This window comes from Lepidochelys olivacea, assembly GCF_965140295.1.
Source record: "Lepidochelys olivacea isolate rLepOli2 genome assembly, chromosome: 14".
NCBI classification, from domain to species: domain Eukaryota; kingdom Metazoa; phylum Chordata; order Testudines; family Cheloniidae; genus Lepidochelys; species Lepidochelys olivacea.
In genome coordinates this window covers 27,428,411-27,664,505 of record NC_140424.1, presented here as the reverse complement: position 1 = coordinate 27,664,505, position 236,095 = coordinate 27,428,411, and the positions used below count along the sequence as shown (strand labels likewise).

Here is a 236,095-nt window from a genome sequence, read left to right as displayed (position 1 = left end):
AACAAAATTATGGTTCAGGTTCAGCTCCAGTTCCAGTACGAAATCCCGGTTTGAACTAGTTCTCCGGTTCCAGTGTGAGACCAGATGGGCAAATGAGATCAGCATCGGAGCCAAAGGGAGTTGGCGGCAGCTTCCCTGGGCCCAGGGCAGGGAATCGCAGCCAGCTCCGCTGGGAGCAGCCTGGGGCCAAACCCTCCCCCTGCAGCCAGGATGGCACCAGGGGGCACCTCTCCCTGTGGGGATGGGCAGGTCTCTCTTACCTTCCCTCCAAGCGGTGCCCTCCCCGGGATCAGGGGCTGGAGCCCGGGATGGGGGGTCCTGGCCAGGCTGGGGTCTCTGCACCGGGAGAGGCTCCTGGGAGCAGCGGGAATGTTACTGCTGGAAATTCCCCTCTCCCGGCTGCAGCCAGGGCCCCGGGGTCCCCAGCAGCAGCCGCGGGGGCTCGGGGATCTTGCAAGGAGCATGGCCCCCCCACAGCGCCCCAGAGTCACTGCAGCGAGAGCGATTCACTTCCTGCTGCTGGACTGGGTGACCCCAGCGATCACTGCAGCCCCCAGGGATAGTCAGACCAATGCTGATCTCATTTGCTGGGAGCCAAAGGGCTCCCTTTGGCTTCTTTGTTATGTAACTGCTTGTTTGGGGGCTTTGGGTGGGGTGGGGAGGCTTCTATTAGGAAGCCTATAATGGCTTCTTTGTACTTGCCCATTCATTTCTCTCAGTAGCCGGTTGCTTTTCTTTAAGAAGCCTGTTGCTTGTTTTGCCATTGAAGTGTGTGGCTTGTTTGGGGCTTGGTGAGTGGGACTGGGCGGTGCCTCCGAAATGGGATTGGCTTGCTTTGGGCTTGCTGGGAAAAGGCAGTGCAGATTTTTTATCTTGTGAGACTTGGCAGCCTTTTCCAGACTGCGCTGTGGGGACAGCTGGGTCAACGACACCTGGGGAGTGGGAGCCGGAAGGGGGCTGAAAAGGGGCAGGGGGAGTGTGGGCCAGAGGGGATTGAGGCATGAAATGGGATGTGTGAGGGGGCAGGAGGGAGGGAACAGGGATGTGGGGCATGGGTTGGGACTGGGGGGCTGTGGGTGCGCTGGAGGGAGGATGAGGCAATTCCTGGGAATCAAGATGCAGGGGGAGAATCATGGGGTGGGTGGGAACAGGGCTGGGAGAGAAAGAAAATGTGAATGAGGGACAGTGAGAAGGGAAGAGGGGGAGAAAGTGGGGGGTGACACTAGGGGGCTGGAGAGAGAGTGACAGAAGAGACTGGCTGGGGGAGGGGGAGAGAGGCTTGTGATAAAGTAGAGGGATGGTGAGAGACACAATGGCAGCTCTCCCAGTCCATGGTACAGGCCAGGGCAGTAAGAGGGGGAGGGGTCTTCCCCACCCAGCAGCCACGGGAGATTTTGTTTTTACTGGAAACGGTCAAAGTGTTGGGGGTGAGGGGTGGCAAAGGACTAACCCCTAAGGGCTCCAAAGCTACAAGGTGAATATCCCCACAGAACTCACCCCCCAACAGACACACTATTGCATTATTTTCTTAGGCCAAAATCATGATTTCTGGGCTCTGGCTTCTGACTGGGACTGTTTGCGGTGACAGGATGGACCAGGGTCCCTCTTGGATTTCTGTGCAGGATTCAGGGCTCAGAGTCACCCCCAGAATAGCAGGGGGTGGGTCCAGATGGGCAAATGGGATCAGTATCTGCCTGGCTGTCCCTGCGGCTGCCCAGGGAGCCCAGTGGGGCACAGTCATTAGCTGCTGCCACCAGCAGGATCTCAGTATTACTTAGGGAGAAGAGGCTGGTGTCTGCCTCTCTCTGGCCTGAAGAAGATCTCCGTGTAGCTCATACACGTATCTCTTTCACCAGCAGAAGTTGGTCCAATAAAAGCTCTTACCTCACCCACCTTGTCTCTCTCTGCTCATGGTATTAGAGCTCTGGAGTTGGTTTCCCTGGGGCAGATGCAGCTCCCTGCACTGTGATCTGGGAACCTGAGCAGCTGCTGCTCCCCCAGTGCGGTCTGTGCTGGGGAAAGACCTTCATTATAGCTTCCTCCGTGCCCAGCCCAGCTGGGGACTTTCTCTGGTGGCTAGAATGAGACCCCTGAGGCAGCCCTGGGCTCTGCTGACTCCAACTCCTGAGCTGAGACTCCAGATGATGGGACAGACCTGGGGGAAAGTGCTGGGGACTAGCAGGAAAGTGACTGCACAAAAGCCCCCTTTAAGGGACCCGCTGGTGAGTTTGTACAAGAGGGGAGAAAGCAGTGCTTAATGTGTGCCAGGGCTTGCCAGAGCTGAGCCCCAGCACCTCTGGGCTTGCCATGTCAGTTATGAAAGTAAAAAAATTGCTTGAGCCCCAGCACCTCTTTCATTACAGATAAAGCACTGGGAGAAAAGGGAAGGAGACTGAAAGGGGCAGCAGGAACAATAAGTGGAAAAAGAGATTCCCAGGTCCCAACCCTACCTAGATCCATTTGCTGCCCCACCCTGGGAAGATTGACTGTCCTGGGAACAAAGTGAGGACCAGAGAGCAGAAGCCAGTTCGTGTCTCTGCTGAGTCACTGCGGGAGGGATGCGCTGCCCTCAAGGACAGTGTCAGGGGAATTCCCCAAAGTGGATCTTTTGATCCTACTCTTTTCTAGCATTTGCTTCAGAGACTCTTTTCCTGGGAGGGTTTAAAATTCCCACTCTAGCAGTTCAAGTGCAGAAGGTGGAGGCCGACAAGGATTATAAAAATTAATACTGGCCGCTCCAGGCTTGTATTACGCTCCCAAGTTCACTGCTTTTCTCTGACCTTGGATGGGTCGATGCTGCCACCACCCAAGTGCAAAAAACCCCTTTGAGAACCCAGGAAGGCGCACTTGGGAATTCCTTCCTGTAGGGTACCCTCAACCCCTTTCACCCCCGCCCCCTGGGGAAGAGCTGAGAAAGAAAACAAAGGAAATTAGCTGTTGCCACCAGCTAATTAAACAACACATGCACAAACCTTTTAGGACACAAAAATCCAATCCTGTTCTTAAAAAAAGGTAAATTTTATTAAAAACAAAAAGAAAGAAAGAAAATACATTTGGAACTTAGGCTTTTTGCTAGATTTAAAAAAAAAAAAAACAATCAATTACAAGGATTAAGCACCAAGATAGCTCTCTTGAGGTCCAGCTTAAAGGTTACAAGCAAAACAAAAGCACCTGGGGTTAGCACAGAGGAGTCCACAAGCCATAAAGTAATAAAAGAGATAAACCTAATTGCATCTTCCTAGACATTTCCTGATCTACTTACATATCTGGGGTTTCAGATGAGTAGTTTCTAGGTATGAGCTGACAATTTTTTCATACCTGGCCCAAAGCTTTTACAGCATAGTTCCAGCCCTGTTTCTGCTTCTCCGGAGAAGAACAACAGACAGACAAAGGGGAAGTTTTTTCCAATTTTAAAAAGTTCTGGCCTTCCCATTGGCTCTTTTGGTCAGGTGCCCACTCCCTTCCTTTTCCCTGTGCAGGGAGACTTTGTTAACCCTTTACAGGAAAAGCAAGTAGAGAACAACTACTAAGAAAAATGTTATCTGGCTGGCTGGGTGTCCATAAAAGGGAGCTTCCCCCCACCCCTTTCATTTATCACCCCCTACCACCACCACCACCAAATCACAGATGGTGCTGGCCAGCCTGGTTTAGGTCGGGTCCACACAGTCTGGGATTTTTTCCTGGAGGTTTAGGAAACAGAATTAATAAGATACATGCACCTCTAATTTTACTACTAATCACATAAAGACCTAAACTGTATTTTTCACATTTCAAGGACTACACTGACTTAGAATACAGGGACATTTTTACCTGGCTGATTCTGGGAAACCTTCCCAGGAGAGTGCATCAGCCTCTTTGTTAGAGGTGCCTGAAATGTGTTGTATTTTCAAATCAAAGTCTTGGAGATCTAAACTCCACTGGATAAGTTTTTTGTTCCTCTCTTTGACTGTGTGAAGCCACTTCAGTGCAGCATGGTCAGTCTGCGGGTGGAACCGCCATCCCCAAATGTCTGGGCGTAGCTTCTCCAGAGCGTACCCGATGGCGTAACATTCTTTGTCTGAGGCTGACCAGTGGCTTTCCCGCTCAGAAAGTGTTTTGCTGAGAAACACGACAGGATGGAATTGTTGATCTGGTCCTTCCTGCATTAAAACTGCTCCTACACCACACTTGGACGCATCTGTGGTTATGACGAATGGTTGGTTGAAGTCCGGGGCCCTTAGTACAGGGTCAGACGTAAGGGCCGCCTTAAGCTGGTTAAAGGCTTTCTGACACTTCTCAGTCCACTGAACTGCATTTGGCTGTTTTTTCCTGGTTAGGTATGTCAGTGGGGTGGCAATTTGGCTGTAGTGTGGTACAAATCATCGGTAATATCTGGCCAAGCCCAAGAAGCATTGGACCTGCTTCTTTGACTTAGGGACAGGCGAATTTTGGATAGCATTTACTTTAGCCTGTAGGGGGTTGATAGTTCTTTGACCCACCTGGTGTCCAAGGTACGTTACCCTGTTTAGGCCTATTTGACCTTTTTTGGCCTTAACGGTTAATCCTGCCTCCCTTATGCGCTGGAAGACAGCTTGGAGATGTACCAGGTGTTCTGCCCATGAATCTGAGAAGATAGCTACATCATCAAGGCAGGCGACTGCAAATTCCCCAAATCCAGCCAGAAGGTTATCTACCAGTGTCTGGAAGGTGGTGGATGCATTTCGCGGTCCGAAAGGGAGCACATTAAATTCATACAGCCCTATATGTGTGATGAAGACTGACCTTGGCTGGGTCTAATCAGGGAGTGAAATGGACGAAAGCCCCTTCTGAAACATCCCCAATTTCCTTTCTCTCTCTGACAGGCTGAATATTAACAATTGTTTCCCTCCAGATTGTCCAGTCTTCCAGAGGATGGGGCAGGGAAATGGCTGTGGTGGAGCCAGCTCAGGTAGGGGATATTGCTGACACCTGGTGTGTGTCAGCAAGGCCATCAGTGTGCACAGGTCCTGAAAACTCCTAGTGAGGGCATGACAATTCCCCTCACCTCTCCAGACATCTGTCTCTCCCCAGGGGGCTCAGCAACCGTGTTCCCGTCCTCTTGGATTCCATGTTCCCCCAGCACAGTATGGGGATAGGTTCAATTCATGGAATGTCCTTTGTGACAAATACTCTACCAATCCTCCATGCACCCTGATCTTTTCTCATTTCAGTCCCTGAGCAGGATTTCCCATTCCCAAACCTGACCCAATCACCCGGCTGGAATGAGGGGAAGAGCCATGGGTACCTGATCTCCTGGCCTTCCAGGAAAGGGTGATTCTGAGAGGTACCCACATAGGTAAGGATGTAGGCATATTCCAATATTTGTGATTCTATTCATAAGAAATTGTAAACCTGCAATATTGATTTATAATACATAATTGTAAACCTGCAATATTGATTTTCATAAGAAATTGTAAACCTGCAATATTGATTTATAATATTTATTAAATCTGTATTTATAATTCTTCTATTTGACATAATTGTAAATCTGCAATATTGATTTACAATCCTGTATTAAAGCTTGCAAACCGTACCTTGCAAACTGCTCAATTGGCTTTGCTTTCTCTAAATTGATACTTTCTCTCACTTGTTATGGCGCTTGTAAAACTAAACTGCTCAATTGCGCTCTGAATTGATACTTTCTCACTTGTTATTAAGATTGACGCTTGTAAGACTAAACTGCTCAATTTGACCCTGAATTGATACTTTCTCACTTGTTATTAAGATTGACGCTTGTAAGACTAAACGGCTTAATTGACTCTGCTTTCTCTTTCCATTGATTGTAATGGAGATTGACATGCTTCTTAACTAACTTCACTTTATGTTCAATTGGCTCTACTTTGCAAACAGACACTTTGTAATGGAGATTGACATGCTTGTTTGTAACACCCATGAAGAACCGCGAATTGGAGCTGGCGCTCATAGAAATGTCACAAAGAGACTCCCACCTTCTATAGTTTGGATCAGGAATGTTAAAAAACGGGGAGTCTCAAATAAATAACACCTTTGTATAACAAAAGAAAGGCAATACCGAAGGAATGTCAAGAGACAGGGAGTCTCAAATAAAATAACAACACTCGGTGAAATAAGAAATGTGTTTTTTATTAAAGTAAGGAATGTATGTGAATGAATGGTGGGTTTTGAATAAACAGGGAAGTGCCAGCCTAGGAATTTAACATCGATTGGCCGAAGAAGACGCCAGGTGGAGACAACCAGAGAACCCCACCGGAGGGCAAACTGGGATCCACCCGACCAATTCAAAGGATGAAGAAAGCTGATGAGCACCTGACAGCCGTCCTGGAGCAGTCATGACTAACGATATGACAAAGCAAATTCCACGGACTGGCATAGGAAGAAAGTCCTATAAAAATGGACACTAAGGGCTGAGAACTTGGAGTCTCCAGTTCTGCCACTACCCTTCAGGAGCATCGGATGCGCATCTGACACGGACTCCGCTCCACTCTCATGTACAGGTTACCTGGCCAGTACCCTGTCACGAGCAACCTCTAGGCTGGTAACTATAAACCCCTGTGCAGAACTGGTATGAATGAATGAATGAATATATATATATATATATAATTAAGTAAGGAATAAGTAACGATAGGACAGTGTGAGTTTTATATTTCTTTATTATATTTACAATAAATGTGGCATTTTGCCTTTTCCCTTTAATAAGATCCTGCTGGTTTTCATTTTATTGGTACAACAAGGAGTCAGTGAAATGGACAGAGAAACCACCTGGCAAATGAGGGAAAATGTTGAGAATCCCAAAAACGTGGTGTGAGCAAATGCCTCAGTCCTGCCTCATCTCACCCAATGCAGGGCTGTAGTCAATATATATCATTCATGGCTTTCCAATCGTCCTGTAAGCTGCAGGAGTTTCCTTCCCTGTGAGTGTTCAGATGGGATGTGGAGGCACAATACAGTTGTTCAGTCTTTGAAACTTTATTGTGTTGGGTTTTCCCTTTGTGCTATTCCTTTTCCTCCCCAGCACAGACATTTACTCCTGCCTGAATTGTCTCTCTGTCTCCCAGCAGGTGATGAGAGAGTGAGTGAGAACGAGGAGCAGAATCAACATCAGGAAGTTCCTGGGAAAGTGGAACCACAGGGGACCTTTGTGAGAAGAGCTGAAGGGAATTTCTCACAGTGCTTGGAAGAAGGAAAAACCTGTGGAAATTGGCATGCGTCAGAGAGGCTGCTCGGAAACCACCCCAGGAAGAAGGTGGCTGAATCTCTCAAATATGCGGGAGGATTCAAGGATCCTGAGGAAACCACAGTCCAGCAGACAAATCACAATAAAGAGAAACCCAATCAATGCCTCGAATGGGGGAAACGATTCATTCTGAGATCACACCTTAATACACATCAGACAATCCATAAAGGAGATAAACCCCATAATGCAGGTGTGACACAGCACCCCATATTCATCATAATGATATCATAATGATATGATTATGACATAATTATGATACATCTTGTACAAAGTGTGTCATGTGAGGGATCTATGGAAAAGTTATGATTTGCTGAGTACGATTATTCTATTTGTATGCATGTACCATTTTGTATCTGAAGTTATGAATATTAATTATGTATCTGTATTTCAACTGTGCTTACTCTGGGTAACACACACAACTAGCCTCTCAGGTATAACAGTGAAGAAGCTAGAAAGTGCTAATAGCCCATCAGCAAAGACAATGGACCATGGAAAAGGTTTGTCTTCATTGGGGAATGTTTCAGCCAGTCTATGAGTAATGGTTCCTGTGACCCAGCAAGGCATGCAAGGCCATGTGACCAGACCACATGACACTAAATTCCATTTTGGTACCTGTGTTTTTCCGTGAACTGGGCTGGGAACTTAGCTTGAAACAAAAGGTTTCTGCCATATGGAGAGACTATATAAGGTGGGGAGTGACATCATGATTTGTCTTCGCTCCCCCACAATTCAACACCTGAAAGAAGCTCTGGAAGACAAAGGATTGGGAACAGGGGAAGGGAAGCCAAGCTGCAAGGCACATGTTCCTTGTGCCTTAAGAATGTGCAAGACTGCTTGTATCATCAGACAAGGGGAGATATTGCTAATTCAAATCCTATCTTTCGAGTAATTTAGGCTTAGTTTCCAATTTTGTTTATTTGCTAGGTAATCTGTTTTGATCTGTTTGCTATCACGTATAATCACTTAAAATCTATCTTTCTGTAGTTAATAAACTTGTTTTATAAGAACATAAGAATAGCCATACTAGGTCAGACCAAAGGTCCATCTAGCCAAGTATCCTGTATTCTGACAGTGACCAATGCCAGGTGCCCCAGAGGGAATGAATGGAACAGGTAATCATCAAGCCCTGTCGCCCATTCCCAGCTTCTGGCAAATAGGCTAGGGACACCATCCCTGCCCATGCTGGCTAATAGCCATTGATGGACCTATCCTCCATTAATTTATCTAGTGCTTTTCTGAACCCTGTTATAGTCTTGGCCTTCACAACAGCCTCTGGCAAAGAGTTCCACAGATTGACTGTGCGTTGTATGACGAAATACTTTTTTTTGTTTGTTTTAAACCTGCTGCTTATTAATTTCTTTTGGTGACCCCTAGTTCTTGTGTTATGAGAATAAGTAAACACTTAGAATCATAGAATCATAGAATATCAGGGTTGGAAGGGACCTCAGGAGGTCATCTAGTGTAAATCAATAGAAGATGTTTGGATGTGCCCCTCTCCTATGTCTATAGAGGAGCAGGATCAATGGCCTATGCAAGGGGTGGACAACTGGGTGTACTGTGTATAAGGTGTTTTGCTGGGAATGTACATATTACTGGGGGCACAATTACACCAGCTCATAACCAAACTACACACATCTACATTCTGCTATATGGACTTTGGTGCACGAATGGATCTGTGAATCTTATTGCTGTAAATAAGCCAGTGCCTACTGCCTGATTCCATACCAAGTGGTCAAGCTGGTTTGGACAATATCCCATTTCTCTGTGAACATTCAATGGACTTATGATATGGACAAAAGCAAGCAAAACCTGCAGGGGCAGCTTGTTGCAACTGCCAGCAACTGGACACATAAGATCGTGACCCCGTTGAAGGAGGAGAGGCAGTGTTTTGGGGGTGTCTCGGATGTTGGACCATACTGCAGTGGTCAGGACTCAGTGTTGCTGTGGATTTTGAATTGTTAACTGTACTTGTGTTACGTTGCATAGGGAGATAACGTATAAGTAATGTAATAAGCCCCCCAAACCCTGCAGTGTACTAGACAACCCGGACCCAACCTTCTCAGGCCCACTCTAATGGGAAGTCTGGAACACTAATTGGAATAGGTGTGGTATGCCCGTATGAGAGAAGGTGCAGGGCACTATACTACACAAGGGGCAGTGGGACAAATGGAATATCGACACTGTTAAGGAAAAGTTAGCACATGTGACTCCATTTTGGTTTGGGGCCCACCATTGTTTAAATGCCAGCACATCATACACCAGGAGGAGTAATCCTTAGATATTGAATCCCTGTGAAAATCCTCCTCCTTGTCTCCAGCCTGCCTTGACTCCCAGTATCTGGTTTTTGTCAGTCTCTAACTCCCTGTCTCTTGGCCTTGATGTGAGGCCTCCCATCCTGATAATAAAAGTTACTGATGCATGGCTTTAGGACCATGCTGTGTAATTAACATACTGGTATAGCACAAGGAATGCACCAAGCAGGGATAGGTGGTAGATAAGACAAGGGTTTGTTTATTGGCTAAGGTTTCCGATGCACGAGGGCAACATGCTTTGCTAAAAAGTATATAACCTTTGTATAATCTGCATTCAGGGTCCCCTCCTGGCTAGCAGGGGGGCACCACGCTCGAGCGTAATAAACTTAGTGTCTTTTGGGAACTCTGCAGTTGTGGACTTTGTTTCTGTGCCTCAGCCTAGATTCGAACTGTGCATGACCTATCAGGTATAATTCGCAGCACTGGTGTGCGTGTCCTATCAGGTATAATTCGCAGCATTTGTGTGCGTGTCCTATCAGGTGTAATTCGTAGCACTTATGTGCGTGTCCTACCAGGTGTAATTCGTAGCACTTGTGTGCGTGTCCTACCAGGTGTAATTCGTAGCACTTGTGTGCGTGTCCTACCAGGTGTAATTCGTAGCACTTGTGTGTGTGTCCTACCAGGTGTAATTTGTAGCACTTGTGTGTGTGTCCTACCAGGTGTAATTCGTAACAACACCTTCCATCTTGATGCCATGCCCTATCAGGAAATGTGTCGCCATATGTCCTATGCTTTTCCAGGGATACCTGGGCAGGAGGATCCCAAAAGAAAAAGAAAAAAAAGGGGTGGAGTGTTAGGATATAGATATTCAGGCCTGTCTGCAAAGGCCTGTACTTTAAGAATTTAGGTGTATTCTTATCGCTTGGCTAGTTCTAGAGGTATAAAAGAAAGAAATCACTGTCTGCCGGTGTAAGGGCCTTCTCTTACTGTGACAGTTTGTGGCCCTGTGCTTAGGCTCAGGCCTTTGGCTAAGCAGCAGAGGCAGCCATAAGCTGAGAAGCGAACAGTCACATCCTCACATTCCAAACTAGTCACATTGAAATAAGGTGCTATTGGGCTGTTAGGCACTATCAGGACAGGATTGTATTCCTATCACCTCCAGAGAAAGGGAAGTGCCTAGAAAATGTAAAAGGAAACTTAGTTTGATAGCATCCTGTCTGGCAAGAACTCACTTATCAATAGCTGGGATGTGAAACCCTCACTTCTGTATTGTCTTGTCATTATAGTTTCAACTTTGCTATTGTTTGTCTGTATAATCTCTGTCTGGTTCTGTGATTGTTCCTGTCTTCTGTATAATTAATTTTGCTGGGTGTAAACTAATTAAGGTGGTGGGATATAATTGGTTATATAATTATGTTACAATATGTTAGGATTGGTTAGTTAAATTTCAGGAAAATGATTGGTTAAGGTATAGCTAAGCAGAACTCAAGTTTTACTATATAATCTGTAGTCAATGAGGAAGTGAGTGGGTGGGGGTGGACGTGGGCATGGGCATGTGGCTAAGGGGGATGGGAATAGGGAATGGGGGTAAGAAAATTGGAATCATGTTTTGCTAAAGGGGGAAATGGGAACAGGGAATGGGAGTAAGGAAGTTGGAATCATGTTTGGCTAAGGGTAGGAATGGGAACAGGGACACAGGTGTAAGGCTCTGTGGTGTCAGAGTTGGGAAGGAGGATACTAAGGAAGGAAACTGGAATCATGCTTGCTGGAAGTTCACCTCAATAAACTTTGAATTGTTTGCACCTTTGGACTTCGGGTATTGTTGCTCTCTGTTCATGCGAGAAGGACCAGAGAAGTAAGTGGGTGAAGGAGTAAGCCCCCTAACACCCCTGCTCAAAAGCAGGACCCATCCCCAATTAAATCATCCCAGCCAGGGCTTTGTCAAGCCTGACCTTAAAAACTTCTAAGGAAGGAGATTCCACCACCTCCCTAGCCAACGCATTCCAGTGTTTCACCACCCTCTTAGTGAAAAAGTTTTTCCTAATATCCAACCTAAACCTTCCCCACTGCAATTTGAGACCATTACTCCTTGTCCTGTCCTCTTCCACCACTAAGAATAGTCTAGAACCCTCCTCTCTGGAACCACCTCTCAAGTAGTTGAAAGCAGCAAAAATCCCCCCTCATTCTTCTCTTCCGCAGATTAAACAATCCCAGTTCCCTCAGCCTCTCCTCATAACTCATGTGTTCCAGACCCCTAATAATTTTTGTTGCCCTTCGCTGGACTCTTTCCAATTTATCCACATCCTTCTTGTAGTGTGGGGCTCAAAACTGGACACAGTACTCCAGATGAGCCCTCACCAATGTCGAATAGAGGGGGACAATCACGTCCCTCGATCTGCTCGCTATGCCCCTACTTATACATCCCAAAATGCCATTGGCCTTCTTGGCAACAAGGGCACACTGCTGACTCATATCCAGCTTCTCGTCCACTGTCACCCCTAGGTCCTTTTCCGCAGAACTGCTGCCTAGCCATTCGGTCCCTAGTCTGTAGCGGTGCATTGGGTTCTTCCGTCCTAAGTGCAGGACCCTGCACTTATCCTTATTGAACCTCATCAGATTTCTTTTGGCCCAATCCTCCAATTTGTCTAGGTCCCTCTGTATCCTATCCCTGCCCTCCAGCGTATCTACCACTCCTCCTAGTTTAGTATCATCCGCAAATTTGCTGAGAGTGCAATCCACACCATCCTCCTGATCATTTATGAAGATATTGAACAAAACCGGCCCCCGGACCGACCCCTGGGGCACTCCACTTGACACCGGCTGCCAACTAGACATGGAGCCATTGATCACTACCCGTTGAGCCCGACAATCTAGCCAACTTTCTACCCACCTTATAGTGCATTCATCCAGCCCGTACTTCTTTAACTTGCTGACAAGAATACCGTGGGAGACTGTGTCAAAAGCTTTGCTAAAGTCAAGCAACAATACATCCACTGCTTTCCCTTCATCCACAGAACCAGTAATCTCATCATAGAAGGCAATTAGATTAGTCAGGCATGACCTTCCCTTGGTGAATCCATGGAATAAAGTCCTTATTTACTTTCTCCACACCAGTCCTGATTTTATAGACCTCTATCGTATCCCCCTTAATTGTCTCTTTCCCAAGCTGAAAAGTCCCAGTCTTATTAATTTCTCCTCATATGGAAGCTGTTCCATACCCCTAGTCATGTTTATTGCCATTTTCTGAAGCTTTTCCAATTCCAATATATCTTTTTTGAGATGGGGCGACCACATCTGCGCACAGTATTCAAGATGTGGGCATACCATGGATTTATATAGAGGCAATATGATATTTTGTGTCTTTTTATCTATCCCTTTCTTAATGATTCCCTACATTCTGTTTGATTTTTTGACTGCCACTGCACATTGAGTGGATGTTTTCAGAGAACTATCCACAATGACTCCAAGAATTCTTTCTTGAGTGGTAACAGCTAATTTAGACCCCTAAAAAGTATGGCTCTGGTTTGGGAATCCCCCTCACATTCTCAGCCATGAAGACTGATGCAAAGAATTCATTTAGTTTCTCCGCAATGGCCTCATCATCCTTGAGTGCTCCTTTAGCATCTTGATTGTCCAATGGCCCCACTGGTTGTTTAGCAGGGTTCCTGCTTCGGATGTCCTTAAAAATTTTTTTGCTCTTAGTTTTTGACTCTTTGGCTGGCTGTTCTTCAAATTCTTTTTTGGCCTTTCTAATTATGTTTTTATGCTTCGTTTGTCAGAGTTTATGCTCTTTTCTATTCTCCTCATTAGGATTTAACTTCCACTTTTTAAAGGATGCCTTTTTGCCTTTCACTGCTTCTTTTACTTTGTTGTTTAGCCACAAGTGACACTTTTCTGGTTCTCTTACTATGTTTTTTAATTTGGGGTATACATTTAAGTTGAGCCTCCATTATGGTGTCTTTAAAATGTTTCCATGCAGGTTGCAGGGATTTCACTTTTGGCGCTGTACCTTTTAATTTCTGTTTCACTAACCTCCTCATTTTTGTGTCGTTCCCCTTTCTGAAATTAAATGCTATGGTGTTGGGCTGCTGTGGTGTTTTCCCCACCACAGGGATGTTAAACCTTTACTAGTGTGTCTTTAAGTGAGGTGTTTGGGAAAATCTCTGCTTGGTAAACAAAGACTGTTGCACATCTTCCCCACATCGAGGGGGGAGAGAATTAATTAATGAGCTTGCATTGTACACATCCTGTGCAGTGCAAGATGGTATAATTCTGGGCTCATACTCCAATAGGGGAGCAAGGCTGGGGAGCTGGGAAAATGGAGGTTATCTCCTGTTTGTCCTTGAGTGGCTTAGGTAAAGCACTGAGGTAACTCAGTTAGGTGTGTGGCGTCACCTGCTGTCATGTTGGGTGATAACAGGGCCTGGAGCGGCTGGCTGTGTATCACCAGTAGAGCAGTGTGAGAAAGGACAACTCAGCTGAATTGTTAGGAGGCACAGCAGTTCCAACCACTCCCAGACTACACCCCGGGGAGTGACAACCTCTCACAGCGGGCAATGACCCTAACTCAGGCTGAGCAGAGGGAACCTTTCCCCAGTGCCTTCCCCAGCAACCCTCCCACCCTTAGCCCAGTGCTGCCATGCTCTCCCTGCCAAAGTTACTGACTGGGTGTGGGAGACCTTTCCTTCTCCTGCTGCACCTCCCCCTGGCATTTTTCTGGCTCACTCAGCCTCTCTCCCTGGCAGCCAGGCCCAAATGTGGAGCAGAGGGGGCAGGACAGAGATGCTTCTCACGTTTGAGGGTGGCTACTCTGGTTTGCTGCCTTTGTGTACAGAGCCTGGCTGAGGAAGTGGTGGCTCACCTCCTGTCTCACTGCCTGGACCTGGCTGCCAGGAAGAGGGGGCTGGTTGCAGGACCACAGCCTAGACTAGTGGTATTGTTTTCAAAAGAGCCTCCAGGGTTGTAATGTTACCAGGGGGCTCGTTCCAGCTCAGCAAATAGCAGGAGTCAGTTCCAGGAAGGGAAACACCCAGGTGCTGCTACAGGTGGGGCTTGTTTCTGAGCTCGGGAAAGTGAACCTTACCCTGTTACACTGTCCAGAGGGAGCCATGGCTGCAGGGAGCTTTGTGGAAAGTCTCCAGGATGAAGCTACTTGTCCCATCTGTCTGGAGTATTTCACAGAACCTGTCACTCTGGAGTGTGGGCATAATTTCTGCCGAGCCTGCATCAGCCAGTGCTGGGGAGAATCAGACACAGGCATCACCTGCCCTAAGTGCAGACAAGCTGTGCAACAGAGAAACCTCAGGCCAAACAGGCAGCTGGCGAATGTCCTAGAAATAGCCAAATGGCTGAGTTTCCAGGCAGCGAAGGGATCAGGAGTGTGTGTGGAACGCCAGAAGGCTCTGACACTGTTCTGTGAAGAGGATCATAGAATCATAGAATATCAGGGTTGGAAGGGACCCCAGAAGGTCATCTAGTCCAACCCCCTGCTCGAAGCAGGACCAATTCCCAGTTAAATCATCCCAGCCAGGGCTTTGTCAAGCCTGACCTTAAAAACCTCTAAGGAAGGAGATTCTACCACCTCCCTAGGTAACGCATTCCAGTGTTTCACCACCCTCTTAGTGAAAAAGTTTTTCCTAATATCCAATCTAAACCTCCCCCACTGCAACTGGAGACCATTACTCCTCGTTCTGTCATCTGCTACCATTGAGAACAGTCTAGAGCCATCCTCTTTGGAACCCCCTTTCAGGTAGTTGAAAGCAGCTATCAAATCCCCCCTCATTCTTCTCTTCTGCAGGCTAAACAATCCCAGCTCCCTCAGCCTCTCCTCATAACTCATGTGTTCTAGACCCCTAATCAAACCCCCATCTGGGTGGTTTGCCATCTGTCCCGGACTCACCGAGCTCACACTGTGGTTCCCATAAAGGAGGATAACCAGGAGTACAAGGTAGGGAATTGCTGTCAAGTTCAATGAGTAACAGCTTTGGATTTTTATGACAGGTGGAAGTTGCCTGTCAGAGGTGTGACTGCATTGTTCAACTCTGTGAGGCCTTCATTGTATGGGAGATGCTATCAACAATAAATGAGACAGCTGGGTGGCAGGAAGGGCAAACAATTAAGACTTGAAAAATTTCTAATGGGGGAAAGTTTTACCTGAGAAGCAGAATCCTTTTCAAACCCAGCTCCCACTGGTGAACTAAGGGAACTCTCTATGGAACAGAAGCTGTTAAATGATTAGTGAGGTTTAAATCACCTGCAGGCCTGTCTATGTGAGACTGTTGCCTTCAGACTGGAGAATATCAAGTTAAAAAGCTGATGTTGTCATTGCTGATTTGTATCTTAGCATTTATCATCATTGTTGTTACTGGCATCCCAGTAGCCACTACAGACCCCAGATGAGATTTGACCTTGATTTTGCTGGAACCTGCACAAAACAGTGTGAGGGACAATCCCGGCTCTGAGCAGGGATATTCTAATGTATAGGCTAATCTGAGAAGAAAAATGCAGAGTGGGATGGGAAATGGAGGCTCAGAGTGGGGAAATTAATTGCCTAAGGTCACCCAGCAGGAGAGTGACTGGGTGGGCAATAGGACCAAAGTCTTTCAAGGCCCACACCAGTGCCTGAACCATGAGACCATGCTGTTGTGGCCCTAGCAGCGATGAAGTCTGTTAGAAGGGGAAGACTCTTTGAGAAAAGTCTGAATCATAGAATATTAGGGTTGGAAGGGACCTCAGGAGCTCATCTAGTCCAACCCCCTGCTCAAAGCAGGACCAATCCCCAATTTTTGCCCCATATCCCTAAATGGCCCCCTCAAGGATTGAAGTCACAACCCTGGGTTTAGGGGGCCAAAGCTCAAACCACTGAGCTATCCCTCCCTCCAAGCCAGTAAGGAGATGAAGTTTCTCCTTGGGAGTCTGAATTTCCATGAGGGGTTAAACTGAGATGCACTCTCACCCCTAAAAATAAAAATCAAACCACCCAAATCATTTCTGTTGATTCAGGATAAAATCCAGCTCTATTTGAAGATTCTGAAGGAAGAGAGAAAATTTCCAGGGATTTAAATTGAATAGAGAGAAGAAAAGCCAGGAGTATCTGGTAGGTTCCTGTTATTAACCTGCATTGACATGGGATGTGAGGTTGGTTTGTAGGCAGATTCCCTTGTGGCCTTAGGAAACGTTGGCTTTTATCTACTACTCCGTTACCACGGATGCTCTGTGTGTATGTGTGCACTCACCTCCATACAGATGGCCTGAAAAATCCTCTTCTCCATCTTCAGATTCTAAGCTTTCATTTCTGGTAATGAATTCTTGTCCACCTTTTGTGGCTTTGACGAAAATCTTGCCAAAATGATCTGAATGTATCCAATGCACAGTTCTGTACCTGTCTGCACCTTTTGTTCAATTGATTCATTTTTTCTTTCCATACATCTGTGTCAACGTAGTTCTGTGTAGAGCTGAGTAAACAACAGGACTTTTCATTGACTGGAAATTGGGGAAAAAATGGTCAAACCAAAAATAATTTTAAAAAATTTAGCAAATCAGTGTTCCATTTTTTCTTGGGCAGAGTGTTTTGCTTCAATTTTGACCATGAAGAAGGACTTTTTGAAGCAAAAACTAATTTCAAATGGAATAATCAAAACATTTTCTTGATTTTTTAAATGATTTCTTTATTTATCTGCTTATTTATTTCTTTATTTATCCATCCAAAAAAGGTGGGTGACATTGAGAAGAATTCATTAAATATTTCAGAGTCAATGAATCTGCCTTTTCCCTCCAAAAAAGTTTAGTGCAAAAAATGTCACTCAGATCTAGTGCTAAATCTTGCCTCTGGCGGCCTTGGATCTGCATTTTTAAAGGCCCCTGGTAACACGATATCCTAACCATGTCAGACTTGAGAATATCCCTTTAAGAGATATAGGGGCCAAATGGGAAGGTGTGAGAAAATCCTCTTTCTACTAATCACAGGTCACAGGCAAGTGTTAGATGTCTTAGAATGTGCAAAGAAATTCTCCCTCCTGCACACTCAGCACTCCATGAAAGGACCCCAGGCTCCATTCACATCCCAAACAAGCCCTTTCCCTATTTTCTTACAGAAACAGACAGAAACAGAGAGGCAGAAGATTTTATCTGAATTTCAGAAACTGCGGCAGTTCCTGGAGGAAAGAGAGCGACTCCTGCTGGCTGAGCTGGAAAAACAGGACAAGGAGATTGTGAAGATACAGAATGAAAATGTTACTAAACTCTCTGAGGAGATTTCCCATCTCAGTGAGCTGATCAGTGAGATGGAGGGGAAGTATCTGAAGCCAGTAAGCAAATTCCTGCAGGTGAGACAGAGTAAGAAATACCCCAGATCCCACCACAGGGACAGGACCATTCCCAAATTGTGGGCACTGGAGTCCAGCTGTCAGTGAATTCCTGAAATGTGCATTACAATTTTTCTATGACGAATTAGAGATATATAGATATGAGAGATGGAAAAGCCCCATTAGCTGAGATAATCCATGGTTCTGGGGCCAGACCAGAGCTTCTTTTTTCAAGATTTGCAAAATCCCTTCCCTGCAATCCTCAGTGTGTTTCAAGTGGGTCTCAGATTATTTTTCTCTCTTTTTCCCCTCTAGGATGTCAGAAGTACCTTGAGCAGGTACATGGCTCTTTCTCACTCCCACACACACTTCACATGCTGGGAAAGGACTTGGAAGCCATGTTAACCCCGCTTCTCTCCAGGGCTACATGGCAAAATGTGTGGGGCAGGTTCACATTTTGGATACAAATCTCTTTAATGAATTTAATCCTGATGTTCTCACTGTCTTTCTGTCTGAAATAGCTCACAACTGTGAATGCCAAATTCAGGTCAGATGCCAGAAAACAGGGCAGACACCCTAAACTGGAGGTATATTCTATAATTAGATTTCACCAAACCAGTAACGAACATGCACTCCTGGATCTCTGTATCAGTCTTACCATGGAGTCAAAGACAGTCCCCTTAGGATCTCCAGCCCTTCTTGGCACCCAGACAAACTGGGCTTTGTGATATTGGTCACTATACCAAATATCACATCACATTAGGTTACTCCCAACCACAAACGGTCAATTACTTACCCTGGTCAAATTTGTACTCTGGATCTCACCAAAGACAAAGCTGAAGTAAATTCACTAGTAAACTAAAGATTTATTAGCTAAGAAAAAGAACTGAGACTTATTGAGAGGTTTAAGCAGGTAAAATACATTAACAGGTGAGTCAAAGTTTATAATTCCAAGATGATAGCAGAGATGTAGTAGTCTGCTAGTTTTCCAAAAGTCTCTCAGGGATACCCAAAATCACTTTGGGGACCTCCTTCCACTCACTCAGTATTCTACCCTCTTCGAATCTAAAACAGTTCAGAGATACAGGATCATTCCCTGGAATCAGTATTTACGGCTTCTTTCCACAAAAAGCAATCATCCAAGTGTTTTCATCACAGCATGCATTTTTCCTTTGTTGACTAAATGCAGACTGAGCCTGAAGATTTCCATTGTCGAATGCAATGACCCATGCTTTGAAGTCAGCATGCTTCTTCATTTCCTGTTCCAAGGCTCCAATCCTGTCTGATGGGCAATTAAATCACAGAGATATTACATTATGTATGTCCCTGTACTTAATTGACCTAGATCAAACGTGTGTGTTAGCATCAAGATGAGAATTTACTTGATGTGTAAAGTTCATGAGAACTAATGGATTGTTACATGCTATTACCTAACAATATGCATTATGTATGAGATAGCAGAGAACAGGTTACAGATGAGAAGACAATATCATTCACATTTCCTTTGAACTAGATTAATACTCAAATGAATTAGTACACTTAACATTTCTTTGATATTCACACAGAAGTGAATTGGCCTATGGCTTTGACCTGAGCTGGCCTGGTGGTGTCACACTGACCTTTTTTAGAGAAGACTCTGGAATTATCCATTCAGGGGGAAAGATTAACTTAAAGTATTTCTTAGAGATGTCACACAAACAACAGCCCCCCAAACAGTTAAAAACACAGAACATAGGGAATACTTATAGGATGGGGGACTCTAATGTGGGAAGCAGTTACTCTGAAAAAGATTTGCGGATCATGGTGGATAATCAGCTGAACATGAGCGCCCAGTGTAATGCTGTGGCTAATTGGGCTAATCTTATCCTTAGCTGTCTAAACAAAGGAACATCAAGCAAGAGTAAGTAGGTTATATTACCTTTGTATTTAGCATTGGTGCAACCACTACTGGAATACTGTGTCCAGTTCTGCTGTACTCAATTCACGAAGGGTGTTGATAAACTGGAAAGGGTTCAGAGAAGAGCCATGAGAATGATTAAAAGATTGGAAAACATACCTTATAGTGAGAGACTTGAGCAGCTCAATCTATTTAACTCAAAGAGAAAGTGAAGGGGTCACACCTTATCACGCAAGAGAATGTAATCTACCTACCTGATCACACAAAAGAATGTGCTTAAGGAGCTGATAAGCCTACCTATAGTATATAGGAAAAGCATCTGCAATATCTTGGGAAACTAATCTGAGAGACATACAGTCACATTCCAGGGTGCAGTCCAGACCAGAGAAGGGTTGTGTCACTGCCTGCCCTGCAGCCTTGGGTCCCTCACAATGCTTTGCTGTTGTAGCTCCCCCACTGGGCTGCTCTCAACTAGCCTACCAGCATGCAGGACACACCCTGAGTGTTTCTTTGTTGCTTCAGCCCTGGTCTAGTATCTCTGACCCCAACAGCCTCTCAGTAACATGCCAGCCACACTCCGGCTTCCACCAGCCTTGGTTACTACTTGCAGGGTGACCCTACCATATTCCCAGTCCTGAATTTTCCCCAAAACATGTGCTCTGCAATGTCCAACCCTCTCCTGAACAGTTCAGATATTAAGGTTCATTGCTCTTGTACAAAGTAATTATTCAACAATTTGCTACTTTAACTGGAGTTGCCAAACAGTTCAGTTTAAACACAGCACTGGATTGGTCTAGATTAAAAAACAAACAAACAAACAAACAAACACAACAAAAGATGATAGGATTTAAATTAACTCACAGGATTTAAAGTAACTCACAGATAAGAGAGAAAATTAGAAGTGGTTTTAAGCAAATAGAAGTAAAAACATGCATCTAGAAGTCTAAAACAATCTAGCAAGTTTTGGTTCAAGGTTTTGTTCAAGAGGGACTTTCTCAGTCACAGTCTTCCAGGCAAGATTATGACTGTCCCTTTCCTTGGTCAGGATCTCTCCCAGAGGCCCAAAGATGTGTTGTTTTAGGTGAAAGAGAGACTGTGTGGGGTTTTCTGCCTCCCTCTTTTATGTGCAGTGTTGTTGTAGCCCAGGATATTAGAGAGACAAGGTGGATGCATGGACTTCTATTGGTGAGAGAGACAAGCTTTCAACCTTACATAGAGCTGTTCTTCAGCTTAAAAGCTTGACTCTCTCATGAACAGAAGTTGGTCCAATAAAAGATACTACCTCATCCACCTTGTCTCTCTCTCTCTTTTATAGTCCACGTGAACCTTTGAAATGAATAGGTACCTTGATGAAGAAAAGAAATTTGACAGTAAAGGGCTCTTTAGTTTAGCAGACAAAGGAATGTGAAGATGCAATGACTGGAAGTTGAAGCTGGGTAAATTCAAAAAACGTAAGGCTCGTATTTTTAACAGTGAGGATAATTTACCCATGGAACACCTTTCAAAGGTTTGTTGTGGATTCTTCATCACCAGAAATTTTAAAATCAAAATTGGATTTTTTTTTTTTTTTGGAAATGTATGCCCTAGTTCAACCGCAGCTATTGGGCATGGGACAGGAATTAATTCAGGTGAGTCCCAGAGCTGCTTGTACAGGAGGTCAGATTAGACAATCACAGTGTTTCCTTTGGGCTTAAAAAAATCTATGAATTTATGAATTAATTTTAATTAAGTTGAAAAATTAAGTCCACATTATTCCATTGTTGAGATCATTTTATACAAAGACTGCAACACAGGGTCAATTTCTTAAAGGGCCCAGTTTGTAATTAAGTTTGATTTATAGGCTAATTAACAAATTTGTGAATTCTCAGAAAATTAATTCTTCCCTCGAAGACTAAGTGCTGTAAATGTGGGGAGGGTAATGTATGGTTTCTCAGACATAACAAAGAGGTGGAATTCTCTGATTGAGGTGCCAAACAGAACTCTGCCTGAACAATGATGTGACTACTAGTGTCTGTATAGTGGAGATAGCATTCCTGAAGAAAGATTATTACCCTGGTCCCTGTACATTGGGTAAAGGGTCCAGAGTAGAGTAAATGGGGTTCTAAGAACCTCTGATCCAGCTGTGGGAGGACTGCCCTGGTGCAGCCTCAGGTTGTCCTGAGAACGCCTTTGCAGACCCTGGTGTAGGGGGCAAGCCAGGGGCATGGCTATTGGTACTCCTAATAGCGCAGCACAAAATCTCACCCCAGTCAACATATAGCAGTGGAAATACTGCTTTTCTTGCAGAATGGACTATTTTCAATAGCCATTCTTTAGTCTTCTGGGTATTTTTGACGTCAGGTGATGTCTCTACTTATTGGCATTTGTTAACATCAAGCCATTTCTGTTTCTCCTGCTATGACAATTTGTCTTGCTATTCTCAGGGGTTGCTGGGTTGTGGCTATTATACCTGATTCAGCTGTGTCCCCGTCTTTACCAAGAAAGACTCAAAACCTCGTCTTCACACCCAGACTCCACACAGCGCTTAAAAAAAAAGAAAAAAAAGAGGGAGACTGGTGTCAAAGTTTGACTCAGACTCACAATTTATCAGACCACTCTGTTTTATTAGCAAAGCTGCTCTGCTAATACATTTAGAAGTGAGCCCCCCGAGTGGGGCTTGTGTCTTTAAATTTATACAGTTTTTTGGAGAACAAGTTACAGAGAAGTTACAGACAAAAGAAGAAAAAGATTTTAGTCACCACCCTTCGAGATCCTTGAGACCAGTCAGGTATCTTCAATTACCTGCCACCCTTAACAATCTCCTTTAACAGCTTCCAGTTAACTTAACTAATTGCCCTTCACACCTTCCATTCTGATGCCTGCTTCTTAGACGTGCTGGCTCTATCTTAATTGCTTCTCCATTCAAAAGCTAACTGTCCCTACGTGTGCTCCCTCAGATACTTTGTAACATGTTTTGGCATGCCCTCTCATATACAATGTATCCAGCATGTCCCCTTATACAATGTTATACTTCCACACTGGTTTAAAAAAACAGCACACCAAGAAGCTCTTATTTTCAGTCTTTCACTTCTGACAAAGTGCAGTTTCTATAGCTGCTTCAGTACAATTACAGAAATCATTCCCACTCTTGAACCCTAATTTGCTGCCAGAAAATCAAGGTTGTTCTATGTACTCTGTATACTTCAGTTTAATGAACCCCACCCCACAAGATTACTGAGTGGTAGTGAGGAATGGGTTGTGGTGGATTTGCAAGAAAAGTCAGAGGCCTTAATGGGGTGTACCACCACAGTTTACCATTGTGGAAATATCCAAAAGAATTGAATAGCAAATGATAAGCTTTCTATAGTTTCTTGAACCATTCTGGAGAACATCATGGAGAATGATGTCCCTGTTACAAAATTGTACTGTTTGGTTTCGAAAACACATAGGAAGGATGTGAATTCTATAGTTTTTTAGAGCAGTGGTTTTCAACTTGTGATCTGTGGACCCCCGGGGGTCCACAGACTATGTCTAAGATTTCCAAAGGGGTTTGCACCTCCATGTGAATAGTTTTAGGGGTTCCGCAAATGAAAAAAGTTGAAAACTACCATTTTGGAGTAATTCTTACAGAATGCTTACATTTCTATAGACCCCTATTGGTTTAATATCTGTTAACTTTATGGGACTAACATAGGGTGGTTACCTCCAGGGACAACCCCTCATGGCCTCACGGTGGCCCTGCAAGAGGCCTCTTTTTCAATTTCCTTCTTCCAGACTCCCCCACTCACTCCAAGCATAAATAGCCCTTTGTGGGGCTAGTACCAAAGTCCCACAACCATAATCCCGAATTCCCCAGCACAGTCCAAACAGTACATTCAATCTCCAGCAGCCCATCAACAGCTCTGGCATCTCTGATCATGTTCTGGATCTCCAGTATAGCTCCATCACTGACAGGTGTTTGTCCAACCTGTTCTTAAAAAACTTCCCATGATGGGGAGTCTACAAACTCCTTTGGAAGCCTATTCCAGAGCTTAAATGTCCTTATATTTAGAAAGTTTTTCATGCTATCTAACCTAAATCGCCCTTGCTGCAGATTAAGCCCATTACTTCTTGTCCTACCTTCAGTGGACATGGAGAACAGTTGATCACTGTCCTCTTTGTTTCAGAGTAACAGCCGTGTTAGTCTGTATTCGCAAAAAGAAAAGGAGTACTTGTGGCACCTTAGAGACTAACCAATTTATTTGAGCATGAGCTTTCGTGAGCTACAGCTCACTTCATTTCCACGGTATGCATCCGATGAAGTGAGCTGTAGCTCACGAAAGCTCATGCTCAAATAAATTGGTTAGTCTCTAAGGTGCCACAAGTACTCCTTTTCTTTTTGTCCTCTTTGTAATGTCCCACCTCAGTCTTCCTTTCTCAAGACGAAATAGGCCCAGTTTTTTTAACATTTCCTCATAGGTTTTCTAAACCTTTTATCATTTTTGTTGCTCTCCTCTGAACTCTCTTCAATTTGTTCACATCCTTCCTATATTGCAGAGTCCAGAATTGGACACAGTACTCCAGCTGAGGCCTCATCAGTGCTGAGTAGAGCGGGACAATTACCGCCCATATCTTACCTACAACACTCTTGATAATACATTGCAGAATGATATTAGCCTTTTTTGCAACTGCATCCCATTGTTGACTCATTCAACCTGTTATCCACTATAGCTCCCAGTTCCTTTTCAGCAGTACTACCATACAGTTTGTTATTCCCCATTTTGTATTTGTGGATTTAGTTTTTCCCTCCTAAGTAAAATACTTTGCATTTGTCTTTCTTGAATTTCAGATCCATTCTTTAATCTGTTAAGGTCATTTTGAATTCTAGTCCTGTCCTGCACAGTGCTTGTAATCCCTCCCAGGTGACATCCTCCACAGATTTTTATAAGTACACTCTCCACTTCATTATCCAAGTCATTAATGAAAATATTGACTAGCATGGGACGTAGGACTGACCCCTCTGGGACTCCACTTGATACATCTCCCATTGTGACAGCCAGAGAGATAACTACTCTTTGAACTACTTTTTCAACCAGATGTATCCCTACCTTATAGTAATTTCATCTAGACCACATTTCCCTAGTTTGCTTATGAAAATGTCATGTGGAATGATGTCAGAGACTTACTAAAATCAAGATAAATCAAAGAAGGAAATTAAGTTGGATTGGAATGATTTGTTCTTAACAAATCCATGCTGGCTACTCTTCATAAACACTGATTTGCTAGGGGCTTACAAATTGATTGTATAATAATTTGTTTCAGTATCTTTCCAGGTATCGAAGTTAGGCTGACTGGTCTATAATTCCCTGCGTCTTCTTTGTTGTCATTTTTTTTTAAAATAGATAATACACCTGCCCTTATCCAGTCCTCTGAGATCTCATCTGTCCTCTGAGAGTTCTTGAAGGTAATTGCTCATGGTTTCAAGATTGCTTCAGCTATTTCCCTAAGTACCCTAGGATGAATTTCATCAGGCCCTGCCAGCTTGAATACACTTATCTTAATATTCTTTAACCTGTTCTTTCCCTATTTGGGCTTGCATAACATGTACCCTGCAGAGGAAGATTGGGGCCTGCATAGTATAATCTATTTGCACTGCAATTTAGTGGCAGAGGCCCCAATCCTGCAAACACTCATGCACATAACTTTATGCTTACGAGTGGGCTCATTGACTTCAATGGCATTTTTCATGTGCATAAAATTAAGCAAATGTGTGCCTGTTTGCAGGATCGGGACCAGAGTTTGTAGTAATTTATACACTGGCTCTAATGTGGCTTAGAATCCCCATTGTGAAGAAGGTTCCTGGAACAGTTGTAAAAGAGCTTCTTGTGGCACAGTTCCTGTGGGAGATCCAGTATTTAGTAGCGATATCTTTGGCAAGGGGGTTAAATCCCACTCTTCCTCCTGCATAAGGCTGGGAAAATTCAAAACTCCTCTTTGTAATTATTCTTGCATCAGGGAGAATGCTTCCCATACTTGTGTCCAAACCTAGGCCTTGAATCTAGAAGGTACTTGCACATATGATTGACTTAAAGCGTGTGAGTAGTCCCCTTGCATTTAGTGGGACTACTCTCATGATTAAAGTTAGGCATGAGTTTAAGAACTCCTATGAATCACAGCCCTAATGAATACTTGAGAACAGGCACCACTCTCTGCACCAAATGAAAACAAACTACATTGACAAAGGGTGTTCCATGACTAACTTAAAAAAACAAAGCACTTTATTTGGAATTTATTAATTTGTTTTGTCTTTCAATAATTAAAGGGGACTGATTACCATTAAAAAAAAAATAACTGATTGGCTATTCACCTTTGAAAGATGGTATTTGTAGTGCTATAATAGCAGACAAGAACTTGGAAAATAATGAAGAAGCATAAACATGCAAATTACTGCAGCTAATTGGCTGTGTCTTCTTACGCCTTCTGAATTATTAAATTATGATAGAGTAAATCTGCCACATTTAAATATATAGTGACGAACATAGTTGTGTTCTGCGCTGTAGAGCAAGACTTATAATATGCTACTATTTGTTCCCTAATTTGATGGTAAACTGTTCTTTTTCTTTGCATTTGCAAGATACTTGCAATGTTCTAAAAATGTACACGGTATATGGAGCTCTGATCATGCAAAATGGCACCATTACATTTCCTATTTCTAGTCCTGATTAAAAAGAAATGATGCAATTATTACAATAATGCTAACAACAGCTTGTGCTGTTGGCCCTAACATTTAATCTGAATGTATTGAGTCTAATCCTGTAGACTCTGACGTATGTGACTATTTTACTCACATGAGTAATTCTGTTGACTTCAGTGGGGTTATTCAGATGCATAAATGATTGCAAGCTTGAGGCTGAGAAGGATAAAATTAAATAAATAGGCTTGGCTTGAATTATTTTTTTCTTTTAACTTCAACAGAATTTGCACAATAACCTTCCTAATAGCAATTCTCTAATTGTGATTTATATCCCATCCAAAATCTTCATATGAGGTACTCATAAAATGCTAAAAATATGAATTTGGGGCTGAAATTTCTCATGCTTAGTTTCAGCCCGGAAATGATTTTTTTTTTTTTTAAGTTTGAACAGAATAGGTTTTCAGCTATTTTTGAGTTTTGTGATTGTGAAATAAGTTTTGTTATACTGATTGTGTGTTACATATATAACAGAAGTGCATGATGCTTTATGAAACAAATTAGGATGAAACCCCTATCCTGAGAAGCTTATAAGTCCCAAGCCTGCAAACATTTGTTTGCACATTGACCTGCGTGGAACTACTTAAAGTTATGTTCTTGTCTAAGTGTTTGCAGGATCGGGGCTTGTGTTATGGTGACAGTAGGAGATGGCAAACACAAATGATGACTGGCATGTGAGGTAGGGGGAACAAAGGTGAAAAAATAAGTTCATGTGGTAACTTGTTTTAATTTTTCTCGACATTTTGTACTCAGAATACTCACAAATCTAACACTGATTGACATGGCCCTCATCACTAGTATCTGAGCGCCTCAAAATTAATATATTTTATAGTCACAACAATGCAATGAGGTAGAGTGGTATTATCTCCATTTTACCAATGGAGAATTAAGGCCCAGGGTAGGTTAAGTGTCTTCCCCAAGATCACACAGAAAGTCAGTGGTTGAGCTAGGAACTGAACCAATGTCTCCTGAGGTCACTGCACTACCTTGCTATCCAAGCAGACTTGTTTGCACCATGGATGTGCATGGGATTCTCATGATATTTTCTAAGTTTAAAAAAAACCTGATTTTTTAAAAAAACATCAGCAACTCTAGCTGTCAGAGTCAAAGCCTAAGGGGCCACTAACTCATTCAGTCTGAATTGATCATAAACCTCCAACACCACTCAGAAACTGCACACTAAACCCAATAACTGGAATTAGAAAATATTAAAGTTCACAGGAGACAAAACTATTGTCTGCCACAGGCAGAGAACAGAGGGAGCATGGTGCACCAGTGCCCCAGGTCCCTGTAAATGTTAGGGAAATGATTAAATGAGATATTCCCAGATAATCCTGGCAAGCAACCCATGCCCCATATTGCAAAAAGAGAGGCAAAAATCAGCTAGTGTAACTGCCAATTTGATATGGGGGAAAATTCCTTCTCAGTCCACAAAAGGCAATCAGTTAGACCTTGTGCCTGTGAACAAGAACCAACCAGACAGCCAAGCATGTGAGAAATAATTATCCACCCCACCTCAGAGCCCTGGCCCACCCTGTGCAGTGTCCCATCTCCAGCTGTGGACATCCCTCATGCTTCAGAGAAAGGAAACAACCATCCCCTCCCTCCCTCCTTCAGTATACATTTGGGGGAAAATCCCTTCCTGACCCTTGCAGGTGACCTACTGAAGGCCTGAAGCATGAGATTTAAGGAACATAAAACATGATCCAGAAGAGACCTTCAGGGCTGTTGAGCCCCGGTCACCCCCACCACAAGTAACCCAGTCATAAAGTCCCACTCAGACAAAAAATTGGAACTTATGGTAAACTCAAGAGTTTAGTGTGGAAGATGAGGATTGGCAGAAATATATTGAAAGACCGGGCTATTATTTTCTTGCAAATGAGATTATAGGATAGGACAAAAAGAAAGCAGATTTCCTCAATTTTGTGGCAGTAAAACCTACTCTCTCATAAAGAGTTTGTTAAAGCCTCAGAAACCAGGAGATAAAAGTTTAGGAGACCTGAAAAAGATCTTAACAGAGCACTACACAAAGCCAAACATTACTGTGGAACGTTTCAAGTTTCATAGTAGGATGAGAAGACAAGATGAAAGCATACCTGTGTATGTTGCAGAGCTGAAATGATTAATGGAATATTGTTCCTTCAGAAATGTCCTAGAGGATATGCTCTGGGACAGATTTGTTTGTGGTATAAGTATTCAAAGACAATTGGTGGTGGAGATGAATTTAATCTGTCCCAAAGCAGTAGAACTGGTAACAGCAATGGAAGCAAACAGTGAAAAATTTGCAAGATTTGCACTTACAATGCAGGGGAACTCAAACTGACTCAGTTAAATGGGGAGTCTCTGTAAATTGAAGGCTTTAAATCAAGATTTGAGGACTTTGGTTATTCAGCCAGAGGTTGTATGTCACTGAGGTTCTGTGGCCTATGATATCCAGGAGGTAAGGCTAGATGGTCAGGATGGTCCCTTCTGGCCTTAAAGTCTATGAGTATAAAAAAGGCAAAGCAAGCTGAAAGGGACTCAGGCTCCAAAGGGTGTTTCTGCTGTGGAGAAGCTCATTTTTAATCTGTTTGTAAATTTAAAAAGGCCTAGTAACTCAAGATTGCACACTTCGTCAGAAAATGCAAAGGTGACTATCAAACAGTATCTCAAACTCAGGAGGGTAGACTCCAAATGTCCAGAGGAAAAGAACAAAAACAGAGGACTCTTTTCCTCAAGGGGGAGGAGGTACATACTATGTATTCTCTGAAAGGAAAGAAAGTCAGTCCTTATGAAGTAATGGTAGAGGTAAACAGTCAATCAGTATCCCTTGGGGAGGGAGAGCTCAGTGGTTTGAGCAGTGGCCTGCTAAACCCAGGGTTCTGAGTTCAATCCTTGAGAGGGCCATTTAGGGATCTGGGGCAAAAATTGGGGATTGGTCCTGCTTTGAGCAGGGGGTTGGATTAGATGACCTCCTGTGGTCCCTTCCAACCCTGAGATTCTATGATTCTATGAGTACAAATGGAAATAAACAAAGGGACTTCAGCTAGTGTGATCAATGAATATACATATCAGCAGTGTAAAGCAGGACTGAGACCTCTAGTTAATGCAGGAGTGATCCTGCATACCTAAACCAGGAACCTGTCCTGGTGGTAGGTTCTGTGCTTGTCCCTGTAAAATATAAGAGCCAAAAGAAAAAGGTTACCAGCCCTAATAAACTAGGGAGAAAGTCAGAATCAGTTAGGCAAAAATTGCTTGCAAGAACTGAATCTGAACTGGGAGGAAATTTTAAATTCTAGGAAGTCTTGAATGTTCACCCAGCTATTTTAAAAGAAGGGTCAGAGGCTCTGGATAGAGTAAGAGTCAGGATTTATGTCCAGGATGGGGTCAAACCAAAATTACTTAAAGCAAAACCAGTTTCTTATGCCCTCAGAGAAAAGACAGACTGAGTTAGACAGGCTGGGGGAAAGGGAATCATGTCACCATCATTTCTGAATGTGCCACACCTATCACACCCAGGGTTAAACCAAGATAAGACCATCCACAACTGTGTGGATTATAAAGCCATGGTGAATCAGGTCTCCAGGTTAGACAATTACTCCATTCCAAGGACAGAGGACTTACTGGCAGTGTTAGGTGGGGGTTGAAAAATTTAGTAAGTTAGAAATGTTGCAGGTTTACCAGAAGATGAGGCTGAAGGAGGACTGTAAAAAAAAAAAGAAAGAAAAAGAAAAGAAAAAAAGTACCACTATAAAACACTCAAGGGATTATATCAGTACCATCAATTACCATATGGAATATTAGCAGCACCTGGAATTTTCCAGAGGGCTGTAAAAATTTGTTGAACCCACATGTTGTAGTGAGGATCGATGACATCCTCATCATAGTTGGAAGTGATGCTGAGCATCTGTCAACACCGGAGAAGGTGTTTCACAGATTGTAGGCAACAGGACTTCACTTAAAACAAAGTAAGTGCTTTTTTGTAAGCCGGAAGTGATGCACCTGGGTCATAGGATGGATTAGAAGGGATTCATGGAGCTCCAGTCGGTATGGAAGAGCACATTCATTGCTCTCCACAGCCTGCCATCCACTAATATGCATTTCCATCTGGCATCTAGGGCCCCCGACTGACCACCCCCAGTAAAGGAACAAGTACATGAAAATATCTGGAATGTAAGTAAATAAATATTTGACTGCTGTGAGCTTTGCAAGTGGCCAAAAGACAAGGAGAACGGGAGACCCGACTCTATCTCCCTCTCCCCTTCGAGCAAGATGGCTGATGTGGGCACGGCAGACACATCAGATATCAAAGCCATAGCACAGCTGACTTACTTCAATTGACTCCTCTCTGGAAGCGCTGACAGGATGCATGAATGAAACAGAAGGGTGAATATCAACGGTGGAAATTCAGGTACAAGGGCTCTCTGCCCAGGTGCAGAGAAGCCTCACAGACTAATCTTCTCTTAAATCAAAAGTGGCAGACATTGAGCAGAGGTCTTGCTGCAATGATTTGGGCATTATAGGAGTATCTGAAAGAGAGAGAAAGAATTTGTTTCCCATCTCCTTGCAGAAGTGCTCAGTCTGCCGGAGGATTTTAAATTTGATGTAGAGAGAGCACATAGGTCCCTCGCTCCTAAGCCCACCTCAAATGCCAAATCTCACACATAGATTGTCAATTTTCTCAGATTTACTGTAGAATAAAAATACAACAGCTAGTTTGTGGGGAAAAAAAACTGTTTGGGGGAGACCATAAGAATGATTTTTCAAGATTGTGCAAAAGATGTGGTTGAACAGAGATCAGCCTTCAGAAGAGCAAGGGTACTTGTCAAGCACTGAGGGCTCAAATATTTTCTGAAATTTACAGCTCAGTTCCCTGTCAAGGTGAGGAAGTGAATCTGTTCCAAGAGCCCCAAGAAGCAGAATGTTTTTAAATAGCCTGCAGTGAACTGAGTAGTTGTTCTGTTTTACAACAAGTTTACTTCTTATTTGTTATGTCTGCCCTACTCGGATACATAAGCTTGTCTAGTGACTGGGACGCACTTACTCGGGTTATCTTTTGCTGCAAGCTTTTACTCTCAACTTTTGGGACATGTAGATCAATTCTCAAATGGCTGAATGTGAAACACCCTAGCAGGGGAGTTGAGGGAATACCTCATCCCAAACTGATACCATCAGAATGATGTATGAGCAAGATTAAGTGCCTTTGTTTCTGTATTTGTGTTGGGGGAACTGATGAAACATTTGACAACATCATTATCAAGGCAGAACACCTTCTATGTGTTTTCGATTATATAAAGGTCTGTATATTAGCTAGGTACGGACATACACTAAAGGAATCACCAGAGTGTGGTGCAGCTCCTGTTGCTCTGTAGAAATTTGAAAGCTCTGGTTCCACTTTTTAAAATTGGTGCCAGTGGCAGATCCTGCTGTGTCACCCGTCTCACTGGGGGTTCTCAAATCCTGGCAGCTTTACATTCCACGTACTGGAATTGCAAGAGACAGCTCTCCTCCCTGCAAGATGTACGATATCTGGCAGCTCATATACCTAACAGATGGGGACTATTCATACTTTTCCCCTCTCTGTGAGTTCATTTCAATTTACTTTTGATCTCTAGGGATGTGGTAAATTCTGTAACTGACTCCTCCATTGATGCAATTGCTGTCTCTGATGATGATCCTCTACTTCTTTGAAGAACAACAGTTTTGGGCCAGAAAGAACCATGTAGATGAAGTTTGAATTCCTCACTTTTAGTACATCCCCATTTCAAAATTTTTATTGAAAAATAAATTAGCCTGTTCATGAAGACAAATGACCCCCAAACATCTTCTAACAGGCTCAAGCAGGGTGGCAGTACTTAAAATTAAAACACTTACTAACAGATCACTTTAGATTGGATGCACCAAGACTGCCAGAGGCTCCAGATCTATGGAGAAATGCTTCATAAACTCCCCAGGTCCACGTCCGCCATGCTTTTCAGAACCCAAAACCATGACTATGATCCAGAGACAGAGACTTGGGCCCAAAGGACCTGGTCTATACTAAAGGTTTCAATAGTGATCAGCCAACATGGATTCCAGGTACTGTCCTAGAGCAAACTGCCCCCTTGTCTTTTAAAGTCGGTTTAAGTGATGTTTGAGTCGTAAGATGGCATTGAATGATATCCGTTTACAGGGTGACATGTGGGTGCCAGAGCCTTTGCTCTTGGGTGATGAGTCTGGAGGAGCTGAAGCCAAGAGGATGCAGTTTTGCCAGGAATGCCAGAGAGCTCAAGAGGAGGGTATTTGCAAAACTGCTGGAGCAGAAGAGTGGAGGCAGTGGGCCTCTGCCCCTAGAGAAGGCCATGGCTGCCCTGGAGAGGCACTACCCTGTGTAAAAGAGAACATTCCCAAGGTTTTTAGAAGACTAACTCAGGGCTGCAGATTGAAAGGTGAGCAATGTAGCTAAGTGGTCATCAAGGACTTAACTGGGTTACTCAGAGTATTATGGGTTGGAGCCACGCTCTATCCCCTCCCTTACCTCCTATTGAGTTAGTGGGTGTTTTACCCCACTCTTTTTGTGTATAGTTGAATAAAGCAGCATGTTCCCAGCCTGCAGTATTGGAAGTAAAGTGTGATTCTTGTGCTCAGAGTGGTTCTTTTTAGGGCTGTCAAGCAATTAAAAACATTGCAATTAATCACTCAATTAAAATTTTTCTATCACGATTAACTGTGGCATTAAACAATAATAGAATACCACCTATTTAATTTTTGGAGGCTTTTTACATTTTCAAATATATTGATTTCAATTATAACACAGAATACAAAGTGTACAGTGCTCACTTTATATTATTTTTTATTAAACATATATTTGCACTGTAAAAAAAGACCCAGCTGTAACACATGATACTGTAGACCCAATTGTTTAATAGACCCAATACTGTTTACAGTATTATGTAAAGTTTACCCAAGTTTACATTTAAATTGTAATATAAAGTGAGCACTGTACACTTTATTTTCTGTATTGTAATTGAAATCAACATATTTGAAAATGTAGAAAAACATCCAAAAATATTTAATACATTTCAATTGGTATTATATTGTTTGACAGTGTGATTAAATCTGCGATTAATCACAAATAATTTTTTAAATCACCATTAATTTGTGTGTTAACTGTGTGATTTATTTGAACACATTAAACTAAGTTTTTCTCTCCTCTCAGATGTGAGCATTACCATTTCTGTGCCCATTTCCATCAGCTATCCTGCCTTCATGTTCATGTTCTATATTATCATCCTTATTGCAAACTGAGTCAAAGTAGTCATTTAGTTTTCGGACAATGCCTAGATTTTCTCTTTCCCATCCACCTGGGCAGCCCAACCTCATAATTCCATTTTGAAACTGTGGCCAATGGGAGCTGCGGGGGTGGTGCTTGCAGGCAGAAGCAGCGTGCGGAGCTACATACCCTTCCCCAGGGGACACAGGAGCATGCTGGCTGGTTCTGGGAGTGGTGTGGGGCCAGGGAAGGCAGGAAACCTGCCTTAGCCCCCCTGTGCCACCACCTGGGAGCTGTCTGAGGTAAGTGCTGCCTGGTGGGAGCCCACACCCTAATCCTGAGCCCCCTCCCAGAACCTTCACCCCGCACCCCCTCCTGCACCCAAACTCTCTCCCAGAACTTGCATCTCTACCCCAGGCTCAGCCAGGAGCCCCCTCCCAAACTCTGAGCCGCTTGGCCGCAGGCCAATGAAAGTGAGTGAGGATGGGGGCGGGGGAAAACAAAGGGGAGTGAGCGGGGCAGGGGTGGGGTAAATCCTGGGTTGCACTTAAATTCAAAAAGTGATCTTGTGAGTAAAAAGGTTGGAGACCACTGATTTATATAATTAGAAATCCTCTTACTAGGTGTTTTGTCTTCAGTGGGAATTACAGGTATTCAGTACTTCTCATGTAGCCACATCATGCCACTGAATGTTACACAGAACTTCCCATTGATTTTATTGAGGTATTCTACTTCAAATATCCATGGCATATTATGGTCCAGGATCAGGTTCCAAGTTTGGAAATGGCATACTGAGCACGTGGCATAAATCATTTCGGCTACTTTTAAAATATTAATTATGCATTTAATCATTGTTAGATTAACACCAACAAAAGAAATGGAAAATACACCCTGAATATGAATCATGTGAATGAGAAAAAACAAAAAGGGAAGCAGAGCATACACCTGGGATCATTCTGCCAATAGGAGTCCATAGCTGATAATTAAAGCAAACCACAGAAATTTTAATTAAAGAGTGCCTTGCTATACTGGTAGAAGTGAGTCAGACTCAATCAGTAAAGAGAAAAAGAGCAGAAAAATATCAGGCGTCCATTTTTGAGGTAAATAACAAGGTTTTTTTTCTTAATTAAAAGGCCCATGGGAAATGCATCCATTTGTAATATGAAATTCCAACAAAATCCAGTAGCCTTACATAAGCAGGGCCTGAATGAGCTCTCCCCTGACATCTAGTGATGAACTGGGGAAAGACTTCAGGAGCAGATACTCCTACTCTGCCTAGGTGTTCACCAGACAGACCTGCTTTGCCAGAGTGATGAGTTTTGGGTTAAAATTCACTTCAGTACTGAGTGCAGGGGTAATAAAATTGTGATGCTTTGGGGTTTCACCCAGACCAGTAAGAGTTTGTGTCACCACCTGCCCAGTAACCCTGACTATTTCTGTGCTGTGCAGCTTCAGCTCAGCGCCCAAGTAGCCTGCTCACAGCACAATGACCTCACCCAGCAGCTTCCAGCAACACACCAACTGCCCCTCCAGTCCCGAGTCACCCCAAAACCATCTCCCTGGTAGTATCCAGTCCCTCTCACTGGACCCTCCCAGAAGTTATCCAGTTAGCTGCCTCCAAAGGGAAAGAATACACACCAGCCTGCTAGATTAGCTGAGGATTTTACCCTTTAGTTTAACATACAACACTGAGATAGTTTTGTAAAAGGTAAAACAAGTTTATTACCAATAGAACCTGGATTTAAGAGATACCAAGTAGAAAGAATAGGGATAGAAGTGGTTACAAACAAGTAAAAATAAGGCTTCTAAGGCTAAAATCTAACTTACACTTTAGATTTTGATTCAAAGTAGTTTGCTCACAACAGTCATTCTTCCAGCATGACTGGCCAGTCTTTAGCCAGGATCCAACATGGAGCCTAAAACACTTCATTTCTTGGTCTTCTCAGGGGAACGATGACAAATGGCTTTCCCCCTCTACTTATATCTTCCAAAGTCCATTGACCCTGTTTCAAGAAGCAGGAAAGCATCCTTGGGGAGGTGGGTGCAGGGGTGCAGTCTCCATCCCCCACCAACATTGTTAAGTGGTTGTCTTCCCCCACTTACTGCCTGATGGCTTTGTCTAACCTTGCTCATAAATGTGCTTTTCGTGGTCTTTGGTCACACCTTACGGAATTTACATTGGAGCCACACTCAAGCCTGTGAAGCATTCCTTTGCCTAGGACAGGCTGTGCTTAGGTACTGCATGCCAAACACATTTGAGGAACATATTTCCAGCACACATCTATAATTCTTTATACACTTCCGGTACATACATCATGCGCTAATATTAATGGCCAGTACATTACCAGTTTGCATGTGACACCTTCAATGGCACGTTATAGATACAGATGACAACAGAGAGTTGGGGCAATGTGCTAAGCCTGATGAGCATTATAGGGTATCCTCTGCAAGTGAGCATTGAGGGGCTCCCTAGGACACAGAAATGTTATCCTGATTGTATAAGTAAAGGTACTTAACATGCTCTGGTTGAACCTAAATTTAACCTCACTCACTAAGCAGGGGGTAAGGGTGCTGTGTTCTGAGGTTCCACTATTTAGCCCAGTTCTTAATGATTGGAGTGCTTAATGATTGCACCAGGTAGCAAAGCAGTGGGGTTGGGGACAGGTGTTCCTACCTGGGGGTGTAGGCTCTTTAAATAGAGTCATAGACACCATTTGAACCTCCCCCTCTATGTTTAAAGACAAAGCTGATCATACTCATTTAAGAGTCTTTGTTTCTGCTCAGTGATGACTAGAGCTGAAGTCACTGGTGACCGGGTCTGGAGGCTAAGTCTTTGACTTGGTATGAGGACAGTGTTGGAGTGAAAGACAATGCAGAGGTTTCAGTTGCAGAGAGGTTCCCCACTCCGTGGTGAAGTCACTAAGAACAGGGCTAGGTGATGGAACCCCAGAAAACGTTATCACAGAGGCAGCAAGCAGTGCCAGCAGTGGCAAAGGTGGCAGCAGGGACAGTGGACAGTGGCAACTACAGAGGGATTGCTAGACCTTCCCTTTGAGATGTGGGAGGTGAACCCACATGAACACACCCCTGAATGCTGGGACTTCACTGACTACGGACAACCAACTCTGAGCAGAGCGCAGTGGAGGGGAAAGGAATAGTATGATAAAGGGTCATTTGTCCCTCAGACTTTTGTACTACAAGGGGGGGAAACTGAGGCAAAGGAAACTGAGGGAAGGGGGGGAAACTGAGACAAAGGGGGAAACTGAGGCAACACACGGTGAGGTGTTGACTTGTGGTTTGCATACTTTTGCATCATTCTTGTGCTGTTTTTCCAAATTAATGCTGAGTTCCCCCTTCCTTTTAATACAAGTTTTCTTGTGTTGTACACAGATTCAGTGCTTATAAGTGGAGAACTTTCACTTCTTAGAGGTGCCTAGGGTGGTGGTAAGTTTTCCCAGATTGAGTGAGGCTCGAGCCAGTTCTGTTTTGTAATGTTAACAGGAACTTCTGAATATTGAACCTGGCCTTTGTTGTTCCTGATACCACCTGGCAGAAGAGTTGCCTCTAGAAGACCCAATTTTATAAGCATGCAGAATGCAGCTAGCTAAACTCTAACCTGAGCCAAGGTTCCAGTCGCCATCTAGGCTGATTTCCTAGATGCTGGAGACTAGCTGTATACTTACTCGACTCCTTCGTTTTGCTTCAGCCAGCAAGCCCCCTTCACATTTTCCTGCTGCATTCCTAGCATTTGATGGTGCTATATTAGGGTATAAATAGAAGCAATCAGATGCTCCATCACATGACCTAAAATGACAGGTTTCAGAGTAACAGCCGTGTTAGTATATCTTCGCAAAAAGAAAAGGAGTACTTGTGGCACCTTAGAGACTAACCAATTTATTTCAGCATGAGCTTTCATGAGCTACAGCTCACTTCATCGGATGCATACCGTGGAAACTGCAGAAGACATTATATACACACAGAGGCCATGAAACAATACCTCCTCCCACCCCACTGTCCTGCTGGTAATAGCTTATCTAAAGTGATCATCAAGGTGGGCTATTTCCAGCACAAATCCAGGTTCTCTCACCCCCTCACCCCCCTCCAAAAACCACACACACAAACTCACTCTCCTGCTGGTAATAGCTTATCCAAAGTGACCACTCTCCCTACAATGTATTGTTTCATGGTCTCTGTGTGTATATAATGTTTTCTGCAGTTTCCACGGTATGCATCTGATGAAGTGAGCTGTAGCTCATGAAAGCTCATGCTCAAATAAATTGGTTAGTCTCTAAGGTGCCACAAGTACTCCTTTTCTTTTTGCGATGACCTAAAATGGAGTTCAACAGCTATCAGAAAGTACAGTTGGTGCCACTTAGTTTTGAAACAAAAACAAGCCTCTCCCCTACTTTAAAAGTTCTCAGGTCTCTGCTGTTGGAAAGGGAAAAAAGTGCTGTACCCTGTATGCTGCAGTTGGCTTCTTCTTTATCTTTGCTCTTGAGGCTTTATATACAGTTGCAGCAATTTTTAAAAATAGAGTCAGAATACCTCTTGATATTAACCTATTAATAGATCTACCCCTTGCGTTCTCATTCTCCAGATATTTTATTTGGGTTGCAGTTCATTGATATTTATTTTCAAGAATTAGTCCTTGAGAGCCTCTTCATATCCCTCGTGCCCATAACCTGCTCCACACAGCACAGTGAGAAAAGGCCGCCCAGCCCAGCTGTGCCCTAGGGGCTAAGCACAGAACAAATGTAGGAGCTTGTGTCATCCATAGCTTCTGAACAACATGTGGGGGTCATCAGCTTACAAAGACACTCTAGACCGGTAGCATAGACAGGCCCCAAATGTATCGAAGTGTCCCGCCTTGAAAAACAGAAGACAAAAAAACATAACCTTGAGTAGCTTTATTTTATAGTTGTGGAAACTGAGGCACACAGAAGCAAAGAGATTTGCTCATGGTCAAAAAGTCAGGAATAGAAAATGGCCAATCTGCTGATAGTCAGTCCTGGGCCCTAGCCGTGTTTGTCCTGGCCTCTCTGCTTCAGCTCCAGTAACAACCCGAGTGGAGGTTTTCTTCCTCTCCGTGACCTTTAACTTCACGTCACTGGAGAAGAAAGATTGTTTCTGACCAGCTGGCTCTAATGCTTAAAAACCTTCATTTTTTTCTTTCGCTAGGAGGATAACGCTGGACGTTTTCTCTCATCCACTTTCCTTTGGAATAATTTCAATCCAGTCCAAAGGATTTCCTTTTCCAGTGTGTCTTCAGCACCTTTCCTAGCAAACAGTTCCTGTTGGAGCACAGGTTTCCAGTTTCAGGCTGTCCCAGGGGGAGATGGCCATGAAAGGGGTAGTAGCTCAACTGAACCTATCCCCAGGTGAAGGGAATAAGTGCAGGGGTCACATGGGAAGGAGCAGCGTGTAACTAGGATCTAGGCCTGTTGGGCGATATAAGAACAGCCTGTGCTCAGCCAGGAGAGAGACCCTCAATGGGAGCAGGCCTGGGAGGGGCTTGGATAGTCCTTTCAAGTCAGTTTTGGTACACAGCAGGGGATGGAAGAGCCAAGCTGCTAGGGTTGGGAGCTGGGCCTCCTGGCAGTGCCCAGGAACGAAAGCACAGCACCTGCCAGGAAGGGAGTCCCCACAGAGGGACACCGTAATCTCCCAGGGAGGGAAAAGGCTCTCACTGCCATTTCTTAACCTCATGGGGTGTTCTCCTGCTCTGCCAACCCCACCCCTATTTCAGCATCTCCAGGTGCCTGAGGAAGCAGGCACCACAGGCCATCCTGCAGCTGGGACAGAAATGTAGGTTGATGACCTACCTGCCCGTGGTGACCATGGTGCAGGACAGCCCTCAGGACATGCGAGTGCAGCTCCAGATCTGCAGAATGCACCTTCCCTTTGCTGGCACGAGACCTTGCAGGTTGCGGGAGGTGAGACAGGCACTAACTTTTGGTAACCCTCAGTGGGATCAGAGGGTAATGGTTTGTAGAAAGTGGTGTTGGAGAGCTTTACAAAAACTAGGCAAGCCATTTACAACACACACTTTGTTTCTCTACAAAAGAAAAAGGACACTAAACTATCTAAACTACTACATACCACAAGGGGCCACAGCAGTGGTTCCCTTAACCGACCCAGCAATATTGTTAATGTATCCAACTATACTCTTAGCCCAGCAGAAGAATCTGTCCTATCTCGGGGCCTCTCCTTCTGCCCCTCCACCCCCACGAATATGATACCGTTCTGTGGTGACCTAGAATCCTATTTTCGACGTCTCCGACTCAAGGAATATTTCTCCCACCTCTGAACAACATACTAACCCACAGAGAGCTTCCTACCAAGACGACAAAAAGAAGGATTCTGGGTGGACTCCTCCTGAAGGTCGAAACAACAGACTGGACTTCTACAGAGAGTGCTTCCGCCGACGTGCACAGGCCGAAATTGTGGAAAAGCAACATCACTTGCCCCATAACCTCAGCCGTGCAGAACACAGCGCCATCCACAGCCTCAGAAACAGCTCAGACATCATAATCAAAAAGGCTGACAAAGGAGGTGCTGTCGTCATCATGAATAGGTCAGAATATAAACAAGAGGCTGCTAGGCAGGTCTCCAACACCACTGTCTACAAGCCATTACCCTCTGATCCCACTGCGGGTTACCAAAAGAAACAACACCATCTGCTCAAGAAACTCCCTGAAAAAGCACAAGAACAAATACGCACAGACACACCCCTAGAACCCCGACCTGGGATATTCTATCTGCTACGCAAGATCCATAAACCTGGAAATCCTGGACACCCCATCATCTCAGGCATTGGCACCCTGACAGCAGGATTGTCTGGCTATGTAGACTCTCTCCTCAGGCCCTATGCTACCAGCACTCCCAGCTATCTTCCAGACACCACTGACTTCCTGAGGAAACTACAATCCATCGGTGATCTTCCTGAAAACACCATCCTGGCCACTATGGATGTAGAAGCCCTCTACACCAACATTCCACACAAAGATGGACTACAAGCCATCGAGAACAGTATCCCCGATAATGTCACGGCAAACCTGGTGGCTGAACTTTGTGACTTTGTCCTCACCCATAACTCTTTCACATTTGGAGACAATGTGTACCTTCAAGTCGGCCGGATTGCTATGGGTACCCGCATGGCCCCACAGTATGCCCGCATTTTTATGGCTGACTTAGAATAACGCTTCCTCAGCTCTCGTCCCCTAATGCCCCTACTCTACTTGGGCTACATTGATGACACCTTCATCATCTGGACCCATGGAAAAGAAGCCCTTGAGGAATTCCACCATGATTTCAACAATTTGCGTCCCACCATCATCCTCAGCCTGGACCAGTCCACACAAGAGATCCACTTCCTGGACACTACGGTGCTAATAAGCGATGGTCACATAAACACCACCCTATACTGGAAACCTATTGACCGCTTGTTAGCCGACGGCCAAGGATGTTTGGTGAAGTGCCAGCTATGCCCGTTTATACCATCCGTGACTTTAACCGCTAGGACGCACAGTCCCTTCGCAGCGGGCAGCCCGGGCTAGGCTGACGGATGCCCCAAGGTCCTAACCACCCGTGACTTTAACTGCTAGAGCTCAGAGCTCCTTCGCAGCGGGCAGTCAATACTGACTGACAGGTGCCCCAATGGCAGCACTAAGAGCCTCTCCACACCCGTGACTTTAACTGCTAGAGCTCAGAGCTCCTTCGCAGCGGGCAGCCAGGATTGACTGACAGGTGCCCCAAGAGTTTGCCCCGTGGAGGCGGCACAACTCAACGCTAGGCTCTTAGTACTCTCACCTAATGGCCAGGCTTTAGAGCCAAAACGGCTGAGGTTCTTTAATTGTGTTGGCTGCTTTACAGTAAACCAGAGAAAACAAGTCAGGCTTATGCACAAATGGTTACCAAAATTTATTAAGCTAGATTCTAATCATGTGGTTACAAAATTGCTAGTGCCTACTTATTTAAATGTAGAGATGTTACACACACAAACAAGTTACAAAACTGAAGCCACAATCCCAAAGAAAGAAAACAAAGTATAGAGCTCTATTTCAAAATATGTGTACACTAAAGATAGGAGATCAGGTGTGGGTGCTTCTTACCCTCCTTGCATCTCTCGATTCCAGCGGTGCCAAGCCAGGATCGGTCACTCAATTCCACGGAAAGACGAATAAGGGACAAGGCGTAGGGACCCTCTTAGCTGCAGAAGCCTTGGGAGGCTGTCACTTATCTGACCAGCAGATAGATAGTGAAAAGCACTCAAAAATCATGGTGCTGTAGGTCCCCTACTTATACCTCTGTACTCCTTTATTCTCTTTCTCCTTTCTTATGCCAAATTGAGGCTGGTCTGTCGGGGTGACGCCAGCTTTCGCAAGAGTAGTTTACACTTGCAAAGGAGAGAAACAATAAGTGTCGACTACTGGACATTTCTTTTATCAGGGTAAATATTTTCCCAACTAGGATGTTGGTGTGTGTGCATCACGCTATTTAGTTGGGGCTAAGAGCCATGTCTGTCACAGGGCCTCTGCCTGCTGTGAGCTTAATCCTTGTATCTGTTCCCAGAGGCACATTGTAGCAGCACACCTGTGCTTTCACAGCTTCAAAGGCTGTGCTGGAATATATGTTAAGTGCCCTGTTCCTGCTTCCTCCTGTGTTTCCAGCAATGCTGGTCTGAGGGGGGGGGGGCTGACTGTCTGGCTACATTCCACCCCCTGATGCACCACACTACATCCCAGATTGCAAGGTGGCGGTGATGCCAGCAACTCTTGCCCTCCTTGGGGAAATCTAGAAATACCCAACAACCAAATTAGAGGATGAGGGTTCGCGGAATTGGTTAGGATCCCTTTTTAGCTCTAGGTATCTGATTTGCGTGGAGGAAAGAGCAGTTTGAATCAAACGCTTCATAATACATAAAGTTACACAAAAAACAATTACAATAATTAAAATGGTTAAAACAGTATTCACAACCGAATGTAAAAACGGGGAGAGGGAGAATCCCAAGTGTTGAGCTAACCATTGCATCCATGAGGTTTGTCCATTCTCAGCCACTGCATGTAGTGGTACAAATTCAACTCCCAGTCCATTGGTTGAATCCAGCAAGGTGCACATCCAGCAATTTGTAGCACCAGCAGCTGAGGCGATGGTTTGGATTGCTCCCCGAAGAGGATGTTCTGGTATTGCCAAGGTGACTGGAGCCAACAGAAGGATCATGAGGGCTTGCAGGAACATATCTCTGGTGGGTCGTGTTGTAGCTAAAAAAACTTATTTTAAAACCAAAAGCAAAAATTACACCTGATATTATAAGTAATGGCAAATATATCAACAGTCCATAGTAGTCTCTAGTGATCAAACAGGTCTGCTGCATGGTCCATTTTGCTGACAGGTTAGCTGGCAGGTTGCTCGGAACCATGGGACCATTCCTGCAATAAATCACATGGTCATCCGGTCTTGGATGCGATCCAAGCCTCTGTAATGGTCTTTTATCAGCATTTAAGGCACTCCATACACCTTTCTCTTTATAGACATGCAAAACGCAGGTAAAGGTTCCCAGGGCTGGGTGTTTAATCACAACAGTATCTCCGGGAGCATACTTGGAACTGTGCAGTGGTGTTCTGGCAGGGGAGATAGCTTTCCCTGTAGGGAAGAATCCCCTGCTGATTGGACTTCCTGTAGGAGTCTGTCTGTTGTTTAATCTCTGCACCACTTCGTCCAGTCTGTCTCCCCATGTGCCATCAGTAGGCTTCAAGTGATTCTTTAGCAACCCATTCCAGCACTCGACCATGCCATTAGATTGAGGTCGATATGGAAGGTGGAAGGTCCATTGGACTCCATGGTTAAGGGTCCATTCCCTTACAAGTTTATTCTTAAAATGCGAACCATTATCTGATTGGATTTCTTAAGGCATTGGGACAATTGCTGTTAAGCGGTTTAGTCCCATAACTGTGGACAACCCTGTTGCCAATCGGGTTGGATATGCAAAACCAATCCCTGAAACAATTTCTACTCCAGTCAAGATGTATTTCCACCTCTGCCTTGTAGTGGGCAGTGGTCCGACATAGTCGACCTGCCAGGTTGCCCATAGTGTTTTTCCATCTCTTAGCCTGGCAAACCTTTGTCCTTCTACTATATGTTTTCTAGTCTCAGCACAAATAGTGCAGGCTTGTACCAGGTCTCTAGCCTGTCTGTGGGTGATAGGCCACCCCCTGATATGTGCTTGCCGCACTAACTCATCACTTCCTGTGTGTCCTAAATTATCATGTAACCATGAATATAAGCGTTCCCATTCTACTTGTGTGGTAAAGAGCTGGGCAGCTGCATCGGCTAAATTGTTTAACTGTGCAGCTGGGGTATTATTCCTCTGATGAGCTGAGACATGTCCTATAGACAGGGGTTGTTGCAGGCCATGCTGATATAACCACTGCCAGTATTCCAGTCCCCAGACTGGTTTACCTCCTATTTCCCAATGGTTATTTTTCCAGTTAGTGATCCACTGAGTGGCACCTGCCCATACCGCATAGGAGTCCGTATATACTGCGGTGGCTCCTGCTTCACAGGCCAGTTTAATTGCAGCCAATTCTGCAAGTTGTGCTGACCCATCAATTTCAGCAGTTAGGGGTGCTGCAGAGGTGTCTGCAGGCACTGCTGCAGCTTTTCCCTTCCATTTTCCTTTTACCAGCCTGGCACTGCCATCAGTGAACCATACTCCCTCAGGCTTAGAAGGATCAAATGGGGCAGCATCCTTAATGGGAGACTGCTGTGGAGGCAGGCGGTATTCATCAGGCATTCCTACTTTCCATAGGGATTCCTGAATCATAGTGGGGTTTTGTGCAGTGTCTGCACTCCCTACCCTGTGGTGTATGTAAAGTGCCCATCTTTGGATAGTCATCTTTTGTGCTACACCAGGTGGTAACTCTTTCCCTTCCAATATAGGTTTAATGATTGGAAGAGGAGTGTGAATTGTGATGTCCTTATCCTGAGTTAATTCCTCAGTTTCTCTCAAGGCTGTGTAAGCTGCCAGAAGCACCTTCTCATAAGGCGTGTAGTTAGCCTGTGACCCTTGCCATGACTTGGAACCAAACTGAATTGGTCGTCTGGGAGCAGTGTCACTGTCTTGCCAGAGAGCATAAGACATTCCAGTGGCTCCCACAGTTAGGTACAAATGGAATGGGGCTTCAGGATGTATGGGACCCAGAGCCTGATAGGTGTGTATCTCCCCTATCAGTTGTCTGAGGGCTTCCTCATGGGCAGGAGCCCATTCCCAGGCAGCACGTTTCTTTAACAAATTGTACAATGGTCTGGCTATAATGGCAAAGCCAGGTACATGTTTTCTCCAAAACCCCAGGGTTCCCAAAATCTGTCTCAATTGATCTTTACTTTCAGGGGAGGGTGCCTGATTTAGCTCTTGCACAGTGTCATTAGGCACAGACCTCCTACCTCCCATCCATACAGTACCTAAGAATTTTATCTCTTGGGAGGGACCTTGGCATTTCTCAGGTGGTAACTCTAAATTAAGGGCTTCTAGTGCTCCTTTGATTTGATTCATAGCCTCCTGTACCTCTTCTGGGGTTTTCCCACCTATTAAGATGTCATCAATGTATTGCACAGTTTGTACATTGGGTGACAGTATAAGGTCATCTAGGACCTTTGCCAGTGCCCCATGGCAAATAGTGGGTGAGTGTTTAAACCCTTGTGGCATTCGGGTAAAAGTGTATTGTACACCTTTCCAAGTAAAAGCAAATCTTTCCTGGTCAGCTGGTTGCAAAGGGACCATGAAGAACATGTCCTTTACATCTAATACTGCTAGCCAGGGTTTATCCCAGGTTTGTATGGTGTTTACAATATCTGTTATGCTAGGGACTGCTGCAGTTAATGGTCCAGTGTTACTGTTTAGCTTCCTATAGTCCATAGTGAGTCTCCATTTGCCATTTGGTTTCTTGATGGGCCACACAGGAGAATTAAAGCGAGAGTGGGTACGAATTAAAATTCCTCGCTGTTCCAAATCTTTGATCAGGTCAGTAACAGGGCTTATGGCCTCAGCTGGGACATTATACTGCTTTGTGTTTGTTACTGTTGAGGGCGGGAGAGCAGGCACGCTGCTAAGTAAGTTTACAGAATAGTGGGGAGGGCTTTCCTCTTCCAGGTGGGTGGCATGAGGAACAGAACTGACTCCAAAAGCCCATCTTTCCCCATTAATCCTTCCCTTCTTTCCTCTTAAAACGTCCATGCCCAGTATGTTGGCATTGCCCAAAATCACCTCATATTTTCGGGGCTGATGGTGGGGTTGCAAGGGGATATCCAGTTTTATCTTAACTAATGGGTAAGTTATGGTACTGCCATTTACCCCTGTAACAAGTACCTGCTTTCCGCCAGTAGGTGGCGAGCCCTGAAAACTTTCTCCTTAATCATGGACATTTGAGCCCCTGTGTCCATTAAGAAAGGAATAATGTGTTTGTCATTTACAGTTACGTGTATCCGGGGGTCTTTTGCTGTTGTTTTCTCCTCTTTGGATTTAAGCTGGTTTATTAGGAGAGGAGATTGACCCCCACAAGCTAGTTTCCCTGCTCTGGTAACTCTTGCAGTTGCTGCAGCAATGGAGTATACCGGGTGTCTGCAGGTGGGGAAAGAGGAGAGAGCTGCAGAGGTGCACTGGGAGTAGCATTAGTTGTCTCCCAGTCAGCTCTTTTAAAGGTGGTGAATAATTTTAGCCGCTCTGTGGGCAGTCCATTTATCACATCTCTGGGATAACCTAAAGCCAGACATTGTCTCCACAACTTGGCTCTAAGCTCCTTTTCCTCCTGGGTTGGCTCTCGCTTGTTTTTATGTCCTTTAGATGGTGCCCCCTTGTTTCCCTGAAGGGAACACATCTTAGCTTTGCCTGTCAGTGCTCTGATGTCTCCGAATTCTCTAAAGTATGACACCAGAAGGTTTAGCAGTGCCCGAAAGGTACTGTTACGTGCTGCAGCTTCTGATCTAAGGGACAGTGCCATAGCCCTGTGGTTACTCGGAACTCCCTTAAGCAGGGGTCTGAGATCATCTACATCTACCTGACCCTCCCATGGGCTTTCATAGGCTAACTCTTGAGGGTTTTGGCCAAGCATGCTAATAACAGCCACAGTTAATAGAGCTGTTTTTACCTCATCTATGTTGGTCCAGTGCATTACTGTGGGTTCATCTCGGTCTGCTGGGTAAATTCCTCTTGCCCATCGACAAGCCAGAGACCAAAGTGTTTTAGGGGTGTTCCCCTCTGAGTGTTCCAGGAATATTCCTGCACCTAAGTTAAGGCACTCAGTTTCTTGGGCTGTCAGGCGTATATATCCACCCCCAGTGTCCCAGAGGCGGACCAGCCACTCTATTATACCTTCCTCAGGCTTTTTAGCAAAATCTCCCTGGATTGTTTTTAACTCCAAGGGAGTATATTGGCGGGTGGTAATTTTGGTAAAGTGTGTTGGAGCTTTACTCCCTTTTCCCTTTTTACCTCCCTTCTTTGTTTTTGAAGAGGTGGATGGATAATTGTCATCCCCTTCTTCATCCAGCTCTGCCCCACTCAAATTTTCCTCATGTTCTTCTGATTTGTGATGTGTGATAGCTGGTCTTAATTTTACAGAGGGACCTTCCTCCTCAGAGGAGGGGGACTCATTTGCTGAATCCCAAATGTCTCCATCCCATTCCTCAGGGTCTAGCCAGAGAGCAGTCTCAACTTTAGCCCGGTTGATACTGCGTGTTTTAGTCTCCAGTTTTTCCCTTCGTTCTATCCCTTCTTTCTCAATTAAGGGAAGTAATCTTGTCTGAAGATGTTTCATATCCCTATTCAGTGTTCTTACTCTGGTATCTAAATTCTGGCATTCCTGGCGCAGTGTGTCCCTTTCCTGTTGCAGCCTATTAAATTCTATTGCCAGACCATGATAATCCTTACAGGCAGCTTGCCAAACATTAGTAAGCAGCCATATACAAGCACCTTTTCCTTTCCCTTTCTTCATCTTGCAGGCAGTTCTCCAGTTACAGAAATGCTGCCAGATCTCTGCTGGTTTTCCCCAATATTTCTCCAGCAGTTCTTTGCTCCACAGAGGATTTCCCCATCCCTCTTGGGTCAAACTTTTCTCTAGCTCAGGGAATTCTGTGGTGTTTATCATGACTGGTTTCATTGTGTTACTGTAGTGCAGCCTATATCACAATCCTGTTCGTGACGCCAATTTCTGTTAGCCGACGGCCAAGGATGTTTGGTGAGGTGCCAGCTATGCCCGTTTATACCATCCGTGACTTTAACCGCTAGGACGCACTGTCCCTTCGCAGCGGGCAGCCCGGGCTAGGCTGACGGATGCCCCAAGGTCCTAACCACCCGTGACTTTAACTGCTAGAGCTCAGAGCTCCTTCGCAGCGGGCAGTCAATACTGACTGACAGGTGCCCCAATGGCAGCACTAAGAGCCTCTCCACACCCGTGACTTTAACTGCTAGAGCTCAGAACTCCTTCGCAGCGGGCAGCCAGGATTGACTGACAGGTGCCCCAAGAGTTTGCCCCGTGGAGGCGGCACAACTCAACGCTAGGCTCTTAGTACTCTCACCTAATGGCCAGGCTTTAGAGCCAAAACGGCTGAGGTTCTTTAATTGTGTTGGCTGCTTTACAGTAAACCAGAGAAAACAAGTCAGGCTTATGCACAAATGGTTACCAAAATTTATTAAGCTAGATTCTAATCATGTGGTTACAAAATTGCTAGTGCCTACTTATTTAAATGTAGAGATGTTACACACACAAACAAGTTACAAAACTGAAGCCACAATCCCAAAGAAAGAAAACAAAGTATAGAGCTCTATTTCAAAATATGTGTACACTAAAGATAGGAGATCAGGTGTGGGTGCTTCTTACCCTCCTTGCATCTCTCGATTCCAGCGGTGCCAAGCCAGGATCGGTCACTCAATTCCACGGAAAGACGAATAAGGGACAAGGCGTAGGGACCCTCTTAGCTGCAGAAGCCTTGGGAGGCTGTCACTTATCTGACCAGCAGATAGATAGTGAAAAGCACTCAAAAATCATGGTGCTGTAGGTCCCCTACTTATACCTCTGTACTCCTTTATTCTCTTTCTCCTTTCTTATGCCAAATTGAGGCTGGTCTGTCGGGGTGACGCCAGCTTTCGCAAGAGTAGTTTACACTTGCAAAGGAGAGAAACAATAAGTGTCGACTACTGGACATTTCTTTTATCAGGGTAAATATTTTCCCAACTAGGATGTTGGTGTGTGTGCATCACGCTATTTAGTTGGGGCTAAGAGCCATGTCTGTCACAGGGCCTCTGGCTGCTGTGAGCTTAATCCTTGTATCTGTTCCCAGAGGCACATTGTAGCAGCACACCTGTGCTTTCACAGCTTCAAAGGCTGTGCTGGAATATATGTTAAGTGCCCTGTTCCTGCTTCCTCCTGTGTTTCCAGCAATGCTGGTCTGAGGGGTGGGGCTGACTGTCTGGCTACACCGCTATACTTACCTACATGCCTCCAGCTTCCAACCAGGACACACCACAGGATCCATTGTCTACAGCCAAACTCTACCATACAACCACATTTGCTCCAACCCCTCAGGCAGAGACAAATATCTACAAGATCTCTATCAAGCATTGTTACAACTACAATACACACCTGCTGAAGTGAAGAAACAGATTGACAGAGCCAGAAGAGTATCCAGAAGTTACCTACTACAGGACAGGCCCAACAAAGAAAATAACAGAATGCCACTAGCCATCACCTTCAGCCCCCAACTAAAACCTCTCCAATGCATCATCAAGGATCTACAACCTATCCTGAAGGACGCCCCATCACTCTCACAAGTCTTTGGAGACAGGCCAGTCCTTGCGTACAGACAGCCCCCCAACCTGAAGCAAATACTCACCAGCAACCACACACCACACAACAGAACCACTAACCCAGGATCCTATCCTTGCAACAAAGCCCATTGCCAACTGTGTCCACATATCCATTCAGGGGACACCATCATAGGGCCTAATCACATCAGCCACACTATCAGAGGCTCGTTCACCTGCACATCTACCAATGTGATATATGCCATCATGTGCCAGCAAGGCCCCTCTGCCATGTACATTGGCCAAACTGGACAGTCTCTACATAAAAGAATAAATGGACACAAATCAGACGTCAAGTATTACAACATTCAAAAACCAGTCGGAGAACACTTCAATCTCTCTGGTCACTCGAACTCAGACCTAAAAGGGGCAATTCTTCAACAACAAAAAACTTCAGAAACAGACTCCAAGGAGAGACTGCTGAATTGGAATTAATTTGCAAACTGGATACAATTAATTTAGGCTTGAATAAAGACTGGGAGTGGATGTGTCATTACACAAAGTAAAACTATTTCCCCTTGTTTATTTCCCCCCCTACTGTTCTTGTCAACTGCTGGAAATGGCCCACCTTGATTATCACTACAAAAGGTTTTCTTCACCCTCCGCCCCCTCCCCCGCCCACCCCTGCTCTCCTGCTGGTAATAGCTCACCTTTCCTGATCACTCTTGTTACAGTCTCTATGGTAACACCAATTCTTTCATGTTCTTTATGTATATAAAATCTCCACACTGTATTTTCCATTGCATGCATCCGATGAAGTGAGCTGTAGCTCATGGAAGCTTACGCTCAAATGTCTTTGTTAGTCTCTAAGGTGCCACAAGTCCTCCTTTTCTTTTTGTGGATACAGACTAACATGGCTGCTACTCTGAAACAGTGTTAGTCTTGCAGATGCAGACTAACACGGCTGCTACTCTGCCATGCCTCCACCCACTTTAACCCAAAACAAACTCAGGTTTTGGGTCAAAGGGGGTAGAGGCATGGAAGAGAGTATATAGTGAACAAAAGATTGATTTTAAAAGTGTCAGAACAATATTGTGAAAACAGGAAATTCCTAGTCTTGACAATTTTTCACGAAAAACCCTTGCATTCCAAAAATAGTCACTTTTCTACAGACAATCCTTCCTTTGGAAAAGATTTTCAACCGTGTCTAGAAATCGCTCCCAGGTCAGTGTCTCTCTGAGCGTGGGGTGCACTCATTTGCCCTCCCCTTCCCCTGGGGATGTGTATGAAGCACTAGTTAGAGGGGTACAGAGGAGGTATAAATAAAGATGATTAGGTCTTGACGAATACACATGTGGAGGATGTGGGGGGAGAGAGACATGACTGATTGTATTGTCCTGAAGCAGTGCACAGCTTCCAAAGATTTGGTGAATGCTTCTCTGGGGGTCCGATTCTGCAAACCAACTTCCAGGAGCATCAGATGTGCATGTGACAAGGCCCTGCTCCCTCCTCATGTCCAGGCCACTTGGCCAGTAGCTTGGCATGAGTAACTCTGATGCTGGACTGCCATTTTCGTACCCCTGCCTCTATGTGCATTGTGAGCAGCTGCACTGCTGCACATCCAAGTGGCTAAAGAACCATCAACAGGCTTCACTCTTCTTCACTCTCTGGTCATGCAATTACAGACATGAAAGTTGCGATATTACAACAGAAAAACTTCAGAAACAGACTCCAACCAGAGACTGCTGAATTGGAATTCATTTGCAAATTGGATACAATTAACTTAGGCCTGGGAGTGGTTGAGTCATTATGCAAGGTAACCTATTTCCCCTTGTTTATTCCTTCCCCCTCCCCCCCACTGTTCCTCAGACATTCTTGTTAAACCCTGGATTTGTGCTGGAAATGGCCCACCTTGATTATCATACACATTGTAAGGAGAGTGATCACTTTAGGTAAGCTATTACCAGCAGGAGAGTGGGGTGGGGGGAGAGAAAATCTTTTGAAGTGATAAACACCCATCTTTTCATGGTCTATGTGTATAAAAACATCCTCACTGTATTTTCCACTTTATGCATCTGATGAAGAGAGCTGTAGCTCACGAAAGCTTATGCTCAAACAAATTGGTTAGTCTCTAAGGTGCCACAAGTCCTCCTTTTCTTTTTTCGAATACAGACGAACACGGCTGCTACTCTGAAACCTGACTACACAGAGTGCTATCGTTTGCACAAAGATAAAATGGAGAAATGTTGTGTGTGTTTAACCTCTTTCAAACAGCGGGCTCTTAAATGTTGCAAATAATTTCTAGCTCAACCAGAAGTTAGGGGCTTGAGGTAGGAGTCTCCCAGGCATTGTCTTCACTGCAAAAGTGTGTTTACATGGAGATAGCTAACTTGATGTAAAATCTGAGTGGAGACTAAGCCCTGGTCTACACTAGGACTTTAGGTCGAATTTAGCAGCGTTAAATCGATTTAAACCTGCACCCGTCCACACAGTGAAGCCCTTTATTTCGACTTAAAGGGCTCTTAAAATCGATTTCCTTACTCCACCCCTGACAAGTGGATTAGCGCTTAAATCGACGTTCCCAGCTCGAATTTGGGGTACTGTGGACACAATTCGATGTTATTGGCCTCCGGGAGCTATCCCAGAGTGCTCCATTCTGACCGCTCTGGACAGCACTCTCAACTCAGATGCACTGGCCAGGTAGACAGGAAAAGAACCGCGAACTTTTGAATCTCATTTCCTGTTTGGCCAGCGTGGCAAGCTGCAGGTGACCATGCAGAGCTCATCAGCACAGGTGACCATGATGGAGTCCCAGAATCGCAAAAGAGCTCCAGCATGGACCGAACGGGAGGTACGGGATCTGATCGCTGTTTGGGGAGAGGAATCCGTGCTATCAGAACTCCGTTCCAGTTTTCGAAATGCCAAAACCTTTGTGAAAATCTCCCAGGGCATGAAGGACAGAGGCCATAACAGGGACCCGAAGCAGTGCCGCGTGAAACTGAAGGAGCTGAGGCAAGCCTACCAGAAAACCAGAGAGGCGAACAGCCGCTCTGGGTCAGAGCCCCAAACATGCCGCTTCTATGATGAGCTGCATGCCATTTTAGGGGGTTCAGCCACCACTACCCCAGCCTTGTTGTTTGACTCCTTCAATGGAGATGGAGGCAATACGGAAGCAGGTTTTGGGGACGAAGAAGATGAGGAGGAGGAGGAGGTTGTAGATAGCTCACAGCAAGCAAGCGGAGAAACCGGTTTTCCCGACAGCCAGGAACTGTTTCTCACCCTAGACCTGGAGCCAGTACCCCCCGAACCCACCCAAGGCTGCCTTCTGGACCCAGCAGGCGGAGAAGGGACCTCTGGTGAGTGTACCTTTTAAAATGCTATACATGGTTTAAAAGCAAGCATGTGAAAGGATTACTTTGCCCTGGCATTTGCGGTTCTCCTAGATGTAGTCCTAAAGCCTTTGCAAAAGGTTTCTGGGGAGGGCAGCCTTACTTCGTCCTTCATGGTAGGACACTTTTATCACTCCAGGCCAGTAACACATACTCGGGAATCACTGTAGAACAAAGCATTGCAGTGTATGTTTGCTGGCATTCAACCAAAATCCGTTCTTTCTCTCTCTGTGTTATCCTCAGGAGAGTGAGATATAATTCATGGTCACCTGGTTGAAATAGGGTGCTTTTCTTCAGGGACACTCAGTATCGCCCATTCCTGCTGTGCTGTTTGCCTGTGGCTGAACAGAAATGTTCCCCACTGTTAGCCACGGGGAGGGGGGAGGGTTGAGGGGGTAGTCACGCGGTGGGAGGAGGCAAAATGTGACCTTGTAACGAAAGCACATGTGCTATGTATGTAATGTTAACAGCAAGGTTTACCCTGAAAGAGTGTAGCGACTGTTTTATAAAATGTGTTTTTTTAAATACCGCTGTCCCTTTTTTTTTCTCCACCAGCTGGATGTGTTTCAATGATCACAGGATCTTCTCCTTCCCAGAGGCTAGTGAAGCTTAGAAAGAAAAAAAAACGCACTCGAGATGAAATGTTCTCCGAGCTAATGCTGTCCTCCCACACTGACAGAGCACAGACGAATGCGTGGAGGCAAATAATGTCAGAGTGCAGGAAAGCACAAAATGACCGGGAGGAGAGGTGGAGGGCTGAAGAGAGTAAGTGGTGGGCTGAAGACAGGGCTGAAGCTCAAATGTGGCGGCAGCGTGATGAGAGGAGGCAGGATTCAATGCTGAGGCTGCTGCAGGACCAAACCAGAATGCTCCAGTGTATGGTTGAGCTGCAGCAAAGGCAGCTGGAGCACAGACTGCCACTGCTGCCCCTCTGTAACCAACCGCCCTCCTCCCCAAGTTCCATAGCCTCCACACCCAGACGCCCAAGAACGCGGTGGGGGGGCCTCCGGCCAACCAGCGACTCCACAACAGAGGATTGCCCAAAAAAAAGAAGGCTGTCATTCAATAAATTTTAAAGTTGTAAACTTTTAAAGTGCTGTGCTTAAAGTGCTGTGTGGCATTTTCCTTCCCTCCTCCACCACCCCTCCTGGGATACCTTGGTAGTCATCCCCCTATTTGTGTGATGAATGAATAACGATTGCATGACTGTGAAGCAGCAATGACTTTATTGCCTCTGCAAGCGGTGATTAAAGGGAGGAGGGGAGGGTGGTTAGCTTACAGGGAAGTAGAGTGAACCAAGGGGCGGGGGGTTTCATCAAGGAGAAACAAACAGAACTTTCACACTGTAGCCTGGCCAGTCATGAAACTGGTTTTCAAAGCTTCTCTGATGCGTACCGCGCCCTCCTGAGCTCTTCTAACCGCCCTGGTGTCTGGCTGCGAGTAACCAGCAGCCAGGCGATTTGCCTCAATCTCCCACCCTGCCATAAATGTCTCCCCCTTACTCTCACAGATATTGTGGAGCACACAGCAAGCAGTAATAACAGTGGGAATATTGGTTTCACTGAGGTCTAAGCGAGTCAGTAAACTGCGCCAGCGCGCCTTTAAACGTCCAAATGCACATTCTACCACCATTCTGCACTTGCTCAGCCTGTAGTTGAACAGCTCCTGACCACTGTCCAGGCTGCCTGTGTACGGCTTCATGAGCCATGGCATTAAGGGGTAGGCTGGGTCCCCAAGGATACATATAGGCATTTCAACATCCCCAACAGTTATTTTCTGGTCTGGGAAGAAAGTCCCTTCCTGCAGCTTTTGAAACAGACCAGAGTTCCTGAAGATGCGAGCGTCATGCACCTTTCCCGGCCATCCCACGTTGATGTTGGTGAAACGTCCCTTGTGATCCACCAGAGCTTGCAGCACTATCGAAAAGTACCCCTTGCGGTTTATGTACTCGCCGGCTTGGTGCTCTGGTGCCAAGATAGGGATATGGGTTCCGTCTATAGCCCCACCACAGTTAGGGAATCCCATTGCAGCAAAGCCATCCACTATGACCTGCACATTTCCCAGGGTCACTACCCTTGATATCAGCAGATCTTTGATCGCGTGAGCTACTTGCATCACAGCAGCCCCCACAGTAGATTTGCCCACTCCAAATTGATTCCCAACTGACCGGTAGCTGTCTGGCGTTGCAAGCTTCCACAGGGCTATCGCCACTCGCTTCTCAACTGTGAGGGCTGCTCTCATCCTGGTATTCATGCGCTTCAGGGCAGGGGAAAGCAAGTCACAAAGTTCCATGAAAGTGCCCTTACGCATGCGAAAGTTTCGCAGCCACTGGGAATCGTCCCAGACCTGCAACACTATGCGGTCCCACCAGTCTGTGCTTGTTTCCCGAGCCCAGAATCGGCGTTCCACAGCATGAACCTGCCCCATTAGCACCATGATGCATGCATTGGCAGGGCCCATGCTTTCAGAGAAATCTGTGTCCATGTCCTGATCACTCACGGGACCGCGCTGACGTCGCCTCCTCGCCCGGTATCGCGTTGCCATGTTCTGGTGCTGCATATACTGCTGGATAATGCGTGTGGTGGTTGATGTGCTCCTAATTGCCAAAATGAGCTCAGCGGCCTCCATGCTTGCCTTGGTATGGCGTCCGCACAGAAAGAAGGCGCGGAACGATTGTCTGCCGTTGCTCTGACGGAGGGAGGGGCGACTGACGACACGGCTTACAGGGTTGGCTTCAGGGAGCTAAAATCAACAAAGTGTGTGCCTGTACATCAAGGAGTATTTCAGGCAGGACTGCACGGAGGGTTCCAATAAGAAATGGTGCACCAAAGTTATCGTTGTTATTGGAACAAGGAGGTTAGCCTGGCCTCTGATTGATACATGGCTAGATTAACCTCGCTGCGCCTTCTCTGTGACTGACTGCAGTGTGATCTAGACAGGGGAGGAGGAAAATGAGTCCAAAACAAATCTGGTCTATTTCTTGTTCTGACCCACTCCATCGATCCTTTACATCTTTGGCTGGCAGCAGACAAAAAAGGCGCGAAATGATTGTCTGCCCTTGCTTTCACGGGGGGAGGGAGGGTGGGAACGGGGTCCTGACGATATGTACCCAGAACCACCCGCGACAATGTTTTAGCCCCATCAGGCATTGGGATATCAAACCAGAATTCCAATGGGCAGCGGAGACTGCGGGAACTGTGGGATAGCTACCCACAGTGCAACGCTCCAGAAGTCGACGCTTGCCTCGGTACTGTGGAAGCGCTCCGCCGAGTTAATGCACTTAATGCACTTAGAGCATTTTCTGTGGGGACACACACACTCGAATATATAAAACCGATTTAAAAAAACCCGACTTCTATAAATTCGACCTAATTTCATAGTGTAGACATACCCATAGAATAGAAACATAGAATATCAGGATTGGAAGGGACCTCAGGTGGTCATCTAGTCCAACCCCCCTGCTCAAAGCAGGACCAATCCCCAATTAAATCATCCCAGCCAGGGCTTTGTCAAGCCTGACCTTAAAAACTTCTAAGGAAGGTGATTTTACCACCTCCCTAGGTAACGCATTCCAGTGTTTCACCACTCTCCTAGTGAAAAAGTTTTTCCTAATATCCAACCTAAACCTCCCCCACTGCAACTTGAGACCATTACTCCTTGTCCTGTCCTCTTCTACCACTGAGAATAGTCTAGAGCCATCCTCTCTGGAACCACCTCTCAGGTAGTTGAAAGCAGGTAATATCAAATCCCCCGTCATTCTTCTCTTCTGCAGACTAAAGAATCCCAGTTCCCTCAGCCTCTCCTCATAAGTCATGTGTTCCAGACCCCTAATCATTTTTGTTGCCCTTCACTGGACTCTCTCCAATTTATCCACATCCTTCTTGTAGTGTGGGGCCCAAAACTGGACACAGTAGTCCAGATGAGGCCTCACCAATGTCGAATAGAGGGGAACGAACACGTCCCTCGATCTGCTCGCTATGCCCCTACTTATACATCCCAAAATGCCATTGGCCTTCTTGGCAACAAGGGCACACTGCTGACTCATATCCAGCTTCTCGTCCACTGTCACCCCTAGGTCCTTTTCCGCAGAACTGCTGCCTAGCCATTCGGTCCCTAGTCTGTAGCTGTGCATTGGGTTCTTCCGTCCTAAGTGCAGGACCCTGCACTTATCCTTATTGAACCTCATCAGATTTCTTTTGGCCCAATCCTCCAATTTGTCTAGGTCCTTCTGTATCCTATCCCTGCCCTCCAGCGTATCTGCCACTCCTCCTAGTTTAGTATCATCCGCAAATTTGCTGAGGGTGCAAGCCACACCATCCTCCAGATCATTTATGAAGATATTGAACAAAACCGGCCCAAGGACCGACCCCTGGGGCACTCCACTTGACACCGGCTGCCAACTAGATATGGAGCCATTGATCACTACCCGTTGAGCCCGACAATCTAACCAACTTTCTACCCACCTTAGAGTGCATTCATCCAGCCCATACTTCTTTAACTTGCTGACAAGAATACTGTGGGAGACCGTGTCAAAAGGTTTGCTAAAGTCAAGCAACAATACATCCACTGCTTTCCCTTCATCCACAGAACCAGTAATCTCATCATAGAAGGCGATTAGATTAGTCAGGCATGACCTTCCCTTGGTGAATCCATGTTGGCTGTTCCTGATCACTTTCCTCTCATGTAAGTGCTTCAGGATAAGTGCTTCAGACAAGGCACAGGTGGCTTTAACCTCTGTGTCACTTGTCCAGGTAAATACCAGGCTGAGCGTATAGCATTCCTGGACTAGCTACATCAAGGTAAAAGACACCTCTCCCTCACCTCTACTAGTACTTTACATTGAGTTCGCCAGCTGAGTGTAAACACATACGTTTTGAGCTGGGAGGTTGATTTTTTTTGTTTGTTTTGCTGCTTTTTGGTGGTGGTGGTGCGGGGCGGAGGGCACTGAAGCCATAATAGTGACATTCTCTAGCCTGTGTTATTTGTATTACTGTAGCACATAGGAGCCCCAGTCATGGGTCAGGACCCGATTGTGCTAGGTGCTGTACAAAATAGTACAAAAGACAGTCCCTGCCCCAAAGAGTTGACAATCTAAGTATAAGACAAGAGACAGATGGAGACAGACAGACAGGGGAGTACAAGGAAATAATGAGAGTGTATCGGTCGGTATGATAGGCAGTGGTCCCTTTGATTTGGGAATTGGAGATGGATAATGAGATAGGTTTGAAAATGTTTAAGGGGCTCTCCTTCCGAGCATGAAGGGCATGTGGCAGAAAGCATGAAGGTGGTTGTCTGAAAATTTAACAAGTGGGTGTTGCTGGCAGCATGGACCGATTGGAGGTGGGAGTCAACAGTACAGTGAATGAGAGATGGTACAGTTAGGAGAAGACATTGGTACAGTGAATGAGAGATGTCCGGTTAGGAGAAGACAGTACGTGAAGGGCCTTGAAAGAGAAGACAAGCTGCTTCTGTTTGATGCAATAGAGAAGGGGGAGCCAGTGGAGGGATGCAAAGAGGGGTGACATGGTGAAAGCAGTGGGCTAGGAGAATGATCTTTGCAGCTTGCAGCAATATTCTGAATGGATATGAGCTGGGGAAGAGGGAAAAGAGAAGCATGTGGCGGTAACTGAGATGTGATGTGATCAGAGCCTCAATGGGAATTTTAGCTGTGTGGATGGAGAGGAAAGGCTGTATCTTAGAGATGTTATGCAGGAAAACACCACAAGACTTAAGCACAGCCCTGGATGTGAGGACTTAGAGCAGAGGTGGGCAAAGTACGGCCCACGGGCCACATCCAGCCTGCGGGTCTGTCCTGCCCGGCCCCTGAGCTCCCAGCAGGGGAGGCTAGCTCCAGGTGCCTCCCCGCTGTCCCCTCGCCCCTGCGGCCTCACCTCACTGTGCCCCTGGTGCTCTGGCCTGCTGCTCCTACCGGGCAGCGTGGCTGCGAGCTCCTGCTGCTCTGAGCAGCGTGGTAAGCGGGTGGGGGGGTTGGATAAGGGGCAGTCAGGGGACAGGGGGCAGTTGGATGGGGTGGAGGTTCTGGGGGAGGCGGTCAGGGGATGGGGAACAGGGGGGGTTGCATAGGTGTGGGAATCCCGGGGGGGGCGGCTGTCAGGGAGCGGGGTGTGGACAGGGGTTGGGGCACTCAGGGACAGAGGTTGGTTAGGGGATGGGGTCCCAGAGGGGGCGGTTAGGGATGGGGGTCAGTCAGGGGGCGGAAAGTTGGAGGAGGTGGATAGGGGGTGGGGGCCAGGCTACTTGGGGAGTCACAGCCTTCCCTACCCGGCCCTCCATGCCGTTTTGCAACCCCGATGTGGCCCTTGGGCCCAAAAGTTTGCCCACCCCTGACCTGGAGAGAGGTGTGAGTGGAAGATGACAGGTTATGGGCCTGAGTGACAGGCAGGATGCTGGCCTTGTCCACAGTGATGGAGAAAGGAGGTAATAGAGAGGGCTTGGACAGGAGGGGAGAGACAGAGAGCTCTGCTTTAGCCATGTTGGGCTTGAGCTGACAGCTTGGTCGGCACAAGGAGATGTCCCAGAGACAGGCTGAGGTGTTCATTTGGCCAGCAGGAGATGGGGCTGGTGCAGAGAGGCAAATGGGTGAGTTGTCAGCATGGAGAGGGGAGTTGAATTTGTGTTTACAGAGGAGACAACCCAGAGACGAGGGGCAGAGGGAGAAGAGAACAGAAGAGGGAGGCTGGCCATAAACCATGTCACATTTACTGGTTTGTTTGTTTATTTTTCTCAAGACCTGCCCCCTCCTTGTCACACACTGTTACACCAAAACAAACCAGTAAGGACCCTCCCCGCCCCATGTGTTTATATACTATTTGGTCAGCCCCAGGGGACCAAGGACAGAGCCTATGTAAGGGTCCCGGGGAGCTGGCAGGAGGGGGAAGCAGCGATCAGAGGGGTCGGGGGTGGGGGGAGCAGGGGAGGGCAGAGGGAGGACAAGGTTTCAGGAGGAGGATGGGCAGGGCGGGCAGGCCAGGGAGGGCGAGGACTGAGCCATGATCGGAGCTTTGCCCAGGGCCGGGCGGGACGCCGCTCGGGCACCCGGCCAGCCCAGGAGAGAGGGGGAAGGTTTGTGGGGAGCAGAGCGGCCGGGAGTCGAGGGGTTAAATGGAGGCGGGGCTAGGGCGGGGATCGGCCGCTGTTACGGTGACCCCCGGGCAGGGACGTTTCCGCTGTTCAGACCCACGTGGGAACGAAGCTGGCGCGGGGGTCACAGGGAAGCCGGTCGCTCTGCGGCTGCGAACTCACCGGGCGGGATCCGCTGCGAGCCCGCCTGGCTGCTGGGACCTCAGCTCGTCCCCGGGCTGCGGCGCCGGGCGCTCTTCCCGCGCGTGAGACTCCGGGTCCCAGGGGTCCCTGCCCAGGCCACGGGTGGGTGGGTGGGTGGGTGCTGCTGGCTGCTCGGCGGCGGCTCGCTTGCTGTGCGGCGGGGTTTGCGGGCCGGTTCCAGCCACCGCCGGAATGGGGCGAGGGGGGACCGCGGGCCCGAATGGGGAGGGGGAGGGGCCCGGGCCCTGGCCTGAATGGGTGGCGGGGCTCGGGGTCAGGGACCAAATGGGGAGGGGGAGGGACTGGAGAGGGGGTTGGCTAGGGGCTGGGGACCAAATGGGGAGGGGGAGGGACCGGAGCCCGAATGGGTGGCGGGGCTCGGGCTCGGGGCTGGGGACCGCATCGGGGGCAGGGCTCCGAAGGGGGGGCGGGGCTTGGGCGGTGCCTGGGGACCGTGTGGGGAGGGCAGCGCAGTGGCAGGGGCCGGTCCTTGGCCGAAGGGCTGGGACTCTGGGCTAAAGGGGGGTGATTCGGGGGGCAGGCCCCGAGCCGAAGAGCGGGGGGGGGTTCGGAAGAGCCCCGCCCCGGAAGGGAAAGGAGGGGCTGGGCAGAGGAGCGCTGGACACTGGTTCAAGTCCCGCCCTTCAAGGAGGGGGCTGGGCCAGGGACAAGGCTGTTTCGAGCTCCAGCCCCTCCCCTTCTGATATCCGACTCACACTTACTTCTAGGAGGATTGTGTGTGTGAGGAGGGTCTTCTCCCCCACCCCCCAGCTGGGTGCCTGTCACGGGTGGGAGGGGCCCATAGGACATCAGGTCTCTGAGGCCCTGGGGGCGGAGGGGCCGATAGGAGTTAAGGGGTTTTAATCATCATGGCACCACCTCTGGCAGGGGGTTGGGCTGCTGGGCAGGGAATAAGAAACCACAAATGGCCTCCCCCACCCCTGACCTGCCCTGCTTGGTCTGTCTCGGGTTCAGATCAGCTGGAGAGTCTGGAGCAGGGACGGGGAGCCAGGGCCAGGACCTCTGCCTCGGCTTTGCTGCTGCCAAATCGGACCCACTCAGACCGAGAGGAGCTGACCCCAGCCCAGCACCTGCAGCAGCGTTTGTGGCCTGAGTGTCGCTGAGAGGGACAATGGGGCCAGCAGCTGGGTTGCTGAGAGCGAAGAGCCGCTGTAGGAGTTGTGTGTTAATGGCAATGGACACCTGGAGACTGGAGGGAACCCAGGTAATGGGGCATCTCTGCCTGGGGGCAGGCTGGAGAGAGACACTGAGACTGCCTGGGGTGCTGGAAGTGGGCGTGGCCCTCCCACTTTTTGTCACTGGCCCCTCCCCTCCTCCTCCTCTTCCCCCTGAGGTCCCCACACCCCACCTCTGGTTGGGAGCTGGAGTCCAGGCAGTTGCAGGGAGCCGTGGATGACCCTCCACTTGCCAGGGGTGGGGGGCTGAGAGCAGCCCCAGGTCCGTATCCCTCCCCCCAGGCTCCCTGCCCAGAGCAGGGGGAGGGTCTGTAGTTCCCCACAGCTGCGTCTTACCATGGCCCGGCTGCTGCTCTGAGGCCCTGCTACCCAGCCAGAGCCGGACCTTGGTAACAGCCCCAGGGTAGCTCTAGGGAGCCATGGACCCTCCATCTGCCCTTGGCTCCATCCCTGAGCCCTTTGCCTTCCCTGTGTTGCTCTGAGGTTACCAGCCTGGCCTTCCTGGATCTTCAGGTCACGCCTGTGGCTGGGCAGCAGGTGCGGCAGTGTTATTGAAATGAGCCGTAGAAGTCAGTCGAGACCCCTCCACCAGCGCAGTGTGGAAACCCCCCAATCGCTGAGCTTGGCCATGAAGGGTCCCTTAGCACCATTCACACCCCCGGGCTGCCCAGACAGCGTGTGCTCGTGCAGAGGGAGTCTGTTTGCCGTGAACATGAACCCTGCTGTATCCCCCCGTCGTCTGGGGCAGGGCGTGCTGGAGGCTGTCGGGGATGGGATTTCTCTCCTGCCCTGGGATCTGATCACTGGGCCCCAGGAGGGTTTAGCAGCTGGCAGAGGGGATTGAATCCAGGTCTGTCTGCATTAGGAATCCTCTGTGCCGATGTCATGACATCCGTGCAGTTGAATTGGTGCAAACCGCTAAAGGAGACGCACTGCACTGGTGCACAAAGGAGCTTGCCTTGGTGCAGTTCGCTGCAGGAAGTTACCAGAGCGGGCCGCACTGCTCCAGCGCATCTCCAGGAGGTGTTTGCCCTGATGTCACTGTGTCACTGTGATTATACTGTGCAGATTGCTCGGATACAGATGGGCCCTGAATCCCAGCTCCCTGCTGTAATGGCAGGCTGTTGCAATGGGCAGCATTGGCTGTCAGTGTGTAAGGTGGGAATCTGTGAGCTTAGGGTTGGTTACACACCTGCAGGTGTAGAACATGTAGCATCTGACCTGGAGATGGATGGTGGAGACAGCCTATGCCATCAACTGTTAGTCACTGACTTCTCTGCTCAGTTCAGTAGGGCAGGGGTGTGGGCTACCGTGCACTGGACAGTTAAATCTACAGGGTCAGACATGCCTTGTGCTTGAGGTGAACACATGCTCGTTTTCTGATCACTGCTGCCACGTTTCCTAACTCTTCCAGACTTAGAGTGTCTGTTGCTCGCTGAGCGCCAGCCACATGAGAAGGCTTGAAAACCAGCTACCGAGTTACTGTGGTGCAAACAAAAGTGACGTTCTCAAAAACATCTGGAGGGGTTTGAGTCCGACTCCTCTCAACTAGACAGGTCTTTCAAATCCTCTTTGGTGTCAATTATGGGTGACCCCACTGTTGCTCTTTCATGGCTCTGAAAGGGATACACTGCCGTGAGGGCTTCCAGAAAGTGCCTTTCTTACTGCTGTGTTTGGGGAGAGAAAAGTCTGCAGGTAGGAGGCGAATTAAGTTCCATCATTCCTGGCCCACAGTGCAACAGGTCACTTCCGGTTGCTGTGGTTTTTGGCGCCCCCTTGTGGCTTTCATGTCCCTGTGTGAAAGTTCCCAAGTTCTTCTCAGTTTTTCACCTGCTGTTTGTTGCGAGGTTGAACGTCCAGCTGTTGATCTTGTGCCTGGGGTGAAATGCTCTGAGCTGTGTCAGTCCCTCGCAGGCTGGGAGTGTCCCTGGAATCCTTCTTGCCAGGCAAACTTACAGTGACAAACGTCTCCGTCCCCCTGCGTCTGATTGCCTTGGTCCAGCCCCAGTTGGGGGTCCCAATGGGCTTGGCAAGCAGGTCAACTGACTGCCTGTTTGGCCACAGTCAAATACTCCAGCAAGAGCCCTGGGGGTAGGAGGCAGCCTGCCTTTCGGATTGCGTCTTGGAGCCTCACTTGTGTTTTCCGGAACCTGGTTTCATTGTTTTGCCTTTTTTTTCTGAGCTAAAATAACTCAGTGAAGTACATTTTTTAAAAAAAATTAGGTAGATCCGTATCTATCGAAAGCTAAACCTACTGGAGAGAATGACATCTTGCTCTTTTTTCTTCCTGGCGGGAGGTAACCAATTCTTATAAATTGGTATTTTAAAATATCTGACCACTCTTTGACAGTTTTCACTGATCAGTTGACCAATTTTTGTACCAGTCAAATGCCCAATTCTAGGTGTAACTCTTACTCTCCATGTGACTGTCTCATTCTCAGTGCTGACATCTCAGCTTTCATCAGCTGATCTGTGCCCCCCTGCTGGCCCCTCGTGCCCAGATGGCTGGATGGGATACCGAGGGAAATGCTACTATTTCTCAGAAACGGAAGGGAGCTGGACCGACAGCCAGAGCCGCTGCTGTGCAGCGGGTGCCTCCCTGGCTGGGATCGACAGTGAGCAGGAAATGGTGAGAGACTCTCGAATTGCCATACACTGATCTTGGCACAGTGGTGGCTGCTGCAGTCGGACTTGGGCTCTGCCCCGTGGGGTGAGGAGCAGCTGTGAGCCCTCCTGTGCTGGGAGGCCAGAGTGAATGAACTTCCAGCTGCTGAACGCCAGCCCTGGCTGGACCCAGGGCCCTACTGTCTGTTTGTGATCACAGGGATTGCCCATTCTCAGCTGCCCCCCTCCCCAAATAGGGAGACAGCTTCTGTCTAGGGCAGGGCTGGCTCAGGCATCTCCTGGCCTGCTGGCTGCTGGAGTGGGACTGAGAACCCAGCCAGTGCTCCTGTTGTGGGGATGGGAAAGGAGCAGCCAGCTGAGGAGGAGGGGAAGAGGGGATCCTCTCATATTGACCGCTCCCACTTCAGCTTGACTTGCTCCCTCCTCCTGCCTTGCTGCGGTGAGCGGGGGCTGATCTGTGAGAAGAGAGGTCTCTGCAGAGAGCTCAGACCCAGGGCCTGCCCCCAGCCCAGGGGGACTTGGGGTGCGGGTGACTGGGAGCACAGGGGTGGGGCTGCTCTGTGCAGGGGGAGGGTTAATACTGCCTGGGTGATCTTGTACTTTGCAAAAGGCAGGGGAACACCGCCTCCCCCCCCCAAAAAAATAAACTGAGCACTCTTCAATATGGGGGGAGGGATAGCTCAGTGGTTTGAGCAATGGCCTGCTAAATCCAGGGTTGTGAGTTCAATTCTTGAGGGGGCCATTTAGGGATATGGGGCAAAAAATCTGTTGGATGATTTAATTGGGGATGGGGGTGGGACTAGAAGATCTCCTGAGGTCCCTTCCAACCCTGATACTCTATGAATATGAGACTGGGATTCTCTGCGGCACAGAGCCCTGGATGGGGGGGTGCGGAAGCACCGGAGCTGGGGCTGATACCTGCTGTCCCTCGGCTTTCTTGAAGGTGTTCCTGCTGTGCCATAAGGGTGTCCAGGACCACTGGATCGGCCTCCGGAGGGAACAGGGTCAGCCCTGGAAATGGACCAACGGCACCAAATTCAACCACCTGTGAGTCTCTCTCGCCCCTCTGGACTAATTCCCTGGGCTTGGGGATTCTGGTCTCTGAGCTGTTTGAGCTCAGGTAGATCCAGCATTCAGTGCTAGTGAAACCACCAGACACGACCCTGGTCCGTTCGCATCCTGCGTGTATCGGAGACCGATGGGAGCCGGCGTGTCCCTGAACTCTCGGCTCCTCCCCGCAGCACGGTGCTGGGCCGGAGACAGAGCCCGCCATAGCCAGAGATGCCCTCGCAGCGCGCTGGGATTTCAGCTGGGACACTCGCTGTTCTCCCCCAGCCCTCTTCAGCAAGGTCCCTGGGGTGTCTGACCCCCCCTGGGGAAAGGAGGCAGCAGGGAGCTCAGGTTAACAGTGGCCGCTAGAGAGGGCAGCATGCCGAGCACTGCATGGCAGGTGCAGGTCCCGCTGGGGATTGCAGCCGGCAGGTTTGAGTGACTTGGCTGGTGAGGCCTCTGAATCCGCAACAAGGCACCGATGTTAAAGGAGCCTGCGGTTCACAGGTGCTGGACGCCTGGGGCTCCCACGGGAACGGGGTACAGTAGTGATGGCTGCCCAACACTCCGCGATGGGTTTCAGTGAGCTCCAAGTGTGATCACAAAACCAGCGCTGCTTGAACCCTGGGACTTCAGCAGTAGAAGCATGAGCCTCTGCCATAGGAGCGAAAAAATCCACTTCTTTAACTGAAACCCCCCGCCATTGATAAAGCTCTTTTGCAGGCCAGCCATTAGAGGGGGATGGAGACCCCCCCACTTCTCTGGTCTGGGTTACTTCAGTACTTTGAAAAATCAGGCTCTTTTGGCTCTGGGTCAGGGCTCCCCAATGGACAGTCCCCATTCTGCTGTATTGGACCCAACCTTTGGATCCCACCTGCTTCCAGCCTCACTGGGTCTGAAGAGCTACCAGACACTGTCCTGAGTTCGGGCCTCTGTGGCACTCTCCTGGGGTACAGACTCCCTGTCTGGTATGCTCCTTAGGATGTGGGACCCTGCAGATCAGCTGCTGTAGGACCAAAAACCAGTGCTGAACCCTCCCAAATCTCCCGAGAGGTCTCAAATCTCAAACAGAGGCTAGGGACACCATTCCTTACCCATCCTAGCTAATAGCCATTCATGGACTTAACTTCCATGAATTTATCCAGTTCTCTTTTAAACCCTGTTATAGTCGTTGCCTTCACAACCTCCTCAGGCAAGGAGTTCCACAGGTTGACTGTGCGCTGTGTGAGGAAGAACTTCCTTTTATTTGTTTTAAACCTGGTGCCCATTAATTTCATTTGGTGGCCCCTAATTCTTGTGTTATGGGAACAAGTAAATAGCTTTTCCTTAGTCACTTTCTCCGCACCACTCATGATTTTATAGACCTCTAACCACTGTGTTTACATCTCATGTTATTGTAGGTCTGTAAGTGGCTATGGGCCATCTCACTGTGTGGTGTTTGGGTAGGTTGCGATTGTTCATGGGGGTGGGGAGGGAGGTGAAAAAGTTAAAATGTGACTGGGTATCAGAAAGTATTTCAGATAATCTAGTGCCAGAAAATGACCTTGAATGTGACAGCAGGTGGCTCCTCTGGGACCTTCTGCTAAGAAAAGCAAAACATAGAAAGAAAAAGAAAGACTTCAGCACCAGGGGGAAAGGCAGTTTCCTGTGTTTCCGAAGCCATCTGATTCCATTTCTGAACAAGTTGCAGTGTGAGAGAGAAATTCATCAAATTGAAATGTATGTCGTGCAACGTCCCTACAGCACTTGTGCAAGGGAAGTTGAACCAAATTACTACGGTGAGCTTCAGAGGCGCAAGCTGTTAAATGATGCAAAAACCAAGCTGAAAAGACAACAGCAACAGCTCAGATTTTGTTGTTACTGTTATCATTATTATTACTGGGCTACGTTGATTGGGTTTTTTTGTCTGTGAAAGAAACTTTGGACATATTGGCAGATACATTCTTTCATTATTAGTCATTATCCTTTCTATTATGTAAAGCATTTTTAAATTTAGTTCAGAATTGTTGTACAGCCGTCCACCTTTGACCAAAAAAGCAAAAGAACAACAAAAAAGACAAGACTGTGCAAAGCACTGGTTTCTTCTGTGTTTAGGTCATAGAATCATAGTATATCAGGGTTGGAAGGGACCCCAGAAAGTCATCTAGTCCAACCCCCTGCTCGAAGCAGGACCAATTCCCAGTTAACTCATCCCAGCCAGGGCTTTGTCAAGCCTGACCTTAAAAACCTCGAAGGAAGGAGATTCTACCACCTCCCTAGGTAACGCATTCCAGTGTTTCACCACCCTCTTAGTGAAAAAGTTTTTCCTAATATCCAATCTAAACCTCCCCCACTGCAACTGGAGACCATTACTCCTCGTTCTGTCATCTGCTACCATTGAGAACAGTCTAGAGCCATCCTCTTTGGAACCCTCTTTCAGGTAGTTGAAAGCAGCTATCAAATCCCCCCTCATTTTTCTCTTCTGCAGGCTAAACAATCCCAGCTCCCTCAGCCTCTCCTCATAACTCATGTGTTCCAGTCCCCGAATCATTTTTGTTGCCCTTCGCTGGACTCTCTCCAATTTATCCACATCCTTCTTGAAGTGTGGGGCCCAAAACTGGACACAGTACTCCAGATGAGGCCTCACCAATGTCGAATAGAGGGGAACGATCACGTCCCTCGATCTGCTCGCTATGCCCCTACTTATACATCCCAAAATGCCATTGGCCTTCTTGGCAACAAGGGCACACTGCCGACTCATATCCAGCTTCTCGTCCACTGTCACCCCTAGGTCCTTTTCCGCAGAACTGCTGCCTAGCCATTCGGTCCCTAGTCTGTAGCTGTGCATTGGGTTCTTCTGTCCTAAGTGCAGGACCCTGCACTTATCCTTATTGAACCTCATCAGATTTCTTTTGGCCCAATCCTCCAATTTGTCTAGGTCCTTCTGTATCCTATCCCTCCCCTCCAGCGTATCGACCACTCCTCCAAGTTTAGTATCATCCGCAAATTTGCTGAGAGTGCAATCCACACCATCCTCCAGATCATTTATGAAGATATTGAACAAAACCGGCCCCAGGACTGACCCTTGGGGTTCTCCACTTGATACCGGCTGCCAACTAGACATGGAGCCATTGATCACTACCCGTCCAGTAAAGATAAGACACAACTGTACCTTGTATTTATTATTGAGTCTGCAAAAAATCCCTATGTAAATATGCACATGTAATTTATTTATTTGTTTTTCCTACAGTTAGTTCAGTATTGTCAGAGCCTCATTCTGAGGCTGCCAAAAATTTGTGAGAACCCCAGCTCTAGAAAGTGTTAGTATTTTGTTTTCTATGTAACCATTACTTTCCAGTATTTGCAAAAAGAAAAGGAGGACTTGTGGCACCTTAGAGGCTAACCAATTTATTTGAGCATAAGCTTTCGTGAGCTACAGCTCACTTCATCAGATGCATTCAGTGGAAAATACAATGGGGAGATTTATATACACACAGAACATGAAACAATGGGTGTTACCAGTATTTATTCACTCTCGCTTGCATCTCTGTTCTTTGATAATAAACTCATTCCTGTTTTCTGTATATCTAATTGCTGTGTTCTCAATAGAGTGGTTGGCCTGAATTGAATCTTACAAGCTGCTGTGGACCGCGCCTGTGGGATTAGAGTCACAGTTCTGCATGTGCTCCGTGGAACGGGCTGAGCACTGCAGAGGGACGCTCAGAGGCTTTGGGAGTGTCTATCGCTAACCTGTACACAGAGAGCGAGGCCTGCAGGGGGCTGGAAGGTCAGGCTTGCGCTGCCAGGGGTGGTGGTTTGAGAGAGCAGACCCATGGCAGGCCTGGACAAGGCTCCCCCAAAAGTGCCTCATATGCCTGCTATGAATCGCTCAAATGGGCAGACGTCCCCGGCTCATTCCACCCCTGCACCCCCCAGGTACAACCCGCACAAGGCATTCGACCAGGGTGAGGAGAACAGCTGCAATGCCCTGTCACCTGACGTGCTGAATTTGCCTCTGAGCCCATTTTCCCTTCCAGCTTGGGACTCCAGAACCCTGCCTTGTTGAGCCAGACATGCTTGCCAGCTGCAAACCTAGACCCAGGTCTGGGCCACACCCCCAACGCTGCAGACTTGAACCCAAAACTGCTCAGCAGGTTACCTGTCTCCAGCACCCAGCTCCCAATGGGATCCAAACCCCAAATAAATCCGTTTTACTCTGTATAAAGTTTATACAGGGTAAACTCAAATTGTCCACCCTCTATAACACTGATAGGGAGAGATGCCCAGCTGTTTGCTCCCCCAGGTATTAATCACTTACTCCGGGTTAATTAATAAACAAAAGTGATTTCATTAAATATAAAAAGTAGGATTTAAATGGTTTCAAGTAATAACAGACAGAACAAATAAGTTACCAGGAAAAATAAAACAAAACACGCAAGTCTAAGCCTAATACATTAAGAAACAGAATACAGATAAATCTCACCCTGAGAGATGTTCCAAAAAGCTTCTTTCCCAGACTGGACTCCCTCCAGTCTGGGCCCAATCCTTTCCCCTGGTACAGCCTTGTTCCAGCTCAGGTGGTAACTCGGGGATTTCTTATGACTGGCAGCCCCCTTTGTTCTGTTCCACCCCCTTTGATACCTTTGGCACAAGGCGGGAATCCTCTCACGGTCTTTTTGGGTTTCCACTCCTCCTTCTAAATGGAAAAGAGCAAGGTTAAAGATGGATTCAAGTATCATGTGACATGTTCACATGTCCTGTGAGCCCCCCTCCATTCTTTCAGGACTGGCCCGCACGTATGCGGTGAAGGCTTGCAGGTGAACAGAGCCATCTACAGTCAGTTGTCCTAGCTAATGGGAGCCATCAAGATTCTAAGCCACCATTAATGGCCCACACTTTGCATAACTACAGTAGGATCTCAGAGTGATATCTCATATTCCTAATTTCAGATACAAGAATGACACATTCATCCAAATAGGATGAACACACTCAGTAGATTTGTAAGGTCTCATTACAAAACTTATAGAGACCTTTTGCATAAAGCATATTCCAGTTATATCATATTCACACTTAAACATTTTTATAAAGCTTATGAAGTGCAATGTCACAGGGTCAATACCCTCAGAGGATACCTGCAGATAGAGGCTTCCCTGGCTGGTGGAAAGGCCTCAACTGCCCTGCTTCCCATGGCCAGAAGGCATTGTAGTACAGCTATTCTCAGCTTACCCGGGCCTATGTGGAGCGAAATGTACATTAGAGAAGCCCCAAGGCTGCTCTGACTTAGACCTCGTCAGCACAAAGCCTGACGATCCCCCCCTGCTGTTGTTCGCCTCTGGCACTGGGTGCCGGCAACAGCTTTTGGAGTCCCAACGTGGGGTGACGAGGATGCAATTTAGCCTTGCCCAGATCCCTTCTGGAGGTCGAGGATTGCAGCGACAACCGACGTCCAGCACACACCGGTGAGTTCTTTGGGGGCCTCAGAGGAGAAGGAGTTTGATGAACCCCGGAGGGAACGATGGTGCAACGCACTCACATAGTGGAGAAGCAGCTGTGGGAGACAGTGAGGAACCTGTTCCTTGGATATAGGGGAGGAGCAGCTGCGCGCGATGTTGGGGAACCGGTCCCTTGGATAAGGTAGGAATCTTTTGAAATCCGGATTATATGCTCTGTTGGAACCTGGGGACGCCCACAGTTACCCTGTAGGTATGGGACAGGAACAGAGCACGGGAGGTACGGTACGATGCACGCCCCTAGAGTGTATTTTAGTAAATTGGAAGATATTTGGATCAGATCCAATGACTAAGGGTAAATTGAAGCGATTTTGTACAGTTGACTGGCCTCAGTACCAATTAGAGGACCAAGAACAGTGGCCTCCCGAAGGATCACTAAATCATAATACAATCCTCCAGTTACTCCTGTTCTGTCAGCAAACGGCGAAGTAGAATAAGCATTCGTATGCTTACTTGTTTATAACCTTATAGTCTCGTACTGATATTTTACAATGCTGTAATTTAACCCCGATTGGCCCTGTAGCAATTAATGTCAGTCCCCGGATCCCCACCCCAAATGTAATGGCAGATCCGGTGTCTCCTTCGGCCCCTACACCCACACAGAGCGAGGCTCAAAGTAAGATTCCTAGTGAAGCTCATAGTGAGGTTCAGGCTCCATCTGCTGGATTATACCCGTTACTTACCAAGACTAAAATCGCCCCTAATGCAATAGAAAGGACAAGCTCTTACCATGCAGGTCTATACTCATGCATCTTTTAATCCTATGGACCTGGCCGCTTTCAAAGCACAGGCTGGAGAATTTTCTATCAACCCAAGCAAGTTGGTATCGGTCTTTGAGGGATGTCTTAGCAGCTACAAGCCAGGCTGGGATGATTGTAATGTCCTTCTGCAAACATTATTGACTGAGGTTAAACAAGAACAGGTCATAGCTAAAGCAAGGAAAAAAGCGAAAAGGCGATATGACCAAGACTGTAACAATGTCCCAATCCCAGATAATCAAGTTCCTATAAAAAATCCTAGGTGGGACCCAAATGACAATCAGGCTATGACCCACCTCACCTTCTATAAGGAGCTGCTACTGTATAGACTCCGTCATGCAGCTGTCAGACAGAATAATTAAACTAAACCATAGAAGGTAGTGCAGGATCCAAAGGAAAGCCCTGGAGCTTTTTTGCAGCACATTCGAAACACGATCCAACAGTATACCAATGCAGATCCTAATAATCCACAAACTGAGGCAATTATTAAAGGAGTATTTACAAGCAGGGCAGCCCCCGACATTAAGAGAAAGCTACAGAAAAAGGAGGATTTGATAAGTATGACCATGGCACAGATTTTAGAAGCAGCAAATCAAGTGCATAGTTTAAAAGAAGTAAAAAAAAAAAAAGCAAGTAAAATTAATGGTAGCAGCAATGCAGGCAGGCACGAAGGAAAGTAAACAAAAAAAGGGGGCCGTGGACACGGACGTCCAGGCCCGCGAAAAAGACGACTGGGGCGCAATCAGTGTGCCCTGTGTCGGCAAGAGGGACACTAAAAAAATAAGTGCCCAAACAAAAAGAAAAGGGGAAGTACCTCTATTATGGCGATAAAAAAACAAAAATAAGGGTGTCAGGGGAAACAGATCATCCTACCCCCGGAACCCCGAGTAAAAATGCGGGTGGGAAATGAAGAAATAGATTTTTTAGTCTCCTGAATTTTGTGGGACTCCAAGGATATCGGGTAGCACGAAGTAAGGCTCAGATTGCTCTCCCGCAGGTACAGTACCTCGGGTTCTACATACAGCAGGGGGAACGCCAGCTTTCAAATAAAAAAATAAAAGCCATATGCCAAGTTCCTATCCCGAGTAATCGCAAGCGGCTCAGAGCATTTCTGGGGATGGCAGGCTTCTGTAGAATATAAATCCCAGAGTTTGAACTATAGGCTAGACCCCTGTACGACTGTGTAAAAGGAGCAGACCATGACCCCTTTCATTGGACCCCAGAGGCTGACAGGGCATTTAAAATCCTAAAAAAAAAGCTAATGGAAGCCCCGGCTCTAGGTCTGCCAGATCTCTCCAAGCCATTTCAGTTGTATGTACATGAACGAAAGGAGGTGGCCCTGGAAGTACTCACACAGCTGCTAGGAGCATGAAAACGTCCGGTGGCATATTTTTCGAAATAACTGGACCAAGTAGCCAAGGGCTGGCCAGCGTGCCTGCGGGCAGTGGCAGCCACCGCCCTGACCCTGGCAGAAGCAGAGAAACTGACACTAGGGGGAACAATACAGGTTTTTACACCACACATGGTACGCGCTTTACTGGATGTTAAGGGCGGCCTCTGGCTCACACAAGCGCGTATGGCAAGATACCAAGCAAAGCTCTTAGAGAACCCTGAGGTCACGCTGCAGCCTTGTCCATCCCTTAACCCTGCCACCCTCTTACCAAAAACTGAGAAACAGAAACATGACTGTTTAAAAATCATAGATGCCCAATATTCTAGCCGCCCGGACTTGAAGGATGTGCCCCTCCCAAATGCAGATTACGAGTGGTACACTGATAGTAGCAGCATGGTAATAAATGAGCAAAAACCGGCGGGTTATGCTATTGTAACCCTCAGTGACAGCGTGGAAGCTGAAAGTTTGCCCGCTGGGACCTCTGCCCAGTTGTCTGAGCTAGTGGCCCTGACCCGTGCACTCGAACTGTCCAAAAAAAAAACAGGTCAATATTTTCACTGATTCCAAATATGCTTTTGGGGTGCTGCATGCTCCTGCTGGCCTGTGGAAGCAGAGGGGAATGCTGACAGCCCAAGGCTCCCCAGTCAAGTACGGGCCCCAAATCCTCCGGCTTCTAGAGGCAGTGCAACTCCCTTTGGAAGTGGCAGTGGGACACTATAAGGCCCATCAGAGGGAGGATCAAGATGTGACCAGGGGTAATGCCAGGGCAGATAAAGAGGCAAAGCATGCTGCCACCCTGATGTTCCCTCAGACTAAAAACACCTATATGCATGCCCTTATCCCATCAGTGGGGAAGCTCCCAACCCCTCAGTATTCTGGGGAGGAGAAACAGCTAGCTGACAAACTTGGTCTCCAGGAAAGGGAGGGATGGCTTCATTCCCCAGAAGGGAAAGTCCTCTTACCAAAGGGCCTAATTCTGCCAGTATTACAAAAATTACATCAAACCACTCATGCTGGCAGGGAGGCACTTATCCAAGTAATAAAAAAGTACTTCATAACCTCCAGACTCAGAGCCCTAGCTACCCAAGTACAAACAAAATGCCTAGTCTGTCAAAAGAATTACCCCCAATCAGGACACCCAGTACCACCAGCAACCCTGGAACCCACTCCAGGCCCCGGACGGGTGTGGCAAATAGACTTTGCTAAGTTTCCCCAGACCCAAAAGTTCAAGTATCTCCTTGTCATAGTAAATGGATTCAGCAGATGGTCAGAAGCCTTTCCATGTCGCAGTTGCACTGCCAAGACAGTGGCTCTCAAGTTTGTTAAAAAGATTATTCCTCCCTTTGGACTTCCCCAGTGAATAAAATCTGACAATAAAACACACTTCACGTCAAAAATCGTCCAAAGCATCTCAGACACCGTACAGATTCCCTGAAAACTCCATACACCCTGGAGACCTCAAGCCAGTGGGGTAGTGAAGTGGATCAATCAGACCCTTAAGCAACATCTCTCGAAAGTATGCCAGGAGGCCTCCCTACGGTGGCCTGATGCCCTGCCCCTAGTTCTGCTCCGCAGCCGTGCTCTCCCGAAGGGTAAATTAAAGCTCAGTCCCTTTAAAATTATGTTTAAAAAAACATGGCCTATAAATAGTACACCGCTTATGTTAAAAAAAAAAGTAAAAATTAAAAAAACAAGTTTCTCTCTCAGTATATGTGTTCCCTGTCTGCTATTCTTTTGTCTCTTCACAGGTATACTAAGGATTCCCAGCCTCTACCCTTGGACTCACCCATCCACTCCCTGAAGCCTGGTGATTCAGTGCTTGTACGTACCTGGAAAGACGAGCCCCTCCAGAAAAAGTGGAAGGGACCCTATACCGTCCTGCTGGTCTCCCACACGGCCACAAAGGCCGAGGGACATAAGAATTAGATTCATTATACCCAGCTGAAAGACGTGTCAAACCCCCCACCACCCCCGGCTAAAAGGTAGACCGTGCATTCAGCCCCTCCCAGTGAAGATCTTAGACTAAAATTACTATTTAAACAGCAGCCCACCAAAAAAGCAAAAAAATAAATAAAAAAGTATATTTTATTCCCCCTCTTAGCCATGTGCCTAACCGGTACTGCTGTTTCAAGCATTGTACCCGTAGATACCTTGCTGGCACTGGCCCAGAGTGCAGTGAACGCAACGTCGTTCTCAGAGAACCTTATTCTCAGAGACTAAGGCAGCAGCTCTGGCCTTTTCTTTCGTTAGTATCCCTGGGCTTGTGGTGCATAATTACCACGCAGTAGAGCACCTTGCCTGCACAGTGGCAAAGGCCATTAATTTAACCTCAGCCGTCCTGGCCCAACTCTCACATGAGTTAGGGGAAGTACGTCAGGGTATGCTACAGAACAGGCTGGCTGTAGACTATTTACTTCTACGCCATGGTCACCTATGCCAGGAGTTTGCAAGCATGTGTTGCTTTAATATAACAGATGCAGAGCCGTCCGTAAAAGCTGATTTCCAACGCCTAAAGCAGCTAGCAAAGAGCATTCATCAGCAAACTAGAGAAAATTAGCTAAGCTAAGCTAAGCTAATTTTCTAGTTGAAGCCTTTCCCTGTAGCTAAATAAGGTATTTAGCCTATTATTTAAGTTTTTTTTCCTGTATGAATCGTGTTATATTTACTATGTTATATATAGTCCTGGTAAAAATGCTTATTTTGCATAGTTTTAAAAATTTTAATTTTATGCATAGCCCGCTAGTAAGTAAATAAAAATAAAAAACCTCAAGCAATAAAAATAAATACTCTCAAAAAAAATTGTTAAAAACCCCAGGGCATGGCCACTAGTTAAATTAAAAAAATAAAAGGCCATAAAGGTCAAAAAAGTCTCCCTGCTAAAGCCCTAAGAGCTTCTTCTCAATCCCCCTTAATAAAATTCAGGCCTGGCTGGTTTGAGTAAGCTCTTTTGCTCTTAAAACAATGTTGCAGCCGCATATAATGCCTCATAGTGTAAAGTTTGCTAACGCCAAGTTAAAAATAATAAAAAAAACAGCTACAGGGCCAAACAAGATGTGCTGGTTGGTTAAGTTGCTTAAAATGCTTGTTAAAAGTTGCAAAAAATAAACATTGTTGTAACCCATATAAAAAAAGCAAAATATTTGTGCAAAGTTTTAATTACCTAATGTGTAGTGCAGTCGCATTAAGGAATATAAAAGTGTGTGTAATGACCTGCTCTAATGTGCAAAATTTAAAATTCTATTCCCCCTGTACCTTGTTTGCAGCTGCAAATAAACTTTTCTGCTTCTCCACCCCGTTGTGATTATTAAGTGACGCACACCGGGTAACAAACCCCCCCCTGCTGTTGTTCGCCTCTGGCACTGGGTGCCGGCAACACCTCCATGAATTTAATTCTCCTCCCCTCACAGTGTCTTCTACAGCGCCTTGCCTACTGCTGAGCTCACTGACAGAAAAGCAAGAGGGAGCGAAAAGCTGGGATGTGGCCACTAGATGGGGACAAAGAGCTGCATCCGCTGGCCAAGAGCAGCTGGGGGAAGCCTGGGAGCAACAGGTATCAGAAAGCAAGTCAATCTCAGACCGTGGCCTAGTTTCCAGACATCTCTGGGCCGATTCTTGGAGGACGCAGCTCCTGGCAAAGCCACCCCCCAGAGTCAGGCCCTCAATGGTTCTCCCAGCGCAGTGGGCCCTGGGTGCAGCAATGGTGCAGAGATCGGTGTGAAATAGGAAACCCTGCGAGATGCTGGCTCTCCCTGCGGTCCCTGACCCCTCCTGGGGCTCCAGCGCAGCTCCCCCATATGCAGGCAGAGCTCAGAGCAGAGTCCGCAGCAGCCCCACCCCAGCGAGAGCTCCCAGTGAAGGCAGAGGCCTGGCAGAGAGAGGAGAGGGGCACAGGCAGGTCAGCGAAGAGCTGGAAGGTGGCTTCCACCCCAGGAGGATTAACAGAGAAAGAAGAGCGGAGCTGTGAGAGCACAAAACAGAGACACCCCCCAGCAAATCCCCCCCGCCCTCAGACACCGAGATCCCGGCCTGGGGGAGCCCTAGCAGAGGGGTTCACTCCCCGATACTTACTCATGACAGTTGCAGCAAGGGGTCCTTGTGGGGTGGGAGGAGGTGCCACCCCGCTCTGGCTGGCTGGCTTTGGAGAGATACAAGGGTGAAGAGCGCGGTGAGGAGTTGGTGCCCTGGGAAAGAGGTGGAACAAGAGTTGGGGCTAAGGGCCGAACAGGGGTGGAGCATCTACGGGGAAAAATAAGTCAGTGCCCGTGGAGGGGAAGGCCGGGGGCTCTGTTCCACGAGGGCTGAGCGTGTCAGAGCAAAACTCCTGAGCAGCGTCATTGTGGCCTCCTCGTGAGCGTCCCTGATTCCTCAGGGTACACTGCATTTCCCCGGCTCCTTCCCTTGCTAGGTGTAATTTCAGAAAATCACTCTCCTGTCCCTAACTCCCACAGCCGCTGTGTATGAGCCACTGCCAGGCCTCTCTAGATGGGCTAACATCTGGATCCTGCCCAAGCTGGTTCTATCCCACGTGGCCAATTGCAAGTGACCAAAAAAAAAAAAATCACAAGTCAGAGCCCCCCTGAAAAACGATTGTTTTTAAAGTCTCGTTGGTTTTAAGCCAACAAGTTGGGGTTCTGTTCTCCAGCTCCTGGTGTTGGAGCCTTTTGGGGGGGGGGTCACCTTTTCAAGCTTTTCTCCCCATCCAGGAGAGCAAGATCATGAAAAACTTCTGCCAAGAATGGCCAACCCCGCCAAAACCTTCTACCAGCACCGGAAAACAGTTAGTCCCAAATTGGGGAAAAAGCAAAACAAAAACCCCCACATCATCCAAACCATTTTTGGTTTTTGAATTTTCCAACAAAAAATTGATTTTTTCCTGTTAAAGTGACACTTTCCACAAAAAATTGTCTTTAATCAAACACCCAATTTTCCCTAGCACAAAATGTTGATGGAAACATTTCAGTGTATTAGTTAAAGTTGCTGTGAAATCCCCACCTCCCCATACCTCCCTACCAGCACCAGCCCCAGCACCTATGGGGCGTGCAGCTGTGCAGCCTGCCTGGCTGTAGGGCCCCTTCCCTGCCTCCCAAACAGCAGCTGGAGCCAGGGAGCCATCGGGGATCCCCACAGGGACTGGCTGCACCTGCTGCTGCTCAGCTCAGCCCCACAGGGTCAGCATCAGCCTCTCCCCATCCCTTTCCTGGGCAGAGAAGCGGCAGTACCTGGAGCTCCGCTGCCCTGAAGGTGCCCCACGGGCTGCGGTGCCTTGGCGCAGGGAGAAGCTGCTGGATGCGGCTGGGCTGGGGGTGAGCGCTGGGCTCGGGAACCTCTGGGACAGCCGGGCGGTCGGTTTGCGGGGCTGGTCCTGCTCCTGTGAACACAGCGCGCTTCTCTCCAAGGGGAGCTTGAACAGGGCCTCCAGCCCCAGCAGGAGGAAGGGTCTGCAACAGCCCCGGGGACCCAGCACAGAGACACCCCCAACCCCAGTGAGCTCCCCTGGGGCAGCAGCAGCCTGGCCTGAGGGGAGAGAGACACAGCAGGGGAGAGTAATGGGATAGTTCTGGTTTTGCTCCGTGCAGCGATGGAGAGCTCAGCTGAGCACCCAGGGCAGGCAGGGTGTTAGGGCAAGGGGCTGACAAAGGAGGAACTAGAGAGTGCCTGAATCCTGTACAATCCTCTAGTAAAGCTCAAATCTTGACCGCCTCAGGAAGCAAAGCATGGCTCGGAAAACTCTCCTCCCATTGCAAAGCCATTCCGGAGTTGTTAAATGAATCTCTAACCGGCTCTGTTGATCGTCTGGTGGAACTGCCCATGCCCCGTTTACACCACCAGCTTACTGCGCTTTCGTAGAGTCAGGTGACGGGGGGCTGGCCTTAGCTTTTGGTGAAGTTGCCGCCGATCTCGCCCGTTCCTTTTGCGCCTCTGCCATGCCGTGGGTCGGGGTGTTTCTGGGGCTCTTCCTTCCAGCCCGCCCCTCTGGGTTTTTGGATGGCACTTCAGGGAAGAGATTCCATCTCCCGTCTGGACCGTTCAGTGGGGCTGGAGTCCTAAGCAGAAAAGGGGAGGGGGAGGTGTGTTGTCTGGGGGTTAGAGAAGGTAGAGCTGGGGCGGGCGGGGGGGGGCATGGCGGGGGGGCAGCTGCAGGGCCCATGTGTTCCCAACACCTCCGCATGGCCCTTTCTTCAGGCCCTGTCCCGCCCAGGGGCGCTGGAACCATTTGTACAGTGAGGGGGCAGAGAGCCACTGAGCCAAACTGTAAACCCTGGATAAGATGGAAACCGCTTCAAGCCGGGGGCGGGGGGGCGGCCCCGCTAGGTCCAGCACTGGTGGTCCTGCCCATGTCGATTTTACAGAAAATATTTGGGGCTTTTTTGTCCAGTTTTTTTATTTTTATTTATTGATTTGCAAATCCCCAGCTGCTGGCTGAGCAGGCGAGACTGAGAGGCACAGAGAATAGGGACGGAGGGAAGAGCGCGTGGAAAGAACACACAGAGGAGCGGGGAGGGATTATTTTGTAAACTTTCTTTGAATGCAGTTTAGCAGCTGGAGACAGAGAGGATTGGCCAGCGCCTTGCATCCAGCCAGCCCCACTTGATCACAAGCAGAGAATCCCCTGGCAAGCCCCAGGTTAGGGAACTGGGGGTGCGGAGTGGGGCAGGGTTGAAGCGTGTGTCTTCTCGAGCAGGGGGAGTCGACCTTGGGTTTTAAGGTCTTGGGGCTGGGGGGAGCATGTCCTCACTGCAGAGTTAACTGGAGTTATGGACCCTGGGGGTTATAATCTGCTTGCAGAGATGTGCTGTTTAAATGCATGAGATGAAATCAGATCTGGTGCCGGCGTGAGAGGTGTGCATGGCGTGATGGGGGGTGTGTGTGACACCCCTTCATTCCCTGTCTCAGGATCTTCCCAGCCTGCTTGCACACCAAATTCACTCAGTGCTGGGTGCATGACTGCAAGGCGCTGGGCTGGGGAAAATCAGCCCCGAGTGGTTATTTTGAGTAGAAAACCAGAGCCACTTCTGGGGTCTTTCAGCTTCTAATGCCCTTTCTCTTCTGCAGCTGGATGTAAGCCTATGATAAAATCCTTCTCAATGCCAAGTCAGTGCCATAAATCACTGGACTGGGTGCAGGAATCAGTAGGGGACGTTCTCTGGCCTGGGTTATGCCAGGGCTCAGACTAAATTATTCTTCCCAAAACTTTTAAAAGCTGAGACCCTCAAGGCAAAGAAACCAATCGTGCCCCTCACCCATCAGCAATGTGTTAGTGACCCCACCCCCCATTTTCCTCTATACATCTTCAAACCCCACCCTTCCCACCATGGCTAGCCCTTCCCCACGCTTCAGGAGACGCTGGAGGAGATGATCCTAACCGTCCCCTCTAACCTTAAGAACCTGAGGGACCCCATCTTGGAGCATCTTAAAAATCCCAGTTCCCAGAGTCTGGAACAGGGGCTGCTTTGCCGGGCTCACCTTTCTCCCTCCGTCAGGTTGGCCGATGGGGATAATGAGCCTGGAGATCTCATTCCCGCTGCTCTGAGTGCTGCCCATGTGCACTCAACCCAACTCAGCTCTTACTGTACCCCAGGAACGTCTTCATCTTCTGGGATCCTCATGGCAGCAGTGGGATGATTTAACGGAGTCCCTTAGTCATGGGGCCTTTCTCTCTCTTTTGTTTCAGAGCCAGCGTCCTGGAATCGTCTCATGGTGCGTGGAGTGGTGCGGGTGGTGGGGGTGCTGGTCTCACTATACCTATGTGGGTTTTGGAAAGATAGAGGGAAAGTGTTTGCCTATTCGCAACTCGTCTTCAGGAAGCTGCTGACTCATCCCTCCCAGTAGCCTGGAAGTCCGCAGGATTCCCAGGAATCTGAGCTCCCCGCAGTGTGTGACAGGGACGGGGACCAGGCCCAGGGAACCAGAAACAGGAATCGAGACCCAGCCCTGGAGAATGGTGAAGGAGACCTGTTTCGTATCCAGTCTGCTGAATTGTTCACGTCCAGACCCTCCCCCCAGTCCTTAAAAAGTCGAAGCATTTCATTTAGACACTTTCCAAACAAACCATTTTGATTTTTCAGTTTGAAACTATTTTTTATTTAAAAATGTCCTTCACTTTTATTTTAAAAATTCAAAAAGTTATAACCCTTGAAATGTTCCTGGGTCTTTTTTTTTTTTTTAAAGCTTTTTGGTTCATCAAAAATTTGGAAAAATGTTAGTTTTGTTCAACCTGAAACCGTTTTTTTTTTCCATCTCTTTTTTGGAATTGCCAGTGACCAAAAAATTCTGTTTGCCCAGCTCGAGGGGCGGGTGAGGATTTTGGCAGTTATATGGTGGGTCTCTAAGTCCCCTTGTTGCTCAAAGTTTTCTTACTGCAACAAATTAATTTGGGATGAGGGCAGGATGGGCAAAAGCCTCCTAAAAGTGTGTGGGGGGGCTGCTGGCACAAAAACTGTGGCCCACCCCCTGTGCCACCCCTTCTCCTCAAGGTCCTGCCCCCTCAAACTGCCCTTTTCCTTGAGGCCCTCCCTCACACCGCCTTTCTCCCTGAGCTCCCACTTCATGCCTCCTCTTGCCCCCAAAACACTGCCCTCCCCACTCCCTTCTCTCCCCCATCATCCAGTCGCTCACACTTATGGCCAGTAAAAAGTGGTGGGCCCTGGTCTCCCCTGTTCCGGCACCCCTGGATGAGAGTGGGAGAGGATGAAGAACTCCTTTCAAATATAACTCCCCCCCACCCTCAGAAAAGCACAATTTGCCAGCAACAGCAAAACATGCACCTAACCAACCCGGGCCAGTCATGCTGTGTTGTGTGTGACATTCCCGTCCTGGGGCGGTTTATGTCTTGGAGAATGTGAACCCTGCAGGCCTGGGTGTTTCTCTGCGTAATGTGACCTCAGTGCTCCTGATGAGAGCCATTGTTTGTAAATGTTTCAGTAGCAGACATATGTATCATTCATGTACAGACAGACATTTATTCACAATTAGAACTGGTCAAAAATAGGGAGGGTGGAGAGGGTCATGAAAATTGAAGAAGAAACCACTCCCCCCCCATATTCTTCCAAACTTATTTGGAAATGTTTTTAATGATCAAATTTTTGTTTCGTTTTGGTGGGAAAAACTCCATGTTCTCTCTCAAGTGGGCAGAGAAATCCAAAATGTTTTTTTTAAAGAGGTAACTTTTTTCAAATGATCAATGTAATCCAAAGTGGCATTTTTAGTTCAAAGGTTGCATTGTCAGTGTAAAACCCTTTTGAACCAGCTCTGTTACTGTATAACAAGATGAGTTTATTTTTCATGATGCATTGTTTGGGCCAGGTTCCAAGTGGCATTTCAGTTTTTGCACAGCTCTTCTCTTCTTGCATCTGCACCTCTCATAAGCTGTGGCCTTAATCTTGGGCCTGGAAACACTTACGTGCATGTTTAACTTTAATTACTGCTGTGAATAATTCCATTTCAATGGGACAACTCTGAGATCGGCTTTACACTACGGCCCTGTATCGGTGTACCTATGTCATTTATTTAATTTTCTTTCTTTTATATGTGAAAGTTCTTTAGAGGTTAAAGCAGGTAAAATACATGAACAGGTTCGGACAGTCCGAGTTTGTCCGTGCAAAGTGACAGCAGAGATGTGGGATCTGCTAGTTTTCCATAAGTCTCTCAGGGTTACCCAGGATAACTTTGGGGATCTCTGTCTTGCATCGGGAATGTTCCCTGAAAGTGTCCAAACAGCTCAGAGCTACAGAACCATTCCCTGGATCCATTCTTCTAGCTGTCTTCCCCAGAAAGCAGTCTGGCAAGTGTTCCTGTCAGCTCATTGCTAAGTTATCTGTCAAAACACTAGAGTTTTCAGGTGCCTAAGTAGCCCCTGGAATCATGGTGAAATTATCCTCCCCGCCACCACCAAAATTGGAAATGGTGCCCCGGAGTGCACGGTACCCTACCGTGCTTCCCCCATAGGAACTGCATGAACAGGCAACTCTGCAAGTTCTCTGCATGCCTCTGCAAGTGACCCCATGCCTCTCCATTTCCTTGGCCACATGTATCCTGTCCCCATGCCCGCGGTGAATCCAGAAAAAGAGGGAAAAGCTCACCACTGCGACCACCTGAGGGCGGTGTTGGGTTGAGATCAGCTGGTCAAAGCAGGCAATAGGGACAGAATCTGAGACTTGAAGCTCCTCGAGCGACCTCTGAACTTTCTAGACCTGCCCTTCAATCAGACACAGCGATTGTAAAGTTGAATGTGATAGTAACTAGACCCATTTTAAACCCTTCACCACACAAGACAAAGCCCGTAGGATTCATCATGAACTATTTATTTCTCCTCCCCTGGCTCCATGCAGCCACCAGCCACCTTGAAGCTTTCTCTCGTCTCTCCCAGGCTGGGCTCACTTGATTGCAGGAGATCAGCGGAGGGTCCAGCTTTGCTCTTTCGCTTCCATTCTTCACGTCTTTGGGTGGCTGCATTGGCAACTGAGCAGCCTAATGGAAACACTGAGTCCTCTGTCTCGGCAGGCAGGCCCAGCCGCCAAAGCCAAAGCCTCCCTGAGAACAGGGGGAGGTTCGCCTGACCTCTCAGGAGTGGAGTCTGGGCCCATAGGGTAGGGATACCATATTTGAACTTTCAAAAAAGAGCACTCCGGGGGGGGGGGGGGGGGAGAATGGTAGCCCTGCCACCTATCTACTCCCTCCCACTTCCTGCCCCCTGACTGCCCCCCACACAACCGCCAACCCATCCAACCCCCCTGCTCCTTGTCCCCTGATCGCCCCCTCCCAGGACCCTGCCCTCTATCTAAGCCTTCCTTCTCCCTGTCTCCAACTGCCCCCTCCTTAGACCCCTCCACCCTAACTGCCCCCCTAGAACTCCAGCCCCTACCTGTCCCGTGACTGCCCTGCCCCCTATCCGCACCCCCACCCCCTGACAGACCCCCGGCTCTCCCACACCCATCCAACCACTCCCTGTCCCCTGACTGCCCCCGCAGAACCCCCAACCCATGTAATCCCCCCTGCTCCCTGCCCCTGACTCCCCCGCGAACCTCTGCCCCGTCCAACCCCTCCCGCTCCCTGTCCCTTGACTCCCCCGACACCCTTTTCATATGCCCACCCCCTGATAGGCTCCCCCCAGAACCCCTCATCCATCCAACCCCTCCTGCTCCCTGTCTCCTGACTGTCCCTTGGGACCCCATGCCCCTTCTCCAGCCCCCCCGGCCCCCGTACCCTGCTGCTCAGAGCAGTGTATCTGGGGTGCGGAGCCAGACACAGTGCTGTGCTCCCCCACAGAGCGTGCAGCTCCCCCTCCGCCCCCAGAGTGCTGCATTGGGAGGGAAATCCCGGCCCTTTGGAGAGTTTTACCAATTCCTCCCTGAGGGCAATTTAAAACACAAAAAGCCGGACATGTCCGGGAAACTCCGGACGCATGGTAACCCGACCACAGGGACTTCAGGATCTGCAGCTGCTGCCACCTGTATGGTGAATCCTCGGACTCGTCACCAAACAGCTCTTCCCCATTCTGCAACCTGGCCCCATGGTCTGACCGTGCAGGAGAACAGAAACCCTTTGGGACAGCAGGAGAGTCTCCTCAATGCCGCACTCTTCGCATGGCTTCCCGCGGTCATCGTGAAACACGACTACCCTGCCCCCAGGAGTCTCTCAAGGAGCTGCCGGCACAGTCACTGGGCACCCACTCGTAATGGTCTCGGGCAGTGGCATTGCAGAGAGAGCTGAGCAGACCATCCCTCTGTGACTTCCTGAATTGCTGCCAGGACGGATTCTCCTCTGCGCTAGGGAGAGTCCCCGAGGACAAGCAGCTGTGGTGGGGGAGGGGGCAAGACAAACACTCCCCATGAGCCCTTGACTAGCAGGTAAGCAGGACTCTGGGAGCCAAGGCATCGGTGTGTCTTGCTGGGAGAGCAGAGCTGGAGAGCAGAAAAGGGCATTGGAGGAATTGTAGAAAAGTCATTGTCATGGCCGGGTCATGGGCAGCCAGACCTAGTGGTCAGAGGCAGAGTCCACACTCACAAGACAGGAGTCGAGAGTCAGCTGGGTCAGGACACTGGAAGAGCAGAAGCAAAAGAACAAATTGTGTTCAGAACCTCAAGTCAGGTGAGTCACCCTGAGTCCAGATACCAGGAAATCAAGCCTGGGGAGTGGGAGCAGGAACAGCCAACACACGGTCCAGAGCCGGGGAGGTTCTCGGCTGTTCAGACAGCTTCTTGTTCCTGCTGCTGGTTTAAGGAGGTCCCGGGGGCCGATTAGCTGCTCTGGGACTCTGCCAATAGGAGCTTCAAACTGGGTCTGGACTTCGTCAGTCCTAGGTAAGCAGTTTTTCGTAGGCTTCCAGGTGGCGTGCTGGAGGGTGGCTGCTCCCAGGAACCCTCCAGACCCGGGTTAATGACCCATGGGTCAGGACAGTGAGTGATCTCTCCCTGCTCAAACCTCCTGCACGAAACAGTCTCCAGGGTCCCGGGCGCATCCTCTGAGAAGAAAAAAACACAGTCATGAGGACAAATAGGCTATGGAACAGGAGCCCCCTCTTTGTTGCAACAGCCCCAAGTGCCCAGAAGAGTGGACGGTTCTTACCTCCAGGAGATGCCTGGGATCTACCATCTAAGCCTCAATGGGACCCCTGTTGCTTGGTCTGACAGGAGGAGATCATCTGTCCCCACTGCTCCCTGCGCTGGGCTGGCTGCAGCACACATCTGTGTAAGAGGCTGGGCCAGAGAGATGTTACAATCAGGGTCCAGGCACCCCAGAAGGATAACAGAGGGTCTGAAACCAGAAGACGAAGCAATCAAATCAGCGGATTCGACAGAGAAGTTTTCTACCCTACAGGGACATCAAAGAAGGTCTGTTAGGAAAGCTGAGATGTTAGTCTGGAAACTGCTAAGGCAAAGAGTGTGACTTGTTAAGATTCAGTTTTAGTCACTACAAAGTGTGTTGTGTTTTGTTTCTCTCTTTGAAATTTGTCTCTTTCTCTTGCTTAGTATCACTTAAATCTCTTCTTTGTTACTATACTTCCCAAACCACCTCAGTGTTGTGTGTTCGAGTGAAGTGTGATTCTCCAGCCTACCCAACAGGCTGAGCTGTGCCCTGTCTCTCTGAAGGTAGCGAATAATTTCTGAGCGGTGCTGGGCCCAGAGTCCAAGGGCAGTTCACCAGACATCTTGTGGGAAGCACAAAGAAACCAAAGGAGCAGGAGAGATTCCGGCCCCACTGACCCATGGGAAATTCCCACAGAAGAGCCTACCCAGGGCTCTAAACACGGCCACTTTGGGTGTGTACCAGAGTTCACTCACTGCTAGATGCTGGCCAGGCCTTGTGTCATTGCTTTCTCGCTGGGCTAGCAACCCCGCTCATACTCACTCTTGCAGTTTGTTGGCTGGGAACTCAGCCCTCCAACCAGGTGACTGTCCTTTACTCCACTCCTTCCTGGGTCGTGCTCTTTGCAAACAAAGTCCCAAAATGTCTTGAACAGAAACAAGGCCTTCCACCCTCGTGGGGAGTTCTTCCTCAGCCTGATTTCAGTTCGGCCTGCCCTTCTTGGGTTTCTATGGTCTTCTATGTCCCCTTCCTTAGGGACAGTGAGAGAAGCCAGTCCTACCCTGGACTCCAGGGTTTGGCCCAAGGCCATCTCCTGAACAGCTCGCTCTGCTTCTGGACTTTTGCTGCTGTTTTCCCTTGTTTCCCCTCAGGTGGGGCTCACTTGGTCATCAATTTGGCCTAGCCCCAGGCTAGGCAGCCATAGGCCAAGCCACCCTGTTAGATACCCTCCTCCTTCAAATCCGGTCCAGCCCGGCTGACAGGTTTGCTGAGGGGATGGTGAAACCCCATTGCTGATCAGAAGGAGGTCAGAGTCTGTTCCCTACGAGCTGAAGGTCCGTTTGTCCTGCTGCGGCAAGTGGAGCTGGAGAGCGGAGATGTTAGGTGAAAGAGACTGCATGATGGAGTTGGAGACTGAGGGACGGGAGCCTCCTCCCAGAAACGCTCCCAGGAGAACAGGTTTGAGGAGGAGTTCTCTGGGGAGCCTCCTGCTTGGAAAAAAAAAGGGTGGCACACTGATGAAGATGTCTCTGTCCCAGGGATGGGGGAAGCTCCCACCCAGGCTATGCAGCAGGGATCCCATTTCTCCCCCAAGAAACCCATTTTGCCCAAAGAAGTCAATGGCTCTTACCTCCAAGAGGGAGTGGGCTCTTCCCTCTAGGCCTCTTTGAGAACTACTACTGCTTGCACCCATCTGGGAGGCTGTCACACACCGCAGGACCTAGAAGACACGGGGGGAGGAGGCTCCTCTTCATGTCAGACTCTGAGAGCCCAGAGAAGGGCCAAAGGAAGAATAAAGGGCAGGAGATGAAGCTAGCCAGGAGCCTCTGTCCCATCCTCACCTCCTCAAAGGTGGAGCTTCCTGAGCTTCAGTTGGGCAGACAGTCTGTAGCCCTGACGCAAAGGTCCTTCTGCGCCATATGGGGCAGGAAGATCTCTGCCTGGGAGCATGGGAAATGGGATGGGGGTGAGATCAAGGAAAGAGGGGAGGGATATGGGTGTGAGGGAAAGAGCTCCTGCCCCAGATGAAGGTATCTGGGGGGCCGTGGGAAGGACACAGCTCCACAGAGATGGGAGAGAGTTCCTGTGAGTGCCAGGGGCCTCCATTTCTGCTTCCACTAGTCCCCCATTTATAGTGAGACACAGCAGTACCTGCAGCAGGGAGCGGGACTTGCTGAACAGGGAGGGGAACCTTGAAGAGCATCAGATGAGCCACAGCCCTTGCAGCGCCTCGGGCATCTGGTGCAAGTGCCGAATCATGTGAAGCTGGCCCATGACCTTGGCTGTGACATCCTCATGCTGCAGGGGAACGAGAACATGTCAGAGACTGAGACACTCCCCAGGAATCAGGGAGGATTAAGGGCACCTGGAACCAGCACCATCATTTCCAACCAGCAGCTGCTCATGTCTGAGTGGTAGATTCACCCTCCTGACCCCCAGGATGGAGGCTTGCTGTCCTCTCTAGTGACCTTCAGTGCCAACTCCCCTCCTTGTAGGGTGAGCTCCTGCCACTTCCCCATCAGTGCCCGTGACAGCTGTTCCACCTCCAACCCACCTGGGGACACCGCTCAAGTTCGGAGGACCCTCTCTTCCACCCCTACCTCCATCCCCACCCAGGTAGGGCAGGGAGGGGGCTCTAGAAGGGTGGCGGGGGGTGGGAGGGATTCTGGCAGCAGTGAAGTGGAATGGGGAGAGCTTGAGACCTTTCCCCAAGACACCCCAGTGACAAAACCTGAAACCACAGGATGGCAGCCCTGGTGAATGGGGCAGGTCAGCAGCCCCTGACGACTGAATCCTCCCAATCTCTCGAGAGCGGGTCAGGCCCTACCAGCAGCAAGACCAGCTTTCCACACCCATGTGCCTCAGTCAGTCACCATCACCAGTCAGTCCTTGGCCTCCCAGGATGCCAGGGATGGGAGCAACTCTCGATGGTGGCTGGGGTGACATGGACACTAGGCCATGGGAAAATGGGTGCAGCTCTGTGGGGCAGGAAAGGTTCCCAGAGGGCACTTAGGGGACTCTCCTGTCCTTCCCAGGAGTGATAGCAGAGCACCACATCCTAAGAACAGAAGTCCATGAAGGCCAGAAGTCCCCACTAGGCTCCTTGCTACCAGGCCAGCAAATGGCGAGAGGATGGGAATGAGGCCCTGGGTCCCACCCCAAGCTTCTGAGTCAATTGCAGCTGCTTACCGTGTCCCCCATCAGTTGCTGGGCTTCCCCCAGGAGGGAGTAGACCAGCACCAGCCCAGCCTGGCTGACATGCAGCAGGGGGTCGTGGATGGCCAGCAATGCTGTCTGTACGAAGGATCTTCTCTGCCCGACGGAGAAGAATTTTTCAAAGACCTAAAACCAAGAGGACATGAGGCTCGAGTAGATTGCCCAGAGCCAGCCTCCAAGTCCTGGCGGTACAATGGCGTCTAGTGCCCCAAAGGGCGGGGAAGAGAGCTGCTGTGGCCAAGGCAGTTCATTCCCCAGGAGGCTTTCAGGGTCCCAGGGCTCATGGAAGCCCCTTTATTAAAAGGTCGCAGATGCTGAGGGACCAAAGCCTCCAGTGGCTCTTTCGGGAAGGCAATTTATGGCAGGGGCCAGGATGGGCTGGAAATGGATCTCTAATGTGTGTGAGCAGGCCCACTCTGCGGTGCAGGGCACAGAGACGACAGGGGACTCTGTCTTGCTTCCAGCAGAGAGATCTCCTGCACCTCAGCGGCTAGAGGATTGTGCGTGTGTTGTTGAGGGGAGGAGGGGGTTGGAGCTGACAGACCAAAGGTCTCTTCCCCGCAGCTTAGTGATTTCTCTCCTCGCTGGGAATGGCCTCTGCAGCTCCTTGGTTTCTTCAAGGGGAATCCAACCTGCAGCCTGACAAGAACAAGGAGACTCCTGGCCCAGTCCCAGTGTGGGACCTTTGGCACCAGCGTGTCCCACTGGTTGCTGGATGAGGAACTGTGAGCTGGAAATAAGGAGCAGGCTCTTTTCCTGTCTTCAGGAGGCCTCCACTGCAGGGAACCCAGCCAGCTACACTCCCTGAGCTGTGTCATGCCCTGGCACAGTGCCCTTACCTCCCCCACTCTGGCTGTATTCTTGTAGCCTAAGAGCCTTCTGTCCTGGTGCCAGTCATAGCACCAGAGATCCTCCACGTCATGTATGGTCAGACCTGGAAGAGAGAGAGAGAGAGAGAGCGACTTTTCTCCTCATTCTGGTTGCAGTTTCTGTGTCCTTCCAATCCCATTGGTGGCTGCACAGTGGAATGGAGAAGAACAGAGGCAGAGAGAGACTTGTCCTCCGGCTGGGGTCAGTCTGAGAGAAATGGTCTAGGGTCCCATTATCAACATATGGTCACTCTCAGTCCCCTATTGGGTTCCGTGTCCCAGCTGGGTTCCTTACCCTTCTGTTGGAGCAGCAGTTGGTAGAGCCGGTAAGTCCCCTCCCTGGCCTGCCGGCTGATGTCCTTGTCTGGATCGCTGACAAATAGAGCCAGCTGGGCCACATGGCGACCCATCTGAGGGAACTCGGCTGAGATCTAATGGAAGGGAGAGCAGAGGGGACTCCATCAGCATTTTCCTCTCAGCTCCCTGTCTGCCGTGGGCCAGAGGGCTCCTTCCCCTTAGCCCCTCTACAGGAGATGCTGGGGGAGAGGAGCTTGAGATCGAACCTTCATTTGCTCTGCTGCCAAGGGAGCCCGGGATGCCAAGCAGGGGCTGGAGCATGGTCCCCTTAAAGGCCCAGGGTCAACACTGAACCAGGACAAGAAGAACTTGACTCAAGCTAGCTCAGTCCTGCTCTGACTCTGCCTCCCCATGAAGAACCCTCCTAAGCCACAGCCCCGACAGCAGCAGCAGATCCTGCAGCCCGCTGGAGCCAGCCCGCCTCCGCCTGGAGCCAGCAAGCTGGGCTCGGAGCTCACTTACGTCAAACTCAGGGAGAGTGACTGTGTATCTCAGCAGGGCTGTGCTGCTCCTGATGGCCCTGGCTCGCTCCTGCGACACCCTGGACACGACCCAGAGGTTGACATGCTGTGGGGAAAGGAGGCAGGTCAGACTCAGTGGCCAGCTGCTCCTGCTTTACAAATGAGCCCCCCACGCCTCCAGCCCCAGGGGCCTGAGACATTCTGCGCAGGGGGAAATAGCTGAGTCCTTGATGGCAGAGCTTTAGAAGGGGATTCTTTCCCCCAGGATGCAGCTTGTACCCTTCAGGTCACAACTTCTCCGCATCTCTCTAGATTGGGACAATCTAGGGGCTGGTCCCATCCTCCCAGAATTCCTGATTCCTGAACAGTTCACCAGAAAGAAGACTGAACCCTCGGCCCTTCCCTGCTATGCAAATCCTTGGGGGGAAGTAGGGAGTGACTGAGAGCACAATCCCCCCAGGAATTTCAGAGCAGATCAGAGGGAAGGGCTGATTCCCTGGGGCCCTCCTGTTTCTCTAGGAAGGAGCATGTGCCTCTTCTCTGAGAAGTAGCTCCCTAATCTCATGGGCTCTGTGTGTTGGAGGGGAGGGGGAAGGGTGGATTTTCAGACTCTCTCTCCCCAAGACAGCCAGGAGCCCTGTGCTTAGTGCTCAGCAGAACCAGGCAGAGCTCTGGCTTGGAGTCCCAGCTCCTTCCTCTGTTCCTCAAGAAGGAAGGACCTGACACTACATTGCACTCACCCACCAACCAAGGACGGCCCACTGGGGACCCAGCTAGGAGGACAGAGTAGAAAATGGATCTTCCAGTCTCTCCTTACCAGTCCCCCAAAGAGTTACGGTGAAATGGGGCTCACCTCCAAGATGAAGTGGAGCCTGTCTGTGTCTGGGGACTCTGCCAGCAGGTTCCCCAGCATGGCATCCAGGACCTCTGCGATGACTTTCTGCAGAGTCTGCAAAGCATGGGTCAGAGTTAGGGAACCTGGGCCTACACCTGCCACAGGATGGGAAGAGGGGTCTCTGGGAAGCACTGGGGAGACTCCCAAACACATCTCCTGGCCTCTCTCCTTCACATCCCACTGCAGGCAATTTGCAAGAATTGATGACCCCTGGACCTTTAATCCATGAGCTTAGCAGGTCTCTGCAGAGGGCCTTGTAGGCAGAAGAGTAGGAAACAGCCAAGTTGCTATGGATGGAACCTGGGCTTCTGGGCCAAACACGGCTTAGGAAAGAAAGAAAGAAAGAAAGAAAGAAAGAAAGAAAGAAAGAAAGAAAGAAAGAAAGAAAGAAAGAAAGAAAGAAAAATCCCCCAGGGAGGGGTAATCTCTTCCCTGCTGGAGGGAAGGATCCAAGCCTGCAGCTTGTTCCATCTCCACTACCCCACCCCTAAATCTGGAGCTCCAGCGAATCAAGGGAGTAGGGACCAAGGACTACTCTGGAAGAGGAGGAGGATGGAGGAGAAAGTACCTGGATGCCGGTGGTGTCCTTCTCCGTGCCTAGGGTGAAGACGGAGTGAAGGGCAGCTCGCAAGAGGTGGGTCTCTAGGGCTGGCTCCAGGGCAGGTTTCATGGTGCTGGCAAGAGAGAGGAGCTGGTATTAGACTGTGCAGTACTGGGTGGGACTGTCGCCAACACAGACACCAAGCCACAGGGATAGAGGCACAGTCTGGCGAGAATGGAAACTGAGGCACTTCGCTAGGGAATGACAAGGCCAAGGTGTCCCAGACAGACAGTGGCAGGACAGGAATAGCTGCTGTTCCCTGGAGCCTGCTGCCCCTCCTGTATCGGAGCCCGGGAGTGAGCCCCTCCCCAAGGCCCCTGTCATGTTATGGGAGTGAAAAGAAGAGCCCTGCCAGGAGAGAGTGACCCTCCCCACCCCACCATCTCTGCCAGAGGCACCACTCTTGGGAGGTGACTTGGGAGGGACAGTGATGGTGACTCCCAGCCTTGGGCCTGAGCAGCACTGGGGTGAGGGGAGCCGGCAGGGTGGGGGGGTGGGGCTGTCTCAGTACCAGAGGTAGCCCACTGCAGCCAGGGAGTGGGCGAGGACGGCGCTGGGTGACGAGTCATCGGGAAGCTCCTCGATGAGCTCCTGTGAGACGTGAAAGAGACAAAGGAGCGTGTGAGATTCAGGCCCGACTGACGCCTCCCAGTGAGGAGATGACACAGCCAGTGCCCCACATGGCCAGCAGGATCCCCCACCACCTCCCGCTCCTCCAATTCCTTCCTGCCCATCCGACTTGTCCCCCTTCTCGGATTCCTGCCCAGCTCACTCCCAATCCCCTTCTCTCCTCCTCCCTGTCAAAACTGCCCCCATTCAGCCCCATCCCGACGACTGAGCTGGGACCATGAGATTCCTTGTCCCCCACTCTCAGCTGCCCCCCAGCCCCACAATTCTCCCCCTCCCTCCAGCTGCCGTATGGCGTGTCTCACTCACCACGATCCTCTTCACCACAGCCGCCTTGCAGCAGCGCGGCTCCAGCGTGTCCTCCCCTCTCTCCCGTGCAGCCAGACATGCGGGGTAGATGGCCTGAAGGAACAGGAGCTGCTGCCCCTCATCCTGTACCCACCGGGAGTGGGGTATAGCGAGAGACAACCTGTTAATGAGGGACCTTCCTGCCCCACCCACACCAGCTCCAGGGCTCAGGCCTCAATGGGGGATTGTGGGGACCCGCCTATTGTCCAAATCCCCCACCACTCCTACACAAGCAGGATCAGGAACTGGGACAGTGCCTGTGGGGGGAGATGACTTTGGCTGTTGTGGGACACCCCCATCTTGGGGGTCCCACATCATGGATGTAAAAGGGTCCCATTGGGGGTGGTGGATCAGGAGGCACAAGACCCTCGGCAGGGGGTGGGGATGCTGGGAAGGGGCAGGGCAATCTTGGTTCCAGCCCAGTGGGGAACATTTGTACCTTATCTCTGCACTGGAGCTGCTCTCGGATGACCTTGAGAGCAGCTTCATCTTTGGCCACGTCCACCCCTTCCTCCTGCTCCGAATCCAGGGGGGTCCCTGCACCAGGGAGGGAAGGACAGGGGCGTGGTGGGCAGAGCAGGATTCAAGACCCCCCTTCCCACCTCAGGCACCCAGGGCAGATCGGGCCCCAAACCTCCCTCTCAGGGATGCCTTCAGCCCCCAACAGCTGCAGAAGCCCAGAGAAGAACCCCCCCTCCACTGGCCAGGACTCCAGGGGAGGTGCCGATTCCCCCGGCCCTGGAGCAGCAAGGACCAAAGTGGCAGCAGCTCTTCATGCCCCCACCCCCAGGTCCCCGTGCGGAAGGGGCAGCTGTGTGATGGCTGCTGCTGTCCGTGGGGTTCGCGGGGCTCAGGCCAGACACCTGGGCTGGGACCCCCCCCCCCCCGTATCCCTGGGAGAGCATCTGGGCCCAGGGTGTTCACATCCCGTCCTCAGCCCTCCCGGAGCCCAGCCCGGCTCCTCACCTGGAACAAAGCAGTGGCCTCCATTGGCCTGGCTGCTGCCAGATGCCCAGGTGCTGCCGCTGTCCCAGGCTGAGCTGCCGGTGCTGGGACAGGGACCTTCCCCCTCCTGGCCTGCAGGGGCTGGAAGGTCCTCAGAGACCGGGCAGGGCGATGCCTCCTGATGGGAACGAGGTCTGGGCTCCTGGGGCCGCTGCTGCCCACACAACAAGCCCCAGAGCCACCCTGCCCGGCGCCCCTCCTGGGATGGGTCCTGTCTGCGAAACCGCAGCCTGGGCCAGCTCCGTTGGGGCCTGGTCGGAGCCTCTCCCAGCTCGGCGCCTGCGCCGGGAGCCGGGGTCCTTTTCCAGAAGGCCGGGCACTTCCGCCGTCTGGCCTGGATGGGACCTGCTTCCCCGCCAGCAGGGACGCAGGGGTTGCTCTGCCCCTTGGGAAGACGGCAGCTGCTTCCCTCAGGCTCTGGGGCCACCTGCAGAGCCTTCCTCCGCAACATCCGCAGGAGCCTGGCCATCCTGGAACCGAGCGGGGAGCAGCGGTGAGACTGGGCTCAAGGCAGCCTTTCACTCCTGGGCCTTTTCCGTCCCTCCTCCTCCCTCCTCCAACCACAGCCGCCCCCTCTGCCCGCACAGGAGTGCAGGGAATGCCATCTACACACACGGGCAGGAGTTCATTGCATGATCCGCTCCCAACGTTCCCCCTCGTAATCCCTGCTGCTGCAATAGCCAGGAAGTCTCATCCTTTTCCAGCAATGAGGTCAGTCCCAAAGACCATCGGTTACTCTGGAGAAGCAGTCCCCTCCTGTCGTCCCAGGCCACTCTCCCACCCAGGCTAGAGAAGGAACAGAAGCCAGGAGTCCGGACTTCTCCTGGGAAATCATTCCTCACATCAAAGTCACAAAGGCCCTCGGCACAGGAAGCACAGAGCCCTCCTCATTCCCCATTGATTTCCAGGCTCAGCAGCTCACAGGGTCTGGCTCACCTCAGAGACTCTCAGCCTGGGGAAGGGTTGGGAGGGAAGGGCTGGGAGGGGAAGGGCTGGGAAGCCCCATTGCTGGAACCTTTCCAAACACACTGGAGACAGCTCTGGAGAAGCCCCTGCCTGGCCTAAGAGTGAGGGGCTCTTGGGGGCTGTTTGCAAATGAAATCCCCCTTTGGAGATAGTCTCTCCCCCAGACAGAGAGGGGAACACACCGAGGAACCCGAATGCCACTCACGTGCTCTCAGTGATGGTACAATGGATGGCGGATGTTCAGGGTCAGCAGACGTCCCTCACCCTCCTCCTCACTCTCCAAGCCCAAGGCAGGCTGGAGAGGGTGGTGACCTCAGGAGTTACCCTGCCCAGCCAGCAGGCAGGGTGATGACACGAGGGCGATCGACTGGCTGTGAAAACAAGAGTCTGTCTGATTGCCAAGGGACGGAGAAACTCAGCCAGCAGCAGGGGGTGCAGAACACGGCCCTAGGGCGGAGGTGACAGCGCCTCCGGGATCCTGACATCCCAGCACTTTACTCACCTTCCTGGAGCCTCCCAAACCCACTGGGCTGTAGCCATGGGACCCCAACCCTACTGACGGCAAACGGGCCTCAGCTACGACCACAGGGTCACACCGAGTGTCAGAGCCATGGATGGACCCCTTCACTCACCACTGCCGCACACTCCCTCCCACAGCTGGCAATTGCAACCAGGCCCTAATGTCTGGTCCCCCTGCCTTTGAGAGAGAGTGTCACTCCTGTTTCCATTGCTGCCTCTTGATCTGTGGGACTTTGGGCAAGTTGCTCCCCCTCTCTATGGCTCTCTGGGACTCACATTCCTGAATGGGCTTTATAGAAGACAATGGTTAAAGTTTGGCCCCAACTAGTTCTTGTTTCTCGAGACTATCCATTTTAGCAAAGTTTAGAGTTCTTGACATTCAACACCTGGAAACATCCCTTTCTCCTTCGCAGATGGCCTTAACATCCCTTATCTCACCCAGGCTTCCTGCTGCCTGGAGTTAGAGAATTGACCCTGTTCCCATTGGACCTACCCAAGGTGTCACACAGCGAAGCGGTGACGGAGCCAGAAAGAGAAGACAACTGTCCTGATTCCTGTTCTAACTAACAGACAACAACCCCCCAGAGGCAGGGATAAGGCCCAGGAAATAAGGGGTGAACATTTTCATGGAAACCTTTTTCTGTCAGAAAATCCATTCAAACGAAACCACTTTGTTTCTTGAAATCATAACAAGTAGGATGAAAATTCTTTGCAAAAATATCTGTTTGCAAAACAAGAGCATCTCCTGTCCGTCACAGTGCATTCAACTGTCTCGTCATACACAAAGGGGAGACACTATGCTCTAGAAAATTGGATGAGATGCTTCACTCTGAGCTAAGTAGTTGCTGCTTTTCACAATTTCAAAACAATAAAATACAAATCAAATTGAATATTAGGTTATAATCTGATATGGCTCAGTGTGATAGGACACCCCCTAGTCTGCACTGCTCCGAGTGACACTGTTCAGTGGATCCCCAGCATCCACCCATGGTGACGTAAGTGGGAGAGGATTGTTATTCATTCTTGACAGAAGGAGAAACGAAGGCTGAGAAAGGAGCAGGGACTTGTCTTAGCTGATGCAGCCAGTCAGTAGCAGAATTGCTCTCAAATGAGCTACAGACCAACAATTGTTCATAGTAATTATTCAGCAATTATTTCAGAAGAACTGGAATGTTCGAGAGGATCATGAACTGCTCCGAGACAATGAATGGAGAGCAGCATCCACATTGGTCAAACGTATAACTGATTGCGACTTATTTGCTTGGTCATAAAAGAGAACAACAAAGACCAGAGTTTCCTCCCTGTCAATAGCCCCCTCCTCAGCCAATCAAGGTTGAGACTTTGAGGGGTGGGAGGCTAAGGGTTCTCATTAAATAGCCCAAAGAATTGCCCCGGTCACCACCGAGGGGATCACTCTCGGAGCACTAGTCCAGTCTCACCTCTCTGTGAGGGCCTCCCACAACCCCCCCGGACCCCGCTCCACACACAGAGCTCCTGGTGGTGGGAGGAGAGCAGAGGAAAAGGACAAAGGAAGCAAGAAGAGAAAGGTAGGAGGGACAGAGGAAAAGGGAAAACAAAAAGGAGAAACCCCAATGTCCCCAGTAATTCTAAGGGACAAAATCCTAGGTCGGAAATCAAATACTGCCCCCACAATCTAATGTTTTCCTTTCCTAAAAATCAGCCAGCACCTGATGGATCAGACTGAACAGGTTCCAAACCTCTCCGAGGCTCTTACCTTCTATACAGGGACGTCTGTTTTCGAGCAAATCCACTAAAAGAAAAGGAGAAAACTCCAAAGAGGGTCCTCCTTGCGCTCACGTACGTGCAAGTGAATGCTCTCTCAGTCCTCCAGGAGAGACCTCGAGAAGGAGACGTGCTGAAGCAAAGCCACAGGGATCTCCGAGCTTGCCCCTGTCCTGCACCCCTGTCCTGCCTGGCTGATGTCAAGTTCTCTCTGTGAGGTCATCGCCTCCCCACCACCTTTGTCCAATAGGCTGAGGTCCTGCCAAAGGCTCTTGTGATGTCACTGCCACACCCACCACTCCCCTGCAGTGCTGATGTCCTGCCCCTGTCCAGCTACATTGGATGTTTCAGCCGCTTCCCCTGGATCACCCCACTCAATGTCACTTCCTTGTGGGGTGACACCGACTACATAGTAGAACACAGAAGTTCTTCCCCAGGCCGCAATTAGGTTTTCACAAGTTAGTTGACTTTATGGCCAGAAGGAACCATTCGAGCATTTAATCTGATCCCCTGCGTATCCTAAGGCCTCCTGTATGTCAGAAGAGCTGGGCTTTTCTTTTACTCAAACATTTTCCAGAAAGGCATCTAGTCTTTATTCGAAGAGATCAAGAGATGGAGAAGCCATCATTTCTCTTGGTACTTTGTGCCAATGACAAACCACCTGTTAGGATATAGATATTCAGGCCTGTCTGTAAAGGCCTATACTCTAAGAATTTAGGTGTATTCTTATCACTTGGCTAGTGATAGAGGTATAAAAGAAAGAATCAAAATCACTGTCTGCTGGTGTAAGGGCCTTCTCTTACTGTGACAGTCTGAGGCCCTGTTCTTAGGCTAAGGCCTTTGGCTAAGCAGCAGAGGCAGCCATAAGCTGGGAAGCGAACGGTCACATCCTCACATTCCAAACTAGTCACATTGAAATAAGGTGCTATTGGGCTGTTAGGCAGTATCAGGACAGGATTGTATTCCTATCACCTCCAGAGAAAGGGAAGTGCCTAGAAAATGTGAAAGGAAACTTAGTTTGATAGCATCCTGTCTGGCAAGAACTCACTTATCAATAGCTGGGATGTGAAATCCTCACTTCTGTATTGTTTTGTCATTATAGTTCCCACTTTGCTGTTGTTTGTCTGTATAATCTCTGTCTGGTTCTGTGATTGTTCCTGTCTGCTGTATAATTAATTTTGCTAGGTGTAAACTAATTGAGGTGGTGGGATATAATTGGTTACATAATCATGTTACAATATGTTAGGATTGGTTAGTTAAATTTCAGGAAAATGATTGGTTAAGGTATAGCTAAGCAGAACTCAAGTTTTACTATATAATCTGTAGTCAATGGGGGGTGGGGGGGTGGGGGGGTGGGCATGTGGGTGTGTGAGATGGGAACAGGGAATGGGGGTAAGAAAATTGGAATCATGTTTTGCTAAAGGGGGAGATGGGAACAGGGAATGGGGGTAAGAAAATTGGAATCATGTTTTGCTAAAGGGGGAAATGGGAACAGGGAATGGGAGTAAGGAAGTTGGAATCATGCTTGGCTAAGGGCAGGAATCGGAACAGGGACATAGGTGTAAGGCTCTGTGGTGTCAGAGCTGGGAAGGAGGATACGAAGGAAGGAAACTGGAATCATGCTTGCTGGAAGTTCACCCCAATAAACATCGAATTGTTTGCACCTTTGGACTTCGGGTATTGTTGCTCTCTGTTCATGTGAGAAGGACCAGGGAAGTAAGTGGGTGAAGGAATAAGCCCCCTAACACCACCCTCTTACAAATCTGGGTCTTATTGTCATTATCCTTTTTCTGATTTCTGCTTCCATCCATGGGGTTTTGTCATGCCTTTCTCTGAGACATAAAAGAGCCCTTTTATACTCAACATTTTCTCTCCATGAAGTCAAGCAACTCACTTCCCATTCTTCTCTTGTATATACTAAGCAGATTGAGCTTTTTCAATGTCTCATAATAGGGCATCATCCCCATCACTCAGTTATGAATCTTTTCTGCACCCTCTCCAATTGTTTTAACATAATATTCAAAATGTGGACACAAGAACTGGATTCAACATTCCAACATCAGTCTCACCAATGCTCTTTCACTTCCCTTTCCATCCTCACTACTCTATCCAGCCAAGAATGGCTTTAACCTTTTTTAACACAGTTTCACATTGACAGCTCATGTTGAACAGCTTGTCCACTATGACCCCAAAATCCTTTTCAGGGTCACTGCTTTCCAGCAGATTGTCCCCAATTCTGTAGGGTGCCGCCTGACTCCTTTGTTACTGGAGGTATGGGGTTGCATTTGGCTTTATTAAAACCTAATTCTTTAGTAAGTATTTTAGAAGAACTAGCCCATTAGAGAGAGAATCGTGAATTACTCCAAGACAATGAATGGAGAAAAGCGGCAAGAGCAATCAAATACATGTTTGGTTACGCCCTATTTCCTTGGTCTTAAAAGAGGGTCACAAGGACCTGAGCCTCCTCCCTCACAATAGCCCCAAACTCCCCCAATCAGCATTGAGACTCTGAGAAGCAGAAAGCTGAGAGTTCTCACCAGATGTCCCGGGTCACCACCGGAGGGAGTCACTCTTAGAGCATTATTCCAGCCACATGTCTTTGGGAGGGCCTCCCGCAATGAGAGTTGGAGTGCAACCCCCCCTCCCCCCCTCCGTCCCCAACTCCACACGCACAGACAGGTCCTGGTGGTGAAAGGAAAGCAGGGGAAAAGGACAAAGATGCAAGAGAAGACGAGAAAGGAGGGAGAGACAGGAAAAGGGAAAACAAAAAGGAGAAACCCCAATGTCCCCAGTAATTCTAAGGGACAAAGTCTTAGGTCGGAAATAAAATGCTGCCCCCGCAATCTAGTGTTTTCCATTCCTAAAAATCAGCCGACACCTGATGGATCAGACTGAACAGGTTCCAAACCTCTCCGAGGCTCTTACCTTCTATACAGGGACGTCTGTTTTCGAGCAAAACCACTAAAAGAAAAGGAGAAAACTCCGAAGAGGGTCCTCCTTGCGCTCACGAATGTGAAAGTGAATGCTCTCTCAGTCCTCTAGGAGAGACCTCGAGAAGGAGACGTGCTGAAGCAAAGCCACAGGGATCTCCGAGGTGGCCCCTGTCCTGCACCCCTGTCCTGCCTGGCTGATGTCAAGATCTCTCTGTGAGGTCATCGCCTCCCTACCACCTTTGTCCAATAGGCTGAGGTCCTGCCAAAGGCCCTTGTGATGTCACTGCCACACCCACCCCTCCCCTGCAGTGCTGATGTCCTGCCCCTGTCCAGCCACATTGGATGTTTGAGCTGCTTCCCCTAGATCACCCCTCTCAATGAGCGTTCATTGTGGGCTCAAGCCGAACACAGTAAAACATCAGAGGCTTCTCCCCATGCTAGGCTCATTTTTCATCAATTAGCAGACTTTATGGACAGAAGAGACCATTAGAGCGTGTCATCTGACCCCCTGCATATCACATGCTTTCTGTAGAGCATAGGAGCTAATTTTTGACTACACACGTTCCAGAAAGGCATCTAGTCTTCATTAGAAGACATCAAGAGGTGGGGAATTCCCACCACTTCCCTTTCTAGTTTCTTCCTTTGGTGATTCGTCCTCACTGTTGAATATGTGTGCCCTCTTTCTAATACGAATTGGTCTCTTTTGAGTTTCCAGCCACTGGGTCTTGTTATGCTTTTCTCTGATAGATTAATGAGCCCTTTAATACCCAATATTTTCTCTCCATGAAGTCACTTCAACACTTCTATGATGTCACCACCCAATCTTTTTTATAATCTAAACAGGCTGAGCTCTTTCAATAGCTCACTAGCATCTGCCAGGAAGGGAGTCCCCACAGAGGGACACCATAATCTCCCAGGGAGGGAAAAGGCTCTCACTGCCATTTCTTAACCTCATGGGGTGTTCTCCTGCTCTGACAACCCCACCCCTTTTTCAGTATCTCCAGGTGCCTGAGGGAGCAGGAACCAGAGGCCATCCTGCAGCTGGGACAGAGATGGAGGTTGATGACCTACCTGCCCGTGGTGACCATGGTGCAGGACAGCCCTCAGGACATGCGAATGCAGCTCCAGATCTGGGAGCAGCTTCCCTTTGCTGGCATGAGACCTTGCAGGTTGCGGTGGGTGAGACAGGCACTAACTTTTGGAAACCCTCAGTGGGATCAGAGGGTAATGGTTTGTAGAAAGTGGTGTTGGAGAGCTTTACAAAAACTAGACAAGAACGGTGCATGTTCCAGGGCAGCTCCAGCCCCGGTGCTGTCAGTGAGACGTGTCCTCCCAGCCCTGCCTGACGGGTCTTTCTGTTTCAGACCCTCCTTGGAACTGCAAGAAAAGTCCAACCTGTAGAGTTGTGGTTGCAGTGATAGTTGTATGGTCTGCGTTGATTGCTGCCATCATTGCTCTGGCAGGTGAGTTCCCAGCTTCCGCCCCGCTCCCTTCCCCTCCATCTACGATCTCCGCGCATCCCATTCTCCCGTGACCTGCCACACTCACTCTCTCCTCCCGGCCTGTCCGGCTTCTGCCCCTGGGGCAGAGGATTCCTGGGGGATCTTCCTCCCAGACCCCTGCACCTGGGCACTCTCTGTGTCAGGACGATCTGACTGACATTAGCCCCCCCAGCCCATCTCTGAGCACTTTGGACCCAAGTCACCTTTGCCACGCGCCATGAAGCAGTCCCTGACCAGGGTGCCCAGTGGGACAGGATGCAGTGCAACCCTGAGCCCTTTGCCTTCCCTGTGTTACTCTGAGGTTACCAGCTTGGCCTTCCTGGATCTTCAGGTCATGCCTGTGGCCGGGCGGCAGGTGCTGCCGTGTTATTGAAATGAGCCATAGAATTAAGTCAAGACCCCTCCACCAGCGCAGTGTGGAAACCCCCCAATCGCTAAGCTTGGCCAGGAAGGGTCCCTTAGCACCATTCACTCCCCCGGGCTGCCCAGACAGCGTGTGCTCATGCAGAGGGCGTCTGTTTGCGGTGAACATGAACCCTGTTGTATCCCCCCGTTGTCTGGGGCAGGGCGTGCTGGGGAATGTCGGGGGTGGGATTTCTCTATTGCCCTGGGATCTGATCACTGGGCCCCAGGAGGGTTTAGCAGCTGGCAGAGGGGATTGAATCCAGGTCTGTCTGCATTAGGAATCCTCTGTGCCGATGTCATGACTTCCATGTAGTTGAATTGGTTCAAACCGCTAAAGCAGACGCACTGCACTGGTGCACAAAGGAGCTTGCCTTGGTGCAGTTTGCTGCAGGAAGTTACCAGAGCGAGCCGCACTGCTCCAGCGCATCTCCAGGAGGTGCTTGCCCGGATGTCACTGCAACACTGTGATTATACTGGTGCAGATTGCTCGGATACAGATGCGCCCTGAATCCCAGCTCCCTGCTGTAATGGCAGGCTGTTGCAATGGGCAGCATTGGTTCTCGCTGTGTAAGGTGGGAATCTGTGAGCTTAGGGTTGGTTACACACCTGCAGGTGCAGGGAGCTCTGCAGAACATGTGGCATCTGAGCTGGAGATGGATGGTGGAGACAGCCTGTGCCATCAACTGTTAGTCACTGACTTCTCTGCTCAGTTCAGTAGGGCAGAGGTGTGGGCTACCGTGCACTGGACAGTGAAATCTACAGGGTCAGACATGCCTTGTGAGTGAGGTGAACACATGCTCGCTTTCTGATCACCGCTGCCACGTTTCCTAACTCTTCCCAACTTAGAGTGTCTGTTCCTCGCTGAGCGCCAGCCACATGGGAAGGCTTGAAAACCAGCTACCGAGTTACTGTGGTGCAAACAAAAGTGACGTGCTCGAAAACATCTGGAGGGGTTTGAGTCCAACTCCTCTCAACTAGACAGGCCTTTCAAATCCTCTTTGGTGTCACTTATGGGTGACCCCACTGCTGCTCTTTCATGGCTCTGAAAGGGTTACACTGCCATGAGGGCTTCCAGAAAGTGCCTTTCTTGCTGCTGTGTTTGGGGAGAGAAAAGTCTGCAGGTAGGAGGTGAATTAAGTTCCATCATTCCTGGCCCACAGTGCAACAGGTCACTTCCCGTGGCTGTGGTTTCTGGCGCCCCCTTGTGGCTTTCATGTCCCTGAGTGAAAGTTCCCACGTTCTTCTCAGTTGTTCACCTGCTGTTTGTTGCTAGGTTGAACGTCCAGCTGTTGATCTTGTGCCTGGGGTGAAATGCTCTGAGCTGTGTCAGTCCCTCCCAGGCTGGGAGTGTCCCTGGAATCCTTCTTGCCAGGCAAATTTACAGTGACAAACGTCTCCGTCCCCCTGCATCTGATTGCAGTGGACCAGCCCCAGCTGGGGGTCCCAATGGGCTTGGCAAGCCGGTCAATTGACTGCCTGTTTGGCCGCAGTCAAATGCTCCAGCGAGAGCCCTGGGGGGGTAGGAGGCAGCCTGCCTTTCGGATTGCGTCTTGGAGCCTCACTGGTGTTTTCCAGAACTTGGTTTCATTGTTTTGCCTTTTTTTTCTGAGCTAAAATAACTCAGTGAAGTACATTTTTTAAAAAATTAGGTAGATCCATATCTATCGAAAGCTAAACCTACTGGAGACAATGACGTCTTGCTCTTTTTTCTTCCTGGCGGGAGGTAACCAATTCTGATAAATTGGTATTTTAAAATATCTGACCACTCTTTGACAGATTTGACTGGTCAGTTGACCAATTTTTGTACCAGTCAAATGCCCAATTCTCGTTGCAATTCTTACCCTCCATGTGACTGTCTCATTCTCAGCGCTGACCTCTCAGCTTTCATCAGCTGATCTGTGCCCCCCTGCGAGCCCCTCGTGCCCGGACGGCTGGATGGGATACCGAGGGAAATGCTACTATTTTTCAGAGACGGAAGGGAGCTGGACCGACAGCCGAATCCGCTGCTCTGCCCCGGGTGCCTCCCTGGCTGGGATCGACAGTGAGCAGGAAACGGTGAGAGACTCTCGAGTTGCCAGACACTAATCTGGGCACAGGGATGGCTGCTGCAGCAGGACCTGGGCTCTGCCCCGTGGGGTGAGGAGCAGCTGTGAGCCCTCCCGTGCTGGGAGGCCGGAGTGAATGAACTTCCAGCCGCTGAACGCCAGCCCTGGCTGGGCCCAGGGCCCTACTGTCTGTGTGTGATCACAGGGATTGCCCATTCTCCGCTGCCCCCCTCCCCAAATAGGGAGACAGCTTCTGTCTAGGGCAGGGCTGGCTCAAGCATCTCCTGGCCTGCTGGCTGCTGGAGTGGGACTGAGAACCCAGTCAGTGCTCCTGTTGTGGGGATGGGAAAGGAGCAGCCAGCTGAGGAGGCGGGGGAGGAGGGGATCCTTTCACATTGACCCCTCCCACTTCAGCTTGCCTCCCTCCCTCCTCCTGCCTTGCTGGGGTGAGCGGTGGCTGCTCTGTGAGAAGAGACATCTCTGCAGAGAGCTCAGACCCAACAGCTGCCCCCAGCTCAGGGGGACTTGGGGTGTGGGTGACTGGGAGCACTGGGGTAGGGCTGCTGTATGCGGTGGGAGGGTTAAGACTGCCCGGGAGATCTTGTGCTTTGCAAGAGGGAGGGGAAAATCCCCCCTGAAAATAAACTGAGCACCCTTCAATATGTGACTGGGATTCTCTGCAGCACAGAGCCCTGGAGGGGCGGTGGGGGGGAGCATGGGAGGTGGGGATGATACCTGCTGTCCCTCAGCTTTCTTTAAGGCGTTCCTGCTGCGCCATAAGGGTGTCTATGACCACTGGATCGGCCTCTGGAGGGAGCAGGGTCAGCCCTGGAAATGGGCCAATGGCACCAAATTCAACCACCTGTGAGTCTCTCTCACCCCTCTGGACTAATTCCCTGGGCTTGGGGATTCTGGTGTCTGAGCGGTTTGAGCTCAGGTAGATCCACCATTCAGTGCTAGTGAAAGCACCAGACACGACCCTGGTCCGTTCGCGTCCTGCGTGTATCGGAGACCGATGGGAGCCGGCGTGTCCCTGAACTCTCGGCTCCTCCCCGCAGCACGGTGCTGGGCCGGAGACAGAGCCCGCCATAGCCAGAGATGCCCTCGCAGCGCGCTGGGATTTCAGCTGGGACACTCGCTGTTCTCCCCCAGCCCTCTTCAGCAAGGTCCCTGGGGTGTCTGACCCCCCCTGGGGAAAGGAGGCAGCAGGGAGCTCAGGTTAACAGTGGCTGCTAGAGAGGGCAGCATGCCGAGCACTGCATGGCAGGTGCAGGTCCCGCTGGGGATTGCAGCCGGCAGGTTTGAGTGACTTGGCTGGTGAGGCCTCTGAATCCGCAACAAGGCACCGATGTTAAAGGAGCCTGCGGTTCACAGGTGCTGGACGCCTGGGGCTCCCACGGGAACGGGGTACAGTAGTGATGGCTGCCCAACACCCCGCGATGGGTTTCAGTGGGCTCCAAGTGTGATCACAAAACCAGCGCTGCTTGAACCCTGGGACTTCAGCAGTAGAAGCATGAGCCTCTGCCATAGGAGCGAAAGAATCCACTTCTTTAACTGAAACTCCCCCCCGGTTGATAAAGCTCTTTTGCAGGTCAGCCATTAGAGGGGGATGGAGACCCCCCCCCCACTTCTCTGGTCTGGGTTACTTCAGTACTTTGAAAAATCAGGCTCTTTTGGCGCTGGGTCAGGGCTCCCCAATGGACAGTCCCCATTCTGCTGTATTGGACCCAACCTTTGGATCCCACCTGCTTCCAGCCTCACTGGGTCTGAAGAGCTACCAGACACTGTCCTGAGTTCGAGCCTCTGTGGCATTCTCCTGGGGTACAGACTCCCTGTCTGGTATGCTCCTTAGGATGTGGGACCCTGCAGTTCAGCTGCTGTAGGATCCAAAACCAGTGCTGAACCCTCCCAAATCTCCCGAGAGGCATGTTGTCCCTAGACAACACCCTCCACACCAGATGAACTCTGGGAGACTTATGTGAGGGTTACAAACAAGGAACACATGCTTTCACAAAGGAACTTCTTCAACACTCTCTTTTTCCCCCATGCCCAATGGAAAGCTCAAGAGTTATAGATCAACGGAGAAGGAAACCCCTGAATGCAATTTCTTCTTTCAGTGTCATCTTGGTTCTGCTCCATGTGTTTCAAGGAGGCGAGATCCTTCCTGTCCCCCGCTTTTCCTGCTCAGTCGTCTGGTTCTGGTGATGGTCTGCCCCTCTTGTTAGAGGGCCGGTCCCTTTTGACAATCAGTCTAACAAATTCTCTCTGTCCTGCTGGGGACTGTCCATTCTTCAGCACCCCTGTGGCCTGCTCAGCATAGAGGGTCAGGAACAGTCAGCGGTTCTGCAAAGCCCCCGCTGTCCTGAGCTCTGCTCCTGAGGGGCTGGGAGAGTAGCTGCTCCGCACTCAGGCCTGCACTGTGGAGAATGGCTCCCCTGGCTGGGACTGGTGTGAAATGCCCGGCCTCTGCCTGACTGCAGCTCCCTGGCTTCTGTGTGGCAGGTTTCACTTAAGAGGAGGAGGTGACTGCGCGTATCTGAACGACGAGAAAGGGGTCAGCAGCTCACGGTGCTACATGGGAAGACGGTGGATCTGTAGCAAACCTGAGGTGTATGTGATGGTGTCATAAATATAAAGGGAAGGGTACACACCTTTAAAATCCCTCCTGGCCAGAGGAAAAATCCTTTCACGTGTAAAGGGTTAAGAAGCTAGGATAACCTCGCTGGCACCTGACCAAAATGACCAATGAGGAGACAAGATACTTTCAAAAGCTGGAAAGAGGGAGAACATCAAAGGGGTCTGTGTCTGTCTGGGTGAGGCTTTTGCCAGGGACAGAACAGGAATGGAATCTTAGAACTTAGTAAGTAATCTAGCTAGATATGCGTTAGCTTATGATTTCTTTAAATGGCTGATAAAATATGTTGAGCTGAATAGAATGAATATTCCTGTCCGTGTGTCTTTTTGTAACCTAAGGTTTTGCCTAGAGGGATTCTCTATGTTTTGAATCTAATTACCCTGTAAGGTATTTACCGTCCTGATCTTACAGAGGTGATCCTTTTCTTTTTACTGTTTCTTCTATTAAAATGTTTCTTTTCAAGAACTGAATCCTTTTGTCATTGTTCTAAGATCCAAGGGCTTGGGTCTGTGGTCACCTATGCAAATTGGTGAGGATTTTTACCAAACGTTCCCCAGGAAGTGGGGTGCAAGGTTTTGGGGAGGATTTTGGGGGGAAAGACGTTTCCAAACAACACTTTCCCAGAAAGCCGGTTAAACGTTTGGTGGTGGCAGTGGAAGTCCAAGGGTCAAATAGTTTGTACCTTGGGGAAGTTTTAACCTAAGCTGGTAAAGTAAGCTTAGGAGGTTTTCATGCAGGTCCCCACATTTGTACCTTAGAGTTCAAAGTGGGGAAGAAACCTTGACAGATGGGAAAAGAGACCGCACTCGAAAGGGGCTCAAAATGAGACTCCTAGAAGTGACACTTATACAACTCACACCTACTTGAACAAGCCAAGATCTCAAAATCAGGCAGTGGGGCCCTCAAGCAATAAGTGTGTCTCGTTTAAACTCCGTATGTGCCATCTGCTTTTGAACCTTTTAAACTCAGGGTTACGTTGTCAAGCTTTTCTCTGCAGCTGAGAGGGAGTGATCTCATGAGAAGGAGTCTTACCTCATTTCCCCAGCATGTGGCTAAGGGAAGGCCTTGTTCATTTAGACTCCAGAACAGCATTTCTCAAATGCAGCCAGCAGCTGATTGTTTTGCAGCCACAAGAGCCTCCAAAGTGCCCCAACAATCGCTCAGATGTTAAGTATTAAAGGTGTCTTCTAAATGCCATAAATCCTCATGCGTGCTCCCTTTTAAATAGTACCATGCCGGCAGAGCTGAGCTACATAGGTGTGGTTTTCTTTCAAGTCACAAAGTGTATTCTTTGGCTAAGAACATAAGAACGGCCATACTGGGTCAGAGCAAAGGTCCATCCAGCCCAGTATCCTGTCTGCCAACAGCGGCCAACGCCAGGTGCCCCAGAGGGAGTGAACCTAACAGGCAATGATCAAGTGATCTGTCTCCCGCCATCCATCTCCACCCTCTGACAAACAGAGGCTAGGGACACCATTCCTTACCCATCCTAGCTAATAGCCATTCATGGACTTAACTTCCATGAATTTATCCAGTTCTCTTTTAAACCCTGTTATAGTCCTAGCCTTCACAACCTCCTCAGGCAAGGAGTTCCACAGGTTGACTGTGCGCTGTGTGAGGAAGAACTTCCTTTTATTTGTTTTAAACCTGGTGCCCATTAATTTCATTTGGTGGCCCCTAATTCTTGTGTTATGGGAACAAGTAAATAGCTTTTCCTTAGTCACTTTCTCTGCACTACTCATGATTTTATAGACCTCTAACCACTGTGTTTACATCTCATGTTATTGTAGCTCTGTAAGTGGCAATGGGCCATCTCACTGCGTGGTGTTTGGGTAGGTTGCGATTGTTCATGGGGGTGGGGAGGGAGGTGAAACAGTTAAAATGTGACTGGGTATCAGAAAGTATTTCAGGTAATCTAGTGCCAGAAAATGACCTTGAATGTGACAGCAGGTGGCTCCTCTGGGACCTTCTGCTAAGAAAAGCAAAACATAGAAAGAAAAAGAAACACTTCAGCACCAGGGGGAAAGGCAGTTTCCTGTGTTTCCGAAGCCATCTGATTCCATTTCTGAACAAGTTGCAGTGTGAGAGAGAAATTCATCAAATTGAAATGTATGTCGTGCAACGTCCCTTCAGCACTTGTGCAAGGGAAGTTGAACCAAATTACTACGGTGAGCTTCAGAGGCGCAAGCTGTTAAATGATGCAAAAACCAAGCTGAAAAGACAACAGCAACGGCTCAGATTTTGTTGTTACTGTTATCATTATTATTACTGGGCTATGTTGACTATGGTTTTTTTTGTGTGAAAGAAACTTTGGACATATTGGCAGATACATTCTTTCATTATTAGTCATTATCCTTTCTATTATGTAAAGCATTTTTAAATTTAGTTCAGAATTGTTGTACAGCCCTCCACCTTTGACCAAAAAAGCAAAAGAACAACAAAAAAGACAAGACTGTGCAAAGCACTGGTTTGTTCTGTGTTTAGGTCCAGTAAAGATAAGACACAACTGTACCTTATATTTATTATTGAGTCTGCAAAAAATCCCTATGTAAATATGCACATGTAATGTATTTGTTTGTTTTTCCTACAGTTAGTTAAGTATTGTCAGAGCCTCATTCTGAGGCTGCCAAAAATTTGTGAGAACCCCGGCTCTAGAAAGTGTTAGAAAACAAAATCCTATGTTACCATTACTTTCCAGTATTTGCAAAAAGAAAAGGAGGACTTGTGGCACCTTAGAGACTAACCAATTTATTTGAGCATAAGCTTTCGTGAGCTCCAGCTCACTTCATCGGATGTATTCAGTGGAAAATACAATGGGGAGATTTATATACACACAGAACATGAAACAATGGGTGTTACCAGTATTTATTCACTCTCGCTTGCATCTCTGTTCTTTGATAATAAACTCATTCCTGTTTTCTGTATATCTAATTGCTGTGTTCTCAATAGAGTGGTTGGCCTGAATTGAATCTTACAAGCTGCTGTGGACCGCGCCTGTGGGATTAGAGTCACAGTTCTGCATGTGCTCCGGGGAACGGGCTGAGCACTCCCGAGGGACGCTCAGAGGTTTTGGGAGTGTCGATCGCTAACCTGTACACAGAGAGCGAGGCCTGCAGGGGGCTGGAAGGTCAGGCTTGCGCTGCCAGGGGTGGTGGTTTGAGAGAGCTGACCCATGGCAGGCCTGGACAAGGCTCCCCCAAAAGTGCCTCGTATGCCTGCTATGGATCACTCAAACGGGCAGACGTCCCCGGCTCATTCCACCCCTGCACCCCCCAGGTACAACCCACACAAGGCATTCGACCAGGGTGAGGAGAACACCTGCAATGCCCTGTCACCTGACGTGCTGAATTTGCCTCTGAGCCCATTTTCCCTTCCAGCTTGGGACTCCAGAACCCTGCCTTGTTGAGCCAGACATGCTTGCCAGCTGCAAACACAGACCCAGGTCTGGGCCACACCCCCAACGCTGCAGACTTTAACCCAAAACTGCTCAACAGGTCACCTGTCTCCAGCAACTAGCTCCCAATGGGATCCAAACCCCAAATAAATCCGTTTTACTCTGTATAAAGTTTATACAGGGTAAACTCAAATTGTCCACCCTCTATAACACTGATAGGGAGAGATGCCCAGCTGTTTGCTCCCCCAGGTATTAATCACTTACTCTGGGTTAATTAATAAACAAAAGTGATTTCATTAAATATAAAACGTAGGATTTAAATGGTTTCAAGTAATAACAGACAGAACAAATAAGTTACCAGGAAAAATAAAACAAAACACGTAAGTCTAAGCCTAATACATTAAGAAACGGAATACTGATAAATCTCACCCTGAGAGATGTTCCAATAAGCTTCTTTCCCAGACTGGACTCCCTCCAGTCTGGGCCCAATCCTTTCCCCTGGTACAGCCTTGTTCCAGCTCAGGTGGTAACTCGGGGATTTCTTATGACTGGCAGCCCCCTTTGTTCTGTTCCACTCCCTTTGATATCTTTGGCACAAGGCGGGAATCCTCTCACGGTCTCTCTGGGTTTCCACTCCTCCTTCTAAATGGAAAAGCACCAGGTTAAAGACGGATTCAAGTATCATGTGACATGTTCACATGTCCTGTGAGCCCCCCTCCATTCTTTCAGGACTGGCCCGCACGTATGCGGTGAAGGCTTGCAGGTGAACAGAGCCATCTACAGTCAGTTGTCCTAGCTAATGGGAGCCATCAAGATTCTAAGCCACCATTAATGGCCCACACTTTGCATAACTACAGTAGGACCTCAGAGTGATATCTCATATTCCTAATTTCAGATACAAGAATGACACATTCATCCAAATAGGATGAACACACTCAGTAGATTTGTAAGGTCTCATTACAAAACTTATAGAGACCTTTTGCATAAAGCATATTCCAGTTACATCGTATTCACACTTAAACATTTTTATAAAGCTTATGAAGTGCAATGTCACAGGGTCAATACCCTCAGAGGATACCTGCAGATAGAGGCTTCCCTGGCTGGTGGAAAGGCCTCAATTGCCCTGCTTCCCATGGCCAGAAGGCATTGTAGTACAGCTATTCTCAGCTTACCCGGGCCTATGTGGAGCAGAATGTACATTAGAGCAGCCCCAAGGCTGCTCTGACTTAGACCTGGTCAGCACAAAGCCTGACGATCATTTGTCTACTCTGCGATCAGCACTGGCTGCCAGTGAGTTGGCCACCCAGGAAGCGTAGCCCTTGGCCCTTCCCCTTGTGCCTGAGGTCCCGCCACTCCCCTTCTGCCCCCCTCCCTCCCCTTCTACCTACCTCTCCCCCGCAGGAGCCCAAAGCACCCTCACCACAGCCCACAGCCCCAGCACTGGATGGCAGAGGTCGGGGGGCGAGACCCCAGCCCCGGGGCACTGCAACCTCAGTGCCCACAGCCCCATGACACCTGCTGCCCATACTGATCACGCTGTCTGGATTGAAGAGATTTGATGCACGTTACCCTACTGTTCCCGTATCGTGTCCGAATCCCAGAGCTGTTGGCACCACTGGAAACGGAACATTTATTCATTCCTAAATCTGCTCAAAGTGTGTAAGTGCAAAGAAGAAAGGAATAATAAAATATATATAAGAGAACCCCTGAGATGCCTAGCTCTGTAAACAGTGAGAGGTGAGGAAGCCCCTCTCGTGTGGGTGCATTGTATGGTGCCATATGCACACCCAGCACTTCTCAAATCCGAGATGTTCTAATCCACATCCATCTCCTCGCCCTCCCATTCTCCCATCTCCTCCACCTCCATCTCCTCCATGTCGCTGCTGTCAGGGTCGTGTTGGGGCTCCGTCGGAGCCCTGGCTTTTGGGCTATCTGCTGCTCCATAGAAATCCCTGGCAGCATCTCCCATTGGCAGCTGCAATGTGATATTCACAGCAAAGTACGAAGCATGGTTGAAATCTACAAGCACAGAGCCCTGCGGCTGGGTTAGAGGCCAAGTGCACAGAGGTTTGTGCTGCTCATGCAGGTGGAGGGATGAAGGCAAAAACATCAAACTAGGAACCGAATTGGACAACCATTTCACTGTAGACAAAGATCTCATGCCCCTCATCCCGACCAGCAGCTCCCTGCTAGCCCAGTTTTGTCAATATTCCTTTGCCACCCCAGAGCCCTCTGCGGTTCTGGCCTTAGGTCACCCCAGACAGCTCTCTTGATTCTCTTCACTCCTTCTGTGGCAGATACAGGATACACAGCGGGGCGGTGTGCGGGTTTCCTTGGCACTCACTTCGAGTGAGCTCCATAACTCAAGGCTTCACCGTTCATTAGTAACACGCCAATTGCAACCCCACACCAGCCAAACCCATTCGCAGCTCCAGCAAGGCTTCCTTTCTGTTTCTTACCCGCCTTACACACACTCCGCCGAACCCAGAATACACTGGCGAGGAACATCTCTTCCTGACCCCTGCATGTGACCAGCTGAAGCAAGAGACTTGGGACCATAAGACATATACCAGACAAGACCCTCAGGGTTGCCCAGTCCACCCCCATCCCACAAGCAACCCTCTCATACAGTCACACTCAAATGTGTCCAATGCTCTCTTACAACTAATAAAGTTTGCCCCTATTGGGAGGCTGTTCCAGAACCTCCCTCCTCAAATGGTTAGAAACTTTCTAATCTCCCAGCCTGAACTTGTTCTTGGCCAGTTGATTCGCCTTTGTTCTTGGGCCTACATTGTCCTTTAGCTAGAACAGCTCTCCACCCTCCCTGGTCTTTACCCCGATGTATTTATGGAGAGCCATCAGATCCCCTCTCAGCCTTTGTTTTGCTAGACTAAACCAGCCCAGCTCTCCCAGCCTTCTCTCGTGAGACAGGCCCTCCATTCCCTGATCATCCTGAGAACTCTTCTCTGTACCTGTTTCACTCTGAATTCATCTTTCTCGAATGATCAGAATCATACACAGGATTCTAGAGGAGGGCTCTCCAGGGCCATGTACTTTCGTACTTCTCTGTCTCGACTGGAAGTGCCTCAGCTGATGTATCCTAGCATCACATTTGCCTTTTTCATGGCCACATCACATGGGTGGCTCAGTCACCGTATAATCGACCAACACATCAAGGTCTCGCCCCTCCTCTGTCGCCTCCAACTGATGAGCCCCAGCATCAAGAAGAAATTCTTCTTATTAGACCCTAAGGGCAGGATTTTGCACCTGGTACCTTTAAATGTCATCCTTCTTCTGGTACTCCAGTCTTCAAGGTCATCCAGATCTTCCTGTGTAATATTCTACCCCCTCTGGACAGACCATGTTTCCCAGCTTTTTAATCATCAGTAAGTTTTGTTATCACTCTCCTACTTTTTGGGTTAACACCATTAATAAAGAGATTAATGAAGATGGATCCCAAAACAGATCCTTGAAGAACTCCATTAGGAACCTCCCTCCGATCCCATAGTTGAGTTTCCAGACTTCTCCCCTTTAATTGGTTCCTTACCCGCCTTACAATTCTTGTACTGATCCCCGTCTTCTCTAATTTAGCTAAGAATTTCCCACGTGATACCGTATCAAATGCTTTACTGAAGTCCAAGTATATTAGATCTGCTGCATTTCCCTTCTCTAAACAACCAGTTCTCAGCTCAAAGAAAGAGCTCAGGTTAGTCTGGCCCCATCTACCTTTGGTTACATCCCCTTTTCCATTTACCTCTGTTGGAGACCCCAGGGCATGGCCACTAGTTAAGTTGAGGAGATGGAAGGCCATAAGGGTCGAAGAGGTCTCCCTGCTAAAGGCCTAAGGGCTTCTTCTCAACCCCCCTTAATAGAATTCAGGCCTGGCTGGTTTGAGTAAGCTCTTTTGCTCTTAAAACAATGTTGCAGATGCAGACAATGCCCCATAGTGTAAGGTTTGCTGACGCCAAGTTAAAGATAATAGGAGAGAGAGCTACAAGGCCAGACAGGATGTGCTGGTTGTTGCGGTTCAGTGATGAGACAGAACACAGCTTTTTGCAAGCAAGCAGGCTGGTCAGCGGAGATGGGCTGTTCTGCCCCCCCTGCCTTCCACCTTCTCCTTTTATTATATTTCTCCCCCTAAGCATTACACACTGCTACACAAAGGAATGTATGACGTTGATTCATATGCTTAGTTACCATCCTCTATCTACTACAATCCTGGTTCTCAGGCCTTGAGCCCAGGCTAAAAAAAACCTCCCACAGTTGCTGTCCAAACAATCAAGTTCTCAGGGTTCATATCTAGCCCTTGTCCTTGGATAGAGCAATGTGTGCATTGCTCCTAGGAAACAGTCAGGGTGTGCCCCGCCTGCTTCCAGGTGGAATAGCTAGACATTAACCCTTCATCTCCCCTTTTTTGTTTATTGAAGTTGGCCATCTCATGGTAGCCGCCAATTTGTTTGTCATGCTATTTAACTCCCAGACAGACAAGGACATAACCTGGGGAGCTTTCCAGGGCAAAATTTTACAAAGTCTTAACAAGGAAGGAATACATTGTACACAGCAACAACAAAAATAAGCCCACAAAATAACCAAAAGCTTAACATCTGCAATATAATCATCTAAAAGGGGTACACTTCTTTTACTACAATTATAACCAGCAAAAGGCAATATAAGTATCATTCTACTAAGACAGCAAAGGGTGCCATCACTTAAATTTGCAGGAATATAATTAAAGGTGCATGAACCACAAGTAAAAACCCATCCTGATGGTAGGATGATATGGCCATAATTATATGAAACATTAACAGCATGGGAACAATTTAAAAGGGATTGAGAAGTTTTTGACAGCCCAATGGCACCTTTGTACTAGTGCAGTTAACTACACGCGCACAGGTGACATTGTGAGCCCCGGCTGGGTGCGGTGTGTGAAGGGATATAGCCGTGCGAGGCAAAGTATAGTTGGCCGGGCCCCAATTAGCCATGCTAACATACTGGGAGAAAAGATTAGCATAAGCAAAGAGCAGTATCTTATTCTCCTTCGGGCTTATAACGGGGGAGGCGCTTCCGAGCCAACCCCTACAGAAAATAGCAGGCACAAAAGGCACACAATCATCACAGAATTAGCAGTGATTTGGGCGAGAATCGCCACAAACAAAGTCTTAGGAGTTTCTGGCTGCTGATCTGCTGCCAGTTTTCGTTGAGCCGTGGCGACCAATGCTTTTACTGCTCCCCCTGTCACGGGCTGGCTTGGGACGTTACGCCTCCTCCGTTTCCGTCCCACCGTTGTCGACTCGGGGGGCAACGCGGTCTCCTCCAAGGTCAGCTGAAACTCTGGTATGGGATTCGACAGCCCCTGGTGCCATGCCATGTTGTTTAAGTGCTGGTCGCACGCACCGGGCTGGAACCCACAACGGTCCTGCAGGGAGAGACACAGCAGCATATCCCCGACCCCAAGTGATTAGAGGTGCTGGGCCCAGCCACTGTGGATCGGGCAGCTGACGGTAAAAGACACGCGGTCTTTCCAGTACCTCAGATTTGTGAAAATACCGATCCGCAGGGGTCTGCTGATCTGCATTCAGTGTTAAATTATTTAAAGTAAACAAGAGAATATACATCTGTTGTTGAATGTCTCCTAAGGTTCGGAGATGCAGCTCCCCTTGTTTTAATTGTTTATCTAGCAAGGTTTTGAGTGTGCGATTGGCACGTTCAACAATGGCTTGGCCCGTGGAATTATAAGGGATTCCGTGTTTAAGACGGACGTCCCAGCGGGCACAAGAGGTGGAGAGGGCTGCAGAGCAGTAGGCTGGGGCATTATCTGTTTTAATTTGGCAAGGGCGACCCATAACAGAAAAGGAGGCCAGCAAATGGTGAATAACTTTGTTAGTGGCTTCCCCACGTTGTGGGGTTGCCCAAAGGAAGCCTGAATAAGTATCAACGGAAACATGTAAAAATGAATAGGGGCGGAATTGTGGTACATGAGTAACATCCATTTGCCACAGCTGATTTGCTGCGGTACCTCGGGGGTTAACGGCATAAGAAAAAGTAGGAGCAGCAGCAGCACAGTGGGGGCAGGAACGAACAATGGAACGTGCATGATCAGCAGGAATGTGGAACTGCCGGGCCAAAACAGAGGCAGACTGATGAAAAAAGGCATGGCTTTCAATGGGGTCAGAAAAAAGGGAATTTACCTGACCACGCAACGCGCGATCGGCGCGTGCATTGCCCTCAGTGAGTGGCCCAGGCAGAGGGGTATGACTGCGAATATGAGCAACAAAGTAAGGGAAATGACGAGTGGCAAGAAGACGCTGTAAAGACAAAAACAGGCGAAGGAGATCTGCATCAACCTGAGGGGTAATGAGGGCAAGGGGTAAATGATCAATTACCTGATAAACATAATGGGTATCCACAATTAAATTAAAGGGACAATCAGTAAAAAGTTGAAAGGCCAAAATAACAGCAGCCAATTCTGAACGCTGTGCAGAACGCTGAGGCAGTGTAAAACGAGAATGCCAACGAGGGGGGTCACCCAACTGATAAGTGACTACACCTCGGTGGGGAGAGCCATCAGTAAAAAGAGTGACAGCGGAAATAATGGGTTGAGAGCGGCTAAGACGATGAACAACTAGGGGCACCTTTTGGGTAATGACCAATCGAGGATCTTTTGGAGGATTGTAAGAAATCTCTCCCACATAATCACAAAGAGCAACCTGCCAGGGCAAGGAGGTGTGGCACAAAGAGTCAAATTCAGTACGGGACAAGGGGAGCACAATGGCAACTAAATCAGTGCCAGTGAGTTGCACTGCACGGTGGCGGGCTTTACGAACAAGATCAGATAGGGCATCTAAATACGGATAAATATTTCGAGGAGGGGTGGATGAAAGGTACAGCCACTCTATAATAGAGACGGCTGTATCTGTACGGGGTACAAACAGAGCCACAGTTGGCGTATGAGGGGTGGCAAGAAGAACCAATTGTAAGGGACGGACCTCCGGGAGTCTGTCCACAAACTGCTGACTCAATGCTGCATTGATTTGTCGAATGCAGGCAGTATGCTTTTCAGTGATGGCAATAACCGCACCCGGTGCCTGGGCTCCACGCAGGAGCTCAAACAACGGCTGCAGCATTGAAGTGGGGAGACGAAAATAGGGCCGAATCCAATTTAAATGACCCAAAATCTGTTGTAATTTAACAAGGGTTAGGGGTTGAGGTAAAATTAATTCCGGATGAACCGGAGCAGCATAGGTTTGTAAAACCTTATACCCAAGGTAGTGGTAGGGATAAGAGCGTTGGATTTTTTCTGGTGCCACTAACAGGCCATTTTGGCCGAGAATCTGAGATAAAAATTCAAGCTGTTGTGCCGTGACCCGGGGACCGCTTAGCAAAATGTCATCCATGTAATGGTAGACCTTCAGCGAAGGGTACCGGGCACGAAAAGGGGCAAGGGCCCGATCCACAAAAAGCTGACACAAGGTTGGACTATTTTGCATTCCCTGGGGCAAGACCTTCCACTGATACCTTTGAGAGGGTTGCTGATTATTATATTGTGGCACCGTAAATGCAAATTTTTCGCGATCTTGAGGGCAAAGGGGGATGGTAAAAAAACAATCTTTTAAATCTAACACACAAAGTTGATCGGTTTGAGGAATTAAATTTGGATTTGGCAAGCCAAATTGCAAGGGGCCCATAGGTTGGATGCGTTTATTTATTTCTCTTAAATCATGTAACAGCCGCCAAGCACCTGATTTTTTCTTAATAACAAACACCGGGGTGTTCCAGGGACTGGTGGAGCTCTCCAATCGCTGTGCTTGCAAATGCTGCTGCACAAGTGAATGAAGTGCTTTTAACTTTTCTAGAGGGAGGGGCCACTGGTCAATCCATACGGGCTCTAAGGATTGCCATACCAAGGGCAAGGCGGAGGGCACGGTGGGTGAGGGAGGGTTTTGGGCCATCAGATGTTAATATCGAGGGTGGTGTCTAACTTTGTAAGTAAATCACGGCCCCAAATATTGAGGTGGACAGGGAGCACAAAAGGGCGGATTGTAGCAAGGGCACGGCCTCCTGGTTTAGAGACCGTGACCCAAGACAAACTTTGGCGCCCGGGTTTGCTACCCCCAATCCCCCACAACTCTTTAGAAGGAACCGTAGGCCAACTAACCGGCCACTCCAGGTCACGAATCACTGTAACGTCAGCTCCAGTGTCCACCAGCCCTGTAAAAGGAACATCATTTAAGAGAAGTGTTAACTGAGGTTTCGAGGGGTGGACTGACATTGTCAGAGCAACAAGTGGAGAAGACGCGCTGTGAGACGGCGAGTGAGACAACGTCGATCCAAAGCCTCCTCCACCCCGAGTTCGATCCTCGGCAGCTGGCACCTGATAGGGGACTAAAATCAATTGTGCAATTGACCGTCCACGCGGGAGCGACTGTGGAAGATGAGTCCACACCTGAACCTTAATAATGCCAGTGTAATCAGCATCAATGACCCCTGGAATGACAAAAAAGCCCTGTTTCCCAGCATGTGAGCGAGGGAGAACAAGACCCACAAAGCCGGCAGGGAGAGGTCCCGTCACCTGTGTAGGTATGGCACAGACCTCCCCTGGCAGCCGAAAGTCAGTGTCCTCCTGCATGATCAAATCAAGCCCTGCACTTCCAGCAGTCGCTGCCCTCATAGAGTCTACGGATTCCAAGGCAGAGGAGCGATTGCCTGAGTAGGAAACACCCCCGTTTGGCCCTGGGTTCGGGGGGGACCCGTCGCGCGGTTTCCCGACCCGCTACGACACTGATTAGCCCAGTGATAACCTTTCCCACACTTGAGGCACTTCTTTGAGGGTCGGGCTGGTGCCTTAGATGAGCGGCACTCCCGCTGAAAATGACCCTCCTTTCCACAGCGGTAACAGCGCTTCCCCTCCTTCCCAGTTTTTCTGAGGGCGGCAGCCAGAACTCCAGCCTTGTGGGCTTGTGTGCCAATGTTCTGGCACGCCCGCAGCATGTCTGAGAGCTCTAAAACACCAGAGACTTGTGCTGCCTGGAGAGCACGGCGGCAATCCTCATTTGCATTTTCAACTGCCAATTTTAACAGGAGCTCGTGAGCTGCCTCAGTGTTATCCACCTGTCGGAGGATAGCCTCCTGCAATCTGTTGGTAAAATCCAAAAAGTACTCTAAGGCACCCTGACGGATACTGACAAAGCTTTTGGTAGGCTTGCCTGAATCCGGGACCTTCTTGAAAGCATGCTGGGCACAGGTGGAGATAATGGGGAAGACGGCCGGAGGGAGTTGAGACTGCATCCCAATAGTAGCAAACTGGCCCTCCCCTGCCAAATGCTCATAAATGATACCTTGCTCTCTATATACCTGGGCTTGGCGTTCTGCCATCTGCCGATACTCACTAAGCCAAATAACATACTGACTGGGTGACAACATCATGCGCAGCAGCGTTTTCCAATCCTCAGGGATTAGGGAGTACCCAGCACCCATCCCTTCAATGAGACCACGCACAAAGGTGCTAGTCAGGCCAAATTCACGAATTGCTTTCTTTACCTCTCTAACCACCGAGTATGGCAGAGTGGTCCAGGTGCCCACGGGGTTGCCCTGGTCATCATTCTGCCAGGTCACCGGGCAAACGGAGACCAGATCAGCCAGCTCCTCTGCTGTAAGATCTGATCGAGCTTTCGCTGCGTGAACCATTTGTTGCACCAGCGAAAGCTTCTGAGCAGATGCAGATGACTCTCCGGGGGGCCCCATGGGGGGAGGGTGATCACACACCGGCTCCGGTGGGGAAGGCCAGGGAGGCGGTGGTAATAGAGGCACTGGGGGCGAAGCAGGGGGAGGGATGGCTGCAGGAGCGGACGGGGGTGGCAGGATCGGCAGCTCCTCTGTTCGTGCTGAAGAGGGCCTTTCCAAGGCGACACGCTGTGTCGCATCGCCAGGAGGGGGGATGACTGCAGGGGCGGACGGGGGTGGCGAGAGCACCAGCCTCGCGAGGGAGGGTCTGTCCGAGGCGACACGCTGTACCATGTCGCGGCAGAGGTGCCAGGCATGTAAAGCCTGCACGGGTGCCCGAGGCTCTTTGTGCAATGTCTGGCCCAATCACTCCCAGTCCGCTAACTTAAGGCTTCCAGCTTCAGGATACCACGGGCACTTGGCACGCACCTCCTGTAGCAGGAGAGTGAGTTCTCGAGCCGGGCAGTCATGCTGAGCCTTACGCAGCAAATACTGCAGCTCATTACGGTGTTGCACTTGCAAAGCAGAGAGGGAGCTTCCCATACTTACCACAATGAAAAATACTCACCGGGATCCACGAAGTGGATGAGTGACGCGTCTGAAACCCTTGCAGGGCGAGGTGAGTGCTGAGGGCCCCACGTTGGGCGCCAGTTGTTGCGGTTCAGTGATGAGACAGAACACAGCTTTTTGCAAGCAAGCAGGCTGGTCAGCGGAGATGGGCTGTTCTGCCCCCCCTGCCTTCCACCTTCTCCTTTTATTATATTTCTCCCCCTAAGCATTACACACTGCTACACAAAGGAATGTATGACGTTGATTCATATGCTTAGTTACCATCCTCTATCTACTACAATCCTGGTTCTCAGGCCTTGAGCCCAGGCTAAAAAAACCTCCCACAGTTGCTGTCCAAACAATCAAGTTCTCAGGGTTCATATCTAGCCCTTGTCCTTGGATAGAGCAATGTGTGCATTGCTCCTAGGAAACAGTCAGGGTGTGCCCCGCCTGCTTCCAGGTGGAATAGCTAGACATTAACCCTTCACTGGTTCTTTAAGTTGCTAGGAATGCTTGTTAGAGGTTGCAGGAAATAAACATTGTCCTAACCCATATAAGAAAGGCAGAGTATTTGTGCAAAGTTTTGATTGGCTGATGTGTAGTGCAGTAGCATTGAGGAATATAAATGTGTGTAATGACCTGCTCTGATGTGCAGGATTTGAGATTCTATTCTCCCTGTACCTTGTTTGCAGCTGCAAATAAACTTTTCTGCTTCCCCACCCCGTTGTGATTATTGAGTGACGCACACCGGGTAACGAACCCCCCCCGCTGTTGTTCGCCTCTGGAACTGGGTGCCGGCAACAGCTTTTGGAGTCCCAACGTGGGGTGACGAGGATGCAATTTAGTCTTGCCCAGATCCCTTCTGGAAGTCGAGGATTGCAGCGACAACCGACGCCCAGCACACACCGGTGAGTTCATTGGGGGCCTCAGAGGAGAAGGAGTTTGATCAACCCCGGAGGGAACGACGGTGCAAGACACTCACATAGTGGAGAAGCAGCTGTGGGAGACGGTGAGGAACCTGTTCCTTGGATATAGGGGAGGAGCAGCTGCGGGCGATGTTGGGGAACCGGTCCCTTGGATAAGGTAGGAACCTTTTGAAATCCGGATTATATGCTCTGTTGGAACCTGGGGACGCCCACAGTTACCCTGTAGGTATCGGACAGGAACAGAGCACGGGAGGTACGGTACGATGCACGCCCCTAGAGTGTATTTTAGTAAATTGGAAGATATTTGGATCAGATCCAATGACTAAGGGTAAATTAAAGCGATTTTGTACAGTTGACTGGCCTCAGTACCAATTAGAGGACCAAGAACAGTGGCCTCCCGGAGGATCACTAAATCATAATACAATCCTCCAGTTACTCCTGTTCTGTCAGCGAAGGGGGAAGTAGAATAAGCATTCGTGTGCTTACTTGTTTATAACCTTATAGTCTCGTACTGATATTTTACAATGCTGTAATTTAACCCCGATTGGCCCTGTAGCAATTAATGTCAGTCCCCGGATCCCCACCCCAAATGTAATGGCAGATCCGGTGTCTCCTTCGGCCCCTACACCCACACAGAGCGAGGCTCAAAGTAAGATTCTTAGTGAAGCTCATAGTGGGGTTCAGGCTCCATCTGCTGGATTATACCCGTTACTTACCAAGACTAAAATCGCCCCTAATGCAATACAAAGGACAAGCTCTTACCATGCAGGTCTATACTCATGCATCTTTTAATCCTATGGACCTGGCCGCTTTCAAACACAGGCTGGAGAATTTTCTATCAACCCAAGCAAGTTGGTATCGGTCTTTGAGGGATGTCTTAGCAGATACAAGCCAGGCTGGGATGATAGTAATGTCCTTCTGCAAACAATATTGACTGAGGTTAAACAAGAACAGGTCATAGCTAAAGCAAGGAAAAAAGCGAAAAGGCAATATGACCAAGACCGTAACAATGTCCCGATCCCAGATAATCAAGTTCCTATAAAAAATCCTAGGTGGGACCCAAATGACAATCAGGCTATGACCCACCACACCTTCTATAAGGAGCTGCTACTGTATAGACTCCGTCATGCAGCTGTCAGACAGAATAATTAAACTAAACCATAGAAGGTAGTGCAGGATCCAAAGGAAAGCCCTGGAGCGTTTTTGCAGCACATTCGAAACACGATCCAACAGTATACCAATGCAGATCCTAATAATCCACAAACTGAGGCAATTATTAAAAAACTATTTACAAGCAGGGCAGCCCCCGACATTAAGAGAAAGCTACAGAAAAAGGAGGATTTGATAAGTATGACCATGGCACAGATTTTAGAAGCAGCAAATCAAGTGCATAGTTTAAAAGAAGTAAAAAAAAAAAAAAGCAAGTAAAATTAATGGTAGCGGCAGTGCAGGCAGGCACGAAGGAAAGTAAACAAAAAAAGGGGGCCGTGGACACGGACGTCCAGGCCCGCGAAAAAGACGACTGGGGCGCAATCAGTGTGCCCTGTGTCGGCAAGAGGGACACTAAAAAAATAAGTGCCCAAACAAAAAGAAAAGGGGAAGTACCTCTATGATGGCGATAAAAAAAAAAAAAATAAGGGTGTCAGGGGAAACAGATCATCCTACCCCCGGAACCCCGAGTAAAAATGCGGGTGGGAAATGAAGAAATAGATTTTTTAGTCTCCTGAATTTTGTGGGACTCCAAAGATATCGGGTAGCACGAAGTAAGGCTCAGATTGCTCTCCCGCAGGTACAGTACCTCGGGTTCTACATACAGCAGGGGGAACGCCAGCTTTCAAATAAAAAAATAAAAGCCGTATGCCAAGTTCCTATCCCGAGTAATCGCAAGCGGCTCAGAGCATTTCTGGGGATGGCAGGCTTCTGTAGAATATAAATCCCAGAGTCTGAACTATAGGCTAGACCCCTGTACGACTGTGTAAAAGGAGCAGACCATGACCCCTTTCATTGTACCCCAGAGGCTGACAGGGCATTTAAAATCCTAAAAAAAAAGCTAATGGAAGCCCCGGCTCTAGGTCTGCCAGATCTCTCCAAGCCATTTCAGTTGTATGTACATGAACGAAAGGAGGTGGCCCTGGAAGTACTCACACAGCTGCTAGGAGCATGAAAACGTCCGGTGGCATATTTTCCGAAATAACTGGACCAAGTAGCCAAGGGCTGGCCAGCGTGCCTGCGGGCAGTGGCAGCCACCGCCCTGACCCTGGCAGAAGCAGAGAAACTGACACTAGGGGGAAAAATACAGATTTTTACACCACACATGGTACGCGCTTTACTGGATGTTAAGGGCGGCCTCTGGCTCACACAAGCGCGTATGGCAAGATACCAAGCAAAGCTCTTAGAGAACCCTGAGGTCACGCTGCAGCCTTGTCCATCCCTTAACCCTGCCACCCTCTTACCAAAAACTGAGAAACAGAAACATGACTGTTTAAAAATCATAGATGCCCAATATTCTAGCCGCCCGGACTTGAAGGATGTGCCCCTCCCAAATGCAGATTATGAGTGGTACACTGATAGTAGCAGCGTGGTAATAAATGAGCAAAAACCGGCGGGTTATGCTATTGTAACCCTCAGTGACACCGTGGAAGCTGAAAGTTTGCCCGCTGGGACCTCTGCCCAGTTGGCTGAGCTAGTGGCCCTGACCCGTGCACTCGAACTGTCCAAAAAAAAACCAGGTCAATATTTTCACTGATTCCAAATATGCTTTTGGGGTGCTGCATGCTCCTGCTGGCCTGTGGAAGCAGAGGGGAATGCTGACAGCCCAAGGCTCCCCAGTCAAGTACGGGCCCCAAATCCTCCGGCTTCTAGAGGCAGTGCAACTCCCTTTGGAAGTGGCAGTGGGACACTATAAGGCCCATCAGAGGGAGGATCAAGATGTGACCAGGGGTAATGCCAGGGCAGACAAAGAGGCAAAGCATGCTGCCACCCTGCTGTTCCCTCAGACTAAAAACACCTATATGCATGCCCTTATCCCATCAGTGGGGAAGCTCCCGACCCCTCAGTATTCTGGGGAGGAGAAACAGCTAGCTGACAAACTTGGTCTCCAGGAAAAGGAGGGATGGCTTCATTCCCCAGAAGAGAAAGTCCTCTTACCAAAGGGCCTAATTCTGCCAGTATTACAAAAATTACATCAAACCACTCATGCTGGCAGGGAGGCACTTATCCAAGTAATAAAAAAGTACTTCATAACCTCCAGACTCAGAGCCCTAGCTGCCCAAGTACAAACAAAATGCCTAGTCTGTCAAAAGAATAACCCCCAATCAGGACACCCAGTACCACCAGCGGCCCTGGAACCCACTCCAGGCCCCGGACGGGGGGCCAAATAGACTTTGCTAAGTTTCCCCGGACCCAAAAGTTCAAGTATCTCCTTGTCATAGTAAATGGATTCAGCAGATGGTCAGAAACCTTTCCATGTCGCAATTGCACTGCCAGGACAGTGGCTCTCAAGTTTGTTAAAAAGATTATTCCTCCCTTTGGACTTCCCCAGTGAATAAAATCTGACAATAAAACACACTTCACGTCAAAAATCGTCCAAAGCATCTCAGACACCGTACAGATTCCCTGAAAACTCCATACACCCTGGAGACCTCAAGCCAGTGGGGTAGTGAAGTGGATCAATCAGACCCTTAAGCAACATCTCTCGAAAGTATGCCAGGAGGCCTCCCTACGGTGGCCTGATGCCCTGCCCCTAGTTCTGCTCCGCAGCCGTGCTCTCCCGAAGGGTAAATTAAAGCTCAGTCCCTTTAAAATTATGTTTAAAAAAACACGGCCTATAAATAGTTCACCGCTTATGTAAAAAAAAAAAGTAAAAATTAAAAAACAAGTTTCTCTCTCAGTATATGTGTTCCCCGTCTGCTGTTCTTTGTCTCTTCACAGGTATGCTAAGGATTCCCAGCCTCTACCCTTGGACTCACCCATCCACTCCCTGCAGCCTGGTGATTCAGTGCTTGTACGTACCTGGAAAGACGAGCCCCTCCAGAAAAAGTGGAAGGGTCCTGCTGGTCTCCCACACGGCAGCAAATGCCGAGGGACACAAGAATTAGATTCATTATACCCAGCTGAAAGACGTGTCAACCCCCCCCCCCTCCCGCCCCCCGGCTGAAAGGTAGACCGTGCATTCAGCCCCTCCCAGTGAAGATCTTAGACTAAAATTACTATTTAAACAGCAGCCCACCAAAAAAGCAAAAAAATAAAATAAAAAAGTATATTTTATTCCCCCTCTTAGCCATGTGCCTAACCGGAACTGCTGTTTCAAGCATTGTACCCGTAGATACCTGGCTGGCACTGGCCCAGAGTGCAGTGAACGCAACGTCGTTCTCAGAGAACCTTATTCTCAGAGACTAAGGCAGCAGCTCTGGCCTTTTCTTTCGTTAGTATCCCTGGGCTTGTGGTGCATAATTACCACGCAGTAGAGCACCTTGCCTGCACAGTGGCAAAGGCCATTAATTTAACCTCAGCCGTCCTGGCCCAACTCTCACATGAGTTAGGGGAAGTACGTCAGGGCATGCTACAGAACAGGCTGGCTGTAGACTATTTACTTCTACGCCATGGTCACCTATGCCAGGAGTTTGCAAGCATGTGTTGCTTTAATATAACAGATGCAGAGCCGTCCGTAAAAGCTGATTTCCAACGCCTAAAGCAGCTAGCAAAGAGCATTCATCAGCAAACCAGAGAAAATTAGCTAAGCTCTCTATTTTCTAGTTGAAGCCTTTCCCTGTAGCTAAATAAGTTATTTAGCCTATTATTTAAGTTTTTTTTCCTGTATGAATCATGTTATATTTACTATGTTATATATAGTCCTGGTAAAAATGCTTATTTTGCATAGTTTTAAAAATCTTAATTTTATGCATAGTCCGCTAGTAAGTAAATAAAAATAAAAAAACTCAAGCAATAAAAATAAATAGTCTCAAAAAAAAATGTTAAAAACCCCAGGGCATGGCCACTAGTTAAATTAAAAAAATAAAAGGACATAAAGGTCAAAAAAGTCTCCCTGCTAAAGCCCTAAGACCTTCTTCTCAATCCCCCTTAATAAAATTCAGGCCTGGCTGGTTTGAGTAAGCTCTTTTGCTCTTAAAACAATGTAGCAGCCGCATATAATGCCTCATAGTGTAAAGTTTGCTAACGCCAAGTTAAAAATAATAAAAAAAACAGCTACAAGGCCAAACAAGATGTGCTGGTCGTTTAAGTTGCTAAAAATGCTTGTTAAAAGTTGCAAAAAATAAACATTGTTGTAACCCATATAAAAAAAGCAAAATATTTGTGCAAAGTTTTAATTACCTAATGTGTAGTGCAGTCGCATTAAGGAATATAAAAGTGTGTGTAATGACCTGCTCTAATGTGCAAAATTTAAAATTCTATTCCCCCTGTACCTTGTTTGCAGCTGCAAATAAACTTTTCTGCTTCTCCACCCCGTTGTGATTATTAAGTGACGCACACCGGGTAACAACCCCCCCCCTGCTGTTGTTCGCCTCTGGCACTGGGTGCCGGCAACACCTCCATGAATTTAATTCTCCTCCCCTCACAGTGTCTTCTACAGCGCCTTGCCTACTGCTGAGCTCACTGACAGAAAAGCAAGAGGGAGCGAAAAGCTGGGATGTGGCCACTAGATGGGGACAAAGAGCTGCATCCGCTCGCCAAGAGCAGCTGGGGGAAGCCTGGGAGCAACAGGTATCAGAAAGCAAGTCAATCTCAGACCGTGGCCTAGTTTCCAGACATCTCTGGGCCGATTCTTGGAGGACGCAGCTCCTGACAAAGCCACCCCCCAGAGTCAGGCCCTCAATGGTTCTCCCAGCGCAGTGGGCCCTGGGTGCAGCAATGGTGCAGAGATCGGTGTGAAATAGGAAACCCTGCAAGATGCTGGCTCTCCCTGCGGTCCCTGACCCCTCCAGGGGCTCCAGTGCAGCTCCCCCATACGCAGGCAGAGCTCAGAGCAGAGTCCGCAGCAGCCCCACCCCAGCGAGAGCTCCCAGTGAAGGCAGAGGCCTGGCAGAGAGAGGAGAGGGGCACAGGCAGGATAGCGAAGAGCTGGAAGGTCGCTTCCACCCCAGGAGGATTAACAGAGAAAGAAGAGCGGAGCTGGGAGAGCGCAAAACAGAGACACCCCCCAGCAAATCCCCCCCGCCCTCAGACACCGAGATCCCGGCCTGGGGGAGCCCTAGCAGAGGGGTTCACTCCCCGATACTTACTCATGACAGTTGCAGCAAGGGGTCCTTGTGGGGTGGGAGGAGGTGCCACCCCGCTCTGGCTGGCTGGCTTTGGAGAGATAAAAGGGTGAAGAGCGCGGTGAGGAGTTGGTGCCCTGGGAAAGAGGTGGAACAAGAGTTGGGGCTAAGGGCCGAACAGGGGTGGAGCATCTACGGGGAAAAATAAGTCAGTGCCCGTGGAGGGGAAGGCCGGGGGCTCTGTTCCACGAGGGCTGAGCGTGTCAGAGCAAAACTCCTGAGCAGCGTCATTGTGGCCTCCCCGTGAGCGTCCCTGATTCCTCAGGGTACACTGCATTTCCCCGGCTCCTTCCCTTGCTAGGTGTAATTTCAGAAAATCACTCTCCTGTCCCTAACTCCCACAGCTGCTGTGTATGAGCCACTGCCAGGCCTCTCTAGATGGGCTAACATCTGGATCCTGCCCAAGCTGGTTCTATCCCACGTGGCCAATTGCAAGTGACCAAAAAAAAAAATCACAAGTCAGAGCCCCCCTGAAAAACGATTGTTTTTAAAGTCTCGTTGGTTTTAAGCCAACAAGTTGGGGTTCTGTTCTCCAGCTCCTGGTGTTGGAGCCTTTTTTTTGGGGGGGGGTCACCTTTTCAAGCTTTTCTCCCCATCCAGGAGAGCAAGATCATGAAAATCTTCTGCCAAGAATGGCCAACCCCGCCAAAACCTTCTACCAGCACCGGAAAACAGTTAGTCCCAAATTGGGGAAAAAGCAAAACAAAAACCCCCACATCATCCAAACCATTTTTGGTTTTTGAATTTTCCAACAAAAAATTGATTTTTTCCTGTTAAAGTGACACTTTCCACAAAAAATTGTCTTTAATCAAACACCCAATTTTCCCTAGCACAAAATGTTGATGGAAACATTTCAGTGTATTAGTTAAAGTTGCTGTGAAATCCCCACCTCCCCATACCTCCCTACCAGCACCAGCACCAGCACCTATGGGGCGTGCAGCTGTGCAGCCTGCCTGGCTGTAGGGCCCCTTCCCTGCCTCCCAAACAGCAGCTGGAGCCAGGGAGCCATCGGGGATCCCCACAGGGACTGGCTGCACCTGCTGCTGCTCAGCTCAGCCCCACAGGGTCAGCATCAGCCTCTCCCCATCCCTTTCCTGGGCAGAGAAGCGGCAGTACCTGGAGCTCCGCTGCCCTGAAGATGCCCCACGGGCTGCGGTGCCTTGGCGCAGGGAGAAGCTGCTGGATGCGGCTGGGCTGGGGGTGAGCGCTGGGCTCGGGAACCTCTGGGACAGCCGGGCGGTCGGTTTGCGGGGCTGGTCCTGCTCCTGTGAACACAGCGCGCTTCTCTCCAAGGGGAGCTTGAACAGGGCCTCCAGCCCCAGCAGGAGGAAGCGTCTTCAACAGCCCCGGGGACCCAGCACAGAGACACCCCCGACCCCAGTGAGCTCCCCTGGGGCAGCAGCAGCCTGGCCTGAGGGGAGAGAGGGAGAGAGACACAGCAGGGGAGAGTAATGGGATAGTTCTGGTTTTGCACCGTGCAGCGAGGGAGAGCTCAGCTGAGCACCCAGGGCAGGCAGGGTGTTAGGGCAAGGGGCTGACAAAGGAGGAACTAGAGAATGCCTGAATCCTGTACAATCCTCTAGTAAAGCTCAAATCTTGACCGCCTCAGGAAGCAAAGCATGGCTCGGAAAACTCTCCTCCCATTGCAAAGCCATTCCGGAGTTGTTAAATGAATCTCTAACCGGCTCTGTTGATCGTCTGGTGGAACTGCCCATGCCCCGTTTACACCACCAGCTTACTGCGCTTTCGTAGAGTCAGGTGACGGGGGGCTGGCCTTAGCTTTTGGTGAAGTTGCCGCCGATCTCGCCCGTTCCTTTTGCGCCTCTGCCATGCCGTGGGTCGGGGTGTTTCTGGGGCTCTTCCTTCCAGCCCGCCCCTCTGGGTTTTTGGATGGCACTTCAGGGAAGAGATTCCATCTCCCGTCTGGACTGTTCAGTGGGGCTGGAGTCCTAAGCAGAAAAGGGGAGGGGGAGGTGTGTTGTCTGGGGGTTAGAGAAGGTAGAGCTGGGGCGGGCGGGCGGGGGGCATGGCGGGGGGGCAGCTGCAGGGCCCATGTGTTCCCAACACCTCCGCATGCCCCTTTCTTCAGGCCCTGTCCCACCCAGGGGCGCTGGAACCATTTGTACAGTGAGGGGGCAGAGAGCCACTGAGCCAAACTGTAAACCCTGGATAAGATGGAAACCGCTTCAAGCCGGGGGGGGGGGGGGGGGCGCCAGGTCCAGCACTGGTGGTCCTGCCCATGTCGATTTTACAGAAAATATTTGGGGCTTTTTTGTCCAGTTTTTTTATTTTTATTTATTGATTTCCAAATCCCCAGCTGCTGGCTGAGCAGGCGAGACTGAGAGGCGCAGAGAATAGGGACGGAGGGAAGAGCGCGTGGAAAGAACACACAGAGGAGGGGGGAGGGATTATTTTGTAAACTTTCTTTGAATGCAGTTTATCAGCTGGAGGCAGAGAGGATTGGCCAGCGCCTTGCATCCAGCCAGCCCCACTTGATCACAAGCAGAGAATCCCCTGGCAAGCCCCAGGTTAGGGAACTGGGGCTGCGGGGTGGGGCAGGGTTGAAGCGTGTGTCTTCTCGAGCAGGGGGAGTCGACCTTGGGTTTTAAGGTCTTGGGGCTGGGGGGAGCATGTCCTCACTGCAGAGTTAACTGGAGTTATGGACCCTGGGGGTTATAATCTGCTTGCAGAGATGTGCTGTGTAAATGCATGAGATGAAATCAGATCTGGTGCCGGCGTGAGAGGTGTGCATGGCGTGATGGGGGGTGTGTGTGTGAGTATGAGAAGCAGCCCTTGTTAATTACACGCTGCCCACTCATGGCAGGGAAACCCCAGCACTCACCTCTAGATCTTTCTGTGATCTACCTACAGGAAGGAGCAGGTGGATGTGACACCCCTTCATTCCCTGTCTCAGGATCTTCCCAGGCCTTCCTCACCTCTGACTCCGCTCTCCCGGTTGATTGTTAGGGCTGAGCTCTGACTCTTTGTCCGGACAAGCCCCAGCAGAAAATGCACAAGCCCCATGCCTGTAGAACGAATTGTAAGAAGCTTGGGGTCACATTCTTTTAGATCAAAACCCCCTTTGTTCTGCCACAGCAAATATCTCAAACTTTTTGGTAGCAAGTTGTTCGTTTAAAATCATTTTGTTTAAGAAGAGTCCTACCTCTCTTCGAGCCAGCATTGTTGATGTTCCTAGAGATGTTTTGCTCAGTCATGGAATGTCGGGGGTTTAAAAAACGCCATGGTTTGCTACGAAAAAGCTCTAAAAGTCTTGAGCAGGTTTTGCAAAATAATGCCCAGAGTTCGGCTCCTAAATCCAGGTATAAATGGGCAGCGCCCTGCAAATCTGCAGAGATCCGCTTCGTAGCCGTGGATCGTGTGCAGAAACAAATGTTGTACTCGCACAGGGCTCTATAAACGTGGCCTGATGCACAAGAGTGTGAGACCCTCTCGCTCTAACTGCAGCTGCTGAAGGCCTGGCACTTCAGTGTCCTTACAGGACCAAGAATGTACGGAAAGACATGAGAATGATTGCATTGCACGCTTCCTGTTGTGCTGCCCTGCAGCAGAATGGCATGAAGTGCAATGGGTGGGGAGTGGAGGGTTGTCAAGGGGAGAGGTACCTTCAGGCACGAGACCACTGATGTTCCCGGTGTACCCATGGCCTCTACCTCCACAGGGGGAAGAGCTAAAGAGCCTAACGATGCATTAATTAGAGGCTTCCCGACAATTAGTTCCCTGTGACTTAGGCAAATATTCCTCATTCCCACCGTTGGCAACTCCCCTGATCTTTGTCATGCATCTCACGGTATTTGGTGTTTGATTTTCTAAAAGCCCCAGAGCCTGGAGTCCTGTGATAAGCACATCCATTGGTTTAAACCAAAATATGGGGTTTATGTAGGACGACTTGAAAAAAGTGACTTCCCCTGGTCCCTTCTCTTCCCCGACCCCCATCCCTCCCCGGCTCAAAACTCAAAAGATGAAAAAGCAGACCCCACCACAAATTTATTATTTTTAAATATTTCATGATTTTTAAGGCAACCTGCTGAGATTTGAAGGCTGTGGGTTGGCAAAACTCTGCAAGATATAATAAAGTGGCATTCCAAAAGGACAGAGTTAAGGTTATATGGGGGAACCGGCACCTATAACTGAGCTCCTCCTGGTTAGCAGAGCTCTGTGGTTCGTTTTCCGCTCTAGTGCTAAGATTCTTTCCTAGTGTTACATGGGGAAGATCTCAGCTGAGCATTTCCTGGTTTTCTAACAGCTGAGTTTGGGGCAGTGACACCCTGGAAGGGCCTGGGGAGCAGAACTGCCTGTTGGTCAGCAAAAACAGGGTGGATTTGATTTTAAATCAAATTGATTTAAATCACTAGTCAGGACAACTCGATTTAATCATGGATTTCTACATAAAAGTGTATTCTTGTTGGTTGTTATAACCTTAATACATGTTCTTCACAACTCAGAGATAGATGTAGGTTTCATTTTTAGAAGGTACACACTATACATTTTTAAAGGGTGATTTATTCTGAAAACTTTTCAGATGAGTTTTACAGCTATCTCAGAAAATGAATGATTGTTTGGTTATTTCATTTACCCAAGGTTATTGAAGCAGATAGTTCCCCTCCCAATGACTTCATAAATATCTCCAATTCAACAGGTTAATCGTTAATATTTGGAGGATTTTCTTGCCAGGCTGTATATCACCTCTCCATATTTATTTACTTATTTATTTGAAAACATTTTTTCTGTTAACATGCATGTTACCTCTGGAGACACAAATTCACAGTTTGAGAACTGCAAAACTAAGCATCTCTGATGGTATCTTCTAGACTGAGCACTGAATCCCATTGGGTAGATAGAAAGATTAACCTACACAATCTATACAGAAGCCTGTGGAACCCCATAAGATTGGGTCCTTCATCCACGAAGTATTGGAACTCATTTACAAAACTTTTCTTAAACATTACATGAATATATTGTCTCATACTATAGAATTAGAATTTATCATCCCTATTCCATGATGAGAGATCTTTGAGCTAGAATGTATCTTAATTAAAACTATCTTTAGATAGCTTTTTGAGGGGCAAAAACCATTTTATCAAAAAAATCCAATTTTTTTGATTTTTTTTTTAAATCATTTATTTTTATCCACCCTGTTTGCAAGTGAATAGCAACGGTGGTCCCAGCAGGGAGCCAGAGTGTCCAAATTCTTAGTTGGTGGGAGAGCCTGTCTGTGAGCATCTGTAAAGCATCTCACTTCAACAGTGACTGGTTGAACGATTTATTGTAAGGGACGCCCTTTCTCAGACCCTTTCCCTTTATTGTCTCCCAACCCCTCACGTCAGTCCCTGACCCAGGATTGCCAAGCCAAACTCAAATACAACTTGTTTGAAACCTCACAGCTCGCCAAGATTACCTAATTGTCCAGGTGGCTGAGCCCGTTTTCCACAGGGTCAGTCTGAGTTCAAGTCAATGCCGCAGGGCATTTCAGGCTGCTGTCCTGTCTGGTCCAGCCTAGGGGACAATATCTGATGCTTCCAAGAAAAGCAAGAACCCGCTGTAACATACATGGCTAGTTTTACCATGCTGTAAATGCAGATGGGGAATTAATTACTGACCTTGGTGGCCTTCAGACTATGTCCTGAAGCATGGGATTGGGCCAGAGGGACAGCTAGCGCTGGACACAGTGTGTAGGGTCTCGGAGTGGGAAGTTCCTTGGAGAATTCCACTGGGTGGGAGACTCAGCTGTGAAGGGAGGGGGCGGGCAGGAGCATCTCATAAACCCAAGATTGGAATAACTGAAGTATAGTTCCTTGTACATGGAGCCTCAGCTCTCTGGAACCTCTGCAAACGCTTTAACCACATGTTTAACTCCATCTGTAGGAGTAGCCTTGGATCGCAGTGGGAGGGCTCAGGTGCGTAAGTGTTTGCAGGGTGGGCGCTCAGGGCAGTCCCTGACACCAGGGCAAAGCGGATGTGACGTGCCACTGTCTGGATTTGGGAGTCTGCCTGCACACCGAACTCAGTAGGCGCTGGGTGCATGACTGCAAGGCGCTGGGCTGGGGAAAATCAGCCCTGGGTGCTTATTTTGAGTAGAAAACCAGAGCCACTTCTGGGGTCTTTCAGCTTCTAATGCCCTTTCTCTTCTGCAGCTGGATGTAAGCCTATGATAAAATCCTTCTCAATGCCAAGTCAGTGCCATAAATCACTGGGCTGGGTGCAGGAATCAGTAGGCGACGTTCTCTGGCCTGGGTTATGCCAGGGCTCAGACTAAATTATTCTTCCCAAAACTTTTAAAAGCTGAGCCCCCTCCTCAAGGCAAAGAAACCATTCGTGCCCCTCACCCATCAGCAATGTGTTAGTGACCCCAGCCCCCATTTTCCTGTATACATCTTCAAACCCCACCCTTCCCACCATGGCTAGCCCTTCCCCATGCTTCAGGAGACGCTGGAGGAGATGATCCTAACCGTCCCCTCTAACCTTAAGAACCTGAGGGACCCCATCTTGGAGCATCTTAAAAATCCCAGTTCCCAGACTCTGGAACAGGGGCTGCTTTGCCGGGCTCACCTTTCTCCCTCCGTCAGGTTGGCCGATGGGGATAATGAGCCTGGAGATCTCATTCCCGCTGCTCTGAGTGCTGCCCATGTGCACTCAACCCAACTCAGCTCTTACTGTACCCCAGGAAAGTCTTCATCTTCTGGGATCCTCATGGCAGCAGTGGGATGATTTAACAGAGTCCCTTAGTCATGGGGCCTTTCTCTCTCTTTTGTTTCAGAGCCAGTGTCCTGGAATCGTCTCATGGTGCGTGGAGTGGTGGCAGTGGTGGGGGTGCTAGTCTTACTATACCTATGTGGGTTTTGGAAAGGTAGAGGGAAAGTGTTTGCCTATTCGCAACTCGTCTTCAGGAAGCTGCTGACTCATCCCTCCCAGTAGCCTGGAAGTCCGCAGGATTCCCAGGAATCTGAGCTCCCCGCAGTGTGTGACAGGGACGGGGACCAGGCCCAGGGAACCAGAAACAGGAATCGAGACCCAGCCCTGGAGAATGGGGAAGGAGACCTGTTTGCGAATTCGTATCCAGTCTGCTGAATTGTTCACGTCCAGACCCTCCCCCCAGTTCTTAAAAAGTCGAAGCATTTCATTTAGACACTTTCCAAACAAACCATTTTGATTTTTCAGTTTGAAACTATTTTTTATTTAAAAATGTCCTTCACTTTTATTTTAAAAATTCAAAAAGTTATAACCCTTGAAATGTTCCTGGGTCTTTTTTTTTTTTTTAAAGCTTTTTGGTTCATCAAAAATTTGGAAAAATGTTAGTTTTGTTCAACCGGAAACTGGTTTTTTTCCATCTCTTTTTTGGAATTGCCAGTGACCAAAAAATTCTGTTTGCCCAGCTCGAGGGGCGGGTGAGGATTTTGGCGGTTATATTGTGGGTCTCTAAGTCCCCTTGTTGCTCAAAGTTTTCTTACTGCAACAAATTAATTTGGGATGAGGGCAGGATGGGCAAAAGCTTCCTAAAAGTGGGGGGGCTGCTGGCACAAAAACTGTGGCCCACCCCCTGTGCCACCCCTTCTCCTCGAGGTCCTGCCCCCTCAAACTGCCCTTTTCCCTGAGCCCCCCCCCTCCCACCGCCTTTCTCCCTGAGCTCCCACTTCATGCCGCCCCTTGCCCCCAAAACACTGCCCTCCCCACTCCCTTCTCTCCCCCATCATCCAGTCGCTCACACTTATGGCCAGTAAAAAGTGGTGGGCCCTGGTCTCCCCTGTTCTGGCACCCCTGGATGAGAGTGGGAGAGGATGAAGAACTCCTTTCAAATATAACTCCCCCCCACCCTCAGAAAAGCACAATTTGCCAGCAACAGCAAAACATGCACCTAACCAACACGGGCCAGTCACGCTGTGTTGTGTGTGACATTCCCGTCCTGGGGCGGTTTATGTCCTGGAGAATGTGAACCCTGCAGGCCTGGGTGTTTCTCTGTGTAATGTGACCTCAGTGCTCCTGATGAGAGCCATTGTTTGTAAATATTTCAGTAGCAGACATATTTATCATTCATGTACAGACAGACATTTATTCACAATTAGAACTGGTCAAAAATAGGGAGGGTGGAGAGGGTCATGAAAATTGAAGAAGAAACCACTCCCCCCGCATATTCTTCCAAACTTATTTGGAAATGTTTTTAATGATCAAATTTTTGTTTCGTTTTGGTGGGAAAAACTCCATGTTCTCTCTCAAGTGGGCAGAGAAATCCAAAATGTTTTTTTTAAAGAGGTAACTTTTTTCAAATGATCAATGTAATCCAAAGTGGCATTTTTAGTTCAAAGGTTGCATTGTCAGTGTAAAACCCTTTTGAACCAGCTCTGTTACTGTATAACAAGATGAGTTTATTTTTCATGATGCATTGTTTGGGCCAGGTTCCAAGTGGCATTTCAGTTTTTGCACAGCTCTTCTCTTCTTGCATCTGCACCTCTCATAAGCTGTGGCCTTAATCTTGGGCCTGGAAACACTTACGTGCACGTTTAACTTTAATTACTGCTGTGAATAATTCCATTTCAATGGGACAACTCTGAGATCGGCTTTACACTACGGCCCTATATGGGTGTACCTATGTCATTTATTTAATTTTCTTTCTTTTATATGTGAAAGTTCTTGAGAGGTTAAAGCAGGTAAAATACATGAACAGGTTTCGACAGTCCGAGTTTGTCCGTGCAAAGTGACAGCAGAGATGTGGGATCTGCTAGTTTTCCATAAGTCTCTCAGGGTTACCCAGGATAACTTTGGGGATCTCTGTCTTGCATCGGGAATGTTCCCTGAAAGTGTCCAAACAGCTCAGAGCTACAGAACCATTCCCTGGATCCATTCTTCTAGCTGTCTTCCCCAAAAAGCAGTCTGGCAAGTGTTCCTGTCAGCTCATTGCTAAGTTATCTGTCAAAACACTAGAGTTTTCAGGTGCCTAAGTAGCCCCTGGAATCATGGTGAAATTATCCTCCCCGCCACCACCAAAATTGGAAATGGTGCCCCGGAGTGCACGGTACCCTACTGTGCTTCCCCCATAGGAACTGCATGAACAGGCAACTCTGCAAGTTCTCTGCATGCCTCTGCAAGTGACCCCCATGCCTCTCCATTTCCTTGGCCACATGTATCCTGTCCCCATGCCGGCGGTGAATCCAGAAAAAGAGGGAAAAGCTCACCACTGCGACCACGTGAGGGCGGTGTTGGGTTGAGATCAGCTGGTCAAAGCAGGCAATAGGGACAGAATCTGAGACTTGAAGCTCCTCGAGCGACCTCTGAACTTTCTAGACCTGCCCTTCAATCAGACACAGCGATTGTAAAGTTGAATGTGATAGTAACTAGACCCATTTTAAACCCTTCACCACACAAGACAAAGCCCGTAGGATTCATCATGAACTATTTATTTCTCCTCCCCTGGCTCCATGCAGCCACCAGCCACCTTGAAGCTTTCTCTCGTCTCTCCCAGGCTGTGCTCACTTGATTGCAGGAGCTCAGTGGAGGGTCCAGCTTTGCTCTTTCGCTTCCATTCTTCACGTCTTTGGGTGGCTGCATTGGCAACTGAGCAGCCTAATGGAAACACTGAGTCCTCTGTCTCGGCAGGCAGGCCCAGCCGCCAAAGCCAAAGCCTCCCTGAGAACAGGGGGAGGTTCGCCTGAACTCTCAGGAGTGGAGGCTGGGCCCATAGGGTAGGGATACCATATTTGAACTTTCAAAAAAGAGGACACTCCGAGGGTGGGGGGGGGGGGGAATGGTAGCCCTGCCACCTATCTACTCCCTCCCACTTCCTGCCCCCTGACTGCCCCCCACACAACCGCCAACCCATCCAACCCCCCTGCTCCTTGTCCCCTGATCGCCCCCTCCCAGGACCCTGCCCTCTATCTAAGCCTTCCTTCTCCCTGTCTCCAACTGCCCCCTCCTTAGACCCCTCCACCCTAACTGCCCCCCTAGAACTCCAGCCCCTACCTGACCCCTGACTGCCCTGCCCCCTATCCGCACCCCCACCCCCTGACAGACCCCCGGCTCTCCCACACCCATCCAACCACTCCCTGTCCCCTGACTGCCCCCGCAGAACCCCCAACCTATCTAATCCCCCCTGCTCCCTGACCCTGACTCCCCCCCGAACCTCTGCCCCGTCCAACCCCTCCCGCTCCCTGTCCCTTGACTCCCCCGACACCCTTTTCATATGCCCACCCCCTGACAGGCTCCCCCCAGAACCCCTCATCCATCCAACCCCTCCTGCTCCCTGTCTCCTGACTGTCCCTTGGGACCCCATGCCCCTTCTCCAGCCCCCCCGGCCCCCGTACCCTGCTGCTCAGAGCAGTGTGTCTGGGGTGCGGAGCCAGACATAGTGCCGTGCTCCCCCACAGAGCGCGCAGTTCCCCCTCCGCCCCCAGAGTGCTGCATTGGGAGGGAAATCCCGGCCCTTTGGAGAGTTTTACCAATTCCTCCCTGAGGGCAATTTAAAACCCAAAAAGCCGGACATGTCCGGGAAACTCCGGAAGCATGGTAACCCGACCACAGGGACTTCAGGATCTGCAGCTGCTGCCACCTGTATGGTGAATCCTTGGACTCGTCACCAAACAGCTCTTCCCCATTCTGCAACCTGGCCCCATGGTCTGACCGTGCAGGAGAACAGAAACCCTTTGGGACAGCAGGAGAGTCTCCTCAAAGCCGCACTCTTCGCATGGCTTCCCGCGGTCATCGTGAAACACGACTACCCTGCCCCCAGGAGTCTCTCAAGGAGCTGCCGGCACAGTCACTGGGCACCCACTCGTAATGGTCTCGGGCAGTGGCATTGCAGAGAGAGCTGAGCAGACCATCCCTCTGTGACTTCCTGAATTGCTGCCAGGACGGATTCTCCTCTGCGCTAGGGAGAGTCCCCGAGGACAAGCAGCTGTGGTGGGGGAGGGGGCAAGACAAACACTCCCCATGAGCCCTTGACTAGCAGGTAAGCAGGACTCTGGGAGCCAAGGCATCGGTGTGTCTTGCTGGGAGAGCAGAGCTGGAGAGCAGAAAAGGGCATTGGAGGAATTGTAGAAAAGTCATTGTCATGGCTGGGTCATGGGCAGCCAGACCTAGTGGTCAGAGGCAGAGTCCACACTCACAAGACAGGAGTCGAGAGTCAGCTGGGTCAGGACACTGGAAGAGCAGAAGCAAAAGAACAAATTGTGTTCAGAACCTCAAGTCAGGTGAGTCACCCTGAGTCCAGATGCCAGGAAATCAAGCCTGGGGAGTGGGAGCAGGAACAGCCAACACACGGTCCAAAGCCGGGGAGGAGCTCGGCTGTTCAGACAGCTTCTTGTTCCTGCTGCTGGTTTAAGGAGGTCTCGGGGGCCGATTAGCTGCTCTGGGACTCTGCCAATAGGAGCCTCAAACTGGGTCTGGACTTCGTCAGTCCTAGGTAAGCAGTTTTTCGTAGGCTTCCAGGTGGCGTGCTGGAGGGTGGCTGCTCCCAGGAACCCTGCAGACCCGGGTTAATGACCCATGGGTCAGGACAGTGAGTGATCTCTCCCTGCTCAAACCTCCTGCACGAAACAGTCTCCAGGGTCCCGGGCGCATCCTCTGAGAAGAAAAAAACACAGTCATGAGGACAAATAGGCTATGGAACAGGAGCCCCCTCTTTGTTGCAACAGCCCCAAGTGCCCAGAAGAGTGGACGGTTCTTACCTCCAGGAGATGCCTGGGATCTTCCATCTAAGCCTCAATGGGACCCCTGTTGCTTGGTCTGACAGGAGGAGATCATCTGTCCCCACTGCTCCCTGCGCTGGGCTGGCTGCAGCACACATCTGTGTAAGAGGCTGGGCCAGAGAGATGTTACAATCAGGGTCCAGGCACCCCAGAAGGATAACAGAGGGTCTGAAACCAGAAGACGAAGCAATCAAATCAGCGGATTCGACAGAGAAGTTTTCTACCCTACAGGGACATCAAAGAAGGTCTGTTAGGAAAGCTGAGATGTTAGTCTGGAAACTGCTAAGGCAAAGAGTGTGACTTGTTAAGATTCAGTTTTAGTCACTACAAAGTGTGTTGTGTTTTGTTTCTCTCTTTGAAATCTGTCTCTTTCTCTTGCTTAGTATCACTTAAATCTCTTCTTTGTTACTATACTTCCCAAACCACCTCAGTGTTGTGTGTTCGAGTGAAGTGTGATTCTCCAGCCTACCCAACAGGCTGAGCTGTGCCCTGTCTCTCTGAAGGTAGCGAATAATTTCTGAGCGGTGCTGGGCCCAGAGTCCAAGGGCAGTTCACCAGACATGTTGTGGGAAGCACAAAGAAACCAAAGGAGCAGGAGAGATTCCGGCCCCACTGACCCATGGGAAATTCCCACAGAAGAGCCTACCCAGGGCTCTAAACACGGCCACTTTGGGTGTGTACCAGAGTTCACTCACTGCTAGATGCTGGCCAGGCCTTGTGTCATTGCTTTCTCGCTGGGCTAGCAACCCCGCTCATACTCACTCTTGCAGTTTGTTGGCTGGGAACTCAGCCCTCCAACCAGGTGACTATCCTTTACTCCACTCCTTCCTGGGTCGTGCTCTTTGCAAACAAAGTCCCAAAATGTCTTGAACAGAAACAAGGCCTTCCACCCTCGTGGGGAGTTCTTCCTCAGCCTGATTTCGGTTCGGCCTGCCCTTCTTGGGTTTCTATGGTCTTCTATGTCCCCTTCCTTAGGGACAGTGAGAGAAGCCAGTCCTACCCTGGACTCCAGGGTTTGGCCCAAGGCCATCTCCTGAACAGCTCGCTCTGCTTCTGGACTTTTGCTGCTGTTTTCCCTTGTTTCCCCTCAGGTGGGGCTCACTTGGTCATCAATTTGGCCTAGCCCCAGGCTAGGCAGCCATAGGCCAAGCCACCCTGTTAGATACCCTCCTCCTTCAAATCCGGTCCAGCCCGGCTGACAGGTTTGCTGAGGGGATGGTGAAACCCCATTGCTGATCAGAAGGAGGTCAGAGTCTGTTCCCTACGAGCTGAAGGTCCGTTTGTCCTGCTGCGGCAAGTGGAGCTGGAGAGCGGAGATGTTAGGTGAAAGAGACTGCATGATGGAGTTGGAGACTGAGGGACGGGAGCCTCCTCCCAGAAACGCTCCCAGGAGAACAGGTTTGAGGAGGAGTTCTCTGGGGAGCCTCCTGCTTGGAAAAAAAAAAGGGTGGCACACTGATGAAGATGTCTCTGTCCCAGGGATGGGGGAAGCTCCCACCCAGGCTATGCAGCAGGGATCCCATTTCTCCCCCAAGAAACCCATTTTGCCCAAAGTAGTCAATGGCTCTTACCTCCAAGAGGGAGTGGGCTCTTCCCTCTAGGCCTCTTTGAGAACTACTACTGCTTGCACCCATCTGGGAGGCTGTCACACACCCCAGGAACTAGAAGACACGGGGGGAGGAGGCTCCTCTTCATGTCAGACTCTGAGAGCCCAGAGAAGGGCCAAAGGAAGAATAAAGGGCAGGAGATGAAGCTAGCCAGGAGCCTCTGTCCCATCCTCACCTCCTCAAAGGTGGAGCTTCCTGAGCTTCAGTTGGGCAGACAGTCTGTAGCCCTGACGCAAAGGTCCTTCTGTGCCATATGGGGCAGGAAGATCTCTGCCTGGGAGCACGGGAAATGGGATGGGGGTGAGATCAAGGAAAGAGGGGAGGGATATGGGTGTGAGGGAAAGAGCTCCTGCCCCAGATGAAGGTATCTGGGGGGCCGTGGGAAGGACACAGCTCCACAGAGAGGGGAGAGAGTTCCTGTGAGTGCCAGGGGCCTCCATTTCTGCTTCCACTAGTCCCCCATTTATAGTGAGACACAGCAGTACCTGCAGAAGGGAGCGGGACTTGCTGAACAGGGAGGGGAACCTTGAAGAGCATCAGATGAGCCACAGCCCTTGCAGCGCCTCGGGCATCTGGTGCAAGTGCCGAATCATGTGAAGCTGGCCCATGACCTTGGCTGTGACATCCTCATGCTGCAGGGGAACGAGAACATGTCAGAGACTGAGACACTCCCCAGGAATCAGGGAGGATTAAGGGCACCTGGAACCAGCACCATCATTTCCACCCAGCAGCTGCTCATGTCTGAGTGGTAGATTCACCCTCCTGACCCCCAGGATGGAGGCTTGCTGTCCTCTCTAGTGACCTTCAGTGCCAACCCCCCTCCTTGTAGGGTGAGCTCCTGCCACTTCCCCATCAGTGCCCCTGACAGCTGTTCCACCTCCAACCCACCTGGGGACACCGCTCAAGTTCGGAGGACCCTCTCTTCCACCCCTACCTCCATCCCCACCCAGGTAGGGCAGGGAGGGGGCTCTAGAAGGGTGGCGGGGGGCAGGAGGGATTCTGGCAGCAGTGAAGTGGAATGTGGAGAGCTTGAGACCTTTAACCAAGACACCCCAGTGACAAAACCTGAAACCACAGGATGGCAGCCCTGATGAATGGGGCAGGTCAGCAGCCCCTGACGACTGAATCCTCCCAATCTCTCGAGAGCGGGTCCAGCCCTACCAGCAGCAAGACCAGCTTTCCACGCCCATGTGCCTCAGTCAGTCACCATCACCACTCAGTCCTTGGCCTCCCAGGCTGCCAGGGATGGGAGCAACTCTCGATGGTGGCTGGGGTGACATGGACACTAGGCCATGGGGAAATGGGTGCAGCTCTGTGGGGCAGGAAAGGTTCCCAGAGGGCACTTAGGGGACTCTCCTGTCCTTCCCAGGAGTGATAGCAGAGCACCACATCCTAAGAACAGAAGTCCATGAAGGCCAGAAGTCCCCACTAGGCTCCTTGCTAGCAGGCCAGCAAATGGCGAGAGGATGGGAATGAGGCCCTGGGTCCCACCCCAAGCTTCTGAGTCGATTGCAGCTGCTTACCGTGTCCCCCATCAGTTGCTGGGCTTCCCCCAGGAGGGAGTAGACCAGCACCAGCCCAGCCAGGCTGACACGCAGCAGGGGGTCGTGGATGGCCAGCAATGCTGTCTGTACGAAGGATCTTCTCTGCACGACGGAGAAGAATTTTTCAAAGACCTAAAACCAAGAGGACATGAGGCTCGAGCAGATTGACCAGAGCCAGCCTCCAAGTCCTGGCGGTACAATGGCGTCTAGTGCCCCAAAGGGCGGGGAAGAGAGCTGCTGTGGCCAAGGCAGTTCATTCCCCAGGAGGCTTTCAGGGTCCCAGGCCTCACGGAAGCCCCTTTATTAAGAGGTGGCAGTTGCTGAGGGACCAAAGCCTCCAGTGGCTCTTTCGGGAAGGCAATTTATGGCAGGGGCCAGGATGGGCTGGAAATGGATCTCTAATGTGTGTGAGCAGGCCCACTCTGCTGTGCAGGGCACAGAGACGACAGGGGACTCTGTCTTGCTTCCAGCAGAGAGATCTCCTGCACCTCAGCGGCTAGAGGAGTGTGCGTGTGTTGTTGAGGGGAGGAGGGGGTTGGAGCTGACAGACCAAAGGTCTCTTCCCTGCAGCTTAGTGATTTCTCTCCTCGCTGGGAATGGCCTCTGCAGCTCCTTGGTTTCTTCAAGGGGAATCCAACCTGCAGCCTGACAAGAACAAGGAGACTCCTGGCCCAGTCCCAGTGTGGGACCTTTAGCACCAGCGTGTCCCACTGGTTGCTGGATGAGGAACTCTCAGCTGGAAATAAGGAGCGGGCTCTTTTCCTGTCTTCAGGAGGCCTCCACTGCAGGGAACCCAGCCAGCGACACTCCCTGAGCTGTGTCATGCCCTGGCACAGTGCCCTTACCTCCCCCACTCTGGCTGTATTCTTGTAGCCTAAGAGCCTTCTGTCCTGGTGCCAGTCATAGCACCAGAGATCTTCCGCGTCATGTATGGTCAGACCTGGAAGAGAGAGAGAGAGAGACTTTTCTCCTCATTCTGGTTGCAGTTTCTGTGTCCTTCCAATCCCATTGGTGGCTGCACAGTGGAGTGGAGAAGAACAGAGGCAGAGAGAGACTTGTCCTCCAGCTGGGGTCAGTCTGAGAGAAATGGTCTGGGGTCCCATTATGAACATATGGTCACTCTCAGTCCCCTATTGGGTTCCGTGTCCCAGCTGGGTTCCTTACCCTTCTGTTGGAGCAGCAGTTGGTAGAGCCGGTAAGTCCCCTCCCTGGCCTGCCGGCTGATGTCCTTGTCTGGATCGCTGACAAATAGAGCCAGCTGGGCCACATGGTGACCCATCTGAGGGAACTCGGCTGAGATCTAATGGAAGGGAGAGCAGAGGGGACTCCATCAGCATTTTCCTCTCAGCTCCCTGTCCGCCCTGGGCCAAAGGGCTCCTTCCTCTTAGCCCTTCTGCAGGAGAGGCTGGGGGAGAGGAGCTTGAGATCAACCCTTCATTTGCTCTGCTGCCAAGGGAGCCTGCAGCTGCTTTGGGATGCCAAGCAGGGGCTAGAGCATGGTCCCCTTAAAGGCCCAGGGACAACACTGAACCAGGACAAGAAGAACTTGACTCAAGCCGAGCTCAGTTCTGCTCTGACTCTGCCTCCCCATGAAGAACCCTCCTAACCCACAGCCCCGGCGGCAGCAGCAGATCCTGCAGCCCGCTGGAGCCAGCCCGCCTCCCCCTGGAGCCAGCAAGCTGGGCTCAGAGCTCACTTACATCAAACTCAGGGAGGGTGACTGTGTATCTCAGCAGGGCTGTGCTGCTCCTGATAGCCCTGGCTCGCTCCTGCGACACCCGGGACACGACCCAGAGGTTGACATGCTGTGGGGAAAGGAAGCAGGTCAGACTCAGTGGCCAGCTGCTCCTGCTTTGCAAATGAGCCCCATGCCCCCAGCCCCAGGGGCCTGAGACATTCTGCGCAGGGGGAAATAGCTGAGTCATTGATGGCAGAGCTTTAGAAGGAGATTCTTTCCCCCAGGACTCAGGTTGTACCCTTCAGGTCACAACTTGTCAGCGTCTCTTTAGATTGGGACAATGTTCGGGGTCGGGGCTGGTCCCATCCTCCCAAAACTCCTGATTCCTGAACAGTTCACCGGAAAGACGACTGAACCCTCGGCCCTTCCCTGCTACGCAACTCCTTGGGGGGATGTAGGGAGTGACTGAGAGCACAATCCCCCCAGGAATTTCAGAGCAGATCAGAGGGAAGGGCTGATTCCCTGGGCTCCTCCTCTTTCTCTAGGAAGGAGCATGTGCCTCTTCTCTGAGAACCATCTCCCGAATCTCATGGGCTCTGTGTGTTGGAGGGGTGCGGGAAGGGTGGATTTTCCGACTCTCACTCCCCAAGACAGCCAGGAGCCCTGTGCTTAGTGCTCAGCAGAACCAGGCAGAGCTCTGGCTTGGAGTCCCAGCTCCTTCCTCTGTCCCTCAAGAAGGAAGTACCTGACACTACCTTGCACTGACCTCCCCAACCAAGGACGGCCCACTGGGGACCCAGCTAGGAGGACAGAGTAGAAAATGCATCTTCCAGTCTCTCCTTACCAGTCCCCCAAAGAGTTACGGTGAAATGGGGCTCACCTCCAAGATGAAGTGGAGCCTGTCTATGTCTGGGGACTCTGCCAGCAGGTTCCCCTGCATAGCATCCGGGACCTCTGAGATGACTTTGTGCAGAGTCTGCAAAGCATGGGTCAGAGTTAGGGAACCTGGGCCTACACCTGCCACAGGATGGGAAGAGGGGTCTCTGGGAAGCACTGGGGAGACTCCCAAACACATCTCCTGGCCTCTCTCCTTCACATCCCAGTGCAGGCAATTTGCAAGAATTGATGACCCCTGGACCTTTAATCCATGAGCTTAGCAGGTCTCTGCAGAGGGCCTTGTAGGCAGAAGAGTATGAAACAGCCAAGTTGCTATGGATGGAACCTGGGCTTCTGGGCCAAACACGGCTTAGGAAAGAAAGAAAGAAAGAAAGAAAGAAAGAAAGAAAGAAAGAAAGAAAGAAAGAAAGAAAGAAAGAAATCCCCTAGGGAGGGGTAATCTCTTCCCTGCTGGAGGGAAGGATCCAACCCTGCAGCTTGTTCCATCTCCGCTACCCCACCCCTAAATCTGGAGCTCCAGCGAATCAAGGGAGTAGGGACCAAGGACTACTCTGGAAGAGGAGGAGGATGGAGGAGGAGGTACCTGGATGCCGGTGGTGTCCTTCTCCGTGCCTAGGGTGAAGACGGAGTGAAGGGCAGCTCGCAAGAGGTGGGTCTCTAGGGCTGGCTCCAGGGCAGGTTTCATGGTGCTGGCAAGAGAGAGGAGCTGGTATTAGACTGTGCAGTACTGGGTGGGACTGTCGCCAAGACAGACACCAAGCCACAGGGATAGAGGCACAGTCTGGCGAGAATGGAAACTGAGGCACTTCGCTAGGGAATGACAAGGCCAAGGTGTCCCAGACAGACAGTGGCAGGACAGGAATAGCTGCTGTTCCCTGGAGCCTGCTGCCCCTCCTGTATCGAAGCCCGGGAGTGAGCCCCTCCCCAAGGCCCCTGTCATGTTATGGGAGTGAAAAGAAGAGCCCCGCCAGGAGAGAGTGACCCTCCCCACCCCACCATCTCTGCCAGAGGCGCCACTCTTGGGAGGTGACTTGGGAGGGACAGTGACGGTGACTCCCAGCCTTGGGCCTGAGCAGCACTGGGGTGAGGGGAGCCGGCAGGGTGGGGGGGTGGGGCTGTCTCAGTACCAGAGGTAGCCCACTGCAGCCAGGGAGTGGGCGAGGACGGCGCTGGGTGACGAGTCATCGGGAAGCTCCTCGATGAGCTCCTGTGAGACGTGAAAGAGACAAAGGAGCGTGTGAGATTCACGCCCGACTGACGCCTCCCAGTGAGGAGATGACACAGCCAGTGCCCCACATGGCCAGCAGGATCCCCCACCACCTCCCACTCCCCCGATTCCTTCCTGCCCATCCGACTTGTCCCCCTTCTCGGATTCCTGCCCAGCTCACTCCCAATTCCCTTCTCTCCTCCTCCCTGTCAAAACTGCCCCCATTCAGCCCCATCCCGACGATTGAGCTGGGACCATGAGATTCCTTGTCCCCCACTCTCAGCTGCCCCCCAGCCCCACAATTCTCCCCCTCCCTCCAGCTGCCGTATGGCGTGTCTCACTCACCACGATCCTCTTCACCACAGCCGCCTTGCAGCAGCGCGGCTCCATCGTGTCCTCCCCTCTCTCCCGTGCAGCCAGACATGCGGGGTAGATGGCCTGAAGGAACAGGAGCTGCTGCCCCTCATCCTGTACCCACCGGGAGTGGGGTATAGCGAGAGAGAACCTGTTAATGAGGGACCTTCCTGCCCCACCCACACAAGCTCCAGGGCTCAGGCCTCAATGGGGGATTGTGGGGACCCACCTATTGTCCAAATCCCCCACCACTCGTACACAAGCAGGATCAGGAACTGGGACAGTGCCTGTGGGGGGAGATGACTTTGGCTGTTGTGGGACACCCCCATCTTGGGGGTCCCACATCATGGATGTAAAAGGACCCCATTGGGGGTGGTGGATCAGGAGGCACAAGACCCTCGGCAGGGGGTGGGGATGCTGGGAAGGGACAGGACAATCTTGGTTCCAGCCCAGTGGGGAACATTTGTACCTTATCTCTGCACTGGAGCTGCTCTCGGATGACCTTGAGAGCAGCTTCATCTTTGGCCACGTCCACCCCTTCCTCCTGCTCCGAATCCAGGGGGGTCCCTGCACCAGGGAGGGAAGGACAGGGGCGTGGTGGGCAGAGCAGGATTCAAGACCCCCCTTCCCACCTCAGGCACCCAGGGCAGATCGGGCCCCAAACCTCCCTCTCAGGGATGCCTTCAGGCCCCAACAGCTTCAGAAGCCCAGAGCAGAGCCCCCCTCCCCTGCCCAGGACTCCAGGGGAGGTGCCGATTCCCCCGGCCCTGGAGCAGCAAGGACCAAAGTGGCAGCAGCTCTTCACGCCCGGACCCTCAGGTCCCCGTGCGGAAGGGGCAGCTGTGTGATGGCTGCTGCTGTCCGTGGGGTTCGCGGGGCTCAGGACAGACACCTGGGCTGGGACCCCCCCCCGTATCCCTGGGAGAGCATCTGGGCCCAGGGTGTTCACATCCCGTCCTCAGCCCTCCCGGAGCCCAGCCCAGCTCCTCACCTGGAACAAAGCAGTGGCCTCCATCGGCCTGGCTGCTGCCAGAGGCCCAGGTGCTGCCGCGGTCCCAGGCTGAGCTGCCGGTGCTGGGACAGGGACCTTCCCCCTCCTGGCCTGCAGGGGCTGGAAGGTCCTCAGAGACCGGGCAGGGCGATGCCTCCTGATGGGAACGAGGTCTGGGCTCCTGGGGCCGCTGCTGCCCACACAACAAGCCCCAGAGCCACCCTGCCCGGCGCCCCTCCTGGGATGGGTCCTGTCTGCCAAACCGCAGCCTGGGCCAGCTCCATTGGGGCCTGGTCGGGGCCTCTCCCAGCTCGGCGCCTGCGCCGGGAGCCGGGTTCCTTTTCCAGAAGGCCGGGCACTTCCGCCGTCTGGCCTGGACGGGAGCTGCTTCCCCGCCAGCGGGGACGCAGGGCTTGCTCTGCCCCTTGGGAAGACGGCAGCTGCTTCCCTCAGGCTCTGGGGCCACCTGCAGAGCCTTCCTCCGCAACATCCGCAGGAGCCTGGCCATCCTGGAACCGAGCGGGGAGCAGCGGTGAGACTGGGCTCAAGGCAGCCTTTCACTCCTGGGCCTTTTCCGTCCCTCCTCCTCCCTCCTCCAACCACAGCCGCCCCGTCTGCCCGCACAGGAGTGCAGGGAGTGCCATCTACACACACGGGCAGGAGTTCATTGCATTATCCGCTCCCAACGTTTCCCCTCGTAATCCCTGCTGCTGCAATAGCCAGGAAGTCTCATCCTTTTCCAGCAATGAGGTCAGTCCCAAAGACCAACGGTTACTCTGGAGAAGCAGTCCCCTCCTGTCGTCCCAGGCCACTCTCCCACCCAGGCTAGAGAAGGAACAGAAGCCAGGAGTCCGGACTTCTCCTGGGAAATCATTCCTCACATCAAAGTCACAAAGGCCCTCGGCACAGGAAGCACAGAGCCCTCCTCGTTCCCCATTGATTTCCAGGCTCAGCAGCTCACAGGGTCTGGCCCAGGTCAGAGACTCTCAGCCTGGGGAAGGGTTGGGAGGGAAGGGCTGGGAGGGGAAGGGCTGGGAAGCCCCATTGCTGGAACCTTTCCAAACACACTGGAGACGGCTCTGGAGAAGCCCCTGCCTGGCCTAAGAGTGAGGGGCTCTTGGGGGCTGTTTGCAAATGAAATCCCCCTTTGGAGATAGTCTCTCCCCCAAACAGAGAGGGGAACACACCGAGGAACCCGAATGCCACTCACGTGCTCTCAGTGATGGTACAATGGATGGCGGATGTTCAGGATCAGCAGACGTCCCTCACCCTCCTCCTCACTCTCCAAGCCCAAGGCAGGCTGGAGAGGGTGGTGACCTCAGGAGTTACCCTGCCCAGCCAGCAGGCAGGGTGATGACACGAGGGCGATCGACTGGCTGTGAAAACAAGAGTCTGTCTGATTGCCAAGGGATGGAGAAACTCAGCCAGCAGCAGGGGGTGCAGAACACGGCCCTAGGGCGGAGGTGACAGCGCCTCCGGGATCCTGACATCCCAGCACTTTACTCACCTTCCTGGAGCCTCCCAAACCCACTGGGCTGTAGCGATGGGACCCCAACCCTACTGATGGCAAACGGGCCTCAGCTATGACCACAGGGTCACACCGAGTGTCAGAGCCATGGATGGACCCCTTCACTGACCACTGCCGCACACTCCCTCCCACAGCTGTCAATTGCAACCAGGGCCTAATGGCTCGTCCCCCTGCCTTTGAGAGAGAGTGTCACTCCTGCTTCCATTGCTGCCTCTTGATCTGTGGGACTTTGGGCAAGTTGCTCCCCCTCTCTATGGCTCTCTGGGACTCACATTCCTGAATGGGCTTTATAAAAGACAATGGTTAAAGTTTGGCCTCAACTAGTTCTTGTTTCTCGAGACTATCCATTTTAGCAAAGTTTAGAGTTCTTGACATTCAACACCTGGAAACATCCCTTTCTCCTTCGCAGGTGGCCTTAACATCCCTTATCTCACCCAGGCTTCCTGCTGCCTGGAGTTAGAGAATTGACCCTGTTCCCATTGGACCTACCCAAGGTGTCACACAGCGAAGCGGTGACGGAGACAGAAAGAGAAGACAACTGTCCTGATTCCTGTTCTAACTAACAGACAACAACCCCCCAGAGACAGGGATAAGGCCCAGGAAATAAGGTGTGAACATTTTCATGGAAACCTTTTTCTGTCAGAAAATCCATTCAAATGAAACCACTTTGTTTCTTGAAATCATAACAAGTAGGATGAAAATTCTTTGCAAAAATATCTGTTTGCAAAACAAGAGCATCTCCTGTCCATCACAGTGCATTCAACTGTCTCATCATACACAAAGGGGAGACACTATGCTCTAGAAAATTGGATGAGATGCTTCAGTCTGAGCTAAGTAGTTGCTGCTTTTCACAATTTCAAAACAATAAAATACAAATCAAATCGAATATTAGGTTATAATCTGATATGGCTCAGTGTGATAGGACACCCCCTAGTCTGCACTGCTCCGAGTGACACTCTTCAGTGGATCCCCAGCATCCACCCATGGCGAGGTAGGTGGGAGAGGATTGTTATTCATTCTTGACAGAAGGAGAAACGAAGGCTGAGAAAGGAGCAGGGACTTGTCTTAGCTGATGCAGCCAGTCAGTAGCAGAATTGCTCTCAAATGAGCTACAGACCAACAATTGTTCATAGTAATTATTCAGCAATTATTTCAGAAGAACTGGAATGTTCGAGAGGATCATGAACTGCTCCGAGACAATGAATGGAGAGCAGCATCCACATTGGTCAAACGTATAACTGATTGTGACTTATTTGCTTGGTCATAAAAGAGAACAACAAAGACCAGAGTTTCCTCCCTGTCAATAGTCCCCTCCTCAGCCAATCAAGGTTGAGACTTTGAGGGGTGGGAGGCTAAGGGATCTCATCAAATAGCCCAAAGAATGGCCCCGGTCACCACCGAGGGGATCACTCTCGGAGCACTAGTCCAGTCTCACCTCTCTGTGAGGGCCTCCCACAACCCCCCCGGACTCCGCTCCACACACAGAGCTCCTGGTGGTGGGAGGAGAACAGAGGAAAAGGACAAAGGAAGCAAGAAGAGAAAGGTAGGAAAGGTAGGAAAAAGAAGAGGAAAACAAAAAGGAGAAACCCCAATGTCCCCAGTAATTCTAAGGGACAAAATCCTAGGTCGGAAATAAAATACTGCCCCCACAATCTAATGTTTTCCTTTCCTAAAAATCAGCCAGCACCTGATGGATCAGACTGAACAGGTTCCAAACCTCTCCGAGGCTCTTACCTTCTATACAGGGACGTCTGTTTTCGAGCAAATCCACTAAAAGAAAAGGAGAAAACTCCAAAGGGGGTCCTCCTTGCGCTCACGTACGTGCAAGTGAATGCTCTCTCAGTCCTCCAGGAGAGACCTCGAGAAGGAGACGTGCTGAAGCAAAGCCACAGGGATCTCCGAGCTTGCCCCTGTCCTGCACCCCTGTCCTGCCTGGCTGATGTCAAGTTCTCTCTGTGAGGTCATCGCCTCCCCACCACCTTTGTCCAATAGGTTGAGGTCCTGCCAAAGGCCCTTGTGATGTCACTGCCACACCCACCACTCCCTTGTAGTGCTGATGTCCTGCCCCTGTCCAGCCACATTGGATGTTTCAGCTGCTTCCCCTGGATCACCCCACTCAATGTCACTTCCTTGTGGGGTGACACCGACTACATAGTAGAACACAGAATTTCTTCCCCAGGCCGCAATTAGGTTTTCACAAGTTAGTTGACTTTATGGCCAGAAGGAACCATTCGAGCATTTAATCTGATCCCCTGCGTATCCTAAGGCCTCCTGTATGTCAGAAGAGCTGGGCTTTTCTTTTACTCAAACATTTTCCAGAAAGGCATCCAGTCTTTATTCGAAGAGATCAAGAGATGGAGAAGCCATCATTTCTCTTGGTACTTTGTGCCAATGACAAACCACCCTCTTACAAATCTGGGTCTTATTGTCATTATCCTTTTTCTGATTTCTGCTTCCATCCATGGGGTTTTGGCATGCCTTTCTCTGCGACATAAAAGAGCCCTTTTATACTCAACATTTTCTCTCCATGAAGTCAAGCAACTCACTTCTCATTCTTCTCTTGTATATACTAAGCAGATTGAGCTTTTTCAATGTCTCATTATAGGGCATCATCCCCATCACTCAGTTATGAATCTTTTCTGCACCGTCTCCAATTGTTTTAACATAATATTCAAAATGTGGACACAAGAACTGGATTCAACATTCCAACATCAGTCTCACCAATGCTCTTTCACTTCCCTTTCCATCCTCACTACTCTATCCAGCCAAGAATGGCTTTAACCTTTTTTAACACAGTTTCACATTGACAGCTCATGTTGAACAGCTTGTCCACTGTAACCCCAAAATCCTTTTCAGGGTCACTGCTTTCCAGCGGATTGTCCCCAATTCTGTAGGGTGCCGCCTGACTCCTTTGTTACTGGAGGTATGGGGTTGCATTTGGCTTTATTAAAACCTAATTCTTTAGTAAGTATTTTAGAAGAACTAGCCCATTAGAGAGAGAATCGTAAATTACTCCAAGACAATGAATGGAGAAAAGCGGCAAAAGCAATCAAATACATGTTTGGATACGCCCTATTTCCTTGGTCTTAAAAGAGGGTCACAAGGACCTGAGCCTCCTCCCTCACAATAGCCCCAAACTCCCCCAATCAGCATTGAGACTCTGAGAAGCAGAAAGCTGAGATTTCTCACCAGATGTCCCGGGTCACCACCGGAGGGAGTCACTCTTAGAGCACTATTCCAGCCACATGTCTTTGGGAGGGCCTCCCGCAATGAGAGTTGGAGTGCAACCCCCCCTCCCCCATTCCGTCCCCAACTCCACACGCACAGACAGGTCCTGGTGGTGAAAGGAAAGCAGGGGAAAAGGACAAAGATGCAAGAGAAGACGAGAAAGGAGGGAGAGACAGGAAAAGGGAAAACAAAAAGGAGAAACCCCAATGTCCCCAGTAATTCTAAGGGACAAAGTCTTAGGTCGGAAATAAAATGCTGCCCCCGCAATCTAGTGTTTTCCATTCCTAAAAATCAGCCGACACCTGATGGATCAGACTGAACAGGTTCCAAACCTCTCCGAGGCTCTTACCTTCTATACAGGGACGTCTGTTTTCGATCAAAACCACTACAAGAAAAGGAGAAAACTCTGAAGAGGGTCCTCCTTGCGCTCACGAATGTGAAAGTGAATGCTCTCTCAGTCCTCTAGGAGAGACCTCGAGAAGGAGACGTGCTGAAGCAAAGCCACAGGGATCTCCGAGGTGGCCCCTGTCCTGCACCTCTGTCCTGCCTGGCGGATGTCAAGATCTCTCTGTGAGATCATCGCCTCCCTACCACCTTTGTCCAATAGGCTGAGGTCCTGCCAAAGGCCCTTGTGCTGTCACTGCCACACCCACCACTCCCTTGCAGTGCTGATGTCCTGCCCCTGTCCAGCCACATTGGATGTTTCAGCTGCTTCCCCTGGATCACCCCACTCAATGAGCGTTCATTGTGGGCTCAAGCCGAACACAGTAAAACATCAGAGGCTTCTCCCCATGCTACGCTCATTTTTTCATAAATTAGCAGACTTTATGGACAGAAGAGACAATTAGAGCGTGTCATCTGACCCCCTGCATATCACATGCTTTCTGTAGAGCATAGGAGCTAATTTTTGACTACACACGTTCCAGAAAGGCATCTAGTCTTCATTAGAAGACATCAAGAGGTGGGGAATTCCCACCACTTCCCTTTCTAGTTTCTTCCTTTGGTGATTCGTCCTCACTGTTGAATATGTGTGCCCTCTTTCTAATACGAATTGGTCTCTTTTGAATTTCCAGCCACTGGGTCTTGTTATGCTTTTCTCTGATAGATTAATGAGCCCTTTAATACCCAATATTTTCTCTCCATGAAGTCACTTCAACACTTCTATGATGTCACCACCCAATCTTTTTTATAATCTAAACAGGCTGAGCTCTTTCAATAGCTCACTAGCATCTGCCAGGAAGGGAGTCCCCACAGAGGGACACCATAATCTCCCAGGGAGGGAAAAGGCTCTCACTGCCATTTCTTAACCTCATGGGGTGTTCTCCTGCTCTGCCAACCCCACCCCTTTTTCAGTATCTCCAGGTGCCTGAGGGAGCAGGAACCAGAGGCCATCCTGCAGCTGGGACAGAGATGGAGGTTGATGACCTACCTGCCCGTGGTGACCATGGTGCAGGACAGCCCTCAGGACATGCGAATGCAGCTCCAGATCTGGGAGCAGCTTCCCTTTGCTGGCACGAGACCTTGCAGGTTGCGGTGGGTGAGACAGGCACTAACTTTTGGAAACCCTCAGTGGGATCAGAGGGTAATGGTTTGTAGAAAGTGGTGTTGGAGAGCTTTACAAAAACTAGACAAGAACGGTGCATGTTGCAGGGCAGCTCCAGCCCCGGTGCTGTCAGTGAGACGTGTCCTCCCAGCCCTGCCTGACGGGTCTTTCTGTTTCAGACCCTCCTTGGAACTGCAAGAAAAGTCCAACCTGCAGAGTTGTGGTTGCAGTGATAGTTGTATGGTCTGCGTTGATTGCTGCCATCATTGCTCTGGCAGGTGAGTTCCCAGCTTCCGCCCCGCTCCCTTCCCCTCCATCTACGATCTCCGCGCATCCCATTCCCCCGTGACCTACCACACTCACTCTCTCCTCCCAGCCTGTCCGGCTTCTGCCCCTGGGGCAGAGGATTCCTGGGGGATCTTCCTCCCAGACCCCTGCACCTGGGCACTCTCTGTGTCAGGACGATCTGACTGACATTAGCCCCCCCAGCCCATCTCTGAGCACTTTGGACCCAAGTCACCTTTGCCACGCGCCATGAAGCAGTCCCTGACCAGGGTGTCCAGTGGGACAGGGTGCAGTGCAACCCTGAGCCCTTTGCCTTCCCTGTGTTGCTCTGAGGTTACCAGCTTGGCCTTCCTGGATCTTCAGGTCATGCCTATGGCCGGGCGGCAGGTGCTGCCGTGTTATTGAAATGAGCCATAGAATTAAGTCTAGACCCCTCCACCAGCGCAGTGTGGAAACCCCCCAATCGCTGAGCTTGGCCATGAAGGGTCCCTTAGCACCATTCACACCCCCGGGCTGCCCAGACAGCGTGTGCTCGTGCAGAGGGCGTCTGTTTGCGGTGAACATGAACCCTGTTGTATCCCCCCGTTGTCTGGGGCAGGGCATGCTGGGGAATGTCGGGGGTGGGATTTCTCTATTGTCCTGGGATCCGATCACTGGGCCCCAGGAGGGTTTAGCAGCTGGCAGAGGGGATTGAATCCAGGTCTGTCTGCATTAGGAATCCTCTGTGCCGATGTCATGACATCCGTGCAGTTGAATTGGTGCAAACCGCTAAAGCAGACGCACTGCACTGGTGCACAAAGCAGCTTGCCTTGGTGCAGTTCGCTGCAGGAAGTTACCAGAGCGAGCCGCACTGCTCCAGCGCATCTCCAGGAGGTGTTTGCCCTGATGTCACTGCGTCACTGTGATTATACTGGTGCAGATTGCTCGGAAACAGATGGGCCCTGAATCCCAGCTCCCTGCTGTAATGGCAGGCTGCTGCAACGGGCAGCATTGGCTCTCACTGTGTAAGGTGGGAATCTGTGAGCTTAGGGTTGGTTACACAGCTGCAGGTACAGGGAGCTCTGCAGAACATGTGGCATCTGAGCTGGAGATGGATGGTGGAGACAGCCTGTGCCATCAACTGTTCGTCACTGACTTCTCTGCTCAGTTCAGTAGGGCAGGGGTGTGGGCTACCGTGCACTGGACAGTGAAATCTACAGGGTCAGACATGCCTTGTGAGTGAGGTGAACACATGCTCGCTTTCTGATCACCGCTGCCACGTTTCCTAACTCTTCCCAACTTAGAGTGTCTGTTCCTCGCTGAGCGCCAGCCACATGGGAAGGCTTGAAAACCAGCTACCGAGTTACTGTGGTGCAAACAAAAGTGACGTGCTCGAAAACATCTGGAGGGGTTTGAGTCCAACTCCTCTCAACTAGACAGGCCTTTCAAATCCTCTTTGGTGTCACTTATGGGTGACCCCACTGCTGCTCTTTCATGGCTCTGAAAGGGTTACACTGCCATGAGGGCTTCCAGAAAGTGCCTTTCTTGCTGCTGTGTTTGGGGAGAGAAAAGTCTGCAGGTAGGAGGTGAATTAAGTTCCATCATTCCTGGCCCACAGTGCAACAGGTCACTTCCCGTGGCTGTGGTTTCTGGCGCCCCCTTGTGGCTTTCATGTCCCTGAGTGAAAGTTCCCACGTTCTTCTCAGTAGTTCACCTGCTGTTTGTTGCTAGGTTGAACGTCCAGCTGTTGATCTTGTGCCTGGGGTGAAATGCTCTGAGCTGTGTCAGTCCCTCCCAGGCTGGGAGTGTCCCTGGAATCCTTCTTGCCAGGCAAATTTACAGTGACAAACGTCTCCGTCCCCCTGCATCTGATTGCAGTGGACCAGCCCCAGCTGGGGGTCCCAATGGGCTTGGCAAGCCGGTCAATTGACTGCCTGTTTGGCCGCAGTCAAATGCTCCAGCGAGAGCCCTGGGGGGGTAGGAGGCAGCCTGCCTTTCGGATTGCGTCTTGGAGCCTCACTGGTGTTTTCCAGAACTTGGTTTCATTGTTTTGCCTTTTTTTTCTGAGCTAAAATAACTCAGTGAAGTACATTTTTTTAAAAATTATGTAGATCCGTATCTATCGAAAGCTAAACCTACTGGAGACAATGACGTCTTGCTCTTTTTTGTTCCTGGCAGGAGGTAACCAATTCTGATAAATTGGTATTTTAAAATATCTGACCACTCTTTGACAGATTTGACTGGTCAGTTGACCAATTTTTGTACCAGTCAAATGCCCAATTCTCGATGCAATTCTTACCCTCCATGTGACTGTCTCATTCTCAGCGCTGACCTCTCAGCTTTCATCAGCTGATCTGTGCCCCCCTGCTAGCCCCTCGTACGCAGACGGCTGGATGGGATACCGAGGGAAATGCTACTATTTCTCAGAGAGGGAAGGGAGCTGGACCGAGAGCCGAAGCCGCTGCTCTGCCCCGGGTGCCTCCCTGGCTGGGATCGACAGTGAGCAGGAAACGGTGAGAGACTCTCGAGTTGCCAGACACTAATCTGGGCACAGGGGTGGCTGCTGCAGCAGGACCTGGGCTCTGCCCCGTGGGGTGAGGAGCAGCTGTGAGCCCTCCCGTGCTGGGAGGCCGAAGTGAATGAACTTCCAGCTGCTGAACGCCAGCCCTGGCTGGGCCCAGGGCCCTACTGTCTGTGTGTGATCACAGGGATTGCCCATTCTCCGCTGCCCCCCTCCCCAAATAGGGAGACAGCTTCTGTCTAGGGCAGGGCTGGCTCAAGCATCTCCTGGCCTGCTGGCTGCTGGAGTGGGACTGAGAACCCAGCCAGTGCACCTGTTGTGGGGATGGGAAAGGAGCAGCCAGCTGAGGAGGCGGGGGAGGAGGGGATCCTTTCACATTGACCCCTCCCACTTCAGCTTGCCTCCCTCCCTCCTCCTGCCTTGCTGGGGTGAGCGGTGGCTGCTCTGTGAGAAGAGACGTCTCTGCAGAGAGCTCAGACCCAACAGCTGCCCCCAGCTCAGGGGGACTTGGGAGGTGGGTGACTGGGAGCACTGGGGTGGGGCTGCTGTGTGCGGTGGGAGGGTTAAGACTGCCCGGGGGATCTTGTGCTTTGCAAGAGGGAGGGGAAAATCCCCCCTGAAAATAAACTGAGCACCCTTCAATATGTGACTGGGATTCTCTGCAGCACAGAGCCCTGGAGGGGCGGTGGGGGGAGCACGGGAGCTGGGGCTGATACCTGCTGTCCCTCAGCTTTCTTTAAGGCGTTCCTGCTGCGCCATAAGGGTGTCTATGACCATTGGATCGGCCTCTGGAGGGAGCAGGGTCAGCCCTGGAAATGGACCAACAGCACCAAATTCAACCACCTGTGAGTCTCTCTCGCCCCTCTGGACTAATTCCCTGGGCTTGGGGATTCTGGTGTCTGAGCGGTTTGAGCTCAGGTAGATCCACCATTCAGTGCTAGTGAAACCACCAGACATGACCCTGGTCCGTTCGCGTCCTGCGTGTATCGGAGACCGATGGGAGCCGGTGTGTCCCTGAACTCTCGGCTCCTCCCCGCAGCACGGTGCTGGGCCGGAGACAGAGCCCGCCATAGCCAGAGATGCCCTCGCAGCGCGCTGGGATTTCAGCTGGGACACTCGCTGTTCTCCCCCAGCCCTCTTCAGCAAGGTCCCTGGGGTGTCTGACCCCCCCTGGGGAAAGGAGGCAGCAGGGAGCTCAGGTTAACAGTGGCTGCTAGAGAGGGCAGCATGCCGAGCACTGCATGGCAGGTGCAGGTCCCGCTGGGGATTGCAGCCGGCAGGTTTGAGTGACTTTGCTGGTGAGGCCTCTGAATCCGCAAAAAGGCACCAATGTTAAGGGAGCCTGCGGTTCACAGGTGCTGGACGCCTGGGGCTCCCACGGCAACGGGGTACAGTAGTGATGGCTGCCCAGCCACCACCCTGCGATGGGTTTCAGTGGGCTCCAAGTGTGATCACAAAACCAGCGCTGCTTGAGCCCGGAGCAGGGTTTGAACCCCGGAATTCAGCACTAGAAGCATGAGCCTCTGCCATAGGAGCAAAAGAATCCACTTCTTTAACTGAACGCCCCCCCTCCGATTGATACAGCTCTTATGGAGGCCAGCCATTAGAGGAGGATGGAGACCCCCCACTTCCCTGGTCTGGGTTACTTCAGTACTTTGAAAAGTCAGGCTCTTATGGCGCTGGGTCAGGGCTCCCCAATGGACAGTCCCCATTCTGCTGTATTGGACCCAACCTTTGGATCCCACCTGCTTCCAGCCTGACTGGGTCTGAATAGCCACCAGACACTGTCCCAAGTTTGGGCCTCTGTGGCCCTCTCCTGGGGTACAGACTCCATGTCCTGAGCTCTGCTCCTGAGGGGCTGGGAGAGTAGCTGCTCCGCACTCAGGCGTGCACTGTGGAGAACGGCTCCCCTGGCTGGGACTGATGTGAAATGCCTGGCCTCTGCCTGACTGCAGCTCCCTGGCTTCTGTGTTGCAGGTTTCAGATAAGAGGAGGAGGTGACTGCGCGTATCTGAACCACGAGAAAGGGGTCAGCAGCTCACGGTGCTACATGGGAAGACGGTGGATCTGTAGGAAACTTGAGGTGTATGTGATGGGAAAAGAGACTGCATTGGAAGGGGGCTCGAAATGGGACTCCTAGACGTGACACTGATCCAACTCACACCTACTTGAACGAGCCAAGTCCCCGTTCGTCAGCCTGGCCAGGATCTCAAATTCAGGCAGCGGGGCCCGCAAGCAATAAGTGTGTCTCATTTAAACTGTGGATTCTTCGTATGTGCCTTCTGCTTTTGAACCTTTAAACTCAGGGTCACATTAGGAGCCACAAGGACTCCAAGATCTCTTTCTTGAGTGGTAACAGCTAATTTAGATCCCATTGTTTTGAATATTTTTTGTATTTTTGTATTTTTTCCCCAAAACCACCTCTATTGACCCCTCTGTCTGGGACAGGTCCTCAGATTTGTCACGTAAAAAGAATGGCTGATGTGTGGGAATCTCCCACACCTTTGCAGTGTTGACCTGAATTTTATGGGCTAATGTGTTTACCGCTCAGCACTGATCTGATCAGAAGATAATTTAGGTTCTTGTCCCAGTTCAGGCTATAGGGATAGAGAACACAGAGAGTTCAATATTGTGAGAGGACCCTCCGGGTGTGTGGCAAGGACACTTATACTGAGGACAAAACCAACTTGTTAAGATCTTTATTAAAATAAAAGAAAGAAGCATAAATGCTACAAAACACAGAGTCACAAAGAAGTAATACAATTCTATGACCCCTGGTGGTAACATTTCTATTCTAAAAGACTACTAAAGCTAGCATATTCACACCCATCCCTGAAGACCTGGTAGTAGGAGACAGAGGATCAGTCTTGTCTCTGGCATGTCTGAGGAACTAATGGTCCAGGCTTCCCAAATTGGTAGGGCTTAGGTTCAAGTGTTGAGTGGCTAGGATATATTGTGAAACTGAGGTGATAGCTTGATAGAAGATAAGAAAATGTGACCCCTTTGTATGGTTGTTTGCCATCTTATAGGGTCCCGGTACTGCCCGCTGTCAGAATCTAGGCCCAACCTACCATGCCCAAATCTTATTTCCTCAACCCCATAAATCTGCAGGTACACTTACTCTATAGGTTAACATGTTATGCCATATACTCATACGAATCGATTATCTCATTCCCGAAACCGTTAACCCTGACCTAACTCATGACTTCCATGTTCTGCAGTGTGCCTTGCAGTTACCGGTCTGCTCCAGACTTAAGGTTAGCAGATTCAAGTTTTTTGTTCAGTTCCCCAAAGCTAAGGGGGGCAACTGGTATGCCATTTATCTATGCCAAAGTTTACAAACACTTATACTAACTTACTCTAGCTAATCGTACAGGATACAGGCCTGAAGGTTATTTGCATTACAGCCAACTATTATGAATAACCATGAATAACCCTTATGAATAGCATAAACTGGAATTCCACATAAACAAAACCCCAGAAAATACTATGATTAATTAATAATAGGATATGATAACAAAATAATATGAATCAAACCAAAAGAAAACATATTACGCAATATGGCAAGCTAGCAAACTGACCTTATGGGCTACAGCAATGAAAACCCATGCAAAGAATATATTTTGCTTCTCTGCAATGGCCTTGTCTTCTGAAAGTGCTCCTTTGGCACCTCGGTTACCTTGGGGCCTCACTGATTGTTTGGAAGTCTTCCTACTTCTGATGTACTTAAAAAACATTCTGCCAGGGAGGAGTGGGGAGCCCAGTCTCTCAGTCCTTCTCCCCTCCCGCCCCCACCCCACTGCCTCTCTTAAGTTGATGGAAGCACTCCTGGTAAGGATGCGCATGACTGACAGAAGGAGAGTAGTGTGGATGTGAATAGTTTGACTTACGTTTGTAGTGCAGACATGCCCTCAGTCTCTGAGGACCTTGAACTGCTTTCACCAAATGCCCACGCATGCCACCACCCCACAAGACTGGTAATCATAGATGCTGCATTCAGAGCAATAATTTTTACTTCAGCAGGATTTTGTTGTTGTTGTTTGTTAGTTTGTTTGTTTTGCAGGGGGGTGCTTATTGGCCTACATTTAGAGAATTAATGATATGGATGGTGGGATGAATTGCACGCTCAGCAAGTTTGTGGATGACACTAAGATTGGGGGAGAGGTAGATATGCTGGAGAGTAGGGATAAGGTCCAGAATGACCTAGACAAATTGGAGGATTGGGCCAAAAGAAATCCGATGAGGTTCAACATGGACAAGTGCAGAGTCCTGCACTTAGGACAAAGAATCCCATGCACCGCTACAGACTGGGGACCGACTGGCTAAGCGGCAGTTCTGCAGAAAAGGACCTGGGAATTACAGTGAACGAGAAGCTGGATACGAGTCAACAGTGTGCCCTTGTTGCCAAGAAGGCTAACGGTATATTGGGCTGCATTCGTAGGAGCATTGCCAGCAGATCAAGGGAAGTGATTACTCCCCTCTATTTGGCATTAGTGAGGCCACTTCTGGAGTATTGCGTCCAGTTTTGGGCCCCCCCACTACAGAAAGGATGTGAAGAAATTGGAAGGCAACAAAAATGATTAGGGGGCTGGGGCCCATGACTTATGAGGAGAGGCTGGGGGACCTGGGGTTATTTAGTCTGCAGAAAAGAAGAGTGAGGAGGAGGATTTGATAGCAGCCTTCAACTACCTGAAGGGGGGTTCCAAAAGAGGATGGAGCTAGGCTGTTCTGAGTGGTGGCAGATGACAGAACAAGGAGCAATGTCTCAAGTTGCAGTGGGGGAGGTCTAGGTTGGATATTAGGAAAAACTATTCACTAGGAGGGTGGTGAAGCACTGGAATGGGATACCTAGGGATGTGGTGGAATCTCCATCCTTAGAGGTTTTTAAGGCCTGGCTTGACAAAGCCTTGTCTGGGATGATTTAGTTGGGGTTGGTCCTGCTTTAAGCAGGGGATTGGATTAGATGACCTCCTGAGGTCTCTTCCAACCCTAATCTTCTATGATTCTATGAATGTTTGTTAGGTATATCTGGCTCTCGTTTTCCATCTCTAAACTCCCTCACAAAACTCCCTGATTTGCTAGCTCCTCTGGTACTTAGGAGCTGCCTTTTAAAATTTCTGAGTTAGTCCTGCCCCTTCATGAAGGCCTTCAAAAATCACAGCTGGGAAATTAAAGGGAAACAAGCCAACAGAACTTTTTGTAGGCTTCATTTACATTAAGTAAATGTCAGGCTTTAAAGCAGCTGAGAGGATCTTCAGTAACCAGAACATATGGGAAAATGTCCAAAAAATTGAAGCATAGTTCTTTTGAGGAACTAAAATGGCACAAATGTCCATGAATTAATGTATGAAATTAAAGAGTTACAGCTTCACTTTCAGTAACATTTTATAAGTCATCTCTCCCTCTCTCACACTCTCTCTTTCCTTTCATTCTATCCATTTTTGCTCATAATCTTTTTTAGCTTTTGTTACCCACCCTGGTTTATTTCTGACTTCTCCATTCTCCTCTAGTCACTGTTAACTGATTATTTTTCTCTCATAGTCTCCATTCTGTCCCCCAATTTTACCCCTTCCCCATTTGCTCCCCCTGGGTGTTTCCCCTCTCAAGAATGTTTTCCTTTTGCTCTATCCATTTCTGTTTTTCACCCTTTTTCTAGGACTCTCCCTTTATTCTTGCTTCCTCTGCTCCCTCTGGTTAAACCCACTCTGCCCCTGCTTCTTCCAGTGTTCATTCCTTCTGAAGCACCTGGCATTGGCCACTGCCGTAAGACAGGATACTGGGCTAGATGGACCTTTGGTCTGACCCAGTCTGGCCATTCTTATGTTCTTAATTCTTAGAAAATCATGAGATTGACACACCGCTTGCCCCCCCCCCCCAAAAGAGATTTTTAAAGAAGATTCTATAATGGTTTCTGGTCTGTCTCTTGGTTTTTAATTTTCCCCTTCCTATCCCCTATGTCTGTGTGACAAATAGAGACATCCCATATCTACAGAGGAATGTGACTTTGGCCCCTGTTGCAGGAGCTTTCACTGGGGGGCCCCAATGAGATCTGATTAAAGAGTTTTGTACAAAATGCTCCCTGCTGGTGTAGAGGTTCCAGCTTCTCTCTAAACTCCAAATCCCAATTAATTAATTCTCTATCCCTGCTGCCACCACATCTGCCTGTCCCCCAGCCCAGCAATTACTTCTCCCACCAAAACCCTACATCCCTCCCTGCCCCACAGTGACCCTCTGCTTCTCCTGCAGCTTCAATGGGTCTCCCTTTCTCTCTCTCGCCCCCCCCCCCGCCTCCCAAAATTCCTGGTGCTGCAGAGATGGAGGGGGAGGAGATGGAATAAGGAACCAGAGGGTTGGGTACACGGGAGTCCTCCAGGGTCATAGAGACTAGCATGACTGGGGCTAGGGAAGCCCATTTTTTAATTCGCCCCATGTATTAGTGACACTGTCTGACTGAAGCTCCCCAGAGTCCTCCTGGACCATAGAAGATAGCGACAAACAGTCTAAATAGCTCCCTGGGCAATGAGATTGGCTTCTCCATCTTGATTACTTGCTTCTTTCTGTGGTTTCACAGTCCAGACATGAGACCCCAAGGACCCTCCAGGGTCATAAAGACTGGAGTTTCCAAGGCTAGAGAGGCTGATTTCAGGGTCCTCAGTGCAATATTCCACCCCCTGTGTCTCAGGGACACAGTCTGAGCTCGGATCCTGCCCCCACCCAGAGCCAGGGGTAGATTCTCTCCGCAGGGACAGAGGCTGGTGGGAAAGTGAAGATTGGGGCCTTGTTATCAGCATCGAAAAATGTCACTTGGCCCCATTCACAGTCCAGACAAACCTGGATCCTCCTGGGGACCTGGCTCAGGGGTAGTATGGTTGCAGGGGAGGTGAGAGCCTGGAACAGACCCAACTACTGCACAGCCCAGATCCCCACTTCAGGGTTAAAGCTGACTTCTCCCTTCCTCCTCACAGACTCTTTTGCCACTCCCACAGCCCAGAATCCTCTGTCCCCCACCTCCACATCCCAGCAATATATCCCTGAAGTGAATCCCTCAGAGCCCAGCATACAGGCCCAGGAGTCAAATCTCTCTGGATTGTTCGGCAGATGTTGCCTGGTGTCTCCCCATTTCACACTTTTCTGATCCTCAGACAGGATGAGTCAGGGATGAGCCGTGTCTGGATCCAGAATCACATTCACTATGGGAGAGAGAGAATCAGAGTTCAGCCCTGGGGGAATCTGGGACCATTTCTCACACTCCCTAACATCCCTGCTTGGCAGTTCCTCAACCTGTGTAATGGGATCCACTTCTGTACTTTCTCATTTGAATATAGAGCCTGCAGCTCCCTGCTCCCCAGCTGGGGCTGGTTCATTCCCAGCAACAGAGACTTGGCAAGGAAGGTAGCAAAAGCTTGTAATTAGGAGAGTCCTGAGGAGGCAGGTACCAACTTTGAACCCCAGAGGGAGTCTCCTCCCATAAATGCATCCTCCACTGCCAGGCCTGGGAGCAGAGATGAAGACGCAGCACAGGGGAAGAGCCAATAGTTCAAGGCCAGTGAGCAGGAAGCAGGAGGTGGCAATGGGTGGGGCAGCCCCTTCCCAGCCCAGAGAGAAGGGAGGTCTACAGGTGGCAGCACTAGAGAGACACCATCTCCCCAACCCACAAAGCAGCTGCAATGGCAGAGTCCAGCCCTGCCCAAAGGAGAAGAGCCATGGGGAACAGTCTGTCCCCCAGGTGAAATGGGGAAGGGTGTGGCAACCAGGAGGCTCTCTCTCCTGACCACCTTGAAGGTAATATTGGAAAGGCTTGTCAATGTCAATACAAATTCTCAGATCACAATTAAGGTGGCTTTAGGGCTGGGCAGTGCAAGTGTCTCTGGTTATTGCTGTGTGGGAGAGTTGCTTTCATGGACATTTTCTGTTAATGGAAGGAAAAACTCCCCCAAAGCTCACCCTGGATGTGTGATCCCAGAGATCCTCCCTTCCCTGCTCTAGCTCAGGTGGGAAAGAGTCTGGAGGGGAAAAGGGTCACAGAGATTAGAGCACAGCGTCTCTGATTTACAACACCAGCCTGGGGAGCTGCTTCTCTCTCCTGAATGCCTGAGAATAAGCAGAGATGCCCTGGCAGTTCGTCCCCCTGGCTGCTGAGACTTTCTGTGGTGGCTGCTTTTTCCCTCCTTCCCAGCTGCATCTCCCTACTCTTCCACACCTTAGTGTGCAGGTGGTTGAATCCCCCTTGGTGCATCAGAGGATAGCCCTGGATGGTACAACCAGACTCAGAACTAGAGTGACTGGATGGAGCCCACAGTGCTCAGCCAGTGCATGGGGCTGCCCACCCTACATGTCCCCTCCTTTGTGTTCCAGAAGGTGAGGACAACCTAGCCTCTTGCTTCTCTTGCTTTCCTCAACCAGGTCCTGTGAGAAGGTGTTTCCCACTCATCCCTCACAGCTGGCCCTCTGTAACTCATCATCACCTCTTGCACCACAAGCCTCCCCAGCCACCTTTGACACGCCACCTGTATTGGCTGAAGGACATCCAGCTGGTCCACCTCTGTACCAGTCCCCGAGAACATCTGTACATGCTTGTGCTCCACACCATCCACTTCCTTGCCTTTGTGTTCCATCCTGACTCCAAATGGTGGGACCTACAGGAGAGAAAATGAGGAACTGTGGTGGGCCAGCCTGTACTCCACTTTTGTTCCACAGCCCACTGGGGATATTAGGTGGTGTGTCAGCTTGCAGCCCCTTTTCCAGCTCTTTTTGAACCTCTTACTAAAGTTCTGGCTGCAATATTCCCTGCACCTCCTGATGTATACACACCCCATTTGTGACTTCAGAAAGTGGCAAGACATCCTTATTAATCTCCTCCTGGTGATGGCCAAGATGGCCACACATCACTGCAGGAGGACAAATCTGGAGGGAGGAAGAAGTGCTCTGAGACTGTGGCATGTATATCCATTCCCTTTTAAAATCATGTCTCCAGGCACAGTTCCCCTGGGCAGTGTTCACTGACTCCTTAGACACCTTTGAGGAGCAACAGATGCTCTCTGGGGTTCTCTGCTTGGTGTCCCCTTCTGGCTCCCTCATTTTTAACTTCTGACCTCTCTCCTTGTCCTGGTTTCTCTTTCATTGTCCCAAATACTCCATTGTTCCCTGGGCTTCATGGTTTCTCCCCCTTAGTTGAGGGGACGGGCCTTTAGCTTTGGGAAGGCGTAGATCCACCATGTCCCAGTACATGCAAATAGCATCTCCCTGCTTTTCCTGCTGGAGCTTCTCCTCTGAGGGTTAGAGAGGAAGGTGAGAACCTGAAGTTGCAGGGAGGGGAGTTAGAGGAGGAAGGTAATAGATATAAACCTGGGGGAAGCTCTATACTGAGCCTGTCCTTCTCTCCCTGGCCTGGGAGAAGAGAAGGGGATGGGTATTGGGGATGATCCACTCAGGCCAGAGAGTGGCCCCTTCTCCAGCCCAGAGAGCAGGGAGGATGTGGCAACATCACAGAGGGACCATATCTCTAACAGAGGAGAAAGAGAGCAACTCAAATGGGAGATCTCAGCCCAGCCCAGCTGAAGAGAAAGATGGGATGATGGTGAAGAGCAATCGGAGCGAGCCTCTCACATAGGGGAAAAGAAAAAAATGTGGCAACCCTTTGAATTTAATATTTAAAGGGCTTACGGACATGTATGGAAATGCCAGGGTCAGCATTAATGATTGGTGAGGGAGAGTGTATCTACACAGCAGTTTAAGCCAGGGTCTGATCCTGGGCTCAAGACAAACCCTCATTGCATCCACACTGCAAATATGCTAATCTAGGGCTCTGATCCAGAGTCCCAGGACCCTGCAGGTCTGGAGGGTCAGAGCCCATGTTAAACTGGAACCCAGGGTCCAAGCCCTATTGGTTTCCTATGTGCATGCATCCGTGGCTTGACTTGGGTGTGGAAGTCTTCTGGGTGTATCCTATAGTTCCTGGAGGCAGAGGAGCAGTGCTACAGGCAGCCAGCACAGCATGCCAGACACAGCATTACTACCTGGCTGAGAGGTCCCCCTTCCTGCTCCTCCCACAGTGGTGGTGGAAGTTTCTCCTCCATGGTGGTGCACGGAGCTTGCCTGGAGCAGGGAGCAAAGTTAGGAGGTTGGTCATCCTTCCCTCAGCCATACTGAGCCGAGAGCTCTGCCACTTCTTCTCCCTGCAGGGCAGCTGCTATGGTCCCTGCTCTGCTCACTGGCCCTTACTCCAGACCCTCCTGCCCTCTCTTGGGCTGCAGGTGCAGGGTCACCTGGGCAGCATGCACTGTTAGGGTGGTCAGTGGGAGCCAGCACCAAAACTTCTCCGCAGCATCCCAGAGGTCTGGGGGTGTGGTGATGGCAGGGATAAGGGATTCCCCAGGGTTGCTGGAGCACACTGCATCCCAAGCCTTGGGGATGGATTTTGCCACTTTGCAGCAAGCAGCAGCCAGACTGGAATGTGTGTGTGTCTTCCCTCTGACACCTTCATTTTATGTCAAACTTCAAAACAAACTGAAAAAATCAAGCAAGCAAGCAAAAACTTGATCATTGATCATCGTATTTGAAAAATTAAGAATTACAAAGTTTCACTGTAATAGTTTGACACCCTGGAGACTGATGTCCTCATTATCCTTAGGACAGGCACAGGGGCATGTTTTTGCCAATGTGACCGAGCCTAGAGCTGGAGAACCCAGTTATCCGACTAGACAGTAATTCAGTATAATGCCCTCTCAAATGGAGACAGCCACCAAATGAGCTAATTACGCGGCGTATGTACTCACGTGCTCCTTACGGGCACCCGCGTCCCATCAATAGCACCACCACAGTTAGGAAACAGGATTGGCAGTCGCGTTTCCCCCCAGTGCAGAAAATTCTTAACCTAGAGTTAAAATGCAATGTTGATGCTCAAGCCCAGGATTCCCTGACAAGAGGTCAGCTGACTCATATCCCTTACGCTTACATTGCTATGTAGGCCTAGCCTCAGAGTGTTTGTTGGTCAGGGAGAGTGTTTCTGTTCGTCAGTGGGTGCAGGGACTCAACACTAAAGATGGTATCAGGATTGTTTGTGTGATTTCGGCTTGGGATTTCTTAGTATTTCATGTTTCAGGGTAGCAGCCGTGTTAGTCTGTATTTGCAAAAAGAAAAGGAGGACTTGTGGCACCTTAGAGACTAACCAATTTATTTGAGCATAAGCTTTCGTGAGCCACAGGTGCCACAAGTACTCCTTTTCTTTTAGTATTTCATGTTTTTGTTTCTATTTTTATTTTTAGGGGTGTGTGTCATGGTCAGTGTTGGTTTGGTTTGTACATTTATCTAGAAGTTCATGAAAATGTTTTCATGGGATTTTCCTCTTTATTTAATGATAATCTCCACCTGAAGTCTCACCTGGTCTGTGTGATCCTAAGGATTTTCCTCTTATTGTCTCCAGTTCAGATGACAGAATGTCTGGAGGGGGAAAGGATAAGACAGATGATATTTCATGCTGTCATATTTGTGACATCCTCACTCTTAATTGACATAATTGTATTTTAATTATGAGAGAAAAACAGTTGAAGAGAGACAGAGACACACCCAGATTTTTAACAAAGCTAATATGAATCATCCTATTTTCTCTTTCATTCAAGCGTCTCAAATCAACAGAACCAATATCCATGAAGCCTCAGAACCACTCAAAGAGACACTATGTGGAAGATAGATTTTCTGTTCCCTCATCCTCCAAACCCAGCTGATTTCTCATTCTCCTTTTACATTTTGTCATGAGCCAGGCCAGATCCTGCAAAGATTTTAGCATTAATGTAACTTTACAAACATTGGCCTCTTTCACATCAGTGGGATGCTGAGATTTTTCAGGATGAGGAGCCTGAATTGTGCGCTCTTTGGGTCTCAGTATATGTACAGAGCTCAGCACAATGGGGCTTTCATTCTGCATAGACTGAAATACAAATAATCTTAAAATTATTTCATAAATGTGGAAACTGAGTCAGGGAGAGAATTGGCTCAATGGGCCTCATTCACCCCTGCACTGGTAAAAGGATGGGGGAAGCAGTTTGTGGTTCTCCTATTCAGTAGCTGCTGGGGTCAGTGCAGACATTGGCACAGGCTGCGGAAGTCCGGAGGTCCAGCCTGAGTTGCACCTCTGGTCCAGTGGCCCCTAGATGACTTCTCCCGGAGGCAGTGTCAAAGGCACAGCTTTACCCTGGCCACACCCCATTATTCCTGCTCCACCCCTTCCTCCTCTGCCCAGCCCTCAACAACTCCACTCTATTCCCTGCTTTCCCGGGAACACTCCTTGAGCCTGCAGCTGCTGTGGAGGAGCTGGAGGCACAAGAGGCTCCTGTGCTGCGAGGATTCCCCTGGGTTTACACCTTCCCTACAGCCCCTTTGGCCCACACAAGCTGCCACACGGGGCCAGAGCACAATGGTGAGCTGGGTCCACATTTCAAAAGTGGCCTTAAATTGAGGGTTTACGTTTTGGGTGCCGACCTTTAGGCCTTGTCTACACTGTTTTGTCGGCAAAAGGCAGCTTTCATTGACAAAACAGTGGAGGTGTACACACTATAATGCACCTCTTGGTGACAAAACTCTCCTGCTTTACTGACAAAATATAACCACCTCAATGGGAGGCATAGAGATTTTTGCAGCAAAATTAGATCAACAAAGTGTCAGTGTAGACACTGTGTTTGTTACGTTGCTGTAACTGGCCTCCGGAAGGTATCTCACGATGCCCACCGTAACCGCTCTGCTCACTGTTTGGAAATCTGCTGCCATTCATCCAGCTATGTAGACATGTGTCCCTCCCCTTTCAAAGCCCCAGGAAGTCCCCCATACACAATTTGTCTCTCTTTCTCACATACACACTCCCCACACACACAGTCTCTCACACGCTCCGCCAACACATTCTCTCTCTCTCTCATGCACAACCCCCCCACATGCTGTCACACATGCTTCCCCCACACAAACACACACTTCTGTGGGCTTCTTGTATTACTGTTAGGGTTACCATATTTGAATATTCAAAAAAGAGGACACTACATTGGGGGGGGGGGGGAAAGGGGGTATTTGCTTGCCCCACCTGCCCCCGCCCCAACTCCACCTCTTCCCCGCCCCCATTCCAACCCCTTCCCCAAAGTCCCCAACTCTGCCCCCTTTCTGCCCCATTGGACCCCGCCCGCTCCTGGCTCCCTCGCCGCTCGCCTCTTCACTGCCCACCGCTGGCTCGCCGCTCGCCTCTTCACCCTCCCCGCCTGCCACTTGCCTCCTCACCCACCCACCAGCCAGCCACTGGCTCCCTCGCCGCTCGCCTCTTCACCACCATGCCCCACTCGCCTACTCACCCCTCCTGCCGCAGGTCGCTCTGGCTCCTAGGATCAGGGGCAGCCAAGGGGTCTCCACGGGCTGCGCCCGCCACAAGCGTGAGCTCCGTGGCTCCCATTGGCCAGCACCAAAGAAAAGCACCAATGGGAGCTGCCGTAGCCATGGAGTGGGGCTTACAGGTGCCGGCAGCACGCAGAGAGCCCTCCCCCCCCACCCCTGACTCGACCCGACCCTAAGAGCCAGAGGCACCTTCCGGGGGGCGAGGTGGGGAGTCCCAGCGGTGCTTACCTGGGGCGGCTCCCAGGAAGCATCCGGAAGGTCCCTCTGGCTCCTAGGTTCGGGTCAGGGCGGGTCAGGGCGGGGGCGGAGGGCTCGCTGCCCGCTGCCGGCACCTGCAGGCCCTGCCCCCGCAGCTCGGATTGGGCAGGAGGCAGCACGCGGAGACCACCTCTGCCTCTGTGCCTAGGGGCCGCCCACACTGCAGGCTCCTGCCAGTGGGCAGGTGCCGGGAGCTGCCCCAGGAAGCGCCACCAGCCCCGGGACTTTGGTGTGTGTGGTGAGGTGAGCGGTCCCCAATATCGGGACAAAGGGCGTCCCGACCGATGTGGCAAAATCCCAGACGTTTTTAGATATTTAAAAATTCCTCCCAGATGGTGATTTAAGAACCAAAAAGCTGGACATGTCCGGGAAAATACGGACGTATGGTAACCCTAATTACTGTTCAGCAGTGTCAGTTTGGTCATATTATCAAGCGTTACTCTAAAAAGGGATCTAAGATGTGTAACTTTTCAGGCACACACAGAAATCATTACAAGGTTCATAGCACAGTGCAAAGAAACAATGCCAGGTTCAGCACACTACAGCAACACACGTTACTGTGGCTCAGTGTTAAAATGCTCCTTCAAGGCATCCTCCAGCCAAATAGCCCCCCATTGGGTTCCCCCTATAGCCTTGTGTTCAATACAAGCACAATACACAGCACAGCACAATCCTGAACAGCAGCGTAGTATCCATGCTTTCTGACAGTGATGGCTGGGGTGCAGGTTGCCAGGGCAGTTGAAAAATAGCTGGCCATACAGTAGGATGCCCATGGAACAATGAGATTGAGAAACCTTCATCATGTGACTCTCTACCTGCCTGCATGAGGCATTGCAAACCCTTCACAAAGCACCTTCTGACCAGTGGCACAGTGGGATAGCTACCCAGAGCTGTCTGTGTCAACGCAAAGCTACTATTGTGGATGTGCTTTGCCGACACAAGGAGCACAGTGTGGACATGCAACAGTGGTTTAATTATAGTAGTGGCTGTTTGTTGGCGTAACTGGAATCGACAAAACTCTGTAGTGTAGATAGACAAGGCTTTAGGCACCTGGGGCCCGGAGTTCCTTGGTAATGGGCACCTGCAGATCCTACGGACTCCAGCTGCATGTGGGGCTGCTAAAAAGCTCTGGAGCACATGCCCCGTAGTTCTGTAGTTGGAAGAGAGAAACTGAGGTACCCCAAATTTTGTACATTTTTACCTTAATGATTGTACCAAAGTTCACAGAGTGAAACAATGTGAAAGATCCTGGCACCTGGGCCCTTACTTCATCTGCTCAGTTTGTCTGCTTTCTACTTGTTATTAAATAGGTACATAATCTAATTGAACCAGTTGCCCAGAGCCCATCTCCACCCATAGTCCCAGAGACACACCCTGGTTTCCTTTCCTAGATCCCTTCTCAGTACCTTTGAACTTCCACAGAATCTCCATTAGAGCAATATTTCGCTGGGAGAAATCACTGAGTCTCTTTTCCAGCTCAGGAGAAATCTCCACTGGCTGGAGGAACTTCCCCTTCTCGCACCTGGAGAGGAAGAATTTCATGATATTATGTTTCTTTTAGTGACTCATTATAATTCCTTGCTAGTGGAAGTTGCTGCTCTTATGGGCCTGGAGTTAGAATTCCTCCACTTCTCCCAGTCTCAGAGCAGGCACAGCACTGGCCATGGCAGTGCAACCTTTCCCTAAAGGCCCCATTAATATTCTTCATCTCTGGCCTGGACAGAGCAGATCTGTACATCAAAGGGGAATCATGTTTTCATGACCAATTCACTCCTTCGCCTCCATGCACTAATACTAGTATGTTCCCATATTTCATGCACACAGTGTTATCAGATTGTTCTTTCAGGAACTAGATTGAAACCTCAGGGGCCCCCGCCCCCACCAGTTCCTTCCACACAGGTCTCCAAACAGTCCTGAGGTGGTAAAGACTCTTGATTCCGCTGTCCAGGGCATGATTGTAACCAGTGCCTTGAGCTGAAAGGCCCATATTGATCCTCGGGGTTCTGAGGCAGCCAATTCCCCAGGGATGTAACATCTCTAGGAAATACTGTAGGCCAATCTTTCCCACTGAATAGATAATTCAAGAGTCCTGTGTTAAAGGGTGAGGATTAAATGCATAAATGGGAATTACATTCTGAACGTGACCTTGCCCCATATATTTTGCTGCAGTGCCCTGGGGAACTATAGTAAAGAACAGCATTATCAGATACATAGATGAACATGATTTGTTGGGGAAGAGTCAACATGGTTTTTGTAAAGGGAAATCATGCACCACCAATCTACTAAAATTCTTTGAGGGGGTCAACAAACATGTGGATAAGGGGGATCCAGTGGATATAGTGTACTTAGATTTTCAGAAAGCCTTTGATAAGATCCCTCACCACAGGCTCTTAAGCAAAGTAAGCTGTCATGGGATAAGACGGAAGGTCCTCTCATGGATTAGTAACTGATTAAAAGATAGGAAACAAAGGGTAGGAACAAATTATCAGTTTTTAGAATGGAGAGAGATAAATAGTGGTGTTCCCCAGGGGTCTGTACTGGGATCAGTCCTATTCAACATATACATAAATGATCTGGGGTAAACAGTGAGGTGGCAAAATTTGCAGATAATGCAAAACTACTCAAGATAGTTAAGTACAAAGCAGACTGTGAAGAGTTACAAAGGGATCTCACAAAACTGGGTGACTGGGTAAAAAATTTGGCAGATGAAATTCAATACTGATAAATGCAGAGTAATACATATTGGAAAACATAATCCCATCTATAGTTATAAAATGAGGGGGTCTAAATTAGCTGCTATCACTCAAAAAAGAGATCCTGAAGTCATTGTGGATAGTTCTCTGAAAATATCCCCTCGATGTGCAGTGATAGTCAAAAAAGCTAACTATGTTGGGAATCATTAAGAAAGAGATAGATAATACAACAGAAAATATCACATTGCGTCTATATAAATCCATGCAAAATCTTGAAAATTGCATGCAGACCTGGTCACCCCATCTCAAAAAAGGTTCAGAAAAGCACTACAAAAATGATACTGGTTATGGAACAGCTTCCATATGAGGAGAGATTAATAAGACTGGGACATTTCATCTTAGAAAACAGACGGCTAAGAGGGGGGCTATGATAGAGGTCTTTAAAATCATGACTGGTGTGGAGAGAGTAAATAAGAAAGTGTTATTTACCCCTTCTCATAATGCAAGAACTAGGGGGTCACCAAATGAAATTAATAGACAGCAGTTTTAAAACAAACAAAAGGAAGTATTTCTTCACACAACGCACAGTCAACCTGTGGAACTCTTTGCCAGAGGATGTTGTGAAGGCCAAGACACAAACAGGGTTAAAAAAAGAACTAGATAAGTTCATGGAGCATACGTCCATCAGTGGCTATAAACCAGCTTGGTGTTCCTAGCCTGTGTTTGGCAGATGCTGGGAATGGTGACAGGGGATGGATCACTTGACGATAACCTGTTCTGTTCATTCCCTCTGGGGCACCTGGCATTGGCTGCTGTTGGAAGACAGGATACTGGTCTGACCTAGTATGGCCATTCTTATATTTTTATGAAATGTAGAGTCAATACACTCTCCAAGCCCTTTCACAGCATCGTGAAGAATGAGGGGAAGTGAAATAGAGCCACATACCTGCTCAAGGTGCTTCTGACATCCTAGAGAGGAAAGAGACAGAAAAACAATTTTAGTCCCAAATGCCGCCCACTGGGGATCCCAGAGAAGGGATTTTGCAGATATGGGTAAAAGAGGCCGTGCCTTGGCCCTAGGGCCATGGATTTGCTGAGTTAATGTCATCTCTAATATAAATGAGTCTGTAATTCTTCAAAGAGAAACAATAATTCACATTTCAGGAATGCACACACTGAATTACACTGTGACCTCTGACTGCTGGTCTCCAGTGCCCATGATTCAGGAGCTGTCCTGTCCCTGTGTTTGGATCAGGGATGTTTATAACTCAGTCTCACCCGCAGGAATTCACTTGCTGGCTTCTGACACTTCCCCTCCAGATCACTGATCAAGTTGCTGAGACGGGAAATCTCCTCAGACATTTTAATGACATTGTCATTCTGTATCTTCACAATCGCCTTTTCCAGATTTTCCAGCTGGGCCAGCAGGAGGTGCTCTTCTTCTTCTAGAAACTGCCGCAGTTGCTGAAATTCAGATACAACCTTCTGCCTCTTGTTTTGTGTCTGTATCTATTTTTTTTAAAAGAAAGGAAAGGTAAGGGTTAGAGAGAGAGTCTAGGGTCCGTTCATGGAGTGCTGATTCTGCAGGAGGGAGAATTTCTTTGAAAATTCTGTGATGTCTAACACATGATTATACCCTGTCGTTACTAGGGAGAGGATTTTCTACCACTTTCCCATTTGTCCCTAACATTTTTTCATGGTATGTTTCTATGTCTGACATAGTCAGCACACTGTGTTAAGCCAGACCCAGAGCAGCAGCCAGCAGGACTGAGCACTACATTAACAGAGATGCGAGGGGAGAGAAATAATTAACAATGCAAGAAATGTCTGCAGACTCAGGCAGATAGCACTGCACGAGACATAGTCTGCTCACCTTGGGAGGAGTTTTGTGAAAGACACAAGGGCTAGAAATTAACTCATTAATTGGAATGGAAGCTTAGATTCTACAGAATATGATGTGGTCCTGCTCCTGAGAGAGGATTTCTCAGGGCCGGTGTGTGTATGTGTGCGAAGACATAGGACTCTAACACAGACATCCATGCCCATGAAGAAACACAAAGCCCACATTCCCCAAGTCCATGGAGGAAGCTGCCTACAAACAGATGTCCTACCAGGTGCACCCGCAAAGGGAAGCCAAGGGGCCTGGCCCATCCACTTTTCACCACAGACCCAGCCATCTACCGCTCCTCTTCTCCCCGAGGTCCAGCCTCCCGGCCAGGCTGGAAGCTGGAGCCCGGCCAGGGTAAAAGAGGCCCAGGGAGCCCAGGCTGCTGGGAGAAGCCATGGGTGGGGGGTCCCGAGACCAGCTTCCTAACAGATGGCCCACTGCAAGTCCCTGCAAGTTAATAACAATGGGCACCTACCAGATACTCCAGGCTTTAAACCTCTCCAGTCACTTTAAATCTCAGAAGCTTTTCTCTCTCTTCCTTCAGAATCTCCAAATGGGCCTGAATCTTTTCCTGAAGAAACAGAAATGATTTTGGGAGGTTTCATTTTGAGAGTGCTTGGGGTGGGGTGGGGGGTTTCCATATCAAACCGAAGGCTCTGTAGGTGACTGTTAACCCTACCAGGTTTATGACATCAGGAACACCAAGGAAATGAAACCTCATTAACAGAGACAGCTTTACATTGCTTTACATTGTGAGTGAGATGAACGCACTCAGTGTCGTGTGTAGAACTCTTCTGTCAAAGGTACTTACCTGGGATGGGGCAGTGTCCTATTGCCAGTGAATGATTTTAGAAGTGTGTAGCCAGGAATGGGGTAGGTATTCTCTTTAAATCTATATTTCCTTCTATGAAGGAGAAGAGAAAGTGCCGACTGTCACAGCAGGGATCAAAGAAAACCTTTGGGTTCAGCTAGCCCTGCCCCGTTATACCTGCAGCCAATGCCAGGCCTGGAGGGAGGAGAAAAGAAGGGAGCCAGCTCAGCAAGGGGATGACTGGTGAGGGGGCAGGAGCTCCCTGTTTGCCTGCCTGAAGGGACGGAGTAGCGACTTGCCAGCCAACGCAGCCACTGGAGGCAAGTAAGCCAAGGGGAGCCTGCAGATAAGCCCCAACTGTGGGGCAACTGGACTAGTGGGGCTGTGCCCCAAACTAAAGAGACTTTAGAAGGAAGCAGCCTGAGGAAACTGGTTTTGAAGGCTGTCACGGTTCCTCCCCCACTCTGAACTCTAGGGTACAGATGTGGGGACCTGCATGAAAAACCTCCTAAGCTTATCTTTACCAGCTTAGGTCAAAACTTCCCCAAGGTACAAAATATTACCCCCGTTATCCTTGGAATGGCCGCTACCACCACCAAACTAATACTGGTTACTGGGGAAGAGCTGTTTGGACGCGTCCTTCCCCCCAAAATACTTCACAAAACCTTGCACCCCACTTCCTGGACAAGGTTTGGTAAAAAGCCTCACCAATTTGCATAGGTGACCACAGACCCAGACCCTTGGATCTTAAGAACAATGAACAATCCTCCCAACACTTGCACCCCCCCTTTCCTGGGAAATGTTGGATAAAAAGCCTCACCAATTTGCATAGGTGACCACAAACCCAAACCCTTGGATCTGAGAACAATGAAAAAGCATTCAGTGTTTTACAAGAAGACTTTTAATAAAAAATAGAAGTAAATAGAAATAAAGAAATCCCCCCTGTAAAATCAGGATGGTATATATCTTACAGGGTAATTAGATTAAAAAAACATAGAGAACCCCTCTAGGCAAAACCTTAAGTTACAAAAAAGATACACAGACAGAAATAGTTATTCTATTCAGCACAATTCTTTTCTCAGCCATTTAAAGAAATCATAATCTAACACATACCTAGCTAGATTACTTACTAAAAGTTCTAAGACTCCATTCCTGTTCTGTCCCCGGCCAAGACGACTACAGACAGACCCAAAAACCCTTTGTTTCTCTCCCTCCTCCCAGCTTTTGAAAGTATCTTGTCTCCTCATTGGTCATTTTGGTCAGGTGCCAGCGAGGTTACCTTTAGCTTCTTAACCCTTTACAGGTGAGAGGAACTTTCCCCTGGCCAGGAGGGATTTCAAAGGGGTTTACCCTTCCCTTTATATTTATGACACGCCCCCCAAATCTCAGCTAGGGTGAAACACTGGCTGGGATTTCTTCCTGGAGCTCTAGGAAAACAGAGTTAATAAGGCACATGCATCTCTAAATATACTACCAAGTACATAAAGACTAACAATATTTTCCACATCTCAAGGACGATTTTAACCAGTTGATTCTGGGAAACCTTCACGGGAGAGTGCATCAGCCACTTTGTTAGAAGCTCCTGAGATGTGTTGGATGTCGAAATCAAAATCTTGGAGAGCTAAACTCCACCGAAGAAGTTTTTTGTTAGTTTCTTTGACGGTGTGAAGCCACTTTAGTGCAGCATGGTTGGTTTGCAGGTGGAAACGCCGTCCCCAAACATATGGGCGTAGCTTTTCCAGAGCGTAGACAATGGCATAACATTCTTTTTCAGTGACTGACCAGTTGCTTTCCCTCTCAGACAGTTTTTTGCTGAGAAACACTACAGGGTGGAATTCTTGATCAGGTCCTTTCTGCATTAAAACTGCTCCCACACCACGCTCGGATGCATCTGTGGTTACTAGGAACGGTTTGTCAAAGTCTGGGGCCCTTAGTACAGGGTCAGACATGAGTGTCGCTTTAAGCTTGTTAAAGGCCTTCTGACACTTTCCGGTCCACTGAACAGCATTTGGCTGTTTCTTTTTGGTTAGGTCTGTCAGTGGGGCAGCGATTTGGCTGTAGTGCGGTACAAATCGTCTGTAATAACCGGCCAAGCCTAAGAAGGATTGAACCTGTTTCTTTGACTTTGGGACAGGCCACTTTTGGATAGCATCCACTTTGGCCTGTAGGGGGCTGATAGTTCCTTGACCCACCTGGTGTCCAAGGTAAGTCACTCTGTTTAGGCCTATTTGACACTTCTTAGCCTTAACAGTTAGTCCTGCCTCCCTTATGCGCTCAAGGACTTTTTGTAGATGTTCCAGGTGGTCTGCCCAGGAATCCGAAAATATGGCCACATCGTCAAGGTAGGCGACTGCATATTCTCCTAATCCCGCTAGGAGACCATCTACAAGTCTTTGGAAAGTGGCGGGTGCATTTCGCAGCCCGAAAGGGAGTACATTAAATTCATACAGCCCGAGATGTGTGATGAAGGCTGACCTTTCCTTGGCAGATGCATCTAGCGGTACCTGCCAGTACCCCTTGGTTAAGTCCAAGGTAGAGATGAACTGGGCCCTTCCCAGTTTCTCTAATAGTTCATCTGTGCGTGGCATGGGATAGTTGTCTGGGCGAGTTACAGCATTTAGCTTACGGTAGTCCACGCAAAAACGTATTTCCCCATCTGGTTTGGGAACTAGAACCACTGGAGATGCCCATGCACTTTCAGAGGGGCGGATTACACCCATCTGTAACATATCCTGGATCTCCCGTTCTATAGCAGTTTTAGCTTGAGGAGACACCCGGTAAGGTTGGACCCTAATTGGGTGAGCATTACCTGTGTCAATGGAGTGGTATGCCCGTTCAGTCAGTCCTGGGGTGGCTGAGAACGTTGGCGCGTAGCTAGTGCACAGCTCCTGGATCTGCTGTCGCTGCATACGCCCAAGGGTCATGGAGAGGTTCACCTCTTCCACACCACCAGCACATTTCCCTTCGTAATAGACACCTTCAGGCCACTCAGCGTCGTCTCCTCCCTGGGCTGTAAACTGACAAACCTTTAATTCTCTGGAATAAAAGGGCTTTAGAGAATTAATATGATACACCTTAGGCTTTCGGTTGGAGGTGGGGAATGCTATGAGATAATTAACAGCTCCCAGGCGCTCCTGGACCACGAATGGCCCTTCCCACGATGCTTCCATTTTATGGGCCTGGAGCGCCTTTAAGACCATGACCTGGTCTCCTACTTTGAAGGAACGCTCTCTGGCATGTTTATCATACCAGGCTTTTTGCTCTTTTTGAGCATCCTGTAAGTTTTCTCTAGCAAGGGCTAAAGAGGTTCGGAGGGTGTTTTGTAGGTTGGTTACAAAGTCCAGAATGTTAGTTCCTGGAGAAGGTGTAAATCCCTCCCATTGCTGCTTCACCAACTGCAATGGCCCCTTAACCTCACGGCCATATACAAGTTCAAATGGGGAAAACCCTAAACTGGGATGTGGTACAGCTCTGTAGGCAAAGAGCAACTGCTGCAATACTAGGTCCCAATCATTGGAGTGCTCATTTACGAATTTACGTATCATGGCCCCCAAAGTTCCATTAAACTTCTCCACCATGCCATTTGTTTGATGATGGTAAGGAGTGGCAACCAAGTGATTTACCCCATGAGCTTCCCAAAGGTTTTTCATAGTTCCTGCCAGGAAATTAGTCCCTGCATCTGTGAGGATGTCGGAGGGCCAACCTACCCTGGCAAAAATGTCTGCTAGTGCCTGGCACACACTTTTAGCCCTGGTGTTGCTTAGAGCTACTGCTTCCGGCCATCGGGTGGCAAAATCCATGAAAGTCAGTATGTACTGCTTTCCTCTGGGTGTCTTTTTCGGAAAAGGACCCAGAATATCCACAGCTACTCGCTGAAATGGAACTTCAATGATGGGGAGTGGCTGGAGAGGAGCTTTGACCTGGTCTTGGGGTTTTCCCACTCTTTGGCACACCTCACAAGACTGGACATAGGTAGAAACATCCTTGCCCATTCCCTCCCAGTGGAATGACCCCCCCAAACGGTCTTTGGTCCTGTTCACCCCAGCATGGCCACTAGGGTGATCATGGGCTAAGCTCAAGAGCTTGGCCCGGTATTTAGTTGGAACTACCAACTGTCTCTGAGGATGCCAGTCTTCCTGGTGTCCCCCAGAAAGAGTTTCCTTGTATAAAAGTCCTCTTTCTACAACAAACCTGGATCGATTAGAAGAGCTGAGAGGCAGTGGGTTGCTCCGTGCCGCCGTCCAAGCTCTCTGGAGGCTTTCATCTGCTTCCTGTTCGGTCTGGAACTGTTCCCTTGATGCTGGAGACATCAGTTCCTCATGGGATTGTGGACCTAGGCTTGGTCCCTCTGGAAGCGATATAGGGGATGGAGCTGTTTCTGTTGACTGTGAACCGCTCTCCGCTGGTGCACTATGTTGGGATTCAGGCTCCGGCTGAGCCTCTTGGGTCGGGTTATCGGCTGCTGCCAGTTCAGGTTCGGTGGGGCCCTCTGGTGTTGAGGTTGCAAGTACTGGATTCAGTGCTGACACGGGGTCTGGTGTTGGTTGTTCGGCTGGTTCCGGTTCTGGGACTGGTTCCGTCTGGGTCTCTGGGACTGGATCCACTACTGCTGTTGCAGACATTGGCCTGGGGTCCAGGTCCATCACCTCTGACTGGGTCCTGATAGAAGTTTCCGGAACAGAGCTAGGCCTCACGGCTTGTTTAGCCTGGTTGCGGGTGACCATTCCCACCCTCTTGGCCTGCTTCACATGATTGGCCAAGTCTTCCCCCAACAGCATGGGGATGGGATAATCATCATAGACTGCAAAAGTCCACATTCCTGACCAGCCCTTGTACTGGACAGGCAACTTGGCTGTAGGCAAATTGAAAGAGTTGGACTTGAAGGGTTGAATCGTCACTTGGATCTCTGGGTTGATTAAATTGGGGTCCACTAAGGAAGCATGGATAGCTGACACTTGTGCTCCGGTGTCCCTCCACGCGGTGACCTTCTTCCCGCCCACACTCACAGTTTCCCTCCGCTCCAAGGGTATCTGGGAGGTATCTGGGCCTGTGGACCTCTGGTGTGATTCCGGTGCAATGAACTGTAATCTGTTGGGGTTCTTGGGGCAGTTGGCCTTTACATGCCCCAGCTCGTTACACTTAAAACATCGTCCAGCTGACGGGTCACTGGGGCGAGAAGGGTTGCTGGAGAACGGGGTGGTGGGACGATAAGGGGTCTGGAGGGTTCTTTGGGAGGTAGGTGGGGCTTTGGGCGGCCCCCGGTAATAGGGTGTGGTCTGGGGTGGTCCCTTCTGGTCTCCGCTCCAACTGCGACCAGTTTTCTTCTTCTCTGCCACCTCCACCCATCTGGCTCCAATCTCTCCTGCCTCAATTACAGTTTTGGGTTTCCCATCTAGGATGTATCTTTCTATTTCCTCAGGAACACCCTCTAAGAATTGTTCCATTTGCATTAGGAAGGGCAAATTTACTGGAGATTCAACACTTGCTCCTGATATCCAGGCATCCCAATGTTTTACAATGTGGTAGGCATGTCGGGTAAATGACATGTCTGGTTTCCACCTTAGGGCTCTGAACCTCCGACGAGACTGCTCGGGTGTTATCCCCATTCTGACTCTCGCCTTGGATTTAAACAGTTCATACTTGTTCATGTGTTCTTTAGGCATTTCAGCTGCCACCTCAGCTAAGGGTCCACTGAGCTGCGGCCTCAGCTCTACCATGTATTGGTCAGTAGAGATGTTGTACCCAAGGCAGGCCCTTTCGAAGTTTTCTAAGAAGGCCTCAGTATCATCACCTGCCTTGTAGGTGGGGAACTTTCTGGGATGGGAAGTGGTACCTGGAGAAGGATTGCTAGGGTTTGTTGGTATATTCTGCTGGGCCTTTATCCTCTCCATCTCCTCCACATGCTTCCTCTCTTTTTCCTTCTCCTCCTCCTTCAGCCGCATGAGTTCTGTCTGTCTTTCATGTTCCCTTTGTTTTTCCTCAGCCTGAAATTTGGCTAATTCCAGCTGTAGTCGAGCTGAGGATTTGCCCATTCTAACCTCTCTGTTTTTAACTAACTTTACACCCGAGGTTCAGAAATAAACAAACAAAACTTGGCTGTAAAATTTTTCTGTGCTGGAATAGAATACTTATTCTCTGATAGTGATTGTCAGCCTACAGAAAAAGACAATTCCCTTGTCTCTGCTCTGGGCCCAAATTAAAGCAAAAAACCTCCAACTACTTGGAAAACTGCTTACCCAGCCCAAAGAAAAAAAAAATTTCTTTTCAAACCTGTGCTCCTTGTAAAACAAAAAAAAAATCAAAATCCTAAAAAAACCCTGCCACTTTTGTCTCCAGGCAAATGGGTAGAGCACACACCCCCTATTTACTTTTAGGAAGAAAAGAAAAAAAAAAAAACCTCTGGGTTGGAAGACTGTGAATTTCCCTGCAGGAGTTAAGTACCCTGCCTCCAAGCAAGAAAACCTGCAATTCACAAGATAATCCCCTTTTGTCTCTGCTTGGCCACAAAGCAGAGAGAAACCAAGCTGCTTTCAGTTTCAAAGCTGCCTTCTGGACTTCCTAAAAATTCCTTTTTAAAATCTGTATTTCTAGTTCAAAAAATCTCAACTGGATCTCAAAATGATTTCAGGTTAATCCCACCACTGTGCCACCATGTCACGGTTCCTCCCCCACTCTGAACTCTAGGGTACAGATGTGGGGACCTGCATGAAAAACCTCCTAAGCTTATCTTTACCAGCTTAGGTCAAAACTTCCCCAAGGTACAAAATATTACCCCCGTTATCCTTGGAATGGCCGCTACCACCACCAAACTAATACTGGTTACTGGGGAAGAGCTGTTTGGACGCGTCCTTCCCCCCAAAATACTTCACAAAACCTTGCACCCCACTTCCTGGACAAGGTTTGGTAAAAAGCCTCACCAATTTGCATAGGTGACCACAGACCCAGACCCTTGGATCTTAAGAACAATGAACAATCCTCCCAACACTTGCACCCCCCCTTTCCTGGGAAATGTTGGATAAAAAGCCTCACCAATTTGCATAGGTGACCACAAACCCAAACCCTTGGATCTGAGAACAATGAAAAAGCATTCAGTGTTTTACAAGAAGACTTTTAATAAAAAATAGAAGTAAATAGAAATAAAGAAATCCCCCCTGTAAAATCAGGATGGTATATATCTTACAGGGTAATTAGATTAAAAAAACATAGAGAACCCCTCTAGGCAAAACCTTAAGTTACAAAAAAGATACACAGACAGAAATAGTTATTCTATTCAGCACAATTCTTTTCTCAGCCATTTAAAGAAATCATAATCTAACACATACCTAGCTAGATTACTTACTAAAAGTTCTAAGACTCCATTCCTGTTCTGTCCCCGGCCAAGACGACTACAGACAGACCCAAAAACCCTTTGTTTCTCTCCCTCCTCCCAGCTTTTGAAAGTATCTTGTCTCCTCATTGGTCATTTTGGTCAGGTGCCAGCGAGGTTACCTTTAGCTTCTTAACCCTTTACAGGTGAGAGGAACTTTCCCCTGGCCAGGAGGGATTTCAAAGGGGTTTACCCTTCCCTTTATATTTATGACAAAGGCCCCCCCTGCCCCCCCGACAGGGAGAGAGAGACTCATCTCCCCTGTTTAGGGGTTGAACCACACAGGGCCCTGGGCTGGGACCTGATGGAGGGGGTGTGTGACCCAGATCCCCCTAAATCCCCTTTGAGCAACAAACTAGCCACTAGTTCATCTGGCCATTGAAAGCTCTATCACACCTTGCTTTTAAAGATTGGGGCTGTGGTGGGAAACTGCACATGAGTAACCTTATCTGCCTTTTAGCTAGTATTTGTTTCTTTATATACATTACACATGATTAAAATTTCACTCACTAATTTCACCCAGATGGGAGAGCAGAGTAGGGTTAGTGATTAAAATTTAGGGTCATTGGATCAAGATATTCCTGAGATACAGCTTGTTCCAAAACACAAAACAGAATGACAACAAAATGAAATAAAAACACAGTATTTCATGAAATTCATAGATTCTATCCACCCTGGACACAAATCTCAGACTGAAATGTAAACCTGTGGGTAACATTCACCTCCACCAAAGTTTCTTTATAATTATAATTATTTATTGTTTCGTCTGAAGAAATGTCAGTGGTGATATGGGGGTAAGTGGCAGAGGAAGTTGGGGGGGGCTTGGCACGGGTGGGCTGTCAACCCCAAATTCTCCGTAGGTCTTTCTGTTATTTTCTTGTCACAGTATTGTATCAGCTGTAAAATGTAGATGAGAACTACAAATGTCTAAGTGATCATTAACTCTTACAACAAGTCTCTTTCCATTTAAAATACTAGGAAATTAAATAGCAAAAAACAAACAAACAAGCAAAACCCCCAGGCAAACAAAGAACCCCACAACTTTGTTAAAGGAGAGTTCGGGTTGCTCATTGACATCAAAAGTTCAAGTTCATCAAAACTAAAATTTCTGAAAACCAGGAAATAAAGAGTTAATGTAAATGGCAACACAGCCTCAGCTCTGCCCTCTTTGCAGGATGACCCAGAACCCCCATCCTGCACGCTGGCACTCTGCCTTTGCAGATGGTGCAGAGCACTCAGGGAATAGGGCACATGACAACTGTAACACAGACTCAAACACTTTCTTCTTGCTAAAGTACAACTTGATTTTGGTGAGCTTTACTGGCCAGGAGCTACCTACGTCTGTTCTATGCTCAAACACTGAGTCTGTTCCCATGTGTGTTGAATTTTATAATCCTTCCTGCCCTTTTACAACCCTTTCTCACAAGATTGCATTCAACACTGTACTTTCACTTCTCATTCAACACACAGACAGCTCTCCTCTCCCACCACCCTGCTGACAAGCCCCATGGCAAGAAGATCCCCTGGGTCCTGCTGCTGACTGAACCTCCCTAACTCAGTGCTGGAATGATGCATACTGGATCCCTCAAGGTACATGTGCAGCTCTGTCCTTTGATAACAGACATGGGGGCTTCAAACCCAGATCTCACATCACAGTCACAGCTCTGAGACGCTCCTCAAACTAATCCCCAGCTCTCCGCATATCACAATCACAGCTTGTCATAAATATAAAGGGAAGGGTAACCACCTTCCTGTTTCCAATACTATAAAATCCCTCCTGGCCAGAGGCAACATCCTGTTACCTGTAAAGGGTTAAGAAGCTCAGCTAACCTGGCTGGCACCTGACCCAAAGGACCAATAAGGGGACAAGATACTTTCAAATCTTGGGGGAAGGCTTTTGTTTGCGCTTTTAGTTTATGTGTTGTTCTCTCTTGGGACTGAGAGAGGCCAGACAGAAATCCATCTTCTCCAACCCATCCTAATCCAAGTCTCCAATATTGCAACCAGTATAGATAAGCCATGCAAGGCGGATTAGTTTATCTTTTGTTTTATGTGAATTTTCCCTGCGTTAAGAGGGAGGTTTATTCCTGTTTTCCGTAACTTTAAGGTTTTGCCCAGAGGGGGATCCTCTGTGTTTTGAATCTGAATACCCTGTAAAGTACTTTCCATCCTGATTTTACAGAGATGATTTTTACCTTTCTTTTTTTTTTTTTTAATAAAATCCTTCTTTTAAGAACCTGACTGATGTTTCCATTGTTCCAAGACCCAGGGGTTTGGGTCTTTGATCATTTTGTAACCAATTGGTTAGGATGTTATTCTCAAGCCTCCCCAGGAAAGGGTGTGTGTAGGGCTTGGGGGGATATTTTGGGGGAAGACGTCTCCAAGTGGTCTCTTCCCTGATTCTTTGTTAAATCGCTGGGAGGTGGCAGCGTACCAGGTTTTAACCTAAGCTGGTAGAAATAAGCTTAGGGGGTCTTTCGTGTGGGTCCCCACATCTGTACCCTAGAGTTCAGAGTGGGGAAGGATCCCTGACACAGCTCACTTAAGTTACTCCAACTGATTTCTTCACCATTCAGTACAGCTACACCTAACACATTGAATGCAGCTGGGGTGCATGCAGATAATTCTCAGTGACTATTCCCAACTCCAGCGGGCAGGGTGAAGGTTGCACTGGCATGGACCTTAACTCTCTATTTCCTGGTTTTCAGTAGAAAGCGTTTTGATGAACTTGAGATTGTGGCAGGGCCTGAGCTGTCACTGGGAAACCTTAACTCTGTTAACAAAGGTTTGTTGGCTGGGTGGTTAGTGTTTTCATCACTCAATTTATTATAGCCCACAAGAAGAGCAGGAAGAAGGGGCACTTCAAAATCTTTGCTGGAGTCAGATAACTTGGGACCCTGAAAGCTGGAGACTGCTGGTACAGACACTTCCAACTCAGTGGGACTGTGGCCGTTTCTTTAAGAGAGGACTCGAATCTCCCCACATGACAGGAGTAGAAATTGCTGCCACTTTCCAGCTTCTATCTACCTCTGCACATGCTGCAAGAGAAGAGTGTGTTTATCAGTTTGGTACAAAAACCGATTTCCTTAAAGAAGCGTAAGGAAAAGCGATGAGAACACGCTGCTGCTATTTTATAGCCAGAATGAATTGATAAACTGAAATAGTGTTTTAAATGGTAACGATCTCAACAAAACCAATGAGGTCAGATCACACCTGTCATAAAAATAAAGGCAAGGGTACCCATCCTTCTGTATACAGAACTATAAAATCCCTCCTGGCCAGAGACAAATCCCTTTCACCTGTAAAGGGTTAAGAAGCTAAGATAACCTTGCTAGCACATGACCAATGAGGAGACAAGATACTTTCAAAGCTGGGGGGGGGACAAAGGGTCTGTCTGTCTGTCTGTGTGATGCTTTTGGGGGGAACAGATCAGGAATGCAGCTCAGAACTCCTGTAAAAAGTTAGTAAGTAATCTAGCTAGAAATGGATTAGATTTCCTTTTGTTCAATGGCCGGTAAAATAGGCTGTGCTGAATGGAATGTATATTCCTGTTTTTGTGTCTTTTTGTAACTTAAGGTTTTGCCCAGCGGGATTCTCTATGTTTTGAATCTGATTACCTGTAAGGTATTTACCATTCTGATTTTACAGAGGTGATTCTTTTACCTTTTCTTTAATTAAAAAATTCTTCTTTTAAGAACCCGATTGCTTTTTCATTGTTCTTAAGATCCAAGGGTTTGGGTCTGTGTTCACCTGTACAAATTGGTGAGGACTTTTATCAAGCCTTCCCCAGGAAAGGGGGTCTAGGGCCTGGGAGGATATCTGGGGGGGAAGACATCTGCAAGTGGGCTCTTTCTCTGTTCTTTGTTTAACATGCTTGGTGGTGGCAGCATAGTGTTCAAGGACAAGGCAAAGTTTGTACCTTGGGGAAGTTTTTAACCTAAGCTGGTAAGAATAAGCTTAGGGGGCCTTTCATGCAGGTCCCCACAACTGTACCCTAGAGTTCAGAGTGGGGAAGGAACCTTGACAACACCCGCATGGGTGTTGCATTGCATAGGCTGGGGAAGGCTGTGCCTACCCAAATAGCCTTGTGTGGCCCTGCCCATGCTCCTCCTCAAAGCCCTGCTTGCCCTTCCTTCTTGGCCCCAGCCCAGGCAGGCTACTCCTCTTCAGGGAAGCAGCATGCTGGGGAGGGGGCTAGGGCGGCCAGGACTTGGCGTAGCTGTGGCTGCCCAGTGCTGGGGGGCGTCAGGCACTGAGGCCATGCCGCCTGCTGCTTGGGGGAGGGAGGGGAACGGAGGTGCTGAGGTGGCCTGTCCTGTGTGTGGGGTGGCCGGGGGTGGTGGTGGTGGTGGTTGCATGCCACCCACCCTGTGCTGGGGACCTGGGGGGGCACGCACCACCTGCCCACCCTGTGCTGCGGGGTGGGGGAGCACATGCCGCCTGCCCTCCCTGTGCTCTGGGTTGGGGGGGCTGGCAGACATGGAGAGGGGGGCTTCGGCAGGGGAAGGGGGTGGATCCTAGGGGAAGGGGAGTGGGGCTGGCCGGAAGGGGGGTGAAGAGGGGCATGGGGCTCTGAGAGCCAGAGGGCACTGAGGGGTTAACAGCGATGTGTGAGGGGGCAGGAGGGTGGTGAACAGGGAAGCACAGGCAGGATGGGGCCATGGAGATGTGGGGCTGCTGAAGAGATGCTGAGGGAATACTCAGAAATCAGGGGGCGGGGGAGAATTCTGGGGCTCAGGGGAACAGAGCTGGAATAGAGGGAAACTCTCAGTGGCGGGATAAAGAGAAGGAAAGGGTGGGATGTGTGGAGAGGGGCTGTGGGGAGGCTCGAGGGAGAATATGAGAGCAAGCTGAGACTGGCTGGAGAAGGCAGAGCCAGAGGGTAGGAGAAGGGAGGGGGATGGTGAGAGATAAAATAGCAGCTCCCCCAGCCCATGGGGTAGGAGAGGGGCAGGGGGGAATCTTTTCCCCTAGAAATGGTCAAACAAGCAGGGGGGAAGTGATAAGTGGCTCATCTGCAAACGAATAAAGAATTAGCCCCAGCCTTTTGGGGCTTTCCTTGGTCCAGATGTTGCTTCCCTTTTGGAGATTTCACAAGCTTCATAAGAAGTTCCAATTCATCTTTCAAATATGTCTGACATTGATGCTAAGACATAATTATTTCTGACTTCTGACTCAAGCCTATCTGCACCCACATTTTGGTGAAACGAAATTTTGCCCAACTCCATGCTTGCCACCCCTTCTTGTCTTTCCCCCTGCCCGCCCACAGATCTGTTACTGTTCAGGTTCAGTTTGGATGAGCTATTGCCAGCAGGAGAGTGAGTTTGTGTGTGTGTGTGGGCCCCTGGGGAAAAAAAATGGGGGGGGGGGTGAGACAGCCTGGATTTGTGCTAGACATGGCCCACCTTGATTACTATGCACATTGTAGGGAGAGTGGTCACTTTGGATGAGCTATTACCAGCAGGAGAGTGAGTTTGTGTGTGTATGGGGGTGGGGGGGTGAGAAAACCTGGATTTGTGCTGGAAATGGCCCAACTTGATGATCACTTTAGATAAGCTATTACCAGCAGGACAGTGGGGTGGGAGGAGGTGTTGTTTCATATTCTCTGTGTGTATATAAAGTCTGCTGCAGTTTCCACGGTATGCATCCGATGAAGTGAGCTGTAGCTCACGAAAGCTCATGCTCAAATAAATTGGTTAGTCTCTAAGGTGCCACAAGTACTCCTTTTCTTTTTGCGAATACAGACTAACACGGCTGTTACTCTGAAACAGTTGATTGCTCCCATTGTGGGAAAATCACCAGCCCATTGTGTATTTTGTTTTCATCTCTCAAAATGAAAATAAGATGACCGTAATTTTTTTTAAATGATGAGCTTAAAAAATGCGAAATCTTAATTTTAACTGGACACACACACACACTTTTTCTTTCAGTTCAGTGCAGGTTCAATCAGCAAAACAAAATTATGCTTCAGGTTCAGGTCCAGTTCCAGTACGAAATCCCGGTTTGAACTAGTTCTCCGGTTCCAGTGTGAGACCAGATGGGCAAATGAGATCAGCATCGGAGCCAAAGGGAGTTGGCGGCAGCTTCCCTGGGCCCAGGGCAGGGAATCGCAGCCAGCTCCGCTGGGAGCAGCCTGGGGCCAAACCCTCCCCCTGCAGCCAGGATGGCACCGGGGGGGCACCTCTCCCTGGGGGGATGGGCAGGTCTCTCTTACCTTCCCTCCAAGCGGTGCCCTCCCCGGGATCAGGGGCTGGAGCCCGGGATGGGGGGTCCTGGCCAGGCTGGGGTCTCTGCACCAGGAGAGGCTCCTGGGAGCAGCGGGAATCTTACTGCTGGAAATTCCCCTCTCCCAGCTGCAGCCAGGGCCCCGGGGTCCCCAGCAGCAGCCGCGGGGGCTCGGGGATCTTGCAAGGAGCATGGCCCCCCCACAGTGCCCCAGAGTCACTGCAGCGAGAGCGATTCACTTCCTGCTGCTGGACTGGGTGACCCCAGCGATCACTGCAGCCCCCAGGGACAGTCAGGTCGATGCTGATCTCATTTGCTGGGAGCCAAAGGGCTCCCTTTGGCTTCTTTGTTATGTAACTGCTTGTTTGGGGGCTTTGGGTGGGGTGGGGAGGCTTCTATTAGGAAGCCTATAATAGCTTCTTTGTACTTGCCCATTCATTTCTCTCAGTAGCCGGTTGCTTTTCTTTAAGAAGCCTGTTGCTTGTTTTGCCATTGAAGTGTGTGGCTTGTTTGGGGCTTGGTGAGTGGGACTGGGCGGTGCCTCCGAAATGGGATTGGCTTGCTTTGGGCTTGCTGGGAAAGAGCAGCGCAGATTTTTTATCTTGTGAGACTTGGCAGCCTTTTCCAGACTGCGCTGTGGGGACAGCTGGGTCAACGACACCTGGGGAGTGGGAGCTGGAAGGGGGCTGAAAAGGGGCAGGGGGAGTGTGGGCCAGAGGGGATTGAGGCATGAAATGGGATGTGTGAGGGGGCAGGAGGGAGGGAACAGGGATGTGGGGCATGGGTTGGGACTGGGGGGCTGTGGGTGCGCTGGAGGGAGGATGAGGCAATTCCTGGGAATCAAGATGCAGGGGGAGAATCATGGGGTGGGTGGGAACAGGGCTGGGAGAGAAAGAAAATGGGAATGGGGGACAGTGAGAAGGGAAGAGGGGGAGAAAGTGGGGGGTGACACTAGGGGGCTGGAGAGAGAGTGACAGAAGAGACTGGCTGGGGGAGGGGGAGAGAGGCTAGTGATTAAGTAGAGGGATGGTGAGAGACACAATGGCAGCTCTCCCAGTCCATGGTACAGGCCAGGGCAGTAAGAGGGGGAGGGGTCTTCCCCACCCAGCAGCCACGGGAGATTTTGTTTTTACTGGAAACGGTCAAAGTGTTGGGGGTGAGGGGGCGGCAAAGGACTAACCCCTAAGGGCTCCAAAGCTACAAGGTGAATATCCCCACAGAACTCACCCCCCAACAGACACACTATTGCATTATTTTCTTAGGCCAAAATCATGATTTCTGGGCTCTGGCTTCTGACTGGGACTGTTTGGGGTGACAGGATGGACCAGGGTCCCTCTTGGATTTCTGTGCAGGATTCAGGGCTCAGAGTCACCCCCAGAATAGCAGGGGGTGGGTCCAGATGGGCAAATGGGATCAGTATCTGCCTGGCTGTCCCTGCGGCTGCCCAGGGAGCCCAGTGGGGCACAGTCATTAGCTGCTGCCACCAGCAGGATCTCAGTATTACTTAGGGAGAAGAGGCTGGTGTCTGCCTCTCTCTGGCCTGAAGAAGATCTCTGTGTAGCTCATACACGTATGTCTTTCACCAGCAGAAGTTGGTCCAATAAAAGCTCTTACCTCACCCACCTTGTCTCTCTCTGCTCATGGTATTAGAGCTCTGGAGTTGGTTTCCCTGGGGCAGATGCAGCTCCCTGCACTGTGATCTGGGAACCTGAGCAGCTGCTGCTCCCCCAGTGCGGTCTGTGCTGGGGAAAGACCTTCATTATAGCTTCCTCCGTGCCCAGCCCAGCTGGGGACTTTCTCTGGTGGCTAGAATGAGACCCCTGAGGCAGCCCTGGGCTCTGCTGACTCCAACTCCTGAGCTGAGACTCCAGATGATGGGACAGACCTGGGGGAAAGTGCTGGGGACTAGCAGGAAAGTGACTGCACAAAAGCCCCCTTTAAGGGACCCGCTGGTGAGTTTGTACAAGAGGGGAGAAAGCAGTGCTTAATGTGTGCCAGGGCTTGCCAGAGCTGAGCCCCAGCACCTCTGGGCTTGCCATGTCAGTTATGAAAGTAAAAAAATTGCTTGAGCCCCAGCACCTCTTTCATTACAGATAAAGCACTGGGAGAAAAGGGAAGGAGACTGAAAGGGGCAGCAGGAACAATAAGTGGAAAAAGAGATTCCCAGGTCCCAACCCTACCTAGATCCATTTGCTGCCCCACCCTGGGAAGATTGACTGTCCTGGGAACAACGTGAGGACCAGAGAGCAGAAGCCAGTTCCTGTCTCTGCTGAGTCACTGCGGGAGGGATGCGCTGCCCTCAAGGACAGTGTCAGGGGAATTCCCCAAAGTGGCTCTTTTGATCCTACTCTTTTCTAGCATTTGCTTCAGAGACTCTTTTCCTGGGAGGGTTTAAAATTCCCACTCTAGCAGTTCAAGTGCAGAAGGTGGAGGCCGACAAGGATTATAAAAATTAATAGTGGCCGCTCCAGGCTTGTATTACGCTCTCAAGTTCACTGCTTTTCTCTGACCTTGGATGGGTCGATGCTGCCACCACCCAAGTGCAAAAAACCCCTTTGAGAACCCAGGAAGGGGCACTTGGGAATTCCTTCCTGTAGGGTACCCTCAACCCCTTTCACCCCCGCCCCCTGGGGAAGAGCAGAGAAAGAAAACAAAGGAAATTAGCTGTTGCCACCAGCTAATTAAACAACACATGCACAAACCTTTTAGGACACAAAAATCCAATCCTGTTCTTAAAAAAAGGTAAATTTTATTAAAAACAAAAAGAAAGAAAGAAAATACATTTGGAACTTAGGCTTTTTGCTAGATTTAAAAAAAAAAACCAATCAATTACAAGGATTAAGCACCAAGATAGCTCTCTTGAAGTCCAGCTTAAAGGTTACAAGCAAAACAAAAGCACCTGGGGTTAGCACAGAGGAGTCCACAAGCCATAAAGAAATAAAAGAGATAAACCTAATTGCATCTTCCTAGACATTTCCTGATCTACTTACATATCTGGGGTTTCAGATGAGTAGTTTCTAGGTATGAGCTGATAATTTTTTCATACCTGGCCCAAAGCTTTTACAGCATAGTTCCAGCCCTGTTTCTGCTTCTCCGGAGAAGAACAACAGACAGACAAAGGGGAAGTTTTTTCCAATTTTAAAAAGTTCTGGCCTTCCCATTGGCTCTTTTGGTCAGGTGCCCACTCCCTTCCTTTTCCCTGTGCAGGGAGACTTTGTTAACCCTTTACAGGAAAAGCAAGTAGAGAACAACTACTAAGAAAAATGTTATCTGGCTGGCTGGGTGTCCATAAAAGGGAGCTTCCCCCCACCCCTTTCATTTATCACCCCCTACCACCACCACCACCAAATCACAGATGGTGCTGGCCAGCCTGGTTTAGGTCGGGTCCACACAGTCTGGGATTTTTTCCTGGAGGTTTAGGAAACAGAATTAATAAGATACATGCACCTCTAATTTTACTACTAATCACATAAAGACCTAAACTGTATTTTTCACATTTCAAGGACTACACTGACTTAGAATACAGGGACATTTTTACCTGGCTGATTCTGGGAAACCTTCCCAGGAGAGTGCATCAGCCTCTTTGTTAGAGGTGCCTGAAATGTGTTGTATTTTCAAATCAAAGTCTTGGAGATCTAAACTCCACTGGATAAGTTTTTTGTTCCTCTCTTTGACTGTGTGAAGCCACTTCAGTGCAGCATGGTCAGTCTGCGGGTGGAACCGCCATCCCCAAATGTCTGGGCGTAGCTTCTCCAGAGCGTACCCGATGGCGTAACATTCTTTGTCTGAGGCTGACCAGTGGCTTTCCCGCTCAGAAAGTGTTTTGCTGAGAAACACGACAGGATGGAATTGTTGATCTGGTCCTTCCTGCATTAAAACTGCTCCTACACCACACTTGGACGCATCTGTGGTTATGACGAATGGTTGGTTGCCCTTAGTACAGGGTCAGACGTAAGGGCTGCCTTAAGCTGGTTAAAGGCTTTCTGACACTTCTCAGTCCACTGAACTGCATTTGGCTGTTTTTTCCTGGTTAGGTATGTCAGTGGGGTGGCAATTTGGCTGTAGTGTGGTACAAATCATCGGTAATATCTGGCCAAGCCCAAGAAGCATTGGACCTGCTTCTTTGACTTAGGGACAGGCGAACTTTGGATAGCATTTACTTTAGCCTGTAGGGGGTTGATAGTTCTTTGACCCACCTGGTGTCCAAGGTACGTTACCCTGTTTAGGCCTATTTGACATTTTTTGGCCTTAACGGTTAATCCTGCCTCCCTTATGCGCTGGAAGACAGCTTGGAGATGTACCAGGTGTTCTGCCCATGAATCTGAGAATATAGCTACATCATCAAGGCAGGCGACTGCAAATTCCCCAAATCCAGCCAGAAGGTTATCTACCAGTGTCTGGAAGGTGGTGGATGCATTTCGCAGTCCGAAAGGGAGCACATTAAATTCATACAGCCCTATATGTGTGATGAAGACTGACCTTGGCTGGGTCTAATCAGGGAGTGAAATGGACGAAAGCCCCTTCTGAAACATCCCCAATTTCCTTTCTCTCTCTGACAGGCTGAATATTAACAATTGTTTCCCTCCAGATTGTCCAGTCTTCCAGAGGATGGGGCAGGGAAATGGCTGTGGTGGAGCCAGCTCAGGTAGGGGATTTTCAGGAAGCTGCTGGTAGGTTTGTGCTGTGGTCAGGGTGGGGTGAGGGGGAGGAAATACACAGGGTGAGGCAGGGAGAGGACAGGGTGCCAAAAACCCATTGGGACTTGCTCAGGCTAAGGCCTGATTTATGAATAGGCCCATGGGAAGGGTGGGGTGAACATTCCCCCATTTCTGGAACAGGAAACAACCCCCCTGGACAGGGCTGGGAAAACAGACCAGAGTGCTGGAGCCTGAACCCCCTAGCCAGAGACTGCGGTGAAATAGAAAGGGAAGGTGCTAGGATTTGGGTCTCTGTTCCCTGCTTGGAACTTTGCTTCCCACCTCAGCCTGTGCCTAGTAGGTGTCTGCCTAGTACAGGGGTGGGCAAACTTTTTGGCCTGAGGGCCATATCAGGTTTCGGAAATTGTATGGAGGGCCAATTAGGGGATGCTGTGCCTCACCAAACAGGCAGGCATGGCCCGGCCCCCACCCCCTATCCGCCCCCTCCCTGCTTCTTGCCCCCTGACACCCCCCCGGGACCCCTGCCCCATCCAACCCCCCCTGTTCCCTGACTGCCCCCCTGGAACTCCTGCACCATTCAACCACCCCTTCTCCCTGTCCCCTGACTGCCCCCAGAACCCCTGCCCCTGACTGCCCCCAGCTGCCCCATCCAACCCCCCCCCCCTCCTTCCTGACTACCCCAGGACCCCTGCCCCCATTCAACCCTCCTGTTCCCTGACTGCCCCCCTGGAACTCCTGCACCATTCAACCACCCCCCCTCCCTGTCCCCTGACCGCCCCCAGAACCCCTGCCCCTGACTGCCCCCAGCTGCCCCATCCAACCCCCCCCCCCCCTTCCTGACTACCCCAGGACCCCTGCCCCCATTCAACCCTCCTGTTCCCTGCCCTTTGACCGCCCCGACCCCTATCCACACCCCCGCCCCCTGACCACCACCCTGAACTCCCTTGCCCTCTACCCAACCCCCCTGCTCCCTGCCCCCTTACTGCACTGCCTGGAGCACCGGTGCCTGGCAGAGCTACAACTGCGCCTCCCAGCTGGAGCCAGCCACACCACCATGCAGCTCAGAGCACCGGGTCAGGCCGGGCTCTGCAGCAGCCCCGCCGCCCAGAGCATTGCGCTGGCTGCGCAGTGACTGAGGCTGTGGGGGAGGGGAACAGCAAGGGAGGGGCCGGAAGCTCAGGGGCCGGGCAGGAGGGTCCCGCAGGCCAGATGTGGCCCGCATGCCGTAGTTTGCCCACCTCTAGCCTGGTAGGTGTGTGGTAAATGAGAAGACCCTGCCCTCCTCTGTTTGCTGGGAGCTCTCGGTCTCTTGCTACTCCCTGAAGCCTTCTGAGCAAGGTGGGGTGAGATTCTGCTACTCTGTGCCCTCCCCCCCAGCTTCTTTCTTTCTTTCTTTCTTTCTTTCTTTCTTTCTTTCTTTCTTTCTTTCTTTCTTTCTTATGAATAGTGGGATTTTGGCTGGGGCAGCAGGTACTGAGTGGGGAGCACCTGTTGTTTCAGATTCCGGTGACCTTCGAGGAGGTGGCTGTGTACTTCACCGAGGGCAGGGGGCTCTGCTGGACCCCAGTCAGAGAGCCCTCTACTGGGACATTATGCAGGAGAATTATGAGACTGTGACCTTGCTGGGTAAGGATTTCCTGTCCCCTCAGCTATTAGAAATCGTGGGTCTGCATTTCCAAATCTGGTCAGGTGCTTCCCTGATGAGCTGGACTGGAGGTGAATGGGTCCTGTATGCCATAGCTGCAGTGTGAGAGAGATTTGCATCTCCAATGGGACAGGGGTGTCAAAAGCTAATGGACATGCTAAATCATCCCCACGCCTCCAGCTTTCAAGGGGGTAGAAGCCATGTATTGTCTTGTCAGTACTGTTTCTCACTTACACACAGAATTCCTGTTCACCTCACTTCTTGGGACTAGCTCCAGCCATGGGAGGGCTCTGGGCTCTCCCGGTTTATAAATAGGGAGGGTTTTAACTCCAGAGCTGTGTGTGTGTCAGCAAGGCCATCAGTGTGCACAGGTCCTGAAAACTCCTAGTGAGGGCATGACAATTCCCCTCACCTCTCCAGACATCTGTCTCTCCCCAGGGGGCTCAGCAACCGTGTTCCCGTCCTCTTGGATTCCATGTTCCCCCAGCACAGTATGGGGATAGGTTCAATTCATGGAATGTCCTTTGTGACAAATACTCTACCAATCCTCCATGCACCCTGATCTTTTCTCATTTCAGTCCCTGAGCAGGATTTCCCATTCCCAAACCTGACCCAATCACCCGGCTGGAATGAGGGGAAGAGCCATGGGTACCTGATCTCCTGGCCTTCCAGGAAAGGGTGATTCTGAGAGGTACCCACATAGGTAAGGAGTCAGTGAAATGGACAGAGAAACCACCTGGCAAATGAGGGAAAATGTTGAGAATCCCAAAAACGTGGTGTGAGCAAATGCCTCAGTCCTGCCTCATCTCACCCAATGCAGGGCTGTAGTCAATATATATCATTCATGGCTTTCCAATCGTCCTGTAAGCTGCAGGAGTTTCCTTCCCTGTGAGTGTTCGGATGGGATGTGGAGGCACAATACAGTTGTTCAGTCTTTGAAACTTTATTGTGTTGGGTTTTCCCTTTGTGCTATTCCTTTTTCTCCCCAGCACAGGCATTTACTCCTGCCTGAATTGTCTCTCTGTCTCCCAGCAGGTGATGAGAGAGTGAGTGAGAACGAGGAACAGAATCAACATCAGGAAGTTCCTGGGAAAGTGGAACCACAGGGGACCTTTGTGAGAAGAGCTGAAGGGAATTTCTCACAGTGCTTGGAAGAAGGAAAAACCTGTGGAAATTGGCATGCGTCAGAGAGGCTGCTCGGAAACCACCCCAGGAAGAAGGTGGCTGAATCTCTCAAATATGCGGGAGGATTCAAGGATCCTGAGGAAACCACAGTCCAGCAGACAAATCACAATAAAGAGAAACCCAATCAATGCCTCGAATGGGGGAAACGATTCATTCTGAGATCACACCTTAATACACATCAGACAATCCATAAAGGAGATAAACCCCATAATGCAGGTGTGACACAGCACCCCATATTCATCATAATGATATCATAATGATATGATTATGACATAATTATGATACATCTTGTACAAAGTGTGTCATGTGAGGGATCTATGGAAAAGTTATGATTTGCTGAGTACGATTATTCTATTTGTATGCATGTACCATTTTGTATCTGAAGTTATGAATATTAATTATGTATCTGTATTTCAACTGTGCTTACTCTGGGTAACACACACAACTAGCCTCTCAGGTATAACAGTGAAGAAGCTAGAAAGTGCTAATAGCCCATCAGCAAAGACAATGGACCATGGAAAAGGTTTGTCTTCATTGGGGAATGTTTCAGCCAGTCTATGAGTAATGGTTCCTGTGACCCAGCAAGGCATGCAAGGCCATGTGACCAGACCACATGACACTAAATTCCATTTTGGTACCTGTGTTTTTCCGTGAACTGGGCTGGGAACTTAGCTTGAAACAAAAGGTTTCTGCCATATGGAGAGACTATATAAGGTGGGGAGTGACATCATGATTTGTCTTCGCTCCCCCACAATTCAACACCTGAAAGAAGCTCTGGAAGACAAAGGATTGGGAACAGGGGAAGGGAAGCCAAGCTGCAAGGCACATGTTCCTTGTGCCTTAAGAATGTGCAAGCCTGCTTGTATCATCAGACAAGGGGAGATATTGCTAATTCAAATCCTATCTTTCGAGTAATTTAGGCTTAGTTTCCAATTTTGTTTATTTGCTAGGTAATCTGTTTTGATCTGTTTGCTATCACGTATAATCACTTAAAATCTATCTTTCTGTAGTTAATAAACTTGTTTTATAAGAACATAAGAATGGCCATACTAGGTCAGACCAAAGGTCCATCTAGCCAAGTATCCTGTATTCTGACAGTGACCAATGCCAGGTGCCCCAGAGGGAATGAATGGAACAGGTAATCATCAAGCCCTGTCGCCCATTCCCAGCTTCTGGCAAATAGGCTAGGGACACCATCCCTGCCCATGCTGGCTAATAGCCATTGATGGACCTATCCTCCATTAATTTATCTAGTGCTTTTCTGAACCCTGTTATAGTCTTGGCCTTCACAACAGCCTCTGGCAAAGAGTTCCACAGATTGACTGTGCGTTGTATGACGAAATACTTTTTTTTGTTTGTTTTAAACCTGCTGCTTATTAATTTCTTTTGGTGACCCCTAGTTCTTGTGTTATGAGAATAAGTAAACACTTAGAATCATAGAATATCAGGGTTGGAAGGGACCTCAGGAGGTCATCTAGTGTAAATCAATAGAAGATGTTTGGATGTGCCCCTCTCCTATGTCTATAGAGGAGCAGGATCAATGGCCTATGCAAGGGGTGGACAACTGGGTGTACTGTGTATAAGGTGTTTTGCTGGGAATGTACATATTACTGGGGGCACAATTACACCAGCTCATAACCAAACTACACACATCTACATTCTGCTATATGGACTTTGGTGCACAAATGGATCTGTGAATCTTATTGCTGTAAATAAGCCAGTGCCTACTGCCTGATTCCATACCAAGTGGTCAAGCTGGTTTGGACAATATCCCATTTCTCTGTGAACATTCAATGGACTTATGATATGGACAAAAGCAAGCAAAACCTGCAGGGGCAGCTTGTTGCAACTGCCAGCAACTGGACACATAAGATCGTGACCCCGTTGAAGGAGGAGAGGCAGTGTTTTGGGGGTGTCTCGGATGTTGGACCATACTGCAGTGGTCAGGACTCAGTGTTGCTGTGGATTTTGAATTGTTAACTGTACTTGTGTTACGTTGCATAGGGAGATAACGTATAAGTAATGTAATAAGCCCTCCAAACCCTGCAGTGTACTAGACAACCCGGACCCAACCTTCTCAGGCCCACTCTAATGGGAAGTCTGGAACACTAATTGGAATAGGTGTGGTATGCCCGTATGAGAGAAGGTGCAGGGCACTATACTACACAAGGGGCAGTGGGACAAATGGAATATCGACACCTTCCACCTTGATGCCATGCCCTATCAGGAAATGTGTCGCCATATGTCCTATGCTTTTCCAGGGATACCTGGGCAGGAGGATCCCAAAAGAAAAAGAAAAAAAAGGGGTGGAGTGTTAGGATATAGATATTCAGGCCTGTCTGCAAAGGCCTGTACTTTAAGAATTTAGGTGTATTCTTATCGCTTGGCTAGTTCTAGAGGTATAAAAGAAAGAAATCACTGTCTGCCAGTGTAAGGGCCTTCTCTTACTGTGACAGTTTGTGGCCCTGTGCTTAGGCTCAGGCCTTTGGCCTTTGGCCAAGCAGCAGAGGCAGCCATAAGCTGGGAAGCGAGCGGTCACATCCTCACATTCCAAACTAGTCACATTGAAATAAGGTGCAATTGGGCTGTTAGGCACTATCAGGACAGGATTGTATTCCTATCACCTCCAGAGAAAGGGAAGTGCCTAGAAAATGTAAAAGGAAACTTAGTTTGATAGCATCCTGTCTGGCAAGAACTCACTTATCAATAGCTGGGATGTGAAACCCTCACTTCTGTATTCTCTTGTCATTATAGTTTCAACTTTGCTACTGTTTATCTGTATAATCTCTGTCTGGTTCTGTGATTGTTCCTGTCTTCTGTATAATTAATTTTGCTGGGTGTAAACTAATTAAGGTGGTGGGATATAATTGGTTATATAATCATGTTACAATATGTTAGGATTGGTTAGTTAAATTTCAGGAAAATGATTGGTTAAGGTATAGCTAAGCAGAACTCAAGTTTTACTATATAATCTGTAGTCAATGAGGAAGTGAGTGGGTGGGGGTGGGGGTGGGGGTGGGCATGGGGGTAAGGGGGATGGGAACAGGGAATGGGGGTAAGAAAATTGGAATCATGTTTTGCTAAAGGGGGAAATGGGAACAGGGAATGGGAGTAAGGAAGTTGGAATCATGTCTGGCTAAGGGTAGGAATGGAAACAGGGACACAGGTGTAAGGCTCTGTGGTGTCAGAGCTGGGAAGGAGGATACTAAGGAAGGAAACTGGAATCATGCTTGCTGGAAGTTCACCCCAATAAACATCGAATTGTTTGCACCGTTGGACTTCGGGTATTGTTGCTCTCTGTTCATGCGAGAAGGACCAGGGAAGTAAGTGGGTGAAGGAGTAAGCCCCCTAACACCCCTGCTCAAAAGCAGGACCCATCCCCAATTAAATCATCCCAGCCAGGGCTTTGTCAAGCTTGACCTTAAAAACGTCTAAGGAAGGAGATTCCACCACCTCCCTAGGCAACGCATTCCAGTGTTTCACCACCCTCTTAGTGAAAAAGTTTTTCCTAATATCCAACGTAAACCTCCCCCACTGCAACTTGAGACCATTACTCCTTGTCCTGTCCTCTTCCACCACTAAGAATAGTCTAGAACCATCCTCTCTGGAACCACCTCTCAGGTAGTTGAAAGCAGCTATCAAATCCCCCCTCATTCTTCTCTTCCGCAGACTAAACAATCCCAGTTCCCTCAGCCTCTCCTCATAAGTCATGTGTTCCAGATCCCTAATCATTTTTGTTGCCCTTCGCTGGACTCTTTCCAATTTATCCACATCCTTCTTGTAGTGTGGGGCTCAAAACTGGACAGAGTACTCCAGATGACGCCTCAACAATGTCGAATAGAGGGGGCCGCCACGTCCCTCGATCTGCTCGCTATGCCCCTACTTATACATCCCAAAATGCCATTGGCCTTCTTGGCAACAAGGGCACACTGCTGACTCATATCCAGCTTCTCATCCACTGTCACCCCTAGGTCCTTTTCCGCAGAACTGCTGCCTAGCCATTCGGTCCCTAGTCTGTAGCGGTGCATTGGGTTCTTCCGTCCTAAGTGCAGGACCCTGCACTTATCCTTATTGAACCTCATCAGATTTCTTTTGGCCCAATCCTCCAATTTGTCTAGGTCCCTCTGTATCCTATCCCTGCCCTCCAGCGTATCTACCACTCCTCCCAGTTTAGTATCATCCGCAAATTTGCTGAGAGTGCAATCCACACCATCCTCCAGATCATTTATGAAGATATTGAACAAAACTGGCCCCCGGACCGACCCCTGGGGCACTCCACTTGACATCGGCTGCCAACTAGACATGGAGCCATTGATCACTACCCGTTGAGCCTGACAATCTAGCCAACTTTCTACCCACCTTATAGTGCATTCATCCAGCCCGTACTTCTTTAACTTGCTGTCAAGAATACCGTGGGAGACAGTGTCAAAAGCTTTGCTAAAGTCAAGATACAATACATCCACTGCTTTCCCTTCATCCACAGAACCAGTAATCTCATCATAGAAGGCGATTAGATTAGTCAAGCATGACCTTCCCTTGGTGAATCCATGGAATAAAGTCCTTATTTACTTTCTCCACACCAGTCCTGATTTTATAGACCTCTATCGTATCCCCCCTTAGTTGTCTCTTTCCCAAGCTGAAAAGTCCCAGTCTTATTAATTTCTCCTCATATGGAAGCTGTTCCATACCCCTAGTCATGTTTATTGCCATTTTCTGAAGCTTTTCCAATTCCAATATATCTTTTTTGAGATGGGGCGACCACATCTGCGCACAGTATTCAAGATGTGGGCATACCATGGATTTATATAGAGGCAATATGATATTTTGTGTCTTTTTATCTATCCCTTTCTTAATGATTCCCAACATTCTGTTTGATTTTTTGACTGCCACTGCACATTGAGTGGATGTTTTCAGAGAACTATCCACAATGACTCCAAGAATTCTTTCTTGAGTGGTAACAGCTAATTTAGACCCCTAAAAAGTATGGCTCTGGTTTGGGAATCCCCCTCACATTCTCAGCCATGAAGACTGATGCAAAGAATTCATTTAGTTTCTCCGCAATGGCCTCATCATCCTTGAGTGCTCCTTTAGCATCTTGATTGTCCAATGGCCCCACTGGTTGTTTAGCAGGGTTCCTGCTTCGGATGTCCTTAAAATTTTTTTTGCTCTTAGTTTTTGACTCTTTGGCTGGCTGTTCTTCAAATTCTTTTTTGGCCTTTCTAATTATGTTTTTATGCTTCGTTTGTCAGAGTTTATGCTCTTTTCTATTCTCCTCATTAGAATTTAACTTCCACTTTTTAAAGGATGCCTTTTTGCCTTTCACTGCTTCTTTTACTTTGTTGTTCAGCCACAAGTGACACTTTTCTGGTTCTCTTACTATGTTTTTTTAATTTGGGGTATACATTTAAGTTGAGCCTCCATTATGGTGTCTTTAAAATGTTTCCATGCAGGTTGCAGGGATTTCACTTTTGGCGCTGTACCTTTTAATTTCTGTTTCACTAACCTCCTCATTTTTGTGTAGTTCCCCTTTCTGAAATTAAATGCTATGGTGTTGGGCTGCTGTAGTGTTTTCCCCACCACAGGGATGTTAAACCTTTACTAGTGTGTCTTTAAGTGAGGTGTTTGGGAAAATCTCTGCTTGGTAAACAAAGGCTGTTGCACATCTTCCCCACATCGAGCGGGGAGAGAATTAATTAATGAGCTTGCATTGTACACATCCTGTGCAGTGCAAGATGGTATAATTCTGGGCTCATACTCCAATAGGGGAGCAAGGCTGGGGAGCTGGGAAAATGGAGGTTATCTCCTGTTTGTCCTTGAGTGGCTTAGGTAAAGCACTGAGGTAACTCAGTTAGGTGTGTGGCGTCACCTGCTGTCATGTTGGGTGATAACAGGGCCTGGAGCGGCTGGCTGTATATCACCAGTAGAGCAGTGTGAGAAAGGACAACTCAGCTGAATTGTTAGGAGGCACAGCAGTTCCAACCACTCCCAGACTACACCCCGGGGAGTGACAACCTCTCACAGCGGGCAATGACCCTAACTCAGGCTAAGCAGAGGGAACCTTTTCCCAGTGCCTTCCCCAGCAACCCTCCCACCCTTAGCCCAGTGCTGCCATGCTCTCCCTGCCAAAGTTACTGACTGGGTGTGGGAGACCTTTCCTTCTCCTGCTGCACCTCCCCCTGGCATTTTTCTGGCTCACTCAGCCTCTCTCCCTGGCAGCCAGGCCAAAATGTGGAGCAGAGGGGGCAGGACAGAGATGCTTCTCACGTTTGAGAGTGGCTACTCTGGTTTGCTGCCTTTGTGTACAGAGCCTGGCTGAGGAAGTGGTGGCTCACCTCCTGTCTCACTGCCTGGACCTGGCTGCCAGGAAGAGGGGGCTGGTTGCAGGACCACAGCCTAGCCTAGTGGTATTGTTTTCACAAGAGCCTCCAGGGTTGTAATGTTACCAGGGGGCTCGTTCCAGCTCAGCAAATAGCAGGAGTCAAGAAGGGAAGGGAAACACCCAGTTGCTGCTACAGGTGGGGCTTGTTTCTGAGCTCGGGAAAGTGAACCTTACCCTGTTACACTGTCCAGAGGGAGCCATGGCTGCAGGGAGCTTTGTGGAAAGTCTCCAGGATGAAGCTACTTGTCCCATCTGTCTGGAGTATTTCACAGAACCTGTCACTCTGGAGTGTGGGCATAATTTCTGCCGAGCCTGCATCAGCCAGTGCTGGGGAGAATCAGACACAGGCATCACCTGCCCTAAGTGCAGACAAGCTGTGCAACAAAGAAACCTCAGGCCAAACAGGCAGCTGGCGAATGTCCTAGAAATAGCCAAATGGCTGAGTTTCCAGGCAGCGAAGGGATCAGGAGTGTGTGTGGAACGCCAGAAGGCTCTGACACTGTTCTGTGAAGAGGATCATAGAATCATAGAATATCAGGGTTGGAAGGGACCCCAGAAGGTCATCTAGTCCAACCCCCTGCTCGAAGCAGGACCAATTCCCAGTTAAATCATCCCAGCCAGGGCTTTGTCAAGCCTGACCTTAAAAACCTCTAAGGAAGGAGATTCTACCACCTCCCTAAGTAACGCATTCCAGTGTTTCACCACCCTCTTAGTGAAAAAGTTTTTCCTAATATCCAATCTAAACCTCCCCCACTGCGACTTGAGACCATTACTCCTCGTTCTGTCATCTGCTACCATTGAGAACAGTCTAGAGCCATCCTCTTTGGAACCCCCTTTCAGGTAGTTGAAAGCAGCTATCAAATCCCCCCTCATTCTTCTCTTCTGCAGGCTAAACAATCCCAGCTCCCTCAGCCTCTCCTCATAAGTCATGTGTTCTAGACCCCTAATCAAACCCCCATCTGGGTGGTTTGCCATCTGTCCCGGACTCACCGAGCTCACACTGTGGTTCCCATAAAGGAGGATAACCAGGAGTACAAGGTAGGGAATTGCTGTCAAGTTCAATGAGTAACAGCTTTGGATTTTTATGACAGGTGGAAGTTGCCTGTCAGAGGTGTGACTGCATTGTTCAACTCTGTAAGGCCTTCATTGTATGGGAGATGCTATCAACAATAAATGAGACAGCTGGGTGGCAGGAAGGGCAAACAATTAAGACTTGAAAAATTTCTAATGGGGGAAAGTTTTACCTGAGAAGCAGAATCCTTTTCAAACCCAGCTCCCACTGGTGAACTAAGGGAACTCTCTATGGAACAGAAGCTGTTAAATGATTAGTGAGGTTTAAATCACCTGCAGGCCTGTCTATGTGAGACTGTTGCCTTCAGACTGGAGAATATCAAGTTAAAAAGCTGATGTTGTCATTGCTGATTTGTATCTTAGCATTTATCATCATTGTTGTTATTTGCATCCCAATAGCCACTACAGACCCCAGATGAGATTTGACCTTGATTTTGCTGGAACCTGCACAAAACAGTGTGAGGGACAATCCCGGCTCTGAGCAGGGATATTCTAATGTATAGGCTAATCTGAGAAGAAAAATGCAGAGTGGGATGGGAAATGGAGGGTCAGAGTGGGGAAATTAATTGCCTAAGGTCACCCAGCAGGAGAGCGACTGGGTGGGCAATAGGACCAAAGTCTTTCAAGGCCCACACCAGTGCCTGAACCATGAGACCATGCTGTTGTGGCCCTAGCAGCGATGAAGTCTGTTAGAAGGGGAAGACTCTTTGAGAAAAGTCTGAATCATAGAATATTAGGGTTGGAAGGGACCTCAGGAGCTCATCTAGTCCAACCCCCTGCTCAAAGCAGGACCAATCCCCAATTTTTGCCCCATATCCCTAAATGGCCCCCTCAAGGATTGAAGTCACAACCCTGGGTTTAGCAGGCCAAAGCTCAAACCACTGAGCTATCCCTCCCTCCAAGCCAGTAAGGAGATGAAGTTTCTCCTTGGGAGTCTGAATTTCCATGAGGGGTTAAACTGAGATGCACTCTCACCCCTAAAAATAAAAATCAAACCACCCAAATCATTTCTGTTGATTCAGGATAAAATCGAGCTCTATTTGAAGATTCTGAAGGAAGAGAGAGAAAATTTCCAGGGATTTAAATTGAATAGAGAGAAGAAAAGCCAGGAGTATCTGGTAGGTTCCTGTTATTAACCTGCATTGACATGGGATGTGAGGTTGGTTTGTAGGCAGATTCCCTTGTGGCCTTAGGAAATGTTGGCTTTTATCTACTACTCCGTTACCACGGATGCTCTGTGTGTATGTGTGCACTCACCTCCATACAGATGGCCTGAAAAATCCTCTTCTCCATCTTCAGATTCTAAGCTTTCATTTCTGGTAATGAATTCTTGTCCACCTTTTGTGGCTTTGACGAAAATCTTGCCAAAATGATCTGAATGTATCCAATGCACAGTTCTGTACCTGTCTGCACCTTTTGTTCAATTGATTCATTTTTTCTTTCCATACATCTGTGTCAACGTAGTTCTGTGTAGAGCTGAGTAAACAACAGGACTTTTCATTGACTGGAAATTGGGGAAAAAATGGTCAAACCAAAAATAATTTTAAAAAATTTAGCAAATCAGTGTTCCATTTTTTCTTGGGCAGAGTGTTTTGCTTCAATTTTGACCATGAAGAAGGACTTTTTGAAGCAAAAACTAATTTCAAATGGAATAATCAAAACATTTTCTTGATTTTTTAAATGATTTCTTTATTGATCTGCTTATTTATTTCTTTATTTATCCATCCAAAAAAGGTGGGTGACATTGAGAAGAATTCATTAAATATTTCAGAGTCAATGAATCTGCCTTTTCCCTCCAAAAAAGTTTAGTGCAAAAAATGTCACTCAGATCTAGTGCTAAATCTTGCCTCCGGTGGCCTTGGATCTGCATTTTTAAAGGCCCCTGGTAACACGATATCCTAACCATGTCAGACATGAGAATATCCCTTTAAGAGATATAGGGGCCAAATGGGAAGGTGTGAGAAAATCCTCTTTCTACTAATCACAGGTCACAGGCAAGTGTTAGATGTCTTAGAATGTGCAAAGAAATTCTCCCTCCTGCACACTCAGCACTCCATGAAAGGACCCCAGGCTCCATTCACATCCCAAACAAGCCCTTTCCCTATTTTCTTACAGAAACAGACAGAAACAGAGAGGCAGAAGATTTTATCTGAATTTCAGAAACTGCGGCAGTTCCTGGAGGAAAAAGAGCGACTCCTGCTGGCTGAGCTGGAAAAACAGGACAAGGAGATTGTGAAGATACAGAATAAAAATGTTACTAAACTCTCTGAGGAGATTTCCCATCTCAGTGAGCTGATCAGTGAGATGGAGGGGAAGTATCTGAAGCCAGTAAGCAAATTCCTGCAGGTGAGACAGAGTAAGAAATACCCCAGATCCCACCACAGGGACAGGACCATTCCCAAATTGTGGGCACTGGAGCCAGCTGTCAGTGAATTCCTGAAATGTGCATTACAATTTTTCTATGACGAATTAGAGATATATAGATATGAGAGATGGAAAAGCCCCATTAGCTGAGATAATCCATGGTTCTGGGGCCAGACCAGAGCTTCTTTTTTCAAGATTTGCAAAATCCCTTCCCTGCAGTCCTCAGTGTGTTTCAAGTGGGTCTCAGATTATTTTTCTCTCTTTTTCCCCTCTAGGATGTCAGAAGTACCTTGAGCAGGTACATGGCTCTTTCTCACTCCCACACACACTTCACATGCTGGGAAAGGACTTGGAAGCCATGTTAACCCCGCTTCTCTCCAGGGCTACATGGCAAAATGTGTGGGGCAGGTTCACATTTTGGATACAAATCTCTTTAATGAATTTAATCCTGATGTTCTCACTGTCTTTCTGTCTGGAATAGCTCACAACTGTGAATGCCAAATTCAGGTCAGATGCCAGAAAACAGGGCAGACACCCTAAACTGGTGGTATATTCTATAATTAGATTTCACCAAACCAGTAACGAACATGCACTCCTGGATCTCTGTTATCAGTCTTACCATGGAGTCAAAGACAGTCCCCTTAGGATCTCCAGCCCTTCTTGGCACCCAGACAAACTGGGCTTTGTGATATTGGTCACTATACCAAATATCACATCACATTAGGTTACTCCCAACCACAAACGGTCAGTTACTTACCCTGGTCAAATTTGTACTCTGGATCTCACCAAAGACAAAGCTGAAGTAAATTCACTAGTAAACTAAAGATTTATTAGCTAAGAAAAAGAACTGAGACTTATTGAGAGGTTTAAGCAGGTAAAATACATTAACAGGTGAGTCAAAGTTTATAATTCCAAGATGATAGCAGAGATGTAGTAGTCTGCTAGTTTTCCAAAAGTCTCTCAGGGATACCCAAAATCACTTTGGGGACCTCCTTCCACTCACTCAGTATTCTACCCTCTTCGAATCTAAAACAGTTCAGAGATACAGGATCATTCCCTGGAATCAGTATTTACGGCTTCTTTCCACAAAAAGCAATCATCCAAGTGTTTTCATCACAGCATGCATTTTTCCTTTGTTGACTAAATGCAGACTGAGCCTGAAGATTTCCATTGTCGAATGCAATGACCCATGCTTTGAAGTCAGCATGCTTCTTCATTTCCTGTTCCAAGGCTCCAATCCTGTCTGATGGGCAATTAAATCACAGAGATATTACATTATGTATGTCCCTGTACTTAATTGACCTAGATCAAAAGTGTGTGTTAGCATCAAGATGAGAATTTACTTGATGTGTAAAGTTCATGAGAACTAATGGATGGTTACATGCTATTACCTAACAATATGCATTATGTATGAGATAGCAGAGAACAGGTTACAGATGAGAAGACAATATCATTCACATTTCCTTTGAACTAGATTAATACTCAAATGAATTAGTACACTTAACATTTCTTTGATATTCACACAGAAGTGAATTGGCCTATGGCTTTGACCTGAGCTGGCCTGGTGGTGTCACACTGACCTTTTTTAGAGAAGACTCTGGAATTATCCATTCAGGGGGAAAGATTAACCTAAAGTATTTCTTAGAGATGTCACACAAACAACAGCCCCCCAAACAGTTAAAAACACAGAACATAGGGAATACTTATAGGATGGGGGACTCTAATGTGGAAAGCAGTTACTCTGAAAAAGATTTGCGGATCATGGTGGATAATCAGCTGAACATGAGCGCCCAGTGTAATGCTGTGGCTAATTGGGCTAATCTTATCCTTAGCTGTCTAAACAAAGGAACATCAAGCAAGAGTAAGTAGGTTATATTACCTTTGTATTTAGCATTGGTGCAACCACTACTGGAATACTGTGTCCAGTTCTGGTGTACTCAATTCACGAAGGGTGTTGATAAACTGGAAAGGGTTCAGAGAAGTGCCATGAGAATGATTAAAAGATTGGAAAACATACCTTATAGTGAGAGACTTGAGCAGCTCAATCTATTTAACTCAAAGAGAAAGTGAAGGGGTCACACCTTATCATGCAAGAGAATGTGATCTACCTACCTGATCACACAAAAGAATGTGCTTAAGGAGCTGATAAGCCTACCTATAGTATATAGGAAAAGCATCTGCAATATCTTGGGAGACTAATCTGAGAGACATACAGTCACATTCCAGGGTGCAGTCCAGACCAGAGAAGGGTTGTGTCACTGCCTGCCCTGCAGCCTTGGGTCCCTCACAATGCTTTGCTGTTGTAGCTCCCCCACTGGGCTGCTCTCAACTAGCCTACCAGCATGCAGGACACACCCTGAGTGTTTCTTTGTTGCTTCAGCCCTGGTCTAGTATCTCTGACCCCAACAGCCTCTCAGTAACATGCCAGCCACACTCCGGCTTCCACCAGCCTTGGTTACTACTTGCAGGGTGACCCTACCATATACCCAGTCCTGAATTTTCCCCAAAACATGTGCTCTGCAATGTCCAACCCTCTCCTGAACAGTTCAGATATTAAGGTTCATTGCTCTTGTACAAAGTAATTATTCAACAATTTGCTACTTTAACTGGAGTTGCCAAACAGTTCAGTTTAAACACAGCACTGGATTGGTCTAGATTAAAAAACAAACAAACAAACAAAACAAAAGATGATAGGATTTAAATTAATTCACAGTATTTAAAGTAACTCACAAATAAGAGAGAAAATTAGAAGAGGTTTTAAGCAAATAGAAGTAAAAACATGCATCTAGAAGTCTAAAACAATCTAGCAAGTTTTGGTTCAAGGTTTTGTTCAAGACGGACTTTCTCAGTCACAGTCTTCCAGGCAAGATTATGACTGTCCCTTTCCTTGGTCAGGATCTCTCCCAGAGGCCCAAAGATGTGTTGTTTTAGGTGAAAGAGAGACTGTGTGGGGTTTTCTGCCCCCCTCTTTTATGTGCAGTGTTGTTGTAGCCCAGGATATTAGCGAGACAAGGTGGATGCATGGACTTCTATTGGTGAGAGAGACAAGCTTTCAACCTTGCATAGAGCTGTTCTTCAGCTTAAAAGCTTGACTCTCTCATGAACAGAAGTTGGTCCAATAAAAGATACTACCTCATCCACCTTGTCTCTCTCTCTCTTTTATAGTCCATGTGAACCTTTGAAATGAATAGGTACCTTGATGAAGAAAAGAAATTTGACAGTAAAGGGCTCTTTAGTTTAGCAGACAAAGGAATATGAAGATACAATGACTGGAAGTTGAAGCTGGGTAAATTCAAAAAACATAAGGCTCGTATTTTTAACAGTGAGGATAATTTACCCATGGAACACCTTACAAAGGTTTGTTGTGGATTCTTCATCACCAGAAATTTTAAAATCAAAATTGGATTTTTTTTTTTTGGAAATATATGCCCTAGTTCAACCGCAGCTATTGGGCACGGGACAGGAATTAATTCAGGTGAGTCCCAGAGCTGCTTGTACAGGAGGTCAGATTAGACAATCACAGTGTTTCCTTTGGGCTTAAAAAATCTATGAATTTATGAATTAATTTTAATTAAGTTGAAAAATTAAGTCCACATTATTCCATTGTTGAGATCATTTTATACAAAGACTGCAACACAGGGTCAATTTCTTAAAGGGCCCAGTTTGTAATTAAGTTTGATTTATAGGCTAATTAACAAATTTGTGAATCCTCAGAAAATTAATTCTTCCCTCGAAGACTAAGTGCTGTAAATGTGGGGAGGGTAATGTATGGTTTCTCAGACATAACAAAGAGGTGGAATTCTCTGATTGAGGTGCCAAACAGAACTCTGCCTGAACAATGATGTGACTACTAGTGTCTGTATAGTGGAGATAGCATTCCTGAAGAAAGATTATTACCCTGGTCCCTGTACATTGGGTAAAGGGTCCAGAGTAGAGTAAATGGGGTTCTAAGAACCTCTGATCCAGCTGTGGGAGGACTGCCCTGGTGCAGCCTCAGGTTGTCCTGAGAACGCCTTTGCAGACCCTGGTGTAGGGGGCAAGCCAGGGGCATGGCTATTGGTACTCCTAATAGCGCAGCACAAAATCTCACCCCAGTCAACATATAGCAGTGGAAATACTGCTTTTCTTGCAGAATGGACTATTTTCAATAGCCATTCTTTAGTCTTCTGGGTATTTTTGACGTCAGGTGATGTCTCTACTTATTGGCATTTGTTAACATCAAGCCATTTCTGTTTCTCCTGCTACGACAATTTTTCTTGCTATTCTCAGGGGTTGCTGGGTTGTGGCTATTATACCTGATTCAGCTGTGTCCCCGTCTTTACCAAGAAAGACTCAAAACCTCGTCTTCACACCCAGACTCCACACAGCGCTTAAAAAAAAAGAAAAAAAAGAGGGAGACTGGTGTCAAAGTTTGACTCAGACTCACAATTTATCAGACCACTCTGTTTTATTAGCAAAGCTGCTCTGCTAATACATTTAGAAGTGAGCCCCCCGAGTGGGGCTTGTGTCTTTAAATTTATACAGTTTTTTGGAGAACAAGTTACAGAGAAGTTACAGACAAAAGAAGAAAAAGATTTTAGTCACCACCCTTCGAGATCCTTGAGACCAGTCACGTATCTTCAATTACCTGCCACCCTTAACAATCTCCTTTAACAGCTTCCAGTTAACTTAACTAATTGCCCTTCACACCTTCCATTCTGATGCCTGCTTCTTAGACGTGCTGGCTCTATCTTAATTGCTTCTCCATTCAAAAGCTAACTGTCCCTACGTGTGCTCCCTCAGATACTTTGTAACATGTTTTGGCATGCCCTCTCATATACAATGTATCCAGCATGTCCCCTTATACAATGTTATACTTCCACACTGGTTTAAAAAAACAGCACACCAAGAAGCTCTTATTTTCAGTCTTTCACTTCTGACAAAGTGCAGTTTCTATAGCTGCTTCAGTACAATTACAGAAATCATTCCCACTCTTGAACCCTAATTTGCTGCCAGAAAATCAGGGTTGTTCTATGTACTCTGTATACTTCAGTTTAATGAACCCCACCCCACAAGATTACTGAGTGGTAGTGAGGAATGGGTTGTGTACCACCACAGTTTACCATTGTGGAAATATCCAAAAGAATTGAATAGCAAATGATAAGCTTTCTATAGTTTCTTGAACCATTCTGGAGAACATAATGGAGAATGATGTCCCTGTTACAAAATTGTACTGTTTGGTTTCGAAAACACATAGGAAGGATGTGAATTCTATAGTTTTTTAGAGCAGTGGTTTTCAACTTGTGATCTGTGGACCCCCGGGGGTCCACAGACTATGTCTAAGATTTCCAAAGGGGTTTGCACCTCCATGTGAATAGTTTTAGGGGTTCCGCAAATGAAAAAAGTTGAAAACTACCATTTTGGAGTAATTCTTACAGAATGCTTACATTTCTATAGACCCCTATTGGTTTAATATCTGTTAACTTTATGGGACTAACATAGGGTGGTTACCTCCAGGGACAACCCCTCATGGCCTCACGGTGGCCCTGCAAGAGGCCTCTTTTTCAATTTCCTTCTTCCAGACTCCCCCACTCACTCCAAGCATAAATAGCCCTTTGTCGGGCTAGTACCAAAGTCCCACAACCATAATCCCGAATTCCCCAGCACAGTCCAAACAGTACATTCAATCTCCAGCAGCCCATCAACAGCTCTGGCATCTCTGATCATGTTCTGGATCTCCAGTATAGCTCCATCCCTGACAGGTGTTTGTCCAACCTGTTCTTAAAAAACTTCCCATGATGGGGAGTCTACAAACTCCTTTGGAAGCCTATTCCAGAGCTTAAATGTCCTTATATTTAGAAAGTTTTTCATGCTATCTAACCTAAATCGCCCTTGCTGCAGATTAAGCCCATTACTTCTTGTCCTACCTTCAGTGGACATGGAGAACAGTTGATCACTGTCCTCTTTGTTTCAGAGTAACAGCCGTGTTAGTCTGTATTCGCAAAAAGAAAAGGAGTACTTGTGGCACCTTAGAGACTAACCAATTTATTTGAGCATGAGCTTTCGTGAGCTACAGCTCACTTCATTTCCACGGTATGCATCCGATGAAGTGAGCTGTAGCTCATGAAAGCTCATGCTCAAATAAATTGGTTAGTCTCTAAGGTGCCACAAGTACTCCTTTTCTTTTTGTCCTCTTTGTAATGTCCCACCTCAGTCTTCCTTTCTCAAGACGAAATAGGCCCAGTTTTTTTAACATTTCCTCATAGGTTTTCTAAACCTTTTATCATTTTTGTTGCTCTCCTCTGAACTCTCTTCAATTTGTTCACATCCTTCCTAAATTGCAGAGTCCAGAATTGGACACAGTACTCCAGCTGAGGCCTCATCAGTGCTGAGTAGAGCGGGACAATTACCGCCCATATCTTACCTACGACACTCTTGATAATACATTGCAGAATGATATTAGCCTTTTTTGCAACTGCATCCCATTGTTGACTCATTCAACCTGTTATCCACTATAGCTCCCAGTTCCTTTTCAGCAGTACTACCATACAGTTTGTTATTCCCCATTTTGTATTTGTGGATTTAGTTTTTCCCTCCTAAGTAAAATACTTTGCATTTGTCTTTCTTGAATTTCAGATCCATTCTTTAATCTGTTAAGGTCATTTTGAATTCTAGTCCTGTCCTGCACAGTGCTTGTAATCCCTCCCAGGTGACATCCTCCACAGATTTTATAAGTACACTCTCCACTTCATTATCCAAGTCATTAATGAAAATATTGACTAGCATGGGACGTAGGACTGACCCCTCTGGGACTCCACTTGATACATCTCCCATTGTGACAGCCAGAGAGATAACTACTCTTTGAACTACTTTTTCAACCGGATGTATCCCTACCTTATAGTAATTTCATCTAGACCACATTTCCCTAGTTTGCTTATGAAAATGTCATGTGGAATGATGTCAGAGACTTTCCAGGTATCGAAGTTAGGCTGACTGGTCTATAATTCCCTGTGTCTTCTTTGTTGTCATTTTTTTTTAAAATAGATAATACACCTGCCCTTATCCAGTCCTCTGAGATCTCATCTGTCCTCTGAGAGTTCTTGAAGGTAATTGCTCATGGTTTCAAGATTGCTTCAGCTATTTCCCTAAGTACCCTAGGATGAATTTCATCAGGCCCTGCCAGCTTGAATACACTTATCTTAATATTCTTTAACTTGTTCTTTCCCTATTTGGGCTTGCATAACATGTACCCTGCAGAGGAAGATTGGGGCCTGCATAGTATAATCTATTTGCACTGCAATTTAGTGGCAGAGGCCCCAATCCTGCAAACACTCATGCACATAACTTTCTGCTTACGAGTGGGCTCATTGACTTCAATGGCATTTTTCATGTGCATAAAATTAAGCAAATGTGTGCCTGTTTGCAGGATCGGGACCAGAGTTTGTAGTAATTTATACACTGGCTCTAATGTGGCTTAGAATCCCCATTGTGAAGAAGGTTCCTGGAACAGTTGTAAAAGAGCTTCTTGTGGCACAGTTCCTGTGGGAGATCCAGTATTTAGTAGCGATATCTTTGGCAAGGGGGTTAAATCCCACTCTTCCTCCTGCATAAGGCTGGGAAAATTCAAAACTCCTCTTTGTAATTATTCTTGCATCAGGGAGAATGCTTCCCATACTTGTGTCCAAACCTAGGCCTTGAATCTAGAAGGTACTTGCACATATGATTGACTTAAAGCGTGTGAGTAGTCCCCTTGCATTTAGTGGGACTACTCTCATGATTAAAGTTAGGCATGAGTTTAAGAACTCCTATGAATCACAGCCCTAATGAACACTTGAGAACAGGCACAGCTCTCTGCACCAAATGAAAACAAACTACATTGACAAAGGGTGTTTCATGACTAACTTAAAAAAACAAAGCATTTTATTTGGAATTTATTAATTTGTTTTGTCTTTCAATAATTAAAGGGGACTGATTACCATTCAAAAAAAAAATAACAGATTGGCTATTCACCTTTGAAAGATGGTATTTGTAGTGCTATAATAGCAGACAAGAACTTGGAAAATAATGAAGAAGCATAAAAATGCAAATTACTGCAGCTAATTGGCTGTGTCTTCTTACGCCTTCTGAATTATTAAATTATGATAGAGTAAATCTGCCACATTTAAATATATAGTGACGAACATAGTTGTGTTCTGCGCTGTAGAGCAAGACTTATAATATGCTACTATTTGTTCCCTAATTTCATGGTAAACTGTTCTTTTTCTTTGCATTTGCAAGATACTTGCAATGTTCTAAAAATTTACACAGTATATGGAACTCTGATCATGCAAAATGGCACCATTACATTTCCTATTTCTAGTCCTGATTAAAAAGAAATGATGCAATTATTACAATAATGCTAACAACAGCTTGTGCTGTTGGCCCTAACATTTAATCTGAATGTATTGAGTCTAATCCTGTAGACTCTGATGTATGTGACTATTTTACTCACATGAGTAATTCTGTTGACTTCAGTGGGGTTATTCAGATGCATAAATGATTGCAAGCTTGAGGCTGAGAAGGATAAAATTAAATAAATAGGCTTGGCTTGAATTATTTTTTTCTTTTAACTTCAACAGAATTTGCACAATAACCTTCCTAATAGCAATTCTCTAATTGTGATTTATATCCCATCCAAAATCTTCATATGAGGTACTCATAAAATGCTAAAAATATGAATTTGGGGCTGAAATTTCTCATGCTTAGTTTCAGCCCGGAAATGATTTTTTTTTTTTTTTTAAGTTTGAACAGAATAGGTTTTCAGCTATTTTTGAGTTTTGTGATTGTGAAATAAGTTTTGTTATACTGATTGTGTGTTACATATATAACAGAAGTGCATGATGCTTTATGAAACAAATTAGGATGAAACCCCTATCCTGAGAAGCTTATAAGTCCCAAGCCTGCAAACATTTGTTTGCACATTGACCTGCGTGGAACTACTTAAAGTTATGTTCTTGTCTAAGTGTTTGCAGGATCGGGGCTTGTGTTATGGCGACAGTAGGAGATGGCAAACACAAATGATGACTGGCATGTGAGGTAGGGGGAACAAAGGTGAAAAAATAAGTTCATGTGGTAACTTGTTTTAATTTTTCTGGACATTTTGTACTCAGAATACTCACAAATCTAACACTGATTGACATGGCCCTCATCACTAGTATCTGAGCGCCTCAAAATTAATATATTTTATAGTCACAACAATGCAATGAGGTAGAGTGGTATTATCTCCATTTTACCAATGGAGAATTAAGGCCCAGGGTAGGTTAAGTGTCTTCCCCAAGATCACACAGAAAGTCAGTGGTTGAGCTGGGAACTGAACCAATGTCTCCTGAGGTCACTGGACTACCTTGCTATCCAAGCAGCCTTGTTTGCACCATGGATGTGCATGGGATTCTCATGATATTTTCTAAGTTTAAAAAAAACCTGATTTTTTAAAAAAACATCAGCAACTCTAGCTGTCAGAGTCAAAGCCTAAGGGGCCACTAACTCATTCAGTCTGAATTGATCATAAACCTCCAACACCACTCAGAAACTGCACACTAAACCCAATAACTGGAATTAGAAAATATTAAAGTTCACAGGAGACAAAACTATTGTCTGCCACAGGCAGAGAACAGAGGGAGCATGGTGCACCAGTGCCCCAGGTCCCTGTAAATGTTAGGGAAATGATTAAATGAGATATTCCCAGATAATCCTGGCAAGCAACCCATGCCCCATATTGCAAAAAGAGAGGCAAAAATCAGCTAGTGTAACTGCCAATTTGATATGGGGGAAAATTCCTTCTCAGTCCACAAAAGGCAATCAGTTAGACCTTGTGCCTGTGAACAAGAACCAACCAGACAGCCAAGCATGTGAGAAATAATTATCCACCCCACCTCAGAGCCCTGGCCCACCCTGTGCAGTGTCCCATCTCCAGCTGTGGACATCCCTCATGCTTCAGAGAAAGGAAACAACCATCCCCTCCCTCCCTCCTTCAGTATACATTTGGGGGAAAATCCCTTCCTGACCCTCGCAGGTGACCTACTGAAGACCTGAAGCATGAGATTTAAGGAACATAAAACATGATCCAGAAGAGACCTTCAGGGCTGTTGAGCCCCGGTCACCCCCACCACAAGTAACCCAGTCATAAAGTCCCACTCAGACAAAAAATTGGAACTTATGGTAAACTCAAGAGTTTAGTGTGGAAGATGAGGATTGGCAGAAATATATTGAAAGACCGGGCTATTATTTTCTTGCAAATGAGATTATAGGATAGGACAAAAAGAAAGCAGATTTCCTCAATTTTGTGGCAGTAAAACCTACTCTCTCATAAAGAGTTTGTTAAAGCCTCAGAAACCAGGAGATAAAAGTTTAGGAGACCTGAAAAAGATCTTAACAGAGCACTACACAAAGCCAAACATTACTGTGGAACGTTTCAAGTTTCATAGTAGGATGAGAAGACAAGATGAAAGCATACCTGTGTATGTTGCAGAGCTGAAATGATTAATGGAATATTGTTCCTTCAGAAATGTCCTAGAGGATATGCTCTGGGACAGATTTGTTTGTGGTATAAGTATTCAAAGACAATTGCTGTTGGAGATGAATTTAATCTGTCCCAAAGCAGTAGAACTGGTAACAGCAATGGAAGCAAACAGTGAAAAATTTGCAAGATTTGCACTTACAATGCAGGGGAACTCAAACTGACTCAGTTAAATGGGGAGTCTCTGTAAATTGAAGGCTTTAAATCAAGATTTGAGGACTTTGGTTATTCAGCCAGAGGTTGTATGTCACTGAGGTTCTGTGGCCTATGATATCCAGGAGGTAAGGCTAGATGGTCAGGATGGTCCCTTCTGGCCTTAAAGTCTATGAGTATAAAAAAGGCAAAGCAAGCTGAAAGGGACTCAGGCTCCAAAGGGTGTTTCTGCTGTGGAGAAGCTCATTTTTAATCTGTTTGTAAATTTAAAAAGGCCTAGTAACTCAAGATTGCACATTTAGTCAGAAAATACAAAGGTGACTATCAAACAGTATCTCAAACTCAGGAGGGTAGACTCCAAATGTCCAGAGGAAAAGAACAAAAACAGAGGACTCTTTTCCTCAAGGGGGAGGAGGTACATACTATGTATTGTCTGAAAGGAAAGAAAGTCAGTCCTTATGAAGTAATGGTAGAGGTAAACAGTCAGTCAGTATCCCTTGGGGAGGGAGAGCTCAGTGGTTTGAGCAGTGGCCTGCTAAACCCAGGGTTCTGAGTTCAATCCTTGAGAGGGCCATTTAGGGATCTGGGCCAAAAATTGGGGATTGGTCCTGCTTTGAGCAGGGGGTTGGATTAGATGACCTCCTGTGGTCCCTTCCAACCCTGAGATTCTATGATTCTATGAGTACAAATGGAAATAAACAAAGGGACTTCAGCTAGTGTGATCAATGAATATACATATCAGCAGTGTAAAGCAGGACTGAGACCTCTAGTTAATGCAGGAGTGATCCTGCATACCTAAACCAGGAACCTGTCCTGGTGGTAGGTTCTGTGCTTGTCCTTGTAAAATATAAGAGCCAAAAGAAAAAGGTTACCAGCCCTAATAAACTAGGGAGAAAGTCAGAATCAGTTAGGCAAAGATTGCTTGCAAGAACTGAATCTGAACTGGGAAGAAATTTTCAAATGAGACCCTAACAAAACACCAGCATTCTAGGAAGTCTTGAATGTTCACCCAGCTATTTTAAAAGAAGGGTCAGAGGCTCTGGATAGAGTAAGAGTCAGGATTTATGTCCAGGATGGGGTCAAACCAAAATTACTTAAAGCAAAACCTGTTTCTTATGCCCTCAGAGAAAAGACAGACTGAGTTAGACAGGCTGGGGGAAAGGGAATCATGTCACCATCATTTCTGAATGTGCCACACCTATCACACCCAGGGTTAAACCAGAGAAGACCATCCACAACTGTGTGGATTATAAAGCCATGGTGAATCAGGTCTCCAGGTTAGACAATTACTCCATTCCAAGGACAGAGGACTTACTGGCAGTGTTAGGTGGGGGTTGAAAATTTTAGTAAGTTAGAAATGTTGCAGGCTTACCAGAAGATGAGGCTGAAGGAGGACTGTAAAAAAAAAAAAGAAAGAAAGAAAAAGAAAAGAAAAAAAGTACCACTATAAAACACTCAAGGGATTATATCAGTACCATCAATTACCATATGGAATATTAGCAGCACTTGGAATTTTCCAGAGGGCTGTAAAAATTTGTTGAACCCACATGTTGTAGTGAGGATCGATGACATCCTCATCATAGTTGGAAGTGATGCTGAGCATCTGTCAACACCGGAGAAGGTGCTTCACAGATTGTAGGCAACAGGACTTCACTTAAAACAAAGTAAGTGCTTTTTTGTAAGACCGGAAGTGATGCACCTGGGTAATAGGATGGATTAGAAGGGATTCATGGAGCTCCAGTCGGTATGGAAGAGCACATTCATTGCTCTCCACAGTCTGCCATCCACTAATATGCATTTCCATCTGGCATCTAGGGCCCCCGACTGACCACCCCCAGTAAAGGAACAAGTACATGAAAATATCTGGAATGTAAGTAAATAAATATTTGACTGCTGTGAGCTTTGCAAGTGGCCAAAAGACAAGGAGAACGGGAGACCCGACTCTATCTCCCTCTCCCCTTCGAGCAAAATGGCTGATGTGGGCATGGCAGACACATCAGATATCAAAGCCATAGCACAGCTGACTTACTTCAATTGACTCCTCTCTGGAAGCGCTGACAGGATGCATGAATGAAACAGAAGGGTGAATATCAACGGTGGAAATTCAGGTACAAGGGCTCTCTGCCCAGGTGCAGAGAAGCCTCACAGACTAATCTTCTCTTAAATCAAAAGTGGCAGACATTGAGCAGAGGTCTTGCTGCAATGATTTGGGCATTATAGGAGTATCTGAAAGAGAGAGAAAGAATTTGTTTCCCATCTCCTTGCAGAAGTGCTCAGTCTGCCGGAGGATTTTAAATTTGATGTAGAGAGAGCACATAGGTCCCTCGCTCCTAAGCCCACCTCAAATGCCAAATCTCACACATAGATTGTCAATTTTCTCAGATTTACTGTAGAATAAAAATACTACAGCTAGTTTGTGGGGAAAAAAACTGTTTGGGGGAGACCATAAGAATGATTTTTCAAGATTGTGCAAAAGATGTGGTTGAACAGAGATCAGCCTTCAGAAGAGCAAGGGTACTTGTCAAGCACTGAGGGCTCAAATATTTTCTGAAATTTACAGCTCAGTTCCCTGTCAAGGTGAGGAAGTGAATCTGTTCCAAGAGCCCCAAGAAGCAGAATGTTTTTAAATAGCCTGCAGTGAACTGAGTAGTTGTTCTGTTTTACAACAAGTTTACTTCTTATTTGTTATGTCTGCCCTACTCGGATACATAAGCTTGTCTAGTGACTGGGACGCACTTACTCGGGTTATCTTTTGCTGCAAGCTTTTACTCTCAACTTTTGGGACATGTAGATCAATTCTCAAATGGCTGAATGTGAACCACCCTAGCAGGGGAGTTGAGGGAATACCTCATCCCAAACTGATACCATCAGAATGATGTATGAGCAAGATTAAGTGCCTTTGTTTCTGTATTTGTGTTGGGGGAACTGATGAAACATTTGACAACATCATTATCAAGGCAGAACACCTTCTATGTGTTTTCGATTATATAAAGGTCTGTATATTAGCAAGGTACGGACATACACTAAAGGAATCACCAGAGTGTGGTGCAGCTCCTGTTGCTCTGTAGAAATTTGAAAGCTCTGGTTCCACTTTTTAAAATTGGTGCCAGTGGCAGATCCTGCTGTGTCACCCGTCTCACTGGGGGTTCTCAAATCCTGGCAGCTTTACATTCCACGTACTGGAATTGCAAGAGACAGCTCTCCTCCCTGCAAGATGTACGATATCTGGCAGCTCATATGCCTAACAGATGGGGACTATTCATACTTTTCCCCTCTCTGTGAGTTCATTTCAATTTACTTTTGATCTCTAGGGACGTGGTAAATTCTGTAACTGACTCCTCCATTCATGCAATTGCTGTCTCTGATGATGATCCTCTATTTCTTTGAAGAGCAACAGTTTTGGGCCAGAAAGAACCATGTAGATGAAGTTTGAATTCCTCACTTTTAGTACATCCCCATTTCAAAATTTTTATTGAAAAATAAATTAGCCTGTTCATGAAGACAAATGACCCCCAAACATCTTCTAACAGGCTCAAGCAGGGTGGCAGTACTTAAAATTAAAACACTTACTAACAGATCACTTTAGATTGGCTGCACCAAGACTGCCAGAGGCTCCAGAACTATGGAGAAATGCTTCATAAACTCCCCAGGTCCACGTCCGCCATGCTTTTCAGAACCCAAAACCATGACTATGATCCAGAGACAGAGACTTGGGCCCAAAGGACCTGGTCTATACTAAAGGTTTCAATAGTGATCAGCCAACATGGATTCCAGGTACTGTCCTAGAGCAAACTGCCCCCTTGTCTTTTAAAGTCGGTTTAAGTGATGTTTGAGTCGTAAGATGGCATTGAATGATATCCGTTTACAGGGTGACATGTGGGTGCCAGAGCCTTTGCTCTTGGGTGATGAGTCTGGAGGAGCTGAAGCCAAGAGGATGCAGTTTTGCCAGGAATGCCGGAGAGCTCAAGAGGAGGGTATTTGCAAAACTGCTGGAGCAGGAGAGTGGAGGCAGTGGGCCTCTGCCCCTAGAGAAGGCCATGGCTGCCCTGGAGAGGCACTACCTTGTGTAAAAGAGAACATTCCCAAGGTTTTTAGAAGACTAACTCAGGGCTGCAGATTGAAAGGTGAGCAATGTAGCTAAGTGGTCATCAAGGACTTAACTGGGTTACTCAGAGTATTATGGGTTGGAGCCACGCTCTATCCCCTCCCTTACCTCCTATTGAGTTAGTGGGTGTTTTACCCCACTCTTTTTGTGTGTAGTTGAATAAAGCAGCATGTTCCCAGCCTGCAGTATTGGAAGTAAAGTGTGATTCTTGTGCTCAGAGTGGTTCTTTTTAGGGCTGTCAAGCAATTAAAAACATTGCAATTAATCACTCAATTAAAATTTTTCTATCATGATTAACCGTGGCATTAAACAATAATAGAATACCACCTATTTAATTTTTGGAGGCTTTTTACATTTTCAAATATATTGATTTCAATTATAACACAGAATACAAAGTGTACAGTGCTCACTTTATATTATTTTTTATTAAACATATATTTGCACTGTAAAAAAAGACCCAACTGTAACACATGATACTGTAGACCCAATTGTTTAATAGACCCAATACTGTTTACAGTATTATGTAAAGTTTACCCAAGTTTACATTTAAATTGTAATATAAAGTGAGCACTGTACACTTTATTTTCTGTATTGTAATTGAAATCAACATATTTGAAAATGTAGAAAAACATCCAAAAATATTTAATACATTTCAATTGGTATTATATTGTTTGACAGTGTGATTAAATCTGCGATTAATCACAAATAATTTTTTAAATCACCATTAATTTGTGTGTTAATTGTGTGATTTATTTGAACGCATTAAACTAAGTTTTTCTCTCCTCTCAGATGTGAGCATTGCCATTTCTGTGCCCATTTCCATCAGCTATCCTGCCTTCATGTTCATGTTCTATATTATCATCCTTATTGCAAACTGAGTCAAAGTAGTCATTTAGTTTTCGGACAATGCCTAGATTTTCTCTTTCCCATCCACCTGGGCAGCCCAACCTCATAATTCCATTTTGAAACTGTGGCCAATGGGAGCTGCGGGGGTGGTGCTTGCAGGCAGAAGCAGCGTGTGGAGCTACATACCCTTCCCCAGGGGACACAGGAGCATGCTGGCTGGTTCTGGGAGTGGTGTGGGGCCAGGGAAGGCAGGAAACCTGCCTTAGCCCCCCTGTGCCACCACCTGGGAGCTGTCTGAGGTAAGTGCTGCCTGGTGGGAGCCCACACCCTAATCCTGAGCCCCCTCCCAGAACCTTCACCCCGCACCCCCTCCTGCACCCAAACTCTCTCCCAGAACTTGCATCTCTACCCCAGGCTCAGCCAGGAGCCCCCTCCCAAACTCTGAGCCGCTTGGCCGCAGCCCAATGAAAGTGAGTGAGGATGGGGGCGGGGGAAAACAAAGGGGAGTGAGCGGGGCAGGGGTGGGGTAAATCCTGGGTTGCACTTAAATTCAAAAAGTGATCTTGTGAGTAAAAAGGTTGGAGACCACTGATTTATATAATTAGAAATCCTCTTACTAGGTGTTTTGTCTTCAGTGGGAGTTACAGGTATTCAGTACTTCTCATGTAGCCACATCATGCCACTGAATGTTACACAGAACTTCCCATTGATTTTATTGAGGTATTCTACTTCAAATATCCATGGCATATTATGGTCCAGGATCAGGTTCCAAGTTTGGAAATGGCATACTGAGCACGTGGCATAAATCATTTAGGCTACTTTTAAAATATTAATTATGCATTTAATCATTGTTAGATTAACGCCAACAAAAGAAATGGAAAATACACCCTGAATATGAATCATGTGAATGAGAAAAAACAAAAAGGGAAGCAGAGCATACACCTGGGATCATTCTGCCAATAGGAGTCCATAGCTGATAATTAAAGCAAACCACAGAAATTTTAATTAAAGAGTGCCTTGCTATACTGGTAGAAGTGAGTCAGACTCAATCGGTAAAGAGAAAAAGAGCAGAAAAATATCAGGTGTCCATTTTTGAGATAAATAACAAGGTTTTTTTTCTTAATTAAAAGGCCCATGGGAAATGCATCCATTTGTAATATGAAATTCCAACAAAATCCAGTAGCCTTACATAAGCAGGGCCTGAACAAGCTCTCCCCTGACATCTAGTGATGAACTGGGGAAAGACTTCAGGAGCAGATACTCCTACTCTGCCTAGGTGTTAACCAGACAGACCTGCTTTGCCAGAGTGATGAGTTTTGGGTTAAAATTCACTTCAGTATTGAGTGCAGGGGTAATAAAATTGTGATGCTTTGGGGTTTCACCCAGACCAGTAAGAGTTTGTGTCACCACCTGCCCAGTAACCCTGACTATTTCTGTGCTGTGCAGCTTCGGCTCAGCGCCCAAGTAGCCTGCTCACAGCACAATGACCTCACCCAGCAGCTTCCAGCAACCAGCAACACACCAACTGCCCCTCCAGTCCCGAGTCACCCCAAAACCATCTCCCTGGTAGTATCCAGTCCCTCTCACTGGACCCTCCCAGAAGTTATCCAGTTAGCTGCCTCCAAAGGGAAAGAATACACACCAGCCTGATAGATTAGCTGAGGATTTTACCCTTTAGTTTAACATACAACACTGAGATAGTTTTGTAAAAGGTAAAACAAGTTTATTACCAATAGAACCTGGATTTAAGAGATACCAAGTAGAAAGAATAGGGATAGAAGTGGTTACAAACAAGTAAAAATAAGGCTTCTACGGCTAAAATCTAACTTACACTTTAGATTTTGATTCAAAGTAGTTTGCTCACCACAGTCATTCTTCCAGCATGACTGGCCAGTCTTTAGCCAGGATCCAACATGGAGCCTAAAACACTTCATTTCTTGGTCTTCTCAGGGGAACGATGACAAATGGCTTTCCCCCTCTACTTATATCTTCCAAAGTCCATTGACCCTATTCAAGAAGCAGGAAAGCATCCTTGGGGAGGTGGGTGCAGGGGTGCAGTCTCCATCCCCCACCAACATTGTTAAGTGGTTGTCTTCCCCCACTTACTGCCTGATGGCTTTGTCTAACCTTGCTCATAAATGTGCTTTTCATGGTCTTTGGTCAGACCTTACGGAATTTACATTGGAGCCACACTCAAGCCTGTGAAGCATTCCTTTGCCTAGGACAGGCTGTGCTTAGGTACTGCATGCCAAACACATTTGAGGAACATATTTCCAGCACACATCTATAATTCTTTATACACTTCCGGTACATACATCATGCGCTAATATTAATGGCCAGTATATTACCAGTTTGCATGTGACACCTTCAATGGCACGTTATAGATACAGATGACAACAGAGAGTTGGGGCAATGTGCTAGGCCTGATGAGCATTATAGGGTATCCTCTGCAAGTGAGCATTGAGGGGCTCCCTAGGACACAGAAATGTTATCCTGATTGTATAAGTAAAGGTACTTAACATGCTCTGGTTGAACCTAAATTTAACCTCACTCACTAAGCAGGGGATAAGGGTACTGTGTTCTGAGGTTCCACTATTTAGCCCAGTTCTTAATGATTGGAGTGCTTAATGATTGCACCAGGTAGCAAAACAGTGGGGTTGGGGACAGGTGTTCCTACCTGGGGGTGTAGGCTCTTTAAATAGAGTCATAGACACCATTTGAACCTCCCCCTCTGTTTAAAGACAAAGCTGATCATACTCATTTAAGAGTCTTTGTTTCTGCTCAGTGATGACTAGAGCTGAAGTCACTGGTGACCGGGTCTGGAGGCTAAGTCTTTGACTTGGTATGAGGACAGTGTTGGAGTGAAAGACAATGCAGAGGTTTCAGTTGCAGAGAGGTTCCCCCCTCCGTGGTGAAGTCACTAAGAACAGGGCTAGGTGATGGAACCCCAGAAAACGTTATCACAGAGGCAGCAAGCAGTGCCAGCAGTGGCAAAGGTGGCAGCAGGGACAGTGGGCAGTGGCAACTACAGAGGGATTGCTAGACCTTCCCTTTGAGATGTGGGAGGTGAACCCACATGAACACACCCCTGAATGCTGGGACTTCACTGACTACGGACAACCAACTCTGAGCAGAGCGCAGTGGAGGGGAAAGGAATAGTATGATAAAGGGTCATTTGTCCCTCAGACTTTTGTACTACAAGGGGGGGAAACTGAGGGAAGGGGGGAAACTGAGGCAAGGGGGGAAACTGAGGCAACCCACGGTGAGGTGTTGACTTGTGGTTTGCATACTTTTGCATCATTCTTGTGCTGTTTTTCCAAATTAATGCTGAGTTCCCCCTTCCTTTTAATACAAGTTTTCTTGTGTTGTACACAGATTCAGTGTTTATAAGTGGAGAACTTTCACTTCTTAGAGGTGCCTAGGGTGGTGGTAAGTTTTCCCAGATTGAGTGAGGCTCGAGCCAGTTCTGTTTTGTAATGTTAACAGGAACTTCTGAATATTGAACCTGGCCTTTGTTGTTCCTGATACCACCTGGCAGAAGAGTTGCCTCTAGAAGACCCAATTTTATAAGCATGCAGAATGCAGCTAGCTAAACTCTAACCTGAGCCAAGGTTCCAGTCGCCATCTAGGCTGATTTCCTAGATGCTGGAGACTAGCTGTATACTTACTCGACTCCTTCGTTTTGCTTCAGCCAGCAAGCCCCCTTCACATTTTCCTGCTGCATTCCTAGCATTTGATGGTGCTATATTAGGGTATAAATAGAAGCAATCAGATGCTCCATCACATGACCTAAAATGACAGGTTTCAGAGTAACAGCCGTGTTAGTATATCTTCGCAAAAAGAAAAGGAGTACTTGTGGCACCTTAGAGACTAACCAATTTATTTGAGCATGAGCTTTCGTGAGCTACAGCTCACTTCATCGGATGCATACCGTGGAAACTGCAGAAGACATTATATACACACAGAGACCATGAAACAATACCTCCTCCCACCCCACTGTCCTGCTGGTAATAGCTTATCTAAAGTGATCATCAAGGTGGGCCATTTCCAGCACAAATCCAGGTTCTCTCACCCCCTCACCCCCCTCCAAAAACCACACACACAAACTCACTCTCCTGCTGGTAATAGCTTATCCAAAGTGACCACTCTCCCTACAATGTATTGTTTCATGGTCTCTGTGTGTATATAATGTTTTCTGCAGTTTCCACGGTATGCATCTGATGAAGTGAGCTGTAGCGCATGAAAGCTCATGCTCAAATAAATTGGTTAGTCTCTAAGGTGCCACAAGTACTCCTTTCCTTTTTGCGATGACCTAAAATGGAGTTCAACAGCTATCAGAAAGTACAGTTGGTGCCACTTAGTTTTGAAACAAAAACAAGCCTCTCCCCTACTTTAAAAGTTCTCAGGTCTCTGCTGTTGGAAAGGGAAAATAGTGCTGTACCCTGTATGCTGCAGTTGGCTTCTTCTTTATCTTTGATCTTGAGGCTTTATATACAGTTGCAGCAATTTTTAAAAATAGAGTCAGAATACCTCTTGATATTAACCTATTAATAGATCTACCCCTTGCGTTCTCATTCTCCAGATATTTTATTTGGGTTGCAGTTCATTGATATTTATTTTCAAGAATTAGTCCTTGAGAGCCTCTTCATATCCCTCGTGCCCATAACCTGCTCCACACAGCACAGTGAGAAAAGGCCGCCCAGCCCAGCTGTGCCCTAGGGGCTAAGCACAGAACAAATGTAGGAGCTTGTGTCATCCATAGCTTCTGAACAACATGTGGGGGTCATCAGCTTACAAAGACACTCTAGACCGGTAGCATAGACAGGCCCCAAATGTATCAAAGTGTCCCGCCTTGAAAAACAGAAGACAAAAAAACATAACCTTGAGTAGCTTTATTTTATAGTTGTGGAAACTGAGGCACACAGAAGCAAAGAGATTTGCTCATGGTCAAAAAGTCAGGAATAGAAAATGGCCAATCTGCTGATAGTCAGTCCTGGGCCCTAGCCGTGTTTGTCCTGGCCTCTCTGCTTCAGCTCCAGTAACAACCCGAGTGGAGGTTTTCTTCCTCTCCGTGACCTTTAACTTCACGTCACTGGAGAAGAAAGATTGTTTCTGACCAATTGGCTCTAATGCTTAAAAACCTTCATTTTTTTCTTTCGCTAGGAGGATAACGCTGGACGTTTTCTCTCATCCACTTTCCTTTGGAATAATTTCAATCCAGTCCAAAGGATTTCCTTTTCCAGTGTGTCTTCAGCACCTTTCCTAGCAAACAGGTCCTGTTCGAGCACAGGTTTCCAGTTTCAGGCTGTCCCAGGGGGAGATGGCCATGAAAGGGGTAGTAGCTCAACTGAACCTATCCCCAGGTGAAGGGAATAAGTGCAGGGGTCACATGGGAAGGAGCAGCGTGTAACTAGGATCCAGGCCTGTTGGGCGATATAAGAACAGCCTGTGCTCAGCCAGGAGAGAGACCCGCAATGGGAGCAGGCCTGGGAGGGGCTTGGATAGTCCTTTCAAGTCAGTTTTGGTACACAGCAGGGGATGGAACAGCCAAGCTGCTAGGGTTGGGAGCTGGGCCTCCTGGCAGTGCCCAGGAACGAAAACACAGCACCTGCCAGGAAGGGAGTCCCCACAGAGGGACACCGTAATCTCCCAGGGAGGGAAAAGGCTCTCACTGCCATTTCTTAACCTCATGGGGTGTTCTCCTGCTCTGCCAACCCCACCCCTATTTCAGCATCTCCAGGTGCCTGAGGAAGCAGGCACCACAGGCCATCCTGCAGCTGGGACAGAGATGGAGGTTGATGACCTACCTGCCCGTGGTGACCATGGTGCAGGACAGCCCTCAGGACATGCGAGTGCAGCTCCAGATCTGCAGAATGCACCTTCCCTTTGCTGGCACGAGACCTTGCAGGTTGTGGGAGGTGAGACAGGCACTAACTTTTGGTAACCCTCAGTGGGATCAGAGGGTAATGGTTTGTAGAAAGTGGTGTTGGAGAGCTTTACAAAAACTAGGCAAGCCATTTACAACTCACACTTTGTTTCTCTACAAAAGAAAAAGGACACTAAACTATCTAAACAACTACATACCACAAGGGGCCACAGCAGTGGTTCCCTTAACCCACCCAGCAATATTGTTAATGTATCCAACTATACTCTTAGCCCAGCAGAAGAATCTGTTCTATCTCGGGGCCTCTCCTTCTGCCCCTCCACCCCCACGAATATGATACCGTTCTGTGGTGACCTAGAATCCTATTTTCGACGTCTCCGACTCAAGGAATATTTCTCACACCTCTGAACAACATACTAACCCACAGAGAGCTTCCTACCAAGACGACAAAGAGAAGGATTCTGGGTGGACTCCTCCTGAAGGTCGAAACAACAGACTGGACTTCTACAGAGAGTGCTTCCGCCGACGTGCACAGGCCGAAATTGTGGAAAAGCAACATCACTTGCCCCATAACCTCAGCCGTGCAGAACACAGCGCCATCCACAGCCTCAGAAACAGCTCAGACATCATAATCAAAAAGGCTGACAAAGGAGGTGCTGTCGTCATCATGAATAGGTCAGAATATAAACAAGAGGCTGCTAGGCAGGTCTCCAACACCACTGTCTACAAGCCATTACCCTCTGATCCCACTGCGGGTTACCAAAAGAAACTACACCATCTGCTCAAGAAACTCCCTGAAAAAGCACAAGAACAAATCCGCACAGACACACCCCTAGAATCCCGACCTGGGATATTCTATCTGCTACCCAAGATCCATAAACCTGGAAATCCTGGACACCCCATCATCTCAGGCATTGGCACCCTGGCAGCAGGATTGTCTGGCTATGTAGACTCTCTCCTCAGGCCCTATGCTACCAGCACTCCCAGCTATCTTCCAGACACCACTGACTTCCTGAGGAAACTACAATCCATCGGTGATCTTCCTGAAAACACCATCCTGGCCACTATGGATGTAGAAGCCCTCTACACCAACATTCCACACAAAGATGGACTACAAGCTGTCGAGAACAGTATCCCCGATAATGTCACGGCAAACCTGGTGGCTGAACTTTGTGACTTTGTCCTCACCCATAACTCTTTCACATTTGGAGACAATGTGTACCTTCAAGTCGGCCGGATTGCTATGGGTACCCGCATGGCCCCACAGTATGCCCGCATTTTTATGGCTGACTTAGAATAACGCTTCCTCAGCTCTCGTCCCCTAATGCCCCTACTCTACTTGGGCTACATTGATGACACCTTCATCATCTGGACCCATGGAAAAGAAGCCCTTGAGGAATTCCACCATGATTTCAACAATTTGCGTCCCACCATCATCCTCAGCCTGGACCAGTCCACACAAGAGATCCACTTCCTGGACACTACGGTGCTAATAAGCGATGGTCACATAAACACCACCCTATACTGGAAACCTATTGACCGCTATACTTACCTACATGCCTCCAGCTTCCAACCAGGACACACCACACGATCCATTGTCTACAGCCAAACCCTACCATACAACCGCATTTGCTCCAACCCCTCAGGCAGAGACAAATATCTACAAGATCTCTGTCAAGCATTCTTACAACTACAATACACACCTGCTGAAGTGAAGAAACAGATTGACAGAGCCAGAAGAGTACCCAGAAGTTACCTACTACAGGACAGGCCCAACAAAGAAAATAACAGAATGCCACTAGCCATCACCTTCAGCCCCCAACTAAAACCTCTCCAATGCATCATCAAGGATCTACAACCTATCCTGAAGGACGCCCCATCACTCTCACAGGTCTTTGGAGACAGGCCAGTCCTTGCGTACAGACAGCCCCCCAACCTGAAGCAAATACTCACCAGCAACCACACACCACACAACAGAACCACTAACCCAGGATCCTATCCTTGCAACAAAGCCCGTTGCCAACTGTGTCCACATATCTATTCAGGGGACACCATCATAGGGCCTAATCACATCAGCCACACTATCAGAGGCTCGTTCACCTGCACATCTACCAATGTGATATATGCCATCATGTGCCAGCAAGGCCCCTCTGCCATGTACATTGGCCAAACTGGACAGTCTCTACATAAAAGAATAAATGGACACAAATCAGACGTCAAGTATTATAACATTCAAAAACCAGTCGGAGAACACTTCAATCTCTCTGGTCACTCGAACTCAGACCTAAAAGGGGCAATTCTTCAACAACAAAAAACTTCAAAAACAGACTCCAAGGAGAGACTGCTGAATTGGAATTAATTTGCAAACTGGATACAATTAATTTAGGCTTGAATAAAGACTGGGAGTGGATGTGTCATTACACAAAGTAAAACTATTTCCCCTTGTTTATTTCCCCCCCTACTGTTCTTGTCAACTGCTGGAAATGGCCCACCTTGATTATCACTACAAAAGGTTTTCTTCACCCTCCGCCCCCTCCCCCGCCCACCCCTGATCTCCTGCTGGTAATAGCTCACCTTTCCTGATCACTCTTGTTACAGTCTCTATGGTAACACCAATTCTTTCATGTTCTTTATGTATATAAAATCTCCACACTGTATTTTCCATTGCATGCATCCAATGAAGTGAGCTGTAGCTCATGGAAGCTTATGCTCAAATGTCTTTGTTAGTCTCTAAGGTGCCACAAGTCCTCCTTTTCTTTTTGCGGATACAGACTAACATGGCTGCTACTCTGAAACAGTGTTAGTCTTGCAGATGCAGACTAACACGGCTGCTACTCTGCCATGCCTCCACCCACTTTAACCCAAAACAAACTCAGGTTTGGGGTCAAAGGGGGTAGAGGCATGGAAGAGAGTATATAGTGAACAAAAGATTGATTTTAAAAGTGTCAGAACAATATTGTGAAAACAGGAAATTCCTAGTCTTGACAATCTTTCACGAAAAACCCTTGCATTCCAAAAGTAGTCACTTTTCTACAGACAATCCTTCCTTTGAAAAAGATTTTCAACCGTGTCTAGAAATCGCTCCCAGGTCAGTGTCTCTCTGAGCGTGGGCTGCACTCATTTGCCCTCCCCTTCCCCGGGGATGTGTATGAAGCACTAGTTTAGAGGGGTACAGAGGAGGTATAAATAAAGATGATTAGGTCTTGACGAATACACATGTGGAGGGTGTGGGGGGAGAGAGACATGACTGATTGTATTGTCCTGAAGCAGTGCACAGCTTCCAAAGATTTGGTGAATGCTTCTCTGGGGGTCTGATTCTGCAAACCAACTTCCAGGAGCATCAGATGTGCATGTGACAAGGCCCTGCTCCCTCCTCATGTCTAGGCCACTTGGCCAGTAGCTTGGCATGAGTAACTCTGATGCTGGACTGCCATTTTCCGACCCCTGCCTCTATGTGCATTGTGAGCAGCTGCACTGCTGCACATCCAAGTGGCTAAAGAACCATCAACAGGCTTCACTCTTCTTCACTCTCTGGTCACGCAATTACAGACATGAAAGTTGCGATATTACAACAGAAAAACTTCAGAAACAGACTCCAACCAGAGACTGCTGAATTGGAATTCATTTGCAAATTGGATACAATTAACTTAGGCCTGGGAGTGGTTGAGTCATTATGCAAGGTAACCTATTTCCCCTTGTTTATTCCTTCCCCCTCCCCCCCACTGTTCCTCAGACATTCTTGTTAAACCCTGGATTTGTGCTGGAAATGGCCCACCTTGATTATCATACACATTGTAAGGAGAGTGGTCACTTTAGGTAAGCTATTACCAGCAGGAGAGTGGGGTAGGGGGAGAGAAAATCTTTTGAAGTGATAAACACCCATCTTTTCATGGTCTGTGTGTATAAAAACATCCTCACTGTATTTTCCACTTTATGCATCTGATGAAGTGAGCTGTAGCTCACGAAAGCTTATGCTCAAATAAATTGGTTAGCCTCTAAGGTGCCACAAGTCCTCCTTTTCTTTTTTCGAATACAGACGAACACGGCTGCTACTCTGAAACCTGACTACACAGAGTGCTATCGTTTGCACAAAGATAAAATGGAGAAATGTTGTGTGTGTTTAACCTCTTTCAAACAGCGGGCTCTTAAATGTTGCAAATAATTTCTAGCTCAACCAGAAGTTAGGGGCTTGAGGTAGGAGTCTCCCAGGCATTGTCTTCACTGCAAAAGTGTGTTTACATGGAGATAGCTAACTTGATGTAAAATCTGAGTGGAGACATAGAATAGAAACATAGAATATCAGGATTGGAAGGGACCTCAGGTGGTCATCTAGTCCAACCCCCTGCTCAAAGCAGGACCCATCCCCAATTAAATCATCCCAGCCAGGGCTTTGTCAAGCCTGACCTTAAAAACTTCTAAGGAAGGTGATTTTACCACCTCCCTAGGTAACGCATTCCAGTGTTTCACCACTCTCCTAGTGAAAAAGTTTTTCCTAATATCCAACCTAAACCTCCCCCACTGCAACTTGAGACCATTACTCCTTGTCCTGTCCTCTTCTACCACTGAGAATAGTCTAGAACCATCCTCTCTGGAACCACCTCTCAGGTAGTTGAAAGCAGGTAATATCAAATCCCCCCTCATTCTTCTCTTCTGCAGACTAAACAATCCCAGTTCCCTCAGCCTCTCCTCATAAGTCATGTGTTCCAGACCCCTAATCATTTTTGTTGCCCTTCACTGGACTCTCTCCAATTTATCCATATCCTTCTTGTAGTGTGGGGCCCAAAACTGGACACAGTAGTCCAGATGAGGCCTCACCAATGTCGAATAGAGGGGAACGAACACGTCCCTCGATCTGCTCGCTATGCCCCTACTTATACATCCCAAAATGCCATTGGCCTTCTTGGCAACAAGGGCACACTGCTGACTCATATCCAGCTTCTCGTCCACTGTCACCCCTAGGTCCTTTTCCGCAGAACTGCTGCCTAGCCATTCGGTCCCTAGTCTGTAGCTGTGCATTGGGTTCTTCCGTCCTAAGTGCAGGACCCTGCACTTATCCTTATTGAACCTCATCAGATTTCTTTTGGCCCAATCCTCCAATTTGTCTAGGTCCTTCTGTATACTATCCCTGCCCTCCAGCGTATCTGCCACTCCTCCCAGTTTAGTATCATCCGCAAATTTGCTGAGGGTGCAAGCCACACCATCCTCCAGATCATTTATGAAGATATTGAACAAAACCGGCCCCCGGACCAACCCCTGGGGCACTCCACTTGACACCGGCTGCCAACTAGATATGGAGCCATTGATCACTACCCGTTGAGCCCGACAATCTAACCAACTTTCTACCCACCTTAGAGTGCATTCATCCAGCCCATACTTCTTTAACTTGCTGACAAGAATACTGTGGGAGACCATGTCAAAAGGTTTGCTAAAGTCAAGCAACAATACATCCACTGCTTTCCTTTCATCCACAGAACCAGTAATCTCATCATAGAAGGCGATTAGATTAGTCAGGCATGACCTTCCCTTGGTGAATCCATGTTGGCTGTTCCTGATCACTTTCCTCTCATGTAAGTGCTTCAGGATAAGTGCTTCAGACAAGGCACAGGTGGCTTTAACCTCTGTGTCACTTGTGCAGGTAAATACCAGGCTGAGCGTATAGCATTCCTGGACTAGCTACATCAAGGTAAAAGACACCTCTCCCTCACCTCTACTAGTACTTTACATTGAGTTCGCCAGCTGAGTGTAAACACATACGTTTTGAGCTGGGAGGTTGATTTTTTTTGTTTGTTTTGCTGCTTTTTGGTGGTGGTGGTGCGGGGGGGAGGGCACTGAAGCCATAATAGTGACATTCTCTATCCTGTGTTATTTGTATTACTGTAGCACATAGGAGCCCCAGTCATGGATCAGGACCCGATTGTGCTAGGTGCTGTACAAAATAGTACAAAAGACAGTCCCTGCCCCAAAGAGTTGACAATCTAAGTATAAGACAAGAGACAGATGGAGACAGACAGACAGGGGAGTACAAGGAAATAATGAAAGTGTATCGGTCGGTATGATAGGCAGTGGTCCCTTTGATCTGGGAATTGGAGATGGATAATGAGAGAGGTTTGAAAATGTTTAAGGGGCTCTCCTTCCGAGCATGAAGGGCATGTGGCAGAAAGCATGAAGGTGGTTGTCTGAAAATTTAACAAGTGGGTGTTGCTGGCAGCATGGACCGATTGGAGGTGGGAGTCAACAGTACAGTGAATGAGAGATGGTACAGTTAGGAGAAGACATTGGTACAGTGAATGAGAGATGTCCGGTTAGGAGAAGACAGTACGTGAAGGGCCTTGAAAGAGAAGACAAGCTGCTTCTGTTTGATGCAATAGAGAAGGGGGAGCCAGTGGAGGGATGCAAAGAGGGGTGACATGGTGAAAGCAGTGGGCTAGGAGAATGATCTTTGCAGCTTGCAGCAATATTCTGAATGGATATGAGCTGGGGAAGAGGGAAAAGAGAAGCATGTGGCGGTAACTGAGATGTGATGTGATCAGAGCCTCGATGGGAATTTTAGCTGTGTGGATGGAGAGGAAAGGCTGTATCTTAGAGATGTTATGCAGGAAAACACCACAAGACTTAAGCACAGCCATGGATGTGAGGACTTAGAGCAGAGGTGGGCAAAGTACGGCCCACGGGCCACATCCAGCCTGCGGGACTGTCCTGCTCGGCCCCTGAGCTCCCAGCAGGGGAGGCTAGCCCCAGGTGCCTCCCCGCTGTCCCCTAGCCCCTGCGGCCTCACCTGACTGTGCCGCTGGTGCTCTGGCCTGCTGCTCCTACCGGGCAGCGTGGCTGCGAGCTCCTGCTGCTCTGAGCAGCGTTGTAAGCGGGTCGGGGGGTTGGATAAGGGGCAGTCAGGGGACAGGGGGCAGTTGGATGGGGTGGAGGTTCTGGGGGGGGCGGTCAGGGGATGGGGAACGGGGGGGTTGGATAGGTGTGGGAATCCCGGGGGGGGCGGCTGTCAGGGAGCAGGGGTGTGGACAGGGGTTGGGGCACTCAGGGACAGAGGTTGGTTAGGGGATGGGGTCCCAGAGGGGGCGGTTAGGGATGGGAGTCAGTCAGGGGGCGGAAAGTTGGAGGAGGTGGATAGGGGGTGGGGGCCAGGCTACTTGGGGAGTCACAGCCTTCCCTACCCGGCCCTCCATGCCGTTTTGCAACCCCGATGTGGCCCTTGGGACCAAAAGTTTGCCCACCCCTGACCTGGAGAGAGGTGTGAGTGGAAGATGACAGATTATGGGCCTGAGTGACAGGCAGGATGCTGGCCTTGTCCACAGCGATGGAGAAAGGAGGTAACAGAGAGGGCTTGGACAGGAGGGGAGAGACAGAGAGCTCTGCTTTAGCCATGTTGGGCTTGAGCTGACAGCTTGGTCAGCACAAGGAGATGTCCCAGAGACAGGCTGAGGTGTTCATTTGGCCAGCAGGAGATGGGGCTGGTGCAGAGAGGCAAATGGGTGAGTTGTCAGCATGGAGAGGGGAGTTGAATTTGTGTTTACAGAGGAGACAACCCAGAGACGAGGGGCAGAGGGAGAAGAGAACAGAAGAGGGAGGCTGGCCATAAACCATGTCACATTTACTGGTTTGTTTGTTTATTTTTCTCAAGACCTGCCCCCTCCTTGTCACACACTGTTACACCAAAACAAACCAGTAAGGACCCTCCCCGCCCCATGTGTTTATATACTATTTGGTCAGCCCCAGGGGACCAAGGACAGAGCCCATGGAAGGGTCCCGGGGAGCTGGCAGGAGGGGGAAGCAGCGATCAGAGGGGTCAGGGGTGGGGGGAGCAGGGAAGGGCAGAGGGAGGACAAGGTTTCAGGAGGAGGATGGGCAGGGCGGGCAGGCCAGGGAGGGCGAGGACTGAGCCATGATCGGAGCTTTGCCCGGGGCCGGGCGGGACGCCGCTCGGGCACCCGGCCAGCCCGGGAGAGAGGGGGAAGGTTTGTGGGGAGCAGAGCGGCCGGGAGTCGAGGGGTTAAATGGAGGCGGGGCTAGGGCGGGGATCGGCCGCTGTTGCGGTGACCCCCGGGAACCGCTGTTCAGACCCACGTGGGAAGGAAGCTGGCGCGGGGGTCACAGGGAAGCCGGTCACTCTGTGGCTGCGAACTCACCGGGCGGGATCCGCTGTGAGCCCGCCTGGCTGCTGGGACCTCAGCTCGTCCCCGGGCTGCGGCGCTGGGCGCTCTTCCCGCGCGTGAGACTCCGGGTCCCAGGGGTCCCTGCCTGGGCCGCAGGTGGGTGGGTGGGTGGGTGCTGCTGGCTGCTCGGCAGCGGCTCGCTTGCTGTGCAGCGGGGTTTGGGGGCCAGTTCCAGCCACCACCGGACTGGGGCGAGGGGGGACCGCGGGCCCGAATGGGGAGGGGAAGGGGCCCGGGCCCTGGCCTGAATGGGTGGCAGGGCTCGGGGTCAGGGACCAAAATGGGAGAGGGAGGGACCGTGGAGGGGGTTGGCTAGGGGCTGGGGA

General features: G+C 48.6%; 3 long non-coding RNA genes and 2 pseudogenes across 5 annotated transcripts; 2 read left to right on the top strand and 3 right to left on the bottom strand.

The window, feature by feature from the left end:
• Positions 1 to 18,664: 18,664 nt before the first annotated feature.
• LOC311531281 lies at positions 18,665 to 30,888 on the bottom strand. Its single transcript, XR_014714175.1, has 3 exons — positions 30,704 to 30,888; positions 22,133 to 22,206; positions 18,665 to 19,068 (listed from the first exon to the last, which is right to left on the bottom strand). It is a non-coding gene; the product is annotated as an uncharacterized lncRNA (long non-coding RNA).
• Positions 30,889 to 61,221: 30,333 nt separating this feature from the next.
• On the top strand, positions 61,222 to 162,031 carry LOC311531265 (C-type lectin domain family 2 member D-like; annotated as a pseudogene). The gene is made up of 6 exons: positions 61,222 to 61,314; positions 101,030 to 101,128; positions 103,440 to 103,627; positions 104,378 to 104,481; positions 106,120 to 106,225; positions 158,255 to 162,031. The product of its transcript is annotated as a C-type lectin domain family 2 member D-like (transcript).
• Positions 162,032 to 162,055: 24 nt separating this feature from the next.
• LOC311531256 (E3 ubiquitin-protein ligase TRIM15-like) lies at positions 162,056 to 205,223 on the bottom strand (annotated as a pseudogene). The gene is made up of 8 exons (XR_014714559.1): positions 204,976 to 205,223; positions 174,854 to 174,949; positions 173,769 to 173,999; positions 173,437 to 173,459; positions 171,204 to 171,319; positions 167,551 to 167,610; positions 164,679 to 164,807; positions 162,056 to 163,361 (listed from the first exon to the last, which is right to left on the bottom strand). The product of XR_014714559.1 is annotated as an E3 ubiquitin-protein ligase TRIM15-like (transcript).
• Positions 175,424 to 194,988, top strand: LOC311531290. Its single transcript, XR_014714184.1, has 4 exons — positions 175,424 to 175,509; positions 184,026 to 184,145; positions 193,369 to 193,425; positions 194,939 to 194,988. It is a non-coding gene; the product is annotated as an uncharacterized lncRNA (long non-coding RNA).
• A 1,490-nt stretch (positions 205,224 to 206,713) lies between the features above and the next one.
• On the bottom strand, positions 206,714 to 218,983 carry LOC311531280. The gene is made up of 4 exons (XR_014714174.1): positions 218,799 to 218,983; positions 210,378 to 210,451; positions 207,962 to 208,044; positions 206,714 to 207,325 (listed from the first exon to the last, which is right to left on the bottom strand). It is a non-coding gene; the product is annotated as an uncharacterized lncRNA (long non-coding RNA).
• Between the last annotated feature and the right edge of the window lie 17,112 nt (positions 218,984 to 236,095).